Raw genomic sequence first — 288,358 nt, forward strand, 5'->3', positions numbered from 1 at the left:
CAGATCTTCCCAGGCTCAGTGGTTCTTTAATACCCAAGATGTAGTGGTCAGGGTAAATCCTATTGTTCTGAGACCCATGAACCCTAATGTAATCATCTCATGAGCTTCAAATAGGATGAACTGCCACAAAAGCCTGGCCCCCCTCACCAAATATACCAAGCGTCTGGAACAAAAAAAATCTGGATTTTAATGGATGGAACTTCTTCTATTTCAAATGATATATCCACACCAATTAACATGCTCATATGAACACATGGATGAAAGGATTCCTGACAGAATGAGACACAGGACAGAGGAATCTGGAACAGGGAAAGGAAGCCTGTGGTGGATTATTGGTCAAGCAAGGGCTTTGTAAGTTCCTAAGAACCTAGGGTTGGTAAAGGTCTTACCAAAGGAAGAATGTGAATTGCTAACAGCCTTTTTTTACCTTCTAGACTTGCCATGATAGCAAGAGGGATCCATGTCTTAATTATCTCTGTATCTTCAGAGCCTAGTATATGACATGCTGTCTAGTGGACCCTCCATACATTTTTGTTGAGTTCCCAATTTTTCATGAGGCCAAGAGGACTGGGTAAGGGGTTACTTTCTTCTGTTCTCCACTAGGAATGAAGCCACTGAAACTCAAGATCTAGAAGAAGAGTAGAAGGTCATACTTGCCTCCAAGGCATCCCTGAGGGACACTCACAATGCCCAAGGAGGACTTGGAGATTTGCCCCAGCGGATAGTAGGAAACTCAAGTCTTGCCTCTGGGCTCCATCGAGCCAAACACAGATAATCTTCTCACATCTATACTGTTGAGGTCCAGATCTGTGCTAACCACAGACTGAGCCCCTCTCCCCCTACCTGGATGTCTCCTCTTTCAGGACTGGGGACTACTGGGAGAAAAGAACTTACGGGCTTGGAGTTGAAGCGAAAAGTCCAGGAAAGTTTCCCAGGCCTCTCCCTGCCTTAGCAGTATCAATGGAGAAGAGTTCCTTTGGCTATCAGAGGGTAAGGTGGGGAAAGATGGATTTTACCCAGCATCTCCCAAGAAGAGTCCCAGCGTATGTGGGCAGGTCTAAGAACAGCCCTGATATCTTCACAGAAGGAAGAATCCACCCAGGAAAGAAAAGCACCTGGTGGAAATGCCACAGCACAACACGCCATGAGGAGATGCTCCCACCACTTCTCTGATGTTTCCTTGGCTCCACCAGGGACCAGAGGTACGATCATGAAAACAATAGTAAAAGAAATAACACTAACTCAGTGAGTCAGCATCATACATTTGTTTTTGTTTTTGTTTTGTTTGTTTGTTTTTCTTATGATAGTCACACAGAGAGAGAGAGAGGGGCAGAGACACAGGCAGAGGGAGAAGCAGGCTCCATGCACCAGGAGCCCGATGTGGGACTCGATCCCGGGTCTCCAGGATCGCGCCCTGGGCCAAAGGCAGGCGCCAAACCGCTGCGCCACCCAGGGATCCCAGCATCATACATTTTTGAGGTAGGTACTGTTATTTCTCAAATTTTAAATGTCAAGAAACCGAGGCTTAGAAAGTTTAAATAACCTGTCATAAGTCACATAACCAACCAAATACAGGAGCCAAGACCTGAACCCAGGTCTGTCTGCCTGCAAACCTAGACTGTATTCAGGAAACTGTGAGAGTCCGGCCGACCAGGGACTACCTCCCAGAGTCTACCTCTGCTGAGATGGGAGAGAGAGGAAGACATGATTTAAAAAAAATTGTAACCTCTGCTTATGGGCACACACATCCCGGTGCAACGCCTATATCACATACGTGGAATACTCCAGAGTGCTCTTGGACAAGCTACCTAATGTCTCACTTCATTCTCGATGGGGTAGGTATTACAGTGTGAATACTCCCATTGTTCAGGCGAGGTACGCAGGCCACAATGAAGCTAAATAATTCGTCCAAGATCACACATTCCCTTGCTTGCTTGAATCTATGTGGTCTGAGGCCGAATCCTTGGCTCTCTCAACTGCAGCACATACCACATATGCCATAATCACGAGACATGCTCAGAATCAACTAGTGTTTATTAAATACGCACCATGGCCCAACCACTGTGCCGGCCTCTTTCACAAACAGTAAGTAATTATTCATCGATTGGCCTTCCCGTCCACTAACTGGGCTGTTGCTGTAGCAGCTTCCAAGTCCCATAAAGGTCACAAAAAGCAGAAGAGTGATTCCTTTCCCTCTTTTCTCTAGGTACTCCTAGTAACTTAGTCTAAGCTAAATGTCTCACAAAGGGGTGTTCTCTCACCTAAAGGACCACGCAAGAACGAAAAACTAGATTAAGGCTGAAAACACAATTCTCAAAGCCCCTGAACCCACGATGGAGGGTCAACGGTGTCTTTGTTCCCTAGGTTGGATGCATTTTTAATGTCATCTGATTTCCACTCTAGTCCACCTCACATTCCTGAGGTGTCCTCTAGCTTTGCTCCTTCGAGGGTAAGGAGGCAGTTGACGACAGAAGGGAAAATTTCCTTTCCATTACGGTCCATCAGAATAACATAGGACTATCTCCCTCTTGACTCTTTGAGCCTTAAGCCTGACTTCTACATCGACGTCAGTTGAACCTACTGCCGAAGTCATTTTTGAGAACCTGCCGTTAAATGATTAGCACCGTTATTCATGAAGCAAGCTAAGTTTTATTTTATTCATTTGTAGACGGTGAAATCTAGGTACATATCAGGCAAAGGGTCTGCTTGATTGGAGCCAAGCTCAGAAGTGGTGGGGAGGGACCGGATGGCTACTTCATTTCCAGGCCGGGCTCTAACCCAAGGCTTCGGCAGACTCAGAAGGGATCAGCAGATGACTTCTGTCTTCCAAGCTGTGATACTGTCACCATGAACTGGTGGGCTTTTCACAGAGTGGGACTTGGTTAGAGGAGAAGACAATCCCAATGCATCAAAAATGGAGGCTGCTGAAGGATCCTGTTTTTTGTTTTTGTTTTTTTTCTCCTGCAGATGGGATTATTGCCTTGATGAGGGAGCATGAGCAACAATGTTCTCGGTCCAGTATCTGGGTTACTTCTCACCTCCTGGGCTGGCTTCTTGGGTGTGCAACTTGTGTGGTCATACACGGCCCTGTGCTCACAAGAGCTTCATGCTTGGTTTAGTATTCTAACGTCATTGTCTTGAAGTTGATAATTTTGCCTTTGAACTTGGGTTTTGTAAGTCAAGTCTGTGGGACAGTGGACAGTGTGCGGGTGGAGAAGATACGTGCCATGGACACGCTCCCCGTCCCTTGCTGCCCGATAGTGCTGGCGGTCCCTCGAGGGTAGAGAATTCCAGTGGGAGCTCAAGAGACTCAAAGCCAGGGAGACGCAAGTCTGGAAGTAAGTGGGGGCATTGACGGTACTGAGACGTAGGGCCGCTTGCTCCAGAACTCGCTTCAAACGCGGGAAGACAGCAGAGGGGTCCTTTGCAACACTAGGGGACAAGGGACCCTAACACATAGTTTCTTCTTCGCATCCCCCCCCCCATATTTGTCAACTATCTATGGCGGAAATGATGATGTAGGAGGAAAGGGAAGGACTGGACAGCTAATAGGTCGTTTTCCCCATCAGGGAGCCCAAGTCAGAGAGCATTGGTAGAATGTTTGCATTCAAAAAGAAATAAAACCAGTTGAGTACATTTTGTTCAATGTTTCCGTCACTCAGGTAAGAACAGGATACCTATGCATGTACGACCGATGAAATACGAATTGCATAATCCTGGTGAGTCTGCAAAGAAATGCTCTTGTGTAGCATGCAACAATATAAAGATGGATGGTAAACTTCATGCTGATAAGTTGCATTTTAATTTTTTATTTAGCACAGTAAACAGCCAATAAAAAACATGACAAATTGAGAGAAACACTCGAGGAAAAAAAGTTTTATGTTTTAGCACCTCTGTCAGCGCTTTTTTTCCTGCTTTTTGAGCAAGGAGCCCTACATTTTCATTTTATACTGGGCCCCACAAATTATGTAGCTGGCCTTGCTCCTGCCCTGATTTTTCTTTTGAGAAACAAAGGTGAAAAAGACCAAAAAACCCCCAAAGGTGAAGCCCCGGGGCTCATGCAAAGCGCTGAAGGGAAAAGCTGCACTTGGTTCTTCTCCTGATGGGCAGACGGGGGCTCGCGGCGGGGCCTGCAGCGCTGAGGGCACCGGTGCTCCTGAATGCGTAGGAGACCCAAGGCCGGCGCAGGGTCACCACGTGCACTCAGGGACGTCAGACCCGCCCTGAGCGGGGACAGCAGGTGGAGGCAAGCGCATGGGCAGAGAAGTCCGTGTGAGGCACACACTTGCGCCCCTGGGGGTTCCGGCCCCGCAGGCCCCGCAGGCCCCGCAGGCCCCGCAGGCCAGGGGGCACCTGGCACCTGGGGGACCGCGACGGGCGGCTGTGCCTGAGCCTCTGGGGTCCCTGGGAGGTGCCGTGGGTGGCCGGGGACACCGAGGAGTTTGGGGGCCCGGGAGGACCCGCAGGGCTGCTCTGGCCACCCGCTCCTCACCCTTCCCAAAAGGGGACATACATTTGATACATTTGCTGACTTAGGTAAAGAACAGAAGTGACTGCCTTCCGAGAGGAATGACGCCAGGGACCCTAGTGGTCTCCGCGGCCGTCGAAGGCTGTCCCTCGTCTTCCCTGGGCACAAGATGGGGGGCAGTGCCCGGGCCGGGGCTTCCATGGCCGTGGGCAGTGGGTGGGGCGCACTGGCCCGCTCTCCCTCCTCCCGAGGGGGTCCTCAGGGTCACAGTCGGCGCCCTCTGCTTGCTTAGCCCGAGGCCTCAGGCCAAGAGCTGCGTACCCCGCCCGCCTCACCGGCCTGTTTCGGGGTCGCACGGGGGGCGTTGGGGTTACCCCAGCTCTGAGGGCTCGCTGTCCGGGGTCTGACCTCCAGGCACCCTCCCCCAGCCTCTGCGCCACCCCTGGCTGAGGAGACTCCCTCTTCGGTGGCCCAGCCCAGCGCACCCTGTGCTCCAGGCCGCTACTCGCCGCTTGACAGGCAATCGGCACCCAGACTCCGGCAGCGGGCCCAGTGCAGAGAGCCACTGCCCATCGGCCCCCGTGCTCCCTGGTACACTGCCCGCCAGCCTCCGTGCTCCCCAGAGCACTGCCTGCCAGCCCCTGTGCTCCCCGGAGCACTGCCCACCTGCCCCCATGCTTCCTGGTGCACTGTCCACCAGCCCCTGTGCTCCCCGGTGCACTGCCTACTGGCCGCTGTGCTCCCCAGTGCACTGCCTGCCTGCCCCCATGCTCCCCAGAGCACTGCCCACTGCCCCCGTGCTCCCCGGTGCACTGCCCTCCGACCCCCGTGCTCCCTAGTGCACTGTGGCTCCACAGTCAAATGGTGCCCCCACGTCTGTACTTAAAGGCTGTGTGGGGGTGCATTCCCCCCCCCCCCCGGAGACTTGTGTTCCACCTCCCAGAAGTGGCTGCTCTTCAGAGTGGAGGTGATTCAGCTTTCCTAGAAGATCATTTGTAGGGAAAAAAAATACAGTACTACCGCTGAGAGTGCTGCCTGCTTCCCTAGATTAAAAAAAAAAAAAAAAACAAAACCACCAGCCACCCTGCTCTCGACACATGGAATTCCCATTGACGAGGCTCGGCCAGCACCAGGCACTGGATTTTTCCCATGAAACATAAAGCGCGGAATGAAAGGTGCGGGGGCGCCCAAGGCATGACCTCCTTTTCAGCCTTTTCTACTCTCCGGAGGATTTGAACCCTGGCCCCCAAGGTCAAATGGCTGATGTTCAAAAGTGACCCCCTGGCTCCGCGTCTCTCCCCCAAGCTGCTTCCTAACAAAGAAGGGCTCGGGCAGTACAATGAAGCCCTGCTGGATTTACCCCGTTAGAGAACGCCTGGAGTCTCGGCCCAAACTCGTCTCCCAGGAGAGCCACCTGTTGCCGGCCACCCTGCGGGGGGCGGGAGAGCGCAGCCGGGCCTCCCAGGCACCCCCACCCGCAGGCCCTGCGCCCCGGCAGCAGCGGGTCCCCTTCGCGCCCGTGGGGACCCTGCACCCGAGGCAAGGAGGCCGCCTGTGCGGCTGAGAGGCCCTGGCCGTCGCCCCCCCCCCCCCCCCCCCCCCCCGCCTGCGCACCCCACCCCCCACCCCCCGCGCGCCCGTCCAGCCTCTGCGGTCCTCAGGCTGCAAAGTTTGCCAGGCGCCTTTTCAGGCGGTTTTCCTCTCCCCTACCGGCCCAAGAAATCATGCATAAAGATTTCCCTCTACAGGTGGTTGTGAGCTGTAGCAGGTTTTGCTCTTGCAATGGAAATGTGTTTTGTTTCTGTTTTTTTAAATTTCATTTTACCCACTAGTGGGGCTTTAAAATTTTTTTTTCCGATCGCACCCATTAAAGAGTTAGCATTTTCCCCAAATCATGAGAAGAGAAATTAAATTCTCTATGCAAGAAATGTTACCACTAACCATCACCACTGGCGGGCCCTGCCTGCCTCTCCCCACGCTCCCCCACTTTGCTCTGACTTCATGAAGCCCTTTTTTGCAACTAAATTTTCATGGGCAAAATGATGACAAGAATGAAGACACTTGGTGAATGAGAATCAATCCAAAATCGGACAAAAGTGGGAGAAGCACCTGCCCACTACAGCATCCCCCTCCTCGACACCCCCCCCACAAAACATTAGGATGGGGGGGTGCGGGGGAGCATCCTCTCCTCAGTTTAACACCACAGGCTCCTCTTCCAACTGGTCTGCCTCCTGCAAAAATCACATACACACAACCACAGAAATCCTGCCTGAGAAGTCTAGGCAATTGGTACAAATATAATTGTTCAGTGAAAAAGGCAGTAATCATGGCCAGTCACACAGACCTACTCCTCCAAACATCCACCAACTGACATCATAAACTTTGCAGAAGCCAAACACAAGACAGTGCACGGTAGAACCTACCTTGGCGAGCTCCTTCACTTTTTGTGCAAATGTTCCCCTCCGCGCGCTCTACATAGATTTCTAGGGAAATTTGGAAGGACTGGTGAGGGGGTGGGTGGGGTGGGGGAATGAGGGTAATATAAATAAGGAAGCATTCTAAATGCACCACGCAAAAAGCTCGGGATTTCACGTTCTGTGTCTGCACTCTTCCCGGAGCAAAGCAAAACAGTTCGCGTTCAGTGCCAGACTTGGAGGGAGAGGGAGAAGGGAGAGGGAGGGGGAGGTAGGGAGGGGGAGAAAAGGAGAGGAGAGAGGGAGGGGGAGAGAAAGAAAGAAAGGGTGGGGAAGGCTGAAGGAGGGAGAAGAAAAGGAGGAGGAAATGAGAGGGATGGAGGGCGAGGAGAGGGGAGGTGAGCGAGGAGGGGGGGGAGAGAGGAAAAGAGGGGAAAGGAGGGGGAGCTGGAGGGAAGGAGAAGGAGGCAGCCCCCCGCCCACGTGCCCACCCCCACACCTCCAGGCACCTCCCGAGTAACTGATCAGAGCAAAGAACTCATCGCCCACGTTCAAAAACCGGGCTTGGGGACCGAGTCCCCATGCACACGCTCCCGGGATCTATTTATAGACAGACCCTAATAATATGCATTGCATTCTGAACGTAAATGTGTGTGTGCACGGATCACATACAGTCCCTTTGACAGGTATGATTTTTTTTTTTTTTTTTGGCACTGCAGTGCGTCTGATTGTATCTGTGTGGATTTTCTTCTTTCTTTTTTTTGCATCAGGAAAACATGCATCAATTCCGAAGGCGTTGGGTGGGGGCAGTGGTGGGGGTCTCCGTGCTACTCAAACCCTGGCTTCCCCCCCCACCCTCGCCCCCCCCACCCCTGCAAAACTGGGATATTTGCAGAGTTGGGGCTGTTTGAAAAGGCTCCAGCTCTGGCTCCGTGTAGCACGCCCAGTTCCAGCAGTGTGTGCTATTGACCTGCATTGACGTCAGTGCGTCATTAGGTCTCCCTTAGAAACACTGACTTTCAAAAATAGTATCAAATTAATTCAGTTGGAGCCTGGTGAAGAAAGGCTACTAGCTGGAATCAGCCATAAAACTCCAGAATTTTCAGCCCTAGATCTCTGCTTCTTTTTCTAGGAGCCAAATAGGAATCAGATTGTATGGAAAATGCCATTGATGGGATTTTTTTTTCCCTTAAGAAAAGGGACCAAATTAGATTGCAAAACCCAGAACTCCTTTTTTTTCCCCCTCCCCTCCTTTCCCCTCTTTTTTTTTTTTTTTTTCTGATCTAAAAATAACCCCTTGCTTGAGCTGACTGCGGTATCTTTTGTGTTGCAGCTCTCTAAAAACTGTTGTTTGGAGCAGTGTGGTCCCAGGGAGGGTGAAACTCAAGTGCAGATATCGATCTATTGTTATTTGCAAAGCCAGGAATTAATTTTAATAAAACAGGTGCACCTTGCGGTGGCAGTGGGTGAGAGGGAAGAGGGGGCACCGTGGCAGAGATTTATGCCATTCACACTTCCCTGCTTCGTTTTTTTTCCAATTCATCTTTTTAAGATATAATTCCCACCCCACGTGTCTCACGTGGCCTTTGACCAGCACATGCAACCCCCATTCATACAAACACAAAGCACCAGCACATCCACACTTGGCAAGGACAGCACGGTCATGGGCAAAGGCTCCTGGACGGTCCTTCCCGCGGCTGCTTGGCAGAGGGGACCCAGCCGCGGCCCACCACAGCCGGGATACACGGCGCCAGGGGGCTTCAAGGCGGTCAGTGACTGCATTATACGATTCTGCATTTACTAAAAAACCTCCCTTTTTATGGGGCACGACTGCGCCCTCCGCAGAGCCAACCATGCCGCTCCCGCGTCCGACCGCACGGTTTTGTACACACCTGTGAACGGTCACATACGTGACTGGAGAGGGGCCGCCCCGACAGAAGCGAGGTGAGGGAGGCTTAGCGACTCGCAGAGCTTTGGCGCGGCGCGGGGGGGCGTGGATATTAGATTTTTCTGTTCTCGGAGGAGGTAGTTTACGATAGTTTTGCAGAGTCTTCGTTCCCCACATTTCTTGCTCCCCAACCCTTTCTCTCTGACCCACTCTCCTCCAAGGAGCTGCACTTGGGCCTCTCTGTAATAAGAGGATTTGGTTTCTCTGACCCATTCAGTCTTGGGCCTCTGCTGAGACTGTTAATGAGGGGACTACTTAGGACCATTGTGCACAAGGGCCCTCTGAGGAGGCCACTTGGATGGCAAGGGACGAGGGGGGCCTTGGGTGGGGGACAAAGAGAGCCCAACACGTATTTAAATCATTTGACCTAAAGCTGAGCGGGCCTTAGATATTTTTGGGGTACACCCACCACGTGGGGTTTCCATTTCGTAATTACTCAGTCCTCTGTGCTTATCACGGTTTCCTACAAGACTGAGGACCTTTCCCTGCAGTGTGGTTGACGCAGAAGGGGGTAACACGTTGTCGACCTCAAGCGTGTCCAGACCACACTCCTACCACGCTGGGCTGGGGTCAGCGATGCGGGGGCCACCCGGGAACCACCCCCCGCCTGCGACTCATCGGCCCCTCGCTCAGCCCCAAGGAGGAGTGTTAAGGGCAGGTCAGGAGGCTGTGGGGCTAGAGTTTATCTGAGGACACTTTGTGGTGTCTGGAGGAACCTTCAACTAATAGCAGACTGACCACGTGCCCTTGTCTTCCCCGCCTTCCTTTCCTGGGGGTTCAGGGAAGACAAGGCAACAGCCCGTGGTTCATGCTGTCGCAGCAGCAGCAGCAGCAGCAGCAGCAGCAGCAGCAGCAGCAAAAGGGCGGTGCTCTGAGCAAATCCAGGGTTCCCCTTCTCCCCCAGCCCGGCACTTAGAGACTGTGGTGTAGACACTGATTGCTGGATGCTTCCAGGCCGCCAAGCACCTGCAAGCCACCACCCCAGCTCGCGAGGGCTCCCATACACACTTCATCTCAAATGCATTCATTCACAGAAACACACAGTCATTCATGCACCTGCACACGACCACACTCATTCATATTTTAGCCACAACTGCAGCCCCACATTCTCCTGCAAAGGCCGGGCGAGCGTACACAGCAAGGACACGCCTTCAAAAGGCTGCGCTCCACCCTCCCGGTTGCACACGCACACATGGCCTGCTGCCTCCTTCCTGGGGGGGGGGGGGGGGGGGCGCAGTTCTGAAGTGTGCAAAATCCTGGCAGGAGTAGGTTTTCGCCGACACGGTAGACTCCCCGGCCTGTATACACACCCGCTGCCCTCGTCCACGACTAGCTCACAAAAAGATGCCCAAGCGCTGGCACAGCTGCAGCCACCCAGGTGGAGGAGGGGCCGGCTCTGGCCCTGGCCCGGCCTCCCCCCCGCCCCCCCCCAGCCTGGAGAATAGGGGGCCGAGGCAGGGGCTCGCGGCGCCACCTGGTACTGCGCAGGCCCAGCTGGTGGCTCGGAGCCCGTCCTCTGGGCCCAGGAGCAAGCCCTGCGCAGAGCTGTCAAGCGGCGCCGCGCCAACACTTGGCCTTTCGAGGTCATGGAGGTCCTTGCTGGGCTGCGCACCAAGGACGAGAAGCTGGGGTGCCCCCTGGCCCCTCCAGAACCACTGTGACCCTCTGCCCCCAAGGTGACCTCTGTGGATTATCGTTAAGACTCTGATCTCTGGTTCGGCCATGGCGGGGGGGGGGGGGGGGGGTCCCTGGCGGGGAAACTGAGGACGGGAGGGAACACAGTAGGGTGTTCAGTCCCAGTCCCGTACCTCCCCCTCCTTCGGGCTACGGGTGGTCTGTGGCCACGGGCCGCCACTAAAAGCCCCAGCTCCTGTGGGGTGGCCCTCGCCGACAGCTACAGCTAGAGCCCTAGGCGGCAAGTGTGAGCGTGTGTGAGTATGTGTGTGTGTGTGGATGCCTCCCGACCTGCCAACACCCTAAATCCACATGCTGAACGGGCCCCGGGGGCGGCCCGCGCACACTACCGTGGGAAGGCCTGCGGATGCGGGTAAGTGGGGCTCGCCTCACGTGCCCAGCGCAAGGTGGGCTTTCCCTGTGGGCTGCGCGAAACTAAAGGCCAGCGGGCCGGGATGCTGCGGAGCGAGCGGTCCTCAGGGGCCCCGGGAAGGAGCCGCAGGTTAGAGGCGCACCAGCCTTGTCACCGCGGCCAAGTCGCCGGACTGCTCCAAGCCTCAGTGGTCCCCTATGTAAAGTGGGGATGAAGCAGCGCCGGCCCATGGGGTTGTTTCGCCCAACACAGCACCTGGCGTCAACCGCAGCAGGTGTCAGCCGGTCACCGAGAGTGAGCACACGTTCTATGAAGAGCCCACCACGGGGCACCCGGGACTTCCAAAGGCTTTGAACCAGGACCACCAATAAGACACTCACTTTGTGGCACAACCTGCAGACAGATGGACAGACACACACGGGTCTGCGCACAAACTGAAAGGCAGTTGGCCTTACAACTTGCAGCGCACTTTGCTATTTCGTTCGTTCTAGTTCATCCAAAAAAATGCGGGTCACTGCAACGTAGGGGGCAACAGGGATCCGGGGGCCTTCCAGGGAGCTCTGTAATGGACACTCACTTGAAGGTGACCACATAGAGATGGTCTCCTGCCATCTTCCAAACATGTGTGGTCACCTTAGCAGCGGGACACCAGTCGCAGACGCTCCGCAGACGGTGAGGCTCGCTCCAGGAGCACCCTGGGCAGGGGCCGGCCGGGGAGCCTAATGCGCAGAACCGGGTGCTTGCTGTGCGGCCCCCCTGGTTGGCCAGCACCGTTGGGGTCACCCCCGTCTCAGGCGGAGCACCCAGTGCGCAAGAGACAGGTCTGCCCTCCGTCAGTGAGCAGGACACATATTCCTGGCTTCAGGAACCTTCCCTTCTCATGATCTTGACAGTCACCAAATAAACGTGCTGAGCTTCAGACGATGATAACGCATCTTAAGAAGAAAGGAGGGAAGGGAAGAGGGGCTGGGAGGACCACCTGTCCGGGACCAGGCAGTCAGGGTGCCTGCAGGCTTCCGAGCAGAGGCCCGACGCGCGGTGACCCCGGTGACTCCTACGGGACCCGCGCCCCTTGAGAGGGCGGGCAGGTAAAGGCTCCGGGGCACAGGGAACGAGTTCCAGAAGCAGGAGGAGAGCCAGGGTGGCTCGGCCTAGCACGGGATAGGCCGACGGGGCCGGATGACAGGGCCCGAGGAGTCATGACAGATGTCACCATAGGTCTTCACCTGCTCCTGGATGTGATGGAAAACCCCTGGAGGGGTTTGTGCTGGAGGGAGACACGGTCTGATACAGGTTTTGAAAGAGTCGCTGTTGGGGCTCCATGGAGGACGGGAAGGGTCAAGGCGGGCAGCGAGGCTGGCCGGGTCCCGTAGGGGCGGGGAACGTGGGCAGCCCAGGCAGCGTACCCGGTGCGGTGGCAACTGGGCAGCAAACGACATCAGGCCGCGGGCCGAGCTGGCACAGAGCTGCGTCCTCAAGGACGGCGGGCGGTTAGGGCGAGGGAGGAGGGCGCGCTCCGGGGGCCAGGAGGCAGGGGTGCGGGGGCGGGGGGCGGGGGCAGGCCCGGCTCTGCAGGGAGCGTCAGGCCCCGAGGGCCGCAGTGGCCACAGTGCCTTGGGCCCTGCTCGCTCCTGGGCTCCGCCTCCGGTTCCCTCGACCCCTTGCACCGCGGCCCGTGGGCGACCCCGAGCAACCCCGGCCTGCACCGCCACCCCAGCGCCCGGGGGTGTTCCCTCCCCGCGCCCCCCCTTCCACCAAGCGCCCCCCCAGGTGGCCCCTGCGCCTCTCGAGGAGCCCGGGGGACGCCCCTATACCCGCTTGGGTGCCCCGGGCCGCCTCTCCGCCCCCAGGCCTGCGTGCACCCACAGCGGAGGCGCTGGGGGGGGGACCCCGGACGCGGGTGGGCGAGGGCGCTGGGGGGGGGGACCCCGGATGCGGGTGGGCTAGGGCGCTGGGGGGGGGACCCCGGATGCGGGTGGGCAAGGGCGCTGGGGGTGGGAACCCCGGGCGCGGGTGGGCGAGGGCGCTGGGGGGGCGCTGGGGGGGACTCCGGGCACCGGTGGGCGAGGGAGCTGGGGGGGGGACCCCGGGTGCGGGTGGGCGAGGGCGCTGGGGGGGGGACCCCGGATGCGGGTGGGCAAGGGCGCTGGGGGTGGGAACCCCGGGCGCGGGTGGGCGAGGGCGCTGGGGGGGCGCTGGGGGGGGACTCCGGGCACCGGTGGGCGAGGGAGCTGGGGGGGGACCCCGGGTGCGGGTGGGCGAGGGCGCTGGGGGGGCTCGGGTCGCGGGTGGGCGGGGGCGCTGCGCGGAGGAGGGAGGCCGCCTTGCACCACCCGCGCCTGCCGCACGAGGCCACCCCAGGCTCGGCGGCAGCCGGGCGGCGAGGGCGGGGGTCCCAGCGCCGGGGTGCAGGGGCGGGGGGGGTGCAGGTGCCTCCAGGCGCGGACCGTCCCGCCTCGGCCTCCCTCCCACGCGTGGAAACCGCGCGGCGGGGGCGGGGGCGGGGGCGGGGGCGGCGGTCACGCGGGCGGCACGGGGCGCTGCGCCGCGGGCACGTGAGGGGGCGGGGCCTGCGCCCAGGATCCCCTCTCGCGGCCGCTTGCGTAGGAGCCCGGCCCCGCCCCGCCGCGCGCGCCGCCTCCCCAGCGCGCCCCCGCGGGGTGGGGGTAGGGGGCCCCCCGCGACAGCGCCCCCGGCGCCCCCGCCCCCGTGCGTCCCGCTCTCCCCTCCCCGGGTGCTCGGAGCCGGGGTGTGTGTGTGTGTGTGGCGGGGGCCCGAGAGCCCCTCCCGCCGCCCACGCACCCCCCCCCGCCCGCCCCGCTGCTCTGGCTCCGCTCGTGACTGTGCTTCGTGCCGGCAGGTTCCGCAGCTTGCGCGGGAGGCGGGGGGGGGGGGGGCCGGGCCTGCGGGCTCCCCTCCTGCCCGCCCCCGCCCCCACCCGGGCCGTCCTCGCCGCAGGACGCTGTCTCCGTCCTGCACCCGGTTGCCCCCCGAGGGTGAAGCGGGCCCGTCCCTCCTCCTGGGCTGCCCCCCCGCCCCCCGCCCCCGCCCCGGTGCCCACGCTCCTGGCAGCGGAGGGGACTGGGCGACCCACGGCCGGCCCCGCAGCCCCTTGGGCGCGCACGCTCCGGGAACAGCAGTGGAAAAACAAACAGGAGCCTGCGGGAGACGAGCCAGCTCCGCAGCCTGGTGTCCCGCCCCCGCCCCCGCCCTCGCCCCCGCGGGTCCCCGGGCACGTGCGGCCGCCCCCCCCGCCCCCCCCCCCCCCCCCGCCCCAGGGCAGCTCTTGCGGTTTGGACGCACTCGCTGGCCCTGGTACCGGGGAGCAAGGCCGGCTCGGTGCGGCCGCTGGGGCGCGGGGCCCCTGATGCAGAGCTCCAGAAGGCAGCGTGGGACCCGCGAGGGGCAGGGGGAGTCCATCCTGCTCAGTGAGGCGGGGTCGGCGCCCTCTGCGCCCTCTGCCGCGCATGGACCCCCTGGAGAGAGCACCTCGCCCTCTGCCAGCCGGGCAGACGATGCAGCCCCACAGACGGACAGAAGACACCCGGTCTCCCAAGTGCCAGTGGCCTGGGCTGCAGTGTCCCTGGGACCGAGGCCACGCGGCCGCCTCGTGACCTGGGCCTAGGGAACCCCGGGTTCCAGGGACACCTCAACAGGCTGCGCACCAATGCCTCGCGGACAAGCCGGCTCGGCCCCCACGGGAAGTCTAAGCCGCCGGCTGGGCCTCCCCGGCCCCCCTGTGCCAGTGCCCGCTGGGTGTTGGAATCTGGGTGCTTTTAACATTTTTAACATTTAACGTTGGAAACGTGAGGACGTTCTTCAAGCCAGTGACGCTCCGGGCCGACTTACTCGGATTTCCCGTTTCCCTGGATAGCACAGCAACTTCTTTGAGTTTGATTTCATGACCTGGCACCTGCTGGAAGGGGGGCTTACGTGCAAAGGGCCCCAGGAGAGAGCTTCACTGCGTGGAGAGCAAAGGACGGGGTGAAGCTTTAGGATCCTTTGACCACGTGTTCGTTCATTCGTGATTTTGGGGGGGGGGGGGGTCACCGTTCCTAGGTGTAGGGAAGGAAAATTTTTCTCCTACTTTTTAAGGTTCCTCTGCCTGGTCTAAGAATCAAATTGACATGGGACAGATGAACCGGGGGAAATCACACTTAATTGTGTACACTTCGGGCGTCCACACAGACCCAAGGTTCCAAGACAGACAAAATGGGGCGTCTGTGTCACCTGGAAGTAAGGAGACCGGGGTAGGGGCCTGGGGCCTCAAGGGGAAGGAGTGCAATTCACAGGAAAACAAAACGGAGTACATGTTTGCTGAGCCAGTGTGTGCTAGAGCTTCCAGAAACGGTGGGACATTGACTTTGATGAAACAGACGTGGCTAGGTTCTTCCCGGCTGCCTTCCTAGGTCGTGTTAGGATATCCGATATCCCGGGTGATAGCTCTCTTCTGCCAGCAGGTCCTCCCGAAATTCCTCCAGGCGGTGGGGGAAGGTCGAAGTTTCTTCCTGAGTCTTTTTTTTTTTTTAATTTTTTATTTATTTATGATAGAGAGAGAGAGAGAGAGAGGCAGAGACACAGGCAGAGGGAGAAGCAGGCTCCATGCACCGGGAGCCCGACGTGGGATTCGATCTCGGGTCTCCAGGATCGCGCCCTGGGCCAAAGGCAGGCGCCAAACCACTGCGCCACCCAGGGATCCCCTCTTCCTGAGTTTTTAGGCCCTTTGTGTCTCCAGCTGGAAGTACTCTGCGTAGTAAAGTGGCACCTTGTGGGGCAGCCTGCCCTTCACCCCTACACCTGCCTCGTGCAAAGCACTGGGGAAACCTAGTTGAAGTGACATGAGCTCTTATGGGGGGTAGTGTGGGGGCCACTGGAACTACAGTGAATGATTATACCGCAGTGAGGCCACCGAGACGGCTAGGGTGCTCCTGAGATGCGGTAAGGGCAGAAGCTGCTGACCTCTGCCCTGGGGACCGTCCGCGCAGCTCGGTGACTGGGGCCTGCAGCATCACCCGCAGCTTCCAACAGGCGAGGTCCACCAAGGTCTCCTGCAGTTCTGCTTCATTCTGGAACTGCAGGTAAAGGCGCAGCCCTGTGGGACTGGCTGATCCCAGGGGTGGAAGGAGAACACAAATGGGAGAGGCAAGTAGTGGTTTCTGTTCCAGAGTGTCCCCCATCCTAGTCCCACTTCTCTGGCCAAGGCAAGTCGTGATTAGGCTGCCAGTAAGTGGAGCAAGACTACACTCTTCCGCTCCGGGAGGCCAGTGGGGAGGAGCGCTGAAGAGACGGGCCAAACACACAACCCGCCGCAGCCTCCCAGGTTGGCGATGCTTAGGCTGAGAGCAAAAGCACATTACAGCCGGGCGGTGGGCCGACAGGCAGGAGGGGATGGTCTGCGGTCACGTAGGCCACAGTCTTAGAGTGACAGCACTTCGAAGTGCATTCAGGGCAAGCCGGTCACCTGCCATGCGCACTTCCTCCTACATCTGTGTAGCGTAGGGCAGTATTCTTCACCTACCCTCCCTTCCTCTGTGTGAATCTCTTCTTAGGGGCTTGCCCCCCCCGCCCCCGCCCGGCCCTGTTTCAAGGATTGTCAGTGGAGAAAGGTGCTAATTGATATGGTGTGTCTTCCTGGAAAAAAAATGGGCCCAAATTACATTCTGGAACTATTAAACCGTGTATAGTAGTTAGACCTTGGCCCAGAACCGGCGTGCTGTTAGGTTCCCCTACGTTCCTTTGGCCAAAACAAGTCACTAGGCCAAGTCCAACACCAATGGGGCAAAGAAATATACTGAAAAAAAAAAATCCAGCTCTTCTCGGTGTTGCAAAAAAAGCAAGATCAGCAACGGAATTAGGGCCACTCCAAATTTCCAAAATTCCATCTGTATGGCCTTAGTTACAATCGTCCCATGCTCATGTGAACATGCATGAAAAGGTTCTGCTGGGAAAAAAATCACGTATCAAGTGCTTTCCTCTAACTTCCCATTTTCCTAGTCCTCGCCTTCAGATTTCCTCCAGATTTTTCTAAACTATCTGATTCCCTCCCCTCGTTTTTGAACCTGTGAGGGCTCATCCAAGAGCTGTGGCTGGTGTGTATCCACAACAGGTGCGTGCCCATCTGTAGGGAATATCGCAGAAGGCGTTCTTGCTGGGTATGGAAGACTGGGTACGGAGAGATTATCTCTCGAGCTCGTTCACATTCTAAAATATCCAGATTCCGGGTACCTTATGTTAATTTCTGACCTAGGTAGTTGATTTGTGGACCCAGGATTTGATCCGTGAATCTTTGATCTCCCTGTTTCCCACGCCCTCATTTTGGGATCCATCAGGCATGGGACCCTGGGCTCATACGCCAAGAAGACCACTGTTCTGTCCTCCCTGGGGGAAGCCATGCGGAATAGGAACTGCAAGCACTCAAGTTTCCTAGTCTCCACAGTTCTTTATAACACTTCTCTTTGCCTCTGCACAGCTTCAGGTGCGAGAACAATTCCAGAAACAGTCTTCTCCATCCTTTCTTTGGAAAACATACATTTATCTAAGAAAGAAAGCACAACTCTCTATTCTCTATTCCAGGGGCTCAAAGCCCTCAATGGCAGGAAGTTCTGCTCAGTATCTAACTCTAGCCTCCGTGGTTAAAGGCCATCCTTTCTCCTTTCTCATCTTTCACATCTTTGCATAGAGTGAAATCCATTTCTCATGTTGCTTTTATGGAAACCTATTTGTTTTGTGGTCCCAGAAAAAAGAGCTGGTATTGTTTTCTCTTATTTCATATTTACAAAGAATCACAGAATGAGTGTGATCGTCCCCATAGGCACGCGTGGTACCCTGAACATTGCCTTTGGAGCCAGGCTGTCTGGGTTCCAGTTCTGGTTGTTCTACTTACTGGGTGTGTGACCTTGGACACGTCCTCAGGCTCTCCTGTCCGCAGTCTCCTCGTATGCAAAGTGTGACTATAGTAGCACGTGTCTCACAGAGTTCTCTTGAGGGATGAGTTCATACGTGGGGGGCTTGGAATAGTGCCTGGCACATACATGCTCAGCAAGTGTTACCTATTATTATCCTTCCTGAGCGATGTAAGACTTGGCCATTGTCCTCAACCCAGACCCCAGGGAGGAACGTGGCACTGACCACGCTGGGGGCGGGGGGTAGCTCTTCTCTTGTCTAAGGTGGTGAGGGGATATGGGCACTTGTCGGAACACACGGAGAGATGGGTATAAGGGGGTGGATTAGTATTTAAGATCTTCCTAGCAACTAGAATTTATCAAAAAAACATTAGTTAAGTAATGGGCTCCTCTGCCATCAGAAGCAGGCAGGCAAATCCTGAATGCCCGGCCAAATGCGTGGCATAGGAAATTCTAGAATTTGAAGAACAGACGTTGTAAATGGTTAGTCCAGGGACTGGATCTCACTGCAAAGGTGTTTCATTTGGGTCGCAAAGTAGTTCTTAAATGAGTTGCCAACAGATTAGGAGATTTTTGCTGAACAATTTAGATTTTTTTTTGTTTTTGTTTTTGGTTTGGTTTGCAGAGTTGGAAGGCCTGGCAACTTGAGCCTCCAGTCCTGCGTGGGAGTCGTGGGGCTGAGCTGTGGCTACTCCCTTAAGGAGCCCGCTTTGCAGGTACGCAGGCCGCCGCCTCCGTCTGGGCCTTCCTCTCGCACTTATGGGACTCCCTGGGCTCCTGTGTATTTTTGAATTTACGGCACCTGTGGCCGAAGGTTCGCAGGGGAGGACAGATGGAAGGCTGTCACCTTTGGGAGGGGCCGACCCCGGTGACCCCGTCCTACTGCTGGACTGTGCGGCGCAGTTCCCACCGCAGCACACACCATCCCTTAAACAGGCCTGCCTGCGCCTTGCTGAGCCCGGGGATTAGCACTAGGAGCCCCGAAAGCGGACCTGGGCTCCGGGCTCCTCTGTGACGGGCTGAGGGAAGGCGTCGGTGTCCCCTCCTCACTGTCCACCGAGCAGCTCTCGCTCCCGGCCCCCGTGAGCCTCTGGCAGCCCGGCCCCGTGGGTGAAGGCCCCGTCGTCGCACGCCGGGCAAGTCCAGGTCCCCTGTGCTGCCGGCCCTCCAGCTCGAACAGCCCTGCCTGTCGGCTCACAGGCCGGAGGCGGTGTCCCCCCGCCCGGGACAGTGCCTTAAGGGCAAGCGTGCGACGGGAACCCCATACCTTGGGGGTATATCTTTTTGGAGGGGCGGCTTCATTTCACAGGCACAGTTGATTCAGTCATTGGCCCCAGGGATTAACCCAAACTTCAGCCCTGCAAAGTCCCCAGAAGTCAGGCCGGAGGGTCCGTTCCAAGCCTCTCCATGCACGTCGGTTCCCCTGGCCATCCAGCCTCGCCCCGAGCGGCCCTCCCCGAGTCACCTCAGTAGCAAGCTCACGGGGGCTTCTAGGGGGCCTCGTAGGGATACCAGTGCTCCTTTGACATTTATTCTTTTTATCACTGAGGAAATTCCAAGGGTTTTAGGAGCTCTGTGCCTAAAGTCCAAATATAGCTCTCTTATTGTCAATCACAGTACCACATCAACATTTGAGTTTTTTTGTGGTAAGATACACGTTTATCATTTAATGTACGATTCAGTGGTATTAAGAACATTTATGATGTTGTGCGACCATCGCCAGCATCCATTTTCAAAACCTTTTCATACCAAGCAAACTCCGTACCCATTAAACAGTAACTCTGCATTTCCGCTGTCTTCCAGCCCCTCCGGGCTACTGTCTGTTGCTTTGAGTTTTCTATTCTAGGAACTTCAGGTAAGAGGAGCCTTGCAGGGGACCCCCGAGTGGCTCCGCGGTTTAGCGCCGCCTTCGGCCCAGGCCGTGACCCGGGGTCCCGGGATTGAGTCCCACGTTGGGCTCCCTGCATGGAGCCTGCTTCTCCCTCTGCCTGTGTCTCTGCCTCTCTCTCTCTCTCTCTCTCTGTGTGTGTGTGTCTCTCATGAATAAATAAATAAAATCTTAAAAAAAAAAAAAGGAGCCATGCAATATTTGTCCTTTCATGTTGGACTTATATTTCATTTAGCATAATGTCTTCAGAGTTCATCCGTGTGGTGGCAGGTATCAGAATTTTATTCCTTTTTATAGCTAAATAATATTTCGTTTTACCTATGTACATTCGGTTTACCCGTGCACCTGTTGGTGGACGCTTGGGTTGCTTCCCCCCTTGGCCGTGGTGAATAACGCCGCTGTGAACATTGGTGCAGAGCCATCTGTTGGAGTCCCTGTTGTCAGTACTTTGGGGTGTTTATGGACCCAAATTTTTTTAAAATTAAAATTTTTATTTATTTATTCATGAGAGACACAGAGAGACAGAGACACAGGCTGCCCAGGGCAGTGGAGTGAGAGGGAAGAACCATCATGTAGAGAAATAGGGGGAGAATTCAAGTCTATTAGTGACAATTTGTGAGGGACAAGGGGAGCGGGGAATTTAGGATGACTCCCAGAGAGCAGGGTTCAGGGTGTGAGTGGACCTTAGTGACATTCGTAGGACAGGGACGTGGGGAGGAAGAGTGGATGTCGAAGATTAATTCTGTTTGGACACGTTGAGGTGGAGACGTCTGTAAGAGCCCGGCAGGAGTAGGGGGTGGAAAGGACCGTCCGTGCGCCCTGGAAGTCAGGGGCAAGGGCCGGGCTCCAGTTGGGTCCGGGACTGGCAGTGGTTGAAGCCTTGCGCTTGGATGGAGTGACCTCGTATGGACTTTGAGTGGGAAAGAACATAAGGCTCACAAAAAGCCTTGAGGAAAGGAGCTCGTCCATGTGCACGAAAGGAGGAGCCTCCTGAGGCGGCGGTGCAAGACCGAGTCGATGGTCCCGGAGAGGGGTGCGGCGAAGGTGTGGTCGCGGGGTCACGCGGGACAGAGTCACAATATCGTAGGGGACAGCGGTAACTTGCCGGCCCCTAGGAGACCAGGGTAGAAAAGGAACAGGAAGGACGCACTGGCTGAGGTGGTCCGGCGGCACTGGGGTCCCTCCCCGGGGTCCCCTTCACAGAGTGGGGGCAGCGAAGGCTCAGGAGCTTGGGCCGGGGAGCGATGGGCCGGGTGGGGCCGGGGTGGAGGACGTGCCCAGGACTCGGGAAGCTCGCTGGCCGGGAGACCTCAGCTGCAGGGCCCGAGGACGGGCCAGCCAGAGCTTCTCCACGGGAAAGGCCTTGCAGCGTCCAGGTGAGAGAACAGTGACGATTGGGAGAGGCCAGGGGTATGGCAGGGAGAGGGGTGGCAGGGGACCACAAGGCTGGGGCCAGCGCAGGGGGAGCGCCCCGCGGGGAGGCTTGCGGGGCGGTGGGGGCGGCTGGGGGACCCGGGAGCCACCTCGGGGCTGCTGTCCAGGGTGTCCTCCCCCGGGATGTAAAAGGTGCTCCAGCTCTGGGGGCCGCGAGGGGTGAGCCGGCCGGAACAGAAGGGGGCTAACTGGGAGCTTCCAGAACAGTCGGAGTGAGTGATGGCGGGCCAGACCCGGGGCCGAGGCACCAGGGATGGATCCAAGGCGTCTGTGAGGTCTTGGGTTTCCACGCCCCACTGTAGAGGAAGGCACATTCCCCTTCCACGCCGCAGCCTCAGCCTCATCCCTTCCCATCAACCCACTCACCCTCCCACCCCCTCCATCCGTCAGTTTATCTAGTTGGAATCAGATTTATGCCCAACCCAGAAGTGCCGATTCCGACAAAGCTAACAGGTAGTCACAGACTTTCATCCTTGAATGATGGGTAACTGGCAAGAATCTGCATTTTAGTCTTGAATCTGGAAATAGCCGAGACGCTACCTACACCGTCCACCTTCCGAGGAGGGCCCCGCGACCACAGCGCTCTTTCACGCGTGCGGCTTCGTGCGATTATCCCAGCACCTGGTGACCCGGGCGTACACGGGGCTACGCTGTCGTTCCATAGCTGATGTAGGTCTCAGTCGGTCCCGTACCACTGAGACTTCAGTTGTAGTTACAGGAATTTCCAAGTGCTTCGGTACCGAGTGTATTCGCAGCCCACCAGAGGGAAGGCGGTACATTCAGTAATAATACTCGTGACGGTTGTGGGCAGTCAGGCCCGGGGACAGCAGGCTACTCGGCTGGGAGGAGGCCAGAAGCGACTACCTTAGCCTTGGTAGTAATTCTTTCCTTCAGCTCTACCGGGGTATAGGTGGCATAAGAATTCTATATACGTAAGGTGTTCAGTTCGGTGTTTTGCCATATATAGATGTTATAAAGTGATCGTCACGATCAAGCTGATGAACATATCCATCCCCTCACAGAACTAGGATTCTCCTTTCTTTTTTGTGAGCACACTTCATGTCTGCTCTCTTAGCAAACCTCAGGTATGCGATACCATGTATCATGCCGGCCTTGGCCTCTCCGAAACTTATGTATCCTGTACGATTGAAACTTTGTACCCTTTGACCAACATCTTCTTATAATCCCGCTGCCCCCCAGCTCCTGGCACCCACCGCTCTACTCTCTGCCTCTACGATTTTGACAATTTTAGATTCCACATATAATTGTGACCATACAGTATTTGTCTTTCTGTGCCTGCAGTATTTCATTTAGCATGATGCCCTCCGGGTTCCTCCATGTTGTCACAGATGGTAGGATTTCCTTCCTTTTAGGATTTCCTTCTTTTATGGCTGAATAATATTCCATTGTGTGTCCCACCTTTTCTTTAACCATTCATCTCTAGTCAGACGTTTAGGTTGTTTCTGTATCTTAGCTATTGTGAATAACATGCTTTCATCCTGCATCCATCCATCCATCCGTCTGTCCATCCAACCATCCACCCATCCATCCAACCGTCCACCCATCCGTCCAACCATCCATCCATCCAACCATCTATCCATCCGTTCATCCATCCAGCTGTCCACCCATCCAACCATCCATCCATCCAACCGTCCATCCGTCTGTCCATCCATCCATCCATCCATCCATCCAACCGTCCATCTATCCATCCACCCATCCGTCCATCCAACCGGCCATCCGTCCGTCCCTCCGTCCATCCCTCCATCTATCCAAACATCTAACCATCCATCCATCCATCCATCCATCCATCCATCCATCCATCCATCCATTCCTCTAACCATGTTAGGCATCAGAAGTTGGCCAGATATGGTACAATGGAGACACCAGATCTAGAATAACACCTGCAATTGAAATCACAGTGTGATTTCCGTTACACAATCTGCCATTGTTCTCCAACCCTAAGATATACCTGCGGGAGCCCAACAGCTAAGTCACTGAGGATGAGATGGGGACCACCAGCAGCTTGCTAGTAAATGGGCTCTCAGAAAAGAAAAAAAGGCCTGATTTAAAGTGTTTGCTGGTTCCGTGGTTTCAGGATTCCCGACACGGCCAAGTTTAAGCTCCCAAAGTGACGTCCCCGAAGTTGAAGTTGGGAGGTGATGTTAACAATCATCACAGTTCTTAAGAATAAATGAGAATGATGCCAACTGGTTCCTGCGGGCTCCTGTGAGCTGACGCCAGCGCATCTGGCTCCGAACTCGTTTTCCAAGTGTTGTGTGGGGCACTCACTACCTTGCGGCTCTCCTAGCAACTGGCTCTGGTCTGGGCACTGTTGTGTGAGCGAGAGGCCCAGAGGCCCGGCGGGGGTCTCCCCTCGTCCTTCCCGCCGCCGGCCCTCAGGCTGCGGGTCAGGGGGCAGGGGACAGGTGCTGCCTGTCACCGAGTCCGGGCCTATTTTTCTGTCTGCGGTCAGGACGGAAGGAACCGCCACCAGGTGGACGGAGTCCGCGGACCCCCTGGGAAATACTTCGGCCTCAGACTCCATCTATTTCCTGACTTCCACGAACTATCCCCCCCACCGACCCCCAGTGTACTTACGGGGCACCTGCTGTGTGCAAGCCCCTGCTGACCTCTGCAGGCTTGGCTGCAGGACGAGCTGACTGGGCCAGGCTGGCGGTGAGCAGTACGGACTGTCGCCTGGGCTCGGAGGCGGTCACGGTGGAGCCAGGCCAAACCCACATCGGGTCCTGCCCCCGACGGTTCATGTTTTGGGCTGCATGCCTTTTTGGTAAGAGCCCCCTTCCACGTGCGGCCGGGCCCAGGCAGCCGGGGTGCTGATGGCCGACGGAAGTGGGGAGCCGGGGTGCTGACAGCCTCCCCGGGCTGGCGGCACAGCCTGGTCCTCGCCTGGAGCCGGTCCACCAGACGCTGAAGGGCGCGGGCGCGGGCATGGGCTGCAGCCTCCAGCTCTGCTTCACCAGCAAGGATGGAGCAGCCAGAGACGACAGAGTGCTAGTGGAATCCCCCCAGGCTGGGCCAGCAGCAGGGGCCCTGCGGCGGTGACCAGAGGCGGCCCAGCCAGGTCCCAGGCCACCCCTACCCCGGGGATGCGGGCGGAGCAGTCGGCAAGGTGACTCCGAGGCCTGTGTCCCCTCCTCTGCCTCTTGATGATAGAGGCCCCGGGAGGCCTCCTGGGGCTCTTGGCTGAGTCTGGGAAGAGGTGTCCCGGGGAGGGGGACCTGCTCTTGGGGCCATCTGTCCCCGGGGAGGGGACCAGGGCCTTGGCTGATGGACACTCTTCCCTGGTGCTCTCTCCTCCTCTGCAGCCTCCGCAGGCTGCCTTGGGGTGGGGTGGGGTGCTGCAGGCACAGGTGAGGGCCGTGGGGGGGGTTGCTGCCGGTACAGGTGAGGCCGTGGTGCTGCGGCTCCAGGCTGCCCGCCTGGGCCTGGGCGCTGTGACCCGCTCTCCGTGGGCGACGGCCCCCTCTGTCCACCCGGCGCCCACCTGCCCGTGCACCGGGGCACCCCGGTTCCTGGGAGCCCCATGTCCAGGGGATGATCCAGGTGCATGTGCACGCGAGGGACAAGGTCGCGAACGTTGCCGCTGGGAGGGGCCCCTGGGAGTAGTGGCGGCCCCAGGCCTGCAGACGGTGACACCAGCGGGCACCTGCCCAGGCCTGTGCCGCTGCGCACGGCTCCCCGGCCCAGGAAGGGCCCCCAGAAAGGGCACGGCAAGCGGAGCCCAGGGCCCAGCGGCCCATCCACTCGGGGCCCCCAGGGGGCACCTGTCTCGGTGCCATGACCTTGCGCTTGAGGCCCTTGGGATGCGCCAGGTAAGGGGGGGTAGAGGCTCGGCGGCCCTCCCCTCCCCTCCCCTGTAGCGGGGCACCCTGGATGGTGGCCAGTGACCGCCCCAATGCGCTCTGCTCACCTTGGTTGGTCCTCAGCCTGGTGTCCAGCTGCCACCTGCAGGACTTGGAGGGTAAGGGTGGAAGCTGGCCTGGTGCCTGACCCCTGGGGCCCGGGCCTCCCCGGCCGTTGCCGACGGAGGATCGGGGGGTGCCTCTGGCTTCCTGGACATGCCCGCAGAGGCCCCAGGCTCTCCCCCATTTCTACGATGGTGCGCGGGAAGGCGGTGCTGGGCCCTCCTCCCGAAGGGTCAGCGCCTCTTTCCAGTGGGAAGCGGTACCTCCCTGAAGGGGCTGGGCACCTTGGGACCCCGGCTCCCTGACAGGCCCGCATACGAGCGGGGAGGGCCTGCCTTCCCCGGAGGATGTGAACTCTGCACGAAATGGGAGCCCACTCCAAGCCAGTGCGCCTGGGGCTTCCCCCGCCCCCCCCCCCCCCAGCCCTCGGGAAGAACAGAACTCCCGTGTGTTGGTAGGTGTGCGGCTCCTGCCAGGGCCCCGTTCCCCGGGGAAGCCCCTGGATTTCCTCGGGGAGTGGTCACCTGCAGTACAGAGCTGCTGTCTCCCCCCTCCTCGCCCTGGGAGCCGTGGAGCACTCCCGGGGGCCCCCACCCTCCACCTGTCACACGGCAGCTCACAAAGCCTGAGGCCTTCAGGCCAAGACGCAGTGCTGTTCAGCTCCATAGAGGGCCGGGAGCGGGGGACGAGGCCCTGTCCCCCAGGTTAAGTATCAGGACCCTCAGCCGCCTACCTGTGGGACGGTAGGGCCCGAAATCATCCTCCACAGTGTGGAAACCCCTCAGAAAGCGACAGGAGGGTGTGTTGGACCTTGTAGAGGTCCCAGGAGAGACCGGCTCAAAAACTTCCTTTATAGGGTGGTGTCCTCAGCCCCAGATGCTTGTGGGATTACCTCAGATGTTAATTCCTGTTGAATAAAGACACAAGGGACACCTGGGTGGCTCAGCAGTTGAGCGCTGCCTTCAGCCCAGGGTGTGACCCCGGGGTCCTGGGATCGAGTATGGCATCAGCCTCCCGAGTATGGCATCAGCCTCCCGCAGGGAGCCTGCTTCTCCCTCTGCCTCTCTGTCATGAATAAATAAAATCTTTAAGAAAAAAATAAGGACACAAGATATGAAACATATGAGGAAGTCTAGCACCATTCATTAATCACCTCAACAGCTTTCTCTGCTCTACCGTGTATCAGGGGTTAGAGACACATCAGGGTACAAGACAGTTAAAAACTTACTACACTGTATGCTGACTCCCTTGGATTTAAATTAAAAAAGATAAAACCTTTGCAGTTGGAGCTTACTTTTAGGTTGGGAGAGATAGACAATAAATATGCACAGCAGACTTGGTAATGATTCAAGTTATGGAGAAGTAAAGCAGGAAAAGGGATTAGGACATAGTGGAGGCCGAGGTCACAATTTAAAATATCATGACCTGGGAAGGCCCACATTCATGCGGAGGTGAGTCAAAAGGGGTTTTTGGGGGAAGAGCATTTCAGATAAAGGGAAGAGCAAAGGCATATGCTCTGAGGCAGGAGCATGATGGAAGTTTCAAAATAGGAGGTCAGTGTGGCTGAAGAGTAAGAGGGAGAATAATAGATGAAGCCAGAGAAGTGAGCAAGATCGGTTTTTTGGGTAAGGCTTTATGTTATTGCAACTCATTTTTTTTAAAATATATTTTTTAAATTTTATTTATTTATGATAGGCACACAGTGAGAGAGAGAGAGAGAGGCAGAGACACAGGCAGAGGGAGAAGCGGGCTCCATGCACCGGGAGCCCGACGTGGGACTCGATCCCAGGTCTCCAGGATCGCGCCCTGGGCCAAAGGCAGGCGCCAAACCACTGCGCCACCCAGGGATCCTCTCATTTTTTTTTTAAGATTATTTATTCATGAGAGACCCAGAGAGAGGCAGGACAAAGGCAGAGGGAGAAGCAGGCTCTATGCAGGGAGCCCGATGTGGGACTCCATCCTGGGTCTCCAGGATTGCTCCCTGGGCTAAAGGCAGGCGCTAAACCACTGAGCCATCCGGGTATCCCCTACAACTCACTGGTTTTAAGAAGAGTAATGACAAAATCTGGCTTATGTTTTAACAGGAGTTATAATTACTCTAGGATTTTTTGGACCCGATTAATTAGAAGCAAGGAACTCAGATGCGAAGACCAAAGCTAGACAAGAATCTTTGGGAAGCATAAGGAATGGTTTGGGACCATGTGAAGATCTGGGGCAGGCAGTTGGATAATGAATTTCGGGCTAGCAGAGACGAGCTGTGCTTGAGGTAGGATCTTGGAGGTCGTAAGCATGGAGACAGGATCTGAAGCCGCGTAAGTGGATGAGATCACCCAGGACGTGAGAGGATACAAAAGAGCAGAGATTCACCAACTGAGAACCAGGGATCCTCAGCGTTCTGAGGTCGGCAGTCCACATGCCCAACAAGCAGAATTCATTCCTGATGAACAAGAAATAATAGTGATTTGAAAAGTAAGAATCTGAAAATGTGTAGGTTGTTAAAGACTCGCGGCCACAGAACCAGGCGAGGTCACAAAATACGAGCGGGTAGAGATGATGAAAAAGAGCCACACGGAAATCCTACGAGCGAAAGACACCATCACTGCCACGAGCATCCCAAGGGACGAGCAGGAGACTAGACACAGCTAAGAGCTGGTGAGCAGGATGACAGAAGGGAAGAAATCCACCAAGGTGACAAACAGGTAAGTCTCTTCGGGTGGCATCTCTGTTAAATGCTCTCAAGGGGCTAGCTCCTCACCTCCCAGGCCAGGACTCCCTGTTGGAAGCAAACGTGAATCAGGGTCTAGACTTGGAATAAGACTCTTAACATGAAGGAAAGAGGAATTTCTAGATCTGGGCAGATTTGCTGGCAGGACTGAAGACCTCTGCTGACAAGGGCCGACGTCCACCAGCAGGCTAGCATGCCGGCCTCCACAACGCCTACCTGGATCAGCTGCGCATCAGTGCCCACCCAAGGGGCGGGGCCCCGGCGCTCAGACTGCTCCCCATCCCGGAAGGTCGGGCATGCACCGACCCTGAGCACGTGCTGACCGTGCAGCCTTCCCAGGCAGACGCAGTATGCAGACAGGTCCACCAGCCACAAAAACCAGGGATGGGCCGTTTCTCTGCTCATCCTGCGGTGGTGACAGAGACCACCTGGGACTCGAGCGAGTCAGAGCCGGAGCATCGTTGGCTTCTGGGCTGTCCACCTTAGCCGGGTTTGAGATAAAAAAACACGCTGCAGACCTATTTTGCTCATAAACAACTTTTATTTTTGTTCTCAGTATGTGCCCTTGAAGATTCCAAAATGTTTGGAGTTTCTGATTCTCCTGGGACCAGAGGTAAAAGCCTTGTGCGGAAACACTCAACCTTGGCGCATCGCTCTCTCCTGAGGAGCTAAGCTGGAAGGCCTCAGGGAGAGGAAGCGGACAATCACACCGTATTCCAAGATGGGTAACACAGCGAACAAAGAATTAGTAAAACATAGACTCAGTCTGTAGAGGGCTTCAAATATACATATTCTATATATATAAACCTGTTATATAGGATTTCAACTTATTGTTTCCTTGTGACTTGTAATTAAAGTACAAATGATATAGATGTTGTACACCGCTGATTTCCCCTTCTCGGCCCCCCTCCCTCCCCAACATAAATAACATTACAAAGGTCACGTGATCCTAAGAGTTTTTGTTGTTGTCAATATTTTGTTTTAAAAATCATTTCCCCTTCCTCCCCTGCAAACTACCTCTGAGAGTTTGTAACACAGCAGCCGGGAACGGACACGACTGGGGACGGCATGGATCTAACGCACAGAGCGCACGACGCGGCTTCTCACTGGCACCAGGCGGGCTTTGGCAGGTCCCACGGACAACAGAGGCTAGGCGGGAAGTGGGGCAGGTGCGGCGCTTTCGTCCTCCGCCAAAGAGGAGGCGGCGGCGGGACCACCGAGAGAAGCCCTAAAGGCATCGAGGTTTTGCACAGCTCCAGAAACGTCCTGGCTCAGTATTTACACGGTTATCTTTCTGCTGCATTTTCCTTTTGAGAAATTTGTGTGTCGGAGTTTGGCTGGGGGAAAGAAGCAACTTAAAAACCCAAAACGAACCAATTCCCACTTATGTAAAAGTCCCGTTGTAAGTCTTACCCAGTTATTTTCACACACATCATTAGATACTGACAATGACTGGGTTCTTTTCTTACTCTTTTTTTGAAAAGCATGAGAAGAAAGAGGAGAGAGCTAGGGAACGAGGGAGGGAGGAGGGAAGGAGGGGTACCCTAAGGGGAGCGCCGTCCCTTCTTCAGCATTAGGTGACACTGGATGGTCTGGATTCGGTTCTTGGCCGGGACGAACTCAGGCTGCAGCTTCAGCGTCGATTCATACCACACCAGGGCCTTCTCAAACTCTTCCTGTGAGGAGCAAGGGACAGACATGAGACATGCTGCCACTGCCCGCCTCTGAACGCCACTGTTTCCTCCGCGCTGGTAGTGACCCTGCAGCGCCTCCTCAGCAGGTCCCTATCTCTGAGGAAGCCGAGGCCCGGCAGGAGCACCACCTCCAAGGTCCCCACCACACAGACAGTGAGGCTGGAGCCCGGGAGCCCGGGGAGGGGGGAGCCATGCACAGGCTGGACGCGGGGGGCAAGAGTGGACCAACACTACCGAGCTCTGGCCGCGGGCCAGGCCCTGTGCCTCCGTCTCATCTGCACAGAAACCCCGAGAACTATGCCTGCCAGGTGCTCCTCGTTCATCTGCCTGCGTTTCCTATTATAGCTAGGGAGCTGGAAGTCAAGTGTCTCAAAGTCACTTACTGTAGAGTTTGAAACCGTTTTCGGTTCTCCTGAGCATTTAAAAATATGAGCATCGTTTGGAAATGATCACTGTCATACTGAAGGTGTTCATGTTTGGCTGAGACCAAGACTTTTTTTTAAAAATTTACTTCTGCCATTTTGCTATTTCTTTTTCTTTTTTCTAAGATTTTATTTTTTTATCCATGAGAGACACACACAGAGAGAGAGGCAGAGACCCAGGCAGAGGAAGAAGCAGGCCCCATGCGGGGAGCCCGACGTGGGACTCGATCCCGGGTCTCCAGGATCAGGCCCCGGGCTGCAGGCGGTGCTAAACCACGAGCCACCCGGGCTGCCCCGAGTCCAAGACTCTCAAAGAAGAGCCCAAACCAAACGGTTAAATGACTCCTTCGGCAGAATTCCTCGTTCATAGTAGCAACTTTCACATTTACTGGAGACAAAAATAGATTCTTCAATTTTAAGCAGCAGAGGGAAATCTGCACGTTCAGCAGCACCTACCTGGCCAAATTATACTCGCTGCCTTTCAAGTCAAGGATGACATGTAAACTTACAGCATCAAGTCACTCATTCTATTAACCTTTATGGAGAGAACCTTGGGAAGAGCCCCGTGTGGGACGCAAGCTTCAGATGAAAGTGCGTGGCACGATTCTCATGTTAAATTCAGCTGTGACAGCTTCTGGGGGACCCCTGGGGTTTTAGATTCTGAAATCAGGAGCTGTTCCTGACCAGAATGAGGGTTCTAGACGAGGGCTTTGCCATTTTCTCTGTAGTATCGCCACGAAACTAGTGGCACGTCATCGCTCATTACATGTTCATACACACACCTCGCGTGTGCCGAGCCCTGTGAAGGGCTAGGAACAGAAAGATGGAAGGTGTCTTTTTCCTGAGGTGCTCAGTGTCCGGGGGGAGAGACAGATACTTAAAAAATTATAAAACAAGGTGAAAATATGGTGGAGACATGCACAGGGCCTTGAAAGTGCAGTGACAGGTATGAAGCCGAGCCTGAAAGCAGGAGGGCACGAGTGCTGACGTCCACGCGGAGTGTTAGGTAAGGTTTTCTGGAACAGGTAATGTTTCCAGAAAACTAGGTAAATCCGACTCTCCCGTTAGTGTTCAACTTACCGGGAGGAGCTACACAGTTGCAAATACTTAGATTTCACTAAGTGAAATAAGTAGTGAATTTCATCACTATTTTCTTTTTACTTCACAAACCCCTCAGCCATAAAGTGCCCTTTGGTGGCACTGACGATGGACAGACACAGGACACACAGGAACCTGGAGGCTGTGGACAAGGTCACGAGAGATCTGAAAGCAGAGGTGCGCCCAGGGGACAGCAAGGCCCAGGACCAGGGGGACAGCCAGACCCGCTATCAGGGGGACAGCCAGGCCCAGGACCGGGGGGACAGCCAGGCCCAGGACGGGGAGACAGCCAGGCCCAGGACCGAGGACAGCGAGGCCCAGGACCGGGGGAACAGCCAGGCCCAGGACCGGGGGAACAGCCAGGCCGAGGACCGGGGAGGGGACAGCCAGGCCGAGGACCGGGGGGACAGCCAGGCCCAGGACGGGGGGATAGCCAGGCCCAGGACCGAGGACAGCGAGGCCTAGGACCGGGGGGGGGGCCGCGAGGCCCAGGACCGGGGGGACTGGCAGACCCAGGACTGGGGGACAGCCAGGGCTGCCACACGGCCCTCCACGCTCACCATCGCCACGTAGACGTTGCCCAGCGTGAAGTGGTTGACGGCGAAGTGCGGCGCGATCTCCACGGCCATGGTGGCTACTATGACAGCGTCGTTCCAGAGCCTGGCGTTGTGCAGGATGTTGGCCAGGCTAATGAGGGGCACGTCCTGTGGTGGGAAGACAGGGGCGAGAAGGAAAGGACGTGGGTTTTGGGCTCTTGTGGCCGGGCGTCCTGGTCACAAAGAGCACGGCCAGCTTTCCCGGGCAGCCTCTGTGGTCCGCTTGCTCGGGGCCCACGCAGGGCTCACGTGGGAGTAAACCGGCGTGTCACTCCCTTCAATGGGCAAGTCCTGCCTCAAAATACAAGGCAGAAGAGTCAACCGAGTAAGGAAGCTGCTTAGTGAAGGCGCCGGTTTGCACCGGGGCAGGCCGTCCCCGGCCGACACCGTCCCGGGCCACACCGGGATGCCTGCTGTCGTACCGAGTGTCTGTGTTCACCTGTGAGACACAGAGGCAGACACCCCGGCGGAGGGAGCAGCAGCTGCCTGCGGGCCCAATGCGGGACTTGATCCCGGGACCCGGGGGCCCAGCCTGGGCCGAGGGTAGAGGCTGTGCCGCTGGGCCCCCGGTGCCCCTCAGAGCATCGAGCGCAGGGCCTGGGCATCCCGTGCATGAAGCGGCCTCCGGGCCCCAGCCAGCCTGCGGACCCGCAGCGACAACCGGCATTTGTGAAAAGGTCGAGGTGACCCGGAGCTGCAGGGCCTTTGTTTTTGTGGAGAAGGATGAGTCAAGGGCCAGGAGCGGCCGATCACCGGACGCCATGGAGGCTGCTTCGGGTCTGGACGCGAGCGGCGGTGGCAGCGAGGCCCCCAGGCCCCGGGACAGGCTGCGCGGCCGGCATGCCTACAGGGCCGGGCCGAGGTGGGCATCCTCAAGGCCCCCAGGCCCTTCCCACTCGGGCTGAGCACAGGAGCGCGGGAGCGGGGCTGCAGCTCACCTTCATCTGGTGTGGCGCGTAGTGCAGGGCCTGGCGGAGGCAGTCGATGGCCTTCTTTCCTTGGCCCTTCACTCTCCAGTAGAGGGCCGCCATGCTGGAGAGCACCCAGGAAGTCTGGTTCTGCGAAGGGACAAAGGGACGGGCGGCGAGGCCGGGGCTCAGCAAGGGGCTGGCGAGCCCCGAGGCTCCGAGCAGGAGCACCACCCGGGGCCACCGGCTGCGTCCCCCCCAGCGTGAGGACACTGCGGCTCCGGGGCTGAAGGTCTGGCCTGAATTCGCTCAACTGCACATGGCAGCTTCCTTCCCGTGTGTGTTCTTTTGGATTTAAATTAACTTATTAAAATAAAATCACTGAACTTTTTGAACAGGTAACTCGTTTGCATGTTTCAAAGACCAGAAATTACATGAAGCTGTAAGTGAAAACTCTCCCTCTCTTTCCTGTCTCTATTGGACACAAGGAAACACTATTTTACTTTTTGGTCCTATGGAACTTTCTAGGATTTCTTTACAGGTTATGTAAGCAAATATGAATATAGGCTTATAATCCCCGCTTTCTCTATGAGGCAACGTATTACTTTTATGTAAGAGGTAACAATCATTTGCACTGGTTTTTTTTTTTTTTTTTTTTTTTTTTTAAGATTTGAGGGAGAGAGAGAGAGGGAGAGAGAGCGTGAGCCCGAGCAGGAAGGGCAGAGGGAGAGAGAATCTCAAGCAGCCTCTGCTGAGTGCAGACCCAGATGCGGGCTCAGGGCTCGGCCTCCAGGTGCTGAGATCGTGACCTGAGTCGAAACCGAGAGGATTCAACTCCAGATGCAGACACGGGGATACACGTGTCATCAGCACACACCGCTCCCCATACGCTCGCAACAATTTAATCACCCACCAGAAGTACCTGGGTCCCTGTTTCCTTACAGCCTCACCACAGTCTGTTAAACCCTTCGACTCCATTAGGAGATAAAAAATGGGGTTTAAATATGCATTTCTCTTACGAGTGGAACTGACCACCTTTCATGTTTGACAGCTCTTTGTATTTCTTTTCTGTGAAGTATCTGTTCTTACATTTTGTTCGCTTTTCTGTAAGGTCTTTATTTCATCTATTTAAAAAAGTTCCTTATATACATATACGTACTAGGGAGATTAGTCCCTTGTCTGTGGTATGAATCACAGATACAGTCCCTCAGTTTCCTGGAGTCTGCCTTTGGACCTATGGTTTTTTTGTAGGTTCTGATTTCTACATAGTTCAGCTTATTGATTTTTTTAAAGAAGATTTTATTTATTTATTCATGAGAGGCAGAGACACAGGCAGAGAGAGAGAAGCAGGCTCCATCCAGGGAGCCCGATGTGGGACTCGATCCCCGGTCTCCACGATCAGGCCCTGGGCCAAAGGCGGGTGCCAAACTGCTGAGCCACCCAGGGATCCCCAGCTTATTAATTCAGATCGCTTCTGGATTTTCAGTTGTAGCTAACAAGATCTTGCTTACTTCACAGTTATCAAGAAATTTTACCATGTTTTTTCCCCTAGAAATTTTTATAGTTTCATTTTTTACATTTAAATCCTTGATCCCTTTGAAATTTAACTCGGTATAAAAGACAGAGATCCAATTTTAATTTTCCCAGGTTACTAGGTTGTCTCAATAAGACTTAACAAATAATTCATCTCTCTTCCCCCAGTGAGATGCTACTTTTACCATATACAAAATTTCAGTACTTAATTTAGGTCTGATTGTGGATTTTCCCGTCTATTTCATTTGGATGGGTGGTCTTTTACTCCCAGCCATTACAGATGAAGCAATCAGAAAACTTCCCCTGCTTTCTACCTTCTTTCTTTCTTCCAATCTAATTTCTTGGTGATTTAATCATTCTTCATTGTCAGGGCATACAGTATTTACATTCTGTTCTATCACCCTATTCCCCACGTTTGTTTTCCTATTGGTTGTGCACTTAAATACATTAATTGATCACTGACATTACTTTTGGGTGGCTTCCCCAATCATCTCGTGGTTGGTTGAGGTTCAGCCCAATACTGTTGGCAGGAACGGTACTCTGAGATTGTTGGCATGGGCTGCACTGCGCTCCACCAAGATTCACAGGTTGAAATCTCAGCCTCTCATACCTCAGGATGTAACTGTATTTGGAGATAAGGTCTTTAAGGAGGTAATTAAATTAAAATGAGGCCACCAGCGTGAGGCCTTAATCCAGTAAGACTGGGTTTATATGAAGGATTTCTAGAAAAGGAAGAGACGTCAGGGTCCTGGGCGCGGAGGACAGTGGGAGGCTAGCCACCTGCAGCCAAGGGGAGCCTCAGAGGAAAGCTACCCCAGGTCCCGGGCCCGCGGGCTCCACAATGGGTGAGAACACATTTCCACCATTTCAGGTACCCCGTCTGTGGTGCTTTGTTATGGTAGCTCTATGTGTTCAAAACTTTGTCTGCGGCCTTCGTACCTGCAGGACTGCTGGCTGAATGTAAAGCCACGGCTCATTCTTTCTTTCTTTGAATAACGTGTTGGCATCGTTCCCTCACCTGCCTCCCAGCACGGAGGGCTGCTGTGGAGCAACTTGAAGCTGCCCGATTTATTCCCCCTTCTTAGGGACTTCGTCCTTTAGACTGGCTTCTCAAAAGGATTCTTTTTCAAACTAAAGTTATCTTTTTTTTTTAATGCCAATATTTCATATATACGAAAGAGCATATTTATATAATTATCTATACACATAATGAACAATTACATAAACATACTTATGCTGTAAAACATAAAATGACTGTCCCAGAAGCTGCCACCCTAGTCAAGAATGAACGTTCTTACACTATTCCCACCTCTCGCCTTTTCTCCAGAGGCACACACTGTCCTAAAAGCTGTGTTCATTATTCTGTTGCTTTTTAAAACACTGTTCCATCGCTCACACACATGCACACATATTTGCTTCAACGGTGTCATACTCCGTGTACTCCCTTCCTGTGCATTACAGAAGTCATGTAATAGTGTTAAGGAGTCTTCTGGGACTTGAAGTTCTTACTCAACACTCTATTTCTAGAATTCATCCATGTTGTGTGTACCTTTAGCTCATTCAATTTGCTACACAATTAAATGTCCACTAAGTGAACATACTGTAATGTATTTATCCATTTTCCATAGATGGGGGCTCTGAGTTACTTCCTGTTTTTAGGTTTCCTGTTGCAAAGTAATGTGCAGAGTTTCTCTAGTCTAGAGTAGATACCTGGCGGTAGGTAGGAGTGCTGGCTTACAAGACATGCAAATGTCCGACTTAACGAGGGAATGCTAAGTTGTTCCCTAAAGGTACCGGAACAGTCTAGCATCCCGTCGGCAATGCTCCTTCTTGCTTTGTAGCCTTTCTACTTCTTGGTATCATCAGTTGGAGTTAAAATAGCATCTTACTGCAGCCTTGGTTTGCATTTCCTGATCATTAGTGGGACTGGAAATTGTTCCTTGTGTTTATTGGCCACACATATCTTTTTTCAAGGGAAACCTCTGTTAATATTTTTTTAGGTATCTTTTTATTTTATTATTTATCTTTCTTATCAATTGGTCTATATGTTCTGCATGTTAGTCCTTGTATGTGGAACGTGTTATACATACTTTAACTCTGGCTTAGCTCTTTCATTTAAAAAATGTCTTTAATTTTAAAAAGTTTAAATTTTAATGTAATTGAATTTATTCACATTTTCTTTTCTACTTAGTACTTTAATATCCTAAAAAATCATTTTATATTCCAGGGCCAGAATCTCCTACATTTTACTCTAATTTTTAAGGTTTTTGTTTTTGACACTTGAGTCCTTGGTTCACCTGGAATTCCTTTGTATGTGTAAGCTATGAGGTGAGGATGAATGAGCTCAGCAATCCCCTCTCCCTATTGGTCTCTCCATAGTCCTGTGAATGTCAGAGTATGCTTCAGGGCTTTCTATTTAGTACCCCCTTGTCACTATTTCTGTTTATCCTTGAGCACATGGCATAATGGTTTGTTTTATAAGTTTTCATAAAAGTAAGGCAATTCTCACCACCTCATTTTTTTTCAATAGTGTCATGTCTGTTTCTTACCCTTCCTTGTAAAGGGTTTTTAAGTACCCTAAAAAAAAATTTGTTGGTATTTTGATTATAGTAGCATGGACTCCATAAATCAAATTGGGGAAAACGGACATGCTTATGATGTGTGTCGTCTTATCCATGAACATTATAGATCTCTTTATTTAGGTATTTTGTAATACAACTTTCAATAAAGTTGTATCAATTTATGCAGACAAGGCTTACAAATTTTTGTAACATTTGTTACTGGGATCTTTATATTTTTATGATGATGGAAATTCATTTTGGAAATTATGTTTCCTAAAACTTTTTGCTGCTATATAGAAATTTAACTTACTTTTATTGACTTTATAGGCAGCCATCTTGATAAAAATGTTATTATTTCTAAAAATTTGGGCAGCCCGGATGGCTCAGCGGTTTAGTGCTCCCTTTGGCCCAAGGTGTGACCCTGGAGACCCGGGATCGAGTCCCACGTCGGGCTCCCTGCATGGAGCCTGCTTCTCCCTCTGCCTGTGTCTCTGCCTTTCTCTTTCTCTGTATCTCTCATGAGTGAATAAATAAATAAAATCTTTAAAAAATTTTTTGTAGTCTTTTGGGTTTGCTATGTATAACATAATTTCTGAATAAGATTTTGGTTTTTTTCTTCCTAATACTTATGCCATTAATTTATTTTTCTTGATTTACTGTACTTGCTAAGACTTTTGGTACAAATGTGAGGAAAAAGTGACGTAGGCATTCTCTTTCATGATTTCAAAGAATTATTTTAAATATTTCTCCATTAAGAATCATCTTTGCGGGACACCTGGGTAGCTCAGTGGTTGAGCTTTGGCTCAGGTCGTGATCCCTGAGTCATGAGATCGAGTCCCACATCGGGCTCCCCGCAGGGAGCCTGCTTCTCCCTCTGCCTGTGTCTCTGGCTCTGTGTCTCACATGAATACATAAATAAAATCTTAAAAAAAAGAATCATCTTTGCTGTAATATTTTATTGATTCTTCTCATCAGATTAAGGAAGTCCTTATCTATTCTTGAATTTGGATTAGCTTTAACATCATAAATGGTATTGTATTTTATCAAATGCAATCTACTGCATTAATTTCATAATTTTAATCCTTTAATTTGGTTGATGAAATAAAGATTTTCCTAAAGTTAGACCATTTTTGTATTTCTGGGATAAATCCAACTTGATCAAGGTGCATCTTGTAAAAGAAAAACAGACGCCATTGGATTTAGTCTGTTAAAATCTGGCTTATGGTTTTCACCTATGTTCATGAATGAGTTTAGAGCATGATTTTTCTCATAATGTCTTTGTCTAGTTTTGTTTTCAAGGTACACTAGTTTTGTCTCAAGCAATCAATTGGGAAGTTGTTCCCTTTTCTGCTGTCCAAGAGAATCTATTTATATTGAGATTGTATATTTTTTAAAAGTTTAGAATTCACATGTAAAATCAACAGATTTTAATATTCTTTGTAAGAATTTTTTTTAGCCTATTTCTTCAACTTATTTGAGTTATAATACCCAAATCAATTTGGGTAATTACATTTTTATAGAAATTTGTCTTCTTTACATTTGTTTTCAAATTTACTGGCATAAAATTGTTAACTGTATCATTTTCTAATTCTTTTTAGTTTTTTAGCTGTAGTTTTGCTTCCCTTTTCCCTCAATATTGGTTATTTGTGGTTTATTTTTTTCTTGATTAATTCTGCCCAACTAGTGCTTCAAAGAAACAATTTTTGGATTGTGGATCTCCATTCTATTTTTGGTTTCTGTTTCATTGATTTCTGCACCTAACAACACAACTCAAAAAAGAAAGAATCAAAAACTGGTAGAAAATAAAATATGCACAAATTCAGAATTGTAGTTGTAGATTTCAACATGCTTCTCAATAACTGATAGAAGAAATACACACAAGAAAAAAATCAGTAAAAATAAAGAAGAAACAAACAATATTATCAAACAACTTGACCTAAATGACATCTCTAGAATACTCTAACAGTAGTAGTACTCTTTTCTGAAGTACATGGTACATTTACCAAGGCAGATTATATTCTATAATATATAAATATATATTAATATATTATATAACTATTAATACTTAAGATATAATATCTATATATAACAAGTATGAGTAAGTTTTAAAAAATTTAAGTCACACAGACTATGTTCATTTACTGCAATGAAATTAGAAATCACTTAAAGAAAGAGATCTGGAAAATGTCCAATAGTTGGAAACCCAAATAAAACACTCCTAAACAACTTACAGATCAAAAAGGAAGCTAAAAGGAAAGTTATAAACTATTTTAAGCTGAATAAAGATGTAAATATGACAAAATTTGTTTTATATACTTAAAGTACAATTTAGAGGGAATTTTTAGCATTAAAGACCTACCTTAGAAAAAGCAAGGGATCAAATCAATAACCTAAGCTTCCACATCAAGAAACTAAAAAAACCTCAGTGAATTAAATCCTAAGCAAGCAGAAGACAGGAAATAATAAAGATATGAGCAGACATAAATGAAAGAGAAAATAAAAACAATGGAAAAATCAATGGATCTAAAAACCTTGAGTTCTTGGTTCTTTGAGAAGAACAATAAACTGAATAAATTTCTAGTCAGTCTGATCAGGAAAAAAAAAGAGAAAAGATAACAAACTATCAACACCAGAATTACGAGAGCATATGTTACTACAGATCCTACAGATCTTAACAGAATGAGGAAAAAACTATGACCAACTTTATGCTAATAAATTCAACAACTTAGATTAAGTGGACAAATTTTAGAGATACAACTAACAAAACTCACTCAAGAAGAGATAATTTGACTATGTCTATTAAAGAAATTGAATTTGTTGTTAGAAATCTCTCACAAAGAACAATCCTGGCCCAGATGGCTTCACTGCTGAATTCTATCAAATATTTAAGGAAGAAATAATATTACTTCTCTATAAACTGTTCCGGAAAAATACGGTGGAGGGAACACTTCTCAATATACAGAGTGATTATTAACCTAATAACAAAACTAGACAAAGTATTACCAAAAAAGAAAACCACAGGCTAACACACTTCATGAATATAGATTCAGACACTAATTGGCTTATCAACAGTGGGGAAAGGTATTTATTTATTTTTTTAACACTTTATTTATTCATCAGAGACACACACACACACACACACACACACACACAGAGGGGCAGAGACACAGGCGGAGGGAGAAGCAGGCTCCATTCAGGGAGCCAGATGTGGGACTCCATCCTGGGACCCCAGGATAATGCCCTGGGCTGAAGGCAGGCACCAAACCACTGAGCCACTCAGGATCCACGGGAAAGGTATTTATGTTGGTATCTGTTAATTTTTAAGATTTTATTTATTTATTTTTAAAGATACTTTATTTCTTTATGAGGACACAGAGAGAGGCAGAGACACAGGCCGAGGGAGAAGTGGGCTCCCTGTGGGGAACCCGATGTGGGACTCGATCCCAGGACCCTGGGGTTACGCCCTGGGCAGAAGGCAGTCGCCCAACTACTGAGCCCCCCAGGTATCCCGGTATTTGTTAATTTTTCAGTAGATCATTGATTTTTGCTTTATATATTTTGAAGTTATTTTATTGGGTATGTGTAAGTTTAGAATTGGTCTTTCTGGTGAATTAAATCTTTTATCATTACATAGTCCTTTTCTGCCCCTAAAATTTTTTTTTGTTTTGAAATAGATGTTTTTAGGTAATTAATATAACTATACCTACTTTCTTTTGATTAGTAAGTATTAGGTGCAGCTTTTTCCATTTTTTTCAACTTTTATATTATGTTTTTGGTATGAATTAAAACGTGGTTCCTTTTAAAAATTTCCAATTTGACATTTTGTGACTGTTACATTACAGAATTTTTAAAAAGATTTTATTTGAGAGAGACCGTGTGTGAGCACATGAGTGGGGAGAGGGGCGGGAGGAGCAGCAGACTCCCCACTGCGGGAGGGAGCTTGATGCTCTATCACGGACCTACCCCCCTGGGACCATGACCTGAGCTGAAGGCAGATGCTTAACCAACTGAGCCACCCAGGCGTTCCTTGTTACAGATTGTTTTTAAGATTGTTTACTTCTTGGCTTCTATTTCTTATCTTTTTTTGCTGCTGTTGTTCTGATCCTTAAATGTTGCTTTTTTCCTATCTCTTGATTTTTTTGGGTCCTCTTCTTCCTATCTTCATTATTTTATCCTCAAAGGTTTGGGATCCGTGCTTTCTTTTTAACAGTGAACCTTAATTCTTTACTCAATATTTAATGTAAAATCCAAGCAATATATTCATTCATTCCTCCTAAACACGAAGAGGCCTTTTGAACACTGTAACTCAGATCAACTCACCCTCAGATACATATTGTTTTGCATGGTATTTCCCCCCCCCCCCCCCGCATGGTATTTTAGTTCAGTCATTTCTCTTAAAAATCCCACAAATTATCATTTTCTACAGACAATGTTTGTTTGGGTTTGCATGCCTGTATCACTATTTGCTTGGCAAATCTTCTTCTGTCTCAGACAATCTTTCTTTGGCTTTCATACAGAAAAGTTCCTCTGGACAGGGCTCTTGCTAATAAACTTTTTCCAGTTACCTTTAAATGTCTTTATTCTTCTCTCATTGTAAGGTACGCAATTCTAGGGGACCCAGTATGCTTTCAAAACTATCATCTGGCTTAGACGGTTGCTATTGAGAGAGAGGCTATCTTTTTAACTATCCCTCCTCTGTAGGTAATCTGTCCTTTCTGTCTCCATATGGGCAGAGATCTTTGTTGAAATTTTTCTTCACTGATCTATCCTAAGCCCTTAAAAATATTTGGCACACAGCAGGCCTTTCTACATATCTGTTGAATGAATACATTCATGTACTCATGTTGTGGTGTTTATTAAGTGATCAGATGCAAATCCAAAATTCTATAACCTGCTTTGTGGTACTGTGGCTGGAACTCTGCAAACCGTATTTCTCCTTTGCTAGCAGGCTTCCTGTTAAGGTCTGCAAATGTGCACACAAGGAGACTGGAGGCAAGAGGAGAAGGGACTATGCTTTCTGCTGGCGTGGTGCTCCTGTCAGTGTCACTGCACTCCCAGGCTCAGCCTCACTGTATCCCATCCGCAGCCAGGCTACCTTCCCTCTTCAGAAGCAGAGGCTCCACTTGCCAGAACTCCTGTGAATGCCTAGATTTAGAAGACCCCACTGCCTGCTCATCCTAGGGGTGGGACACAGGCCCAGCAGTTGGCACCACTGGCTTACCCCAGTCAGGTGTTTCCTTTTCTCCTGTTCACCCTTCCACAACAATGTAATCAATTGTCTATTTACTCTTCTACATCATACATACCTGATGTCCTTTCTGTTTTCCTGACAGTACCTTGACTGAAATAGGTGCTTTTAAGATAGCTTTGTCTTTGCTGTTTTACTATGATGTAGCTAGGTACGAGTTTGTTTTTATTTATCCAGCTTAGAATACAGCATGCTTCCTGAATCTGCTGATTCACTTATCTTCTTGTCTCTATAATATTTTAGGTAATTTTTTTATACAAAGCTTGCAATTCACTATTCGAGTCTAATTCACCCCATGAATATTTGGCCTAAATAAATAAATATATTTTTAGTTTAAGATGTGTCAATTTGTTTTTTTAACTTCCTCATTTCTGATATGCTATTTTCTCAGCTGTGAAATAACATTTTAAAAATATTTCATAATGAGAAATTTCAAATATATACAAAAGAAGACGACATTGTTAGAACTTCTATGCACTCATCATCCAGCTTCAATGCTTATCCACTCATGGCCACTTCTGATTTTGTCTAAACTCTCATCCACATTAATTTGAAGCAAATCCCAGACTTCATATAATTTCACCAGTAAATTTTCCAATGTGTACCTCTAAAAGACAGAAACTCACATTTAAAATATAAGATTAATAAAGTTTGCTTACATTTTGAAAATTGTTTAGTATCACCAATATTCCTATTTTCCTTTGGTTGTCTTATACAAGTTCCTTTGCTCTTATAATGTTGCCACTGGTTAATGTATTCCTTAAGTCTCTTTTGATCTCTAGGGTTCATCCTCATCTGTCTTTAACATTTCTATAGAAAAATGGGATTATTTATCTTGTAGTTTTCCACTGACTGGACTCTGCTGATGGCATCCTCGGAGCTACTGAACAGGCTCCTCTGTCCCCTGCATCCTCGTTTGTTGGCAGTCAGAGGCTTGGCTGTCTCGGATTTGACTTACTGAGAAGGGGTGGTGGCCAAACACTTCACAGGTGGTAATGTGAACTTCCAAAGGTACCACACACTGTCTGAGCGTACTGGTGAGGTAGCAGCGAGTGATGATCACTGCCAGATTAGTTGGGAGCAGCAAAACTGTACTATGCTAATTTCATCATTTTCAGTTAACTAGTTGGAATATTACTATAAAGCGTAAAGAGATTTTTTTCCTCTCATCAACTCATCATTTACCCCAAAGTACAGTTCGTTTAGAAAGGAAGGAAACATGCTTGTTATTTTCTTTTTCCATTAAAAAACAAAAACAAATCTAAGTTGTTCCCATGCATCATCCAAGACCACATCCTTCATGGTGAATTTGAGGGTATAAATATCATTTAATATAGTTTTATAAATGTGATGTGTTTCACCCACTCAGTTGCTTTGAGTTTTGCTGCTCAAAGTGTTCCATTTTTGGCCAATAGGAGCATATTCCAGTTGGCTCAGAGTTCTTCTGACACAACCTTTGTTGACTTTGGGAGCTTCTCTGCTTTCCCAGACTTGGTAGAAGCCATTTCTCCATGGAATTCTGGTTCCTTTTAGTGCAAAATGGTATCTAAAGATCGACAACTGGGTGCCAAGTGTGCTTATAAATACTGGGTTACTCACTAATACTAGTTTTTTCAGCAAATTAAGGAAATGTGTAAATATATGAGAAAGTTTTACCAGTATTTCTAATTCACAACTATAAATGTTTTCTTAAACATCCTCATTCTCACACTTTTCTGTCCTTCACCCATACCTAACCTCTAGTTCTCAACATCACCAACAAAATTACTCGTTTATTTTGCATTGCATACACCTATAATCTCAGGACAATATCAATATTAACAATGCTATTACTGAAAACAAATAAGGTTTTCTTTTGTGCTTAGAGTAAATCCCATTGGGGGGATAGTTAAACAACTATCTTTTAAAGTCACTTGGAAAATTCCCCTTGATGTGGTTAGACCACCAACTGGATACAGAATGGGCTCATTTAATTTTACTTTTAATTACGAATTGCCTTATTAAAATACACAGAGTATTTGTTTCCAAAGTCAAATAGAAAAGATAATGTAGACTCAAGGAAATCTAGCTTCATGCCGAGTCTTTCTGATCCAATTTCCTTCTTCCCTCAATGGAAAAATCACTTAAAAGTATTTTTAAAAGTTACTATTCCATTTTAAAATGTTTCTCTACATATATCCCCCACCTTGCCATTGTTTAAAAAGCAAAATAGTAATCAGAGATAATGACGTTTTCCACTTTTCTTTTTTCCCCACTAGGTATATCCCGGAGATTATTTCATAGAAGTTTACAGAAATCGTCTTCATTCTTTTCGACAGCTGTAAAAGACTCCATACTGTGGACCTTCACACCCAATAAACATCCGCGGAGGACTTTTTATTTAATCAGTCTCCTGTTGCACAATTGGGTTGTTTCCAGTCTGCTATTACAAATGAGGCTATAACCAACAGCCTTATCCATAGGCTTTCTTACATTATTTTTTTTTACCATCTTAGAACTAAGATTCCTGAAAGTTGGCTACATGGGTAAATGAACGTATAATTTTGCTAGATATGGTCAATTTTCTCTCCATAAAGGTTATTCCATTTTGCATGTCCACTACCAATGTATGTATAGCAGTTCCAATTTCCCCACAGCCTTACTGAGTCTACCAAACTTGTGTATTTCTGCCAATGTCATTGACAAGAAGTATCTCAGTGTAGTTTTGATTTGTTCTTTTTCTAGATTTTGAGATAAAAGCATAGATCATTAACTTTTTTTTTTTTTTTTTAAACTAATATGCCTATTTAAGAGCTACAAACTTTCAGGGCGCCTGGGTGGCTCAGTGGTTGAGCATCCATCTTCAGCTCAGGTTGTGATCCCAGGATCCGGGATCGAGCCCCACATCAGGTTCCCTGCAGGAGCCTGCTTCTCCCTCTGCCTGTGTCTCTGCCTCTCTCTGTGTCTCTCATGAATAAATAAAATCTTAAAGAAAAAAAGGCTATAAACTTTCCTCAAGCACTGCTTTAGCTGCATCCCACAAGTTTTAACATGCTATACTCATTTCAAAATATTTTCTAATTTTGCTTGGGCTTCTTCATGGGTTATAGAGAAATGTACTGCTTAATGTCACCAAAATCGCTGAGGATTTTCCATCTATCCTTTTGCTTCTGATTTTTATTTTAATTCCACTGGGGTAAAAAAATATACTATAAATTATTTCAGTATTTTAAATTAAAAAAAAACATTTTATTTATTCATGAGAGACAGAGAGAGAGGCAGAGCCACAGGTAGAGGGAAAAGCAGGCTCCCTGTGGGGAGCCCGATGTGGGACTTGATCCTGGGGCCCCCCGATCATGACCTGAGCCACAGGCAGATGCTCAACTGCTGAGCCACCCAGGTGCCCCAGTATTTTAAATTTTAATTGAGGCTTAATTTATGACTCAGGTTATGATCAACCTGGTAAATTGTGTGCATTTTTTAAAAATGTATTTTTTTAAAGATTTTATTTATTCATGACAGACAAAGAGAGAGAGAGAGAGAGAGGCAGAGACACAGGCAGAGGGAGAAGCAGGCTCCATGCAGGGAGCCTGACATGGGACTTGACCTCGGGTCTTTAGGATTACACCCTGGGCCGAAGGCAGGTGCTAAACTGCTGAGCCACTGGGGCTGCCCTAAAAAATGTATTTTAAGTAGGCTCCATCCTAACTCGGGGTTTGAATTCATAATCTAAGATTAAGAGTTGCATGCTCTACCAACTGAGCCATATGCCTTTTCTAAAATGAGAATTGTATTAGTTTAATGCAGCTTTACATAAATGTTAGGTGAAATTTATTTTATTAGCAAGATGGTTGGGGTGCCTGGGTGGCTCAGTTGGTTAAGCGTCTGCCTTTGGCTCCGGTCTTGATCCTGGAGTCCTGGGATGGAGCCTCGCATTGGGCTCCCTGCTCAGCAGGGAGCCTGCTTCTCAGCTCCCACCCATGGCTTGTGCTCTCTGGCTCTCCTTAACTGTGAAATAAATAAATAAATAAATAAAATCTTAAAAAAAAAAAAGTAAGATGGTCCTCCATATATATATTTTTAAATATCTTAAGAATTTTATTTATTTATTCATGAGGCACACAGAGAGAGAAGCAGAGACACAGGGAGAGGGAGAAGCAGGCTCCCTGCGGGAAGCCTGATGTGGGACTTGATCCTGGGACCCCAGGGTCACGCCCTGAGCCAAAGGCAGACGCTCCATTGCTGAGCCTCCCAGGTATCCCAAGATGGTCTATATTTTTACTTTTTTTTGCCTGCTTAATTCTGCCATCTACTTAGAGAGGTTGGTATCTATTATGACTGTAGATTTATTTGTTTCTGGTTAGATCTGCCGATGTTTAATGCTTGTCTTATATAATTTGAAATTATCCTATTGGTTACAGAGTTTTACAATTTTCTATATTCCTGGTGGACTGACCACTGTATCATTATGAATTGTCTTTATCTGTAGTAATGGTTCTTGCCTTAAATTCCACATCGTGTGATGTTAGTACAGTTAAGCCAGCTTTCTTTTGATTAGTGTTTGTATATCTTTTCCCCATCTGTTTAATTTCAACCATTTAATATCTTATATTAAAGTGTGTTACTTGTGAACAGCACATAATTGGGTTCAGTATTTTAACCCAGCCTGATAATGTTGGTACTCTAATTGGAATACTTAGTTCTTTGTATTTACTGTCATTACTGATATATTATACTTATCTCTATCACTTTATAATTTATATTTTATTGTACCCATTTTTATATTTTACATATAACATATATTTCTATCATATTCCTTTTGTCTTCCTTTCTTGCTTCTTGGCTGAATTAATCAAATGTTTATTATTCCCTTTTTCCTTAACTATACATTCTTTAACTGTTCTTTTAATGGTTAGCCTAGAATTTCCAATATGGATCTTTAAATTATTCCAGACTAAAAATATAAATTATGACTTTAATTTTACTACTTTCCTGATAATGCTAAAGCCTAACACCCTGCTCATGTGTATTCACAGGAAAATTAATCTCACGTTAATCTTTTAGCTGTGTTCCCCTGGAAGTCCAATAAAGGCAGCATGTCAGCTATGTTACCAGGCAACACGGTTAGGGTACAGATGACCTGACCACTGCAGGTGGACTGGGAGGACTGTGACGCTGCTTGTCCGCTGATGGAACTCTTGGACTCTAGACCCATGAGACTGTTAAAAAAGGTACTGGTTCCGACATGGAACTTAGGAATTCTAAACCAGGGTTGTTCCCATACTCACTCATGGGGTCTTGATCCCTTATCCCTGAGGTGTCACTTGGGGCAAGGGGCAGATAACTGTCTCTGGGACTGCTGCCAGGCTGCTAGAGGGACTCTTGGAAAAACACATGAAAGGCTGTACTGCTGGCTTACTGGGTTTCTATTCCACCCTCCTGAGTGAAGGCAAGCCCACATGTGCCGTACTGAGTTATGCGAGTATAAAATATTTATCTACTGGCCCTAAATCCACTGGCAGTGGATACTGCAAAGTGGTAGCAGCAGCGGAAGGGACTTTCACATCCTTGGTTCAATGTGGCCCAGGCACTGTGACATAAAAGAATGCTCAGGGGGATGCAGATGAACTGAAGCCTCAGTGGGAGCCAACTTTCTCTGAGGCTGATCGCAGAAGTTTGACAGTGGTGTGATAGAGGACAAATCTTTCCCTTGTGGGACTGGATGAGAGCAGGGTCAAACTTAGGCAGAGAAAAACTGCCCACTCCCCCTGCACCGGTCCATGAAATGGAACTGACCAGAAGCGCAGCTGCAAGTGGGCTGGCTGGCAAAAATGGCATTGCCTTGGGGTAGTTGATGCATTTGGGTCAAACCAGGCACTGACGCCTGGCAGGGGGTGGGGAAGAGCTTGAGCTGGACTCCGTGTTTGTGACTGGGGCGGGACTAGACAAGAGCTTGGAGCGGCTGGGTTGGCCACAGATCTAATCAGCATGGAGTGGTGCCCACGAGCCCCTAGCTGGGGAAGTGGGGAGAGAAGGGGGAGAGTGACTCTGCACCAGCACAGAGGTCAAACAGGGCTATGTGGCAACCTGGCACACGAACCAACTGCACTGGCAGTGGCAGCTGCATGGTGCACATGTGGGGTGACAGAGGTTTCTGAGCATCACATGTGGCAGTGACCTCAGTTGCAACCTGGGGCAGCTTCCCGAGGGTTCTGATGGTGCGTATGGATTTAACCCTAACACAGGGACTGACCAACATCCTCTGCTGACACTTAGTGCAAACTAAAAACTCCCCAGGGAGACAATTATAGATGGGTTTTTGAAGAAATAACAAAGGATAAGGACTATTTTAAAATAAAAAAGCAAAAAATAAAGCAAAAAAAAAAAAGTTGGAAGCAAAGAGGATATGGATATGTCCTTGTTCTTCTGTGAGCAATAAATGAGAAAGGGGTGCTCTGCTTTGTCACCTCTGTCATTTTCTAAGGTCGTAGTTTGAAAATGTGATCTTTGTTCCAGCAGCATCACCCCAGCAACTTATTAGAAATGTCCATTTTCAGGCCTGACCCTAAGCCTTACCAACTCAGGAAGCTCAGCAATCTGTTGAGTCTAAGAAGCCCTGCAGTTGATTTTGGTGTACCCTAAAGTCTGAGAGGTATTGTATTAAAGTTAGAAACTCAAGGTCATAAAGGTTGGTCTGTGAGCCCCAGTAGAAATGGTTTCTAGATTAGCCTTCTAGTTCTATTTCCCTGAAGACCTAATAAAGGGGGAATGTTAGCCATTACCAAACAGGAGAGTTTATGTAAAAATGATCTCAGTTGATAAACTGTATCTGGATGAGAAGAACTGGAAGTAAACTGTAAACACCTCACGGAAAGGCAGTTTTGAGTTCTGAGCGTCACGGTTCTTATAAACAGCGATGCCCTTTCCAGGACCCAAGGGGTTTTCATAAAAGATACTCAATTTTGTATGGAGCTCAGGACATCTGAGCCAGGCTTGCTCCCACAACGTATCATTTGACTTGTTCCCTTGCACCTGAACTCTTCCCAGCCAGAGGACACGGGCACGCACTGCAGCTTTCTGGTCATTGGATCCCCCTTTCCTAGGCAGCTGCCTGGCCTTGCCCTCTCAGCAAACCCTCTCTGCCCTCAAGGACAAAAGCAGGGTCTCGGCGTGAAGGCCCAAGAGCGGGGATGCCCGCAGGTGCTCCAGGGGCCGGGCCTGGGCCAGAGCAGCTTTCCCAGACAGTTCAGTCCCAAAGGCCTCAGGGCAGGCTGCAGGCCAGGCCGCTCTGCCCCCCCCCCCCGCCCCCGTCCACGTGGGCTCCGACCAGGAAGATGTGCTAGCACATGGTAGCCTAGGCGGTGATAAATACCTCAGACGTCCTCTTGCAGCAAGTGTCTGTAAATGTTGTGGTTATTTTCTATCTTACATGGTCTCGAATGTTTGTATTTCAATAAACCTCTACCTCTTCACACACACACACACACACACACACACACACACACACACACACACAAAAGGCAGGGAAGGGTGGTGGGCAGAGAACGGTCCCTGGACTACGTAAGGCCTCACTCTGGAGGTACACACTGGATGCTGTTGCACTTTCTTATCGGAAGAAGCTACTGCTGTTGCCCTGTGTGGTCATACTCATTTGTATTTAATATTTACCCTTTCTGTTCTTCTTTGCTCTTTCCTGTTTCCATCTGGGATGGCTTTCTTTCCACCCGAAGAAATTCCATTAGTGATTTTTAGGACAAGTCTTGTTGGTAGCATTGCTCAGCTCCTGGTGGTCTAAAATCTTTATTTAACCTTCATTTTTAAAAACAAGCACAATTTCCATAGAGAGAAAAATGCTCAGATTTTAAGTAAAACACTCGCTTTTGACTACCAAAGACATGAATAACTTCCAACACTCCAGAAAGTCCTTCCAGGCTGCTTCCCAGGCAACCTCTGCCCCCACGAAGCAACCACTGATCTGACTTCTATCAACACAGGAGAGTTTTGGCTGTTCTAGGATTTCATGTCATTGGGAATCGTACACTATGCACGTTTTTTGTGTCCCACTTCTTTTATTTGCAAGTGAGCTTCATCAGTATGGACGTTGGATCCCTCCAGCTGAATTCATCGTGTAAATACGGCACGCTTCATCCATTCTACTGACTGGCGCCTCACCGTTTCTTGGCTATTATGAATAAATCTGCTGTGAATGCGTTTTAACAAATATTTTGTGGACATGTATTTTCATGTCTCTGTGATAAATATCTAGTGGTAAAATCCCTGGATAGTGTATGCTTAACTTTTTACTAGCCTACCACACTTTTCCAGAATGTCTGGACTATGCTACACGCCCACCGGCGACGCGAGAGCTCTGGTTGCTCTGTGGCATCTTCAGCCTTTGCCGTTACCACCAACCTTCCTCACTTTTGCCCTTCTAGCACTAGTAGTGCTTCCTGCTTCAAAGTCCCACTATGTTTTCTGATGAGTGTCACTGTATCACCTTTTTTTATTGTTTGCTGTGGTATATTATTTTCCATCTTTACACTTTCAATACTTTTGTACCTAATATTGAAACTGTTTCTCTTATGAGCAGCATACAGTTGGATCAAAAAAAAAATCCATTCCATACAAAATGCTTAAATTATAAAATCTTTTTTACTTAACTACTGATATGCTTGGGTCTATACTTCCTATTTTACCATTTGTGTTCTATTTTTATGTGCCTTCTCCTTTCCTGACTTTCTTGAGATTAATCAAACGTTTGTATTATTCCATTTTCCTTCTATTAAATTACACTGTAAAACCTTTGTTAGTAGTTAGCCTAGAGCTTAAAACTGTATTCTTACTTATCACAGTCCCATGCAAATTATTACCTATAGTACTCGCTGACACCAATTAAACCTTAGAACTTTTAAACTGCATTTATTTCCCTCCCATCGTCTGTTATTGTTACCATGAATTTTAAGTTCCACGTAAAAGTGAGGCGCCCCAGGGTACTGCAGGTATGATTTTGTACAGCTACTGTTCATTTACATTTTGGTTCTTGGAGTTCTTCATTCCCTCTTGCATGTCGACTTTCTATCTGGGATATTTTCCTGAGAACTTTTTAAAATTATTATTTCAGTGCAGGCCCACTGGTGCCAGATTCTCTGAATTTCGTTTCTTTGAACTCATCTTTATTTTACCTTAATACCTGAAGGACTCTTTGGCTGGCATAAAATTCTAAGCTTGCAGTTTTTCTTCTTCCAGCTTTAAAGATCTTGTTACACCGGCCTCTGGCTTCTATCATCTCTGTTGAGATGCTGTCTGTCTCATTCTTCCCCTGAAGGGACCCATGGTGCGTTAAAGATGGCCATGCATTCTTTGTCACTACCAGCAGATGGAGGACGTTTCCCCTGCCTTTGATTTTGAGCAGCCGCTAGCACTTGGTTGGACGGAAGTGGTGCTGTTGGTAGTTCTGGCTACGCACAGGCTCTACGAGGCCTGCGGGGTTTTGCTTTCACCCTTGTGGAGTCTGGAGCCCTCAGGTAGAAAGATCCAGCTACCCTGCCGGAGAGATAACCTAGAGAGACACTCCCAGCGGCGCCCAGCTATTCCAACCACTCCAGCTGAGGTATCAGACCTGTGAGTAAAACCTTTGGTGGCCAGCCCCTGATAAGTCTCCATGTGTCTGCACTTGCACGAATGACTCCAAGTCAGACCAGAAGAAATGCCCAGCTGAGCCAACTCAGACTGCACAATCTTGAGCAAGTAACAGTTCTGTCTGAAGCCAGTAAATCTTGGGGGTGGTTTGTGAGACAGAAATGGATAACTGAAATAGTGTTTGCTATCCAGAACGGACTGCTGCCATAATAGAAACTTAGCACCTGTGGTGTCAGTTCCAGGCCTGGGTTGAATACAACCACTGAGCAGCAGTGAGACTCTTAAGGGAGGCTGAACAAGCATGGAGGAAATCGCTGTTGGAGGCGGGAGAAGGGGCAGGCTTATCTATTGACAAAACAAATGGTGAGGCTTTATCTTGGAATACAGAAAAAATACCTAACAAAGTTGTAGATCTGGCCAGGAAGACTTCCAGGAAGAATGCTAAAGTGACAAAGAGTTTTTTGAAAAATCCTCTCAAGTAAGGTATTAAAAGAGAGAACTTAAACAAGAAACTGTGCAGTTCAGAAATCTAGAAAAAAAATATTTTCAAGCTGGGACTTGCAGGGTTCGAAAATGAAACTTTTCAACTGCCAGTTTCCCCAATCAGCACGAGGTTTTAAAGTTATAGAAAAAAAAAATCCAGAATGTTACTAGTAAAACTATGGTCTTGGGGTCAAGTTCCAACCAGAAGCACGGCAGTAAGACTCTTTGTTCCTCCTGCCTCAGAAGTATGTAAGTCCAGATGTAAGCATCTAAGACTCTCTCAGACAAAAAGTATCTATAAATCTTAAGGGTATTTACACCCTGGACTCCTATTCCCGGCAGAGAGGGGCCTTGTTGAAGAGACATGGGGTGTGGGTTCTGTCTGGAGTGACTTACGGTTTGAAGGTCCACAAAGTTTTTTAAAGGAGTTGTGCCAGTTTGGACTATAAGGGAGAGAGAGAGGTGGGACGCGAGATGAGTGAGCTCTTCAACTGCAAACACAGGCCTTTCTTACGGAAAAGAAAAGACTATTCTGAGAGAAGGGTCAAGTATTGAAAAACAGATTAGGGAATAGGGAACGTAGCCCGGGAAACCAAAATGGGCCATTATCAAGGAATATTCCTTGTAACTCAAGTCATCAGGGGAACTGCTGACCTATTGCCAGATGGGGTTCAGAATCGACAGGGAACAGTGGTCACTCTGTCTTTCCCATTTCTTCTCTTTTAGACTATCATGACTACCCTGTTCCTGCCATACTATTCATGTCGTGTTGGAAGCTGAATTGATTCTCTCAATCACTAGATTATATTACCGCTTTAACATTATATACTAATAACATGGTTAAGAGATACTTAACCATAAAGTAATTCACTTTAATTAAGAAAAAACCTAATTACATAAATATCACACAGAAACAGATGAATATTCTTAGAAACTGTGTTATATGTTCTCTAGGCTGTATGAAAATGCATTCGCAGGTATTTTATTTCATGATTTCAAGAGAAGACATTTAAAGTTGTGTTTTCCACCCACAATCTGAAATACCAAATATTCTTCACCACCAGAGGAACATGTGACTTATATCATCTACTGAGATGCCATGGCTCCCAGTACTGCCACCTCTAGGTACCCATGCTAGAGTAAAGAAGGCAAGCCTGATTAGGTAGGTTTCATCATGGAAGGTAAACAAAGCAGCCAAAGAGAGTACTAGCCAAGTGATGGAAAAAGTAATGGAAAAGTGATGGAAGCTTTCAGCGTGGGGTTATTCGACGTCATCACTTTAGCTACCAAGTGCTGTGTAACTAACAGAAGAGGTAAGAAGAGTCACTCAGTGGCAAATATTTGGGGAAAGTTAGAAGGTGGACAGTAGTTTCCAACTTTCCTACGGGGTGACTTACCTTTTCCAAAACTTTGGCAATTCGCGTGCCAATCTGTTCGAGTGACTGCTGTGGATATTGGTCTTTGCCAAGGTTTTGCAATACCTGGTGTAGGGAAAGATGGCAGGTGAGAGCAACGAAAGGAGCAGGATCTAGGTGACACTGCTGACGCTGAGCTGGATAATACAGCACAGAAGCAAATGGTTGCTCTGGGGGGTACGTGCTGTGGTCCTGCTGGAAGGACACTGTTGAAGACACGTGTCAGCCATTACAGCATCCTTTCGGTCCCCTCCCACTTAACAAAAGCTACAGACACGTAAAACACAGGCACTACAACAACATTAGAAAATAGAGTAAATAAAGAAAATTAAAACCATCTGTAATCCTGTCACCCAGATGCAACCACCATTAGTATCTTACACTCGTCTTCCAGATATTTTTCTGAAATACTATGTGCATACACATACTACTTCTCACAGAGTATGGGATCCCAGTGCATACTATCACCTATATTTTCACATAATCTGAAGAATTCTTCATGTCAATCCTACATTTTCCTTGGTAGCTCCGCTACATACTATGCTGTATCTGTACATTTATTTAATAAGTCCTCTATTCTTAGATATTTGTGGTATGTTTCTCCAATTTTCCTTCTTGGTATACTGCTTGCTAGGTATACGCTGGGTCTGCTCACCTTCCTTGCCTTCTTAAGAATGCCAACAGGATGAATAAGCCGACCTAAATGTTTCTTACAAGAGCACCAGTCTGATGGCAAGCAGAATGCTATCTACCTTGAGCTGCTAATCAGAATTAAAATTTGCTGGCCATTAAAAAAAGCATAACTCAATCCCATGACCTGAAAGAAATTAGGCCGGGCCTAAAGCCTCGATGGCAGTCGGCTGAAAAGGCAAAAAGAATATGGCCTGGGCACTGGGCTGCCCTGCACCATCACTGTGGGCCTAAGACTACAGACGGGCTGAATAAAGCTGAGCACTCACCTCTGTTAACTGACTCTCACCCGTGTAGTGCAGGCTGGCTCGGTTGGAAACCCCGTGTAAGTGGTCCAGCGTGTGCATGCTCGTGGGAAGATTGCCGTTGCAAAGAGGCTCCATCGCTGGCTGCTGTATTGGAGTGGCAAAGTCTATGTGTTCTGTGATGCTGAAAAACGGAGATTACCCCATTAGCCATGGAAAATTTGGGTGGGTGGGGGCAAGAGTTTTAATAATCAGCTGATCGTAACTTTAATATGTTACCAGGACGGTCTGGAACCACAGAATCACACAGTGAAGAGACTTCAGATGTCATTTAGTCTGATGTTATTTACTACAAGCGTCCAGTGCTTAGCAATAACTATTTGTTGAATGAATGAGCAGAGATCACAGCCCAGGTCAAAGGAGCGGTGTTGGAATCTGAGTCCTGAACTCAGTGATTTCCCAGTCCACTCAAGCTGCTTCCTTACTATGTACCATCTGTCTGGTTTGGTCACTGCCACTGGCCACGTTTTCTCATTGAGGAAGATTTAAACCAGGTGGGTTTTATTCTAGGACTTCTCCTTCCAGGGTACAGACAAGTGATAAATACCCACAAGTGGTTCCTATCTTTTACTTTCCCTTTATGCACAGAAGCACACCCCACAGAAAAAGTTACCTAAAATTTAAATAGTAAACTTGATTATTTTTTAAAGATTTTATTTATTTATTCATGAGAGACAGAGAGGCAGATATACAGGCAGAAGGAGAAGCGGGCTCCCTGCAGGGAGCTCGATGTGGGACTTGATCCCGGGATCCTGGGGTCACGCCCTGAGCCGAAGGCCGATGCTTTAACTGCTGAGCCACCCAGGCGTCCCTAAATAGTAAACTTTAAACAGATGTAGCTGTTCAATGCATCTCTGCTTTAAGATGTAAGTCCTTTTTGTCATCCCAAAGTGGTCATTTTCTTGCTCTATGTAGGCTAAATGTTACACGCTAGCATATATGCTGATATGGCAAAGTGGCATGGCCAAATTTTATTTCTAACTATTTAAAGGTTTCATATATTAGGCAAACATTCATTCGTTATTTACTCAGAGCCTACTATCTGCCACACACCAGAGCTATAATAATTTACAAGACATACCCAATCCCTGCTGTTACGGTGTTCATGGTCTAATGTGTGATTCAATTATTACAGATGATATAAAAGATGCAAACAAGGTGCAATGTCAGTACACTACGGGTGGGGGTTGCATATATTTCCCCTCTGCTGATGGAGGAAGGAGGTGGTTAGTGAAGGATTCCCTGAGGACATAAGATTTAAGTCATGACCAGAAGGAGGAGTGTGAATGAAGCAGGTGGGAAGAAGGTGGAGGGAACATCACCGCATGCAAAGGGACACCAGGTGTGACGGCCCCGACAGGAGAGAAGGTGGAGGTGAGGACAGAAAGACATGTAGTAGCAGATCACGAAGGGCTTTATGGACTATGGAAAAGAGCAATAAGAAGTTATTAGAGCATTTTAAGATTTGACTTGTATTTGAGGAAGGAGTCTGAGTACTGTGGGGAGAAGGGCCTGACTAGAGTCAAGTGTGAATGAAGCATGAGGCCCAGCCAGGAGGCTCCTGAGTGAATCAAAGCGCAGACGATGGTGATCTGGTTTAAGGGGGCAGCAATGGAGATGGAGAAAAGCCGAAGGCTTTGAAAAACACTCAGAGGGTGGAAGTGGTAAGAATGGGCAACAGACCGGGTCCAAGGGTTAAGGGACAGGGATCCGTAAAGATGACTCCCAGGTTTCCAGCCTAAGTGCTGCTAGAACTATCCACTAAGAATAAGAAACAGGAAACACACAGAACAATGATTTTTTTGGAAGAAGAGTGGACAAAAAAATTAGAAGTCTGGTTTTCCTGAGCTTGAGGTGTCTCACAGGTATTTAGGCAGAAGCCAGGAAGATAACTGGACAGATGCGTTGAGGAAGCTGAAGAAAAATCCAATCCGGAGATTCAAATTTGAGAGTTGTCAATATACTGGTGGTGATACAAGTTCTGGAAGCACGTCGGTCTGACTGGGAGTGATTCCAAGATAAGAAGGCTTACAGGTAAATCCTGGGGAGCTCTTAAAGGGTGGAAAAGGAGCCAGCAAAAGAGAATGAGCATCCATGGAGGAAAAAGCAGTCTTGCTCAGCACGTGTCTTGGTAAGTATGTGTAAATCTGGGTTTGCGCTGGCTCCCCTTTGAAGTACACAATGTCAGTGAGAAACCACAGGTTTTTCTGTATCAAACTAAATAAGTCACACATTTCTGGAGAGCTTACAATGTGTGGGTGAAGGCACCGAGGAAGGAGGGCACATTCAGCATTTCCGTACAGTGAGCCGCGTCCACCTGCAGCCGGTGGTCGGCCTCAGAACCACCGAGTCTAAACAGGACAACTCTTCTAACAGCTGCTGACCAGGAAGGGCAACCTGAAGTCAACTGAGGCCCAGTGGGTTCGCTGGTACACAAATGCCATGAAGGAGGGAATGGTTTAAGATACTCACTCAATGTTTTTTGAAGAAACTGCAAGCCAGGTACTCACGATGGCAGTCAGTTCTACCCAGCGGAGTTTGAGGCACTCGTCGGGGCTGGGCCATCCCAGACTCTGGTAGTCACGCTTTTTTCCTAGAAGGAAAGTATGTCATCAATTGACACAACTGCAAAGGAACAGAACCCACAGTGTCATACGCTGGAGATTACTTCACCCAGGCTGGTGTACTTGGAGGTGCCATTCTTCTAGTCTTTGGGATTTTCACCACCTAGAGAATTAAAATCCTGTCATTCATGGCAAAGGGAAGAAGATTATCTGAATCAAGTCTTGTGCTCAAAGACAGATGATGAAGTCAAAATAAACGAGTCCTTCGTTGGATTTAACACCGATCAATGTAGAAGCTAAGATATTCTTCAATGTTAACATCTTACCGAATTTCATTTTTACCCCTCTATATTTTGATTTTACAAAGACAAATCCAACTGAGAAGGGGCATGTGCCACTTTGATTTTATAAAGACAAGTCCAACTGAGAAGGGGCAAGTCCAACTGAGAAGGGGCATGTGTCACACTGCCAGGTTCTTCATCCTGGCAGTGTGGACACTGAGGCTGGTAACGCTTTGTTATGGGGACTGCCCTGTGCATTGGAAGATGTTTAGCAGCATCCCTGGCTTCTACCCTACAGGACCAGTAGTGCCCTCCACCCGAGATGACAACCAAGTTGTGCCCTGGGAAGACAACAGGACTCCTGGTAGAGAACTACTGCTGGAGAGAAAAGTGGCAGATGGGGAATAATGATGATACTGAAAGGTGATCATTTATTTCCAGAGCATTGCTACGTACTGTACATCCACAGCCTCATTTCTCAGGTGGGAAAATGAAGGCACAGAGAGATCACCTGGCTAGTAGATGGCAGAGCTAGGCTCCAGATCAAGGTCTGCTGGAGTCTAACATGTATGCTCCCAATCACCCACAGTTTAAAGATACACTGGGCTTTTAAAGCTCTGTTAGTTGATACCTTTCACAGGTACTACCTTTTGTGTGTAGGTCCTTTACTTAGATGGAGTCCTCAAGAAAAGAAGAGAACCAAGTCTTGTCCTGGAAGGGGTCTTCTGCAGGACTTACAATTGAATAAATGGACAGGAAGGAGAACTTTGGTTCTGTGTGACTTTTTTTATAATGTAGGAATTTACCAGTAAACAGAAAACTGAGGTATAGGCAGGGCTTTAGATTTAAATAAAATAGAAAAGAACAGTTTGGAAGAGTTTCAAATGAAGCCCGTTTAAATGAATTAACTGAAAGAATGAATCCATAAGTTTCACAATAAAGCTTATTTTTCGGGATCCCTGGGTGGCGCAACGGTTTGGCGCTTGTCTTTGGCCCAGGGCGCGATCCTGGTGACCCGGGATCGAATCCCACATCAGGCTCCCGGTGCATGGAGCCTGCTTCTCCCTCTGCCTATGTCTCTGCCTCTCTCTCTCTCTCTGTGACTATCATAAATAAATAAAAATTTAAAAAAAAAATAAAGCTTATTTTTCTATTATGTTTAAGAAATTCACTTGAAAAACATTTATTGGGCATCTACCATAAGGGACTGGGAACTGTGTCAAGACACTAGGGATGGTGGGGAATAACCCAGCCTGCCCTTGGGTTCACAGTCTAATGAGGAAGGTACACATAACCAAATCCTAAGATACAACAGGATGATGCTAGAGTGAAGGTACAGGACAACTGCAGAGGTGGAGAGCAACTAATTCAGCCTGACGCTACCAAGGAGGGGAAGGCATGCGGAGTCTGAGGTTTGGAAAGAGTGATATTTTAGCACTGCTGAGGTGGCAGGAGGGCATTCCAGCAGAGGGAACAGCATGTGCAAAAGCAAAGGGTAAAAATAACAGCATGAGGGCAGCCCGGGTGGCTCAGCGGTTTGGTGCCGCCTTTGGCTCAGGGCCTGATCCTGGAGACCCGGGATCGAGTCCCACGTTAGGCTCCCTGCATGGGGCCTGCTTCTCCCTCTGCCTGTGTCTCTGCCTCTCTTTCTCTCTGTGTGTCTCTCATGAAAAAATAAATAAAATCTTAAAAAAAAAGAAAAGAAAAAAATAACAGCAATGAAGGACAGAGACAGGCTGGGTGTAAAGGGTCTTATACACCACAAGAAGAAGTTCGGACTTCATTCTGTGGGCAACAGGGAGCCTCTGAGCCCACATCTCTCCTCCTCTTCTTGTCCTCAGGAATATTCTAAGAGACTCTGTTAAATCTTTGCTGAAATCTAGATAGGTTTTATTTATGGCACTTCTTGGTCTTTCAGTCTAGCAGCCCTCACCAAAAAAGGAAATGAAATTAGTTACGCATTATTAGTTTTGCTAGTTTTTAGTAAATCTACAATAGGCCTTATTGATCTCCAGTCTTCCTCATGGGCTCACAAACTATTTGTTTTATAATTTGCTTTAGAACTTTGCCAGGATTTATCATGAAGCTTAACTCTTGGTAGCAAAGAGAATCCAGATTTATTTGAAAACCAGGATACTGAACCTCTCTGGCCATCTGTCATCTCTTCCCAGCCTTAGAACTTTCCATGTTAGTGATAGTAAGTACTTCCACGATGTCATTTGCAAGTACATTCAATGTCCTACATGGGCCCATCCACTTGAATCCATTTAAAACCACATAAGTGCTTTCCTAGCTTCTGAACTATACCGAGCTTTATTTTTCACTTTTACAAGAAATTTTTAGTTTTTTTTTTGCTTGTAAAAGTAATGCAGGAATATAAAACATTTAGAAAATGGAAAAGCATATAGAAGGAAAAGAAATCACCCATATTGCTATCAGCATCCAGAGACGACCACTTACATTTTGGTATATTCTCTTCTATATTTGCATCTATGTACTTGTTTACTTTAGTTTCTTTCATCAAATCTAAGAGGTTATAAACTGTAACATGTACATTATTTTATATAGTTTAAGAAAGAAAAACACCACCAATTATTTAAAATCTCATCAGTTGTGGGATCCCTGGGTGGTGCAGCAGTTTGGCGCCTGCCTTTGGCCCAGGGCGCGATCTTGGAGACCCGGGATCGAATCCCACGTCGGGCTCCCGGTGCATGGAGCCTGCTTCTCCCTCTGCCTATGTCTCTGCCTCTCTCTCTGTGTGTGACTATCATAAAAAATAAAATTTAGATTATTTAAAAAAAAAAAAAAATAAAATCTCATCAGTTGTAAGATTTCAATTGCAAAGATATGGAAACATGAGCAAGTGTAGTCATAATGTGGTCTATTTACTATTTTACAAAAACTGAAGTATTCTCTCTTTCTGCTCTTTTATAAACTGCTTTTGTTCACTTACTAAATTACAAGCATCTTGGCTGCACAGTACATAGCATGGACATTATGTAATTTATTTAGGCAATTGCCAACATTTAGGTGGTTTACAATTTTTTATTATGATAAATGACCCCGTGATCAATTTTTGCACTTCTGTCTTTGGCACCTTTAAGAGGATTGACCCAGGGTAAATTATTGGAAGTAAAATCCTTGGTATATTTTTAAGTTTTCTGATATATATGGTTAAACGATCCCAAAATTCAACTCATTAACTCTGTGTATTGCACATTTAAATACAGTTTGATAAGCAAAAAGGGCATGTTGCTGTTTGTGTTTGCATACCTTTACTAGTGAGGCTGAACATTTTCTCACATTTTCAGTGGCCAACTATATGTATATGTATATTTGGCTGAATGCCTATGTACTTATACATATCTTCCTGAAATGCTGCATTTTTCTTTTTTGTTTTCTTTTTCTTTTAAAGATTTTATTTATTTCTTCATGAGAGACACAAAGAAAGAGAGAGGCAGAGACACAGGCAGAGGGAGAAGCAGGCCCCATGCAGGGAGCCCAATGTGGGACTCGATCCTGGGACTACAGGATCATGCCCTGGGCTGAAGGCAGGAGCTAAACCGTTAAGCCACTCAAGCATCCCCAAATGCTGTATTTTTCATACTGATTTGAAGATGTTCTTTATCTTATTTTTTAAAAAAGATTTTATTTATTTATTTGAGAGAGAAGAGCAAGCGAGCACACAAGCAGGGGCAGGGACAGTGGGAGAGGGACAAGCAGACTTTATGTTGACTGGGGAGCCCAATGTGGGGCTCGTTCCCAGAACCCTGAGATCATGACCTGAGCTGAAGTCAGGCACTCAACTGACTAAGCCACCCAGGTGCCTCTGTAGGTCCTTTTTAGATGATATTGATATTCTGTGCTTATCACATATTCTATAAAAATATACAAATAATCTACAAAAATATTTTGTTTCGTCATTTGCCTTTCTATTTTATGGTGTTTTCTGGTGCTGGAATTATTATTTTCTTTTTCTCTCTGCTTTAGGAAGTCCTTTTCCACCTGGAAAGTATATAAATATTCATCTAAATTTTCTACTTTTATGATTTCATTACATTTACTATTTAATGGAATTTTCATTTCTATAACGACGTATTACATTTTGAACAGCCTTTTCCTTGCTACAGAAGACAGATCTAGTAGAGGAAGCACTGCTTTCTTTCTGTAACCTGTTAACACATGCTGTCACCCTTAAATAGTAGAGCTACTGCATACTGTCAACTCCAGTCATGACAAAACGTCTTTTTTGGTGTCCTTTGTATTTCTCACAAGTAACAGATCACTCTGGGATTTAGCCAAGCTGAACCCGTTCTTTATATTTTATTATGTGCCCCCTGCTTCCAGCTTTGGTAAGTACACCAAATTAAATAAGAAATGTCTTCATGAAGTTATCTTGAGTTTTTGAAGTCTAAGATAATGAAAATATCCTTTAAAAAAAAAAGGTATTTTTTAAAAAGAAATTTGATCACTACTATTTCATTGCTAGAAAGGAAAGTCAACGGGGTCCATGGCAATGCGCCTGAACTTAGAGTCCCAAGGTGCATTTCAGGACAACTATGAATCCTAAAAGTACATGACAAATTTTGCTATATATATTTTTTTTCCTGGGAGTAGTTTTAAAGCATTTATCCAATACTTAAATGAAATATTAAATGTTATTGAGTCCTCTGTGGCCAGTTCATTTAAAGCATTTTACATGTATAATTCCTATAGTCCTCCCAACAACCCTGTAAGATGTGATCATTATCCCCATATTAAATTAGTCAAAAATCAAAAGGATATTTAAGCTCAAGATGATAAGCCCAAAAGGCAATGGCAAAAAAGTCAAGTAATGTCAAAACAAACTTTTTATACAAATGACTGTTTCTTTGTTCGCTTAGCCCCATTACCTTCTCATCTGATATCCTTCAAGTCACAAACACATCCTTAGTGAGAAAGGAGGCAGTCAACTCTGAAAAAAGAAACTGGCACATTAAATACTCAAATTTACCTTGTGGCCCAGGAGATGTCACCTTTGGGCCAGTGATCTCCAGGTTTGCTTGGTAATGATGCACATTTTCTGCTTGATTTGGTTCTACCTTTTTCCCAGGAGTTTTCTTATGATCCCCTTTGGGTTTTTTTACACGTTTCACCTGGAATGTTATCTGGAAAATGGAGACATGTTGGGGACAAGTTAGACCAATTATCAAATCTGTAAGGGCTGTGGATACTGGTGGCTTTATAAGTAATCAATCCTGGGGTGCCTGGGTGGCTCGGTTGGTTAAGCATCTGCCTTTGACTCAGGTTGTGATCCCAGTCCTGGGATCCGGCTCTACACTGGGCTCTCTGCTCCACGGGGAGTCTGCTTCTCCCTCTGCTGCTCTCTTTCTCTCTCCCTCACGAATAAACAAATAAAATCTAAGGGGAGGAAAAAGATTAACCAGTCCTAGGGGCATCTGGGTGGTTCAGTTGGTTAAGCGTCTGACTCTTGATTTCAGCTCAGGTCAGGATCTCAGGGGTGTGAGACTGAGCCTCGCATTGGTCTTCACACTGAGTGTGGAACCTGCTTAAGATTCTCTTCCTCTGCTCCTTCCCACCGCCTACCCTACCGTACCCGTCTCATTTGCGTTCTCTTTCTAAAAAAAAAGAAAAATGAAGAGTAACCAGTCCTGTGCTAGAGCTAATTCTCTCCTTCCATTTAACTCTTACAGTTCTAAATGAAAAATGTTTCATGAAATAAAATAATCTAGCCTTGGAAGGCGTATAGAGGAAACCGAAAATGAAGATGTCTCAACTGGGCAGTTCCAAGGGTGCAGGCTTTCCGCGCGGTTTGACAGCCTTCCACTTCTGCCTCCTGCAAGAGCCAGCAGTACACAGGGGAAAGGCTTCCTGCAGTACAATGCCCATGTGAAGGCTGGCCGGGGGCGGGGGGGGGGGGTAGGGATTAAAGCGATGTCACCCTCCTAAGAGAAACATCACACTTTGAAGCCCCCACCTCCACCAAGACCTGGACTACAGTTTGGTATGAACTGAGCTGGCCAACTCTCACCCATTCTGTGGCTTCATCATCTTCACTTCTGCAGTCTCCGTAGCAAGAGCTCCTGGCCACTCCATCCTGGGGCCCCTTCTTCAGCACCCGTATACCCTGCAAGTCCAGACGCCGCCCTTTCATCTCCAGTGCACCCCCAAAGCCTTCCAGGGGCCATGCCTGTTGAAATTCGTCCACCAAAGCCAGTATCTCTTCAGACATTTTTGTTTCATCTGAATTCTCCATCTCATCAGAACCATTGCTCTCCTCAACCACTGTACCTGAAATTCAAATGCCCGCATGTCATTAAAAATTACATAGTCCTCACTCGAGTGACTCCAATCTTGCTGTTTGAGTACCTCTGGCTCCGCTCAGAGGAAATTCTATAGCCCACCTTCATAAAAATGCCAATCATTACCCTCACAATGCATCATAAGACATTTTTGCTGTGTAGCTTTGTGAAAAGCTTGGATGAGAACAACAGGAGCAGCGAGGTGGCAGGCAGGCACTGATTATATCACTAGTGGGCACAAGGATGGCTATTTAATAGACATATTATTTTGGGGAAAAAAAAGACCCACTTGCTTTAGATGTAAGACAGATGGCAAAAATGAAGTTTATTATGATGTTTTTTATTGACTATGTGGGATTCTTGAAGTTTTATTCAAATAGCATATGACATATCATAGCTCCATGTGCAGCCCATACAGTCTATCTGCCTTAACTGAACGATGATTTGCTTAATGGGAAATTATCCGAATTCTACATTCAGGCTCCAGTTTTCATTAATAGCTGGTATAAGAAATAGTAATGGAGCCATATGATGTTTTTCCTAAAATGGTTATCAAGACATGATTTGTTATGTTGCTCAAGTTTCTAATGTAAAGACTTCCACAGATGTTTCCCAGTGCAATGGCCTAGAAAAATTATTTCTCCTGAGATGTCAGTGTTTCCGTTGTTATACATTAAACATCATACAACCCCACAGGTTTCCCTCTATGCCTAGATAACTAGAAAATTTAGGGCAAAAATCTGTCTGAATTTCTTAATAGAATGTTTTTCCTTTAAAAACAACAACTTTATTACTTAACTTTTGCTATTTTGAGTTAATAGCTGAATCTTATATTGTGTGTTCCATGAAAGTCATGTCCAATCCTTTCTGGAAGTAGACAGAGTAGAAAAACAAATAAAATGGAATGCCTCCTTTTGTGACGTGTATCTACTGGACCGCCTGATTGCTCACAAAATGCCAGTCTACATTATCCCTTTTGAGTTATCCCAATACCCTTCAGTTGGTAATTCTGGCTTGTTCAGTGATTTAGAACCTGGTAGGAATAAGGCCAAGGTCAGGAATAATCTCATATCCGATAACCATAGTGAGTAACCCACCTTACAAACGCATAGTGCTAGTCTCTGGGGCGGCATGGGGTCAGAAAGGTGGCTGGCCGGCAGGGCTGAGAGCAACAGAAAGCTTTGAGCCCTACTCATGGAAGGTCTGCTGTGTCACTCTTGGCTCTGGTGGCATCTCTATCTTCCAACCCACTTTCTATTCCAGAGTGTGAAGGTCAGGCTGGGAGTACCACTAGAAATCTGTTATTCTTTCTTAAAAAAGCTCTAAGGCTCCACCATTTGTTAACAAGTGACTTTGAAATGTACTGCTGTTCTTTCAAATAAGTTTCCTTTTAGGTTTTTTGAACGAACCTGCTGGTTTTTCCTGATTGTTATCATTATCATTACTATTAATGAAGTTCTGAAACAGCCTAAAGTAAAACAGGAATTTGCAAAAACATTTTCTTTAGTACGTTCAGATAAAAATGGTAACTGTCTAAATTATATGGCAAATAATGTAAATGTGGGGTTGACAAAGAGTTCTAATTTTCAGTTTCTGTTTTGTTTACTACTATATCCTGAATGTCCAACACTGTACTGGACACTGAAGAGGCACGACTGTACAATGAGTTAATGGAACTTGGGAATAATTTGGTTTGTGAGGTTCCTGAGGATCTGCTGCTCTTACCTTTGCCTTGTCCTTCTGGTGACTCAGGACTGCGTAAGCTCTAAGGTTTGCCTTGTCGTTTTTAACATGGTGTCTGATACACTATGTGATTTACAAACTCCTCAGTAGCTAACTCAGGAAAACAGCTGGACAAGGTTGCTATAGGGACCCCAAAAAGCAACTTAATTAGAAGAATTGCCTGCTGTCTGACTCATAGCAACAGAGTTCTAAGTTTTCCTGTTATTTTAGCTTCCTCTCCTTCCTTCTCCTGTGGCCATGATGGGATTCCTTTGCACCTGGTTCTGAGACAGGAAAGGCGTTTTGATAGATCTGGCTGCAGCCAAGAGTGTGGGCTTAAAGGAAAGTGGCTTTTGGCTAAAGGTAGACTGCAGGTAACTAATTCCCCGGTGTACAGTTAGAGCCACATACGGATGCTGTGTTTGGAAGCCTTATTTCCATTCAGTAACTACTGCTATTTACAAAGCATTCTAAATACATAAAAGTTGTTCAGTTGCAAAGAGTTCTGTAAGCCCAGTTCCAAAGGTTAATGCTCCCCTACACCCATACCATATGGAATATTTATACCATTACTAAAAAGTTCTTAGAAAAAGGGCCTTTGATTGATAAAAACTGGTATTCCAATCAAGAGAGACTATGGAACTTGCTGCAGGCTTTTGCTGCTGGCAGCCACTAGTCCTTTCAAAGGCTGTAGGGGTTAAGGGTAGTAGCAATTTCTAAAGAACACCACTAAATAAAGGTAAGGAATGAGGAGATCACAGATGTGCTATGAAACAATAAACCAAGCTTTATTAATTTAGAACCTAATTATGTGCCTATCTCCATGCTATGAGCTATTTGGTGGTGGTGGTGGTGGTGGGACAAACAGACTCTGAGGAATTAAATACAGTTCAACAACGAGGGGTTTAGGGACGCCAACCCCTGCACAATTGAAAATCCACATATAACTTTTGTTTTTCCCAAAATTTAACTACTAATAGCCACTGTTGACTGGAAGCCTTACCAATAACATAAACAGTCGATTTACATGTATTCTGTGTGTTATAGGTATTATATACCGTATTCTTATAATAAAGGAAGCTAAGAAATGTTATTAAGAATAAATAAGGAAGAGAAGATATACGTCAAGTACTGTATTGTATTTATAAAAAAATCTGCATAAGTGGATGCGTGCAGTTCAAACCTGTAACGTTCAAGGATAAGTGGTATAATCAAGTTGGAGACACAAAACTATATACATTAAACAATCAGAGAACAATTACATTTAAGTGTGTGTGTGTGTGTGTGTGTGTGTGTGTGTTTTTCCCAGAGGAAAGCACAATGGAGTGTGGTTGCAACATGCTTCCTACAGGAAGGCAGATGAGGCAGGAATTAGACAGGCAGAGGGCCTAGGAGGGCCCCCCCCCCCAAAGGGAGGAGCCTGAATACGTACACTCTCATACCTGTATGTACACACTGATGTGGGCATAAGGAAGGCAATATGTGAAGGCACGACTAATTTCACATGAACTAGAACAAAGAATGTCTATAGATGATGTCAGCAAACAAGATACTTAGGGAAGGTGGGTGACATTGAGAATGTCTGGGAAAATCAGGAGAGGATTCATCATAAAGGGAACCTCTTGTTTGCTGGGCAGAAGAATAACAAGATGAGAGCCATAAAGTGGTATATGAAGGCCAGAGTGGTAAATCAGTTGGCATAGTCAGGGGTGGAGAAGGAAGACGGAGGACAGAGACCAATGAGAAAGGTATTTTAACAATCTCTATATAAAATTAGATAAAGAGAAGTTGGCTTAGGGTGAGGATTATAAAAGGGGGATATTAAAAAGGGAGGAGAAAAAGGTACATGAAGAAATCTCAGTGGAGAAAAATAGAATTTGGTGGTTAAATGGATATAATGACAAAGAACAGGGTAAGCTCAAAGATGATTTCAAGATTTCAAAGCCTAATATGAAACAGGGACTTTTTTACTATATGAAGTTTTAGAATCTGTGAAACTGAAAACAATGCTATCTACAAAGACTATGGAATTAGGAGAGAGCAATAGGACATATCATGTTGGGGTTTCAGACCCTCATTTATTCATGGAAGCACTTGTGGCACGGGTCCAAAAAGGTGCTGAGGACTTGGAATAGAACAACCCATGGAGCTTATGGCCTAGGATAGAATGGATGAAGGAACGTATCTCCATACGTTGTCTAATTCTGGAAATATGAAATTCAGGTCTGGAGAGAGGTCTGGACTATAGTGGGATCTAGAAGGTTTTACATTATACTTGAAGCAAAAAGAAAAAGCAGAATTATTAGGATTGTTGCTTGTGGGACAGATGGTATAATATAAACTGAAATCAGAAACCGAGATCCATCTCTCTTATTATTTTATCTTCTTTAACATGTACCATTTTTACACTGGAAAAAGGAAAATAAATATTATGATGTGAAGAGACTGTGAGCACCTACAGTGAGGCTTAGATGAGTTCGTGCTTTTTTCACTTGGATGAATCCTATCTCAGGGTACTAGGAAAACTTATAGTTGAGTTTGAGTCCTGTCAGGTAATTTGTCAAGAATCACAGGGACAGGAGAAGTGCTGAGAGATGGTGAGAAGCATATGCAGTCCTCAAAAAGGAAATGAAAAAAAAAAAAAAAAAAGAAAGAAAAGATGAAGGAGGAGGAGGGGAAAGTGGGGGGAAACAGAAGGAAAAAAAAAAACCCAGCATAATCTTGCGATGTTCCAGACACACCTGGAGATTCATGGGTAAGTCTGGGTACCACAGTTTAAGAGATTTTCAAAGCAGAGCACACTGACAGAACCGTGATGTGGTCAAAGTGTCCAAAACCATATTAAATGAAGAACTGAAGAAACCAAGGTGATCCCATGGAAGGAATAGTAGCTGATATAGCACAGAAAAGAAATCAGGCTTGAAAATTTTTTGATAGAAAGATTTTTCTTTCTTTTTAAAACATTGTATTTTATTTTTTTTACAAAGAGAGAAAGACTATGTGTGAGTGTGGGGGGAGGGGGAGAGAGTCTCAAGCAGACTCCAGGCTGAATTCAGGGCCCGATGTGAGGCTCCATCTCTCCACCCTGAGATCAGGGCCCAGAGATCATGACCTGAGCTGAAATCAAGGGTCAGATGCTTAACTGACTGAGCCTGGAAAGATTTTTTTTAATTCTAGAGAGATTACTTTGAGATTGGAGAAGGTCCTAAAAGCCCTAACTGAAGCTGTTCAAGAAAATAAGGACATTTAGCTGAAGGAAGCAAAAACACATGGGGTAGGGTGGGTAGGAAAAGAATCATCTTCAAATGTGCTATTAACGAGAGAGACAAGACTGACTTTGTTACCTTCAGAGGGCAGGACCGGAGATGAGAAGTCACACTCTAGCTCCATATTAGGAAAGACTTGTGAACAGTCAGGAAAGAAAAGAAGAAAGACTGAGCTCCCTGTGCCTGGAGCAGAAGCCAAAACCCACACAATGATTTGTGAGAGTGCTACTGAGAGGGGATGGAGCACCGAAGATGGGTAAAATAAAGTGACTGTATTGGCTAAGAAACAGTATTAATAATCTCGGAAGAGAGGTTTGAATCTAGAAGAGTTTTAGGAAGCAGAGAACGAAATGAAAGGTGAGTCCTACATTCAAAACAAAACAGACTGACAGTAAACAGAGGTAAAGATCAGACGTTTGGAGAGATGACCAGAAAAAAAAGTCCTTCCTTCAAAATTTGACTCAAAACATCTCCAGAAAGTCTTATCTGATTAATGCCAACAGGCTTGGGGATCCCTGGGTGGCGCAGCGGTTTGGCGCCTGCCTTTGGCCCAGGGCACGATCCTGGAGACCCAGGATCGAATCCCACATCAGGCTCCCGGTGCATGGAGCCTGCTTCTCCCTCTGCCTATGTCTCTGCCTCTCTCTCTCTCTCTCTCTGTGACTATCATAAATAAATAAAAATTAAAAAAAAAAATGCCAACAGGCTTGAGTTCTAGAATGTGGCTGCTGAAGGCAAGCATTGCACATTCTACCTTTGAGAATGACACCACAGAGAAATACGTCCCTGTCTCACAAAGAAAAAGAAAATCTTTTGGGATTTGACAAATTTGGTTTCAAATAAAGACTCCACTACCATACTACTATGGGCAATTCTGTCTTGAGTTCTAGTATTTTCTTTAAAAGGCAGTGATGTGGTTTTGAAGTCCCAGCATAAAGCTGTAGACTTCCCTAAGATTTCATGCATAAACAATGGCACACTGTTTAAAGCCAGTAATCACAAAGCACAAAAGGCTTAAATGAAATCACTCAGACTAAGGTGCATAAGAAAATGATTCACTTTGGGGAAGAAAACAACAAGTCATCAGTTCTCATTTGCACTAGTGGTACTTTTAGCTGGGTTAGTACAGTAAGAGAAAACTGGGGATTTTGAGAAGATAACACAGAAACACAAACAGATCATCTTTTCTGTAACAGCTCTTGTGCAAATGTCAGGGTTCCCTTTAAGTGAACAGATGTTTATTGAGCAGAATTTGTGTATGTGTACTCGTGAGGACTGTAGCTCACAAGCTGCCTCTAAGTCGGGAAGCGGAGTCACGCCTACGTGTGCAGAAGTGAACATTTACTGAGCTCCAACTGTGGACTGGGCTCTAAAAAAATGTTTCCCTGTTATTTCACTTAAATACTAATCACTGGAGGCTTTTTTGTTTGTTTGCTTTTAAATTAATGAGGTAAGGGAAGCTCAGAAAGATTAAGTAACTTGCCCAAGACTTAACAACTAGTTGGTGGAGGTACAAGGACATGGTAGCAGCACCTCCGACTAGAGAACCTATGCTCTTCCTTCCACATCTAAGGTTAAGTGAGGAGGAGTTTTGTACTGTGTGATGAGGTAGTAAAGCAGTGGTTTTTCAAATGTTAATCAGTGACAAAGTACCAGTCTTTAGCAAAACGAGAAACAAAAAAATGTATAAAAAGTTATAATAAACACACACACACACACACACACACACGTCCAGATACGAATTTCTGAAGTAAGTTTGCTGACTGTCCATTTTTTAAAAAGACTTGACCTTTATTCTGAAATCACCTTTGCACTTTTTGACATTAAATTTTCTTTGCTTTATAAAATAATGTAACAGGAGTTGCTAGTTTTCTTTAAAAATGACCTTACCAATTAAAAAATAAAGTTCTAGTCCACCAACCTATTTCTGAGACCCACAAGGCAAAGCGCACAATGCACGGGGTTACAAGACCTGAGGATGAGTTTTAGTTATTTTATCTATTGACAGTCTTGGACAAGGGACTTAACTTCTCTGAGTTTCAATTTTCTCATCTGTAAGATGGGCTTGATAATAATATCTATTTCACATGCTTAACACATAGTTCATAAGTTTGTAAATTATATGTAAGTGCTGCTGAAGTGAGCATATGTTTGTAAGTTGTAATGTATCACAGAAAGGTAATGACTACCATAAGTTTATGGTTACTGGAAAGGGCTTAACTATTATTAGTATTCCTTTAAATTTTCCTCCAAAAGTAGAACTTTCAAAAATTCTTTAATATCTATACATGGCTCTTATTTGTAATACACGATTTGCATTGGGAGTTTTTCTCACTCTGATAACCACACTACAGAAAGCCCGCTGGTATGAACACACCCACATACGATGAATGTAGTGCCTGTGGACTTGTTAGTACCTAGGGGACAGAATTTAGACCTACGGCGGAGGAAAGTGAGTACTGGAGAGTGAAACTAGTAAGAGTCATCATCACCCTCTGGATTGCATTAGCCGTCTCTAGAGGAATCCATCCTGAGAGACAGTCCTCCTGATGCTGAAAGGACCTGGAAAAGACCCCGTCTCAGCCAGGGCAACCACACGGCCTTTCCGGTACAGGGATGGGATGGAGCTCCATGGGGAACATTGCTCCATCTCATCTGTGGCGATTCTGAGTTAATTAAGCAGCCTCATGATGTCCACTCAGTTGTGTGGTTACCTGATGTCTGACGGAGACATGAGGCTGCCAGGCACCAGGGAGGAGTAGCTCCCTCGTACATGTACAAACTGCTTATCTAGTGTAAGAATCCCTCTCTTCAGAATTGGTAAATGGAAATTAGTTTCCTTAAAGCCCAACGATTTCTGACAGAATTGATGAAACCACTCCCCCCTTTGAGGTCTAGCTTGCTTCTCTTAGACATCATTTTTTTTTTATATATACAATACCACTTAGAAGGAAACATAGACTTTTAATTGCTAAATATGCTAATCCAACATACACAGGAAGGCAAATGCCACATTTGATTACTTTAACAAAGATTTACTGTACCCAGAAATATAGTTATATAGGACATGATATGTAAGAAGTTCACAGGCTGATGGGAGACAAGACACACAAGCACTCACACTGCACCAAATATGCCTTGACAAACAGTGGGAACTGACAGTGTACTGGAGCAACTAAATGCCCACAGACCTTTGTGAATGCTCCACAGAGGAGATGACATGTAAGCTGAACCCAGGAGATGCATAGGAGTTGTCCACATAAAAGAGTAGGCAGGGGCCGTCCCCAACCTGTGCAGACACGGAGGCTCAAAGGGCATGGCGTGTGCGGGAAATGGTGAAAGGTTATATATCCTGCTCTGTAGAATACCAGTAGATGGTACACTTGGGGACAAAACGAAGGGCCAACCTGCCTCATATCCCACACTATGATACCTGGACTCTTCCTATAGGTAACAGAAAGCCATGGAAAATTTTAAACATAGGCCTTACCTGATCAGATTTGATTTTAGAAACAGCTTTTTGGACACACAATATATTGGTAACAGGGGTTGCTTCTGTTTTTAAAACTGTGTACCAATTACATGTACTATCTCTCTCTTACACATACACACACACACACACACACACACTCCCCTCCACACACAGACTGACATAAAGGACTAGATACGAGGACCTCAATTATGAAGCTACTGCAATTGCCCAAGCAGAAATGGAGAAAGTCTGAGTTCGGGCAGTGGCAGAAGGAATAGATGAAGAGATAAACAGATGCGACAGGTCTTGGATAGAGTGGTGACTGGGTGAGTTGTGATGCCATTAACAGATAGCAGAGACAGAGGAATTAGAAGCAGTTTAAGAAACTGGGTGAAAATGAAGACAAGTTTAATTATGGATATGTGAAATTTGACATGCCTATGGCCCACTGAGATGGAAACTGCTAAAAAAGTGGAAATAAGAGTTAGAGTTGTAGAGAATGTCCTAGCTAAAAATAAAGATTTGGAGTCATTGTTATACTCGAAAGTATCTGACACATCAAGAGAGAACACGCAGAGGGTTAAGAAGATGGATAAGAAAAAAAAAGGCCAAGGTTAAGATCCTGGGTAACCCAACAAATAAAGGGCAAAGTAAGGAATGAGTGAAAGAAATTGAAAAACATGTGCTGAGGATAGGAAGAGAGCCAAGAGCAAGTGACACCCTGGAAGCCAACAGAAGGAAGAGAGTTTCAAGGAGTGGGGAGTTGTGCAGAGATCCAAACAGAGCAAAGCGGTGAAGCAGGATGAGTACTACAAAGTCAGTCATTTTGGCAATTATGCATCGACTGAAAACGTCAAGAACTGTTTAGTACCGCACAGCTCTAAATGTGGTCATAGAATGGAATTTGAGGAGAGGGCCTGGTAGGTATGTCTGTTATTCCAAATCTATAAATATTACTGGCTTAGTGTAAATACAAGTTATTTTGCTTTTTTCACTGACTTACTCAGTAGACTCCTGATATTGAGAAGAAAGACTGGTATGTAAATGAATCAAATTTGTTCTAACAAAAGAAGACATGGAGGCGAAAGAAAAAAAAAAGTGTAAAGAGCTTTTACACGACAGCCTGTCTTCTACCTCACGCCTGTGGGTCACTCCTGTGACCCTACAAATATAATGTATGGCTGTTAAAAGAAGGAAACTACTGAGAGTAGAGAAAGGCCTAAATTCAAAGCTTGAGAGTTGATTTTACCCCAGAAACACAGCTCAGGTCAAATCAACTTACTTTCAAGTCTAAGGGCATCTGAATCCCTCCCTGAATTCTCAACAGAGAGTACGGGCTCCTCCTCTGTTCCTGTCTCTGGGGGTTCTTCTTCGGCAGCATCCAGTGACTGTGAGTTGTCAAAATATTTCTGTTTGTCATGGCTGTTGTCCAGGGTTTTCTCATGACAATCACCTCAATGACAAGAGACACAGAGACAGCATATTAGAAACATCTCTCTTAGGCAGTCCCAGGGCTCAAGGTCTCCAAATATCAGGAAAAGCAAAAAGATGACAGGGTCAGTTTTTCTCCAGCAGAACACACAAAAGTCAGTGAGCTGGAGCACCTCGAGCCAGATCATAATTGTGACTCAAGATTTCACAGTGAACTTCAAGTGCTACCCTGCTAGGCTATCGTAAGAACCAAGTGTTCGGGAATGGGGAGGAAGATTATGACAACAAAGATCAAGTCCCAAGATCTCATTTCCTTTATAACGAACGACTGTGAAATGTTTCTTTAAAAGTGTGAAATATCACAAAACAGTAGTTTTCCTTCTATTTGCCTTTCAAAGGTAGAAACCGCAGGTTAGTGCCCGAGTGAGCTGGAGACAGGTGGCCTATAGCAGAGAAATGGAGCATCCACTCTTGCACCGCAGCTTACAGTAGAGGTGTATCAGAAGGCAAAGGTCAGAAAATAAAAAGCAACGACTTGAAGTGGGACGGGGTGGCAGGGACCGCAGGCCCTACCGGGGCTGTGTGTTCGCGCGGACCGAGAGCCGCTAGCCCGCGCGCGGGGATGTGCTACGAGGCTGTCTGGGGTGGCGGCGGCCCGCCGGCTGCACAGGGCTCCCGCCGTCCTGTCCTACGTCCGCCTCCGCCGCGCGCCACCGACGGTGCGCCCCACTGGCAGCCACAGCTCTCCTCTCACAGGACAGTCTCCGGTGTCCGAGTCACTCCCTCCTTCACCACAACACTCACACGTGCTCGACCTGCTTATTTTTAATAGAAAATGGTCTCAAAGCAGTGTCCGCGCCCAGTTAAACTCGCCCGCAGTGATGGCCGTGCGCGGAGTCCTTGGTGGATTTGGAGACTCCCTTTCAGAGTTCTCCTCCAGGAAAGCACTTCCCGCGTCACCCCTGTTGCTGCGCCAAGAAACCACAAGGGCCTCCGCCTCTGTGCCGACGGACCGCGTCTGGAGGAAGGGGTCCCCTGCACTTCCCGGTCCCACGCGGCGGAGGCAGCAGGCGGCCGCGCTGAACAAGGTCACGTCGGTCACGTGGGAAACCGCAGTCTTGGTTTCCGAGGAGCGCCAGCTCCCAGCTCCCAGCTCCCAGCTCCCAGGCTGGCGAGCGACTTGGGAAGAGGCGAACACAAGACAACGGGAATGGGAGGCGGCGGACCGTGCCGCGACGCGCTTCGGAGATTAAGCTTTGAGCAGTGACACCTGAACTCTGAGGGACTTAAAAACAGGGAGGTACAAGGAAGGGAGCCGGTCTCTGTGGGGTGCTCCGGATTTTTCTCTTCTCCTTACCCTTCAAAGATGCCTTGGAAATGACGGAGCGTCATTCCACGGATAAGGAAACAGTCTCGGTGAAATGAAGTAACTTGCCAAGGTCAAACCGTCGGTAAGCGGTGGGCCTGGGAGGTCAGCCACCCCGTCGCCTCCACCGGTCAGTGCTACCTCTTCAGCACAAAAAAGGAGGTGGCACCGTCCGGGGGCGGGGGGGGGGGATGACGTGCTGAGCAAAGCGACGGGCACGGGAGTTCTTATTTGAGTTTGGGAGATGAAGAGCAGCGCAGTCTGCAAGATGGAAGGCATGTGTGTGTGTGTGTGTGGGGGGGCGCCCCTGGAAGCCTGACACGTAGGACGCCGTGAACAGGCACAGTCGCGAGTTTTCCAAACTCCTCTGTGAGAGAAGAGAGGTAGAGGATTGGTTTCCACTAAGCCTTCCCCACCCAGTATGCGCAGGCCAGCACGGGAAGCTAAGCACAAGAGCATTAAAAGAAGGCGGTGACACCAAACAACTGTACACACCCAAGTGACTAGAATTTACTATGTAATTGGGGTATAAATACGCATCACTACCAAAAACACAGAGGAAATGATGACAATGATTTTCAAAGCGATGTTATTCCCAGTGACTGTTCTCCACTCTCAGCTTTGGGGAGTTTGCCTCCAGAGCATCATGCACCTGACACAGGTTGAGAGAAGCAACGTTACAAAAGCAAAGGACAAACCTTTGACACCGGGACCCAGTGAAATTCTGTGTTTTCTGCAGCTGCCTTCCTCCTCCAACCTCTGCCTCTCCTATTTTTCTCTCTCACTCGCTTCCCATTATAAAAATTTAATTGGTTTCATCTTTTTAAATGTCTGCAATATTTAAAAATGCCTCATAGGTAATTTATAAGCTATGATGTGCATAAGATCCTGAAGCTAAAATTAGTCCTCCTGCATGACCTCAAACCCAGACGCCCTCTCAAAGCAAACCTTGTGCATTCTAAGAATGTCTTGTCCTCCAACTCAGGAAATTGGGGCCAACATCGCAGAGACAGAGGGCAAGAGAGGGGATGGGGGAGAACTGGGAATAAAAAGGAAGAATATGACGTTTACGTTATATTTGTTGCAAGTAGGCAGAATCAAAATGATTGAGTAAAAGCTACGCACCTTAAGGAGTCACTTTCATTTTCATTAACAAGTCCGAACTTAATATTCTTAGGCTGACACTTAAAGACATACTAGTTCAGTGTTCTGTTGTGATTTACGTAATCATCTAGGCCAATAATCGGAAAGTCAAATTGCCTATTTTTAAAATTGCTCCTTACGGTTGTCTGAAGAACGGAAGCACTTCACAAGGAAAGTTTCTATTCTGTGAGCTGCAGGAGAGGTCTACTCTAGCTCAAAGGGGAACTAAAAGAGTTGCCTACAGGGAAAAATGTCACTTGGCTTCCCAGCAGAGGTGGAGAGGATGTCCTCATTAAAGAAACACAAGAAAATGTTGGAGAAAGAAAAATGGAAAGATACCTAAAAAGTAACAAGTCATCTTCCATGCATATGACTCTTAGTTTTTGCTGATGCAGAAATGAGGAGATTCTGTGGCTTAGACTAACCTTGAAAGGTACAATCTTTTTTTTTTTTTTCCTAAAGAACTACATGATTTAAATGAAATGCTTTAGATAACAAGGTCCCAAGTGAAAATGGAAACACTTTTCTGTGCTTAATGCTCTATACTTGCTTGCAAAGCATTCAGCATTTAATTCAAATCCTGACAGTTTGGTTTTTCTTGGAAGTAGGCGACTAAACAGCAATACCAACAGAGCATAAAAACTCTGAGTAGGGTATTTCTGATTCTGGAATTGCTAGGAGATCTGGATTGCTAGGAGACATACCAACATCCTTTTCTGTGGCTAGAGTATCACCTGCATAAACTGAATTATTAATATTAACCTATCCTACAACGGTGTTCTGGAAAACAACTAAATATTTAATATATTTTGTCAAAGGCATTAAGCCTCCTAAGGCAAAGGCACAATTTATCCTGTGGCTAAACAGGTTTTCAGAGTAAACGAAGTTCTTAGGAACTCCTAGTATTATTACTAAGGCTATAGAAATCTCCTGTTTTCTGATCATTCTGTTTACAGAGGTCCCCAAATACTTATTTTCTAGAATTGGGCAGCCACTTACTCCTTAAAAAAAATCCTTACCTTCTGAATCTCGTAAGTTGGCAAGACATTCCTGGTTGGGTACTTTCAGACCCTTCAGGATTAGTTGTAACAAAGAAATGCCACAAATAAATTCAGAGGCATCAGAACTTTGGAAGAGCCAAGTAATGAGAGCTACTCAGCAGAACTAATGAAGGGTCATGTTCTTTTCGCCTTAGAGCACAGAGGAGCCAGATTAAGCAAGTTGTGATCCATGTTCCACTACTTTCTAGCAGTATACAGCAGGGCAAGGTACTTTTACCCTTTTTGTATACCAGTTTCTTCATCTGCAAACTGAGCTTCGTAGTAGTCTCCACTCCACATTGTTGCGGAGATTAAATGTGAGAAGCGAGACCATGAACTAGCACATTGTGAGCTATTACTGTTCTCTGGAAAGCTGCAAAGGAATAAATTATCCCACTGTCATCTCTTTCACCAAGGCCTTTTAGCTGCAGCCTAACTCAATGTCTGGTATGAGCAACTGGCTCTAGAAGTTATCAGGGGAGCTGCCTAATTTCAACTGTCAACATTCGTGTGTGTGTGTGTGTGTGTGTGTGTGTACACGTGCGTGTAAGAGATGATGAAGGCAGCAGGCAGCACAGGGTTCATTTCCACCCGGCTTTTAGAAGAAAACAGCAGTTAATTCAAATTAAACTGTCTGGCGTATCTGAATCCTAAAAATATTTAACACACTTAGAAATTTGTCTCAGTCTGCTTTGTGCTCTCTGAACTCACTGCCTTACAATGTGAAAATGGATCACAGATTTTATGTTCAGTTAAATCAGCGCTCACTCTCCACACTCCACAGTTCGGGTTATGTTGCGACATTTTAAGAAGACTTGCTCCAGTTTGCCCTCAAATTTTTCTTGGTCGAACATACTTTTTCCCCTTACAACAAATGAGTCTAAGACTCCTATGCTTCCTATTACATGATGATTTTTCTAAGACATAAATAAACTGATTTGTAATAGGAACTAGAACTTGAATTTGGTGTGGCCGAAGGCAAAGCAAGAGATGTTAGAAAAATGGCCTTTGTAAACAGTGGAAGATCCTAAAGATATTCCTACTATCCCTGTTCTAACAGGATTATATTATACTCCAAAGTCTCCATTCTTAGGCCTATAAGAAAAGTTACTTTATAGGAGGCATTCTGGTACATTCAGACAAATATAAGGTACCTTGGTGGAAAATACAGGTAATACTGTCCTCCTAATAGACTTGAGTGACTTTTTATAGTATTTTTCTTTCTCCTTACCTTTCTACTCAACTGCACTCAAATTATGCAGCTATAATAACCTTTTCCCCCTATATATAGGTAAAACTGTTAGTGTTTTATTATAATTTTAGATACCTCATAACTTCATGGTATTTATTTCCTAGTAAGATAATCTTTCAGAAAAGGTAGTAAAATACATCATGAAGTGAACAAAAGTGTACCTTTCAGTTGCTCACCATGCTATGCAAAATCACTTTCAAAATATTAGCAGGAAATGTTAACTGTGGGTGACAGGTGGGGTTTGGTACCACACAAAATAACAGGTCTATTTGATGAAGAAAGAAACCTTTCTGGGAACAAGTATCTTTATGATTTCTACCTCCAGAAGTTGTGACAGAGGTCCTGTAGACCTAGTTCCTTGAGGAACATCCCACGGTATGAATTCAAATCCGACCTTCGTTGCAGCTTTCCCGTACACACTTGAGCAATCAACTTACTGCTCTGTGTCTAGGTTCTTTATCTGAAATGAGAGGACTCCTGGGACACAGCCCTAGTGAAAGCACCTCGAAGAGGGGCACCCAGAGCTCCTTGGGTCTGGCTGAGACCTAGCTTGCTGATGACTGTGCCTGAGGCAGCAGTGAGGCTGCCTCACCTTCTCTGCCTTGTGCTGCCCTCTACTCAGCAAAGACAAGAGAAATCACTTCAACAGAAGTACTGGCTCCTTAGACTTGTTCTCATTCAGCAATTACTGCCAAATGAAATTCGTTGCAGGAGGTTTAAAGTAACGGTTATGTACTGGTTGACCTTAAAAGTGCAATGCCAGAAAGAAAACAGACCATATTAAAGATCTGAAATCAGCACCTTCAGAATTGCACAGGCTTTCCCTCCTGGTGAGGTGAAGGAGTCAGAAGCAAGTTTAAAAAACTAAGAAAAGTCTGTGACCTCAGATACAAGTCAGTGTGTGTGTCTGTTTTCCTTTTACTAAGTATTACAGAGCTGAACGCTATTGTGAGGACCACTCAGCCCACATATGGAAATCCACATTCAGAGCTGCACCGGCTTCTGCAGACCTATACACCAGCCTCCCTTTAGAGGAGAAAAGGAGAACAGGGTGTAAACTTGGCCTCACTGTCTTCCCACGTGGCCTTCTCTTTCTTAAGTGACTGTGGCAGAGAGGGCAAAGTCAGGGCCAGCTGAGGCACAGACACCATAACCTGTGGTCTGCGGAGGAAATGACTCCAGTGAATGAATCCAAACTCTTGGCAGATACCTTTTCCTCTAGAAATGTGAAAGATCAGACTGGATCTCTAAATAAGGGAACTGAACCTTTACCACAAGTTTACTATGAAAGATTTTCCCATGCAGAAGGTATACTGAAGAAGAAAGCAAGTTAACTGCCACAGCTGCTAGTAGTAGTAGCAGTAGTAGCAGTCGTCGTCGCTGTGGTAGTCACAATATTAAATTGAAATCTCTGGTTTAGTTAAGCCAAGGCAAATTTGTTTCAAGCAACTGTGCAGGGGGGAAATAAACCCAATAGGTTTTCTCTAACTTACTGATTTACCCATAAATGACAGTTTTTCCACGAGGGTCAACAAGGACATTTGTGACTTTCGTTAAATAGAGTGCTTAAAGAGAGTGAGGGAAGTCAGGCTATAAGACGTGTCAGCTTCTAGTGGACAAGAGACAATGTAATTCCTTTTGTCTTCTCCCTCCTATGGTATGGGAGCTGCAGACCTTTAAAGAGGATCTATATCTAAATATGTACATTGAGTGGGGGTTTGGTGTAAAGCATTCTGGGTAAACAGTGGGTAGACACAAATTGCTCTTTATTACTAGGTCTCCTTAGCAGTTCAAACTTGAAACAGCACCAGCTAACCTGCCATTTAAGTACATTCTACGTGCTGAACAATTGGGGGGGGGGGGGGGTTGCAGACTGCATGGTGGGCCCGAGTATGAAAATGAAAAAAGGGCTGGTCCCTGCTCTCACTGAGCTCGAGAGGCCTTGTAGGAGAGCTGCCTCTCATACACAGATGACTGTAATGGAAGACACAGGAACTGAAGGAGGGCAGGTAGAATGATTAGTTATGGATTACTTATAATCAAGGGATCCGGCAAGGCAAAAGTGGGCCTTGAAGGATGGGTAAGATTAGGGTTTTTGTGGAGGGGAAGGGCAAGATGGAGGGTGAGGAGAAGAAGCTGGAGAAAACATGAGGAAACTCATGGATTGAGGAAAGCGGGATGTGGGTAGTAAAGAAAACAGGCCATCCACACTATCATCCTTGCATATTATGGTTTGTTACGATTTCCACGGACTTTGCCAGAAGCAGAATGATATTAAAGTTTCATGTGGTCACTGAGCTTAAATTCAGCACATCTATTTGAGTCAACCACACGCACTTGAGTTGGTTTCACTCAGCTTTTAATACTTAGAATAAACCTACAAACAGGTGGTAGGGGGAGGGGCTTAGATTACCTAGGTCCCCACAACCTTTGGGGTTTATCATTTGCCTCCTCATTCTCTTGCTCCAAGTGAATGGTCACCTGCTGACGTCAAGGAAAGGAATCTAGCAGGAAAACTGATCGATCTTAACTCTGGTCCTCTTCCTCAAACTACAAATGGGGTCACAGAGACATGCATAGTGGGGAAGGGACCTACCGGCAGAAGCACTTACTTGTTGGGCATATCAGCTTGGCGTTTTTCCTATTGCAAGGGTACTGGGTTAGGTCGAGGCTTATAAAATCTCAAAGCTACTTGGTCTTTTTTTATTCCTCAGGGTAAGTGAATTATACTGATGTCTTTCAATGAGAACTCAAGACCCTAGTTATTCCAGAATCAATAAGGACTTGAACCTCATATGTGAAAACAAAGAACGTTAGCAACTGTCATTTTCATTGGTTTGGGTAGTGAGTAGGACATTTAAACCAAGGTTATTATTTTTTTTAAAAGGCCACTTCAGTTCCTCTACCATAGAGCATTTTAAGTAGGGCCTTGTGAACTCCAGAAACAAAGTTCCCTAGTTGCCTGACTACAGATACCACTTCGTGGGGATGTGATTAAGACAAGTCCCCTGAATAGAGCATGGCTAACTCTAAGTATAGACAGCCAGTGCACTAAATCAAGTAGAAAGCATAGAGAAATAAATGGTGGTTCACACTTTTTTCTTTTGCTTTATATTGCCAAATGAAAGTCACCTGGAGGCATTCACCTTGGCGGCCACTTTGCACGTAATAACATGGTTTCTAAGACTTTACTGTTTTCCAATTCTTAACATTTATGCTTTTTAGGCAGTGAGAGAAGTGGTGAATTAGTTTCATTTTTTTGTTCATGTTAGGTTTTTCCCTAGCTACATTTCACACGGACAAGGGAAACATAGCTAGGTTATTATAGGTGCAACAGGAATAGGAACGTTTGATCAACACCTGGTACACTATCAACTGCTAGTGACCTCCAGCTCTTTTTCCTGAAGTTTGATATGCTTGTTATTTTTTTATAATAATCACTTTGGATATATGATCTGACTGGGTTATTAATCAATGCCTGATAGCTAAAGAGATTTAGATTGCTTTGAGTCTGGCAAATTTTAAGTGGCAAATTTAGGCTTGTTGTTATAAAAAGTAACTGAATGAGAAGACAAATCCAAAGCTGTGATCTCTTCAATAGCCATGAAATTTTGATTTAAATTTCTCCTGCATTTTCAAGATCATAACTACATAAATCTTGGTGGTTAAGAAAAAGTAAGAGATTACTGAAATTCTCTTGGTGAAAGAGCCTAGTATGTTAGTATCAAGTACTTTTGACTCCTAGTAATAACAACACTGGAAGAAAAAAAGAGGAAAAAACCAAAGCATTCCACGTACACATACAGATGCCAGGTATCCTCAGTCACATGTATTTCAAAACAAACTAATGTTTTTTTCTAGTGATTATCAGGTTCAACTGCTTTATTTCCATTGGGCCATGAAACTGAGTAGACATCATTCAGTGATTACATTTGTAAAGGGGTTTAAAGATTTAGTGCTCATTGTGTGAAACAAAAATTTCAAAACTCGGAATTCATTTCAACTAGTTAGCTCATAGAACACATAAGAACTTACTGAGGCACAAATCACTTAAAAAAAAAAAGCGCCCATTCTACCAATGCAGAATGGACGGGAGTGTGTGTGGGGGGGGGGGGGGGGGAGGGAGAGAGGGAGAGAAAGAGAGAGAGAGAGAGAGAGAGAGAGATCTGCATTTAGAATAATCTTTTTGAATGGGGGAGGTCATGCAAACGTTTTGCTGTATGATTCGGCAAAATCTCTCTAAAAACAGGAGCAACGATGAATGGAAGTTGAAGATTTAAAAAGAAAGACAGCAACCAATGAAGTATGCCAAACTTAGGACTATGAAGTTCCTATCAGGAGACTGATGTACAGCTGCAGTGACAGAACATATTAAAAATGTCTTGTTTGGGGATCCCTGGGCGGCTCAGCGGTTTAGCTCCTGCCTTCGGCCCAGGACGTGACCCCGGGGTCCTGGGATCGAGTCCTGCATCGGGCTCCCTGCATGGAGCCTGCTTCTCCCTCTGTTTGTGTCTCTGCCTCTCTCTGTCTCTCATGAATAAATAAAATCTTAAAAAAAAAAAAGTCTTGTTCAACACTTAATAAGGGTTCGATAAAACAGACCCCATCTTGCTCATCCTTCGTATGTTCTTGTAGGTGTATAATCACTTCGTCCATAGTGGCATGGGCGCAGGAAATCACAGTAAGCTCCTGATGTAGAATGGAGCCTACATACAAAGAAAGATGTTTATTTTTTTTTTAAACAACTGTTTTTTTTTTTTTAAGATTTTATTTATTCATAGACACACACAGAGAGAGAGGCAGAGACACAGGCAGAGGGAGAAGCAGGCTCCATGCAAGGAGCCCAACGTGGGACTCGATCCCGGGTCTCCAGGATCACACCCCACGCTGCAGCTGGCGCCAAACCGCTGCACCATTGGGGCTGCCCCCTCCTTTTTTTAAAAGAAAGATGTTTAAATATAACTTCCAACCCCATCTGTAGATAAGTGATCATAAAATATGATTAATGACGTCATCAGTGGGTATCCTCACACTATGCACAGAGCAGAAAGGAAGCAGAACTGTGCTCTGAACTAAATTTAGTACCCGAAAAATATAACTGACTTCCTTTTGGAGACTCAAGATAGTCACCCTAATACTAGTTGAGACCATTTGCACACCTCAAGTGTTAAGCTCTGTAATTCAGAGATATTATACATTTATTTTTAGATCAATGAATAAAAAAGTATTCCATAACTGAGTAACAACCTCCAGCGCCATCCCATCCTCTCTGACATCAAGAAGTGTTACTTAAGTGTCTATAGTGACAGCTCCGTTGCTACCCTTGGTCTCGGTCCTCCTGGAACATCAGACAAGACTGCAGTGATTCAGTTCCCACAGGCCACTGAGAGTAAAATCACTTGCTTTGTGTGCACTCCATGCTGAGGCTTGGAATACCCTCCCGATGTGTGCCCTCTTGCTTCACTCACCTGGCAAAATTTTCTATTTTATTCCAAAAATAGTTATTTTCAATATTTCTAACAGGTGAATTTTTAAAAATCTTCCTTATTTGCATCCTATTATTAATGTGTTTCTAAAGAATGTTTGTTGGTATCATTATCTACTTGCTTTAAAGTTATTTTAGTCACTGACTGACAGGCTGAAACATGAGGTATAGTTTAGAAACTGTGCCAAAGCTCTAAAAGTAAGAGCTCATTTTAACACTTCTATTATCCTAAGCTTTATTCTTGTTTTAGTGTAGCTATCTCCCCATTTACAAAAAATACTTTTGATAAAATGAAGTCACCAATGACTTTCTAAACTGTTAAACCCAGAGCCTTCCACACTATTCATCTGCCAACTACTGCTGATTTTTATGTAGGTACCAGCACATTGTTTACATAATGTTTCTCTTTAGAAGGACTCTGTTTAATCTTATATTGTGTTAAAAGGCGAAAAGTAGCACTTTTCATAAACCAGAGGTTTGATGTGCTAGTTATGTATTTTTCCTAATGCCCATCAGAATAAACCATAAATATTGGGACGCCTGGGTGGCTCGGCGGTTGAGCATCTGCCTTCAGCTCAGGGCGTGATCCGCAAGTCCCAGGATCGAGTCCTACGTTGGGTTCCCTGCACGGAGCCTGCTTCTCTCTCTGCCTGTGTCTCTGCTCTCTCTGTGTCTCTAATAAAATCTTAAAAAACCCATAAATATTAAAATTATTTAAAAACGTTAACCTAAGTCCCACCTGAAAGCTGGTGCATTCTTGTGATATCTATATGACACTTGGGGAACCGACATGGGACAGACTATCAATTTCTTCTTCCTTCTCAAACTGTTTTTCTGACCTTCAGGACCTAGCTGCCCCCTGGCTTCTCAATACCCCTCTACTCCTTCACTAGCTCTGCTCCTTAAATGCTGTATTTTCTAGGATTCCATTCTTGGCCTTTTCCTCTCACCTTGCACATTCTGAGGGAGCAGAGCCATCTCTAAATGAACCTGTCTATCCAGCCTTATGTCAATGTATAAATGCTTTCTTTTCCGTATTTTCTCTTTTAATTAATGACACTGACATTTATGCAGTTACCAAAGCTAGAAACTTCTCTGGTCAACTCCCATTCGGGGCCCACTGCCAGCATTATCCACAATACCCTCTGCCTCTCTTCACTCTGATCTGACTACTGGCCTCTTGTTTCACTGAGAAGCAATCAAAAGTCCACACCTATACCTATATATTGCCCCTGCTCCTACCTAAAGACAATCCCTACCCTACATTTGTGCCTCGGATCCCACCTCCCAATCTACTCAAGAATTCTGCTTCTACAGTTGGCTTCTCTCTGTTTTTGAGTCTTTAATTTCTCCCCCTTTACTGGATCAGTCCAATGCAAACATTCTGCAAAATTTCTGTTTTTAGAACAAAATCAGAACCAAATTTATCTTTAATACCACATCCCTCTTTAACTTCCATCCCATTTTTCTGCTTCTCACTACAGCAAAACTTCTTGGAAGAGTTGCTGGCCCTCTCCACCTCCTCACCTCCTTCATAACCCATTTCATACAAACTTTTAGAAGACTGCCAACAACCTCCATGTTCCTAAATCCAATGGCTTATTCTCTGTCCTCATCCAACTCAACCTCTTAGGAAGCAACTGTGTGGTGCAACAATAGTGATATAATCGACTACTTCTCAAAACACCTTCTTCATTTCTGGGACAAGATACTTGCCTGATATTACCAAGGTCTAGCTTTCTCTTTTCAGCCTCTTAATGTTGACTGGAATGCCCTGGTAATTCAGTGTTGACCTACTTTCCTTTTTATACTAACCACTGAGGTAACTTCATCCAAGCTCATGATTTAAAACACCACCCATAGGCCCATGGCTCATAGATTTTCATCTGTAGCCTAGGGCTCTTCCCTGACCATCATGACACTCATATATCTAATTGCCTCCCTAATACTTGCACTTAGACATTTAATAAGCAATGGAAACTTAACACTTATAAAACCAAACTTGTTTTTCTCCCTAAACCTGCTCCTTCCTCAGATTTTACTATCTCTTTAAACAGCATCAATGGTGATTACAAATCTTATTAAATAGCAACAGTTGCTTAGGTCCCAAATTTAGAAGTCACCCATGACTTCTCTTTCCTTCATTTCCCACATTTCCTCTGGTAGTGTCTTGTTGGTTCTATTTTCAAAAATGCATCCCAAATACAATTATGGCTTCTCACCTCCACTTTCACTTGGCTGATCCAAGGCAATACTATCTTTCACCCATATTTTTGCAACAGCATCTTAACTGGTCTTCCTGCTTTTGCCCTTACCCCATCACTATCTATTTTCAATACAGCAGCTAGAGGAAACCTGCTAATATGTGTATCAGATCGTTTTTTCTTCTCTGCCCTAAACCTTTCAAATCATGTATCTTTATCTTAGAATAAAAGCCCAAATTATTAGAATGGTCTGCAAGGCAGAAAACATATGGTTCTCTCCTCCTCCCATTCATCTCTGCTTTCAGAACTCTTACAAGTCCGCTACAACCATACAGGCCTTCTTGCTGTTCCTTGCAAAAGCTTTTGCAACAACTACTCTCTGCCTGCAATGCTCTTATCCTGTATGTCTGCATGGCCTAAACCCTCACCTCTTTCAAGTCTTTGCTCAAATGTCACTTTCTCAGTGGGGCCTTTTTGAACAGTTCACTTTGAATCTCACTTGACCTCCTGCTCTGCTTTCCCCTTAGCACTATCTTCTAACATATTAAATAATTTCTTTATTATATTTATCATCTGCTCTCTGTTTATCTCCACTAGAATGAAGCTCCCTAAGACCTGGAGGGTTTTTTTTCTGTTTGCTTCTAGTTCCTAGAATAGTGCCTGGCACACAAGAAGTAATAGTTGAATGAATGAACAACTAAGCCACACTCAAGTTTCCTCTAGGCTAAAAGAAAACATTCTCTTGCTTTAGAAGGTTATATCTACCATCCAAATTCATTTTTTCTTAAATATTATTTGGCAGGGTTAACAATGTATAATAACTGGAGGATAATTGTGAAAAGATCTTAGGCAAGGGCCATAAGGCTCATTCCTTAAAAGAAAAAAAATTTTTTTTTGTATATAGGACAAAAATTTCACATCAAAAACCAGAATGTACTAAAATGAATAAATATATATATCCAATGTCTTTCAGAAACTGAAGTGTAAAGCCACTGTTTATCAGAATTTGACTTACTGTCCTAAGTTCTTATGAAAACCAAAGGTAACCATGTTCATGTTCATGTTCATGAAAGCTAAAATGCTGGGAATCCCAAAGATAAATATTACCTACTGAGATAATAATGCAAATACAGCCACCAGATCTGTGTACAATCCAAGGCTATATAGGGCAATCTAATGACACAAAATTCAGAAGATGACTTGCCAAACTGAAAGGGACTGTTTCAGGTGAGCTTTTAGGATTATGACTGCCCCCATAATCTAGTTCAGGTTCATGTTTTATACAGGGATGTATGTATCTGTTTTGAGTGATGATGTAAAAAGTACAGTGATTATACCACTTTTATAAAAATATCTTAAGAATCTACAAGTACAAATTATTTCAGTCATAGCAGTGGCATAGTTATGACTTGTTGGGAGTAACAGAATTATGCGCAAGAACCACACTGGCCTTGGAAGGCAAAGGATTCAGATTTTAGTCTCAGCTCTACCACTGAGTAACACTTGAGTAACTCAGAATCTTTGCTTCTAGATTCATAAAAAGGGACCTTTTCTTCTTCCTCCTTACCACATTGATACCTGTCAAAAGATTATCTGTGAACCAAATAATTAAAGCCCTTTTTAGTAAAGAAATATAAAAACCTAAACAAATTACATACGTTACATTTGGCTTTGTTCCAGAATATGCTTGCATTTTAGGATTTTGAAATCTGTAGTAAATTAAAGTTTTAATTCTTTTTTTTTTTTTTAACATTCTTTTTTTTTTTTTTTTTTTTTTTTTAATTTATTTATGATAGTCACAGAGAGAGAGAGAGAGAGAGAGGCAGAGACACAGGCTGAGGAAGAAGCAGGCTCCATGCACCGGGAGCCTGATGTGGGATTCGATCCCGGGTCTCCAGGATCACGCCCTGGGCCAAAGGCAGGCGCCAAACCGTTGCGCCACCCAGGGATCCCAAGTTTTAATTCTTTATACAGAAATAAATGGAGTGATGTCAACTAGGAGCATATTAAAAATGCTATAAAAACTGGATCTTTAAGATTATATCTTGTTTTTTAAAGCAGACACCTTCATTAATTTTTATGAAGAATGTCATAAAGCAAAAGTCCTTAATTGCAGGTAGCATATGCTGGATAGTCCACAGGAGGGCAGCAAAATGCAAGGTTTCTTTTTCTTCAATATCTAAACTCCAGATAAAATTGCTTTAAGCTACAAGTTATAAATCTATAGATATTTAGGTTCAAGAACAGACTAAAACCATAGATAATGAAACAAATTATAAAAGGAGATATGATCTAGGTAGATACTACCATACAGAAACACTGCAATGACCACACAGGACAATCCTTCTATACACTGCAACAGATATTAAAGCTCACATACATGATTTGGAAATTCTTTTATTTTTTTTTCTCTAGTGGTAAAAGTTTTCATATAAATAATTATAGAAAAACCTGCATAAAATTCTAAGTCTAAGCATACTGGATTAAAGTCTGAGTTCTACTGTATAACATTCATCCATCATTTCTACACATCTGGGTCAATATTTTTAAGTGGGTATGTGTCCTAGTGAATTATGAAAAGACCAGGGAAATTGTAGATTAGATGCTTAATTATATTCAGCAAATATCAATACCATTGCCAGTGGCATACCTGTAAGCATCTCATGTAAATGAAATCTAATAAATATGACCTACCGATGGTCTTATGTTTTCTAACAAAAAAACATAATACTGGATGAAAAATACCAAAAATAAAAGTAAAATCATACATACAGAGACATAATAATAATAAAATAACCTAGACTACCTAAATAGTAAAAAAAGTCTTTGTTAGATATAACTTTTTGATTTGCAAATTACTGAAGCTGAAGGAAAAGTATTTAGAAAATATTCTGGAGTGATAAATACTTGGAAAATCCATTACATGTATTTCTGGACTTCTCTACAGATTCAATATTTAATCATTTTGCTTATATTGTTATTAAAACTTATTTTCCATTTTTGGTCCTTAGAGAAGATCATCATCGTTACTTCATGAAGTTTCATTCTTTGTGACATCTTTATTTTTTTCCAATTAAAAAGAAAAGTTCCCTATTTTTAGTGTTGGGCACTGAAAAGAACTTACATATACTCAAAAGCACTGGAAGCTTATTTAACAGATTTCATATTACTTTAAAAAGAGCCAAGTATGTTGTTATTGAAGAATGAGTTTGTTAATAAAGTGGCACATTCAGTTCTATTTAAGTTAAATTGTAAAATAACAAACCAAGAAATGTGGTAAAACAGCATGTATTTCATAACTGCCAAGAGAAATGTTTAATCAAAACTGAAAGTGCTGGCTTCTCTTTTAATAGTCAACTCAGGAGGAGACAATTTAAAAATCAATCTATTAAGTTTTCCTCCCCAGCCTCTTTGAAATTGGGGTAGTGACATAAAACTACCTATAAAACAGAAGAATTTCTTAAATGCTATTCAAAGGAGAGAGAAAGAGATGATGTCAAGGACATGCTATATAAGAACATAACACAGCTCAACACATGGCAGTCAGTAAAATGATTTCCAGATTAATAAATTTTTGGAAAAACTGTCAGATTTTTAATTATGCATTGACAAGTTTTGCTAAAAGTCTTTATAAGTGGAAACATTTTATAAGATTATGTATTTTTAAGTTGAATGAATCAGTATTAAAAAGGTAATAGAATACATGACCCGTGCAGACATTCCAAGAAACTTAAACTGAAAATCTATGTGAAAAATTCCAGGATCACTTATGAAAAGCAATAAAATACTTGCTCGTGTTAAACCCACTGCCTACAATTTTATCATGAAGTTCATACTACTCAGGCAGCCCTGGTGATGCAGCAGTTTAGTGCCGCCTGCAGCCCAGGGCGTGATCCTGGAGACCCTGGATCGAGTCCCACGTCAGGCTCCCTGCATGGAGCCTGCTTCTCCCTCTGCCTGTATCTCTGCCTCTCTCTCTCTCTCTGCATCTCTATGAATAAATAAATAAAATCTTTAAAAAAAAAAGTTCATACTACTCAAGAGATTATACTATATTATAGCTGCTATAAAAATAATTACTAACATGGATCTTTAAAGAAAACAATTTGTTGAGGATTAACAATAGCTGTCAGAAAAATTATTTAAGAAAGGCTTTCTACGAGTAATTAGTTATTTTTGGTCTTGAAGAAAAGCTTATCTGAAAAGCTTTTAAACTGGTAGCTTTTCAAAGAAACTTTCACAAGAGAGTGACTTAGGTTGGAAGGGAGTAAGGGCAGCTGAAATTCGTCTTTAATACAAATCAGTATGAATTCCTTGATTACTATATGGAAAAAGAATCATAAGCCTTGTTAATATCTTGAAAACTTTATACTGTCATAATAAAAACTTCAGACAGATAATGTGTCACACAAGTAAGTTAACTTTATGAAGCTTATTTCAATATTGCAAAAATGAAAAAAACAAAAGGTAGACAATCATCTGAGGATATAGAAATGGTCATTATTCAGAGGTTTTCCTCTTTTTTTCATCAACCATTTAGTAAAGCTCAGAGATAGCTAGAGGACATGAAACTGTTTACATTTTCAAATATAAGTTGTTCGTGGTTTCTGTGGAGATACTTGTTGCTTTGAAGTTGCAGCTTTTCAAGGCTGGAACTTGGCAAAGCAACTGTGAATGCACAGGATTCTGGTGGAAACAAGTAATGCAAAAAACACTGTCAAAGAAAAAAATCAATATTGAAATGAACTCAGTATTATCAATGAAACCGTAAACTTAGAAAATGCTATCGCGTACATTTCCATCCATCAGGGGGTACCAGTGTTTACTGAGGTGTTAGCAGACGGTAGATTATCTTCTAAGGTAATTAATTGAAACATAAAAGGGCTAAATTAAAAAAAAATATTAATGAGCTTTTGCTGAAACAACTAAAAAAAAGTATTCCTTCTTCCCTAGTCAAATTATTTTCTTTTATTGTACTGGATCTAATAATAGTAATAACTGTGGGATACGTGGACAACCAAAACTACAATACTACAACTTCATAGATTTGTTTCAGGTTATTAGGTTCCTGAGCTAATTGAAATTATGCTCTGGGGAAAAAGCGCAAGACAACTGAATTTTCTCTCTTGACATGAGTGACATAAAATGAAATCCTAAGCAAAAGCATGTAAAATATTACTACAGAAAAGGCTTTTTAGAAAAGGATCACTATATCTATATCTATATCTACATATAGCATGTAAAATATTTTAAAAAGCATGTAAAATATTACTACAGAAAAGGCTTTTTATTTTTTTTATTTTTTTTTTTTTGTTTTTTTTTTTCAGAAAAGGCTTTTTAGAAAAGGATCACTATATATACACAATTTTTCTTTTCAGTAATAAGGAAATCAAGAGAGGCAAAGGAGATGACAGCATGTAAAAAATATAACGGACTCTACTAATAAAAGCAGCTCATCAAAAAAAGTGAAATTCTGCTTACAAGGCTGTTGTTACATCATCTAAGGAATTTAAAAGACCATAAAATATTTTCTGAAATTATGTGAGAAGATAAAAGATCCATAACTCGCTCCTTTAAGGCTGAAGTATTTTGTATCTATTATGAATTTCTAATGGCTTACTTTTACCCAACACCTATCATGTGATACGGATCTTACTAAATCCTACCAAGGTCTATGGGACAGATTTTCCCTTTCATTTTATAGATGACACAAGTCAGACTGGGTTTTGAAATACAGTAATGGCAGAGCTAGGGCTCAAACATGAACGTGTAGGACTCCTGCACTGCTAACACACTGTCTTAGGCTTTCAGCATTCATGCAAGAACTCTAGTTTAGATTATGTTCAGTACCCATCCACAACCGAGCTACAGAGTTATGTTGCTGCTAGACTTTTTTTGGTGTCTTCACTAAAGAAATCATGCTCTGATACTTAAAAATATAAGCACTGCTTGTCATTTCATTAAAATCCTAAGGCAGTCTTGTACAGTGAACCTGGAAAACCAGTTTGAGGGATTTTTTTTCCCCCTTAAATGAAAGAGATGGACTGATGGTGCTCTGCTTGAATATTACAATCTTACTGGAACATTAACAAAGCACCTGCTGTGTGTTCTATCAATGCAAGGTTCTGAGGATCCCCATTTATGTAAGCCTTACCTTTCATAATTCACATCAAACTTTTTTTATTCTTACAGAGTGAAAGTTAAGTAAATAACTAAATATAATGGCACCTTTAAGGAGTTCTAACTGATGAATTTACAATAGTTCAGATACTAACTCAAAAAATTTTTTTGACCCAGATGGACACACTTATGCACACACATATACCATGGTGGCTGTGGGACAAAGTGGAAGAATGCAAGAAGAGACCACTTAATGTCAGGGGCTACTTGAAAGGTGCAGTCAGGATCTGGATCACTTTCAGTGAAAGGCAAAGGGGTGTATTTCAGTGAAGGAGGAGAGAAAATCTGCTTCAAATCTTACTGTAGACTGTCTTTATGGATAGAAAATATATCCTTTATCATTAATATTGGTCATCAAGAAACACCACAGATTTTGGGGAGCAGAAAAAAAAAGTCACAGTCTATCAATCTCAGTTGAATCTACTTTAGTTAGCCTTTCTCAACTAGGCTTCTGGGAGAGAGTTAAGCACAATATCCTAAGGCATCTATATGGTAAGTAATGAATTAATTTCCTCCCATACATCTAGAATTATGCTAGTTATGTAAAATCCCTGGGGAAAATGGAGAAAATCATTTTCTGTGTTCTGTTGATCAGAGCATGACCCCTGGTTAAGCTCGTCATTTTGCCAACATTTACCAGTTGCTTACCACTGCAAACAGAAGAGGTGATGTTGTATAGGAAAGGATAAAACTGCATACAGCGTATCAACTTCAGGCTGTTTTCACATTCTGGGCATTTGGTGGTTAATTTCAAAGCCTGTCTAAAGGCCTCAAGTGCTCCACTGATATTCTTCAGAGCAAGGTAAGCATTTCCTAGGCTTAAAAAGGTCAGGGGCTGAAAAAAAAATCAGAAAAATGTTAGTGAATTAATGTTTTCTGAAAGTTATAAAGCTTTTAAAGTATATGTCTTTTGGTTTCTTTTAGGTTATCCCATAATAGTTAATGGCTGACTGTCCATTTTATTTATATCAGCCAATTCTACACTGTAACAGTTATTTTTACCTTTTTACTAAGATACCTATACATATAAATGGTGTATAATATACACTAGTCTTAAGTGTACAGTTCAAAGAATTTTTACATGTGTATATATCCCTGTAACCACCACTCATCTCAAGATATGAAACATTTAGAATGTTTCTAATACCCCAAAAGATTCCCTTGGGCAACCCAACCCCAATCCCAGATGTGACCACTGTATTGATGTTCTATCATCATACATTAGCTCCACCTGTTCTTAAAATTCATATAAATAGAATCAACAGCATGTTCCTTTCCATGGATATATAATCTGTACCCTCTTGCAGATTCTTTCACTCAATACAGTATCTAATGTTTAAGAAACTGAATGTTTTTTGTGTGTCAGTTTTTTTTTTTTTTAATGATGGGTTACTTCTATTACGTGAACACACAGTTTTGTTTATCCGTTCTCCTATTGATAAGCATTTGGACTGTTTCCAGTTTTGGACTATTTTGAACAAAGCTACTACGAACATTCTTGCAACTATCTTTTGACAGATGTATGTACTCTTATTTATCAGAGATATCAGTAAGAGAATAAAAGGCAACGATGCACAAAACATTCCAGATTACAGAGGCACAATCTAAGTAGCTCTAAGATTACATTTAAAATTTTACTTAGTGGCTTATTCCCAGATGCAAAATTAAAGCCCATACTTAGATTTCAAAGTGTCTTTATATTTTTACTAAAGGAAATAAAGTGTTTACTCCTATGGCTAGAATGATGGCTGTGCAAATACCTTGAGATAAAGCTAGTTAGTATTTTTGGGAAAAAAGTGAATTCTCATCAGTTCATCCAGAAAATAACTACTGAGTGTTTACCAATGTTATAGGGACTGGGGATACAGCAGAAAATAAGAGAGTCCCTGCCTTTGTGGATGTTTTAGTCAATCGTCACAAAACCATCGGGGTATCACACAAGTATGAGAAGAATGTGATGGAGAAGAGCATAGCAGGGAAGAGATGTTAAAAGACCAGAGTGGGGAACGCAGTACCATTTAAAATAGATTAGGAAGCAAAAGACTTACTGAAAAGTTAGAATTTTAAAGGATTTTTAAGGAGATGAAGCAAATTATGAAGAATCTTGGTGGAGTATAGTATTCTAAACAGAGAGAACAGAAAATGCCAAGGGGCTGAAGTGGGAGCATGCCTAGTATGTCCAAGGAACTGCAGAGGTAAGCAAGGCTAGAACAGAATAAGCAAAGGAGTGATTTCATGGGGATGAGGTCAGAAAAGTAAGATGGTCGAGCGGGACCTTCTACACTAATATAAATTCTTGTCTTTTACTATGAATTATGTGGAGAGCCATTGTGGAGATTTGAACAAATGACAACATGTGACTTTTTATGAGGATCTTACTGACTGCTGTATTACTAATAGACTACAGGGGGACAAAGCCAAAAGTAGAGAAGTTAGGCAGGGGGCTAATGAAATAACTCACAGAAAAGATAATGGTGTATTGGATCAGACAGCAGTGGAGATGATGATAAATAGTACAATTCTAGGTGTATTTTGAAAATATCAGCAAGGTTAGTTAATAGACTGAATTTACTCTGGGAGAAGGAGAAGGAGAAAGCTCAAGTTTTCATCCTGAGCTACTAGCTTTACTGTTTCCTGAAATGGGAAAGACTGAGAAGAAAAGACTGGAACAGTATAAGTTTAGTTTTGGCCTTTAGTTTTAAAGTGTGTTTTAGACATCCACATGGAGATGGTCAAGTAAGCTGCTGGATAAAGCAGTGTGCAGTTCAGAGCAAAGCTGACCGGTAATTCAAGAGGGAAATGCTAGGGCTTTCAAGATGTGCTGGAACAACTGGGTATCTATGTGATATGAACTTTGATCCCCACTTCACATTACAAAAGATATTAACTTGAAATGGGATCACAAACCTAAATGTAAAAGTTAAAACTACAAATCATCTAGAAGAAAACACAGGAAAATATTTTAGTCCATTTGAGTCAACTATCTAAAGACAAGTAGTACAGGGGTGCCTGGATGGCTCAGTCGGTTGAGCACCTGCCTTGAGCTCAGGTCACAATCTCAGGGTCCTGGGACTGAGCCCTGTGTCTGGCTCCCTGCTCAGTGGAGTCTGCTTCTCCTTTTCCCTCTACTCCTCTTCCCCCTTCCCCAACTTGTGCTCTCTCTCACTCACTCACTCTCTCAAATAAATGAATAAAAATCTTAAAAAAAAGACAAGTGGCAGACAGCAAAAACAAAATAGAATTAATTGTTCTCAAATTTCTTGTAAGGATACCTTAAACTTAACAATAAAAACCAAAAGAGAAATGATGGGCAAAATTAAGGGTATTTTTATTTTTAAAAGACAAAAAGAAAATATTTTTAATGTATGATAGAGTTAAAGACTCTGTATAAAGAGTTTGTATCAAATTTTAAAAGTTAAAAAAAAAAAAACCTAAATTCTAACAAAACAAACGAAATGCATACACAAACTTTTAATTTAAAAATACAATTAAAGGGATGCCTGGCTGGCTCATTTGTTGGAGCATACAACTCTTGATCCCAGGTGTTATAGGTTTAAATCTCATGCGGTAATCAAAAACTTATATTACAACACAGAAGTGAATTTTTTAAAAGTAAACTTGTTTTACAAGTGTTAAGTCAGAGCCAGTAGGACATGGCCAAAGAATGTAAGCTCTGTGGCCAATCTCCCGGAGTTCAAATAAATCCAAGCTCTGAGACTTTTGGTAAATCTCTCTATTGTTTCTTTATCTATCAAATGGGTAAATCCTATCTCACAGGGTTGTTGGGAGGGTTATGTGAGTTATCACACGTAAGGTGATCAATCAGTATGGTGCCTGGCTCTAATAAACAATGTTAATAAAAATTAGCAGTTAATTCAATTGCCCAATTCTGGAGAAGCTACACATGAAATGAATACTTTCCAACCTTGATGATGGCAACATATATGGTCCTAAATCTTTTGGTAGACATCTGGCATTTTGTGTCAAAGCCATCAAAATATTTATTTTCTTACTGACTTAATAATTCCACTGCTAGCAATCTTTCCTAAGAAAATCACCTGGAATTCAGAAAAAGCCTTATGCAAAAACCATTACTGATAATAGCTAAGCATTATCAGCAACCTAAACATCCAACAGCAGAGGAATAAGCTGTGATACATAAATTCATAAGCAGCCATTATTGATGGCTAATAAAAACTATGCGGTACACCTTTTTTATATGGTGAAGTTTTAAAGATCACCAGTGCAATAGTGTTGCAACACTATGAAAGATCTGAATAGAAGAAAAACTGACAGGAATTATTTCCAAATATTGAGAGTTGGAAGTGGGGTGCTGATTAAGGTGTATTTTTGTGGTATCTATTCTGATCCACTGATTTATCTTTTTATTATTACTGTAGCACCACAGTATTTAACAACTAAAATTTTAGTGTAATTTTCAAATACAGAAAGGCAACTCATCTCTAAAGGAGCTCTTTATTCTTCAGAAGAATACTGCCTTAGTGCCTTGGCTGGTGGCAGTGGAAAATGAAACAAGTATCGGGGGAACACAGCTGTGTTGAGCCTTCCCTTTGGGTGCCCAATCATCACATCCCATATATAGCATCTGTTACCACTGTACCTGCACCTGGCACACAGCAAACATTTGATAAATATCTCATATACTTCTTTGGCACCGAGCCTGCTGTACAGTATAGCAACTGTAAACTTTGGCTTAAAATCTACTAGTGAATTTGTGTATTTCAAGGGAAACTCTTCACAGGCAGTATTTTCTTCTCATACTTAAAAAATTAGTTTTGAGATATCACAAATAAACCTAAACCACTCATGCACACTTCTAAAGTTTCTTTGGACATACAACTTATAAACATGTAAACACCAGGTATAAGAGCAATTTAATTGTATATTTATTATAACTGTATTTCATCAAACCTAAGATGTCATCAGTTGTAACATGTATCCTTATTTCAGAGATTTTAAATTTTGAAAAAAGAAGTTGTACCTTAGAAACTGTGAACTAGAGTAATTAACTACACAGCAGTGATTAACTCCACCGGCTGCATGTGGGAGGTTTGGGGCACGAACATTAATTCAACTATCTATTCTTATCAATGCAACCTTTAAACTGTGTTCTGGCTTGATTGGTGTAAAGATATCTATAAATTAAAGTTGTAAAACAGTGTAATATTAAGCAGCAGGCATACTGTGATGAGTAGGATAAAGAAAGAACCAGATGTTTCAGACTGACACAAAAAAGTGAGAGTATATTTTAGCAGCTATGCCATTCCTATCTAAACATAAGTTCCTAAAAATAAATTAACCACATAATTATCAATTTCACTCATTTAAAATAAAGAAATGACACAAAAAAGAGAACTACAGGCTAATATTTCTGATGAACATACATGCAAAAATCCTCAAAAAAAACTGAATCCAACAACAAATGAAAAAAATCTTTTCCCACAATCAAGTGTGATTTATTCCTAAGATACAAAGGGGTTCAATATTCACAAGCCAATCAGTGTGATACATCACATCAGTGAAAGGATAAAAACTGTATGATCATTTCAATAGACACAGAGAAAGCATTTAATAAAGCAAGACATCCATTCATGATAAAAGTCCTCAACAAAGTAGGTCTAGAGGGAACACAACCTGAACATAATAAGGGCCACATATGAAAAAACTCACAGCAAACATCTTTCTCAATGGGGAGAAACTGAGTTTTCCCCTAATATCAGGAACAAGACAAGGGTGTCTACTCTCACCACTTTAATTCAACACGGTACTAAAAGTCTTAGTCTCAGCAATTAGACAACAACAAAAAGAAATAAAAGGAATCTAAATCAGTAAGGAAGAAGTAAAACTATTTACAGATGATTTGATATCATATATAGAAAAGCCTAAAGACTCCACCTAGAACATTACTAGAACTGTTAAATGAATTCAGTAAAGTCCTAGGATACAAAATCAATGTGCAGAAATCTGTTGCATTTGAACATACTAATAATGATGCAGCAGAAAGAGAAATTGAAAAGACAATCCCATTTACAACTGTACCAAAAATAGTAAGATACCCAGGAATAAGTCAAAGAGGTGAAAGACCTATGCTCTGAAAACTATAAAACACTGATGAAAGAAAGTGAAGAGAACACAAACAAATGGAAAGACATTCCATATTCATGAACTAGAAAAACAAATATTGTTACAATGTCTATATTATCCAAAACAATCTACACATTGAATACAATCTCTATCAAAATACCAATAGCATTTTCTGCAAAACTAGAACCAAAGAAATCCTAAGATTAACATGGAACTACAAAAGACCCTAAATGGCCAAAGCAATTTTGAAAAAAAAACAAAGCTGGAGGCGTCACAATTCCAGACATCAAGTTATGTTACAAAACTGTAGTAATCAAAATAGAATGGTACTGACACAAAAACAGATATATATATAAATAAAACATAATAGAAATCCAGAAATTAACCTGTAATTATATGGTCAGTTAATCTTCAACAAAGCAGGGCAGAATATCTAACGGAAAAAAAGACAGTCTTTCAACAAATGGTGTTACGACAACTAGTCAGCAAATAATAAAACCGGACCACTTTCTTACATCATACACAAAAATAAACTCAAAATGGATTATAGACCTAAATGTGAGAACTGAAAAAATAAAACTCCCAGAAGAGAACACAGGCAATAATTTCTCTGCCAACAGCCAGAGCAACATTTTTATAGATAAGTCTCCTGCAGCAATGGGAATAAAAGCAAAAATAAACTACTGTGACTATATCAAAATAAAAAGCTTCTGCACAGTGAAGGAAACAATCAACAACACTAAAAGTCAATCTATGGAATGGGAGAAGGTATTTGCAGATGACATATCCGAAAAGCATTAGTATCTAAAATATATAAAGAAGTGATAAAACTCAATACCCAAAAAACAACCCAATTACAGAATGGGCAGAAGACATGAACATATATTTTTCCAAATAAGACATCCAGATGGCCAACAGACACATAAAAAGATGGTCAACACCACTCATCACGAGGGAAACACAAACCAAAACCACAATGAGATGCCACCTCACACCCCTTAGAATAGCTAAAATCAATAACACAGGAAACACTAGATGTTTGGCGAATATGTGAAGTAAGGGGAACCTTCTTACACTGTTGGTGGGAAAGCAAACTGGTGCAGCCATTTTGGAGAACAGTATGGAAGTGCTCAAAAAGTTAAAAATAGAACTACCCTATGAACCAGCAACTGTACTACTAGGTATGTATCCAGAGGCTACAAATACATGGATTCAAAGGGACACATGCACTCTGATGTTTTCAGCAGCACTATTGACAACAGTTATGGAAAGAGCCCAAGTGCCCATCAATAGATGAATGGATAAAAAAGATGTATTTATATTCAGTGAAATATTATTCAGCCATCAAAAAGAATGAAATCTGGCCATTTGCAATGACATGGATGGTGTTAGAGAGCATAATGTTAAGTGAAATAAGTTAGAGAAAGACAAATACCATACGATTTTACTCATACGTGGAATTTAAGAAACAAAACAAGCAAAGGAAAAAAAGAGAGAGAAGCCACGAAACAGACTCTTAGCTATAGAGAACAAACTGATGGTTACCAGATGAGGAGGTGGTCGGAGGGATGGGTGAAAACAGCAGATGGGGATATTAAGGAGTGCACTTGTTGTGATGAGTACCTGGGTGATGTATGGAAGTGCTGAGACACTATACTATTCTATACAACTATAGTTGTACACCTGCAACTAATATAACACTCTATGTTAACTACAGTGGAATTAAAATTTTAAAGAAATAAATTAAATATGCCTAAGACATACCCAGGAGTAAAAAAGGGAAGATAGAAAAATATGATCAGCATGATTCTACATTTGCACAAAATAAATCAATATAAAAAAATAAACACATCAAAAATAAGACAAAACAAAATCTGTTTTATGCCATCTCAAATTATGTAAACTCTACTCTGATAAAAATGAGATTTTTTCATGAGTTTTTTTTATGCCTTCCCCAGAAAAATAAAATTGTACCCTGAATTAGAGTTACCCCCACATAGTACATGGAACTACAAAGAAACATAAAACCTCACCTCAGAGCTATTAATGGCCAAAGCTTGAAGTAGTAGCTTAGTGGCATCAAGATGGAGGCCATAGTGAATCAAAAGGTTGGCCAAGTTCACAAGAGGAATGTCTTGGTATTGAAGTGGAGCCAAATTCAAAGCCCTCTGAAGACAAGCAATAGCAAAAGTACTGTTTCCTACTGCTCTCCAGTAGAGTCCAGCTTCATTGAGTATCAGCCAGACGGGGGCATTTGGCTGAAAAACCCAAAATACCTCCAATTAATACAAGAATATGGTACTAGTTCTAACGAGGATTTTTAATGCATGCATTTTAACTTTTTATTACAATTACTAAGCATTTAAATTTCAGATGTCTAAAGTAGGTGTCTTACCTTATTAATAGCGTGAAATAAGAATGACCCAATTTCTTCTTCTGGGATAGTATAGTTATTAATACGGGAAAGTAAAATCTGAAAACATCAAAAGGAATACTGACTCAATTGAAAATAGTAGGGAAGACATTTGAAAGAATTCTATAGATAGCAGTCTTTACTTGAGCTCCCTGGGAACACCTAATTTGAATAGGTATTTATAGTCATCAATATATATAATATGTGAGGTCATCAACATACCAACAGGTGTTGACCTGCTTGCATGAATGCCCTAGTTTCCTTTAACTAAAACATGTTAAGGATGAGCACTGGGTGTTGTACTATACGTTGGCAAATTGAATTTAAATAAAAAAATTAAATAAAACATGTTAAAAGATATATACCACATATACTACTATTAAGGAAATATACCATATCCCATTAAAGTCAACCTAAGTATCCGAAATTAAATGAGAAATTATCCAGAAGACAACAGCATGTAATACCTGATGAACAGAAATCTTCTATCATTCCTAGCTGGAAAAGCACCAGATCCTTAATTACTCTATATTCTAACAACATGTGTATAACTGTGAGCAACTCTAAGGTAGGGATCATGGTCTATTTATCTTTCCTAGCATTCCAAACAGTGCCTGGCACTTAACATTTTTTGCCTCAGTAAATGTTTGTTAACTGTAATAGTAACTGTTGAGAGTTTTAAAATTAAGTTTTTAAAAAGATGGTTGTGATGGTTTGTTTTCCCTGCAAAAAAGTAATTTTTTCATTTGCATCTGTAGAATTGTATCCAACGTAGAATTTCTAGTCAGTAATAAATTTCCAAGGACCTTATACAAGGCCAAAGTGGGGTTGGTAAGGTCAGAAAGAGAATCTTCAAGGTTTGATTTATACAAAATCCTGGAGGCTTGGAGGATGCAAAGCTAAACTGAAGTGCTCAGAATGGCCTCCATTATGTGTTGCTCATCTCTGTAGCGCTCTTAGAGAGTGCTCAGGTGGTCTGCTTAAACAGCAGCCCTGAAGCACACGTTCCTGGCACTCCTTCGATAGCATGAATGTCTTAATGATTCCACCAATTCTTTAGCTCTATCCTTGGTTTTAGAAACTTCAAGTTCAACAATTGCCTTCTATCAATTTTTTGTTCCACCTAAGAGGCTTGTGAAGTCACCCAGAATGGACGGCAATAAACACCAGCCTAAGTGAGCCTTACTTTTCGTGCATGGTCATCTGGCATTTTGGCTTTCAGATCCATGCGGACCTCTAATTCTTTGACTAAGTAGGACAGAGTCTGGCTTTTTCTGAAGTCAGTTATGGAACAGTCAGGGGTTTGGGCCTCTTCTTCTGAAGAATAATCATCACTGTTGAGTTCGTGGATCCTGGCACAAGAAAAAGGAACAAGATTCATATTTTCAAAGTTTGGGTGATTTCAAGATAAAGACTTAACCTTTCAAGTCCAAGGCTGGTGCTCTCAAAGAACTGCCAGATGACAATCATGCAGAATCAAGTGCTTTGCCAAATCCATCAGCACTTGCCTGAGTCCTTTGTTTTCCGGAGGCAGAAAATACGTTGGCAGTTCCCCGCCAATAGGGACTCTAGGATAGCTTTCTGCACAATCTGTTCTTTTAGGCCAAAGAATATGCTGTTTGTCCTAATAAAGAGAGAAAGTGTCTCATAAATTTCTTTGGATTCAATATTTCAACATGCTAAATAAACTTTTAAATATAAATATACTAGCATAACTGAACAATGTAGTATTTTAAGATAACGTAGACACTGTGGTAGACTCTAGAATATTCCTTCTACTGAAGAGTATTAGTCGAAGTCAGTAATTCTACCTGCTTTACCATAGACTGGATCAAGGCCGGGAAGGCCTAAGTTGGCTAAATACAGTGAGATATAAGGAAAGGCTTGCTTGAGGCTTCTGGGAAAGAGTCAGTCTTAGTCTCTTATGCCACATAGCAACAAAGAACATGGTGCTCCAGCTGCTGCTGGCTGTCACCTCATGACCATGAGGAAGACAAGCTTTAGGATAAAACCAATACTATGGATGGCAAATTGAAGAAAAGGAAAGAAATGGGTCACTGATGACATCACTGATGCACCGAGTCAACCAAACCCAAAGTTTGCTCTGATCTCTGGACTTCCTAGTATGAAGCATATTTTCTTTTAAGCCAATTTGAGGGAGAGTTTCTGATTTATACCTGAAAGCATACATAAGCTTATAAAACTGGCACAGAAAATTACTTTTCCCTGAACTAAGAGCTTTTCTTTGCCAATGTCAAAGTTTATCAAATGTTTTGATTTGTAAAATGTTCATTTTCTAAAAAAAAGATTTTATTTATTCATGAGAGACATAGAAAGAGAGGCAGAGACACAGGCAGAGGGAGAAGCAGGCTCCTTGTGGGAAGCCTGATGTGGGACTCGATCCCAGGACCTTGGGACCCCGGCATCATGTCCTGAGCCAAAGGCAGATGCTCAACCACTAAGCCACTCAGGTGCCCCAAAATGTTCATTTTTTTAAACATAAGTAACACACATCAAAGGCTTACTAAACTTAAATCTTGAAGCTATCAAACTTTGGGAATTTATATTACATAGAATTAAATCTAAGTGGCTATATTAATTGTTAGAACAAAACTCAATTAAATTCTGAAAATTTAAAACTAAATAAAAAATACATGGTATCCCCATGGGCTGACATACAATTATTTCTTAGCTAGCTCAGAAACACATATTTATTGGGGCAGCTGGGTAGTAACTCAGTTAACCATCTGCCTTTGGTTCAGGTCATGATTCCAGCAGGGTCCTGGGATCAAGCCTAACATTCTCTCCCTCTGCCACACCCTGTTTGAGCTCGCTCTCTGATAAATAAAATCTTAAAAAAAAAAAGAAATACATATTTATTAACTTATTATCTGTATCATCTGATAGAATGTAAGCTCCAGCAAAAAGCTTGCGTACTATTTTCACAGCACCACCCTGACACACAGATGGGGGCTCAATAAAAGAATGGTGATTAAAAAGTGAAATATAGCTGACCCGTGAACAGTACAGCATTGAACTATGCAGGTCCACTCACACGTGGATTTCTTTGATAAATACAGTGTAGTATTATAAATGAGTTTTTTCTTCCTCATGATTTCTTTTTTTTAAAGATTTAATTTATTTTTCATGAGAGACACAGAGAGAGAGGCAGAGACACAGAGGAGAAGCAGGCTCCATGCAGGAAGCCTGATGTGGGACTCGATCCCGGGTCTTCAGGATCAGGCCCTGGGCCGAAGGCAGGTGCCAAACCGCTGAGCCACCCAGGGATCCCCTCCTATGACTTTCTTAATAACATTTTCTTTTGTCTAGCTTCCTTTATTCTGAGAACACAGTACATAATACCTATAACATAAAAAATATGTGTTCACCTATCGTTTATGTTCTCAGTTAAGGATTCAGTCAACAGTAGGCTATTAGTAGTTATGCTTTTGGGGAATCAAAAGTTATATGCAGATTTCTGACTACATGGGGGGTTGGCTCCTCTAGCCCTCATGTTGTTCAAGCATATACTTAGGTCAAGTTTAGAAACTTTCTAGGGTTGGTAATTATACTCAGAGCTCAAAGTTCTGGACTAAAATCAGTGTCTATATGCCCCACTTGATTGGGAAGAAGACCTCAAGGCAGATCCTGTGTCTTGCTAATCTACTATCTGGCAGAATGACTTCTGTTTAATAGAAGTTTAAGTGTCTGCTGAATTAAGCCAAAAGGTGAGCCATATTAATCAATGAAAGTGAGGGCCACTACCTTCAGAAATCTTGTCTGAGAAAACTCCCTCATCATCCTCTATTCACTTACCCTATATGCATCAGAATCCCTGCCCCAGATCCAGAGAATGGAATGGGCTACGGGAGAAGACTTGACCAAATCACTGATATCACTCTGATTTGCCTGGACATCAAAATTCACAGACATCATACTGGAGGTTGATGAATCCTCACCAAACTAGAAAATGAAAAGACAAGTTTAATCAAATTGGAAGCAGAAAAGAAGTTGTGACTAAGAGTTAACCCAACCCAAAACATCAGTGAATACTCAAACCCAGTAGGAAATCTGAAAGTCAGTAATAAAGCAATCAGATCTTTGCATTTTCAGAACTAGGCCCCAACCCTATTCTCTCAGAAAATACACAGTTAGCAACCGTCAGTCAAGTGTGCCACTGGAGTACGAGAAAAATGCTATGGATTTCCCCCTCTTCTTTACTTTTTTAATGCCCCTTACTTCCTTTCGGTGATTTAGTCTCTTTTAGGTTTAAAGATGAGGTGATTATCCAAGAGGTTTGACTCATTATTCCCTTCCCCTATCTAGACTAAAGTGATCGCTACTCTATAGAATTAATGTGCTGTGGTAGAAGCAGGGAAATTTGAGAAAGGGCTTTCAGGAGTTTAATATAGCTATGTTTCAGGTACTATAACTATTAGACAACCAACTCCAAATATAAATCTAGCCTTCCTCCAAACGAAGGTAAATCAATATTGGATACTGTTTCGGGGATACCACAATTCCTGTGTATTTCTAAAACTTTGTTAGATGGGAGGAAGTAGAAAAGAATGGATTCTTTGAATATATAGCAGAGATGCAATTTATGGAGGATATATAATATTAAAGTTACCCTGGTACAGGGGAGTCTTCCATGGTCTCTCTAGAGATCATCATGATATCCAGGCGTTACCTTGGTTTCAGTCTGTATCATTTAAAAATATTATTCCTTTTTTTTCCCCTTAAAATAATGCTTGGATAAAAGACAGGGAGCTATAATCTCAGAGCTAGAAGTCTGATCTCCTTTTACTGTGTTTGAAAACTAAACATGGGATATTCCTAGTTGACAAAAATCATGGGAAGCTTATGGTCCCTATTACTACTTTCCCCCTCAATGTCCTCCTAATTTTTGCTTCTTTTTCTCAATGAGGTCTGGTTTTTTTTTCAGAATAAAGAGTACTAATTCTTCATGGTTTGTCCTGCTACAAAACCTGTTCTGACCTAGTAATTATTTTAACTACTTAGCTCTGGAAATTCCAGTATCTATGATTAAAGACGTGATAGGTTTCAATAGAAGGCTATTTTCTATTGAAAATAGAAAATATTGTTAAAAATAAATAAAAAAAAATATTGTTACTTTACTTTATTTCCAACATCCTTTTGGATGATATTTGGAACTCTGGTTGTGCTTACTATTTATATCAGCACCACTTAGATACTATCTGGTATCATTATAAATACGTATTATTTCTTCCCAATTGTTTGGGCTAGGATTGTATGTGTGTGTTTATGACTGCATGCAAATATATGTATATGTACACGTTGTATATGTATGGGTATACACAGAGACAGAAAGAGAAAACACCCTTGGCTCAGAGCAGTAGTGCTTAATAAAAATTATCCATTGATCATGATCATTTTGTTAATGTTTTCAGTTGAAGCAACATAATTGGACTGATGACTTCAGGAAAGAACATGGCTACTCTTTCCTAAATTTTGAATTGCTAGTGTTACTCTAATAAGTTAAAAGGGAGAGGAAGGCTTTGAGTTAAATACTAGTAACAGCCCAAGCTAGCTCTTATGGTAAAGGAGAAAAGAAACAAAGACATATGCAGCTAGTTCTTGGGGGAACTAGAAATGTCATGCATGAAGTAACTGAGTGCTATACGAAATCTGACTTCACAAACATACTCAAAACCTTAAATTAGTTACAAATTTTGGGGATCAAATATACAAGGAATCAAGGAGGGAAAAGCAATATTACTCTTAGATGCAAAGTTATAAGAACTAGAAGAGACCAAGAAAAAGACCTGAACGTAATCCACATTTTCAAAAATATCTCCACGATGGTAGCGCACAGGTTGGTCCCATTGGCAATGTAAACTATGCTGCTGGTTGACCAGACGACATATCTGATGATTTCCTGGAATAAGGAAAATTAGAATTGTTGGGAAAGGACAGCACTGCCAACACGATTTCTTTGGTCTGAGTCATTTAGTTTCAGAGCCTGGCAGAGAGCCTTCATGAGGTAGGGGGAGAGGGGGAGAAGGGTGGCGGCAGGGACGACATTCATTAATGGTTAGCTAAATTAAATCATTTTAAAGAAGCCTCCATTTCTCCACCTATAAAAAACAAAGGGGGTTCACTAAATCACCAAAATATCTTCCTGTAAGTATATTCTGGTTGTAGGGTAGTACAGAGCAAGAAGTAAATAACCCCAGGAATTGAACATACGCTTTACACTCAAAACAGCCAAGAATGCCTGTTAGGTAGATTGTAAATGGACTTTAAATGTTCACAGCTAAGGCTCAAAGATTTAAGAGGCCTTCTAGATCAATATATTTATCAAAGGAGAAGTATATAATATAAAGGATTCTATTAATTTATTATTTGGTGTCAGCTGTTAGATCGGCTCCCTTAGGGTTTTATCAGAAATGAAACATTCTGGATATAACCAAGTCACTGATATCCTGCCAACTCAAGTGCCCTTGGACAATGGTTCTATTTCTAAGTCATGGACCCTAAAAGATTTTAATAAAAGCTAAATGCCCTCTTCCAGAAAAAAAATTGTGCACATACATATTACTTGCAGGTAACTTTGGAATCAGCCTGAAACTAATCTATTGACCTAGGTTAAGAATTCCTGCTTGAGACAAATTCTAGCCTAAAATCTTACTTCTAAAATAAAATATTTGTTTTTTAAGGGAGCAAGAAAAATAAGAGAGTCAGCCTTACTGCCAGTGTTGGCTTGACAGTGTGGTTGCTTTGTTTCTAGGGTGTGTCTGGCTTGTTTACTTGGTGTAAGGCCATGTTACTCACATTGTGTTTTCAGACCAGCAGCAACAGACATTAAACAGGAGCCTGTTAGAACTATATAATCTCAGGTCCTACTACCTCAGACCTACTGATCCGAATCTGCATTTTAACAAAATCTCCAGGAGAATGGCATATATACTAAATCAAAGCAGGCCGAACAACTGTAGTTAAGAACTCTAGGATCTGGTCAGCCCTGGTGGCTCAGCGGTTTAGCACCACCTTCAGCCCAGGGTGTGATCTTGGAGACCCAGGATCGAGTCCCACATCAGGCTCCCTGCATGGAGCCTGCTTCTCCCTGGGCCTGTATCTCTGTCTCTCTGCCTCCCTCCCTCTCTCGCTCATGAATCAATAAATAAAATATTAAAAAAAAAAAGATTAAAAAAAAAGAACTCTTAGGATCTAAAAGATTTAATTTTTACTTTAAAATGTGAATTAAGAAAAAAAAAAAAAAGTGAATTAAGAAAAAGCTAGAGATCAAACAAGCTCCCCAGGCCTGCTGGTTTACCTGCTATGATAACTCAATTTTAAGACCGAGGGAAATCAAAAACATAACTTTATACTGCTTTAGGGCTACACAAAAGTTATGAAAGCAGAGCATGCTAGAAGTGAACTTCCTAACCCGTCTTTAATTATTTGCAATCAATACTTACCTAATTGTGCCTCTTTTGCCATCTGTGTCTCATGGATGATATTTCTTAAGATTTGTTCCTCCTGAATCAGCTTATGTTTTTCTAGGATCTCCTGCTGTCTCAGGTAGTGGTCATGCTGTTTTTGGTATTCTTTCAACTCATTCAGTGTTCGCTGGAGGGATCTTAACATTTTTAACACCAGGAAAAAGTTATAGAGCTTTAAAACTGAATTTTTAAACCCAACTTACTGCATACATTTTCTGGTCCTTAGCAATAATTGTGATTTTTTCCTTTTAACATACAACACAAATTTAAAAATAATGGGGCAAAAGAAATCTATTGTTTTGTTAAAACTTAGAGGCAAAAAGATGGATGCAAAATTCTTCCCTTATATATATGACTATCTTGATATTAAATGCTGTGTTGGACTGGTCAGGTACCCAAAAGATACATAGCAACATACTATAAATCTTTACATATTCAACAACTACTTCCCTTCACAAAGTCTGTGTTAGTTCCACTAATATTCAAAGCCACCTTTTCATCATTTCTTTTGATTCTACGTAAAGACAAGGTTAAGAGAAAGGGCCAAAAGTACCTTGCTCCTTGGGTTTGTGGATTTGGGGAGAAACCACAGAAAGCTAGCTTAGAAAGAAATATTCTCTACCACCTGCTATCAGTAAATCAGCTGCCTGATTATATATAGTCACAAAATCCTTTCGTCCTATTACATTGTAACATATGGAAATTTAGGAGCTGTACAGATGATGTAAAAACCAATTTGCTCAGCCAGGCCAAGTTCTGATCAGGTGTAACAGAAGCCAGGCATAAACAAGTAAGCAGTCATTCCTTCCTTTTCACATTATGCTTTAACTTGATTGGAAAATAAGCAAATGCAATAGTTTAGTGAGTTTCAAATCTCCATTTAATTCTTTACTAATCAAAGTTGCCTCAAAACACTGAGGCTAATTCCATAAGAGAAGAATAATTCACTGTGAGTTATGTGAAGTTTCCTAACTACCCCTGCTATTTATGGAATCAAATACATTTTTTTTATTAAATATACTATAAGGATGAAGTTCAACAGAACTTCATCACTGTGCAATTTACAGAAATCTGATTAAAATATGGGCCAAATGTTTCTCAATGTTACTTAACTAATATAACATTAGTCCAACCCTAGCAGCTAAAGGGGAGAAAGATCAACTACAGCATGTAGAAGTGATTTTACCAACAATGTATTATATGGAAATTAAAACGTAACGGAATTACTGAGTACCAGGCAGTACACCCACCCCAACTTACTAAAGTAATCCATGGTCAAAGCGTAAAGACCTAAATGACAGAGTTTCCTGCAAACATGCTCTAGTTCTGGAATTCATACTATTAAAAGGTTACTCCACACAACCTCTGAATTGTGCTAACCCTCCTGGATCTGGAGAAAAGGGATAGGATTAGCATAGTAAAGAGGTATTCCTAATTCTAAGGAACCAACTGACACTTACTTACATCACCTACACAGGTCTAACCTAAGGTTCTACAGTGCTAGGGCTTCAGTGAAATTTTGTCTCCCAATTACCTATGTTGAGCTTCCAATTTCTGCTCGAGTTTCTGCTGACATAGGACAGCATGCTTCCTCTTTATAGCTTGCTCAAACCCAGGTTTGGCCTGCAAAGCATGGTCATAACAGAGCACTGAGTGGTTATACTCTCCCAGCATCTGAAGAGACAAAAACAAACACACACACATACACACACATAAGAGAAAAAAACGTTAGCCACGGCGTGGTTGGATCGTCCAAACCCCCTAATGGCTTACAAGACCATATTTATATCTCATTCTACAGTGAACATTATTTTTGATCAGTGCCCAATTCCACCACATAAGATATACTATAAGATCGCTTAACTAGAAAATATTGTTATCTTAAGAGGTGTACTCTGCACGAATTTAAGACTCCTATCAATTTAATTATTTTTCTTTTTTCTCAAGAGGCTAGGACAATTAGGCTATATTATTGTGTTAAGGTATTTTCCCCCTCATCATTTCATTTCCATTCCCTTTTCCTTGTTCAGACCAAAAGAGGAAGGGAAAAAAGGCATTTTTTAATTGAAAATAAAATTTTTTAAAAAGAAAGGAAAATAGCAACTGGTCTGGCTTATGAAAACAAAAAGTTGTATTTACTGCATATATATTTCCCAAAGTGTAATAGCTGGTGAAGAAGTCACTGTCGTCCAGAGCTGCGTGGACCACTACAGCAGCATCTGCAGAGAAGTGCGCTCTGTGCAGAACATTTGCCAAGTTGACCAGGGCAATGTCTTTATTGTGCCTAAAAGAGAAGGAGAGGCACCAATTAGATGTCAGGAGAAAAGCACGTGCTCCATGATTCTGTGTAACTATTTGACAAGGGAAAATTACATTTGAAGTTATTGAACTTAGAAAAATAAGTTTGAGTGTACTGACAGATGGAAAAAATAAGTTAAGAAAATCATACCGTTACATTTTTATAACTGATGCTGCTTATTCAATCTGATAACTACAAATTTTGCCACAAAAATAAGGTCTGGCAGGCATTTTATGACTTTAAAATGAGCCCTAAATGGGCTCATTATTTGCTTTGAGAAAAATTTAATTTATGCTAATTCCTCCAGGCAAGGTCCTTATATTTAAGTCTCAAGTGAATCAGAGGGCGTCTACATTATATATCCTTTCCTTAATGGAAATCAGAAGAATATTATGCTATTATCACTGTAAACTCTTTGACATCTGCCATTTTTTGGTGATGGGACTAAATTCTTTCAACAGGGATAGAGGAGAGTCTAAGTACAACACAATGCTTCTTCATATCACTTTCTTATGTGGAGAATCAGAAGTCCAGAAAGGGAGAAATCTTACCTGGAAGAAAAGTGAAGTGCTCTCATGGCACATTCCACTACTTGATATGGCTCATTCTTTATTCTCCAATAAAATGAAGCCATGTTATACAGTACCCATGAGGATGAATTCTAGAGATTAAACAAATAAAATGACAATGAAACACAACTCAACACACCTTCTTTGATTTAGAATGTGCAAAGTGAGCACCTTTACTATTCTGTCTCTTCTGAAATTTAAGATAAAGAACAAGACATTCCAGCAGTGAAGAAGCAGGGGACAAAGTGCCAATAAACTACACTTGTCACAAGAACATCCTGATCATCAGTTGCGCAAGTAAGCACCTTCAGGTGTCATCTCCACAGAGAGACCATTCCACTCCAAGCTCTTGTTCCAAGGGGGGAAATTAAGCTGAAAAGCCCACCGAGTGGCCCAAACTTGTTGGTTCCTATTTCAGGACTTTAGAAGTTATGACCTAACCTATTTAGAAATGCTGTTGTTCTAACATGAAATTCCTGAAATTGACTAAATTTCCTATTTATTTAAGTATCTGAATGAGGGTACATATATAAATAGCAAATGACAAGCTATCCGTTTAGTAAAAGATGAATTTTCTTTTGTCATCTGTATTCACAATACAAATCTTACCTGCTAAAAATTATGTCTTTAGTATAGAGTAATAAGTGTATTATTTAGTGAAGTTAAATAGGTTTGTTCCTTCTGCGCCTTGATTTTTCATCTCATAACATATACTATTTTTCAACCACATAGAGGTCAAAACAATGAACTGGACCACGACCACATAAATAGTTTAAGCCCATGCAGAGAAGTTTCAAATTCAGCATGGCAAAAAAAAGTCATATAAAGTTTTTTAAAAGTCATAAAGTTTAAGATATACTGAGAAAAATATTTATGACACCACTGTTTACTATTTTTAATACATAAAGAGCTTTAAAAAGAAAGACAAAAATACAAGAGAAAATATAAGAGAACATGGGCCAGAAACATGAACAGACAATTCAAAAACACAGAACAATGGTCAACTAGCACGTAAAAATGTAAAACTTAACAAAGAATATAAATCTAAAAAATACAAATTTTCCTTTTACAAATATGCAAAGATTATAAAGAATGCCAAACACCATATTAACTTCAGATATTAACTGTAGAAATGTTAGGTGAGCACAGCATTTCTGGGGGACAGTTTGACATTTATGTAAAAAGCCTTAAAAATAGATAACCCTTTGATGCTTACAATCCCATTATTAAAAATTTATCTTAGGGGTGCCTGGGTGGCTCAGTGAGTAGGTTAAACACCCAACTTTTGATTTTAACTCAGGTTATGATCTTAGGGACATGAGATTCAGCCCCATCACATCAGGTGCAGAGCATGGAGCCTACTTAAAGAATCTCTCTCTCCCCCTCTCACTGCCCACCACCTCCTTACCGTCCCCGTGTTGCTCGTTCGGTCTCTTAAAAAAAATTATAAGATTAACTAAGTCTTAACTATAGAGATGTGTAAAAATAAAAATACAAAAGACTACATTATAAAACAGTAATTATCTGAGTTTTTTACTTTCTCTTTTATAGATTTTTTATATAGTCTGATTATTTTTTCACAAGGACAAATTGTTTTCTTTAAAAATAGTTATTTTAAAGATTAAAACGAAGTGTAAATCTCATTAATCAGCCCTAAGTATTCTACTTTCAAGGGATGTATACAATTTGGAAGTGATGCAGATGAAGGTGTAACAGTATGTGCAGGTGGTTAAGGGATATATCACATCCTTTCAGAACTGACTTATGACTTGCTTTTCAGTCTGTTCTGATAACCTTTGAGAAAGTTTTTTTTTTTCAAATCAACAATGCTTTGATTTTTATCTCTTATGTTCAGACTTTCTATCATGAGTTGGGTCAAAAAAATTGAATAAAAATTCTATATGAACAGGTGATAACACCATCATAAGTAGAATATTCTGTATATTATAGTATATTGGAAGTAAAAGAAAAATATATCTTTAAGGAAGAATTTTTTCTATAAGATTTCTCATAAAATTTCCCCCACAAATCTATAGATGTTTGAATGTCACTGTTAATACCTTCACCTTCTTTTGAACACAGTTTTTTTCCTTGGCTCTTAGGACACCACATTCTTCTGGACACCCTTCTGGATCTCTTTGCTGGCCTCTTCCTCTTTGCTTGACAGCGAACCATGTCCTGACCAAGGACTCAGACTGGCCTCTTCTCACACTTCACTTTCCTCCAGATGATCTCATCCAGTCCCATGGCTGCGAACAGTCCCTACGTCATTGTCCTCTACTATATATCCAGCTCTGGCTCCTTCTGGAGTTCAAGTCTCTCTCACCTAGCTATTTCAAATTTAATGTGGCCCCAACAGACTTTATCTTCTCTTCCTGCTTCCCAACCCTGCTCCTCCTTCAAGTTGCTCATGCCAAAACTTCAGGAATTATCCTTGATTTCCCTTTTCCCTCATTCCCCACATCTAACTCATCAGCTTCTAAACGTTTCCTAAAATAGTTTAAGTCCCTCCCTTTCTAATGCTAACCACTTAGTCCAAACTATGTCATCTCTTTCCCCAACTACTGCCAGCCTTAGAACTGCTCTGTTTTCAGTTCTGGTCCCTTCAGTCATTTTTCTATACAAGTTTAAGGGTATGTTTTAAAAAATATGAATTGAATTATGTCATTCCTCTGCTCTAGCTTCCCAGCACTCAGGTCTCAGCCCACAGAGTCCTCACCCTAACTTTCAGAGCCTACACAGTCTGGCCCTGGTCACCAGGCTCTAACCTTATGGACCTGCATTAATTTTAAGTCACCTGTTACAGACTGAATCTTTTGTGTCTCTCCCTGCCCCCCTCCCACCATTTTTATGTGGAAGCCTTACCCCCAGTGTGACTGTATGTGAAGACAGGGCCTGTGAAGATGTGGTAAAGGTTAAATGAGGTCATAAAGGTAGGGCCCTAATCCAATAGGGCCAGTTTCCTCATAAGAGGAAGACACTCCAGATCTCTCTCCCACTACATACAGAGAAGGGGACATGGGAGGACACAGTGAGAAGGTGGTCATCTGCAAGGCAGGGAGAAAGTCCTCACCAGGAGCCAATCAGTCTGCACCTTATCCTGGACTTCCCAACCTCTAGAATTATGAGAAAGAAGTTTCTGTTGTTTAAACCACCTAGTCTGTGATATTTTACGATGACAGCCTGAGCAGACTACACTACTGATCTCATTAAGGCTTCAGAGCCTTTGCCTTAGCTTAAGAATGCTCTTCCTTAAAAAAAAAAAAAAAAAAAAAAAAAAAGAATGCTCTTCCTTGATCTCTAACTTTGGTCCCTGTCATTCAGATGTTAGCTTAAACTTTACCTTTCTAGAGATGACTCCAACTGTTCAATCTAAATCAGCCACCCAATTACCCTGTATTTTAATTTTCTATACAGAACTTACCACTATGATTTTTTTTTTTAAAGATTTATTTATTTATGATAGACAGAGAGAGAGAGAGAGAGAAGCAGAGACACAGGAAGAGGGAGAAGCAGGCTCCATGCCGGATGCCTGACGCGGGACTCTCAATTCCAAAACTCCAGGATCGTGCCCTGGGCCAAAGGCAGGCACCAAACTGCTGAGCCACCCAGGGATCCCCTATGATCTACTTTCAACTTAACCATCCTCTGAAAGATATTTTATTTTATTTATTTATTTTTTAAAAGATTTTATTTATTCATGATAGACATAGAAAGAGAGAGAGAGAGGGAGGCAGAGACACAGGCAGAGGGAGAAGCAGGCTCCATGCAGGGAGCCTGATGTGGGACTCGATCCCGGGACTCCAGGATCACGCCCTGGGCCAAAGGCAGGTGCTAAACCGCTGAGCCACCCAGGGATCCCCTGAAAGATATTTTAAATACTACATCAGTTTTACCCTCTTACTCATCAAGTTCTGGGGATGAAATGTGTTACATTATCTTCAGAAAAACAAGATGAAGACAGTAACTTAGCTACAAAAATCATCAAATACATGTGTATATATAATGTATTTGAATAAACTCTATGCAAATGTTAGCTTTCATTTTATGTAGTACCATTACAATACTGCTTTGGGGGCGCCTGGGTGGCTCAGTCAGTTAAGCATTTTGCTCCTGGTTTTGGCTTGGGTTGTGATCTCGGGGTTGTGGGATCGAGTCCTACATCTGGCTTTCACAAGGGGTATGATGTCTGCCTGAGATTCACTCTTTCTCCCTCTCCCCAGCTCTCATGAATTTGCTCACTTGCTCTCTTTCAGATAAACGAATGAGTGAATGAATAAGTGAATAAATAAATTAAAAAAATCTTAAAAAAAGAAACTAGCCTGCATTTCATGGTACTCTTCAGGTGCAGAGTTAAACAAAACAAAACAAAAACAAACCCTGTTTTCTAAATTTCTGTTATGCTGAATGATATACTTAATTTTTTGGGTCCTGTTATGTAATTTCCTATTACATGTTTTTATTTTTTTAATTTTTCTTAAATTTTTTTTTAAGATTGTATTCATTCATGAAAGACACAGAGACACAGGCAGAGGGAGAAGCAGGCTCCCTGTAAGAAGCCCAATGCGGCACTCAATCCCAGGACCCTGGGATCACGACCTGAGCCAAAGGCAGATGCTTAACCACTGAGCCACCCAGGCATCTCATGTTTTTAAAAGTATATAGTACTTTAAAAGAAGATTATAAGACTTTATTGTTGGTGGTGATTCTTTTCTTATCCAAAGAATAGCGATGATCTAGAAACTGTAGATAGGTATTTCTTTAATTCAGATTTTTATTATCATAAATTTATTTTTTATTGGTGTTCAATTTGCCAACATATAGCATAACACCCAGTGCTCATCCCGTCAAGTGCCCACCTCAGTGCCCGTCACCCAGTCACCCCCACCCCCCGCCCACCTCCCCTTCCACCACCCCTAGTTTGTTTCCCAGAGTTAGGAGTCTTTCATGTTCAGTCTCCCTTTTTGCTATTTCCCACTCATTTTTTCTCGTAGGTAGGTATTTCAAAGGCGCTAACGTTAAATTTTCTTTCACATTCAAAGTATACAACCTACCCTACAAGCTCTGTTGCTTATGTTGGCTTATAATTTGTTTTTTCACAAGTCAATTTAATAAAACTTTTGGCATCCCTTCCTAAAGGGGAAAGACGGCCAATATTTCTCCTTAGCTTTGAACCATACAGTTTATATTAATGTAATCATATTTAAAATCACTCTAGAAAAAACAATCTAGGCAGGTTATTTTCTGAGGAAAAAAAGACCTGTGCGCAAAGAGTCTCTGGCTGTTTCAATCACTGATGACGTACCTTCTGCAGGCCTTCGTGAATGAGGTGACCTATGTCATCTATACTTCTTCCTAGTCGTTTAGATAAATATGTGAAGATTGGATCTTCTTTAGGTAGTAGAGGTGCAGAAAGATTAACTCTTTCTTGTACACCCTGAAGAGAAGAAGAAAAAAATTGGAAAAAAACAAAGCACAGATACAGAAAATGGAGATCATAAGACAAAAGCTCACAATTAACTCAGTATCTTATAGGATTTCTTTTAAAGGAGTTTTAAAAAGTTGGATCTATTTATAAGATTATAAAGCTATTTGGAAGGGGAGAAAAAAGAAAAATATTAACAAGCAAGAGACTAAATTACAGAAAAAAATGTAAAAAAAAAAAAAATCCCAAATCTCTCTACTTACTCGCAGGTGTTGAAAAGCATGTATGCTATATGGCAGTTCTAGAATTTTGGTACAATCAGGTTGCTCAGGGTCTGGAGGGACAGGAGATTCTGTGTCTATATAATCTTCAGGGCTAAAATCAAGAAGCCGACAGCAATAAGTGAACAAAAGGTGAAAAAATGTCTAATTTTTCCCTAATTGAACTATGCCATCATAGCATCTCATCTTTACAACCATTAGTCGTCAACATTCAACCTTCTTCACACAGCTACTCCTGGAGTCAATATTTTAGGACTTTAACTTAAGCAAATAAATCAAGAGAGAAAATGGGAGACCAAAGAATGTTAGGATTATGAACTTTTTAAAAGCTTTTTAATATTCTTCTTAGAAGGGCAGCTCGGGTGGCTCAGCGGTTTAGCGCTGCCTTCAGCCCAGGGTGTGATCCTGGAGACCCGGGATCGAGTCCCCCATTGGGCTCCCTGCAGGGAGCCTGCTTCTCCCTCTGCCTCTGTCTCTCTCTCTCTCTGTGTCTCTCTCATGAATAAATAAAATCTTTAAAAAAAAATTCTTCCTAGAAATTTAAACCAATTTACATTTCTGTTGACAGCCTCTCCAAATTTTTACCAGTTATTGATTTTTAAATATTTTTTCCAATTTGATAGGTGAAAACTATCTAAATGGTTTACTTATTTGATCTTACTGAGTGGTTTTCCACATGTTTATTGGCCATTTCTATTTCTTTTACTATAAATTGTTCAACCATCTACTGTGGTATTATTTTAAGTTGATATTTAAGAATTCTATGTGCAGTGTATTTTGAACTTTCAAATTTCAATAAATTCATTTGTCATCGAAGCTTATTCTCATTAGATACACAAATTCCTGTTGATCTGAGAAAGGTCTATTCAGGAAAATGTTAATTGTATTTTTGGAAAGAGATTTTCTTTACCTGATGTCTTTGCTTTCCAAAGTTATGTATGTGCCATCATACAGATCCAGGTCCCCTAAGGGCACCTTAGCTTTGATGCAGTCTGGATCCTCTTTATTATGTCTCTGTTCCAGTCCTGTATCTCTGTCCTCATTCTCTTCTATATGAATTTTTTGAGCAACTAATTGCTTCTGTTGAGAAGACAATAAGAACACAATGGATTTTTCTAATATTTCATTCTAGATACCACATAAGAGAAACGAGAATTTAATGTGTTGAAGTCAGAGAATCCTCTCTGAAGGAAGACAAGGATTGCGAACACAGCAGTCTCCCCTTATCTGTAGGAGTATATTCCAAGACTCCCAGTGGATGCCCGAAACTGTGGATAGTAGCAAGCCCTATATATACTGTACTTTTCCCCTATACATTTATACCTGTAATGAAGTTTAATTTACAAATTAAGCACATAAGAGATTAACAACAGTAACTAATAATAAAATAGAACAATTATAACAATATACTGTAATAAAAATTAAGTGAATGTAGTCTCTCTCTCTCAAAATATCCTATTGTACTGTACCTGTCCTTCTTGTGATACTGTGAGATAATAAAATGCCCAGATAAGATGAAGCGAGGTGAGTGATACAGGCATCGTGACACAGTGTTAGACTATTATTGACTTTCTGACTATAGGTCAGAAGGAGGATCATCTGCTTCTGGACCGCAGTTGACCCGGGGTAGTGTAGTAACTGAAACCACAGAAAGTGAAACTGTGGATAGGGGGAATTAATTAGTTAATATAAATAAGCTTCTCTAACAGGTATCCATATACAGAAAGTTACAGAATATGACATTTACTACAGAATTCATAATATGATCTCTGACTACCTATAAGGCTGCATCTGTCTACTTAACTTCCCTGACACAGAATGGCTCAGCAATTAAAACTACGTTCAATTGTCCCCACATATTTAGTCATTCAAGACATCCAGCATGTTGATACTGCTGACTGGAAAAATTTCCCCTAATGCCTTGTACCCAGGTGAATTCCTGCTACTCACATTTTTTTTTCCCAAACATATAAAGGAATTACTTAAAAACCTATGTTTCCATTAACCACATCTATCATATGATAACATTTGCCACACTCATTTCAGATTTTTTATAAAGGAAAAATAAAGTAGTTGAAACCTTTCTTTACTGCCTTCAAAACCCCCCCTCCCTTCCCAAAGTTACCACTATGCTGAATTTGATGTATCATTTCTGTATATAACTTTACAAAATATTACTGTATTACCCTTATTCTCTTAAAATATATCTATATGTATCAATATATATATATACCTCCATACATGTGTCCCAAATCAACATCTAGCATTGCTTTGCAAGTTTAAAAATATTATGTAAACAGTATCACACTATGTCATTCTACTTCTTATTTTTTTAACTTTACATTGTGGTTTTGGGATTTATCTGCAGTGATCAGTATAGCTCTAAACTTTTCATTTTAGCAGATGTATAAAAACACATTTCTCCATTCTTCTGTAAACCTTTAGGTTGCTTCTTCTATATCTTTTTGCTATTAAAAATGCTGTGACGTTCTCTTATAAAAGTCTCTGAGCACACGTATAAAAGATCCAGCAGGGGTAAAAATGTGGGAAGCAGGGGTCATTATAGGATGTACATTTTCTGACTTGTGCATTATTAATCAATTACTAATCAATCTGCCTTTCAAAGTTGTTATAACTGCTAAAATTCTACCAGCAAATTGCAGTAACATCCATATCCCCACAAACTCAGCAACATCATACTTTTTAATTTATGTGAATTTGATGGGCATTAGCTGTTACAATTATTGGGGTAGACTGTATTTACTATTAATGAATTTGCTGCAACTCCTTCCAAAGGGTTGTACACTCACTGTTCTGCTGAACTCCGGTGTGGCCAGTATAACTTACTTTGACAAACGCTAACTTGAGAAGTGCCATTTAATCCTCTGTTGGGAAACATTTTTAGCACCAGTGTATGCTTTACTATGTTCTTTTTTTCCCTCAGGTACTGAGAATGGCAACATGCCAGGCAGTGGCTGTTGTGTCAGCCTGGGTTCTGGCACTTGGACCAGAGTGACATTTAATATGACCTTATTGTTTTAAGCCATTAAGATTACCGGGGTGTTATTAAATGATCTGTTTCCACCTGCTCATTCCCTCCGGACTCTTTTCTTGTAGGTAGGCTATACTACATACTGCCCTATGACTTGGCCATGTGACTTGATCTGGACAATGAAATTTGAGTAGAAAGGGTGTCACTTCTAAGTAGAAACTTTAAACAGGTTTGTGTGCTTGGTTACTCTTCCTTGAGCCTCCACTTTCCCCCATGACATAACACTGAGATTTTTGGGGCTGTTTGTTGCTAATGCAAAAGTTGTCATATATTGCAAAATGTAGCCTATCTTAACCAATCCAATTATTAATGTAACTGAACATATTTTCATGTTTGAGATATTTTATAACTCAACCTTCTAAGTCTGCCTATTTTTCCCGTTTTTTTTCAATGATTTCCATAAATTTATGAAGAGTCTGTAAACTCATTCTTTATCAGTTATGTGTACTGCAAATATCTTTTCCCAGCTTACAGCTTATTAATTTTGTTCATGGTGTCACTTGCTAAAGAGAACCTTTTAGTGTTAAGATGCTTAGAACTATGAGTTGTTTTCTTGTGATTTGTGTTTTTAAGGAATCCTTCCCTATTCTAATGTCATAAATAAAATACTGATGAAAAACTTAACAAAAAATAAAGAAAGGGCAAGCACTGGAGTAACAGAAACGTAATCTACAGTTCTAATTCTTGTAGTTTATTTGTTAAAGAAGTTGGGTTATTTGTTCTGCAGAGTTTGCCAATCTACAGGATTTTGCTGATTGCATTTCCTAGGTTCATTTAACACATCCCTTTCTTTGTCCTCTGTATTTCCTGAATATTGATAGCACAATCCAGGGGTTCTTAACTTTTTTGTGTTATAGACTTCTTGGCAGTCTGATGAAACCTGTAGACCCCCTTCTCAGTCATCTTTTAAATATGTAAAATAAAATACATAGGATGATGAAGAAAACTAATTATACTGAAATAAACAACACTGGAAAACATGATGGTAGATTCATATTTCTTTTGGCAAAAGTACTTGAAAGGTAGCAATACTCTTAAATTTCTAGTATGTTTGCCCATATATTTTCCAACAGGATTTTAATTTATTCAGTTACTTTTACCTTCTCCTAAACATGACAGAAGAGTCTAAGCTTTTAACTAATCACTGAACGTGCCTCAACTCAACTATATATTATTTTTATTTGGCTTTACCTTTCAAAGTGCAAACAATAAGTAAGTGTAGCAACTTCTTTATCAGTACTTTTACTCATTATACAGCCTATGCACATCTACTGGGTTTACTTTTTCTCTTGTAGAAGTACATCTTTGATTTTTTTTTTTTTTTAAAGTGAGAGTCTGTGGTAAGTAAACTCCGTCTTTGTCAGAAAACATTTCTGCTTTGCCCTCACTCTTGAATGATGGCTTAAAAGAACATAAAATCCTAGTTTGGTTGTTTTTCCCTTAGGACTATTGAAGCCATTCCTCCACTGTCTTCTGGCACCTTAAGAAGTCCATCTAGTTGTCACTACTTTGTAGATAAATAATATTCGTTTCATGGCTGTAAGTCTGTATTTCACTGACTAACAAATTTATATCTCCAGCCTGTACCTTTATCCCAGAGTCTCTACTACCTTAATCAAAAACTGATGGGGTCAACATTTTTCATTTTTGTTTTCATCAACATGGTGAATGGCATTTTCCCCCTTCTCATACTCCCATTGAAGTCTTTTTATATTATATCATACTGTCTCTTAAAATAGAATGGCAATAAATATATACAATGTGTATATGCACCTGAAAATAAAAACTATTTTCTGCACCACTGCATTTTTTGAACACTGTGTTTACATAACAGATAAAGCTTCCAAACATGAAGCTGTATAAATATACTTATTGTCTTATTCCTAGTTTTTCAAAAAACTAATACTGTTTGTTATTAAGTGAAATCTATGATAGAAAAAAATAGGTCAGACTTTATTAGTACTAAGAGATTTCAAGTTTTCAAGGCGCAAAGTGATTAATGCTTTTGCTTCATCATAAAAACACAAAATAAGATGACCCTACTTGGGAATTAATAAAAAATACATCTTTAGAGAGTACTGAAACCATTTTCTTTTTGTATTTACCCAAACTCTCCAAGCATATGCACAGAGATTATTCCTTTTCATAATTGATGAAAAGCTTATACATGGAATCTCTGGTTCAAGGATATAGTCAGTCAACAATCAGGCAAAATCCAGGTTAGTCTGTTTCTCTTACTTCTGCTCAAATGTCACTCTAATTAGATGTTTTTAAAAATGTGATTTGAAAGTAATATATTCCTATGAAACTGAGAAGAACTGGGCTTAAGAAACAATGTGCTTTCATTTTTCTTTGAATAAATAGCTCCTGTGAAATGCAACAAGTTTCAGCTGTATGTCACATTCCCATTGCCTCACCTCCAATTCTTTGAGGTAGTTAACTGTTGTTTCTTGTCTCATTAATATGACTAAGTCATGGGGATGCTTCAAGTTCATTGGTGAATCCACCTGCAAGCAAGCAATAAATAAAGCTCATATTTCATCAACATTTGCTTGGATTCATAAAGTTTCCTTTAATATGCTTTAAATTACTGTTCAACCACCATTATAATCAGTGTTAGGTGCTCAGTAAAACTCAAGGAGTACTTCAAAAGTGACCGTGCATAAATTAGAGCAAAGAGAATGATACGTATAATAGCTGCCCCTTGAATTCCAACATTAAAGAGTAAGCTTTTGAAGCAAATATTCTAACTTGGTCAGTTATATAAAAAAAAATATTCAGGAAGAAAAGTATTTGGCAATGAATGATAAGGTAAATTCCTCAAAAAGATAATCCACACCTAGAATAATAAAAAAGGAATTGTCTTGACAGAATATTCCATTTCTGAACAGGCTTGGAGTGATAAAAGGAAAATACTAAAAGCACCTATTTTTGAAGGCTATCTGTAGAAGCCATAAATCAAAGTTAATATAAAATAATCTTGAGATTTATTATTTACAACTCATGTTCTCTGGAACATAAACAAGTGACTATGTTGTGGAAGATGTAGGGAAAATGAACCTCGTGCTAGTAGCAGGCTTATAAATTTGTTCTTGTTGTCTATCAATAAAGGAAAAGAGAAGGGTGCCTGGGTGGCTCAGCTGGTTAAGCGTCCGACTCTTAATCTCAGCTTAGGTCTTGATCTCAGGGTTGTGAATTTGAGCCCTGCGTTGGGCTCCACTCTGGCCGTGTAACCTACTTAAAAACATAACAATAAGGGAAGAGAGAAATCCACTGTCTAAATGGGATACAAAGGGCATCTGGGCGGGCTCGGTTGGTTTAGTGGCTGCCTTCAGCTCAGGTCATGATCCCAGGGTCTTGGGTTTGAGCCCTGTATTGAGCTCCCTGCTCAGCAAGGAGTCTGCTTTTCCCTCTCCCTCTGCCTGCTGATCCTCCCTGCTTGTGCTCTCTTTCTGTCTGTGTTAAAATAAATAAAATAAAATAATAAAATAAAATAATAAAATAAAATAAAATAAAATACAGAAAGACTAGATCTATGGTCATGGAAGGATGTTCACAATGTATAATTAACTAAAAAGAAAGAATAATAAGTATACTATGATATTTTAAAGAAATTGCATGTATATATTTTTATAGAAATAGGTATACACATGCCTCTATACACACAAAACTAACTTTACAGTGGTTTCTTTTGGGAACTGGGATAAAGAAGAGAGGCCCACTCATGTTTTATATACTTGTATATTTTTAAACTGTTTATAATGCATACATAATACATTTAAAATAAAGAGAAAACAACACACGTGTGCACACATATACATGGTTTTTGAATTTCAGAAAAATCTGACAGTGGCCTTGGCATCTAAGGGATGAGATAAAGTTCCTGCTATTCCATGGTGCTAGACTGGAGGGAGCTGTCAAATTACATACCAGCCCTTCAGGAAGTTCCACTTTGAGAAAAAACTATCTTTTGGTAACCTAAGAAACTGGTATCAGCTTAACTAATCAAATTGAGAAATAGTTTTTAAAAATTTATTTATTTGAGAGAGCAAGCATACAAGAGAGCCAGTGGAGCAGCAGAGGAGAGAGAGAAAATCCCCAGCAGACTCAACGCTGAGCACAGAGCCCAACACCGGGCATCATCTCATGACCCTGAGATCAGGACCTGGTTTAACAGACTGAACCACCCAGGTCCCACTACAGCTAGTTTTTTAAGCAGGGAAGGTAGGCTTGCATAGATCTTGGTGATACAAGAGCCTATTAAAACAAAATTTTTTAAATTTTTTAAATTTCAAATTTTTTAAAAAGATTTTATTTATCTATTTATTTATTTAAGAGCCCCTCTTCCCCCAAAAAAATTTTTTTTAAAGAGGTAATAAGAACATGAAATAAAGTTGGACAGTTGTTTTAATAATATGCATTAAATTGTACAATGTTAGGCGACTACAGATAAAACTCATCTGCCTTTGCTCATTCAACCATCTCACAAATGCCAGGGGAAAAAGAGATGCTAGTCCAGAGTAACTTCCATACTTTCATTGCAATTATCTGAACTACATAATTATTATTATTTAGTTATGAATACTTATTATAGCCCATGGTCTTGCTTTTAAGATGAGATCCCTTCACCCTTCCCCTTGGCCTTCCCATTATATATTGGAATCTATGTCAGAACTAGACTGAATATAAAAGGCACTAAAAATAAAATAGCAAGGCCTATAGTATTTGACCACCTGAAATGCAAATCTCCTTTATCAAACAAAGCTAGCAAAAGCCAACAAGCAAAATGCTACGTTTATCTCAATAAGAAAATTTTGCTTTTCTTTTCATAGTATTTGAACATATGCCCAACAGTCAAATGCAAGTGGGATAGGGAAAGCTACTATATATAATGGGTTGAATATGGACCGATTTAATTCCAAAGCCTGTTGATCTTTTTTACAACACGGAATATATTACACCACACTGTAATTTTTACAGAGAAGATGTAAAAGCTACAGCCAGTGGCCAGAGTGCAAAAGAACTTTTCATAAGGAGGCCAAAGAAAGTCTGCTTACTTTGCTACTTTGTCCAGAACTTGAAGAGGTAGCTATTTATACATGATCTATAAGTATTTCTCAACAAGATTTTAGGGAAAACAACAACAAAACCAAAACAAAAAAAACAAAACAAAAAAACAAAAAACAAAAAAAAAAAACGGGGTAAGGGAAGGAATGCTGGAGTATGATATCCCAATTCCAAAATACCTAAACAATCTGTTCACCTGATATTTGGAGAAACTCAAGAAGAATAAAAGAATGAGATAAATGAAGATTTACACTGAAGAAATACTGAACGCACAATCTTAGTTTTAGATTAAAAGGATACTAATCAGGGCTTTATCATATTTGCATAGCATGGGATTGGCCACCATTCAATTGTGAGGAAGTTCTTTTCATTTCCTAGAAGCTTTAAGTTGAACAAAGATACCAGAGCTAAAGGAGGTATAAAGATAAGATTATTAGCAGAAGGAAGGAAGGGAGCCCAGACAGCTGTGCTTCTCTTTTTGACATGGCAGCAAATGGCATGGATCTTTGCCAGATAGTGTTGGTTGCAGATTTATAGCCTGACATGTATTTTTACTGAGGTAACCTCAAGTTCTTAAAATTTAAGACTTTAAAATTATCTTTGGCAAATGCCAATCAGCTTGAATTTCTCCCGTCTTGAATAGTTCCCCTGCTTATGTTACAAAGAGAGTTTATTTGTGAAGATTACAATGTCCATTCAACCAATAAAGGTTTATTAAGCCTCTATAAACCAGGCCCACTATGTCAATATTTGAAGCCTATGTATTCCAATTTTATACGCAATGTGGATGCCTTCAAAATCTTCAGCATTTAGAAGAGGCTGTTACCAGCCCAGGAGCAAAAAGTGACAGGAGTTAGAGAGGTAGGTTAAAAAGGACATGACACATACATTAGATCTCAAAGCACCTTATTAGGGTTTTTTTTACAAGGGACAAGCAACCCTGCAAACTTCTGTTACTTCATAGTATAATAAATGATGGTTGTAATGACCTGAATCATAAAGAAAAAAGGAATTATTTTCAATTTGTTCTACTTAAGATGGTGAAAAGTATGAAATATATTTTAGAGCAAAGTTTATACTGCAGAGAAAAACTGACCAAGTATTTGAAAATTGGCTAAATGGACTTGTATTACACAGAATGATTCATTCTCTAAGAGTTCTCAACTCAATTTCATTTTCCTCTGGATACCTTATATAAGTACATGTGTCCAATTATATATAATGGCAGTAAATATCTTACTAAGTTCATTTGCATAGATTTCAAAATTTGCTGCTGTCTCTATCACTAATACCTACGTGTCTAATCTGAAGCCCTAACTCTTGTGAATTTAGGAAATTCACATGGTAACAGAGGGAAATGTTACAATATAACAATGATTACTTCACTGCCAAATCAAATAAAGGGTGAATACTTTAAACTTAAAATAACCAGGCTAAGGATATAAACATTTTTGAGTTCTATAAGAGCAAGAGTGAGTCCCTCACCACTGGTCCTTTATGACAGGAAATTAAGTGTTTCCATTATATATTAATTCCAGCTCTCATATGCAACTTATTCTTCACATATGCTGGACATTTTTACCTGTTATTTTTTTTAAATACTTTATTTATTTATTTAATTTATTTATTTATTCATGAGAGACACAGAGAGAGGCAGAGACACAGGCAGAGGGAGAAGCAGGCTCCTTGCGGGGAGCCGGATGTAGGGCTCGGTCCCAGGACCCCAGGGTCCCGACCTGAGCCCAAGGCAGATGCCCAACCACTGAGCCACTCAGGTGTCCCTTGCCTGTTACTTTTTAATGGTATTCAAATAAGTACATGAGTGTAGCATGACTGAAATCTTATAATACACCATACCCATTTTTTAATCATTCCCCGTAATTAGAAAGTAGAGATGGATTATTTTAAATCTTTTATTCAGAATTTTTGATTTATTGAGACTGTATGATGGAAAACATAAATAAAAATCTTCAAAGCAATGAAGATTTTACTTCTACCTTAAGTGATCCCACTAAGTGGGCATTTATTGTTTTTGCATTCTAGTATCTGCAATCCCCTTCTTGTGGCAAAAGCCTTGCTTGGGTGGAAGCATCCTTCCCCACATGGGAAGCCCTAATCAGTGGATTCCTTTCCCTTGGTCATAGTGATTATTTCCGAGAAGGGGCATCAACCCAGTGGTCAGCTGGTTCTAAAGAAACTGTAGTCCAAAACTTTTGTTTGACTTATGGGAACTAGCCATCTTGTAGTCACAGGGTGTCTGGGAATGGGGTTAAAGAAAGAGAGAAATGAAGACAGAATAAACCTATCATGGCTATAGGCTGTTTCGGCCCTGGATCAGATTATCGGCAGCACTTAGAATCTGTTCAAACATTCCAATAAAAATTTTCAATACCAAAGTCTTGATGGTATTTCCAAACTTTGGTGAATTTTCTTAGGTCCTCTACCTAGGGTATCTTCTTACCCTTGTGGCTCTTTTCAGACTTCCTATCCCTTTGCACGTGCTAATTCTCCTACTTGGAACACACATCAATCCTTATGTTTTTGGTGAAGGCCAAATGACTGGGCTCAAAGGACATTTCTTTTGTGAAGCCACATCCTTTTCTTGAGTTTCCACAGTACTCTTTACACACTTCTTTAAAAGTATTTATTACATTGTTTAATTACTGTATGCCTGTCTCTCCAGAAATTTTTTTAAAAAAATTTCTTTCTACTTCCAGTACTTAATATGCTTTCGGGTACATGTTAGACATGAACACTGTTGACTGCTTGTTGAAGTTGTCTGATGTCACATTTGTTATAGAATCCATCTCCATTGGGATTATCATTCAGTGATGACTATCTGCAAAGGAGGCAAAGTGGCTAGGCCTCCAGGAATCATGAAAAAATAAGTCCTTGACAGGTCTATGACCAGCTGTGTGACCTTAAGCGAATCACCTTCCCTATGCAGGCTTCCATTTCCTCATCTATAAACTGAGGGAGGATCTAACCTGATGACTCTAAAGTTCCTTATACCTTTTACATCCGTCCTCCATAAAAGATTTAACACTACCATAAAAGCGTCACCTTTTGCCAGTCTCACATCACTGAAGCAATCTAATGTTCAAATGAATGAAATGATCATTCTTCCAATTTGCCCATATAAATTTGCACTCACTGTAGGTGGGGACTCTTTCCAAAGCTGTAGCTAAAACCTTCCTTCCAACTGTCAATTTGTCAAATTAAACCAAGGTTCCAATTAGCAGTGGCTATTTATTTGAGCAGTTAGGTTGTTCATTGTATCATAAGCAAAATTAGCTCTCCCTCTCCTTATGCCACTTAAGCCTAACAAAGTTCAATTGAAAGAAAAATCTCTTTTCTGATCATAAGCTAAATATATATGTTTTTACAGTAAAAACACATTATGGGTAATTTAAGGAAGGAAATTAAAATTACGCAAAATGTCACCTTCTGAGATATCTGCTGTCATATAATTATGTCAGGATAACTTCTCTGCCTGTTCACACACACACGCACACACACACATAGTAATTTCCTGGCTAACCAGGAAATTACTTTGCTATTTTATGCTAGAAATCACTGCCGTAAAACACCACTGAATAAAGTTCAACTTGATTACACACACACACACACACAGAGCTATGTAGATAAATATTTTTACAAAAATGGAATATTTACTATATCCTTCCCTTTTCCACTCTTTCCTAAATTTTATCAGATTTCTTTCTCAGGAATATAGATCAACATCACCCTATTTAATGGTTAATATCTTAAAGTTATTTATCCAGTTTCCTACTAATTAAAAGTTGGGCTTTTAGTTATTCTGCGTTTTTAACAATATTGAGATGAGTATCCTTATAAATTTTTTTGATTGCTGCCTAATTATTTCCTTCCTAGAAAAGGAAATGCTAGGTTCACTTTTAAGTTTATATTTTTTGCTAGCTTTTCTCCAAAACAGCTGAATCAACTTAAATTTCTAACAAGTCACGGAGTTTCTAAACACTCAAGAACATAGGGAAAAGGGTGAATACATTTTAATATCTTTGCTGGCCATAGATTTTTCTTCTTTTGTGTGCTTATAAAAAAATCTTCCTCATTGGCTCACTTTAAATCCATCTCATAGTTTACATCACAATTTTATGAATGATGGTTTCTAGAAGGGCAGACTCTAGGTGATTACCTTCTTGTGTTTTCTGACTCCTTCAGCAAACACGTATTTCTTTTTTTTTTTAAGTGCTATTTACAGATCTTGTTAAGATCAAACTTTTGAGTGCTATACATGTATTTATAAACAGAAAATAACTGTAATGACAAATAAGCTTAGGTCTGAGGAACAGTCTTGTAGCTTTTCCTTATATATTCATAAAGAAAAAAACTCTTCTCCCATACGTGGGGAGGGGGGGCAGGTAAAACACTTCAAACAGGTAATTTCTTTTGTATTTTCTTGTTCCTTACCTTACTCTCCTCAGATTTTTATCTTTTTCTCAAATCGAATTCACTACCCTTTTCAAATGACTGCCCAAAGAACCCTCACCTTTGTGACCCCTGTCAGGCGAATGCAGGGGCAGGTAAGATGAGTTCAGAGGGATGGAATGAGGGAGACAGAAGTCTGGTGCCTGACTCTGCGTGTAATTCTTTCTTCGGGATTCAAGTCTAACCACCAAGAACCAGCATCTCCCTCCTGGTCAGGAGAAGTTCAAGTTCACAAACAAAATACTAGACCAGCCTTGGCTCTGGAGAGGGACTTACATGGGCTCCTGGCTATAATAATTTTCAAAACTTTAATATATGAGCAGATCTTTTACTAGAAATACTTAATATCAGACCAATAAAACATTATCATTATGAACTGTCAGGATTTGGAAATATTTTTGTTAAAGATGACATTTTTGCCATTAGGGTACTTGTATAATATGGTGTTTTTTTTTTTTTTTTTAAGATTTTATTTATTTATTCATGAGAGAGACAGAGAGAGAGAGGCAGAGACACAGGCAGAGGGAGAAGCAGGCACCATGCAGGGAGCCTGATGTGGGATTCGATCCCAGGACTCTGGGATCATGACTTGAGCAGAAGGCAGATGCTCAACAGCTGAGCCATCCAGGCGTCCCTATAATATGGTGTTTTAATGAGAAATTAAAAACAGCCTCAATTTTTTAATCAGATACCAGGTTATGAAAACTAATATAAACTTTAAACAAATGAAAATACTGAATCTTGACCATCGCATGATTTTTATGGCCTTATAACTATATTTTCTGAAGTTCTACCCTCAGGTTTTAACTTCTCATTTCCATAGCTCTTGGAAGATAAAGCTGTAAATGCTTAAGTGCACTTAAAACAATCTAGGTATTTGATGTATATCATACCTAGATTGGATCATGTACAGTGTTGCAGCCAATTTTTTTTACACACTATTTACTTATTTATGAGGGGGGGGGAGGGAGAGAGAGAGAGAGAACAAGCAGCAGAGACAGAGGGAGAGAGAATCTCAAGCAGACTTCATGCTGAGCACAGAGCCTGATGCAGGGCTCGATCTCATGACCCTGAAATAATGACCTGGGCGGAAATCAAGAGCCAGACACTTAACCGACTGAGCCACCCAGCCCCACTTTGCAGCCAATTTTATGAGAACATTCATATCACACAATCACCAGGTCCTAAACTGAAAGCGAGTTAATAACCATTTTCAACATGAACAACTTCTTATAAAAGTGCTACCAGTCTACATGTTCTGATTTGTGTCACCAGGAAACATACAAATGACAAAATGAATAAAGTAGACAATTTAGAACTTTACAAGGAAAGAAAATGAAATGCTGGATCAAGACTCAAGAGTCATGGATATTTCTCATTGGTGTATTTATGATATTCTTGTAAACTTAAACAGAAAAAAGTTGCTGTGCAGTTAGAGCTATTTTATATTTAACTCAGAATTGACTCTCATTCCAGTAGCTGATATTTATCAAGTGCAGAATAATGGCCTGACAAAGATGTCCATGTCCTAATCCCAGAACCTGGGACTACTCAGGATACATGGCAAAAATTAATTAAAGTAGCTATTACTTTAATTAAGACAGAGACTATAACCTGGTTATGCAGGTGGGCCCAGTGTAATAATCACAAGGGCCCTTAAAAGTGGAATAGTTAGGTCAGAGAGAGAGAGAGAGAGAGAGAGAGAGAGAGATGTGCCTAAGGAAGAAAGGTTAGAGAAGGGGACCAAGAGCCAAGGAATATGGGTGGCTTCTAGAATCTAGGAAAGGTAAGGAAATGGACTCTCCCCTAGAACTTCCAGAAAGATATGCAGCATACTGTCCCCTTGATTTTAGCCCAGTGAAACATGGTTAGACTTCTAACCTACAGAAGTGTAAGATGATAAATTTGTTGTTTTAAGCCACTAACTTTGTCATAATTTTTAACAGCAGCCAATAGAAAACTAACACAAGTACCCACAAGTTTCAGACATAGTGCGAGGCTTAATGGTCATAAATAAAACATGTGAGAGCCTGAAAATTCTTAGATGGATACTGTGGACTGAATTGTGTTTCCCCAAAATTATATGTTGACGCTGTAACCTTCAATGTGATGGTAATTGGAGATCGGGCTGTTGGAAGGTAATTAGGTTTACATGAAGTCATGAGGTTGGGCCTTATGACAGGATTGGTGGCCTTATAAGAGGAGACATCAAAAGCTTGCCTTCTCTTTCTGCCACGTGAGGACACAGCAAGAATGCTTCTGGTCTGCAAATCAGAAAGAGAACTCTCACCAAAACCTGATTACTCTGGCACTCTGACCTTGGACTTCCAGACTCCAAAACTGAGAAAATAAACTTCTGTTGCTTAAGTCACTCAGTTTATGGGATTTTGTTATGACAGTCAAACTAAGATTTGTTAATTAAATATTGGAAAAGGGACACTAAAATGAGTGCCAGAAATTGAACCTTAATTTTATCATTACTCAGGTGATGGCAAACTCAACAGCCAGGAATTTACTTTGCTTTTTCATGCTAGAAATCACTGCTGTTAAGTCACCACTGAATAATGTTCAACTTGATTATTCATTACACAGTAGTAGTATTAACACGCGGGGAGGGTGGGATGGGTCAGTCTGACTAATCTCTTTTACTGCAATCCCAACAAGTGTGAAGTAAGCATTAATGACAAATGTTTAATTTTTCTATGAAGATAACCAAACTAAAAGTTCCTTTTTGTTCATACTTCCACTGATGGCTACAATACTGTTTCACTAAAAGCGATGGATGAGGTAAAGGGTCTTTCACTAGAATGGGATTATATAAACAAAATTTGATGTATCCCAAACACTGTTGGGTATGTTCAAACACTCCTGATGCAGTCCTTTAAAAGGAGGATTTAACAATATCTAAGAAAATTAAATATATATTCTCCAAACCAGGAAATTCCATTTTAAAGAATTCATCTTACAGATACACTCAATACACTCACAGAAGTTCACTCACTGCAGTATTGTTTGATAGTAAAAGTCTGGAAATAATCTAAATGCCTATCATTAGGGAACTGGTTAAATAAACAGCCATACAACCAAATACTATGCATTTTTAAGGATAAAGAGAGTAGCTTTTCATTTCTGACAGATGTCTACCTCTTATCAAGTGAATAAAAGCTAGTCATGAGACAAAATATTTCCAGTTGTGATTTTTTAAAAAATCTATATGAGGGTTTGCACATGCATGGGAACTTTCTGGAAGAATACACAAATAATTCTGTGATTACTTCCAGGAGGAAGAACTGTGAGTAGTTATGAAACTTTCACTTTCTATTTTATGTCATACTAAGTAGCTTGAATAAAATATTTTGAACTACGATCATGTATTTTATAGTTTTAAATTCAATTATAAAATAAAAAAATTGGTATTTTATAGGTAAAACTAAAGGAATATTTTTCTTTATATTGGTAGTAATGCTTAGCAGTAGAGATGCGATCTGAGCTGGAGTTTACACACTGCCACTTCCTATCTGCATGGCCTTGAGCAAGGAGTTTAACCATACTTAGCCTAAATTGCTTTACTTTAATAGAGAGGTCAATACCAATACGTCTTACTGGGTCTCTATGACAATAAAATGAGATGTGATTATGAAAACACTTGGTCAAGTGCTCAGTGAAATAGACAAGAAATTTTATTACTATTAAAGTTAACTGTTCTCTTCCTGTAAGTGGCCTGAGGTGATCTATGAAAATGGTTCGCTATTCGCTTGACCCAGAAAACCCTTCAAAATCATGCAAATTAAGAGGTTCAAATCTTCATGGTCACTTTAAGAACACAGGTGAAGCTGCCCAGGCCATTAAGGGTGTGCATATCTAAAAAGCCACCGAGTATGTGAAAGACATAACTAACAGAAGCAGTGGGTGTCATTCCATCACTACAATGCTGGAGCTCGTAGGTGTGCCCAGGCCAAACAGTGGGGCTGCACACAGGGTAAATGGTCCAAGAAGAGTGAATTTTTACTGCACATGCTTAAAAATGCAGAGAGTAATGCAGAACTTAAGGGTTTAAAGGTAGATTCTCTGGTCATTGAGCACATGGGGATGTTAAAGCCCCCAAGACGTGGTGTAGAACCTAGGGGCTCAGAGTCAGATTAACCCATACATGAGCTCTCCTGGCTGCATCGAGAAGATCCTTACTGAAAAAGAGCAGATTGTTCCTAAACCAGAAGAGGAGGCTGTACAGAAAAAGATATCGTAGAAGAAACAAAAATTTATGACCCATGAGTAATTCTGCATAGAACAAATGCAAATAAAAATAAAAACAGGAAAAGAAAGTTACCTGTTGACTTTATTCTAATTAGAGTCTCTTCCATGTGACTCCAATGCAAACTCTGTGAAGGCAGGGACTGTATCTCCCTCACAGCTGTATCCCACATACCTAACACAGAAAGCATTCCCATATGCGTTTAATGAGCTAGCTAAGCCTGCCAAATGTAATGACACACAAAAAGCTCTCGGCAAATTCTTGCTCAAATAAAAATGTTCCTGACTCCATTTGACCACTTTGGCATGTACCACTCTCTTTGAATTTTACTAAAGATTAACAACCCTCTCAATTCCCTACCAAGCAATTAGACTCAAGGTAGAAAGGCTGATGGGGGAGGGGTCTTGCCAGTCACCTGATTTCAATTTAAATAACTAAGTGCCTCACTGGGTAAGTGAAGACTGAAATAAAATGTTAGTAAAAAATACATAAATGAGTTCTTTTCAAAAGTTAGACTCATGAACTAGTTAAATAAATATGGGAAGCGCAATTTGATCTGTCCAGTGAGAATTCCTGGTAGCAGGTCTTGAAAACAAGTATGTACTTTATAGCTTATATAAAGCTGTCATGACGGTATAGACTTTTAATAAATGCTTCTTTTGTACATGCTTAAAGAAATGTCTTTTTAAAAAAAGATTTTTATTTATTCATGAGAGACACAGAGAGAGAGAGAGAGAGAGAGAGAGAGAGGCAGAGACACAGGCAGAGGGAGAAGCAGGCTCCACGCAGGAAGCCTGACGTGGGACTCAATCCCGAGTCTCCCGGGTCACGCCCTGCCTGGGCTGAAGGCGGCGCTAAACCGCTGAGCCACCGGGATGCGCTAAAGAAATGTCTTAATGTTAAATGACTTACCTAAATTTATACAATATTCAATAATTTAAATAATGCCACAATCTCAAAGTTCTTTGAGCATATCATCAAAGGTATGTATGTTGAAGAGATAATATATCCAAATAGCCAATTGGAATTTAGGTTATCTGAGGCACCATTTTACAACTCTGGTTTAGAAATGTTACATTTTCAGAGAAGTCTTAGTTTGTCTAGACCTTTCACTTTTAACAAGGAGAATGAAAGAACTGCCCTGCCCCCTTTAAAGTAAATGCACTGTGGAGCGCCTGGGAGGCTCAGCCCATTAAGCAGTCAACTCTTGATTTGGCTCAGGTCATGATCTCATGGGTCATGGGATCAAGCCCCAGGTCCATGCTCAGTGCGTAGTGTGCTTGGGATTCTTGTTCTCTGTTCCCCAGCCTCTGCTCACACACACGTGCATGGGCGTGTGTTCTCTCTCTCTCAAATAAGTAAATAAATCTCTAAAAATGATTTAGAGTAAATGCACTGTGCTTTCTCCAGACTACTAAAAATGATGGTGGCTCATCATTGTGCTGATATGCAAGAGCTACTACTAGGGTGAATAACTGCTTGCACACATACATACCCGTACTCTCCCCTTCTTTCACGTATTCAATATTTCCTGAGTGTTTATGGTGCTGTAGGCATACGGTTTCCTCACTGAACATAACAAAATTCTATGAAAGAGTTAATATTCTCATAGAAGGACCGGCAATAAAATATATATTATGATAGAGTCATTGGTGCTATGAACAAAAAGAAAGCAGTGTAAGATGATGTGCTGGAAGGAGATGGTGTTTTAGATAATGTCAGAAGATAGGTGATATGTGAACAGAGACTTGAAAGAGAGGCGATGAGCCATGAGGATGTCCACAGAGATTTTTCAAGCAACGGAAAAGAGCAACTGGGTGCTCTATAGAGGCCAGTATAGCTAAAGTGCAGCACACAAGAAGGAAAGTGGTATTTGGGGCAGAAAGATGGCCAGGGACAGAAAGATGGCCAGGGGCCAAGTCCCAGATCTTGCAAGGGCCTTACAGGCCGTGGTAAAAACTCGTAAGTTTTATTCTTAAAAGTATAATGGGAAAGCACTGAAGGTTTTCTGATGCTCTTTGCTTCTCTTCCTCTACAACCCTTGAAGGAATGACAGGACCAAACTTACAATCTGGGGAGAAGAGACTCTATGGGGCAAAAGTGGAAGCAAGAAGACTGGTTAGCAGGCTACTATGCTTAGGTTTAAGAGGAGGATGAAGACAGTTGAGACTAGGGTTGCAGAAGTAAGGGTGGAAAGACATGGCTTGCCATAGGAGACATTCTGCAAGTCAAGTTGGCAGGTTACTGGTAGAGTAGGTATGAGACAGAAAAATCAAGGAAGATTCTGGACCTGAGTAATTGGGTAACAAGTATGGTGGGGTGGGCAATATAGTTCAGCTTAGGATGTGATGTATCTGTGATGTCTAGTAGACAGCCAAGTGGAGATGTTGAGTGGGCAACTGCATAGGAGTCTGGCGTTCAGGGAGAGATGCAGGTATGATCTGGGAGAACCCTCAGAACACACAGATCCCCTTTTATGCCATGAGACTGCATAAGATCACCTGGTGAGCACATCAGTACCTAAGACTCATGAAGAGAAGAGGAATTCAGAAGAGAATGAAAAGTCATGGCCAAGGATATAGAAGGAAAGCCAGGGGGGTATGTCCCGGAAGCCACAGAAGAAAATAGGTCGTTAAGGTCTGAGGACAAGTACTGGCCAGGGTGGGAAGTGGTTGAGAGAGAGAACGGAGACCTGAGCACTGAATCTAGCAATAAGGCAGGCCCTGGGATACTGTGACAAGAGGCGTGTGGATGAAGACTGCCTGCAGTGGCTTTCAAAGAGATCTATACAGAGAGAGCCCATGAGCACAAACAACCGCCTGGAGGTGCTTGACTGTAAAAAGCCACCCAACAGGGGCATTCCCCTTGCTTTGGCCTCCATGGAGTCTAAGAAGCAGGTAGGGCTCACACCCTGCTCCCTATGCTCAAGAGTGCAGAGCTGTTCTAATTTTTGACCTGACATGCTGGCAAGCCCTCTTATTTCTCACTGTCAGAGCGCCTTCTGTTCATTTCCACCAATGCTGCTTCTAAACTGCAACAACTGCTGAACCCCGCAGCTGATCCTAATCCTCCCTCAACAATGCAGCTGCCATTTCTCATCCATCTCGCCTCTGCCCTTTTTGATGATTATTTTCTTGTCTCTTGTCACCTCTCCTCATTTTTCAATGCCTGAGCTATAAAGCTGACCTTTTAGATAGATCATCAGTGATAAAGGATGATTTCCTTTGCATACACAATCTTTTTTTTTTTTAAGAATAATTTTTTTTTTAAAATTTATTTATGATAGTCACAGAGAGAGAGAGAGAGAGAGAGGCAGAGACACAGGCAGAGGGAGAAGCAGGCTCCATGCACCGGGAGCCCGACGTGGGATTCGATCCCGGGTCTCCAGGATCGCGCCCTGGGCCAAAGGCAGGCGCCAAACCGCTGCGCCACCCAGGGATCCCCTGCATACACAATCTTACCACAGAAGACAGGCCAAGAGTGATCTCTCGAAGTATGGCTCCTCTCATGTCCATACAGCATCTTTTCTGAAGGCCTAATGGCTGACTCACTGAGGAGTTGCTTGGAGCTTTAAAGATCTTCCAGGAGGCTGAGGCCTCCACAGAGAAGACGGATATGGCCTCTCCAATGGAGCATGTAGTAGCCCAGCAGGGCATTTACATAAGTAAAGAGACATATGGCATGGCAAATGCCTTTCTTAAGGAAATAGAGGATATTATGAAAGCACATAGAAAGAACAGCTTATTCAAACTTGGGCATTAGAAGCTTTCCTGAAAGTGATGTTTAAGTTGCGAAGAGTAGTGAGATTTCAGGGGAAGAATGTGTGCAAAGGCCCAGAGGCAACTGAGAACAAAGCATAGCTGGGGACAGTGACAAATGTTAAATATGGCTAAGGTGTATGTGTGTGTATTCTCTGGTGAAGGTGGGGCACTCAAGAATGAGCAAAGATAAGGCTAGAGAGGAGGGGCCAGATCACAAGACACATTACAGAAGGACCATATCCTGGGATACCACCAAACTAACTGCTCAAGGTAGCTTCCCTTGGGGAGTGAGAATGGGGAGAGGTACTTTGTTACTTCAAATACTCCCATAACAATAGGCATTTATTTTTACAATGCCACACATGACTTCTGTAATTCAAATCTGTAACTAAAACAAAGAAGGCTTTAAAAGGTTAGTCTAATTGCACTGAGGAGAATGGATGGGAAGCAGGACAAGACTAGGGCAGGGAGGGCAATTAGGAACCTGTGGCAAGAATCAGGTGGCCTGAATTAGAGCCACAGTGGTACCTTATTGGGAGGAAAATGTAATTAGAATAAAATGGAAAGATATTAGTAAGGAATAAAGGAGACAACCAGATTTCTGACTTGGGTGAATGGGTGGATGGTGAACAGTGGGATCTTTCATTCAATTTGGAAAAAGAGGGTACGACACAGGTGTAGGTAGGGTAAAAATGAGTTTAGGTTTGGTCATATTAAGCTTGAAGTACCGAGAAGACATTCATACGGAATTAAAATTATAGAGGTACTGATCTATAACCCTGGAGAAAAAAATGTGAGTTACAGAAAGAAATGTGACTATTCTCTGCCTATATATGGTAATTTAAGTCCTGAGAAAAGACGAGATTGCCCAGGTATATGTAAAGAGTAAACGGCAGCTCCGGTGGTGCAGCGGTTTAGCGCCGCCTGCAGCCCGGGGTGTGATCCTGGGGACCCTGGATCGAGTCCCACGTTGGGCTTTCTACAGGGAGCCTGCTTCTCCCCCCTGCCTGTGTCTCTGCCTCTCTCTCTCTCTGAATAAATAAATAAATCTTTAATAATAGTAATAAAGAGTAAAAACAGAAGCTGGATATAAAGAAATATATAAAACTGAATTTCTCAGAATGATCTGTGACCCATCTGTATTAAATAATCTCCGGAAGGGTTTGATAAAAATGTAGAATTCTTGGCCCTACCACCATTTTGTGGCCTGGGAATCTGTATTTTAAGTAAGCACCCCAGACTACTTTTGTGCAAAGTAAAGTTTGAGAACTGCTGATCTAGAAAATGAGTGGAGGAAGAAGAGCCCGGGAAAAGGTGGGGAAAAAGGTTAAGAAGGAACTGTGTTCTGCTCACCCCAATAAGAAGTGAGAATTTCATGTCACAGCCAATGGAAAAGTATGTATCTATCAAAGCGCAGTGGGCTGCTGAAAAATAAGCAGTCAATAAATATTTGTTCAATAAATAGTTGTTCAATAAATATTTGTTCAGGGACACTTGGGTGGCTCAGCAGTTAGTTGAGCATCTGCCTTTGGCTCAGGTCGTGATCCTGGAATCCCAGGATCAAGTCCCACATCGGGCTCCCTGCATGGAGCCGCTTCTCCCTCTGCCTGTGTCTGTGCCTCTCTCTCTGTGTCTCCCATGAATAAATAAATAAAATCTTAAAAAAATAAAAAATAAATATTTGTTCGATAATAAATAACTGGGATAAGTACAGTTATAATTTATCTCTGTATATTTATAAGCACCTATTAACTACTAGAAGTTTAAACAAAGTTAACACCTGGGTAATTTATAAGAAAAAAATAACAGTGGGAAGTCTTAAAAAAATGAATGAGAATCACTTTGATGCCAACATGTGGGACAAATTGCAAAGGCTTAGCAGGTGCCTAGGAAGTTAGTGAATAAACCACCATTACCTCTCAGGTCCAAGTAAATCTCTGAAATGTATAAACATGGAAACAACAGTCTGTGACAAAAAGATGGGCTCAGTTTTGAAAAGTACCAGAATAGGGCAGCCTGGGTGGCTCAGCGGTTAGGTGCTGCCTTCAGCCCTGGGCGTGACCCCAGGTCCTGGGATCGAGTCCCATGTTGGGCTCCCTGCATGGAGCCTGCTTCTCCCTCTGTCTGTGTCTCTGCCTCTCTCTGGGTCTCTCATAAATAAATTAATAAAATCTTGGGAAAAAAAAAAAAAGAGAAGCACCAGAATAAACTTGTCAGCTTCATAGTGTCATCTGGATGCCCTCTCCCAGATTAAGTAATTACTTAATGTCAGATCCAAATTAAACCACTCCTTTACTTATAAGCTATTGAGGACCAAGAGATAAAGATTTAGCCTGTTTGTCCAACTACATCTGATAGCTCTTGCTCAAGTCACATTTGCTGAAATAATTGCCTATCAAACCTTCTTCTGCCAAGGTTGCTAGGGTTTAGGGCATCAGTTTTGTTAGAAATTTCATTTGTTCTAAGCAGTTAAAAGGATCTGTACTCTAAACACATCTGCTTGACAGAAGGCAAAATGATTAAATAACCCCAAATTAATTCACACCTATTTTTGACCCTCCCTCTCCCAACCCACTCTCAATTTAAAGTCACTAAACATTCTGCCGAGGTAAAGCAAACTAGACAAGACTTTTACTTCATCATTCATGTTTTTCCTTTTCTTTTCTTTTTATTCCTTCATTTCTAGGTATTATGAAAGAGGGGGGGCACTTCGAACTTACTGAGTACAAAGTGCTCACCTGCAAGCTCCTGAAGATTTTTACTTACTGCGATGCTATTTATTAGTTGTGTGACTTTGAGTAACTTTCTCTCCTGAGTTATACTATATATCCCTTAAGAATTTTTTCCCAATCTAAAGTTCTATGGTTTTAAGATTAGAGAAGAGGGAAACAGTAGCCAAGAAAAGAAATATTAGGATGTTTTAAGAGTTGATAATGATTATACTCTTTATTTAAAGTTTTAGACCTCCACTTATGAAGAGAGACTATCCAAAGGCACAATTTTTTTACTCAATTCAAGTACTACTTCTTGAATTCAATAAATCTAAGACAAACTGGTAACATTTCAGGAATTCATCTGTTAGCTGGTAATTTAGCACATGAAACACTTTTTCCCACAGAAATGATGTAATACATAATGGTTAGGCTCTTAGGTTAATTCACAAAAGTTCATTTAACCTTCTATTCAAGTGACTTTCCAGACAGTTTTGATAAAAATAGAAAATAAATGTTGCCATACTAGTAATGAAGAAAAAAATAGAAAAAAGGAAACGAAAAAAAAAAAAAACCCACAAAATTTATCTTAAAGCCTATTCTTCACAATGAAATCAATCAAATGATCCATTGACCTGGTTACGTATAGATCCTCCTAATATCCATATTATAATAGCTCATTACTTCAGTCCACGGACCCCAGGGATCCTTGTTTCAAGAAAGCAAAGTATTCAGGTACAGGGGACAGTAGGGAATCAGAGGTATGCCAAAGCCCAAAGTTGGGAGAGAAGCATAAAGTTGAAGAGAAGAGGAGCACCTTTTTTTAGCTGTTCCCTGTCTGCAATGGGAAAGGAACTTTGAGACCAGAGCATTCTCTCACATTCCAGCTCTAGGACTCCTTGCACGATGCTCTGGGGAGATCAGTGGCAGTAAACACAGAACCTAAAAACATGTAAGAGATGCTTCCCAGCTCAGGCAGGGGTTGTGGAAAGGAGCAAATTCCCTGAGCTGCCATGCTAAGTGCTCCTGCCAGAAGCAACCAGGGCTGTGACAGTGAGGAGGCCGCTGCAGGAATAGCTGCTTCCTTGCTCTGATGAGGCCCCATTTCAACCTCCTCACAGATCTAGGTCTTCCAATACATTTGCATGTTCGCAAGTCTGTAGTCCGTAACTTGTGGGTGCCTATCTTTATCATTTGCTAAGGCTTGAAATAGAAATACCAAACAAATGTTCTCCTCTCCTGGGAAGAACTGCTCAATGTACTTAAAACTTTAACTATAGTGATGTTAAATATCCCTATGTAAGTCTATACTTGGGGCAATTCAGATTTTTGACTCATAAGTACTTGTGCAAGTTCACTACGGAAAACAATTATCTATGATATGTAATTTGGACAGGTTCAGATATCAGTCAATGGGTTTCAAAAGGTATTTGCCACTTTAATATTCTATGATTGCTCTATCAGTGTGCCCTTAGCCCTCTCCCTGATATTAGACCACTTTAAAACAAAAATCACACTTCTGCTCTCAGATACTACAACCAAAAACCAGAAATGAGGAATTTAGTATGTCAGGTATATACGTATGTATATAATACTGTGTGTGTGTTTATATATATATAACACACACATATATAACATATTTAGTGTTTTGTTTCTGAACCTATGAATAGATCTGCAGTATATCCAAGTCCATATGCTAAAGGGATCTTTCAATTCTTTAATAAATATTTACGAATATGAGCATTAATCACAAACTAAACTGAGGTTTGGGTTCTGCCTACGTTCAAGTTATTGCCAAGACAATGTATGTGCAGCCACCTGTGTGGCACTCAGAAGCTGATCACCTATTCAACTCTCTTAATTTATAAGTGTTGTTTTTCCCTCAGATTAAATCTAACTTTCCTTCTCTAGCCTCTTGTTGTTGAGGTTTAATTTTATTTTTATTTACTTATTTGAGAAACAGGGAGCACTCGAGCGTGCATGAGCTGGGGGGTGGGCAGAGGGACAAACAGACTCTGCTGAGCTCGGAGATCATGACCTACGCTGAAACCAAGAGTCAGTTGCTCAACCAACTGAGCCACCTTGGCAGCCCCCAGCCTCTTCCTGTTACGCTGCAGACATCAACTTTATTTCTTCTGATATAAAATTTTGCGGTTATCAACTGAATATTGTAAATGCTATACAGTAAAGTATTGGGAAATTCACTGAAAAAGAGAATTGTTGAAAGCTTGTAGTAAAGGAGCCTTACTTTCCTAACTTTAAGGCTACTTACTGCAGGGGTGACTGGGCAGGCAGATTTCCAAAAGGGTCTCCAGATTTCTCCCTTTCTCAGGCAAATCCCCAGTATCCCCTACCTTTCCCTACTAAAACATAAGTATCCAACGTGCAAAGAGAAACAATTCTTTTTTTTTTTTTTTTTTTTAAAGAAACCAAACCAGGCTCTACTTTTCCCGTTGCAATACTCAGCAAATAATACATTTCTACCCGCTTTCACTTTTCAGATGGGCTACTTCCCCGGCTGAGCGGCAGGGCACCAAAATGGGAAGGAGAAGTCAATGTCATAGCGTATAAATAGCTGTGGCCAAAAACAATATTGCAGAAGAGCCAATAGGAGAAGGGCTCCCCAAATTGCAGCAAGGGTGACTTAATTCCACGCATCCCTTCACGAGGGCCTCAGGGACGACTATCATCAGGAAACAAAAGACAAGAGGGTCGGGGAGCCAGGACTCCCTAACAATTTCCAATGTGCTGTTAAAGAAGTGAACCTGCAGTGTTTTCTAGGTTTTTCTGAAGACGCACACCTATCTTAAATCTCAGATGGTAAGGCCACGAAAGAGGCATGTCTTCCAACGCAAGTTAGGCACAGAGAAAAAGCCACCCCGTGGGGAGTCAGTCCCCCACTCACCAACACTCGACACCGACTTTTAAACGGTTTTTTGGCTCATTCACTATACTTGGGGTGGAACCTGCCATCAGGAGGCAGAGCTACACGCGAACCTCAGTCCGTGCAAAAGCCGACCTTGCCCTGGGCTCCGGCGCTCGCCAGCTACACGCCCTAAGGAGCACGCCCTCCGAGCCGGGGGAGGCCCCCGCCCCCTCCCCCGAGGGGGGACACACGAGTCACTCGCTCCACTGCCTGAAGGTCCGCTGGACTTTCCAGGCTTTGCTCTCAGGCGCTGCGCGTCCTTCGGGTCCCGGGATTCCGTGGCGGAGCGCACACGCGCGCTGTGCAGGCAGCAGCAGCGCTCCAAAACAAACAAACAAAGAAATGAAATAAATAAAAACAAACAAAATGTGGGCAGTCATTAAGTTAATGTAAGGAAAGCCTGCTGTCCTCGGGGCGGTCCGTCCGTCCGGGCACACGCGCCTCCAGGGAAGCGCACGTCCCCCCGGGGCCAGGTGCAGAGACCGCGCCGAGTGCGCGGGGCGCTCCCCGCAGAGCCCGGGCGGCCGGGGTCACGGCGGTGCCCGGACGGGCTGCGGCACGTGGGGGAGGCGGCGGGGACCCCGGGGGCCCAGGCGGTCACGGAGCCGGGCCCGCCACCTGCTGCCCCTGTCCGGGGAGGGCCGTGGAGGGCCGGGGCCGCGACCCACAGCGGCCGGGATAACCCACGAGCGCTTCCCAAAGCCCGGACACAGGCTGTCCCCGCGCCGCCCCGCCGCCGGAGGGCTGGGGACCGCGGCTGGCCTGGGCGGGGCCGCGCGGAGCCCGACCTGGGCATCCCCCCTCCCCGGGGCGCGGGCGGGCGGGCGGAGGGGGCACGCCCTGGCCGCTACCTGCTGCTGGATCTTCCCGTCCTCCGTGACGACCCAGTGCGTCGTGGCCAAGGCGCCCCGCGCCGCCACGCTCAGCAGGGCGGAAAGGCTGAGGAGCCAGCCTGGGCCGGAGCCCGGCGGCAGCGCGCACCGGCCGCGGGGCCCTCCTGCCGCCGCCATCTTGCGCCCCCGGCCCCGCGGCTGACCCCGGAAGCGGAAGCGGGCCCCTGCCGCCCGCCATGTTGGGGAGGTCGGCGCTGGAGGAGGAGGAGGAGGAGCCGGGGCGGCCGCTGGCTTCAGGTCGGAGACCGCTCTTCTGTGGCTGTTTCCTGCGCGCGGTGCGGCCCCACGGCGTGGGAGCCCGAGGGGGCTGGGGCTGGGGGGGGAGAGCCCCCGCCGGAAAGAGCGCTTCTGTGTGCGGGGCCAGGCGGGCCTGTATGCGCGCTTAATAAAACCGAGGCTCCCCTTTTATCTCACTGCTATTTCCGGCGCTGTCCTGCAGCCGAGAAGGAAGCGCTCGGGGAAGGGCTGGGCGCCGACCCGGGCGGTGGAGTGGGCGTCCCTCCGGGGGGGCGGGGGGCGGGGCGGTCCGGGGGTCGCGGGGGGCGGGGCCTCGGGGGCCGATCGCGGCGGGCGGGGTCCCTGGGGCGCAGTGGGCGGGGTCCGGGAGGTGCGGTAGGCGGGGCCAGGGCGCGAGGTGGGCGGGGCCTCGGGGGCGATCGCGGCGGGCGGGGTCCGGGAGGTGCGGGGGGCGGGGCCAGGGCGCGCGGGGGGCGGGGTCCCGGGGGCGCTGGAGGCCGCCGCCGCCGGGGGTGTGTGTGTGGGGGGATGGATGGGGAACCACAGCGAGGTGAGGCGTACGCGGTGACCTGTCGCGTGCAGGGCAGCCGTCGTGCAGCCCGAGAGCCGCACACGTTCCTGGGCTGCCCTCCTCCCCGCTGTCGGTGTCCCGCGCAGGCCCGGGGGTCGCGGGGCCGGGCGAGGTCGGCGGGGCCGCGGCCTTGGCACCGCCGGGCGGACTTAGGAATGCACATTCTGGGGCATGTGCATGTGCAGAGGCGACCCCGGGGTCCTGGGATGCGCCCCCGCCGCGGGCCCCGCGGGGAGCCTGCTTCCCCTCCGCCTGAGCCTCTGTGTCTTAGAAGTCAATAAAATCGTTAAAAGAAAAGACCGACAGAAGCGCGCACCTGGGCCCCCCTCCCGCTCCCGGCGGAGTGCCTTCCGGGGCAGCACTTCCTCGGGCTCCCCGCCTCCGGGTGTGCGGGCCCCGCCGCTGTCCGCGCCCCGAGGCGCCCGCCGGTGCCCCAGCCTCGCCGCCTCCCGCGGAAGCAGGGGCCGCAGCGCTGCTCTTCGCGTTTGGTCTTTTATTTGAAAGTAGCTTCTCTTAGAGGATGGAAGCCACGGACATTCTTGTCTTACCCGCTCTTGGCGTCTAGAGCCCTGCTAGGCGGCGGGTGGGGAAGTGCAGCCTCCGGGCAGCGTGCAGTCCGGGGGCGGGGGGGCCTGGGGCGCCCTGGGTGGGACCTGAGGGGGCACTGGGGGGACACTGGGTGGGCCCTGGAGGCAGTGGGGGGACACTGAGTGGGCCCTGGGGGGACACTGGGTGGGACCTGGGGGGACACTGGGTGGGACCCCGGGGGGCTCTGGGGGGACACTGGAGGGGCCCTGGGGGCACACTGGGGGGGACCTGGGGAGGACCTGGGGGCAGTGGGGGGACACTGGGTGGGACCTGGGGGCACCCTGGGGGGACACTGGGTGGGACCTGGGGAGACCCTGGGGGGGTCTGGGGGGACACTGGGGGGACACTGGGTGGGACCTGGGAGGACACTGGGTGGGACCTGGGGGCAGTGGGGGGACACTGGGTGGGACCTGGGGGGCGCAGGGGGACACTGGGTGGGGGCTCTGGGGGGAACCTGGGGGGACCTGGGGAGACCCTGGGGGGACACTGGGTGGGACCTGGGGGACCTTGGGGGGACACTGGGTGGGACCTGGGGGGACACTGGGTGGGACCTGGAGAGACCCTGGGGGGGTCTGGGGGGACACTGGGGGGACACTGGGTGGGACCTGGGAGGACACTGGGTGGGACCTGGGGGCAGTGGGGGGACACTGGGTGGGACCTGGGGGGCGCAGGGGGACACTGGGTGGGGGCTCTGGGGGGAACCTGGGGGGACCTGGGGAGACACTGGGGGGCCCTGGGGTGACCTGGAGAACCTGGGGGGACACTGGGGGGAACTGGGGCGATCTGGGGGGCCTAGGGGGACACTGGGCGGCCGAAATACCGGTGATGGGTGCGGAAGGGTGCAGGCGCAGCAGAGAGCAGTTGCCTGGGGAGGGCTTGGAGTGGGGGGCTGGGGCCCAGGGGTGGGGGACCCTGCGGGCGACAGACAGGGAGCCATACAGGTGAAAGGGGGACTAGCGCCAAGGGTTCCTTGTATGGGGTACCTGAGCGTCTAGGCACGGGCAGTAGGAAGCGACCCCGAATTCTGGAACACAGACGTGGGGAGTCAATGTCCCCGCTCTCAGCGCCTTACCTGAAGGCCTAGACGTCAGTGTCAGTCCCCTTACCTGTGTCTGACGCTGCAGAGTCGAGGCACTGTCGTTCACTACGTGTGTTCAGTGATTTCACCCGCAGCAGCGCCGCCAACCAGGAAACTGGGCTGAGACCCTGTAGCTAATGCGGGGCTGACCTCCGGCCCAGCTGACCCCGGAGCCTGAGCATGGCTGGAGCGGGTGAGGAATCCGAGAAGCCCCGACATCACAAACGTGCCCCCTCGGCAGTTTCTCGGACACGCAGGGGCGTAAGGCTGGGACGCGGCGGGATCACGGCCGCCGCCGTAGATTTCACGGCCACGCGCGCCTGCTTTCCCTGCCTGGGGCCCCGCCGCGGGGATGCTGCACTAGTGTCCTGCTGTGGACCAGACCAGCAGTCTCCTGCGGACTCCGTGTCCCCCAGGGATCATGTAAGGCTGGGCGCCTCCTTCAGGCTCTCAAAGTCAGCCCTTTGCCCGTGTGCCCGGTGTGCCCGGTGTGCCCAGTTCCCTTGCTGGCTGCTGACTCCAGGGCTGCCCACCATTCCTTGCTACAGTGGCCTTCTCATCGTGGCAGTTAGTCCCTCAAGGGAAGCGCGAAAATCCCCACTGCGACTCTTTGTCTTCCTCCATTTTTGATCTCTGGGCTCTGACTGATTGATTGATTTATAGATTTTATTTATTTAAAGATTTTATTTATTCAGAGAGACACAGAGAGAGGCAGAGACACAGGCAGAGGGAGAAGCAGGCTCCATGCAGGGAGCCGGATGCGGGACTGGATCCTGGTCTCCAGGATCACGCCCTGGGCCACAGGCAGATGCTCCACCACTGAGCCACCCATGCATCCCTCTAGGCTCAGATTTAAAGGGCTCATGTGATTAGATAAGATCTATCTGAATAATCTCACTTTTGATTAACCCAAAATCAGCTAATTTGTTAACCTTCATGATGTCTGCAAAAATCCCTTCTTGCTGTGTATCATGATGTATCACAGGCATGATGTCATGTTCACATGTTCTGGCCACATTCAAGGGAGGAGATTTTATGAGGACAAGGATCACTGGTGGTCACCATAGAATTCCGACTGCCTCGGGTCCTGGCTGCCAAATTCTGCCCCATTAGTCTTACTGAACTGTTCTAGGCATTGCACACTACCACATAGCAGTGCTTCTGCTCATCCTGTTCCCGGCCTGAAATCCTTTCCTTGCTTTCCCTTTCCAGATCTATTATAAGGTACAGCTAGTCTTCTGGCAGGTATAAGGTGATCTTTCATCATGGTTCTGATTTACATTTTCCTGATGATTAGTGATGGTGAGCATCTTTTTGTGTGTCTGTTGGTCAACTGCATGTCTTTTTTTTTTTTTTTTTTAATGTTATTCGGGTCCTCTCTCTGCCCACTTAAAAAAATATATTTATTTTTGTGCACATGTGATGGAGGGGAGGGGCAGAGGGAGAGGGAGAGGGGAAGCTGACCCCCTACTGTGTGGAGCCCAGTGTGCATCTCCATCCCACAACTCCGAGATTCTGACCTAAGCTGAAACCGAGAGTGCTCAACTGACTGAGCCACCCAGGCGTCCCCCTCTACCCATTTTTAAATCAGATTATTTGTTTCTTGTGATTTTTTTTGGTGTTGAGTTGTGTGAGTTATTTATATATTTTGGGTATTAATGCCTCAGATACATCATTTGCAAATATCTTATCTCATTCAGTAGGCAGCCTTATCATTTTGTTGGTGGTCTCCTTTGCTGTGCAAAAGTGTTGTTTTTTTTTTTTAATTTCGGTATAGTCCCAATACTATATTTTTGTTTCTCTTGCCTTAGGAGACATACCTAGAAAGTGGTCTTGTTTCAGTCTTTTGCATGTAGCTATTTCCCCCAACATCATTCATTGAAGAGACTGTCTTTTCCCCATTGTATATTCTTGCCTCCTCTATTGTAGAAGAGATAAGAATACTGATAAAATGGGTTTATTTCTGGGCTTTCTATTCTGTTCCACTGACCTATGTGTCTGTTTTTGTGCCAGTACCATACTGTTTTTAATTATTACAGCTTTGTAGTATGTCTTGAAATTTGGGTTGGTGATACCTCCAACTTTGTTCTTTCTTAAGATTGCTTTGGCTATTTGGGGTCTTTTATGGTTTTGTGCAAATTTTAGTATTACTTTAGCTCTGTGAAAAAGATTGTTGGTGTTTTGATAGGGATTGCATTGAATCTGTAGATTGCTTTGGATTGTATAGACATTTTAACAGTTCTTCCAGTCCATGAGCGTGGAATATCTTTCTATTTGTTTATGTTATCTTAAATTTCTTTCATAAGTGTTTTATAGTTTTCAGAGGACAGGTCTTCTACCTCCTTGGTTAGGTTTATTCCTAGGTATTTTATTCTTTCTGGAGTAATTGTAAGTGGAATTGTTTTCTTAATTTCTTTTCCTGCTACTTCAGAATTAGCATATAGAAACACAATTGACTTCTATGTATCCTCACTTTACTGAAATCATTTTTTACTTATAATAGTTTTTTGGTGGAGTCTTTAAAGTTTTCTATGGATAGCATCATGTTATCTGCAAATAGTGACAGTTTAACTTGTTCCTTACCAATTTGGATGCCATTTATTTCTTTTTCTTGTCTGATTGCTGTGACTAGGACTTCCAGTACTATGTTGAATAAACGTGGTAAGAGTGGACGAGCTTGTCTTGTTCCTGATCTTAACAGGATATGCTCTTAGTTTTTCACCGAGTATGATGTTAGCTGTGGGTTTTTCATAATATGGCCTTTATTGTGTTGAGGTATGTTCCCTGTAAACCCAGTTTGGTGAGAGATTTTATCATGAACAGAAGTTAAATTTTGCCAAATGCTTTTTTCTGTATTTTTTGAGATGATCATTGATTTTTATCCTTTGTTTTGTCAGTGTGGTGTATCATATTGATTGATTTGCAAATATTGAACCATCCTTGCATCCCTGGAATAAATCCTACTTGATTGTGGTGACTGATCCTTTTAATATATTGTTGAATGCAGCTTGCTAATATTATGTTGAGGATTTTTATGTCTATGTTCATCAGAGATCTTGGCCTGTATATTTGTTTGTTTTGGTAGTACTTTGTAAACTCCTAATTCTTTTTTCAGTTATATATTGTTAGCATCTGATGTCAGGAAGCATTTCCTATATAAATATACTTGTATCTTCCAGAAAGCTTGGTTAGTTTGACTTTAACTTACTATCTCTATAAAGTATAGAATTTTTGAAGCTAAGAATTTGACAATGGTAAAATGAACTTTCTGGATTATTCCTCCTTTGGGCCATTTTATCTGAAAGTTGCAGAAAATCTCCATAAGATTTTATTCCTTAGAGAAAATACAAGATATAAATATACCTGAGAGAGTTAACATTCTGTTTTAAAATCTGTTTACTGAGGGACACCTGGGTGGCTCAGCGGTTGAGTGTCTGCCTTTGGCTCAGGGCATGGTCCCAGGGTTCTGGGATTGAGTCCTGCATCGGACTTCCTGCCTGGAGCCTGCTTCTCCCTCTGCCTGTGTCTCTGCCTCTCCCTCTGTGTCTCTCATGAATAAATAAATAAAATCTTAAAAAAAAATCTGTTTACTGAATATCTTTTGCTTCTTGGTAAACCAACTTAAATTTTAGTGGCTTAAATGTTTAATTTTAAAACACAATTTAGTTATGGCTGCAAGGGCTATAGAGATGTAACTCCCCAATAGCTATATGCAAAGTGAACAGGATTTTCAAAAGGGGAGGCTGTGGATACCTAAATATAGTAATTTCATTTAGAAATAGTTTGCCAAATAGATCAAGCAGTCTGCAGCATGAGGACTAGATGGATGAGGCCAAATGTCCAGTCAGCCCAGGGTTCTAGTTCACAGTGACACCAGGGCTGCTCTGATGGTCAGCTTCAAATGAATTTTCCTGATACAGATTTATCATACATTAATTTATTAAAAGCCTTGCAGCTGTTAATATATTTGGGGAGGACAGTTTCTATGGGGTAATTGTATTGTGACATCCATTCTGTAAGTAGCTGATGGTCATCCCTGCCCCCACCCCTGGATTTTATTTCCACATACTCTCAAGTTTCAATATCCTCATTTGATGACAAATCCAAGTTCATTCTATTCAAACCTTTTGTAAGTTTGTGCTTTTTTGACCTCATCACTTTATTAGCAAGCTAAATTTTAGTTTTTCCTCATAGCAATACCATCCCCTCCCCTTTTTAATTTGGTCTTCTCTGTTCCTTTTCTACTTATTTCTTGAGAAATACCAAGTGGAGTTGTATGTAATATTCTATCGAGGCCTTGTCTCAGATCTTGTTTGTAATATCAAGTCTTTATGACTAGAATTTTACTGGATTTTCTTATTTGTGATTGTATTAATTAGTTTTAGAGAGTAAATGTACAACTTCTAGGTATCTACGATTTCTTAGATTTTTGATAAATTAGATTTCATTAGTCTAAGTTTTAGTTTCTATCACAGTTGTTAGAATTCAATCTCATTTGCTGTTTTCCACTCACACAGAACTGCTTTGAGTTTTTCCTAAGGGTCCTAACATGGGGAGATCATGTTGCCTGGGGAGCACACAAGTGGATGGTCCCGTACCCAACTTGGAGGAAAGGCTAGCTTCCTGGGGACAGTGAAATCTAGTCTGATCTGAAAGATGAATCTGTTAGCTTGATGAATGGGGGTGGAGACTGGGGGGGGGGGTAACTGATTTTCCAGACAGAGGGAACATGCTTCAGGATCAGAGAGCACAGTGCCCTCTGAGTTATTGAAAGTAGTTCCTTATCATAGATGAGGAATTTAGGAGCCCAGCGATTGAAACTAGGAATCTAAAAGCTTTAGGATAGCCCCTGGCCCTCATTTTTATTGTTTTATTTTAGTGCAGCCTGGTGCTCTTAAAGCCAAGTGTTCTGCAGGTTTTGTTGCTTCCATCTCAAATGCTTTTCCCCTGACATCTTCACTAGGCTGGCTCCAGATCATCATCCAGGTCTCAGCTCAAAATGTTTCCGGTTTTTTTCTATGCTAAGTCACATTAGAATGCTTGTTTTCAAACTATTCCTTTCTGAAATCGGCTTATCAGGCCCTGCACAATATGATGTGAGCTCCCATGAGTTTGCCTCTGTTGTTCACCACTAAATTCCCAGTCTAAAACACTGCCTTTAAGTTTTTATTGAAAGCTTACTATGTAGCAGGCGCTGTTTTAGGTAGCTCTGATTATCAGTGAGTAAATACAGAAATCCTTACCTCTGTGGCCTTTGAGCCCCATTACATTCTATCAGGGAGAGACTGAATGAACATTACAAGCAAACTGTACAGTGTTAGAGGTTCGCAAAGGCTCTAGAGGCCATGTGGTAGGGTTAAGTGGGATTTGGAGTTTTGGCAGGACAGAAAGGGGTATTGCAGTATTTAAGATTCCTTGAGAAGCTGATCTTTGAGCATCTGAAGGAGAGAGACAAGTCAAAATCCCTGAGGCAGGAGTGTCTTTGCCTAGCCTCTAGGAAGTTAACTGACTGGGGCAGTAGGATGGGGAGGAAGGATGGCAGCTGAGGGCAGGGATGAAAGGCCATGGCAGTGTTTTTGATTTATATTCGGAAATGAGCCACTGAACAGCTTTAATAGGAGTGGATCTCTGCTGTCATGTTTAGAACAGGCTGTAAAAGAGTCAAGTGTAACAGCAGGGAGATCAATTAGAAGGCCGTTATGAAACTCCAGGCAGGAAATGACGGACACAGAGATTTGGCCATCTCGGCATACATGTGCCAGTAAAGCTGTTGGCCTGGATGTAATCACCAGGGGAATTATCTTTTCTGATCCATTTAAATTTTGGCATTAGGACACTCCTACCCATTCTTGGTGCCTTCAGGAAGACTTTTAGTAAAGACTGGTAGTTAAATTAAGAAGTTCCGACTTGCTTTATGTATTAACTTGAAGATGGAAGTTACTTATTTCATAATGATTTGGCAAATATGTATCTGATGTTTTGCTTCAATAAAAATAGCCAAATCCTTTTTTTTTTTTCAGAAGAGTGTATCGGCTTTTAAAAATACATCTCCAAAAAAAAAAAAAAAAAAAAAAAAATACATCTCCAAAAAGAATTAAAGATAATTTGCAAGACCGAGCTCCTTGAAGGCAGAGCCATAACTTGTCCATCTTTTATTTTCATGGTCTGATACACTGCTTGGCACAGGAGAAGCGATCGATGTTTAATGGAGATCCAGGAATCTTATCATAATCATAACACATCAAGACACAAAACAAAATTACAAAAGGAAATTTATTTCAAAAGCATAAGGGAACATTTACATTTGAACAAGGTGATAACAGGTGTCTTGCAAAAGAAAAAAATTCATGGCATGAAGTTTTTCTTTCAAATTTTTGAAGCAAAAATAACCTTAAGTTGTTGTGCACTATTGCCTTAGGAAAGGTAAAGGGAACAATGAGGTGGTAAAGAAAGGAACACAGTCAACTCAGTATCAAACTTGAGAAAGTAAAGTCACTTCTGCTCACCTGTGAGTTTACAAATATGCTTTAAAAAAGAAATAGAGGAAAAGTTACATTTAATGTTCAAATTTATATAACTGTAGTCCCAATACAGTTTCTGTACTTGAAATGGCTTTAGGCCACGGCTGATGCCTCTGAGGTCCAGACTATCTGGTCACAGTTTTCAAATGGCAATTCCATGTTCCTATGTCTGCTCAGATTCCAAGGGAGCTTAGGTTCAGCTCATACTCTTTTGGAATGTTTTAGAGATTATTGCCACCACTCCATAGTCAAGCTGACCAACTTCTTTTGCTCACTTGTATCATTCTAGTCTTTAAAAATATTTTCCCCATAAACATGTGCAGTAATTCTAACAAAGGGGTGTTACTTTTTCCCCCAATGTAGAGGTAACAGTAATGAAGACACCTGCATTAGAATCACAAACTATTCCTCAAAAAATATGTCAAACTACTAGAAAATGTCATTCAGGCATTGAATTTGAATAGCAAACTTGGGGAGGGAAGATTAACTGTGGAACAAAAATATATGAAACATTCGAATGCAGAGCAAAGGGCCTAGGCTACTAAAAAATGCCCATGACATTAAACACTCCACAAACCCCCGTCTGTTGTTTTAACCTAAAGGTTCTATTAGCTAACTTATACAATAATTTTGATTAATAACCTGAGAAGTTAAAATCTTGAAAGTGGCAAAAGCAAACCGAGAGAGCATCCCTTGCTTATTGGTACACCATGTTTTCAAGTCACTTTTCCTGGGTTGCCCTGGTTATTAAATCCCCAAATTCTAAATTATTCTATCTCATCCTGTAGAAACCTATATGTACATCAGATTCAATATTTTGGCTGTATTTCTCCAGCAGGGATCTCCAAATTTATCTTTGAAAATGCAGCCTTTGTTTATTTTTAGTTTTAAATAACAATAATCATGTAAGTGCAACTGACTCAAAATCCCTCACTACTGGGAGGAAAACCTAGGCAACAAGTTAATAATGAATTCAGTCTCAAAAGGATCATCACCGTGTCAAAGACTACCCGTTCCAGGAATTTTAAAAAAATGATTTATGTTGTGTAGTCAAGTTTCACAGCACGCATGTATATATACACACACATATGCACGTAGGCTTATGTACGTATGTATATTATACATACACATTTCTATTCAAATAGATCCCATAGTAAAAAGTTTGTATCACAACATATGGAGAAGAGTTAAGTAAGCAGTGCAAAGCAACCTACTTCCTCCTCAAAATGCAATGTCATTTCTACATTTTAAGAAAGCTGGTATTTTGCTTTTATAACACTAGGTAGAAAATGCCTAGCAGCTTTATTATAATTAACAATGAAAATAAAATGTTAATGATTGACCATGACTCTTCTCCATATATTGGGGGGGGAGGGTAGAGGAAATCAGTAACCTTTCAACTGATCATCTTTACCAGTTATCAGAAATAGACTGAATTTCATTACATTTTAGTCTTGAATAGCTTTCAGTAACAAATTACCAAGATGTTTGAAAGTAAAAGATTCACAATATGAAGTCTGAGTAATGATGATATTGCAAAAACAAGTCAAGATCGTGGACAAAGCATCCAAAAATATCACTGTGGTTTTTACCTTGGACACAACCATGGTCTGTTACAAAAGTAGATCATACATACAAAGGTATAAAGAACATTAAGTTTTTAGCTGAAGGCAGCAGTCCTTTTAAAGGGACATCCCCGGCAATCCAATGAGTAGTAGAATTTAAGTATATTAAGCTCATGACAATACAATGCTGAAGAATGCGATGTCTTATTCAGTAGAGTCTTCCCCGACTACGATTTCCTCGTGCTCCCCAGCCTCGGCCACCTCTACTTCCCCTGAAGGCTCCTCTCTGCTCTACGAAAAAGCGAACAAGGGTTTAGGTCCTGCTCAGGACTTCATGGCACAGCAGAAACAAGAAACGGAGCTCGTAGCTTTGAGTGTAGCAGTCGGCTCTATAAAAGCGGCGCTGGTATTATGCTAGTCTACAAATTCAACCTGTACCTAAAACCAGGGCAACGTATATACTAAAGCACACATGGCAAGTTGTCAAAGATGTTCAGAGTTGGTACCCAATTAAATGTATCCCACTACCAAGATATCTCAAGATGAAAATGTTATGACTACATTTCTTTGTTCTTTATTTTGATGCCTATCACTACTAAAGATAGTTAAATGATAACAAATTCTTATATTTAATATGGAATTAGCAAAAAGGCCATTGGCCTTCAAAAGATCGTGCTGCAAATGCAAAATGTTTTAAATTATCAATGATCAGTTTTGAAAAATTAAGCTAGACTGAAGAACGTACTTTTCAAATGCAGTGAATAGGCAATTTGTTATGGTCATAATATTTCAAGCACCTGGACTCACAAAAATGCAGATATAAATGCCAACAGCTTTTCTCACTGCTTTAATCAGCTGCTCAGAGTACAGCCAGAAAGGTGATTATGTATACAGTGTTTAGATCACAGATGTAAATTAAGTGTATCTTTTGCAGAAAAATTAAGTCACTTGTGTCACAGAGTAGAATGAGTCTTTGATTCATTCATTGGTTACTCTCTTACAGCTCCAGAGAAATATTCCTTAAAGGAGTCTTTCTTTTCTGGAAAAAAAAAAAACTGATTAAAATTATCAGCCAGGTTGGACTTTTTATCATACGTAACAAAGAGTCTCAAATTTCTAATTCCAGAGATCAAATCTCTTCATTGAACTTTCAAACTTCCTCACAGTAGCAATCCTGTTAGGAGCAATAAAAACCACCTGGGATTGCCAGTTTGGATCCATAATGTTGGATGCTTATAAAATTCCTATTAAGCCCATGTTGCAATCTTTCTTTTTGCCATTATGGCTAGAAATATAGTTACCTTATTTGGGTAATGTTTTAATCTTTTTCTTCTTTCTCCAGCAACCCTGAGTTAGAAAACTAACTAGACCTTTCCCCAACTTAGCCAATATTTATGTTTAACAGAATGGGATCTGACTCAAAGTCATCTTTCATGTCGTGGCACATTCTCCTAAACTGAACACTTTGAAAGCCGTGTAAATGAAACCACCATATTTATTACTCCCTGAACATATTCAGAAAATCATAGGTGGTCTGAGGGTAAGATGCTCCCAGTAACTGATGCAGGAACTACATCAGGGAGTATGTAGGCAGTGAGACTGTTTAAGACCTGGCCTCATCCATGCATATGTTGGCACATTTCCTCCCAACTGTACTCATTATAAAAACCTTCATTTCAGTTAATTTAACAAACCACTTAACAAATTAACATCTTTATAGATATCATTATTACCTAGAAGCTGACTACTAAAATTGTTTTTCAATCAATACACAGAACTGAGCTACCCTCAATTGTTCAGCTATATCTAGTGAGTACGTTACCCACACTGTAAAAACATGTTGTTTGATATGGTTATTTTTTCTGTGCTATTTCTTTTTTTTTTTTTTTTTAATTTTTATTTATTTATGATAGTCACAGAGAGAGAGAGGCAGAGACACAGGCGGAGGGAGAAGCAGGCTCCATGCACCGGGAGCCCGATGTGGGATTCGATCCTGGGTCTCCAGGATCGCGCCCTGGGCCAAAGGCAGGCGCCAAACCGCTGCGCCACCCAGGGATCCCCTGTGCTATTTCTTTTGGATCTGCAAGAGATGCGGCCATTTCTACAGTTTAGGGAGTCACCAAATACTCTTTTTGAAGGGCTCCATCCTGAGGCACCATTCACTCTGCACTTTCAGGATCTTTGCAGTGGTTTCAAGCTTACATTACTAACTTGAAAAACCACTGCTTTCAGTTAAAATTATACTTTATTTTTACATTCTAAAAAGGTAAAAGATGAAGCACACAAGTCACAAAACATAGCATGTTTAGTACTTCTGGCTTACTGGACAGCTCTGTATGCAGGAGGGAAAACTAACCATGAGTAGGTGTTTGTAAATACTTTGATTGAAAATGCACCAGAAAGTTAACTGAGAGACCTTGATTAGTAAAGCAGTAAATCTGGATAAGGAAAAAAAAGTCTATATATGCCTGCCTATACTCAAAGATCAAACACAAAATCTGGTTCCTCTTCCATGATGATTAAGTTCAGGCCTGTGACACTGGCACCATCTATTTCTTTCACTGTAATAGGACAGTATAGTAATACTACCTGGTTTTCTAATAACCAAAAAGAATCAAGTTCCTAACCCCTCAGCATACATGTCTTAAACAAACAAACAAAAAACACAACAAAAAACCATAAAGCCATCCAAGCAGTCTTTAGAAAAAACAAAATGTGAGCTTGGCTGACACAGAAAAGTGGAATTACAATGATCGTGCCAAATGTGGTTAAGAAAATCCAAGCATTAAATGACAGAACACAAAACATGTTCTCCCCTCCAATTCTGAGGCATTTTTCTCATCTCTTTTTCACATGCACTATGTCACTGGATTCTCAGACCAGGCAGGCAATGAGCTTCATAGCGCAGAATCCTCATGGAACCTCCAGAGTAACTCACCTGCCTAAGTGACAACACAATTCTCTTTGTATTGCCATAGCTCCTAATTACTTTCGTTTAACTCAAATGAGGCTAGTATTGAGAAAATAGTTGATTTTAAGAATAATTCTGATAGACACCACTTAAATCATACAAGTGAAAACAATCTTTGTTGCAATGAAGTAGTAGAATCCTTTCCATTTACAAAATGTTTTCACAGATATTCTCTCCCCCCTTTTTACTTGAAGTTTTTAAGAGTTCTGTGTTTCCCTATTTTTCAAGTAAGAAAAGAGGCTAAGAAAAAAATGCATATTTACATAACAAGTAAAAAGAACTCAGTGATCTTTGAGTGGAGTGGAAGGGTCATTTCACAATCTAAAAACTGCCTTTCTATAATCTGCTCAGGTATTAAAGGAATTTAGCTTTTGCACGAAGACTTTAATGTCATGATTATTTTACCTTGGAAATGATTATAAAGAGTATGTGTTTCAGAATGTGCTTTAAGAATAATTACTGCAGAATTAATTCTGACTGGTAAGACCAGTCATAAGCATATGTGGTTGTATTATTAACCTCAGTCGTCTTAAAGCAGGATCAAGGAGCGGATTGGTGATATTTTCATCCATTCTTCTTTGAAAGAATCTATGAGGGTGTAAGTCAAATGAGCCAAACCTTGCTTCTTCCACAGCAGCGGGAGAGAAAGGACTAGTGGGAAGCTTTCCTGGCACCAATGGCTAACGCGGAGAGGGAGTCTGCACTCTGGGCAAGAGGGAGAGACTGCAACAGGACACATCTTCCTTGCCAGATGACACTCTTAAACATTTGATTCCACTTCCATGCCTTCTCCTTTTGAAATACGTAAGAAGATGGAAGGACAAGCAGGAGGCAGATAAGGTCCAAGAGGCATCATTAAGATCACCACATCTGTCAGCACCTGTATCTACTCCCGAGGGATAATGCACTCAATGTCTTGTCTTGAAGTTACAAGGAAAACCAAGAATGGATGCTTCATGCCAACTTCCATTGTTTTGTTCCTTCCTCTGAATACAAGAGGCATATTTTTCAAGTTCTTTTTTAAGTATTGCATGCTCAAGTCAGTGAGCCCACCAGGGAGGGTTAGATAGGAACAGGGGAACTTGTTACCCCAATAGCTCTAGTTCCCCTAGCTAACTCAGAAAAGTCCGTGGAAAGAGGTATATGTTAGTATAGATCATTATTAAAATCAACTATGACACAATTTCTGCCTAATTTCTCATATTGCTTGTACCCAAACGGAAACGCTCACCATAATTAAAGTTGCCCAAATTGCTGCTATATTTCCCACTAGGAGGATTATATATCTGCCTGGCATCCCTTTTTGGTCCTGCTGGAGATTTCTTGGGTGGTGAACCGGAAGTTGTATCTTCATTGGCTCTCTTTTGCCTACAATGGTAAGAACGGCAATAAAAAAATTCTATTACCGGACGCTATTAATACACTTGTAATTTAGTGTATCAGTCACAAAAGACATCCTAAAGATGATACTCACATCAGAAAAAAGGAAATAACTTTTGAGTTATCAAATTAACTGTGCCTTAGTTATACAGACAATACCAGAGGGCATTTACAAGGCTTTAAAATAATCTGGAATATGTAGCTACAAAGACTGTAAGGTCAAGTGACTGAGTTTGTAAAACTTGTCAGAAGTCTAGTTATGTCATAGGAACACAGACAAGCCTGAAAATTCCAGGGTTGTATTCCACTAGTTTTTTCCATACATACTGCAATTAGACCTTATATCTTAAGTCATGCTTCTAATACTCATACTTTAACATCTTATTAAGATTATTTAACTGATAAGGTACCATTTTGTGTAGTAAATGTAACAACTGAATTCAGGTTTTCATACTTATAAATCGTGAATATTAGAATACTTAAATCTCTTTTAAATATATCTTACCCAATTTCAACCTTCTGTACAGGTTTCCAGGATAATGTTACTGTGCTTTTATAAGAAGGAGGAATGTGGAAGAGATCCTGAAAAGACAAAATAAGACAAGATTTTTAATATATTTGGTGGTATTGGAGGGGGGGAGGGAGTGGTGGTGCGGGCAGGAAACATGGAGACATCTTAAAGACAAACTTTAGGAGAGAGTAAGCTCTGATCTATCTTTCCTGTTCACCTAAAAAAAAATTGCAAGAGAAAAAACAAACACAATTATGTTTACAAATTGCACCTATTACACTTCATTAATGTCATTTTGTGTACATCACCTTCAACTGTAGCTAATTTTTTCTTTTTTTTAGATTTTTGCACAGATGCAGTCACCAAGGTGCTTTAAGGGAAAAAGAATGGTATAATCTGCATTTGCTTTTGCAGACTTTTAAGTGGTTAAAAATTTGAACACAATTAGAAAACTAAAGACCTGGCTAATCATATTCCTAAAGATCTATAAATTACCAGTAAGGAAAAAACTCACAAGATTTAAATATGTTAGTATGTGGTAATGCAAATGTTTGCTGAATTTAAATGATAAAGTAATCCAGAAATGAAATAACCTAATATGCTATCCTCAAAACTTGGATTGTCTAAACATATTTATTCTTAGTATTTTGCCTAACATTTACCAGTTTTTGATTTCTTTTTGAAAGATTTTATTTATTCATGAGAGACACAGAGAAAGGCAGAGACACAGGCAGAGGGAGAATCCGGCTCCCTGTGGGAAGCTCGATGTGAGACTCGATCCCGGGACCCCGGGGATCATGCCCTGAGCTGAAGGCAGACGCTCAACTGCTGAGCCACCCAGGCGTCCCTTGTTTTTGTTTTTTGTTTTTTTTTGAAGATTTTATTTATTTGAGAGAGAGGAAGAGACAGTAAGCAGGAGCAGACTCTGCACTGGGGGCAGAGCCCCATGTGGGGCTCAGTCCCATGACCCAGAGATCATGGCCTGAACCAAAACCAAGAGTTGGACACCCAACTGACTAAGCCACTCAGGTGCCCCATTCTGATTTTTATATACAGGTAAAATTTGATTGAACTGTGTTCTTGGGCAGCCCAGGTGGCTCAGTGGTTTAGCGCCGCCTGCAGCCCAGGGCATGATCCTGGAGACCCAGGATCGAGTCCCACGTCAGGCTCCCTGCACAGAGCCTGCTTCTGCCTCTGCCTGTGTCTCTGCCTCTCTCTCTCTCTCTCTGTGTCTCTATGAATAAATAAAATCTTAAAAAAAAAAACAAAAAAAACTGTGCTCTTTCCACAGTTAAATATACTAATAAAAAGCACCTTCTACTACATGAAACTGAAGTCTATTATGCCAGATAAAGGTACGGAATTAGTCAGTAGTAAAGTCCTTTGGATCAAAAACACTTGAAGCTTCTAACTGTACTGATTTAGCATATGATACTGTTATTAAGGAAGGGATTTTACTGTATCTAAATGAGAAAATTGGGATGCCTGGATGACTCAGCGGTTGTCTGCCTTCGGCCCAGGGCATGATCCTGGAGACCTAGGATCAAATCCCACATTGGGCTCCCCTGCAGGGAGCCTGCTTCTCCCTCTGCTTGTGTCTCTGCCTCTCTGTGTCTCTCATGAATAAATAAAATCTTTATAATAAATAAATAAATAAATAAATAAATAAATAGTCCTATTTGTGGTAATCATTTCACTGTATATGTATGCTAATCATGTTGTATACAGTGACGTGTGTAAATTATTCCTCAAAAAATCTCACATTTTAATATATGAATTCATGGTTTGAAATTACTATTTTTAAGTTTGAAATAAGTGGTGGCTATGATTATGGGAAGAGCTCAAATGTCCACTGACTGATGATGAATGAATAAAGATGGTGTGTGTATGTAGCTACACACACACACACACACACACACACACATATATATACACACACTGGAATATTACTCAGCCATCAAAAAGAATGAAATCTTGCCATCTGCAACAATGTGGGTGGAACTGGAATGTAGTATGCTAAGTGAAATAAATCAGAAAAAGAAATATGATTTCATTCGTATGTCAAAATTTTTTTAAAAAAAGACTTTATTTATTTATGATAGAGAGAGGCAGAGACACAGGAGGAGGGAGACATATGTGGAATTTAGGAAACAAAATAGAGACAGGGAAAGGGAAGGAAAAATAAAGTAAGATAAAAAATAGGGAGGCAAACCATAAGAGACTCTATAGTTAAGATGGATGAGCTATGGGGATCCCTGGGTGGCTCAGTGGTTGAGCGTCTGCCTTCAGCTCAGGGTGTGACCCCAGGGTCCTGGGATCGAGTCCTCCATCGGGCTGGGCTCCCTGCATGGAGCCTGCTTCTCCCTCTGCCTGTGTCTCTGCCCCTCTCTCTGTCTCTCTCATGGATAAATAAAAAAAATCTTAAAAAAGAAAAAAAGAGGGACGACCTAAAAGAGTGATGGACATAAAAAAAGACACTAGGGGGCACCTGGATGACTCAGTTAAGCATCTTCCCTCTGCTCAGGTCATGGTCCCCAGGGCCTGAGATTGAGCCCTTCCTTAGCAAAGAGCCCAATTCTCTCTGTCCGCCTTTCCCTCATGCTCTCTCTTGCTATCTATCTCTCACTCAAATAAATAAATAAAACCTAAAAAAACAAAGGCACTTGTTGGGATGAACACAGGGTGTTTTATGTAAGTAATAAGTCACTAAATTCTACTCATGAAACCAGTACTACAATTATGTTAACTAACTGAATTTAAATTGAAAAAAAAAAAAAAAACAGAGAGTAAATGGTTTCTATTATAAACATTTTCTCAGGAGATAAGAGTATTCATACCTCTTCTTTTTCCATGACACTCACCCCTTACTGTTTCACTGTTGCATTCTCCGAAAAGTTTCTTTCTCTTCTGATTAAAAGTAATTATTGCATGGGGTTTTTAATTTTTACCAGATTAGTGTTAGGGTTTACCATTAGTCCTAATTTTGTTACTGTCAAGCTTTGTGCTCTAGGTGTTAGAAATATTATCTTTTTTCTACCTGGCTATAATACTGTTAACTTCTAGGAACAGATGATGGTTACTTTGTTGTGATCTCCCCCTCCATTGTCTTTTGTTGGGTTAATGGATACCTGGGGAGGGTAAATAGAGCTGAAGGATATTATGCTTTAATAGTAAAGTAAGACCTTAGCCTACAGTACAGAAAGCTCTCAATTTATTACATAGACAGTTAACAGAAAAGACCACAGGGAAACATTTCATGGGTCACACAGGCTCGTGCATCCTTAATGTAAGCAAAGCAGGGTTTTACTGGCCATTTGAAAGGAACTAACCACTAGAATTTCAATCAGTGAAATTTCTGAGTCTAAATGTCTTTGCTACAATGCTTTGGGCCACAGAAAATCTGCAGGCCTCCTTTTGTTTGCAGTGTTTTTGCAATAAGTTTTAAATAAAACAAAATATATGACTTTATGATAGCTACAGCAATGGCACTTGGTATTGTAAAAAGCATAAAGCCTTAAAAGGCCAAACATCTGGAATACAATGGTATTTCCCCTTTAAAGGTACCATTAAAGACCTAAAGACACATGGATAGCCTGTTGCACTTTCTAGGTAGCTGGAAGGACTGGGTAAGAAAGGAATGCTAAAAAAAAAAAAAAAAAAAAGGCAAAAAAACCCAAAACCAAACAACCCCCTCCCCCCAAAAAAACCCCAACCCACTTACCTTGATTAAAACATTAATATTATTTGTTATTTTCAGTGCAACAACTTTAATCTTGTTCTGCAAAAGGAAAACAAAATTAAAGTGCCAGTAACTTTTATGAAGCATATCCCATTCCCATATAGAACTAGAATAATTACACTTCTTTTTCAGGATCATTTCTGCTTATTCCCACTTCTAGACTCTAAATGAGTGTAGAGATGGCAAAGAAAGCAAATAATCTTTATGTTCCCTTGACAGGTTAGAACATTAAAGTGTTATCACCATTTATCTGAAAGAAATGAGTGAAGGACAGCTCAAATTCACATAGGGGTTGTTTTAAAAGTCATCAGCTTAAGTTACAGGAAGACATAATGAAAATTTACTATCTCATTAGAACTGGGATGAAGATTGATCAGAACAGGTGAGGTCGGAGAAATGCAAAAATCCCAACACAAACACACATATAGTCTAGTACAGAATTGGCAATTTAATCTTTTTTTCAATGTAAATTGGTATTTGGTTTTCAAAAAGGTAAAAATTAAAATATCACAAACGTCAATTAAATATTTGAACAAAATGTACTAATGAGAGCCTAGTGAAAGACTGGTATGTATCTAAGTTTGGTAACACTTCACAAACTTGGAAATATTTGAAATATTTCAACAAGGATAAAAATATAGCTTAGCAAATAAATAGGCAAACACTCTTCTAACATCATCCTGTTGTCTTCAACAAAGACTTGTATTACCAGTTCAAATACAGTCAAATGTTACATTTCAACATAAGAATCGAGCCTGGATATGTACTATGTGCTGGCTATTATAAAAAATTTCCTTATAAGATGTGACCCAGTATTCTTACCTCTTCTGTTTTTAAGGCCTCGCCTGTTTTACCCTGCAGAGCCAAGCGAAGTTGTCGGATATAAACCTGCAGACCCCGTGCAAAGTACTGCAGCCTAAATAAACAAGCATTGGCTAATTAGCAAATCACTTTGTCAACTCTGCTTTTAAACAGAGAATCTTCTACTACAGCTAAATGTTCTTAACTAGTAAAGATAATTTTTAAAGGAATTTTAAAAATTATCAATATATGATCACAAGAGATATGTAAATAAGTGAAATAAAAGCAGTTTACCTTTACCAAAAATGCGAGTAAATCCATACTCAACCTGGCAGGGAAAGATTTGTAACACTGTTCTTGTTATGTCAAAATGCAAAGCATGGTCAGAGTGAACCAACTTCAGGAGCCAAGGATAAGAATCAGGTGGCCTGGGTTCTACTCTTTCAGTGGCCAACTGAAGGTCAAGTGACCTTAGACAAGTCACTTTAACCTCTATGTATTTATCTGCTAACAAGGGATGTGTTTGACCCAGAAGGTCTAGTTAAAAATAAAACCAAACCGCAGACTGGAGAATTTATTATAAACACACATAAATCTCAAAGACTTCAAAGTAATACCTTTTTCAAGTGAAGGCAGTATATAGCCTTCCAGGAACTGTGCTTAATAACCTGGCATCATTTTTTAATTTTTGGAGTTATTTCTTAACTTGCTGCTTCTGATCAAATGTTTTACCAAGTATTAAACCATTGTCTTACCAAAGAGTAGAGGATGGTAACAGACGATGCAAGTGGCCAAGCATTTCAAAGTTTAAGATGTGAAGTTGTTAATAAAATGATTCAATATGAAATGTGTTCATGAAAATAACGTATGATTTCTCTAGTGTTGCTCCTGTAGAACACTCTAAGACATTAACCACGAGTTTACAGAGTATCCACGATGTGCCAGGCACCGCGCTCAATGAGGCAGGTGCTGTTATCATTTAAGTAACTGCTGAGGAAGATCTGGAAGTTAGAGAGGTTGGGAACCTGCTCAAGATTATAAAGCAAGTGAGGAGAGTGAGTCTGTTTTTGAAAAAGTTCCTTCCCTGACCTGGATTTGTTATGCTACAGGTTTATATACATTCCTGTTTTGAGGGTGTTCCATTTTGTCCCATGGGGTAAGGCAGGGTTGGGAGACAGCTCTTGTAAAAGGAAAAGAAAACCAAGGGAATATCAAGATAGCCATCATCTTTGCCAACGATCGGACCACTTCAATTATACATCACCTAATTTTAAAATCTTTCAGTTTTTCTGCATTTAGCTTGGCTGTTAAAAAATCTGGAAGTTTTCTGCCCAGCTGGTGGAAGCTGTACAACAAACATTCCACATAGCTGAACTGCAGCTTGGGTTCTTCATTACCAGCATTCTCCCCATTTTCTGCTTCTTCTGGAGGGAGAGGCATGTACTCCTAAGAGGTGAAAATATAGAGATATTTGCAATCTGCTATAAATGCTCTAATTATAAACATACACTGAAGTAACTGCAGGGCATGCTTTTAAGGCATGAAGCATTAAAAACTACCAAAATCAGAAATTTAGGTAAGCTATCCCTCCTACTTTTTGGATCAATGATCTAGCCTCCTCCACATTAGATAGCTGCTGCTACCACCACCACCACCACTATTACTACTATTATTACTGAGAGTGAAGTAGATAACCTTTATTAAACACTTATACAAATGAAGGAAGTTCTGAGTGTAGGTAATTTTTTTTTAAACATTTTATTTATTTCTTCATGAGAGACACAGACAGAGAGAGGCAGAGACACAGGCAGAGGGAGAAGAAGGCTCCTTGTAGGGAGCCCGACATGGGACTCGATCCTGGGACCCCGGGGTCATGCCCTGAGCCAAAGGCAAGCGCTCAACCACTGAACCACCCAGGTGCCCCTGTAATTTTTCTATGGTGAAACAGTAAGCTGAAGAATCAGGATTCAATCTAGATTTGCCACCAAAAGCTGATGCTTTTAACCATTTTATTAAGCTAATTCCAAAAATGTTTTATGAACATTTTCCTACATTGTTTGACTCTCGTTACATTACAAGTACTGCCAAATGCATTCGATACCAGTGCTGTGAGCCCCTGGTAGGGGTTACATGTCTGGAAGAGCTCCAGATGCTGGATGACTCCATTCATCACATTACAGGTCTAATGCTTATCACTCATTGTGTCAGGTATACAAGTGCTTACATCCAACAAGGAAATCACTTGGTGATGCTGAAAATGATTTTAGCAGATGGCCTATTTTCTCCAAAATTATGACCTGAATGACTTTATTTCCTAGCAGCTATAGCTACTTGGCCTTGTGCAGCAACCTGGAGCAAATGTGAAAAATATTTTGATAAAGGAATACCAAAAAGATCTAGTATAAAAACCCTGTGTTATTTTTTATGCAAAGCATCAACAATAAAAGAAATGCCAAAGATTTTCTTTTAAAAGTAGAGAACATGTGGCCCGAACAACTAAAAACACCTGCTAGAATCATTCTAATTACTCTACCCAATCTGAATTTCAAAAGTTGGTTCTCTAGAAATTACACCACACTATTAGACTCTGGGATTACACACTGACTATGCCATAAGAAAAGAAAAAAAGTCCTTACCAATAACTTGTCAAATAGTTTCCTTAAATTTGTTTCTAGCTTTTCCATGTCACCACAAAATGAACTCATTTCTGCCAAGAGTTTCAATACCTAAAATACAGAATTCACTGTTAATAGCATTTTTTTTTTGAATGAGCAAGGGCTGTAAAATAATGATTCTAGGTAACTTTTTAAGACTTTCTGCTATAGCTTAATATTGTACTATGAAAAGACACTTAGGAAAACTCTTAACAGCAAAGAATTATTTACATTTAGAATGGGCTTCATTTGCTATTAAAGTTAGTCTCTGGACACAAACTCAAAGTATTGGTAATTGCAAGTATTCTTTAGGTCCATCTCTCCATCTCTCCTTTACTCAATCCCAGTCTAATAAGCCAAACCCAGGACATCTGAAGCAAATGACAGTGTCCATACACAGTGGGACTCTTGTGTATTCCAAAAACCTATGAGAAAATGGCACATACATTTCCACATTTCAGCTCAATTCAACAATCATTATTAAGGGCCTTTCAGAATCAGACTCTGCACTAGACTCTGGGGCTATGGAGATGAATCAGTTAAATGTGAGATAAATGTGAAGTGTTACATGTGCTGTGGAAAAAAAGTATATGTACATTATAGTTCAGATACAAGGGAGAGAGAGTTATCAACTATACTGGAGTAGGGATAAAGGATATTTTGTGTTAAGCCAGTTTAAATCTGATTCTATCAATTATGGATAGAGACAGGAACAGTCATGAATTAAGCACCTTATTTAAAAGTATTAAAGCTACAAAGAGAAAGAGAATCATGAACACTACAGGCAGTGCTTTCCCAATGCAACAAACTTTCATTAAATTCATAAAGCATTCCTGTGTGATTAACCCTGAGACAGATTACTAGCTAGCTCTCACACCTTTACTCTCTTAGAATCAGGTCTCTACTTTAGTGGCTTATATTTATGTTAAAATATGGGAATGCCTTTTTAGTACTAAAGAAGACATTTTTCTCTTACCTCCAACTGTATATCAAGACCCTCCACTGGGGTAGTCAAGGAACTGAGGTTGGGGAGAACCTGCTCACAGAAGTAAGTCACAAACCTTGTGGAATGCACATTTTTCTGTAAAAATCCAAAGAACAATGAGTTGTCAAAAAAGGGGGCATAGTCTTTCACATAGAATAGTATATTATTTAATAAATGCTGAGCATGACAACATCAAGTACTGTGCTATAAATACAATACAGTGCATACCCCAGAAGCAACCTTTGTAGGCAATATACACTGTTGCAAAGTAACCTGGAGCACTGGGACATCTATCTGTTTTCCTCAGTAATGTCAAATTTCTGGGGATATTTTAGCATTGAATTTTGTAGATTGTTCAAAAAGGAGGAGAAAGGAGGAGTGTTTTTCAAATGATTCTATGCACATCCTGGAAGACTCATGCCCAGGGGAATCACAAAGCCAGAGATAAAGAGCATATTTACCTAGGACAACAATCTGTTAAAAATTTTTTTGAAAAAGCTAAATTACTAAACCAAATGCTTTAAGAACTCAGCCAAACCATAAAGTATGATGCAAAATCCTCTAGACTTTAAAAATGTCTCTAAGCAAGACCTTAAAGAAATTTCTTGTGGTTTTGGGATCCCCCCCACCCCACTAAGGCCTCCATAAAGTAATATTCCCTCCACTGTGTTACTACTTTATGCAAAAGTTTGTGGAGAACGCTCAAGGGAGTATCTACAGAAATACCAGCTTCAATAGAGTAATCAAAATACCAAGTGTGTAAAACAAAGAGCTCACAGAGAAGAGGGGCACCGCCTGCCGAGTGCACTGTAAGAGCCTGTCCACACAGTCGGGGTCCGAGGGGTTGAAGGTTTGTTCTAGGTCAGCCTGTTCAGCCACCAACTCTACGAGCTGCTGTCTTCCACTCACTGTCTGTAAGCTTTTTAACCCAGACAGTATCTTCATGAACAGGACAAATTCTTCACCAGTCACATCTTCTAGGACCTAGAAAGAAGTAATTTGGAATTATAGTACTATTATCACTTCAATAGGAAAGAAAGAAAAAAAATAGGAAAGATCAATATTGAAACAGTCTAAGGAATTTACTTCAGTTACTGAAGTCAGATTACTATTAATATTTCTGAAATACTGATGAGAGGACAACTTTTAGCTTCAGTCAATTTACCTTTAGAGTACACTATGTATGTGTTCTCGGTGGGGTGCTGCATGGTCTCCAAAAGGGCAAAAGTTGGTTCCTGGAAAATTGTACTTTTTTTCTTATTTTAATGGATAAAGTACAGATACACAAACTATGCATAAATAGATATATCTGTGGCATTAGAATTTCATAGGAGAACGGCTAAGAAAAATCAGTCTAAAAAGGCTCTTTTGGGGGTGGTAAGCAAAAAAAAGTAGAATTCTGTATTCGACTGTCAAATCAGATTCAATTTCTGGTATTTAAAAGCAGCTCGGTGGGCAGCCCAGGTGGCTCAGCGGTCTAGCACCTGCCTTTGGCCTGGGGTGTGATCCTGGAGACCCAGGATCGAATCCCACGTCGGGCTCCCTGCAGGGAGCCTGCTTCTCCCTTGCCTGTGTCTCTGCCTCTCCCTCTCTGTGTCTCTCATGAATAAATAAATAAAATCTTAAAAAATAAAATAAAAGCAGCTCGGGGAACCTGGTTGGCTCAGTAGGTAGAGCATGCATACATCTTGGGGTTGTAAATTCAAGCCCCACATGAGGTATAGAGATTAAATAAAATCTTTAAAAATAAACAAAAGCAGCAATAAATCAATTAATTCACATTAATATGGCAACTGTATACAAATTAGGAGACCATGCAAGTCTTAAGCGCTTTGCAGGAGTAGGTCTTTTTTTTTTTTTTTTAAAGATTTTTTTTTTTTTTTTTTTTTTTAAAGATTTTATTTATTCATTCATGAGAGACACAGAGAGAGGCAGAGACACAGGCAGAGGGAGAAGCAGGCACCCTGCAGGGAGCCCGATGGGGGACTTGATTCCCAGATCCTGGGATCACACCCTGAGCCAAAGGCAGACAGACTCCCAACAGCTGAGCCGCCCAGACATCCCCTGCATGAGTAGGTCTAAGCCTTTCTGTTCACAGACCAAAGAAACGAGCAATCATAATGTACCCCACTGTTTTACTAGCTGGGGCATGGGTGAAATGTTGATATTCCCAGCTGGATAGCTGCTCCATTTGCTCTTATTGAAGAAATCTTATTAGTAAGCAAGTCAGTGGTACTGTTAGAGACAGTTGAATTTTCCTGAACATATATATAAAAGCAATGATTTTCAAACTTTGGCACTTTATGAGTGAAAAGTTAGCTGTGACACATCTTGCAAATCTTAGCATCTCTAACTACACTAGATGCTGGGAGCACAAATAAGCATGGTATCCTGGGCTACAGTCATAAGGGGTAAGACAAAAAAGCAGACATTTCAATATATTTCCTTGTCATTTTGAAATGACCCAGAATACTACAGAAGAATATCCTAAAATTGGGGAGAGGAATGGAAATTAGGTAAAATTTCCTGAAGGAAATGATTTGTACAGAATCCTTAAGAATACATATATTTGGAGGGTAACACCATGAGAAAGATTTAAATGTGATCACATCCCTTTAAATCAACATGCTGATTCATCATTAGTGGTGACTAAAGTGCAAAATATAAGAAAAAGCTTGACATTCTGTGGTGGTCCTAATGGAATATATCATTTTATACATAAGCTACATACAGCATTAATGAATACTGCTAATTTCAAATACACTCTTTTGTTTTAGAGAAGTCTTGCCAAATGATGACTAAAGCTTACCTTTTTGGATTCAGTTAGTATAAGTTCCTCTACTTCCTTTGTTAAGACTTCATCTGGTAAAGTCTTAAGTTTTGTAGAAAGGAATTTGATTGCCCGTTCTCTAACAATGTCCTCTCCTTGAAGTATTTGGCTAAATAAGCCACCTAAAGTCCCTGCAAGACAAAACACTCGTGTGTAGCAAGTCAGTTCTATATCTTAACAGAGTTTTCCTGTTTAACTCATTTAACAGTATTTCTTTTCTGGTGAGTTAATAAGCATCCTGAATATCACGGCTTCTGGCTAAATTAGTTAGAAATTTCTACAGCCCCAACCATAACAGTAATCACATGCAATTGTTCATGGATTCAGAATCAGCTTGAGAATGACTTTCTTTTTAATTATTATTAATAAAAATAAACTAAGGTATTTTATTTTATTTTATTTTTTAATTTTTATTTATGATAGTCACAGAGACAGAGAGAGAGAGAGAGAGAGAGAGAGAGGCAGAGACATAGGCAGAGGGAGAAGCAGGCTCCATGCACTGGGAGCCCGACGTGGGATTCGATCCCGCGTCTCCAGGATCACGCCCTGGGCCAAAGGCAGGCGCCAAACCGCTGCGCCACCCAGGGATCCCTAAACTAAGGTATTTTAGAGAATCTCTTTAATGTGGGAAAGGGAGTCTTCCAACCGATTTCTAATGGAAAGTTGTATCTGTTTTTGCAATTACTTCTGCTGGTTTTTTGAGTCACAAATATCTTTACCAAGCAGCTTTTTTAAAGAACACTTACAGCTTTTATGAAATAGATCTGTGGGTGAATCTGACTTTAATCTTTAATGAATAATGTCAATTATTGTTATTTTTTAACACATCAAGAACAAGTGGGCCCTTACCTTTTGCATCCATCTTAAATATACTTAACAGGGCGTTGTTCACTAAGTTAAATTCTGCAGAGTCATCTGGATAAAGAACAAGTAGTACAACGTATGAATGCAATGAATGAAAAAATACTTGCTTTATTTTCAGATCTAAGGTTCAGCATAGTTTCTCACAGATTATATGGAAAGCAGACATATAACTAAGCATTCTTCTCAAGTACCAAGAAAACATACCTTGTATCAGGGAAAGCTTTATGTTAAGATAGTACAATTAAGAAAACTACAGGAAATTGGGGAGAAAAATCATGATACATCAAAATTCCCAAAAGAATCACTATGTCTTATAAGCAGAATTAAAAACAAATAAAAACATTAGGAATTTGGTAATCCAATAAGCTTCCTATTACTGAATGAAAAAAAAGAATTTTAATTTCGATTAGAGGTAATACTCTTCAGTCACAAAGAAAAAAAAAGCTAAAAAGAGTCATTTTTTCCAAAGACAAGTTATATTTAGATAAAAGAGTAATAATAAGAGAATTCCTTACCTGTCTGCAGAAGTTGGGTTAGTATATCTGCCACTCGGGGAAGATTTTCTCCAGTGGCAAACTGAGGCAGCTCTTTAATTGCTTGCCGTCGAATCTGAATATAATTTCAAACAAAAAATTAACCAAATATTATCATCAACAGAGACTTCTAGCAGTTTTAGAAATAATTTACTCCAAATTAATATTCAAGCTTCACAGTATAATTAAAAGTGTGGTAGGAAGTGATGTGAAATACAATTACCTGATTGGAACAAATCAAAACCACAATGAGATCCCACCTCACCCCAGTGAGAATGGGGAAAATTAACAAGGGAGGAAACCACAAATGTTGGAGAGGATGTGAAGAAAGGGGAACCCTCTTGCACTGTTGGTGGGAATGTGAACTGGTGCAGCCACTCTGGAAAACTGTGTGGAGGTTCCTCAAGGAGGTAAAAATAGATCTGCCCTACGACCCAGCAATTGCACTGCTGGGGATTTACCCCAAAGATACAGATGCACTGAAATGCCGGGACACCTGCACCCCGATGTTTCTAGCAGCAATGTCCACAATAGCCAAACTGTGGAAGGAGCCTCGGTGTCCATCGAAAGATGAATGGATAAAGAAGATGTGGTTTATGTATACAATGGAATATTCCTCAGCCATTAGAAACGACAAATACCATTTGCTTCGACGTGGGTGGAACTGGAGGGTATTATGCTGAGGAAAATAAGTCAATTGGAGAAGGACAAACATTATATGGTCTCATTCATTTGGGGGAATATAAATAATAGTGAAAGGGGATAGAAGGGAAGGGAGAAGAAATGGGTAGGAAATCTCAGAAAGGGAGACAGCACATGAGAGACTCCTAACTCTGGGAAACGAACTAGGGGTGGTGGAAGGGGAGGAGGGCGGGGGGTGGGGGTGAATGGGTGACGGGCACTGAGGGGGGCACTTGATGGGATGAGCACTGGGTGTTATTCTGTATGTTGGCAAATTGAACACCAATAAAAAAATAAATTTATTATTAAAAAAAAAAGGGCTGTTGAGTTTAAATATGATCATTCATGCCAAGGCCAAGCAGGTTGTCAGGCACATAGAAGAAACTCAATAACTATGTGTTGAATAGATAATTATTCTAAAGAGTGTGCAAAGTAAAAAAAAAAAAAAAAAAAAAAAAAAGAAAAATTACCTGATTGGAGTAGACAGGTTTTGAGATCATAAACAACAGTTTATATATACTGATTACAGTATAGCTGTTGGGCCTTTACTATCTTTAGGTATCTACTACAGATGGCTAGAGTGGCAATGACCTATCCAGTAACTGTATTTACTTTAGAATTCCCAGTATAGAAACGAACTGGGGGTGGTGGAAGGGGAGGAGGGCGGGGGGTGGCGGTGACTGGGTGGCGGGCACTGAGGGGGGCACTTGACGGGATGAGCACTGGGTGTTATTCTGTATGTTGGCAAATTGAACACCAATAAAAAATAAATTTATTATTAAAAAAAATTAAAAAGAATTTCCAGTATAACTACTTAATACAACATAGATTGTATTAGATTAGATTGTGAATAGATTCTGTACTTAATTCCAAATTTGTGGTCTTGATTTAGTTTGAAATGAAAATGGACAGAAGTTGTATCTAGCGAATTGTGCATAAAATGTTGGCAATTCACTAATTTCATTTGAAAAGTCAGGAGGTGATAATTGAAAATTCTTAGGAACCTGTATCAGCAGCCAGAAATGCTGATAGTTAATTATGTTTCAAGGAAAAACTATTTATTCTTATTCTAGTAGTCACATGTAATGATTACACAGACCAATTATTATTATTTTTTCCATGCATAGGAGTTAGGGGTGTTGAAACTAACCCCTATGTTATATGTTGTAACACTTAATATTTTAAATATCTAAGCAAGTACAAATTGAAAACTAACAGTCTAATTTCATGTGCACAATGTATAATAATCCATGAAAAAAAGTGATAACAGATAAGCAAAACATTTTGTGATTCTATGCCTTTTTCACAGTTGAGAGGTGGTGAGAGAATACATTTTCTTTCCTTTTTTTGAGAATACATTTTCTTTTTTTTTTTTTAATTTTTTTTTTTTTAAGATTTTATTTATTTATTCATGATAGTCACAGAGAGAGAGAGAGAGAGAGAGAGAGGCAGAGACAGGCAGAGGGAGAAACAGGCTCCATGCACCGGGAGCCCGACGTGGGATTCGATCCCGGGTCTCCAGGATCGCGCCCCGGGCCAAAGGCAGGCGCCAAACCGCTGCGCCACCCAGGGATCCCTGAGAATACATTTTCTTAAACATAGATTTAAGTCTCAGTATGGCATCATGCCGAACCACACTGCAGTATTTCATTGTGCACTGATATGACTGGTGCTTCAATTACATTAGCTGCACAGAGAAAAAGTCTGAAAATGGCAAGTGAGACATCTGAAAGCTTGCTGAAAGCATCAATCATAAACTTACTGATACATCTTCATCCTCACAGAGGTCTAACTGTGCATTGATAGCAGAATCAGCCAATTCTGGAAAATGTTTAAAGAATTTCGGAATAAACTGGGCTGCTAATCTTTTTTCCTTTGTACCACCTTTCACACCATCTAGTATCACTTGATAGGCATCTTTATGCTGAAAGAAAGAATAAAGCAGAAAAACAATTTTTAAGAATGGGAAGCTAAACAAATTTGTTTGAGTCTGCTGTAAATTAGAAAAGTTTTACATAGGCTAAAAAGTAGGGCTTATTTTTGGAGTTTTACTGCTTAAATTGCCTTTTTTTTTTTTTTTCTAGTGGGTCACTAATCTTTATTAAAGAAGTGTGTATGTGATAAAGATTGTCTGGTATGACAGTACATTAACTATATGTGTGATTTACCCTTGAACGTATTTAGAGAATAAATAAAGGGACAGGGGCACCTGCAGGATCAGCCAGATTGTCTTAGCAGTTACTTTCTGCTGGAAAGCAGAGACCTCAGTTCTCTCTCACCTAACACCCAGACCTGACATCTCTTCACTCTGTCACTGACAGGGTCACATCCCCCATGATGTCTTCTGGGACTCCTCAGCAGCCAAATATGTACTGGCATTCCTTGAGGACTTCTTGCTTTCCCTGTAAGTCACACACACAGTCTGTGATTTACATGCAAGTCAGGGGAAGGAGAAACACAGAAGCCTTATAGATGCTTTCCTTCTGAACAGGGAGAATGAGGCTTGCTCTCAGTCCCCGTGGTGGAGTCTGTGGTGCTGGTGGAGGTTTGAGCTCTGGCGAAAACTTTTCCCACATTGGCTGCACTGGTATGGCTTCTCTCCGGTGTGGATCCTCTGGTGCAGCTTTAGAGTAGACTGGCGCCCAAAGCAGTTCCCACACTCTCCGCATGTGTAGGGCCTCTCCCCTGTGTGTACGCGCTTGTGTCTTTTCAGCTCCGAATTCCATGTGAAGCTTTTCCCACAGTCATCACATTTGTACGGCTTCTTTGCTGAATGGGTTGGCTGGTGACCAAGACGTTGCAAACGACTGCTCAGGCTCCTTTTGCTTCCTTTGCCCAGGAAAGGGCAAAGGGCACCTATCTTCCTACCATCTTCCTTTGCTTCCTTTTGCTTCCTTTGCCCAGGAAAGGGCAAAGGGCACCTATCTTCCTACCATCTTCTCCCCTGCCCCCTAAACATTATTTGTCAAATGGGGAAGAGAGAAGGATGACTTGAATTTTAAATGGAGAAAGCAAGTAAGTTTGTTGACACACCAACGCTTCCTTCGTACTAGTGATTTCTGACCCTGACCTTGCGACCGTATCATGGTTTAAATATAATGAATGTTACAGAATTCTCAAAGAATTGTGTTACATTTACTTAATCATATTCATCTGATTGCAGTTAGAAATGATGAAGGTGGAGAGAATACCATCTTAAAATTAAGCAGTAACAGGAAGGTTAGGAAACTTTTTTAGTTTCATTTATTTTATAATACAAAACGACAATTCATTCTAGATAGTCAACCTTGGATTAAGATAGAGTCTAATGTCACATATTTAACTTTATATTAGAATAATACATTCAAAACGCATTGGTTTCCTTTTACTTATTTATGAGAGAGAAAGAGAGAAAGTGTGCATACGCACGTAAGTGCACACATGCATGCACACTGGAGGTGGGCAAGAGGGAGAGGGAGTCTCCAGCAGACTCCATGCTCAGTGCAGAGCCCAGCAAGGGGCTTGACCTCACAATCCTGAAATCACGACCTGAGCTGAAATCAAGAGTTGGATGCTTAATCGAATGAGCCACCTGGATACCACTCATTTGTTTCCTTTCAAAAAGAAACTTCAAAAGTGCTTCTCTCAGATCCTCATGATGTGAAGAGTCAACGAGTTCCCAATCCCTCTTACACTCTTACCACCAAACTAGTCCTTTTCTTTTTTTAAAAAAATATTTTATTTATTTGTTCATGAGACACAGAAAGAGAGGCAGAGACACAGGCAGAGGGAGAAGCAGGCTCCTCACAGGCAGCCCGATGCAGGACTTGATCCCAGGACCCCGGGGTCACGGCCTGAGCTGCAGGCTGACGCTCCACCAATGAGCCACCCAGGCGCCCAAAACTAGTCGTTTTCTTAAATGACAATGAGCAGGCTGGCAAAGAGGAGTAATAAATCCTGAGATTATAGATATATTTTCTGTTCGGACATAAGGATAAAACTTCTAATTACTGAAATGCATTAAACATTATAATAATACCAAATGTGCACTTAGTGTTTCTACTCTGTTCAACACAATGTTCTAACTGCTTTGGACGTGCTTTAGATACTTCATGCCACCAAAAGGAAAATAACCAATAAAAATCCAATGGATTATGGAATTGCCCAAACTTTAGTTTTATAGTAACTTTTCTCATGGACAATACTATGTTAAGTGGAAAAAAGTAAAGCAAAATGCGAAGTTATTTAGGTACAGTAGGATCCTAATTAAGAACTTTACTATCAAAAATAGTGTTCTAGTATCAAAAGGCTATGGTCACAATGAGACCTTTTAAAGGCATAGGTTTTAATATGTTCTGCAAAAATATTAGATTAAAAGTTCAAATACTATCAACCTATCTAAAAAACATAAATTCTAAAAAGTAGTTCTAAAAAACTAAAATTCAACTGATTGATGACTCCTTTTAATATCTTAAACATAACACCAACTCCTAAATAAGAAAAATTTCTCTGAATTAATTTGCTTCTTCATGAAATGCAGAAACATAATCAGTCTTCAGGAGTTACTACTTCAAAAGTATATTATGTGCTTTTTAATGCAAAGGTTTGAAAAATTATGGCTAACTTCTCTACCACTGTACATTCTGTGGTTTCCTCAATCTCCCAGAGAGACTTCATAAAATCGCAGTTTTAAACAGTTTTGATGTCCTTACTTTTTGCAGGGTATCAAATCCAATTTCCTTTAAATCAAATAAAGCTTTATAAAGCCTTTTGAAGAAATTCCTTACGTTGTCTAAAATTAAATGAAGAATCCTTACTTCGAACAATTCTCTTGCTAAGAAAAAAAAAATCTGAATAGAATAAAAAGAAATCATTAGCAACATGTATTCAAAGCCTACTGGGACCGAGTAATGCCTTGTATACATGCCTCACAGAAATCCTGTGATTTAGGTGTTACTACTCTCCCTAGATTTTGCATGAGAAAACCAAAGCTCAGAAAGTGAAATAATTTGTCCAGAGCTAGCTACATTGCTAGTCAAGTAGCAGATCCAGACCTGAACATAGTTCTGATGGGCTCCAATCAAGACTTTTTCCCAGTACCAAGCTTCTTTAAGTTCTGAGATCTCTGTTAACAACAGGAGAGAGGAAGAAAGAGGAAGATCCTTGCCAGATCAAGGACCATAAAAGGTAAAATCTGGGTCCTAAATACAGCCTCCATACAGGCATGTATACTGACATACAGCATCCCAAACACAGCAAGTGCTTTGAAAAGTTAAGCATTTTAATATATTCAAACCAGAAATCAAAGTTTCTACCGCTGGTAGGCATCAGTTTTATCAAATAATTTCTATAAATGTTACGAACAGACTTCAAACTGATTACCCTTTATAGAATGCAAAATAAAATGCTCTTCTTTGCCAGTTCTTTGTCTTCAACTGTAGTGTAGTGACAAGACTTTTTACAAAATCTCCCTAAACTTACTACTTCCAGTTTTCAAAGCAGGAAACAAAATATAAGGGAGATCTTCAGTGATCACAGTGATTTAGTGACAGGCAGACTGTAACCATAATAAAGTGCCCCAAATACCACATGGTACTGCTTATTTTTTTTCTCCTACAACACAACAGTATATTTCAGCTAGATAGATTCGTGATCCTAATAAGTTTTAGTTGTAAATATTTTCATGCATCCTGAAACTACATATTTGTGTGTGTTTTTAACAGCAAATTTACAAAGCAAACTCTAAAGAAATCACTAAAATATTTTCAAGTAAAAAGCTACAGTAAGATCCACGTTCAGCAGATTTCTACAATAAAAAAATTTGTGACAGTGATTGTCAAAACACAACCAATATATTTAAGTGATCAGTGACATGCCAGGTAAAGCCATGTTTGAGACCAGGATGCAGCTTCTAAGAAATAAACAACTGTTTTCTTTATTAAGATTTATTTATTTGAGGGGGGAGGGGGCACGCTCATGAGCTGGAGTGGGAGGAGGAGGAGGAGAGGGAGACTCTCAAGCAGACTCTGCCCAGCACAGAGCGCTACAAGGGCCTCGATCTCACAACCTGGAGACCATGACCTGAGCCGAAACCAAGAGCTGGCTGCTTAACCAACTGTACCACCCAGGCGCCCCTAAACAATTATTTCAGAGAAGGAACAATGTAGTTTCAACATATTTCTCAAGTATCACATAAAAAGAAAACAGATAACGCAAGCTTTATTTATTATTTTCTTAACTCAATAAACCTAGTTTGTATGTAATGTGGCTGACATACAGATGTACAACATAATGATCGGACAGTCCTACGTATTAGTGCTCACTACAATTAAGTGTAGTTGCCATCTGTCACCATCCAACATTATTACATTATTGACAACAACACTTTTGCTTATTTTTCAGAGATTACCAACTTGGCTGGTCTGTGATTTTAGCTAACCATGTAAAAAAAGGCACCAAGAGTGCTATTTCATGAACTTACAGAAGTCCATCCAGCCTACAATCTTCTGTGAAGAGCCAGTATACTCCCAGGTAAGAGAACAAAGGAGAATTTGGGAGTTCTGGCATTACTGAGCTTAGCTCAGCCTAACTGCCCCGGTCCCTTCACAGGGGTTTGGCTTTTTTCTTTTTTTTAACTTAAAAAAAAAAATTTAACTACATAATACAAAACTAAATATATCTACATTTAAAAATTAAATAAATTCGCAAAAATTAGAAACAAATGTAAATAGTGGACCACAGCTTGCTCTATTATGGCCATTCGGGTGCTCTAGGCAGAGTACAGTGGGAAGGGAGTTGGGGAGTAAATGAACACACAGCCGAGGAAGGAAAACTGAGGAAGCAGTAGCAGAAGCCGAGTAGGGGGAAGGGGAGCTGAACGGCAGGTGGAAAACAGGAGCTACAGGAGGGAAGACGACAGGGAGACTGGAAGGTTTTGAGGCACTGTATTATGCTTCAGTTAGAATTTATCACTTGCTATCCTTGCTTATTAGAAAACACACTCATGCTTTAAATATATGATGTGAGCGTATAAAGTTCTCATCTTCATTTACATTATGTACGCACAGTAATTACATTGATGTATGATTTATTATATAGCACATTACATTAATTGTGTAATTATTAACTTTATTATTAATATAATTATACTTGCTCTTTCTCTGAATGTACTTCTACTTTAAAGAAAAAAATGTCTACTGAAGAACAAGGCACAGTGCGAGGAGAGAGACAAAAAAATGAGTCTTAACCTCAAGACTTTATAGTTTAGTAAGGGGATAAGAAAAGTCCTCAGGGAAATAAAATACAAGTCTCAAGTACTATAAATGAATTCACAGTGCCAAGGAGGTTCATCCAGAGAAAAGATCTGATCTGTTTGAGGAAAATTTGCCGATAAACCTCGGAGAACTTGTGTTTTTCCTAATATATTCAGAAAGCATTACTCTCAAAGGAGTATTGGCAGTAGCAAAGAGGGCACTCCCTTCATGGCAGCAGCACGAGCAACTTGGTACTCAGCTCTTTGACAAAGGATAAAAATAAACATTAGAAGTTCTAGACTAAAAATTCAAATATGGTCTCCGAAATGTCCAGATAGGTACCTGCTAGGAAATGACCCTTGACTGTAAACCTTGTAAGTTAAATGAAAATCAGGGTTTGGTACACTAAGAATGTAAACTCTCATTAAAAAATCATCAGGGGCGTTCCTTCCATTAAGTTGGCTCTTGCTTTTAGTTAAAATTCACATGCAATATCCTGAAACCCACTATCTTTTTCAGTGTGCAGTTTTAGGATTTTTCTCTAAAAAAGGAAAAGTTATTCCACAATAGAGCAGAATTAGTAGCCACTACGATTTGGCCAGCTTCAGTCCTCGCAGAATTCAATGAGGCTGTCAAGTCCCTGCACTTCATTATGCACAGGTCTTTTCGTCTCAAACAGTTGCCTGACAGCTGTCACTGCAGTGTCGTGAAGGTGCCGATCTCACATCCTGCTAAGGAATCATGCTAAAATTTTAGCAACTAGCACAGTGTTTAGCACGTGGTAGGCGCTCAAAGAATGTACTGAATAAATGAAACTGTGGGCCTTCACTGAAGCCTGAATGAAAAAGCCCCTCTTCGTTTTTTTTTTTTTTTTTTTAAAACTTGTCTCTTAAACCCTCTTTCCAAATTGAAAGCAGATTTATGCCTTGAAAAAGACGTTTCCTTGAACGTCTTGAGGGAGAACTCTCACTCTTACCTGATATTTAAGATTAAAGATGACACTAAAAGGAAAACGTCAGCCACTCTCAAGTATTCAGGATGGATCTGTGAAATTCCAGTTTGGATTCTGTTTGCCCTAAGACTCTAAGTAGGTGGCTGTCAACTTTTTTTTTTACTATACAGCAAAAAGTGAGGGCGCAGGTATGGGACATGACCATGTCTACTGCTTCTAGTTTCCCTAAAAAATTCCTGACGTACGTCTTTGGGAGGCATATCCACAAACTGAGAATCACTGTTCTAGCTTCTACCTATCTCCTCAGCTGATCCGTGGTAAAGTCAATTTCAGGAATAGTTTGCCACGATCTTCCTCAACTCTATCACGATGAAGGAGAATACCTTCACTACTAAATCTTGCTAGGGACAACGACGACGAAATCAAAATATGATTGATGATAGGTTTTCCAATTTTGTCTTACTGGGCCGAGAATTCCTCCCTGGGGGCTGACCTACACTCACCTGTCCTACATCCTACAACATGCCCTTGGTACATTTCTCACTGACACCCTCAAACTTCCCTAACAGATGGAAATACACAGGGGAGGAAAGTAACCTGGTACTTTACGCTGGTGAATCTGCAACTCTGGGGGAAGCTTAAGGAAGGCCCCAACATCCCAACTCCGGTGGTGGTGTTTGGCTCAGAAAGAAGTTACCTGAATTACGTGTGTCCAGAAAAAGGGGGCCAGGAGGGCCGGGTCAACGACAGGACCTGCCACTTCCCACTCGGTCGACAGAGGAGCAGGGGAATCACACCGGGTTCTAAGCACCCAGAAGACGCGGCCTAAGATCTCTAACAACACTGATCAGCCGCACTTCTGGGAGAGCCGCTTCTTCTCCACCAAAACACACCGCCCTCCCAACCCCGTAAGTTCAGTGGACTCGGGTCCCTGAAAACTCGCAAAGGAGCCCAAGTTTGAGCCCATGCTCAAACTGTGTCTTGGGGACACACTGCGGGGGGCTCCTGTGGCGGCTGTTTACAGCTGCCTGTCCCCCCCCCACCCGCCCCCGCCGGTCTGTCTCCTGCACAACACTTTGGGGGGGGGCACCCATCCTTCTTGTTTATCACTTTCCGGGGGGAAGGGGGGCACCCATCCTTCTTATTCACCACTTCCGGGGGGGAAGGGGGGCACCCATCCTTCCTATTCACCACCTTCCGGGGGGCACCCATCCTCGTTCACCACTTCCTGGGGGGCACCCATCCTTCTTATTTATCACTTTCCAGGGGGAAAGGGGGCACCCATCCTTCCTATTCACCACTTCCCGGGGGGCACCCATCCTTATTTATCACTTTCCATGGGGAAGGAGAGCACCCATTCTTCTTATTCACCACCTTCCGGGGGAGCACCCATCCTTCCTATCACTTTCCAGGGGGAAGGGGGGCACCCATCTTTCTTATCACTCTCCGGGGGGCACCCATCCTTCCTATTCACCACCTTCCGGGGGACACCCATCCTCGTTCACCACTTCCCGGGGGGGCACCCATCCCCCATCCCCCCCCAGGGGCGCCCGGGGAACTCTCCAGGCCGCAGCCCGCGCCCCGCTCCCGCTTCCCCCGACCCGCGCAGGGCCGCTGCTGCTTCGCCGTGCCGCGGCCCGAGAGCTCCCGGTTGGCTGGCCGAGGGCGGGGCTGCGCGGGGAGCAGCGGGGGGCGGGAGCGGGGGCCGGGCCTGGGGGCGCCGCCGGAGGCCGCGGGCGCCGGGCCCTGCAGGCCGCGGGGACCCACCTGGCCCACTTGCTCCGTGGCGTCGGCCAGAATGCCGTAGTTGCGGTAAAGCTCCTCCACGCTCGGCATGCTGAGCGCCAAGCCCGGGCCCGTCGCGCTGTCGTCGCGCTGGCCGCCGCCGCCGTCCGAGCCCGCGACCCGCACCCTCACGCCTCCCGCCGCCGCCAGGGCCGCCGCCGGTCACCGCGCTCAGCCCGGCCCCGCCCCCCACGTCTGCGGAGCGCCCGGCGCGCAGGGAGCGGCCTCCACGGGCGGACGGCGCGCCGCAGGGGCCGCGAGCGCCCCCTGCCGCCCGGCGGTGCAAAGGGCGGCGGCGGCTCCAGCCGCGCGGGCTCCTGGGAGCGGGGGGCAGACTCCCGGCGGCGCGGAGGGCGACCCCGGGATGCTAGTCGGCTCGTGGTCCACACAGGCGGCTGGGACGGTTCCAGCGGGGAGCCGCAGAGGGCGAGTCAGCTCACTGTGTGCAGAGCACGCTCCCGCAGTGGTCAGCAAACACTTGGGCTCACACGAGGATCGTCACCGCGGGGGCGCCCCGGGGGGGCTCAGCGGCGGAGCATCCGCCCAACGCTCAGGGCGTGACCCCGGGTCCTGGGATCGAGTCCCGCCTCGGGTGCTCCCTCCTCTGCTTGGGTCTCTGCCTCTGTGTCTCACGAATAAATAAATAAAATCTGCTAAAAAAAGAATATTAAAATAAGTAAATAATAAATAATAAATAATAACAAATATGAAATATAAAGAAATAAACAAACTAATAATAAATGGATATAAAATAAATAAATAAATAATAAATAAATAAACAAATTAAATAAATAAATATAAAAAGGGCGCACAAGGAGGAATTGCTGAGGTTTGGCTCGGTTTTGTTTCTGACAGATGTGCTTAGAGACCTGGGCTGCCGAGGGCCTGGCTCTCTCCGTCCCTCGAGCCTGGGTCCCTTTGGAGGACCCAGTGGACTCCCTTTGGAGGACTCCGGTGCCGGTGGCCGGAGAGGCCAAGCCTGCTGCTGGAGGCGTGCTGAGCAAGTCTGGCTCTCCTGGGGCCGCAGGGAGGAGGTGGGGACCTGGGGACCCACCTGCAGGGAGGAGGTGGGGACCTGGGGACCCACCTGTATCCCGAGCTGCTGTGGGAGCCAGGGGGCGGGCCCTGCGGCTGGGAGGTGAAGGGCCATCCAGAGGCCCGCCCCAGGGACCTTCTGCCTGAGAGTGACAAAGCCCCGTGACAAGGGTCAAGGGCAGCAGGGACAAGGCGGTGATGGAGGACAGTGAATCAGCCCCTCCTGGAGGCCCACAGGGTGGCCCAGGCCTGAGACCTAGTTTCTACCCATGTCTGGAGTGGCGCCCGGTTCAAGACCTTTCTTCTTTCTTTTTTAAAAAAGATTTTATTTATTTATTCATGAGAGAGAGAGAGAGAGAGAGAGAGAGAGAGAGAGACTGAGGCAGAGAGAGAAGCAGGCTCCATTCAGGGAGCCCGATGTGGGACTCGATCCGGGGCCTCCAGGGTCACACCCTGGGCTGAAGGCAGCCCTAAACCGCTGAGCCACCCGGGCTGCCCATTTCCTTCTTCTTCTTCTTTTTTTTTTTTAAAAATAAAGATTGTATTGGGATCCCTGGGTGGCGCAGTGGTTTGGCGCCTGCCTTTGGCCCGGGGCGCGATCCTGGAGACCCGGGATCGAATCCCACGTCGGGCTCCCGGTGCGTGGAGCCTGCTTCTCCCTCTGCCTGTGTCTCTGCCTCTCTCTCTCTCTCTGTGACTATCATAAATAAATAAAAATTAAAAAAAAAAAAATAAAGATTGTATTGATTTGATAGAGCGCACGCGCGCGTGCGTGCGCTCGTGCAGGCGGGGTAGGAGCACAGGGAGCCTGACTCAGTCTCCCTCCAGGACCTCAGGATCCCCACCTGAACAGAGGGCAGCCGCTGAATCCCGGAGCCATCCAGGCGCCCCCAAGCCCTTCTTAGGTACCAATGTCCCCTCTCCTGGCTCCCCTAGTGCCTGGGAGGGCTCAGAGACGCCTTCCAAAGCTAGGGATGCGGGGCAGAGGGGCAGGACAGGAAGGAGGCCCCAGCTGGAGGGGAGACCTGATTGCAAATCAAATTTGGCCTTGGGGTTCACTCGTTGGCATGGACAGTTTCATTTCTGAGCTGAGGACTGTCTTTTTTTTAAAGATTCTATTTATTTATTGATGATAGACATAGAGAGACAAGCAGAGGGAGAGCAGGATCCCCCGGCGGGGAGCTGGATGAGGGACTCGATCAGGGACCAGGGGTCACCCTTGAGCCCAAGGTGGACGCTCCATCGCTGAGCCCTGGAGCCGCTCCTTCAAACCTAATCTTCCCTGACTTTGCAGGCAGCTTTATTGAGCAGCACGCCCTGTGTCCTCGGTGGCCCCGCGTCCTCGGTGCCGTCTGTCTGTGGGTGAGCAAGCCATGGCCATCGGGCTGCTGAAGTCGTTCTCACTCCTCGCGGACTCGCTCCTGGAGACGCCTTACACCATTTACAGCTCGCTCCATCTCCGGCTACTCACGGGAGCCAAGGCCTGGGCCGGGCGGGGGTGGAGGTGGGGGGGGGGGGGTGGGGGGGGGGAGGTGGGGGGGGGGTACTAATGACTCGTCTCATAATAACCAAGCTGTGCTTAGCCAGGACCAGCTCCGACAGGCTACCGAGCGGATTCATAGAGCTCCGTGGGCAGGAACCACCGTGCCACCTCCAGTCCAGACGGACCGTGACCCGGAGGGATGCACGCAGGTGCCCCCCGCCCCATCCCCAGCCGGCCGCGGCGCTGCGCTCTCCATTAGGGAAGCACAGGGTCTCCCGGCCCTCCCCAGTGTGCACCGCCGCCTCTCACCCCTGCCCCGGCCCCGACCTGCCGCCTCTCACCCCTGCCCCGGCCCCGTCCATCCCACTACATCCAATCAAGCACAAGTCCCAAGTCTGCTCCCGAATCTGTCACACATTTGTCTCTTCGTCACCCTTCCTTCTACCCCAGGTCAGGCCCCATCGCCTCAGGGTTGCGTGGTGGTCACAGCTTCTTTAAAGGTTTCCTTGTGGGGCGCCTGGGGGGCTCGGGGTGAAGTGTTGCCCTCGGTTTGGGTCATGATCCCGGGGTCCTGGGATCTCCCAGGAGCTGCATCTCCATCCCCCCCAACCCCCACACCTGGCTCATGCTTGCTCTTGCTATCTCTCTCTCTCTCTCAAATGAACGGTCTAAATAAAAAAAACCTTCCCTGTCTCCAGTCTCAGCTGACTTTACTTTTCATAATTTTGAGTTTTTCCTTTAATTAAAGTAGTATAAGAATAGGGTAGGGGATCCCTGGGTGGCGCAGCGGTTTGGCGCCTGCCTTTGGCCCAGGGTGCGATCCTGGAGACACGGGATCGAATCCCACATCGGGCTCCCGGTGCATGGAGCCTGCTTCTCCCTCTGCCTGTGTCTCTGCCTCTCTCTCTGTGACTATCATAAATAAATAAAAAAAAAAAAGAAAAAAAAAGGGTACTGTCCTAATACATTCAAATAATACAAAATATTTCCCATTAAAACGAAAAGTTCATCTTCATATCTCTCTTCTCTAGAGAGAACTATGGCCACCAGTAGGGTTTATATTTTTATAGGCCTTTATATGCAATATGTAGTTTTAAATAAATATAAGTAAACAGTAGCACATTGCACATTTTGTTCTGTGCCTGGTTTTGGTTACTTAGCATGTGTTTTGTAGATCTTCCCATGACAGTAGTGCCTACTATTGAGGTATCACAGTTTATTTATCTGTTTCTTTAGGGGCATCTGGGTTGCTTCCCATTTTTCATTACAACAAACTCTGAGAAATGGGTGACTTTTAGGGGCAGCCCAGGTGGCTCCATGGTTTAGCGCCGCCTTCAGCCCAGGGCGTGACCCCGGAGTCCTGGAATCGAGGCCGACGATGGGCTCCCTGCGTGGAGCCTGCTTCTCCCTCTGCCTGTGTCTCCGCCCCTCTCTGTGTGTCTCTCATGAATAAATAAGTAAAATCTTTTAAAAAGAATGGGTGACTTTTATTTCCTTCCTTGTGCTTTTCTATCTTGCCCGGTTTTTCCAAAATGAGTTCCATAATTTTACGTATGTCCTCTTTCTTTGTCGCTGGACCTGTGAGTAGGTTCAGAGGTCATTTTATAGAATTCCCTCTCTCTCGTTACAAAGGCAAAATCAAGTCCCAGAAAAGAGACTCAGCTTGGGTCACATGCGGGCTTGGGTCCAATGAGTTAAGGTCGAGAAGGCAATGGCTTACAGCGGAAACAAAGCCTCCAGGGTCCATGGGTGCAGACAGGGGAGGCCGGGACTGTTCCCAGGGAAGGGCGGGTGAGGAGGGTGCTGCTCTCTTTTGGGGGGAACTGCGAGGGCATCTTCTGCCAATGGGAGCATTTAAAGGGCATCTGGATTCCATTCCACCAAGCTGAGTGCTTGAGTAGAGGCTGGGTGTTGTGCCCTGGCACCCACAACTGTTTACTGAGGACCTCCTGCGAGTCGGGTACTGCTTCGGAGTGCAACCGGGCCGAGCTGGCATGACGCTTCCCTTCTGGTAGAGGGCGGGCGGTGATAGACTAAATACTCAGACAAAATGTATTTGCTTTACCGCAAAGCAATAACGTCTCAACATTTAGTACCACCAGCCAAGGGAAAGTTTTCATGGGCTGGCACTGTGTCATGTCACCCATGACATAGTCTGCAATGAGCCCTACGGGGCACAAAGAGGCCTGGACAGTTGTCTGATTTACCAGGTTCCCCAGAAATTTGCGGTGAACATCTTTTCCCGTTTATTGTGCTTCTACAACACTCAATTCTTTCCAGCCTGCATTGCAGCTGTTTGTATACACCGCCACTAGATAATAAAAGTTGGGACTATTTATTATCGAGCAATAAATGTTAAATAAATGAAGGAATGAACTAAGGAATAAAATAAATTCAAGCTTTTCCGACCAGTTTATTACAGTATGGCAAGTGCTCCTACAGATCCCTGGGCAGTAAGAAGTTTGTACATTGTTTTAATTTTTATTATTTTATTTTATTTTTAGGCAAACCATTCCCTCTTTCTCCTTCCCTCCCCTTCCCTCACCTACCTACCAACCAGTGGCATTTGCCCTTGTCAATTGTGACATGTCCAGGGCCCTGACTACCTTTGAATCTATTTATTTTGTAATTTTGAGATTGGGTTTAATCCTCTCTTAAATATATGTTGAGAGGCTTAAGGGACCGCCCCCCTCCCTGCCATTACTTTATATGCCCTGTACTTTGGATCAGTCTGAGAACTTACATTCTGAGAGCTTTTACTTTAATAAATTAATTATTATTATTTTTTTATTTTTATAAATTTATTTTTTATTGGTGTTCAATTTGCCAACATATAAAATAATCCAATTCCTGTCTTCTAAAGAGGCCTTTTTCATTCTAGCAAAAGAAAAGATCATGGCTCCTTAGAGATACCGGAGAAAGGTTAAGGGCTGGCTCGGCCTTAACCGAACTAATGATGATAACAATAGCAAATCGCCATTGAGTGTTACTGTGTGCCTAATACACACGCGCTGCAGCAAGAGCCAGGCCTGCGTCTGCCCGGTTTCATCCTAAACACCGTGCGGCACCTTAACCTACGACGACCCTGCCCAAGGCCGCTTCTAGCACCGTCCCCATTTAAGAGACGGAGAAATCAAGGCGCCTGGTGGCTCAGTTGGTTAGGCATCTGCCCTCGGCTCAGGTCATGATCTCAGGGTCCTGGGATCGGGCCCCTTCTCCCTCTCCCTCCGTCCTCCCGCCAATTTGTGTGCACGCTCTTTCTCAAATAAATAAAGTCTTTTTTTTTTTTTTTTTTTTTGAAACAGAGAGCTATGGAGAAACCAAGGCACAGAGAGGTTAAATACCTGCCCAGGATCACTCAGCTGGCAAGTCACAGTTGTGGGGTTCACACCCAGGCTTTCTGGCTCTGATGGCTGTGCCCCTGACCACTACACCCTCTGCCTCTTGGTTAAATGTGTCTATTTCTTAGACATGTTAAGCCGTGCCTAGAGTCTTGTGGTTCTCTGTCAAGGCACATCCTCCTCATCCAACTCGGGTCCAGTCAGGGGAGGCTGACGTGCTGCTGATCGTAAGCAGGTCAGACCGTGGAGGAGATTAAGTGGAGCAGTGGATGGCCATGCCAGGCCCACGGTACGGGCCCAGGCTACGTGAGCTCCCTTCCCTTGTGCCGTTTTAAGATCCTCTTCATTTGTGTTTCGAGAGCCAATGGTCTTTGGTTACTACTCCACGTTGGTCTCCGGAGGTACCCGCACAGGTTCTGGGGGCTCCAAAGCCGACACACGTCATTTCGGGGACCACCATTCAATCCACTGCACAGGGTTGAGAACAGGTGCTTGGGAGCCAGCCCTGATTCTGGCCATGCTGCGTCCTCTGTGGGAAGAGACCCTTCAAGGGAGGGTGGATGAAAGGGTCATCGTCCTGCAAATCAAAGGCGAGGGATTCCTCTCGTCTCCCTCCCAGTGTCGAGAAGATGACAACCAAAGCCGACTTCCTTTCCCTGAAACTGTAGTAAGCTTGCATGCATCAGAGTTCTCCAGAGAAACGGGAGCAACAGAATGTACACACGTACACGTGTGTTATAAGGAAGTGGCTCGCACGCTTCCGGAGCCTGGCCCGGCCAGCTCAGAAGTCTTTCCCGCACGTGGACGCTCAGGGCAGCGCAGTCCAGCCCGCGGCAGTCTGCAGGGGAATTTTTTTCTTACTTGAGGTCGGATTTTTTTTTTCTGGTTCTGTTCAGGCCTTTAACTGATTATACGAGGCCCACCTACATGGCAGAGGGCCATCTGCCTTATTCTGCTGATTAAAATGTTAATCCCATTGGAAAACACCCTTGTAGATACACCGAAAAGGAAGTTTGAGAAAATATGGGGGCATCCCGTGGCCCTGTAAGGTTGACTTGTGAAATTAACCGTCGCAGGGCTTGATTTACCACTTGGTCCTGCAAACATCGGTTGGGGACCCATTGGGTCACAAAGCCCAGGAAAGGTCTCTGTTTGCGGTTTATACAGGGCAGCGTGTTTCATAAATATAGTCTCAGACCAGTTTCTTAATCACTAACCAAGAGTGAGAGGACAGCCAAAGGCAAAGTTGAATTGTTTAGCTCCCGACGCGCAACCTACGGAGGGTCAGCTCACTTGCCCCCCACTGCCTGCCACCTGTAGGAGCGCAGCAGGCCCACAGGTTACCCAAGGGGGTCCCTGCTCCCGAAAAGCAGTAGAGGGAGACTCCGTAAGAGGTCACCAGCACTGGATTGGAACCCTAACCCAGGAGGCCGATCACACTTTGACCCCTGTGAGTTTCAGTAAGTCACTAAACTGTTCTAAACCTCAGGGTTCCCACCTTGAAATGGGAATAAGAATTATTCCACAGCTGAGGGTTGCTGTAAGGTGAAAATGAGAGCACGTTCCCTAGAGCTTGGCACATAGTGATGGCCCAATAATAATAATAATAATAATAATAATAATAATGATGATAACGACAACTGGTACCACGCTTTGACATGCCCCCAAGCATCCCCACTTACAGATAATACGACTGAGGCTGGAGTAAGACCAGGACAGGCCAATGCCAGGAGTGTCTATTCTTAAAGATTCTTTGCCAAGCAGCCAGTTCATCTTACTCCCTTGGCCTCTTTTCTCTATCTTCAGGTAAGAGTAATTCCTACACGAATGTGTTGTGAGGATTGAAAGGATGTCAAGTACTTTGGGGATGAGCAACTTGTTTTATTTTAAGGAATTTCGGCCTGTGCTTCAGTTATCAACAGCTGGCATTACTTACTTTGTTCTTTTGAAAAAGCCTTGCAGTTGAACACCGTGTTTTGCAAAGTGCTAAAAGCTCTGGAAATTTGCTCTCGATTTCTTAAATAAGGAGTTTGTAAAACTCAGAGAATTGAGAATCCCTCCCTAAGCTAAAGAAAGTTTGCTTTGTCTCAAGTGGGGTGCCTTCTGCAGAAGGTCTTTGTTTGCAGTTTATACAGGCAACGTGTTTCATAAATATAGTCTCTCTTTTTTTTTTGTATTTAAGATTTTTTAAGATTTTTTTCATTTGAGCGTAGTTGACACATGAGGTTACGTTTGTTAGCCTCAGGTGTACAACACAGTAATTCAACGTCTCTCTACGTCATGCAGTTGCACATGCGCAGTCCCCACCTGTCACCCTACAATGCTCTCACCGTATCATGGACTATATTCCCAAGCCGTACCCTTTACTCCCATGACTTATTCATGCCATAGCTGGAAGCCTGTATGTCCCCCTCCCTTTCACCCATTTTGCTCATCCCCCACCCTTCCTCTTTGGCAATCATCACTTTGCTCTCTGGACTTATGGGTCTGATTCTGCCTTTTGTTTATTCGTTTGTTTTGTTTTTTTAGGTTTCACATATTAGCTAAATCACATAGTATTTGCCTTTCCCTGTCTGACTTATTTCACAAAGTACAATATGCTCCGGCGCCATCCACGGTGTCACAAGTGGCAAGATCTCATCCTTTTTCACAGCCGAGTAATATTCCATTGCATATAGACGGCCACTTAGGCTGCTTCCATACCTTGGCCACTGTAAATAATGCTGCAGTAAACATGACGGTGCATATATCTTTTAGAGGTAGTGTTTGCATTTCCTCTTAGAGTTAGTGTCTTCGGGCAGTTCAGGTGGCTCAGCGGTTTAGTGTCGCCTTCACCCCAGGGCCTGATCCTGGAGTCCCGGGGTCGAGTCCCACATCGGGCTCCCTGCACAGAGCCTGCTTCTCCCTCTGCCTGTGTCTCTGCCTCTTTCTCTCTCTGTGTATCTCTCATGAATAAATAAATAAAAATCTTAAAAAAAAAAGAAACAGAGTTAGTGTCTTCATTTCAACTGCAAACACGGTTAGTATTTACTGTAAATACCCAGTAGCAGGATTATTGGATCATATGGCATTTTACTCTTGATCATCAGGACATTTTTGTGAATGAACAGTGAACAAGGCACCGTGGAGCCTGGGGCTGCTCCCACCTTCCTGGCTTGGATTGCTTGTTTGCTGGGGGGCGGGGGGGAGCAGTTCTCAGAGGGTGGAGAGCATGTGAGAGGGGGAGGGACAGTCGCTGAGATGACGCAGCATCCGCTGCCCATGATCATGGTAATGACAATTCCAAAAGTGACACTTGGCACCTCAAGCATTTTTTCTATACCTTGTGCTAAGTGTTTTGTTTTGTTTTTTTTTAAGATTTTATTTATTTATTGAGAGAGACACAAAGAGAGAGAGAGAGGCAGAGACACAGGCAGAGGGAGAAGCAGGCTCCATGCAGGGAGCCCGACGTGGGACTGGATCCCGGGTCTCCAGGATCACACCCTGGGCTGAAGGTGGCGCTGAGCCACCCGGGCTGCCCCTGTGCTAAGTGTTTTCAATGCAGGATCTCCCCTTTCCCCCTCCTGGTTTGTAAAGTACAGGCTTAATTCTGTGCCGTATCAAAGGAGGCAAGAGGTGACATGAATTTCCAGGCTTATTCACCTTGATTGCAGACAGAGGTGGGATTTGAACTCAGTCAGATCCACCTGACTGCAGAGCCTGAGCTCTTAGATTCTGCAGTTTTGTGTCTTTTCCATTTTTTTTTTTTTTTTTTTTTTTTGCCGTGGCAGGAACTGAAGCCAATGGAAAAAAAAAACTCTTCCCCCCATTTGCTTCCCCCCCCATGGAGGATGAGCAGATGCTGTGCTTCTCTACTCCCTGCATGCTCTCCATTCATTAAGCAGAACGGGCCTACTGTGTGCAAAGAGATGAAGGGAGCTAAACAACATGAAAACTAAAAAGACAAAACAATTGCCATAGACTGTGGTGGGTGCTGTGATACAGAAGGACATGGGTGCATACGGTGCAGGGGGTAGGGAGTCCCAGACCTCTGGATGAGGGGCGCCTGGGGGGCTCAGCGGTGGAGCCTCAGCCTTCAGCCCAGGGCGTGATCCTGGGATCCCGGGATCGAGTCCCGCATCGGGCTCCCCGCATGGAGCCTGCTTCTCCCTCTGCCTGTGTCTCTGCCTCTCTCTGTGTGTCTCTCATGAATAAATAAATAAAATCTTAAAAACAAAATGAAACAAAAAGGCCTACAGGAGGAGAAGGAGCCAGTCCTTTGGAGAGCGGTCCAGAAGGGGGGGCTACTCGCACGTGCTAGCTCACTTACCTTTCAGTGTCTCCCGCTCTTCAGCATAACTGGGGATAACTAGTAAAAGCAGGATCGTGAGGGTTTCATGAGCTCGGGTGAAAGGCGTGCATCGTGGTCGGCAGCTGCTGAGCGCCTGGTGTCCACCATCCTGGCAGCATCAGCGGTGCGAGCTGCTGAGTTCCCAGGGGCTCGTCTTCACCTGACGGCCCTCCCTCTGGGCTTCTGGTCCCCGGGGGGCGGTGGCACGAGCCGTTTCCATCCCTCCAGGTGTCAAGCCCTGTCCTGAGACTCAGCCCTTGGACGCTTTCACCAAAACAACCAACCAACCAACCAACCCGCACCTGCGAACAGGGAAGCACTAAACAAAGGCCTGTGAAGAAATGGCAAAAACAACTGTGTTCTGGTGGAGGATGCTAAGTGTTTAAAGGCCCCTTTGCGGGGCGCCGGGGGGCTCAGCTGGGTAACCCCTTTGGCTCGGGTCATGATGTCAGGGTCCTGGGACGTGGGCTCCCTGCAGGGTGGGAGTCTGCTGCTCTCGGGGCTCCGCGCCCCTCCACGCCCCTGCTCCTGCTCCGTCTCTCCCTTCCTCTCCCAAATAGGTTTTTAAAAATCTTTAAAAAAAAAAAAAGAGAAAAATTAAAGCCCACTTTACTGAAGACCTGGAGATCGTGTGACGTTAGCATGGTTTCCTGAGTTTCCCCTTTCCTTCTGCGGCCTCTCTCTCTCTCTCTCTCTCTCTCTCTCTCTCGAGCAGACTAGTTTCTCACCCACCCCGTGCGTAGAGGCTTAGCTCATCTTTGTTGCTTGAGCATGTCACAGACGTGCCTTCTCTGCACCCACAGCACCTTGGGGTGTTTTCCCCAAACTTAGGCGGTGCTGTTACTAGGAAACCTGGTTTCCTTAGGCTCAAGCTTGTGAGGCTGTAGGAACAGGTACCTCTGAGAGCTCAGTGGCCCCAAACAAGAAAATATGGGTTTGTTGTCTTTCGGGGGTTTGTGAGACTTTTTTCGGGGGGGGGTAGCTGACACATGATGTTATATCAGCATCAGGCATACAGTGCAGTGAGTCCACATCTCCGGGGTCCGCTGCGCTTGCCACAAGGGTAGCCACCACCTGTCCCCATGCAACAGGACATCATTGACTCGATCCCCGCAGATGTAGGTTTGGGTGACCTTTTAGGGCAGCCACCCTGCGTACGGAGGCTCTGAGTCGCACTCTCGGTCTGCGTGCCAGCCCGGAGGAGAGGGCGCGGGAGGGCGCCCTGCCCACTTAATGCTCCCACTCAGGACACCGGTGGCCGCATCTCAGGGGCCGCAGCCAGTGAGATGTTCTACTGAACCAGGAGGAGCAGAGAGCTACAAGCCTGGCTTGTGCCCCAGAGGAGAGGGCAACGGGACATCGGCCAACCGCGGTCACGTCTGCTGAGAAGTCGATCTTGACTTGATGCAGAAAGGGGCTCGTAGGGCAGGCTGGGAATCTAGCACCCGGCCTGCAATCTGGGCCCCTCGCCTCTGGAGGAGGCGCCGCCGCTGGGGAGCCAAACGCCTGTCCAGAGCGTGTGTCCTGAGATAGCCACCACCTGCCACCACCGACGCTCCATGGGAGTCGGCCGAGGAGCTCCCACTTCATTCGCACCAAGTGTGGTTTTGCTTCACAAACGGAACACAGTGGAGGTGCAATCCTTCGAGTTCCTTTTTGGGGGGAACATTTCATCTACATCGAACTGAGTATTCGGAGGGGGGCACATCAAAGCGCTTCCGTAGCATGTAAAACACAGAAGCTCAATGCATCTTCACTGCGGGGAGTCAACACAAGTTTAGCTTTTGTGAAAAATCTGTCCGCGGCTGACTTTGAGATGAAGGGCCGGGCAAATGCAATCCCTGGGGGCCGGCCTGGCCAGCGGCGGGGCCATCAGGCCTCTGTCACCAGTGCACAGACAAGCCACCCCCCAGCCAAGCCCATTGCACCTGCTGAGTATCACGCAACAAACGGCGCTGAGCACCAGTGTAACCCATGCTGCTGTCTGCCCATGGACCCCCCAGCCTTCTTCCTGGGCGCTGACCTTGCTCGTTGCACCCTGGCTCACGCGTGTGACCGGCTCTGTCTGAGCCGGCAGGGGCCCGCTGGACACTCGGCACGGGGCTGGTGCCGCCAGCGTGTGGGGTCGTGTGGTCCCACCTTGTGGAGGGTGGAGCACGGGGAGAGGGGGGCTCTGATGGCGGCCTCCCTGCTGAGCCCCCCGTGGCCCCAAGCCGCCCCCCTGGGGGCCGGAGCCCAGGAGATCAGCAGCAGCAGGACACGAGAAGGGCCGTGGCACCCTGCGGGCCTGTCCCGGGGGGGCCATCGGGGCTGCCCACCACTCCGTCGCAATGGCTCGGCTGTGCCAAGGCTGGGCGAAAGCAGCCACTGACCACATGCAAGGGATACACGTGGCCGTCTTCCAAGAAGACCGCATTCTCAAAACCACACGCGGCCCGCTGAGTGTGGCCGGTGGCCGTGCTTTCCGGGTCTGTGCTGGCAGGAAAGCACCTGCCGGCCTTCCTACCCAGGCGTCCTCACTCCTGGGCACGTCCCTCTGCGGTGACCTCACCCTGGCAGCTCCCGGGGGTGGGGGTGGGGGGTTGCCCTCATCCTCGGCCTGGCCCTGGAGGATTAGCAAGTTGGCTGCGTGCGTTTTTAGCCTCCCTGAGCTGAGAGGCCGCAACGGAAACGGTGGGGCAGGGGCCAGCTCCCCGGTTTGCAGTGAGTGGGGGAGACTCTGCTCCTGCCCCGGGACCCCAGGCTCCGCCAAGTCTGGGCAAAATGACTTCAGGCTGCATGAGAGGCAGTTGGAGGTGATGTAATGAGGCGTCCTCGCCGGGGAGTCTCGCCGTGTCATTAGGAAGACTCAGCTGTCCCCTCAAAGTGGTGGCTTCTGACCCCCAATCCTCAGATTGCTCAGAAGCCCTCAGCTTTCCTGGAACTTCTACTGGAATTCCTAGAACTCTAAGTAATGGTCTTCAAAAATCAGAATTATTGCGTACAGAAGGGTTAATCATCAAGGAGCTAGAGAAGCTGCCCTGTTACTGCGCTGGCAGCGCGGCCCAGGCTGGACTCAAGTGCCCGGAAGCAGATCCTGCCCCCCTGACCTTGGGCAAATCGCTGGATACTCTCAAGCCCAAGTTAACTCAGTTATAAAACGGGGATAATAATACCCTTCACCTTTATGATTTTTGTGATGATTGGATGATGCCATCCATGTAAAATAGCTGTCACAGTGCCTGGTATATGTTAAATATTCAGTAAATTGCAGCTTTTATAATTTTGACCCATTGCCAGTCAATCCCAGAGAGTTTCTGAATTCTGTAGACTCTAATAGAACGCTCATTCTAGGGGCACCCGGGCGGCTCAGTCAGTGAGGCATCTGCCTTCAACTCGAATCATGATCTCAGGGTCCCGGGATCGAACCTCGCATGGGTCTCCCTTCCTGGTGGGGAGTCTGCTTCTTGCTCTGCCCAGCTGCCCCTCCCCACAGCTCGAGCTTTCTCTCTTTCTCAAATAAATAAATTTTAAAAAAAGAAAAAAAGGCTTTATTTTATCTCCTGAACTGTTCTAACCACCCTAACCTGTTTATTTGCCTTAAAAAAAGGGGGGGGGGATTAGGTAGCTCGGTAATAATCTCAATATAAGGGGGAGGTAAGTGAGTTTGAGGTGTTAGGTTTTCTTGTACGGTCCCAATTATCTTTATTCTTGCCCAACAAAGTGGTAGGAGACACATGCCCCCGTCTCAGCCTACAGGTCCGGAAGACAGGGGCAGGGGCACAACCAGTACAAGACGTTGCTAACATTTAAGTGTCGCAGACAATTTTGCAAGAAGCATCCTGAGATGTACATGAAACAAGCTCACTGGAAAGTGCTCTCTGGGGGGACAGCTGTGGGGAAGAGGAGGAGCAGGAAGGGACAGGGGAGCAGTCAGGGTGGGATTGAACCCCCACAGAGGTGTCGTTGTCCCACCAAGTGGCCAGGCTCCAGGTGGGGGCCCCCAGGACGGCCAGGACATTGGGCAAGGCCGCCGTTGTCATGCCCTGAGAACGGGTGTCGGAGTGAACCCAGCTGTGAGCCTTCGGGGGTCGCCACTGCGTGCTGGAGGCTTGGGGGTGATGTGGGTCCACAACACATCAGTGTTCATGGTACCAGCTTCCACGGAGTGCCAGGCGGGGTGCTCTGGGCTGCCCCCCACATCCTTCCTCCAACCCGCAGAGCAGCTCATGAACGCAGCTGCGATGTGTCCAGTGCCGCCTTTTTTTTTCTTTTTTAAGATTTTACTTATTTATTCATGAGACACAGAGAGAGGCAGAGACCCAGGCAGAGGGAGCAGCAGCTTCCCACGGGGAGCCCAACGTGGGATGGGCAGGACCCGGGTCACACCCTGGGCCGCAGGAGCTGCTGAGCCCCCAGGGGTCCCTGTTCAGTGTCCTCCAGGTGTCGCTGGTTCACAAGCTCCAGGTCACGTAACTTTCCCCGATGGCTCATCAAGGTTGGAATCCTTGGTTGCATCTGGTGGAAGAAGAGAAAGTCAGACGAGGAAACTGGAAGTTTTCCAGTTCCAGAAAAGGCGGCCCGGAGCTCGGCACAGGAAGGCCCGGCTGCCCCCAGGTAGCCCATGGCCCAGGCCAGGCCCGGGGTTGGTGAGGGTGGCCGCCCCGAGGGTCCCAGCCAGGGGGGCTGGCGGGAGGGAGGCCGTCCTGGGGACAAGGGGGCCCTGGGGGCAGCTGAGGTGCAGCTGGAGGTCCCTGGGCTCTGGGGCCTTCAGGTGCTCCTGGGGCGCCGCTGAGCTGGGTGGCTGGGGGTGTCCAGGGGCCCCTGGAGCCCTCCCCTGGTGCTTGGTCCCCTGGCTTGCTGCAGGAAGGGCTTCTCTCCCCCCTCCGCCGGAGCTGGCCCAGGCTGGGGGAGGCAGCAGGCTCCGGCCCAGGGGAGGCCCGGGAAGTGCGCCCTAGAAGTGCACCGGCTGCGCCGAGCATGGCGGGCGGGCTGCGGGCCGCAAGGTGGCGCCCGGCCTCCACTCCCGAGGCCACGGAGGCTTGGTCCTCCCCGAAGCCGGGAGCCGGGAGCCAGGAGCCGGTGCTCTGCGCCCAGCGAGCCCCAGTCCTCAGGTCCCTGGGGGAGCATCCGTCTACACTTGCAGGGCCCTGCCGAGCGAGCGGGGATCGGGCTCACTAACGATGGTAACGAGGGGAGGGGACTGTTTCACTAGCTCACTACTGAGGGTGAGCAGCTGCCCAGGTGAGCAGCTGGAGGGACCTCAGGCCTCTGAGGACAGCTCTGGCCTCCATCAGCCCCAGCGTTGGGTAGTGGTGACCCCGAGTGTGCGCTGTGTGCCAGGCAGCGGCAAGTCGTGTGTAAGGTTTGCTTCAGGTAAAACTCAGACTCCCCCTCTCCCCCCAAATACCAAATGTCAGGTGATGGATGTGTTAACTTTCATAATATAGACGGGTACAAGTGACCACATGGTACTCTAAATATCCTGTCAATTAGAACAGTTTATTTTATTTTTTAAAAAGTTTTTTTTTTTATTTTTTTATTTTTTTTTTATTTTTATTTTTTTTTTTATTTTTTTTTTTAAAAAAGTTTTTATTTATTTATTTATTCATGAGAGACAGAGAGAGAGGCAGAGACCCAGGCAGAGGGAGAAGCAGGCTCCATGCAGGGAGCCCGACGTGGGACTCGATCCCAGGACTCCGGGGTCATGACCTGAGCCAAAGGCAGACGCTCCACCTCGAGGCCCCCAAGTGTCCTGATAACTCAGTTTATTTATTTATTTATTTATTTATTTATTTATTTATTTATTTATTTTTTTTGATAACTCAGTTTAAAAGAACTCCTAAGACCCGGTGAGATAAGCACCACCACTCTCCCTCATTTAAAAAACAGGCAGGGAGAGACAAATAGCATATGATCTCACTCGTGTGAAATCTAGAAAATAAGGCTCTGGATACAGATAACAGATCGGTGATGGTCAGAGGCGGGGGTTCGAGGGTAGGCGAAACAAGTGAAGGGGGGCAGAAGGTTCAAACTCCCAGCTGTAAAATACATAAGCCCTGGGGATTTTCTGTACAACCTGGTGACTACGGTTACTAATACCGTATTGCGTATTTGAAAGTTGCTAAGAGAGTGGATCTAAATGTTCTTGTCTTAAAAAACAATTTGGGGGCAGCCCAGGTGGCTCAGCGGTTTAGCGCCACCTTCAGCCCGGGGTGTGACCCTGGGTCCTGGGATCCAGTCCCACATCGGGTTCCCTGCATGGAGCCTGCTTCTCCCTCTGCCTGTGTCTCTGCTTCTTTCTCTCTCTCTCTGTGTGTCTCTCATGAATAAATAAGTAAAATCTTAAAAATAAAAATAAAATAAAAGCAAGAAGATTGAGGGATAGAAAGGCTAAATAATTGCCAGGTTACGGTTAATAAGAGGTGGGACAACTCTTCCTCAGTGGACGGTCAGAGGCCTTTAAGATTGATGCCACCTTTTCTGGAGATGCTGAGAGAAGCAATTCTTTAATCCGTTTATTTGTACTTTTGCTCAGTGTTTCTCTCCTTTTCTAGTCCAGCATCTGCCAATAGAACTTCTTGCCACGATGCAAATGTTCGGTCCAATATGGCAGCCAAGGGCCACTTGTGGCTTTTGAGTCCTTGAAATGTGGCTCATGAAACTGAGGCACTAAATTTAATTTAATTTTATTTATTTATTTATTTATTTATTTATTTATTTATTTATTTATAATCTAAATATTTTATTTTATTTATTTTTATTTTATTTTATTTATTTTATTTATTTTTAAATTTATTTTTTATTGGTGTTCAATTTGCCAACATATAGAATAACACCCAGTGCTCATCCCATCAAGGAGGCATTAAATTTTAAATTTTATTTGTTCTTAATTACTGTAACTTGAGGTAGCTACATGTCGTTATTGGCTACCTTGTTAGAGGGTAGAGCTCTGGATGGTTGAGTGTTCACTGAGGCCTGTGCCCTTGGAAAAGGGCTGGATAAATATGTTTCAAGTGAATGAACGCACGAGTCAGCCTCTGCTTGTGGGAAGCCTTGGGGTCTGAGCTAGTTGGAGGTGTGGGTTCCATTTTCAGGAAAGAAAGGAGAAGAGGAGACAATTAGGTTTGCAGGCATCATCCAAGAGGGGAAGTCAGCCTGAAACAAAAGACCAGGGACCACGTCTGGAGTAAAACAGCAAGCTAAGGAACACCGGTCATCACCCCAGGTGGCTGTATTTTATTTTTCGTTCAATGGTTAGGAATCAAGTCTCAAAGTGCAAAGGAAACTGGGCTTCATGGCGAGGACCCCGAGGAAGGGAGGGGCTGGGGAGACTGTATCCCTCATTACACAGGGGAGAACCTAGGAGGTAGATGGGGCGGCAGGACGATTGCCCGGCTCCTGGGTTTGTATCGGAGGGAAGGGAACAAAGATATCATCCTAGGGGGTTAATAGTCTGGAGATTCAATTAGGCCACCAGGTGTAAACTCAGTTCCATTCATAATCCTTAGTTTGGAGTTAAAATCCAAGAACTGGTCCTTCCATTTTCCTATGGAGTCTTTCTTCCCTAAGGCTCCGGCTCTCTCTCTTTCTCTTTCCTATGGACCTAGTGTAAATTCTTTATCGTCATAATCATCATCATCATCATCATTATCTTAAGCCATTGAGCGTATCCTGAAACCTAGGGTCTAAGTGAATTACATCGTCAAATCCTTCAACAGAGGGAGATGCTCTTAGGTCACATTTACTGAGCACTTATTATGTACCAAGTCCTCTAACTCCTTAAATGTTCACAACCTCTCCGCTCTCCACAGGCAGGTGCAATTATCACCATCACCATCATCATCAACATCACTCGATTTCCAAATGAGGACGCTGTGAATGGAGGGGTTGAGTAACTTGCCCAAAACTATACGGCCAGGAAGCAGCAAAGCCGGGGTTTAAATCCTGGGCACCTGGGCTCTGAGAATTACCCTATAGGTATTGACTCTTCATCTTCATAGTAACCCTATGAGGGTCAGGTTCTGAGAATTACCCTATAGGTATTGACTCTTCATCTTCATAGTAACCCTATGAGCTGGAGAGTTTAATGATCAGGCCCATTTTACAGGCGAGGAAGCTGAGGTTTAACGAGGTTCGGTAGCTTGTCTCCAATCATACAGGGAGTTAGGGCTGGCGCCAGGATTTGAACCCAGGCAGGTGGACTTTAGTAGTCACGCTCAAAAACCAGATGGGTGGAGATACTGGGCTGAAGAGTGTCCTCGCACCCCCCACACATGTCCTTCCCAGAACCCCAGCACGTGATCTTATTCGGACCTAGAGTCGTTGCAGATGTAACTGGTCAAGATGAGGCTATAGGGGGGGACGTGGGCCCTCGATCTGGTGGGACTGGGGTCCTTTTGAGTAAGAGGAGGAGAGGCACCCAGAGGCACGGGGTGGGGGGACACGTGAAGGTGGAGGCTGATACTGCAGTGACAGGTCTGCAAGCAAGGATGGCAGCGGTGGCCAGAAGGAATCTCCCCGGTGGGTTTGGGGGGCCGCGTGGCCCTGGGACGGCCAGGGGCAGAGCAGGCCATTGAGGGCCCTTGGTTCCACCTGCCCTAGGAAGCCAGCGCAGTGGGGGTGTGTCCTGGGCCGGGGGACCGTCATGCAGCTTGCTGATCCGCCCTGAGAGGCTGAGGCCCCAGGTGTCCCCGAGAATGAAGGCGGACCACGCGTTTAGTGCGCAGCGGGCGAACAGGCCCGAGTGCAGAGGAGGTGCCCGAGTGGCTGCCTCAGTGTCCCCTGCCTTCTCACCCCGTCGGAGGGCGGACGGCTGCTTGGCTCTGCGCCTGCCCACACTGGTTAGGGCCCCAGCTTTACGGCCAGGCTCCCCCAGCCCCTGGTGGCCTTGGACAAATTCCTCACCGGCTCCCCACCTCGGTTTTCCCGTCTGCAGGAGTGAGGGTGGTGAGCCTTCAACCCGAGTGCCGAGTGCCGATGTGAGGCTTGAATGAGACGCGACAAGGAACGCCCCGGCCCTTGGGTTGCGCTGTCCTGGTGGCAGATGGCAGAGCCATGGCGGGACGGCAGGGCCTCCAGCCCGGTGGCTTCTGTCCCGGGGCTGGGCTCGGGGCTGGGCTCGGTGATCAGAGGGCTAAACCTACAGTGACCGAGGTTTCTGCGGGCCCATCATCCACCCCCTTTTTTTGGCCCTTTGCAGATTTAAGAGCTGGAAGCAAGTAAGTACTTGCTATGCTCTTTGCTTTCCTGATCCAGTAGGTGGCAATCAGCCTCCGTCATCGTCCCTGCGTCCCGCACAGGGGGTGTCCTCAGGGGGCCACTGGGAGTGCTTGAGGCCCTCCAACTCTTAGGAAGCACTAAGCGCCCCTCGGGGCACAAACAGGCCTTCATGTCCATCCCAGAGGGGCCTTCCTGAGCTTTTCGGGTGATTTCCAGGCCCAACACAGCAAGCACAGATACAGAAGTCATAGTCGCACGAGACCCCTTCTATCTCATTACCAGAAAGCGGGGGATTATCCTGTGGTGGATTCCTGGTCCTAATGGTTAAGGAGCAGACCTCGTGGGGTTTTGCACAGCGGCATCTCCCCAGCTCAGTGAGGCTTTGATCCCCAGCGTGGCACACCGCCCCCCCCCCCCCCCCCGCCCCAGGGAGCTCCTTAGCCCCCGCCAGGAGTCAGGCCCCCTCCCACACCTGTCCCACCTGCATGTCGGCAAGCCGCCAGGTGATGCCGAGACTCATTCAAGTTTGAGAGGTTCTGGTTCACAGCATCTCCGGAGAAAAGGGTCCCCCCCGCCCCCCAGCCCAGAATGAGCTCTCGCTGACTCAGCCGAGAATAATTAGCCAGCGTGGGCATCAGGTGTCCTGTCCCCATGGCGTCCTCACTCCCCGAGGGCCTTAGAGACCTCGTCCTATGCATCAACCCCTGTCACTGGGGGCACAGGTGTCCTGGCGGGCACGGGACGAGGCGTGAGTTCAGGGCTCCTGAGGCCACCGACACTGGGCTCAGCGCAGCGGCTGGTCCCCCCCCTCCCACCGCCCCGCACCTGCAGTGTCAGCCCCCATCAGGGCCCGGCCCGCGTGGCCCTCTGCTTGCCCACCCTAGCAGGTGGCGCCCGGCGACTGCCCAGCGACCCTCTGCCCTCCCTCGCTTCACCCCATTGCGTGGCCTTGGGGGTCCCCCGTCATCACAGGGGCGGGTGCAGCATGGCGGTGGGGTGCTCGCACAGGCGCCACAGCCCCGGGCCTTTGGTACGTGCAGTTGGCCCCGAGCAGCATGAGTCAGCTGGCACAGGCCTGCGTGCAGGCAGATTTGTGTGTGTGTGTGTGTGTGTGTGTGTTTATAAGAACAGTGCTGCTAATGTATTTTCTCTTCCTTATGATTTCCTTCTCTAGCTTACTTGTAAGAACACGGTGTATCACACGATGACATACAACATACGTGCTAAACGACTGTCTAGGTTGTCAGTAAGGCTTCCGGTCAAGAGGAGGCTGTTAGCAGTTAAGTTGTTTTTTTTTGGGGGGGGGCGGGTTGTTAAAAGTTATATGTGGATTTCCTTTTTTTTTTTTTTTTATATATGTGGATTTTCTTTTTTTTTTTTTTTTTTTTTTATATATGTGGATTTTCAACTGCACAGGGGTTTGGTGCCCTTCATCCCCCGCTTTGTTCAAGGGCCAACTGTATATTGTTGTAATTGTCCTATTTTTTTTATTAGTCATTGTTCATTCATCTCTCACCGTGCCTTATTTATAAATTAAAAGTCATCCTAGCTATGTAGGTGCGCCACAGGTGTATCATAGGAAAACACACAGTATGCACAGGGTTTGGGATAGTACCTGTGGTTTCAGGCATCCGCTGGGGGCCTTGGAATGTCCCTCCCGTGGATGAGGGGAGTGTGCTCTCTCTCCTAGAAATAGGAGCTGACATTCCGTCCTTGCTACGTCCCAGGTCGTCGGCTACGTTGAATGTGCTGGTTCCTATAATGCTCCTTGCAATTCTAAGGAGCTGGTACTATTATGGTCACCATTTCACGAACGAATGAACTCAAGAGTGGAAAGGTGGACACACTGGTCCGAGGCCACGCTGCTGCTAAATGTGTGACTGATCTGGAACTATACCCCAAGCCAGCAGGACTGCAAGCCTGAGAGCGTGACCACGACAGCTTAGGTTCCCCCTGGGGGTTGCATGAATTCCTGTTATATGTGCTATTTTAAAAAATTTGCCTGCAAATTATTATTTATTTATTTTTTAAAAGATTTTTAAAAACATTTTTTTAAACTTTTTTTTTAAAGATTTTATTTATTTATTCATGAGAGAGAGAGAGGCAGAGACACAGGCAGAGGGAGAAGCAGGCTCCTTGCAGGGAGCCTGATGTGGGACTCGATCCCGGGTCTCCAGGATCAGGCCCTGGGCTGAAGGCAGGGCTAAACCGCTGAGCCACCCGGGCTGCCCTTGCCTGCAAATTATAAACTACTTTTCAGTAAATCCTTTTTTGAGCTTAATATTATTAATTATTAATAAATCAGGACAGTGTCTTCCCCGATGGTTAGTCTCTTAGTGCTCACAGGGGTTTCCTATAGTGGCCATAGGTGCCCTGAAGTGGATGGCTGCAAACTACAGAAATGTGTTCTTTTCCAGTCCCGGAGGCTCGAAGTCTAACATCAAGGCATCAGCAGGGCTCTGCTCCCTCTGAAACCCATAGGGGAGAACCTTCTTCATTTTTTCCTTGCTTCTGGTGGTTTGCTGGTAACCCTTGGCGTTCCTTGCTTTGCAGCTGCCTTGGCCTTCACTAAGCATTCTTCCCACTCGTGTCTGCGTTTTCTCTTCTTACAAAGACCCCAGCCATAAATAAAGGATATTTCTTGGCTAACGGGCCCACTTGACTCTAATATGCAGTCATCTTAACTCATTACATCGGCAATGATCCTCTATCCAGATAAGGGCACGTTCTAAGGCACTAGGATTAGGACTTCAACATCGTTTTTGGGGGCGGGGGGGATACAACTCACCGTATAACAGCATCTCCTAAGGTAGAATAGTGGCCAGGCTTGTGGGTTCCAGGACCAAAGTGCCAGGGTTCCAATCCCGGTTCTGTCACATAAGAAGCAAGTTGGACTAACTGAGCCTCACCTTTCGCCTCTGTAAGTCAGGGGAATCTCATAGGGATCTGTCAGGAGCTAACACACCTAAAGACCTACCTAGAACGGCGTTGTAGTAGAAACTGCAGGCGTCCGTCCCAGATCCCTCTACAGCCCGTGTGCCCGTGCCCACCAGTCATCAACAGCTCACACCAGCAGCCTTCAATGGAGAATCGTCCTCGGCTGCAGGACCCACCATGCTGAGGATTCCCTGGTTCACTGACAAGGCTAGACTTTTTCTGAGACTTTATCTCCTCTCTTTCCTAATGTTTACTCCCTTGCAGATCCTTCCTGAGAGCACGGCCTCGAGATGTCCCGTGCGTCCGAAGCCCCGCCTCGGCTTCTGCTTCTCAGGGACCCTGTCTGACGTGAGTGCCCGGGATGAAAGCATCGGGTTGATGTTGTTATCATTTTTAAGGAGCCAGGAATTAACCTCCCAGTCTTCCTGCCTTTTCCGTGATTTGGTACCGCAACTATGTCTACTGTTCCTGCCACTAATCTTGTAATGACAAGAATGGTCAAGGGGCACCTGGGCGGCTCAATGGTTGAGCGTCTGCCTTCGGCTCAGGGCGTGGCCCCGGGTCCCGGGATCGAGTCCTGCTTCGGGCTCCCGCAGGGAGGGTCTCTCTTGGGAAAAAAAAAAAAAAAAGAATGGCCAAGTTCTCCCCATTCACACTGATGGCTCCGGGGCTGAGAGGGTCTAGGGGAAGCTGCTCCGTCATTGCCTCTGGCCATCTGGCAGAGCGGGTGCTGACCCCAGTGCTTCACCCCACTGGCACCCTGGCCTGCTAGGGCTCTTCCTGGCTTCGGGGGTCAGCCCGTCTCTTAGCACTTGCTACTCAGTCATTTGCAAAGAGAGCAAAGTCTGCTGTGTAACAGGATGGGGGTGGGTAGTCACTGTTTGCACATCAGGATGTCCCCTCCCCCTCCCTCCCTCCCCTCTTCTTCCTCCCCATCTCCTCTCCCCAGGGCTCCCTGCCCCCCCAGCCGGGTCCCTGCCTAGGCCAGACGCAGACAGCAGCAGCGGTGGCGGGAAGTGGCCACTGCCTGGCCCCTGTGAGGCAGCCTGCCTGTCCTCCTGGCCCTGGACCCCGCCGGGCCACAGGTGAGCTTGTCCCCTCTAGAGACGCATTCGCCCCCTGATGATGGCTTCAAATAATACATTCAGAGCAAAGACTTTTTTTTTCAGCTCTCCCACATCCTTCATCCTAGTATGAGGCTGTCCGCTGGGCAAAAACTCAGTGTACCTTGAACGGTTGGGCTCTTTTTTTTAAAAAAAGATTTTACTTCTTTATCCATGAGACCCAGAGAGGCAGAGACCCAGCAGAGGGAGGGGCAGGCTCCCTGTGGGACTCGATCCCAGGACCCCGGGTCACACCCTGTGCCCCCAGGCCTGCGGCCCTTCCCGCCGCCTGCTGTGCTCCGCGCCCCGGGGGGTGGGGGCAGCTGGGAAGGCTCTGGGTGCAGGTGCCCAAGCTCACCCACACACGGTTTCTAGAGGTGACCCTATGCTTCTTCCCAGGACCCTGGGGGCCCATCTGCCCGGACTAATGGCTACAAGACACGGGAGCGCAGCTGGTGGGGAAGGAGAGCTCAGCAGCCGGGGAATCCAAGGGGCAGCGGCGACAGGTCCTAGAAACCTGGGACCTGACAAGGGCCAGACGAGGACCAGGACACCACCAGCCCTCCACTCCTTGTCTTGCTGTCTCCTGCTTTCTTTCTGGACACGGCGGCTTTGCCCTCCTGTTTTTTCCTTCCCATCAAGGGAAGCCGTGGTGACCAGTAGCTCTGCCGTGTGTGACCCTCTGACCTGGGAGAAGGCTTGATCACACTCTGACCTCAGGCCTCCGAAGGTGTCTGCTCGGTTGGGGGGTGATGGGAGGCTCAGCTGGGCCCCCCGAGCCAATCAGTCGTAGCCAAGTGGGTGAGGCACGAGGATGGGCCCTGCTTGAGCCAGGGCCCCATCCAGGACCCAGTATTAGTGCTCATGGGGTCGGGCTCTCTATGAATGTGGCCACTCCGTTATCAACGTCTCAGTTAGAGCTTTCATGTAGGGAGGGTGGGCAGGGAACGACATTTCCATCAGGAAGCAGGTGCCACACAGACCAAAAGACAGTAATCTTCCTGTCCGGGCTAACCCTGTCTCCTCTCATTGCATCTCACATGCATCTTCCCCTCAGTGTTGATCCTGAAATGAGATATAAGGCAAATCTATGGGTTTTTCCCCCCAGTTTTTCCCACCACCTTTCCAAATACAAGACAATAGAAGTTGACAAAAATATGTGGGGAAAAAAAATCCAGTTGAAAGCATCTCATTGGACTGGTCAAATTTGACAAGGAGAAGCATAAATATGTACCCTGCTATATCCCCTAATTAATTCACTCCTTGAATTAAAAAATAATATATTCTTTACTGTTGAGTTTGTTCATCATTTGTGCCCATCCCAACGGGTTATGGTTCCGAGCTCTTTCACCTGGTCTACCCTACAGTCCTCAGAGGTCTCTGCCTGATACTAACATCTTTACATCACCGGTGGGATGTTAGAAATCTCCTTTTTTCTTCTCTTCATAACAACTCCTGGAGCACCTGTGTTTCATAAAGTAAATATGAGTTATTTTTACTATGAAACCCTGCACCTTCCGTTCCTCCTCCAGGTTTACGTTTGTGGCTTTCCTGATGCAAAGGGATGTTCTTCTGGTTCCAGTGATGGTTTTATCCCATTCGTCAAAGGATGCACACTAGATCAGCAGTCAACAGAATAATAACCATAATAGCATCAATACTTGCAGAGGGCTTGCCAAGGTGCCAGCTACTGTTGGTTTTACATCTTTCAACATACATGATCCTCATAACAACCCCGGGAGTTTGGTACAATTAATGTTCCTCCTTTGTAGGTGGAGATGGAATTGAAGCATCCTGTTATTCCGTCTCTTAAGTGGCCAGACACTGTTAAGAGATTTAAGATCTTTTGGAAAAACTTGTTCTACTTCCTCAAATACTTGACCTATCTGTTGAATAAGGACTGATTGGTTTAATTCACAGTGTCTGTTTTAACATAAAGAGTAGAAATGAGGGGGTCCCTGGGTGGCTCAGCGGTTTGGCGCCTGCCTTTGGCCCAGGGCGCGATCCTGGAGTCCTGGGATCGAGTCCCACGTCGGGGTCCTGGCATGGAGCCTGCTTCTCCCTCCTCCTGTGTCTCTGCCTCTCTCTCTCTCTCTCTCTGTCTATCATAAATAAATAAATAATTTTTTTTTTTTAAAAAAAAGGAGTGGAAATGATCCTGGAATGATGTCCTATTAATTTTGATTAGTTACCCTCAGATTCAACTAGTATTTCTTAAGTGTCTGCTATGTGCTCTAGACGTTTGCTTGATCCAGGAGTCCCGTGAAGGGGGGGGGGTACAGTCTCTGTTTCATAGGTGAGGAAACTAAGCCTTAGCTGGGTCACAAGATTGCCAAAGTCACGTGCTCATGGATGGGCAAGCCAGTGTTCGGACCACGATGGACGAGCTCAGGGCTCGCCGTAACGCTGCTTAGTGAAATGAATTTGTGAGCTGTTTGCCAGTTGGCCAAGCAGACTTTAATAGAGAGGGGAGGTGGGGGGTGAAGGGCATCGTGTCCTTACCGGAGGAGAGGTGGGATCCCGTGGGGGGTGTGAGGGGATGGGCGTAGGAAGAAACCAGGGGGCAGATGGCATAGGCTGCCCTAGAGTGCCAACCAGTTCTCTGCCTTCGCTGCCCAGAGAGGAGGGGAACGTTCCCGTAGCTGACGTTTCTGGAAAGGTTTTGGCGATCAGGGTGTTAATCCTCTGTGTAGTCACAATTACGCTGTAACTACCAATTATGGGAAAACTCATCATTTTACTGTAATGTAATTACATTAAATAGCACCAGTCATGTCAGTGCAAAGACTGGGGCAGCCTCTAATTATCCACTGCACCCAGACACCTCAGCCTGGATCGGGAATAATTGGTGTAATGCAGTTTTGCCTTTTGGGGTTGGCCTCAGTTTTCCTCGGAATAAAACTTTTCTTGTCTTCTGATCCTCGTGTGTGTGTGTGTGTGTGTGTGTGTGTGTGTGAGGTTTAGCTGTGCTCATGGTCTGGAAGCAGATGATCTGTTGTTAACGTGCCCAATCTAGGTGTGACTTACTATTTCCCTCAACAAGAAGAAGGGAGGGGAGCTCCTCTTACAGGTGGCGAGCCCCCCGAGGAACGGGATGACCTTTATTCTTCTCTCACGATTGCATGTGGGACAGAGAATGAGAAGAATTGCCACATCCTGAATGCCTCCCTCATGCCTGGACGTGCCAAGCACTTTACATATGTTTTATTTTTAATTCTCAAAACAGCTCTATAAAGGAGATACTCAAATCTCCGTTTAATAGAAGAGGGAGCTGAGGATGAGATACGAAGCAAGTTGCCCAAAGCCAAAGAACTAACACTAACAAGCAGTAGAGCCCAGCTTCATGCTGTGGCCAATGCCCGTGCCCTCTCCACTCCTTCCAGAAGGAGGCTGGCGCAGATGGAGCCAGGCTACACACATTTGCATGTGACGCTGGTCCTTGACTTTCTGCTCTATTTCGTCAACTTCTTCAGAACTGGAGCTCCAGCTTGCTTGGTTTCTAAAAACACCTCTTTCCTTCCTACGTGATAATCCAAATCTTTTCAGGGTTTGGTGATTGTGTGTGTGTGTGATGTGTACATTTTTAAAAGGTCGATCGGTCGACCTGAGGATATGAATGAAGATCCTCAGGGAAGACCAAGGTCTTTAAAGGAAAAACCGAACTACTGTGAGTTGAAGAGACCCAAAGGTATGATAAGGCTAAACACGGCCTTATTGTAAAAGTTTCTTTGGTGTTTCGATGTGGGAGTGATCTGATTTAGAAATTAGGGGAGTGCAGCAGATGTTGGGATTTGCATTCACTTGTAATAAAGTGAATGGGGTGGAGGCCCTGGTGGGTTTTCAAGTTATAACAGCTGGGACCAGTCTGTTGTATTTGCAGACACATGGTGCTTTGCTCGGTCCTCGATTGATTTCTTCTCACCTTAGAGGCAGCAGAAGCAAGAAGAGGCACCCCCGATTCAGAGATGGAGACCCTGGGATGGGGGGCGACGAGAAACCAGATTTACCTTGGGAGGGCATCAGCACAGGTCACTGTCGTGAACTGAGGTCCTGAGAGCCCCGCCTGATGGGTTTGTTTGTTTGTTTGTTTATTCATTCATTCATTCATTCATTCATCCGCCTGATGGATTTTAATTAACCTTTAACAGAAACAGATATCCTTGCAGTGGAGGTGAGCAGCTCCAGGTACCAGATGTGGGATTTGGAGCTTCCCCCAAAGGATGAGCCTCACCTTTGCAGATGAATTTTCTGTGCTTCTATGAAGCATCCTCATAGAGGCTTTTTATTGGTCCCTGTGGAATCAGGGAAGTTCGGCTTTTCTGTCTGGACGTTACGCTAGTCAGTGAAACTGCAACAGGGCTTCTTCATTAATATCTGGAAGAGAGAGCTGTTACTTTGGAAAAACCCTCAAGTGGCTTCACGGAGAGGGTCGACTGGGATGTACCCCCCACCGGAAGACGCGGAGGAGGATAAAGCTGGAGCCCAGAGGACAGAGTCCTTCAGGAAAAATCCAAAGCATAAAAGCGACACCAGTGGGAGCACTCCCAGCACCACCGTGAGTAGTTATTATAGTAGTTACTGGAATAACCAACTATCCAGAGAATGACATGGAGTTTTCAGGGTTAATAGAATTCCCTCTACATTTTGATCTGAATTCAGTTTTTGGCCTTCTTTTCTATCCTAAAAGGAATCAATGCTTCTGATAAACCTCAAACAGCTGGAAGGGATATAAAATAGGAGACGCCCTCCCTCCCCCTAAACCCTCCATATCACACCCTTTAGGACTAACAACTGTAGGCGATTTCTTGTGTTACCCAACCAACATCATTTTAAGTAAAAGCAAGCATATATTTCTGTGTGCATGATTCATACTTGTCCTATATTTCCACAGTTATATTTTGGTCATTGTTCTGTATCATTAACCATAGACTTTACTTTGTTTATGAAAAAGTTATTACAAATTGTTGCTGTGCACGGAGGCACTATTATTTATTTTCATTTCTTATCAGTGAACATTTGAGTGGTGGTCATTTTTTTTCTTTATCATTTTTAAAAAAAAATTATTGTCATTGCAAATAATGCCACCCTGCATGCTTTTTGTATGAGTCCATTTGAGAAACCCAAAGACCAGAGCCAGAAATACATTTAGAGATCGACAAATTCAAGTTCCTTTATTTGCAGGTGAGAAAATGGAGATCAGACAAAGAAGAGAAGTGACGTTCTCAGGCTTATACATTCTATTATGGTTTGGCCATGTATAGAACCCTGGTTTCTTGACTCCACAATCTCCTGCGTTCTGGAATTCAGATAAAAAGTGACTATTGTGCGCTCACTTGGTTAAGCATCTGACTCTGGATTTTGGCTCAGGTCATGATCTGGGGGGGATGTGAAATCAAGCCCCATGTTGGGCTCCATGCTAAGCATGGAACCTGCTTGGGATTCTCTCTTTCCCTCTCACTTTATCCCCTGTCCCCCCTTCTCTCTCTAAAAAAAAAAATGACTGTTGAATATGTCTTGAAATAAATACCTGTAGGCTGGGTTTGCCATTCTTCCATTATATAGTTTTCTGTTGGGGCTGCTGCATATGGATGTGCATGTTGTGCACCTCACTAAAACACCCAGACTAAGAGGCAAGTGAGGCCTGAAATCCACAGTGAGCTCTACTTGCTAAGCCCTGCAGTGGGCCTTGGTGCTGCATCAAAATGATTTTCCCAGACTGGACACTTTTCTCAGAATTACCCCAGAGCACCTCATGGGCTAGCAGAGAGCCTCATTTCTGAGATAGATACTTGACTCTAGATCAATAAAGCAGCTTATTTTATCTTATGCAAGGATGCAATACCATTTATTGTAGTAGAAATAGATTTCCAGTATTGTTCACACTCTCTCATCCAGTCTTCCGCGTGGCTGACAGTTTGCATTCGATAGATAATTGTGGAGGATGAGGGCTACCACATACTATCGTGGGTGGGTTAAATGTAAGAGCCGAGTGTGGCGGACAGAGAGGACTCTCATGGGCAGAAGGTCTTTATTTCTTTGCGGTTTGGTATCAGCTTTCTGGAGCTAATGGCGTTCCTGTCTTGTGAAGCGATTTGTCCCAGTTGGGATGAGCCTATTTTTCAGGTAAGTTGTAGCTTGAGCTGCACACTCCTCCCTGCCTATTCCCGCTCATAGTCCCCGCTCTGCCTCTGAGCCGCTAGCCTTCAGGTTCATGTCACAAGACAGCTGTTCAGCTAGAGACTATTTACCCCAACAGCTCTTGCAAAGTTAACTTACTTTTTGGCACTGATTCTTATTTTGGGTATAACGACTCTTATTTTTTTTAAAACTCAAAACGCACTAACAAATGCTATAAGGGGTGATACTCCAGCATTACAGTTACAGGCAAAGAGACACCAATTCACTGTTTCAACGGATTTATTATTCTGTGTTAATTGTTTGGATATCGTTGGTCAGAATGAAGTATACTCAATTTTTCCCCCATTAAAATGAATAAAAATATTGTTTTATTTAATGACTCTCTGCATAGCACGGGATTTTCAGGAGTGAATTAGAGTCATTAAACAAGAATAGGTGTAATGGATCACGGCCCGTTGAGATCAGGGGCCATGGCTTTTCATTTTTATGTCGATGGTGCTGCAAACAAGCATGTAATAGGTCTTCAGTAGAAGTTTGTAGGATGAATGAATAAATCCTTTTTACAAAAGTGCAGGGGAGATATTTTCGAATAGACACTATTGGGATTGTGCAGCATAACCTCTCCTTTTCAAAATGGAAATGTCCTTTTTGGCATTTCCTTATTTGAATTGGCTGGGAGCGATGGAGCAATCCTACTGCAAATGGAGGTTGGACGTGCACATATTTGTTTTGCACTGGAGTGATTTAGTGTTGTTGTGTTTTGCTCAGGCTTCTTGAGAAAGGCTAGGCATTGGGTGCCCTGGTGGGAAAGAAGGGGACATCGAGGTGGTTGTGCAGGGTGCAGGAGTGGAGGAAGCATGCGGCGCTGGGCAATCACCATCAGGAGGGGTGGATCAAGGTTGTAGGGGGAAATCATTATGAAAAACTAGAGAAGTGTGGAGTGGGGATGGTGGGGGCCCAAGGAAGAGGGGAGCTGGTTCTGGGGGATTTCTAGGGAGAAGGGGGAGGAGGGTCCAGCAAGCATTAACCTGTGGAGATGTGGGAGCTGGGGTGAGGGGAGGCAGCTCAGTGGGAACAGGCAACAAGGTCAGGGCTTTGATTTCTACTGCTTAAGAGAAGTGAAAGAGAGGAACATAGAAACACACAGAGAGGGATGGAGAGAGGAAGAGAGATGAGAGATTCACAGACCAAGACAGAGAAAAAGACCGAAAGAGCAGGGAGAGGGAGAAAGAGAGGGAGGGAGAATGAGCCTAAGAAAGACATTTAAGCGCGCCTGGGGGGCTCAGTCGGTTAAGCGGCTGCCTTTAGCTCAGGTCATGATCCTTGGGTCCAGGGGCTGAGTCTTGCATCAGGCTCTCCATTCAGCGGGGAGTCTGCTTCTCCCTCTCTCTCTGCCCCTCCCCCCTACTCATGCATGCTCTCTTTATAAATAAAATCTTAATAAAAATCTTAATAAAATCTCTCTTTTAATAAATAAAATCTTTAAAAAAAAGACATTTAAAACAGAAAATAACCAAGACTGAGACAGACAGAGTCAGAGAGCACGTAGGTTGCTCTGCTGAGAGAAGGCTGTGATGGGACCTGGAAGTGCAGCATATTAAGCACCTGTTAAAGAGTGGGAGCCCTGGAAATTGTTCCTCCTTCCTAAAGAGGAATGCGCTCTTGTCACCGAGCTACCTGTGGCCCTCGGGTCTCTGCACACTGTGGTTACACACTCTCATTCTCCAACCCACTGGCTCATCCCCTGCGGGCTAAAGAGTCACAAGCCAAATAGAGGCACTCGTAAGAGGTAATAAGATGAGAAGCCAGGGAACGAGGGCCTTGGTTAGAGAAACACACACACCAGCAAACATTTGTTCCTTGGATGGGGGTGACAGGAACCTCAGAAAATACCCCTCAGAGTCCTCAAAAAATACCCCTCAGAGTCCTATGTGATGTTGCCTTGGGTCTTTTTTACTTTTTTAAATCAAAACCCATTATGGAGGCAGAGAAATTCCTTCTCTCTAGGTGTAGGTCGAGATGAGGATATTCCTGTTAAATTTTGGGAGTTCAGGTTTTTTCTGCTTCAGCTACTAACCTACTGCTTTCTTGGCTACTCAGTAAAACAGCAGATCAGAAATAATGTAAAGAGGGAGAATCTAGCGCTTTCCTTCATTAAAGTGTGGTGGAACCACATGGGACGCTGGAGACCCTTCTGGCTCCAGGTTTGGTGAGTGGGTAAGATATCCCACGTTAGCTCTCCTGCTGGGGCCCCCTAAGCCTCGCATGCAGGGTCTTCCATCCTAGCTGGAGATGGAGCAGCCCTGAGGCTGGGGACGGGGCACCCACCTGGTGTATCCAACATGGTCTCACTTCTTGTATCAGAGGAAGAATGGTGGATGTTTGTGGGAATAAGCCATTTGTGGTTTTGTGAAAACGAGTACCTCAGATTTGAAAGCCAGTGTCATTTGTGTGTCTTCCTACATGTGGGTACAAACTGTTAGGTCTAATCTGGCGTGGCCAGTAGACCCGAGAAGACCACCAAACATGGAAAATAAATATTTATAGTTTTGGCCTGAGAGTGGGAAAGGCTATTTTGTTTTTCACGGGCCAGAAATCAGCTAAAGAAAGGGGCCTTGCAGCCATTCACAGTTTTAGATCTTCAATTTCCATTATCAATTAAAAGACAGTAAACTCTTATCCTGAATAGAAGTGCAATTAGATCTAATAATGAAATCATCAAGTACTATTGAGGTGGAACTTGGCAGTAATTAGTTTTTTGATACATAAATACAATTTCCAAATGCAATTTGTCCCTAAGCCCAGGCTGCTGATTCAATTCACTGTGTTTGCTATTACCAGGGAATGCGCGGTGAGGTATATTCCAATTCATCAGGGCTGTGTCTCTCCAAAGAGAATGAATTGACTTGCCTGACATCTGAAATTACTAGTTGGACATGGAGAGGAGGTGTTATGTGACTCCTCTGGGAACTGGGAGTGGAAGGGGGTGCCCCCCCTACCCCAAATCTCATTGACATGCGAATCACTCACACAAGCTGATCCTCTCTGCTTGTCCTGCCCTGTCCTTTGCCCATGTCTGTCTGTCTCTCTTCTCTTGCCTTCTTGACACTGCCTTTTCATTCATTTACTTTTGTCTTCATCCATTCAATGACAACTGTGGGTCTACTATACTGTGTAGGGTGCTGGGAGGTAGCAGTAAAGAAAGGAGATGCAGTTCCTGACCTCTGGGGACTGTTAATCTAGTAGTCAGCATTGACTAGTTATAATTGTGGTAGTGTTACGAAGGGTCCCATGAGAGTGTAACATGAGGTCTCTATCCTGGTCTCAGGGCTCAAGGAGAATTTCCCTGAGGAATGGACATTGCAGCTTTGATCCGAAGTGTGAACAGGATTTAGGCAGAGAATTTAGAGAAGGCCATCCGGGCACAGAAAAGTCTAGAAGGAAATTTAGTACAATAGAGATACAGGGAGAATGCCGGGGAGGCAGGAACAAAGGCAGGAAGCTAGCAAGGGGGCAGGTGGGTGCGATGAGGCTGTGTGATCACAAACAGCCAGATCACTCGGGACCTGGTAGCCCTTGTTGAAGACTTTACATTAGGAGCTGTTTGAAGATTTTAAAAATAAAGGAACAATATGATCCTACTCTTTAGTTGCCAGGCTCCCCTCAAGCTCCATAATGATGTACCTCTTAATTTGGAAGCTCTATTTGATCGCTCTTCAAGTCAGCTTCCGAGATTCCAGCTGGGAAGAAGGTATACTGAACGGCAGACCCTGGACCGGTGACTTATGATGTCAGAATTTCAATGCTTTAGTGCTATGAAGCCCTGGCAATCATAATCAAAAATACTTCAGGCAAAGGTTAAAGATCCAAGTTATGGATTCATCAGATGAGAAAAATACCAGCTTCTATATGAATGGATGTATTTATAAAGTTTTGGCAGAGGTATTTCCCCCTTGCTGCTGCCATCCTAACCCAAATCCACCTAAGGGAATACTCAGGTCATTTTTATCCTCTCCTTAAGCCCTGGGCTATGGAGGGCCGTAGGGCTGACTTTGGGTTCTCTCCTCGAAATACCAGAGCAAAGCGTCTGCTGACCCAGTTTTCTAAATGAATGGAGACTGTACTTTTGGTTGTCCCAGCGTGTTGGTTAGGAGAGGGTAGGCTGCTGTAACAAAGAGCTCCAACAGGAGAGCAGTTAGAACAAAAAAAGTCTATTTCTCCTTCATACAGTGATCCTGATGTGAACAATTTAGGTCAGGGAGAAAGTTCTGCTCATCTCCGTAATTTCAGGTCCCAAGCTCCTTGCACGTCATTACTCCTTTACCCTTTGAGACATTGTTATGAGCTGCGTAAACGATGCGAGGTTGTTGCTACACTGAGATGCTGGCTGGGGAGAAGATGGAGTAGAGCTGGAGCCCCTCCACAGTCATTCCCGGATATCTTAGGCGGCACGTGTCGCTTCGGCTCACATTGCGTTGGTGAAAACTCAGCCCATGAGAAGAACTTAGTCACCCGTGGTGCATCTAGCTGCAAAGGAGACCGTGAAATAGAATCTGCATGGCTGGCTGCAGTTCTATTACTATGGAAGAATGGAGAGTGGATTTTGATGGATGGCTAAGATTCTCCGCCAGACCCAGTGTGGGAGATCGAGGGCACGGTGGCTCCAATTCTTCACATCTCCCTGTGTCCATACTCTGCGATGAGATGTTGAAGCTTCTCTCATCAAGGGGTGGAGTCTGTTTTCCCATCCCTTGGTTTTGGGCTGGGCTTGTGCTTTGCTTTAGTCAATAAAGTGTGATAGAAGTGACAGCACGTCAGCCAAAGCCTGGGCCTCGAGAGAGCTTGTGTGTTCTCCTGGACCCCCATCTCCACAATCAAAGCTACCCTTGACCAATTCTGATAGCTGGTTGACTCCCAAATGTGTGAGAAAGATAAGCCAAGATCCACAGAGCTGTGTACCCAGCCCATAGCTATCCATGGATGCATTAGTGTGTTCACTTGGGGCCAGAAGAACTATTCCATGACCCATAGACCCATGAGCAATAATAAATGCTTACTCTTTTTAGCCCCTGGGTTTGGGGTGGTTTGTTATCTCAGCAAGAAGTAACAGATGCATCCCCAGGGATTTTCTTACTATCACCGTGTAGCCTCTGAGAGTGATTAGAGAGGAAAGATAAAAGGCATGATACCAACACAAAGGGATGTTAAACTGGGAGTTTTGATAGAAGTAATGAGATAAATGAGATAAGATGGCCTTCTGCCACCAAAATAGGTTGTGTTATGGACCAAACAATAAGAAGTCCAAGGCCGAGGTCCTAATAGATTATCTAGATATCACCAGATTGAGGGCATAAAAGGATATTGAATAAAGATGGGGAAATAGTTTCCAAGGACTGTTTTCTAAGAGCACGTTCCCCAAAGTAGAGGCTACAGTGGAGTGGAGTGCCTGCTTCTTCCCTCAGGTCTAGTGCAAGAGACTTCAACTGGACCATTTGGAGAGCTTGCTATGTGTTCTCTGCGGTTGGGGGACAGAGAGGACTAGTTGGCCTCAGTCTTACCGGGAAATCGAGAGAACAAGAGGTTAAGTGGTGAGTGCTTTCATAATGTAGTCTGGCAACGTGCTGTATTTTGTCACTGGCGTACAATCCGAAAGCTTTAAAAGTAGAGCCACGTGGGAGTGTCTAACCCATAGACCGAACGTGGGCTTTGTACACCAGAGAGCATGTAGAAGAGTCAACTTCGATCTGGCGGAAGCAGCCCCCCTTGAGGGTGACTGTACCCTGGTGGAAAGGAAGCTGGACGCGGTTCCTGGATTGGTGGGGTGACACGGGGAGTAGTTCAGGTTGCTGGAATAGAATATATTTGCCCAGGTCGGTGGTTCTCAAGCAGGGGCAGTTTGGCCCCCGAGCAGATGTTTAGCGCTGTCTGGAGACATCCTTATTTGCACTGGCATCTAGAGGGCAGAGGACAAGGGAGCTGCTAAACACCCTTTGATGCATGGAAAAGCTTTCTGCAACAAAGGATTATCCAGACCCAAATGTCAGTGCTGATTGAGAACTCTGGCTTAGCTCAACGTGATATTGGGGGGGTCTCTGGGAATGAGCAAAAAGCACCTGCGAGAACAAGCCAGGTTTAAACATGTACCAGGCTCTGAGCGCACAGAACCATCTCAGGTACATGCCAGTCACATGAAAACATTCCCAATCCCCCAACATCCCCAGCTTCCCTGCTTCCACCCTCCACCTCCCCAAACCCCTAGCACCACTGCGGGGATGTCAGAAACCTCAATGATCAAGAAGAGGAAATACAAGGGAACTGCAGGTGGAGAAGGTAGGAAGACCGCGACCCCTTTTTCACTGCAAGTGGGTCGTTCGCAGTCAGCTCTCGCTGAAGTAGGGAGATTTATCATTAAATTTGGCTTAGAGTTTGGAATATTCCACTTTAGAATTATTGAGTTGAGACTGTGTTTACAGTTTAATGTAACCCTAAGACTCCCTGGAGCGAGAAGTGTCTTGGGATCTACTTGAAATTTTATCCAGAGCTTTCGAAAGGGATATTGGGATGAAAAATAAAATAAAGTTGCTGATTACATTCCCTGGGTCCTGCCTATTTTATATACCCATTACCTCAGCAGTTACCGGGCAGCCACCGTGAAAGCTGGGAGCTGTCATATATATTCTCTTATTTAACCATCAGAATTAAGGGGAGCACGTATGTTCCCCTAGTGTTGGAAGTGGCAAGATTCTTCTTACGTTACAGGGTGGAAACTGCGGCTTGGAGAGTGGAAGGGCCTTGACCAGATCGCATGCCGAGGAGGGTGGCGTGGTGGGACTGATGGCAGGGGAGTACGGGACCCGGGTTCAGGGACACATATTCACTTTCAGAATCCTGGAATCCCACGAAGGTAGACTCCAGCTCGAGCAGCCTGTTGCACCTCCACGTTAGTGTGGCCGCCCAAGAGCGAAGAGGAGAGGTTTAAATGCGCTGCCTTCCAGTTTCCCCAAGCAGTCATTCAGCTGATCTTCCCGGGATGGGTGTGGGGAGAGAAGAGCCCAGATCCAAGTAAGCCTCTCTGTAGCTGGTTCAATTAGACAGATGTGTGTCCTTTCCTCCTGCAGGCTGCCCGACAGCCTTCTTCGTGGCACTTTCTAGAAACCTGCATCACAGCCCATGTCACGTTGTTTTATTTTTATTATTTATTTATTTATTTATTTTTAAAAAAGATTTTATTTATTCATAGAGACAGAGAGAGAGGGGCAGAGACACAGGCAGAGGGAGAAGCGGACTCCATACAGGAAGCCTGACCTGACGTGGGACTTGATCCAGGCTATCCAGGATCACACCCCAGGCTGCAGGTGGTGCTAAACCGCTGCGCCACTGGGGCTGCCCCTCACATTGTTTTATAATGATCACTTTTCATGATTTTTTTTTTTTGTCATTTAGGTAATCTTCAATCTGAGGCTCTTTGCTTTACTTATTATTATTATTATTATTTTATATCAGTAGTAGCCCTACATGCAGTAGACACATAATAAGTGTGGAATAATCCATTTACTGACCCCTGCCTTCAAGGAGTTTCCAACATATGGCGGGGAAACACGAAAAAAAAAAGAAAGTTGTAATATAGTATAAATGTTATTATTTCTGTTTACAAGTACATATGTGTCAGTACGTGGACCAAAAATAATACCAGAAGAATTCTGCACCAAGTGGTCAACAGTGGTTACCTTGGTGAGGTCAAATTACGGGGGACTTTTTTTTCCTGTGTAATGTATTTCTAGAAGATCTTATACTAAGCAGAAGTATCGTAGCCATTTGGCATTTTAGTATTCAGTCAAGGAATATAATAAGACATAAATAAGAGAAAAGAAATAATATATAATGCAGTGTTGTATGTGATTAGTTTTAAAATGAGTCAGCATGCGGCAAGCCTAACAGAAGTTCAGGAGGAACTTCAGACTGGCCTGGGGGCCATCAGGGAAGCCTCTAAGAGAAGGACTTTGAATCTTACTCATTATTCAGGCCTTTGAAATGTATTTCCAAAAAGCATCCCAGTCCTGATCTTCCTGTTTGGTCTTAGGATCTTGGTGTTGCTTTCCGAAAAGCCATTGCCATCTGTTTTTGGAAGCTGGCACCCACACCCGGCTGCTAATTTGGACTTCTAAACCACTTTAAAAATTAATGGCTTTATAAAAGGTCTGCAACTCCCTCTTAAGAGTTTAATATCATATTTATAAACTCAGACTGTGTTGAGCTCCAGCATATTGCAAATAATTTACAGTGTTGTCCTGCTCAGAGCATAACTAATGTGGATCCACAGCTGTGCAGATAACTTTTCCTATCAGCGGATGATAAACTATAAGTGGCCCCATTTGGATGCGGGGAAATAGTCCAGATTTTAAAAGCTTCGTCGGTGTAACTGGGAGGGAAGTTGTACAGCCATGGCTTCTCTTACCTGGAGATATCTCAGTAGTAATAAATATGGCCAGCCTCACTGCTACTAATTCTTATATGTAGGAAGAGTGGGCTGATCATGACCTTTATGGCCCGTTGGTCTGCTTGCATGAACGCTTTCCCGAGCAGTTCCTAAAATCATTTAGAAAGTGGGTCACCCAGCCCAAGGGCCCTGAAGTAAAAAGGCAATTCCTGGAATGCTGCTGGAATGGTTGGACTAAGATTTTGGATCTGGGGTGAGTTGTTTCCTAAGGAGGAAATGCATAGTGGGTATGTGTGTGCCTTTTACTTGTAACTCAAGATCGCTTTAGCAAATTCTCAGTGTGTTTCAGGATCCTGGAATCCAGCTCTGCGCTTCCCCAGCAAACAAGGTGTGAGGTACCTGCCTTCTGGGTCATGGTTCCTGCCTAAGATTGAATCCACCTGCATCTTGAGAGTCCTGCTCACACTGACTCCGTGGACAGCCTGTGGGGTGAAGTACCAAGGCTACGTGGAGCTAAATTTAAGTTGAAACCCAGCTGAAAATTTTACACACTGTTCTGTTCAGCTAAGTTGAGTCTGTGTCTTCCCTATGATCTTTACTCATTTTTTGTCAAACATTAACTAACGACCACCTCCCAGGGGCTAAGGGTGGTAACTGGGACTAGGGACGAATGGTCACACACACACACCAGAAACAACCACCTTTTGTTCATTCTCTGGTCTCAGTCAAGAATTCCCTTTCCACTTGTGAACCTGGTACTTTGGTATCATTTCCTGGGTAAACTGAAGCGATTGCTTTTTTTTTTTTTTTTTTTTTTTTAAGATTTATTATTTAGAGAGAGAATGAGTGAGAGTGAGTGAAAGACAGAGAGAGTGCACAAGCTGGGGGCGAGGCAGAGGGAGAAGCAGCCTCCCCACCGAGCAGGGAGCCCAACATGGGCTTCATCCCGGGACCTGAGCCGAAGGCAGACCAGACACTTGACAGACTGAGCCATCCAGGCACCCGTGAAGACTTGCTATTATTTTAAAATTGTATCCGGGTGAGTCCTGATTCCTAATGAATTGCCCCAGAAACCACCATGGAAGGCAGGAGAGAGAAACGAGGTTTTGAGAGAAGATCTGGGCTGGCCTGTTCCGACTGTCAACTGGGGCACTGCACTTGTTCCTATTTGATATGTGGAGTCTCTGATGGCTTTAGGTGATTTTGGTGGGGGTGTGGGTAAGTATCCCTTCCCTCCCTCTCTCTGCCTCCATGGGAGAAAAAGACCTACCCACACACTGATGTGGAGCTCGGCTCTATGATTTGCTTTGACTGGGTGTGAGAACGAGTAACAAGGTGCCATTTCTGAGCTGCGGTGAGGCATTGCTCTTTCTACTTACCCCTCTGGTGGCTTTCAAAGTCAGCCTCAGGAAGAACATGCCCTCAGCAGCTGCTGCTCCTCCAGCCTGGTCCCCAGAGTGAGACACACGAGGCCCAGCCATATACACATTAATAATAAATGCTTAATTTTATGGCACCAATGTGTTTGTGGTCGCTTACAATGCGGTAGTAAGTGATACGACTGTCTAGCTAAGATCTCACTTAGAGGAAATGTTTGCCCATTTGTTCATTCATTCATTCAGAAAATATTGAGTGCCCTGTATACGCCAGACAGAAGACTACTGGGGCGGGTGGTTTTTAAAACCTGTTGGCTTTGCTCATCACCTTGACTTTTGCTCTTTAAATGTGATGCAAAGTGGTTTATATAAGAAATAAAATCAAGACACACCCTCAAAGGAAAAATAGCCCTGAAATATCAGTTTAAGAAGTGACAACAAATTAATGTCAATCATGTGCAAAAAATAAACAAGCCATATGCAAATATATACATAACTGAGAACAGTCTTTTGCAAAAGAGATGCCCGGTGAGGAGAGGGCCGGCTACCAGGATTTCCCGTTCCCGTTCTTGCTCTGGGAAGTGTATGCCGAAGAAACCCAACCAGGGTCTCTAACAATCTCAGAGGCAGAGGGAGGCTCATATGACAAAACTAGGTTTCCTCTGCCCTGAGTGACTACAGCCTATCTTTCAGGCCTGCGGAAGGTGCCAGAGCTGATCTGAATGTATTTAGAATGAATCTTCTTAATGATCTGTCAAGTTCAGTGGAATTGCCAGGCCTGGGCTCTAATAACTTCCTGGTTTTTAGTACCTGAGCCTATAAAGATGATATACAGGCCACAGAGGATATGAGAGTGGCCAGGGTGCAGCAAAAAGGCGGGTGCAGGGGAGTTGGAGCTGCCACTAGGATAGGTGGCACGTGTAACCACGTCCGTCTGGGTCTCGGCTGTGTGACTGTTTTTGCAGCTAGAGACCGAGGACACACAGGGGAGAGGTGAAGCAGCTGGGGCACACTCAGAACAGACAGAGCTTGACTGTGGAGGCCTGCTGGCCTCCTCCCTTTTCACAACGCCTTCCCGAATCCTGCCTTCTCTTGTCCCACACTCACTTCGTCCCCATCCTCTTCTCAGTCTCTCGTATTTTCTTCTTTCAAAGTCATCGCTCTTCAGTTGTCCTCTAAAGCAGTGTCTTGGGACTCAGTAGTGTTTAGGGTTAAAAGGAGCAGCAGTCCGGATTCTTCATTTTATAGACAGGGAATCTGAGACCCCAAGATGGGTGGACTCCAAGTATATCACCCAGCTGGTCAGTTGACCAGGTCTCTTGACCTCAGACACTGCCTCATCCAGTACTGCAGTGGGAATTAATCTCTGCTAAAGGCCTGAGACATTATCATCACCCTGAGACTCTTGAAGAAAAAAAAAATATGAGAGACACGAAAAGATGAAGGTATAATCAAGAAAATTCAGGTTCGAAATATAGCAAGTGGGAGGATATTTCTGGATTAAAGAGACTTCCAGTATCTCTCAAATTAAGCTCTGTCTGCTATCTCTTAGTCTGCCGGGTGGGGGAAGGATCTTTTAAAGCGAGAGACCCTTCAATTTGCCTGGTGTGAAAGAGGGGGCTGTCTCTTCAGAAGTTCAGTTTGCACGGACAACTTGAGGGCTCTAAGCCACGGTAAAAGTCCCATACTGGCAAGTTCTACCAAAGCAAATGCGACTTGGCACTATTTTGAAATATTAAGGGAGATTTCCCCTTTCATCCCTCATTTTTTATATCCCTAGGTGCCCCCCCCTACACACCCCCCAGACATCAGATAAGGTGTTTTATGCTTTACCGCCTTGGTGAAGGACTGACCCAACAGAAGGCAGTTAGGACAAAGAATCTAGGTCTTAAGGGGACCAAATAATGAGGGAGGGAAAAACTTCTAGCCACAACCTGGACAAGACCTCTGGAAGTGGAGAGGAGGAGGGTTGGAGAGAGAAAGAAAATTTAGAAAATGGCATTTTGGGGAACTGTGCACCTGTCCACCCTTTGCTGAGTCCTGGTGCAAAACAAAATCTTGTAGGTGAGTTTGGGGCTCCGTCAGGAGAGAGGAAATCTGGTATTATATTTATTAACTAATGTGACAAGGTACTTCAAATAATGAGGATTTACCTAATTCATGCATCTGTGAGTTGGCTGGGAAACAACTGAAATGAATTTGCCTCAATTTGGTGGTTCTGCTGAGCTCAGTTGTTTACTCAGATGATTGGGTGTCGGCTGGGATCAGATGATCCGACTTGTGCTTGTGTAAGTGGAGAGGCTTGGCTCTGCTCCACGTGTCTCTCATCCTCCTCAGGCTTGTGGTCCAGCCTGGGTATATTCTTAGGGCTATAGTAGAGGCACAAGGGAGTGAGTGGAAACATGCAAAGCCTCTGAAAGCCTGCCCTTGGCATTGGCACAATGTTTTTTTTATCTAAATTAGTCAAGAAGAGTCATGTGACTGAATCACAATCAAGAGGCAGAGAAACATAGTCTACTGGAAGAACTGCAAAGTGTAGGACTACAGGGAGAACCAAACCAGATGCACAGTTGACCATACTTCTCTTCTCTGAATAGAACCCAAAGAGAGGGCAAGACCTTGGTATTCCATGGAAGCAAACAGTCATATTATTTGTCTAGAAAATAGTTGGGCTTTAACTAGTCATACAATTTACCTGCACCCCATAGAAATATTTCCTATGGGCCATGGTGTAGAGGTTACGCAAAGAGATGGACCTGAAGGGGCATCAAATGGTTATAACCCGGCAATGACACACTGGTTTAAGGGCTGTGGACCAGGTGGAATGAAGGATAGTTATGGTGCGTGCCTATATGATTTATGATAACCAAAGACTGATTGCCCTCTTACTCCCAAACCTTGGTGCTATGAAAACTTTCTGGAATCTAGATATAATCTCTAAAAAAGAAGGGAAGAAAAAAAAAAGGGAAGAACTGTGTGTGTCAGGTGGGGAATGGGGAGGAGTGGATCCCACATTAGCTGAGGTTAAGGTTCTTTTTTTTTTTTTTAAAGCTTTGATGTATACTGAAACATCACATATTTTAAACTCACTAAATAATTCATTTGAGTGTGCCAATGGTAAAGCACTCCAAATAATATAGACTGGCACTATCCATAGAAATATAATCTAAGCCACATGTGTAATTTTGAGTTTTCAACAGTCATATTAAATGTAAAAAGAAACAGGTGAAATGAATTTTAATATGTTTATTCAACTCAATATATAAAATATATGAGCTTAATTTTTCACCACTAACTGGAATGGTGCATTGAAATAGAAATTAGTTTCTAAAATCACATTTCTAGCACACCTGACTTGCTGGTTTGCAACTGATACCAGCTTTCCCTTCTTGTAAATCTGTTCACAGGTTCTATTTTCTGACTCATTCCGTGCTTTCATAGGCCTCTATATTTCCAACATCAACACTAGTAGTCGGCTTTCCTGTCACCAAACAATATTTCTTCTTTCTTTCTTTTTTTTTTTTTTAAAGATTTTATTTATTTATGCATGAGACAGAGAGAGAGGCAGAGACACAGGCAGCGGGAGAAGCAGGCGCCATGCAGGCAGCCTGAGGTGGGACTCCATCCTGGGCCTCCAGGATCGCACCCTGGGCCGAAGGCGGCGCTAAACTGCTGAGCCACCTGGGCTGCCCAATATTTTTTCTTTTATAACTCCATCAGAGTTACTGAATACAAAAAAGAAATGGTGGCCTTGAGATGCAGAGGCTAGCTGAGCAAGTAAACTCACCCACTAAGGCAGCCCGGGTGGCTCAGAGGTTTAGTGCCACCTTTGGCCCAGGGCGTTAACCATGGAGACCCGGTATCGAGTCCCACGTCAGGCACCCTGCATGGAGCCTGCTTCTCCCTCTGCCTGTGTCTCTACCTCTCTCTCTCTCTCTCTCTCTCTCTCTGTGTCTCTCATGCATAAATAAATAAATCTTAAAAAAAAAATAAACTCACCCACTACATGACTTGGTCTAGATCACCAGCCTTGTGACTCACAGTTCAAATTCCTACTCAATGGCCATAAGAGTTATTTCACATTCAGGACTTTCTATATGGTCCTCAAATATTAAATCCAGGAATGTTCAAAGTCTGTTGTGCATTTTTTTTTCACATCTGAGCCACCCCCCAAACTCCTACACTTCTCCTACCTCTTCGTGATGAAGAAAGTCAAGAGTAGATTGGGAAGATTTCAATGAATATTTAAACATACCTCCGTTTTTTCCTCCTTAAGGATGCTTTCCATCCTAACACCGACACAGTTTCAGGTGGTGCTAATACATTCTAATGAATTGAAAAATGAAAAACATTTCTTGGACAAACTTTACTTTCAGCTTTGAAAACAAGCTATGCTGGAGTTTCATTCCTGAGATTACGAGGGCTATTTTTTTCCTCCAACTAAAAAGAAAAAAGGTATTGGCTGTGGAGGGTAGATCTGTTGAATTTAAGAGTTTCCTTGGCAGTGGAAAAGCTCCAGGTAAATAAGGGGGCAGATAAAAAGGAAGACGAACCATTAAACAGATCTTGTACACTTTGTTGAAATAGATTATTTAAATTTTAAAAAGGCCCTGTGAGGCATTTGGCGTGATCACGTTGCATAATGTTCACTAACCATCCCGTAACGTAGGTGAGTTTCCTTCTCAATTCGCTTGGCTCTGCTGGAACTTTGTGGGGAGCCATCCACCTGCAGAGGATACGTGGACATCTACAAAATCAATTCTGGTGGAAATGGTCAGTCATTATTCCTGTTAGGTGGTTACCAGGCAAGGGGCTGCTATAGGATGGAACAAAACTCTTCCTTCTTGGAGGCTGGCTCTGACGGTGGACTCCTGTGCATATAATGAGAAGTTCTCTGTTGAGTAAAAGTGAGGCAGTTGCTTGGCAAATACTCAGTTCAACATGGCCCCTGAGTTCTCAGACCAGAACCCTTGTTTGTGTATTGGGCTGGGTAGTGGGAATGGTGAAGGGGATTAAGAGCACTTATCATGATGAGCACTGGGTGACGTAGAAGTGTTGAATTGAAGCTTTTTGGAAACTCCCCAGTATCAGATCCAGCGTGTTCTCTCTCTTACCTCCCTCCGAGTCCTCGCCATCCCCCAACAGGAAAAACACACATATCCTCGTCCAGTCTCGTGCACATCTGTGAGCATCCCAAATCATTAACCCCTGGGTGGAAATCATGAACCTAGAACCTTTCTCATTTCCCCTAGAGGAAAAATATTATTTCTTTCTGGAGAGAATGGGGAAGTGTTAAGGATGGAGTGGATTGTCCTTTTTCTCTATCTTTTTAACTTTTAATTTTTTTCAAAATTTTAATTCCAGGATAGTTGGCATAGTGTTATATTAGTTTCAGGTGCACAATATAGCAACTCAACACTTTTCCGTCACCCAGTGCTCATCAGGATAAGTGCTCTTAATGCCCTTCACCTAGTTCACCCATCCCCCCACCTACCTCCCTTTTGGTAACCGTTTGTTGTCTATAGTTAAGAGCCTGTTTTTTGGTTTGTCTCTCTTTTTTTCTTTGTTCCTTAAATTCCACAGATGAGGAAATCATAGGGTATTTGTCTTTCTTTGACTGACTTATTTCACTTAGCATTTTACTCTCTAGATCCATGTTGTTGCAAATGGAAAGATTTCCTTCTTTTTGACAGTCCAGTACTATTTCATCGTGTGTGTATAACCACTGTTCTTCTTTATCTGTTCGTCTATCAGTTGGCCCTTGGTCTGCTTCCATAATATGGCTTTGTAGATAATGCTGCAGTGAATACAGGGGTGCATATATCCTTTTGAATTAGTGTGTTTGTATTTTTTGAGTAAATATTCAGTAGTGTGATTACTAGGATGATCATAGGATGGTTCTACTTTTGATTTTTTGAGGAACCTCCATACTGTCTTCCATAGTGGTTGCATCAATTTGCATTCCCACCAACAGTGCAAGTCCTTTTACTCCACGTATTTGTCAACACTTGTTGTTTCTTGTGCTGTTGATTTTAGCCAGTCTGACAAGTGTGAGGTGGTATCTCATTTTGATTTGCATTTCCCTGATGATGGGTGATGTTAATCTTCTTGTCATGTGTCAGTTGGCCATGGTTATCCTTTTGTCTTGTTTGGGTTGTGCCAATCAAGTGGCTGTGCCGCTATTAATAAAAATAAAGGAGAAAAAATCCCCAAAGCTAAGTTTTCACATTGTAATGGATTGGGTGCTCATATCCTGCTGTGCTCCTTTTACGGAAGTAAAAATCAAAGCTCACCCAGGTTCGTTGTTTAGCCAAGATCTCACAAGGAGTGAGTGGCAAAAATGTGGATTAAAAATTTGTTTTGTTTTGCTTTGTTTTCTGATTCCAGCAGTCATGCTATTTCCACAGTATTAGAGCAGTGGCTTTTAGATCTGGCCCTAACTGATAAACACACATTGTGAGCAAAAGGGGAAAGGGAACTATTTAAATTTGATGCCGGCACTGACGGGGTACATGACGTGGAATGTGCTGTGCAGGGAGAAAGGAGTCTGCATCCCCTCCTCCCATGTGAGTGCTCAGCCTGTAGCTGAGGCACTGGTTGGATTGAGAGAGTTCAGTAACGGGTATTAACTCAAATGACCAAAGCAGCAATGGATTCCAGTTCCATTAGAGCTCAGCCTAAAAGCACTTTCCTTCCTTTGAGGGAAGATCAAGTGAAAGGCAGTTGCCAGACTCTTCACTGTTTCCTGGAATCTCATGATGGGCCATGAGCATAGGCGTGTTCTTGCGATCCTAGATGCAGCCAGAGAAGGCACCCTTACACTCCCTCCGAGTGTAAGAGGGAGTGTAAGAGGGAGCAGTCTTACACTGCTGCCTGGGACTACGCGCGTCTCTTTCTTTAAAAATACAGTTTGCCAAAGAAACAAAACAAAAACCCAAAACAGTTTGTCCATGTGACCACCTGAGGAATTTCAGAAGCCAGGTCCATCCTTCATCCTTCTTTTTGAGCTTGATCTAGATGCAGGCATGGGACTGATTGATTGATTCATTTAATGAACAATGGTTAATTAGCTCAGGAAGGAATTCCAGAAGCCAAGGTGAGACCCTCCATCTCCCAGCTGGGTTCTTATTAGAGTCAAGCTCAGGGGTGATGGACTAATCTATTTCTTCATTTATTCACCTGTTTTCCAGTTGGCAAATCTGTGTGCTTGGCAATGTACTAGGTTAATGTTTCCAAATATGTGTTTTTTGTAACACACTCTCTCTCTGTTTTTAACACCGCACAAAGCTAAATGCTGTTTATTAACGAAGTGTTAACTGTGTGCGAAAAATGTGTAGCTGTCCTATCAGACTCATCATTTCATGATTATCATTTCTTAGTATGTAGCTAAAACAGAACATTAGAAGAGGATAAATTGAGAGACAAAAGTAAGCAACAGTAGATGTGAGACTGGGTGTCTGCTCATCAATGGGAGCTCTAGGTATTTCTGTGTAGTGCCTGGCTACAGAGTAGGTGCTCAGTACACGTGTCTTGAATGGCCGGAGTTCCTGGGCCTGGCACACCCACCGCTGGGCTGGAGGGCCTTTTTGGTAGACGTGACTTTTCCCTCTGGCTTACCACGGCTCTCAGAGTTGGAGCTGGGAACAGTTTCTGTAAGAAGCATCAGAAATTTAAGGATGATTTTTTTTTTATGTTTATTTATTTATGATAGTCACAGAGAGAGAGAGAGAGGCAGAGACATAGGCAGAGGGAGAAGCAGGCTCCATGCACCGGGAGCCTGACGTGGGATTCGATCCCGGGTCTCCAGGATCGCGCCCTGGGCCAAAGGCAAGCGCCAAACCACTGCGCCACCCAGGGATCCCAGAAATTTAAGGATGATTAATAATAATGGTATCAATAATAATAATAACAGCTATGTATTGAGTGTTTCCTATTGTCTAGGCCTAATTTTAGGTGAGAACACACACATCACCTTTAATTTCTAATCTTCACTATGACGCTGGGCATGATTTTCAATATTCCCTCTTTACAGATGAGAAAATAGAGGCTCAGCAAGATTACGATCACTTAGCTACACGTACTGGAGCAAGAAGAGGAGTCCTTGGGTACCCGACACCAAAGGCATTTGACACTCTTTCTGTGCGATACTGTCCACTGAAAAAAATTTTTTTTCTCAAATGTGGCTAATAAAGCCATCCAAATTCTAATTTGTGTATCACTTATCTGATTACAGTTCAGGACTGACTACATCAGAATGGCAGTTTAAAATGGCTGAGTTATCTCCCGGCCACAGTTGGGAAGACAAGAAATGATACCCATGCCGCCATCAAGCCTTCCAATTATATTTTCCATTCCATTACACACACACACACACACACACACACACACACACACACACACATGCACACACCGGCCAGCTTTGAGCTCTTTTGAAAAACCTTTGAACTGTGAATTTCAGATTAAGGCTAGATCTTCCAGCTTTAGGGTGAGGTAATGGGAAAAGGAGGAATGAGGGAAGTCAGCAGAGATGTGGTAAGATGGGATCAGGGGACCATTTATATGACCTCAAGACAGGAAACAAATGTAATCTAGAACTCTGTGCTCTGGATTGTAATGCCTACACTTGCCTTTCTTTGTCATCCCAAAGGAGGGACACTCTTCAGTGGAGCTCCACGGGGCATCTGCAGCGTGCTAACCACTTCACATCAGCTCCAGCCTTTTCCTCTGGACTCTGTACGGCAACTAGCTCCGTGCGGGCTTCAATCAGGTTAGGTCCCGGCAAGTCCAGCACTATCCTGCCCCACTTCTTGCCGTGGACATCTTTGACGTCATGATCGTGACCATCAACCAGAGTGGATGCAACCAATGGATGTGACGTAGTCCATGCCCCGTGGCACTTCCCGTGAGCAATGGGAGACAGAAACTGATGAATGAAATGCTCCCCTTTATTTTCTTGGGAATGGTTCTGAGATGCACTTTGGTAGGTGTCCAGGAAGGTTCTGGTGGATCCAGTAACCAGTGGCCCGTAGTGGTGGCCAAGTCAGTAACACAACCTTATGTCGCTCTTCCTTTTTATTTTACTTCACTTCCCCTACCCATTATCTCTTCCTGTCCAAGTAAACTGTTCCCACACAATAAGCCTTTGCTTTATGCTTTTTAGAGGGGCAACTCAGGTAAAGAAGGATTCTAAGAGAAATAATAATGAATAACTCAAGCTTGCATAGCATTTTGCAACGTACTAAGCTTTTTCACACAATACTCTTTTTATCTGCACAGCTAAGTTACACATACATGTACATAGATATGCAGTATGCAGTACTGGTATTATTATTATCCTCATGTCCTAGATGAGATGGCTGAGATTCCAAGAGTAAAGGGAATGCAGAAGGTGATGGTAGAGCTAGAACAAGAATATTGGTTTTCGAGCTCTTCGTCCAGTATTCTTTCTACTTTCACCACATTGATGGAAGACTTGCCTAGAATTTTGAAAAGTGGAGCAGTATCCTAGAATTTTGCCTTTTCTAGGCTTCGATAGGCAGTGTATTAAAGTACAAGGTGTATACCAATGAGATTATTCAAATGACCAAATGTGTCCACTTAAATGCAGTTTCTATATCCTGAAACTTTTCTTAAGCGAGTTCTTCAGTTCTTTTGCTTTTGTGTAGTTTGATTTGAGGCCAGCCTGCTTTATGAGCACCTCACGTCCTCAGAAAAATACTAAGAAGGTATGGATATTATTAAGAGGTGGCCGCTGCCCTAAGTGCTTTTCATGGTTATCCTGATTAATCCTTCAAGATCCTGTGAGGCAGGTACCATTAATATCCTCATTCTGAGATACTGAAGCACAGGGTCATTAAGTAATGTTCCTAGGGCCACACAGCTAGTAATTGATGTAGTCAGCATTTGAACTCAGGCTGTCTCACTCCAGAGCTCACACTCTTAAACATTATGCTGTACTGCCTGGGTGAAAAAGTATATTTAATATTGCTCATTTTGTCATTTTATATTAAATGATCACTCTGCTGCCCAGTTCCCCCTGAGTCTGGGAGAGGGTGGTGAAAGACTCTTTCTTCTGCCAAAATCTACTTTTATTGACTGCTCCCCCCGCCCCGCCCCATCCCCACCCATCCCCATGGCCTTTCCCTCCCTTCTCCCCCAGGGAGGGGTGATGGGGGGAGCCTTGCTGCAGGATGAGGGCAGGGCGGGGAGCCTTGCTGCAGGTCCTTCCTCCTGGTTCCCATCCAGTGCTGGTGGCCGAGTTCTCAGTGGAGCCACAAAAATTGGATTCTTCTTCTTCTTTTTTTTTTTTTTTAATAAATATTTTATTTATTTATTCCTGAGAAACCCAGAGAGAGGCAGAGACACAGGCAAAGGGAGAAGCAGGCTCCATGCAGGGAGCCGGATGTGCAACGTGGGATTTGATCCCAGGACCCGGAGTCACACCCTGGGCCAAAGGAAGGCAGGTGCTCAACCGCTGAGCCACCCAGGGATCCCCTCCTGGTTCTTTTTTAATTGTACCTTATAAGGCAGATAAGCTGCCATGTGGAGTGGTTGGCGGGGGCGGGGGGGGGGGGAAGGGGGTGCAGCCACTGCCAAGCTGAGGTTCATTGTCCTGAGGGAATCTACAGCTGAAGATTTAGGTCCAGGTGAGGGCAATTGGGTCATTTCAGATCAATTTCCAAAGGTAACCCTGGGCCTTCTCGTAGTTCCTGGCAGTTGTTGGCCTTAAATCTAAGCAGTGAGGAGCTTAGTCCCCATGGACACTGACCTGAGATAGACTCAGACGCCTTCAGGCAGGGTTTTGGTCTTGCTTGTTTTTAAAAAATTTTATTACATTTTCATTTTAATTCCAGTAGAGTTAACATACAATGTTATGTTAATTTTAGATTAAACCGTTCTATGTATCACTCGGTGCTCATCATGGTGACCATACCCTGCATCCCCTTCACCCACTTCACCCATCACCCACCCACCTCCCCTCTGTGACCATCAGTTTCTTCTCTGTACTTAAGAGTCTGTTTCTTGGTTTGTCCCTCTTGGTTCCCCCCCCTTTGTTCATTTGTTTCATTTCTTAAATTCCACAAAAAGCAAGATCATATGATACTTATCCTTCTCTGACTTATTTTGCTTAGCATAATACACTCTAGCTCCATCCAGGTTGTTGCAAATGGCAAGATTTCATTCTTTTTATGGCTGGATGATATTCCATTATATATATATAATATTATATTAAATAAAATTATAAAATATTATATAAAATAATATTGGAATATTGGAATATTGGAATATATATATTCTTTTTTATCCATTCATCTGTCTATGGACACTAAGGCTGTTTCCATATTTTGGATATTGTAAATATGCTGCAATGAACATAAGGGTGCAGTTGTAAATGGAATTGCTTTCTTAATTTGTCTTTCTGTTGCTTCATTATTAGTATGTAGAAATGCAACAAATTTCTGCACGTTGATTTTTGTATCCTGTGACCCTACTAAATTCATTTATGAGTTCTACTTGTTTTTTTGGTGGAGTTTTTCTATTATGGCATCACATCATCTGCAAATAGTAAAACTTTTACTTCTTCTTTACCAATTTGGATGCCTTTTATTTCCTCTTTTTTTTTTTAAGATTTTATTTATTTATTCATGAGAGACAGAGAGAGAGGGGGAGAGAGAGAAGCAAGGAGAGAAACAGGCTCCTCACCAGGAGCCTGATGCAGGACTTGATCCTCGAACCCCAGGATCGCACTCTGAGCCAAAGGCAGACGCTTAACTGCTGAGCGCCCCCGGGCGTCCCTTCTTTTATTTCCTTTTGTGTGATAGGGCTAGGATTTCCAGTACTATGTTGAATAAAAGTGGTGAGAGTAGACATGCTTGTCTTGTTCCTGATCTTAGGGAGAAAGCTCTTAATTTCTCACCTTTGAGTATGATGTTGGCTGCAGGTCCCTCGGGTCTGTCTTTGGCAATTTCAACGAGCCTGTGGAGTGTTTTGAACTGGGAGAAGCCACTTCGCTGGAGGTGACAGATTTTGGACTTTATCTCTCAGTAAAAGCACGATAGTTGTGCACTGTAGCCATTTAGTGAACTTAGGAAAGTTGTAAAAATCTGCCCCCGGTGATGATGATTATGTTAGGAGTCGAAGTGCTACATGGAGAGTCATAAAGTGATGCCAGGCCTTGGCGTTGCTCACTCCATCTTCAGAACTCCCTTGCTTTAAGAGCAAATAAGGTCAGTCCTTACCCAGAAGTCCTCCTCCAGACCCAAGGTCATCCAGGTCACATATTGAAGCCTGTTTTCCAAACATCTATTCCTGGGGTGCTGTATCAGCTAGCTTTTGCTGTGTAACAAATCACCCCAAAACATCGTGGCTTAAAACAACAGCCATTTGTTTGCCTCATCCTTCTGTTGGTTGGAAATGTGGGCTGGGTCCAGCCAAGTTGCTTTTCTGTTCTCTGCTGGGTTCACTCATTTACCTTAATCAACTTCCAGACTGTTCTGTGGCTGGTTGATTAGCTTGACCTCAGTGGGGGTTACTTATCTCTACTCCCCTGGACTGTCATCCTACAGCCAGCTAGCCCAGGCTTGTTCACGTGGCCAGGAGGCAAGATTTTGAGGCAGTGTGGAAGCTGCAAGGCTTCTTATAGTTTAGGCTCTGGAACTTGTATATGATCTCTTCCACCACATTCTTTTGCTCAAAGCAAGTCATGAGGGCAGTCCTGATTGGAGCGACGAGGAAACAGATTCCGTCTTTTGATGAGAGGCTCTACAAAGTCACGTTGCAAGAACTGTAAATATGGGGAAGGGAATAATTGAGGCCATATTTTAAAAGCAATATTCTATAGCCTGAGGAAGGCTTGTGTTTTCCTCGGGATAGATTCTTTTTTGGACAATGGAACCTTAGTTTTTAAGCCTGAGAAAAACACTAGACTGCATTTTTAAAGATTTAAAATCAACGAATTAATATAATGACATATTAGTTTCAGAGGTAGAATTTAGTGATTCATCAGTTGCATGTAACACCCAGTGCTCATTAAAGCACGTGCCCTCCTTCATGCCGTCACCCAGTTATCCCACCCACCTCCCCTCCAGCAACTCTCAGTTTAGACTGCATTTTTTTAGGAATTTCAAAATAAAGGCCTAGAAGTTAGGGATCTCCGTGGGACTGACTAAAATGCCTTGTTTATCTCCGGGTATCAATGCAAGTACTTTATGGAGCTGTGCTCCCATGGATGTTCTCTTTGGCTCTTAGACCGTACTCATAGCATTTCTGTTGCTAGGCCTTCTGTCATCGTCAAACTAATACTATGAATTATCACCAAAGGACAACATACTAAATCTTCACTACTTATGAATTAATTACTTATGTTTTGATTTATCCGAGGTAATCCGATCAGATGTTCTGTTGATATTTCCATATTCACTTCATTTATACCTTTTGTGCATGCAGATTTTACTCAAGGCATGAAGCTATCTCTGTTGTTGGGAGAGTTTGAATGTTTGAAGCTGGGCTTATGCGGCTCTTTCTGAATCAGCCTCATCGACAGTCTGCTTAGTCTTTGTGGGAAGTGGTGTAGGAAAGGGCCATAGGCTGATTGTCCAGAGTCCAATTTTTATATGGAAGATACATTAAACAAATCTCTTTCCCTGGTTATCGTACAAATGGACTTCAATGCAAATGTCAACAAATCTGAGTTTTTTAGATTACTCACTCTTTTGGATTGATCCCATCTGTTTCCTTTTTTACACGAAAAACTGGGAACTGACTGCACAATACAAGCATGGTGGCTTATTTATGGTTTTTGATAAAATCTCTTGCATGCTTCATTGTGCTTTATGAAACTCTAATCTATTCAGATTATAAATCTTCTCTTCTGTTTTTAGGAGGCAGCTTCCTGCAGGATCCAAAATGTACTAAATTTTAAGGTGGTGGGGATCCCTGGGTGGCGCAGCGGTTTGGTGCCTGCCTTTGGCCCAGGGCACGATCCTGGAGACCCGGGATCGAATCCCACACCGGGCTCCCAGTGCATGGAGCCTGCTTCTCCCTCTGCCTGTGTCTCTGCCTCTCTCTCTCTCTCTCTCTCTCTCTTTCTCTCTGTGACTATCATAAATAAATAAAGAATTAAAAAAATATTAAGGTGGTAAAGCCTTAGAAGTATACTGTGGGATTTCAAAGTTAATCTTCTACTAATAAGAACCTATTATAAGACGGGCACTGCGTAGGCACTTTAAATACACGAACACATAAGTAAATAATTCTCACTGTACTCCCTCCATGTAGGTTTTGTCATCCTTATTTCACATATGAGGAAACTAAGGCTCATAGCAATTAAGTAACTTACTTGAAAGAGCACAGAATCAGTTTGTCACTAAGCTGGTATGGGACCAAGGTCAGCCTGATTCCAGAACCAGTTATTTCTGTATTATGTCGGAATTCTTAATATGATAAGGGCCTTTGACTGCTGAGGCATTGCTATCATCATTTTGAGCGAACGTCCTTACTCTTTTCCTGGTGGAAGTAGGGGAATTGATTCTCTTACCTCCCATCTTTGTGATTTCATGGCATAGCTACAAGATAGAAGTAATTTTTAAAAAAACTCACATGAGATCAGAATAGTAGACATTGCACAAGCCTAGGGACAAGGCATATCTTCAACCTGAATTTCAAATGGAACAATGCATATTACTATAAGATTTCTCACCTACTAGCGTCTTCTAAAAAACTCTAAGCATAGAGTGGCGGCAAGACTGCTAGCTTCTCTCTTGGCCCAGAATTAGATCTTGATGATCTTCCAAATCCTCGATGATGTTCACAAATGAAGGCACCAACTTCCTCTTCCTAACACATCTCCTTATTATTATTATTATTATAAATAGAAGTTGGGTTGCATCAAAGCTATTCCTATAAATCACATTATCAGCCCCATGGAGGTACTTCAGCCTCCTTCTGCTTCATGGGTTACTTTCACTCCAAGGCTGTGTATTTGGCTTCTGCTTTTTGGTTCTCGTTGAAAACCAGAGGTTTTGCTTCAAAGCTGTTTGGTTCCAGCACAGCATCTTCTGAGGGTGTTGTATAGAACAGCATTTCTCAACTGTGCTCCCAAGTCTGGGAGACCCTCAGACCTTAACAACACACTGCAGTTCATGAAAGCTTCAGAAAAAAGGCTGCACTTAACATGTCTGCTTAACTGTTTAATGCCAGGCAGGAATCAAGAGCTCCGTTTTCCACCTGTGACATTTAAGTTGCCTGTTATATATCTGAGCAAAGATGTCCAGGGACAAGCAGATATGAGCCAGACTCTCGGGGTGGGGTGGGGGGGGAGATCAGATTGAGAGATAAATGTTAGGGAATTCATCAGCATAGGGATAATCTTCTTTTACAAAATTTTTATGGTGATGAGAGCACTTAACAGGGGACCTATCCTCTTAACAAACATTAAGTGTGCAATACATTGTTGACTGTAGATGCATCATTGCACAGATTTCTAAACCTCACTCATCTTGCCCAACTGAAATTTTGTGCCTGTTGATTAATAACTCCCTCTTTTTCCTTCCCCCATAGTCCCTGAGAGTCACCATTCCAGTCTTAGATCCTAGCATATGGATGTTTTCTAATGCTATGGGACTCTCTCAAGTGTAAATAAAGAGAAGAGGGCTGAGCCTGGACCTGGAACACTCATGGGAAACACACGACTCTAAGGGGTAATAAATCACATTACATCACATAGAAGGTTTTAGAACATGCACATGAGGGGAATATATTAATTATTATTTTATTTTTTTTAAAGATTTTATTTATTTATTCATGAGAGACAGAGAGAGAGAGGGGCAGAGACATAGGTAGAGGGAGAAGCAGGCTCCATGCAGGGAGCCTGACGTGGGACTCGATCCCAGGATTCCAGGATCACACCCTGGGCCAAAGGCAGGTGCTAAACCACTGAGCCACCCAGGGATCCACTAATTATTATTTTAGAAGTTGAAAATTGACCTAAGTAATATTAACTTACATTAAAAAAAAAAAACCATACTAAGTATTCAGTGCATTTAAATTTAATTTGGGACCTAAACATTTCAAAACAGTGACTGCTTTGCTAAAAATAATGGATTAAAAAGTTCTTATGCTCCGAACCAGACCCTCTTCTCAAAAGTCTGTGAATAGAATACACAGACTTGTTTTATTTACGGGCTCTTCTCTTTGTGCTTTCTGTAGAAACTCCTTGATTTTAGGTCTGGATATTTGGATTTGGCTGGAGAGGTTGAAGGGAAGATAGAGGAAAGTAGAGGAAAGAAATAAAAATGCGAACTCAAATGAGCAAGGGGACATATTCATAGTCACACATACACATATAGAGGAAGTAGGGGGGAGGTAAAATGATTAATACACGTGTCACTGAAGGAAACAACATTAAAACACATTCATTGGGGCCCACACTTGATGGGAGACAATTCAGTTATAATGGTCATGCCTTTTGAAGATAGTCCTATGGTTTCCCTGACTTATAGAAACTGTGATTTTTTTTTTGGGTGGTCTTATAAAATGTTGAGGGGGGGAACCTCATGGAAGATGAGAGTAGGGCTTTTTAGTTCTCTGTTATATTTTTCAAGTTCTTTCTCAGATCTCCCAGGTTTGCAGACTCCTATCCTGCCTGGTTTTCTCTATTAAAAAAAAACCAAAGCACCAAATACTTCATTCACTTATTTATTCACTGATAGATGATTGAGGTGTTCATTCAGCAAAAACTCATTAAACATTTACTGTGTCATAGGAACTGTCCTAGTGTTGGAGACACAGGCATAAACGAGAAATACAAAAAATTCTTCTTCCATAGAATTTATGTTCGGGTGGGGAGGGGGAGAAGGGTTAGAAAATAAATGAATATAAAAATTAAATACCTGTGTTGGATGGTGGCACATGCTACAGAAGAAAATAAAGCAAGAAAGAGGCGGAGTGGTGTTGGAGTTGAATTTTAAATAGAGTCGTCAGGGAAGGGGTCACTGACATTTGAACAATGGGCTGGAGATAAGGAGGGGAACTGGGTGCGTATCTGGGGGAATGTATCCTATTTGCTAGAGAACTGGGGAGAGGGGGGTGCCAACTGCATAGAAGTATAAAATTACTCACATTTTTGGTGACAGGGAGAGGGGTGTGGGGCAAAGACCTTCTTGGAGTCCTGCCTGCACGCCCATGGGAAAAGCCAACCTGGGCCAGGGGTTTTGAGTAATTCCATACAGAGCTGAAGGCTTGGGGCGCCTGAGTGACTCTGGCAGTTGAGCATCTGACTCTTGGTTTTGGCTCAGGTCATGATCTCGGGGTTGTGAGATCGAGCCCCATGTCGGGCTCCATGCTAGGTGTGGAGCCTGCTTAAGAGTCTCTCTCTCTCTCCCCCCCTCCCTCTGCTCCTCACCCTTCCTCCCTAAGAAAACAAAAAACAAACAAACAAAAAAACCCAAACGTGAAGGCTCTGCTGCTATCTGGCTGGTGGCAGCCAATGAATTGATCTATTGTAAAAAAGTTGAAGGCTCCCAGGACATGCTATGATGCCAGAGGCATATGAATATCATTAACACCATAAGGATTCTTTTTTTCTTTTTTTGTGCAAGATCTTTCTTCTAAGTCTTACCTTGGCCTCCACCAGCAATGCCTCCCTACACCGTCCATTCTGTATTGGGTCTGGGCATTGGCTGGTTCTCTGGCAGGTCTGATAATGCTCCCAGGTCCCTATGAATTAACCTTCATGATAAATGTTAGGAGCACAACCAAGGAGGTCTGTCTAGGTTGGTGGAGGAAGTCAGAGAGGACCAGGAGCTTCCAGTACTCCTCCTGGGATACCCCGACTCCTGAATCTCTAGTCTTTTCTTCATGAGCTCTAGGTAATCATGTCTCTGGCACCAAGGTAAGGTGCTCAAGGCTGGCAAAATTCTTTGTCCTTTGTCCCGCTTATATCTCTTATGGTCTGTTTGTCGGCCCTCATCTGTCTGAATGGCCCCATTGGTTCCCTAGGGAGTTGGGTCATTTGCTTAGTGAGTTAACTCTTTCTTGCCCTGGTCTCCAGGATTAGACGTCCCCAGTTGGGAACATCACATGTGCTGTATAGACTGTGTCGAGTGCAAGGGCAGGGCATCTAGCCAAGGGTGCAAATAGGAGCTCAACTCCACTGGTTTGCTGGCTAAGCCGCATGCCCTGCCGTGGAGCAGAGTCCACCTGGAGAGAGAGGTCCCCTTCCTAAGTCCCCCAGAGGCATTAGTCAAGCCATATCCCCTTGTGGCTGCAATCACCCCAAGGTGGTGCCTTTTTAAATTTGCACAGTGGAAATCCTGGGGGGGGGCGGGCCAGCAGCGACCCAGTTCCACTTTTCAACGGTGTATCTTCACAACCGTCTCCCCCTCTATCTTTTTACGTGCACAAGCAGAAGCACCCAGCGGACCTTGTGTGTTTGTGTGGTTACACGTGCACACATCTCCCGCATTCTGTGGTTACGAAACACTTCTTGAGCTTCTCACATTCGGTGTCATCGGAGCTGTGGGCTATAATTATGCCGGGAACAAACCAAGGTCATTTTCCACCTAATCACTTCAGAGCGAGTCACTGTCACTGAAGCAAAACCAGGCCTGGGTTATGTGCCCATTTTAATGTTTGACTAAAGCTTAGGATTATAGTGATAAAGAGGGCTTTGCCAGGCCATCCTACCTCTAGGAGGTGGGTTACCTTGATCATTTCAGACAGACTTGGTCACTTTGTAGGATGTGACCAAGTGACTTTGGTCACAGAAAAGTGACTTTGTAGGTCACTTTTCTGGATCAGAAAAAAAAAAAAAAAGAGAAATTGTGGTTGAGGCTGAAGGGCAAGTTCTGAGCGGTAGGCGGGGGACAGGTTTGTGATAGAAACATTCGGACCTGCTTCCAAAACGGTGAAGTGGCTGCTCCTCCACTTTTGTGTGAGCCAGGAACTGTATTTACTGCATTGTATGGGGCATCAGAGCAAGAGCTTTGGAGCCAGATTTCTAAGATTGGAATTTAAGTTCTATCCCGTACCTGCTGTGTGAACTAGACTATTCCCTTAACTGCTCTGTGATCCCGTTTGCTCATCCCCACCTCCATGACCATCGTCACCGTCGTCCCCTAACTCAGTGGCTTTCCCCTACAGCTGGGTACTACGCTCCTTTTGTCCGTAGTTCTTTTCCTCCCTGTATACTATTGCCTGCCAAGTTATTCTTTTCCTCCCTCTAGACGTTGCCTGCCAAATTATTCCCAAGCACCAGATTGGGCTTTCCTCGGTGTCTGGGTTCCTCCTGAGTAGATATCCTGGATACAGGCTGTTTCAATTCAGTTGGATCCAAAATTAACAGACTGTGTTCCCTACAGGAGGAGAGAGTTAGGGGTTTAATGTGTCCAGAAAAATAAACTCATAAATTGGATAAAAAGAAAATACTACTTTTAACGATCTTTGTGAACTTATTTGGATTAGGGTTTAAAGAAAATAGGCATTATGTGCATCATAAAAATGATAGCTATCTTTTTTTTTTGATAGCTATCATTTTTTGAGCATATACTATGCACTAGGAACAAGGCTGGGTTTTTGAATCTTAGTGATGCAGCTAGACGGGTACGCTGACGCGGAAATGCAAGGACGCCGCACAAAGGATATGCGCACAAAGGATAGCTCGGGAAGGGGAGCGGAATTCATGCTCTTTCTGTGACAATTTTCTCCTATATATTGGTTTGATCATTTTGCCTGACTTTTGGATGCCCTAGGTATAGGTATAAAGCATAATTTAGCCTCAGATGGTAAAGGCACCTTCTTCCCCCCCAGTTAGCACATTATTTTGTCACTGGGAAAGTAACACATAATCAATATGCAAAAGTTTGAAACAATAGAAAAGCAAATTGTCTAAGTTCATGCTGATCTGATAAGTGCAGAGTCAAGGCTCAGTCGTCTTTGGGAGTCTCAACCGGTTTTGTATGACACTGTCACCCTATGTCGGTGACTCACACACAGGGTCAACTTCATTATTGTTTGACACACTGACGTCTCTCAGCTCAGTTCCATCTGTGTTTAACAGGTTAACAGTATGAGACTTTTCTTGGCCAAATAGATAGTCAATTTTGGGGACAGTAACAACCTCACGATAGTAAATGTAACTGGAAAGACCAGTGATGCAAAAGGAACTGATGTCTGTATGTGATAAATTGGCTGCTTTTAGGGAATATCTTGCAATCTTTAAAGTCATGTTTAGCTTTATGGAAATGCTGTCAAATTATACTCATATTGGTAAAATTTTTGTATACTGTTTGGCAAGGGAAGAAATACTTGTAGTTCCCCAAACTCTACTCCTGTTGAGGATCTAGCTTTCTCTTTCTTCCTTTCTTCTTTCTTTTTCTTTTCTTTCTTTCTTTCTTTCTTTCTTTCTTTCTTTCTTTCTTTCTTTCTTTCTTCTTTCTTTTCTTCTTTCTTTCTTTCTTTCTTTCTTCTTTCTTTCTTTCTTTCTCTTTCTGTCCCTTTGTCTCTCTGTCTCTCTCTCTTTCTTTCGAGAACTATGCTTTCAGATGATGCTAGTTAAATACATCATCACGTTTAGTTTCCTTGGTTGGAAATATTGGTTTACTTCTCTTTTTAGTCATAATTAAATTCAATGTAAGCTCCGTGAAGGCTTCCTTTGATTCTTGGTTATACTTGTCTTTCTAATGTGTGAGCTTAGTCATGTTATTTAATTTCTTTGAGCCTGCACTTTCTCACCTATAAAATGGAAATAATAAACTATTCCTTAGAAGTTCATTGTAAATACTAAATTTTAATGCATTGGTGATGCCCAGTGTTCAACAAATCTAGGTCCACAGTCTCATATTCAAAATTTTGAGATCCAAAAGTTGTGAAAATTGTTTTCTCGAAACCCTCTTGGTAGCAAAACCTCAACTGTCTGTTCTGATTTTCCTTAGCAGAGAAGCTTTACTTTATTTAATATGAAGTTATTTATGGTCTTTATCCTACTCCATGTGAATATTTATAGGTTTTTGCATAAATATAAGTGTTTGATTACTTGTGCTGTTTCAGATCCTTGTAGGAGTGTTATGTAATATCAAATTTACTAACTTTCTGAGATATAAAAATTCCTGAATTCTGAAATATGACACAGCCCCTAGGATTTCTGACAAGGGATTTTAAGCCTATATTTGTTTCCTGGTTTCAGAATGAATGAATATGAATTTTTTTTGTTATTGGCTTATTCTAGTTAATATTACATGTGGTCATTTTGATAAAACAATCTTTAGGATTTTTTTCTATTTTTTTGAAGGGATATTTTCACATTGTCTGAACTAAGGTTTATGATTATGACTTGGTAACTCCCCTAGAGTTTAGTCTTGACTAAGACAGACTTGACTAAACCCTAGAACCCAGTGAGACTTATGGTAAGATAAAAGAAAAATTCCAAATTCTGCGTTAGTTTGAGTGATTGAAAAGAGGTCCCTTCTCATTAGCTTTAGTAGTTACTTAATAGATACTCACTGAGAAGAGTTGAAATACCAAGAAATATGCATGAATGTTAATGATTGTACGGCAGTAGATGGAAGAATGAAATTTAATAGATTCTCAGCCTCTCTGAAGATTCTTCTATTGGACATCTTTTCAAGAAAGTACAATCTCTGCAGGGCTTTTGGTCTCTCTCTACAAAAGTTGCATTTATAAAAAGGCAAGTCAACTACTCTCTTGATTCTTGTTAAACTTAAACATTATTATTCTTACATTTAGCATTGAATTTCTGTATTTATTGCTAGGAATTGTGGAGGCCTGCGGAAATTGTAAATACAGATATACGGCCAAAGGTGGTAGCCAGGCTCTATCCATGATCCCAAAGCAGTCTTGTTCTGCTGCCAAGAGCAGAAGCCACTTGCTGAACTGTAACAAAACCGAATGATCAATTGCCTGAAGTGCCTGTAGCTCATTTAAAACAAATTCCAGGTTTAATTGAGCCTGTATCAAATAGATCATCCTGTATTGAGAGGATGTTTTTGTAGTTTAAGACTTGCAAGAGAGACTATCAGTAGTATTCCATATATGTGCTGAACAGACCAGTATAATTCACAAGCTACTAAAGAGAAATTATTTTGTAGGCTGTGTAGTCACCGGGTAAAAACTAAAGTAATTTATTTAATTATCCTTTGGAGGGCTCTCTACATTATTTTTATGAATGCAATAGAAACATTGAAAAGCCAAAGGAAATAGGAAATTAACTTACATGAAATTTGGCTTATTAATTTTCCTTTCATGTAGAGATGTATTTTATTGTGTTTAGAACAATGTAATTTCAGAAGCAGTGAAAGTGTCTTAACTCACAAAAGGAAGCAAATGGAAATGGGATCGGAGAAAACATATTCTGAGCCTTTGAAGAGATGAGGGATTTTGACATGTCAAGGTGCTTGACTTTGGTTCTGAGACCAGTCGGTGTAATTCTGTTCTAAGACAGAGACATGTAAAAAGGTTAAAAGCGTCGGCATGGGTCTAAGTAAAAAAAATGAGAAGTAGTAGAAGTGTGTTTTAATTCCTCCCCTTTATTCACCTTTTCTTCCCCTCCCCACCCATGGAGCACTGTCACCTTCCCCAATTCCCTTACTTCTCCTTTATCAAACCAGCCCTCCCAGGAATGTTTGAATTTGAAAGTTTTCCTTAAATTATAGAATGAAAGTCCCTTTTATGTTTAATATGATTACAGGAGCTACAGGCTTAGGAGATTTACTGTGCAAGAGGATTATCTTGGTGCTCATGAGATCATCCAGTGGGCATGCTAAGAGAATGTCCGGTTATGGCATAGAACTTTCTGAGCTCACCTTCTTCTTCTTTTTTTTTTTTAAATTATTTATTTATTTATGATGGTCACAGAGAGAGAGAGAGAGAGAGAGAGAGAGAGAGGCAGAGACATAGGCAGAGGGAAAAGCAGGCTCCATGCACTGGGAGCCCAACGTGGAATTCAATCCTGGGTCTCCAGGATCGCGCCCTGGGCCAAAGGCAGGCGCTAAACCGCTGCACCACCCAGGGATCCCTGAGCTCACCTTCTGTAGGAACATCTAGTAATGACTGGAATCTTGCATCCTCTCTTGCCTTCCACCAATCCATTTTTCACCATGAGTTAGATGGACTTTCTAAAACTAAAAATCCTATCTAATTCTCCCACCTATGTAAAACTGTTCAATGGATTTCCTTTTTATTCTCAGGAAAGAGGCGGAGGGTTGCAACATGAACTTGGAGGCTCTGTAATAATATGGCTTCTGTGTACTTCCCTCTAATCTCTGCAGTCCAGACACCCTGGCCTTGTTTTAATTCTTTGAAAACTCCAGGGTGGTATAGAGTAGGTTTTATTTACTGTGTTCTTTTTAGTGTTTAGCCCAGTGCCATAATTAACAAATATTTCTTAAATGAGTAAATGAAAGAGGGAATGAAATGTTAGTGTCAGTGTAGTCAGTTTTGGTAAAACTATCCCCATTCATGGTATTGTTCCTCATTCCACAAATATATATTGACTCCTTACCATGTGCCAGGCACTGTGCGAGGTTCTGCTAAACAGTAATTACAATGTGTAATAACTGTTGAGAATTCGGGTGGCCTCTCAGGGTGGTCATAATTACAGGTAGAGTTAGAGATGCAGGTGTGCAGAAAGCTCTACCTTTTTGCTGCTTTCAGAATAGACAAAAGGTTTAATCTCCAGGGAGGCAGAAATGCTTTTAAAACAGAAGCAAATTCTTTCAGAAGTGTTCTGTAGTTTTTAGGGTATAGACCCTTTACCTCTCTGGTTAGGTTTATTCCTAGGCATTTTATGCTTTTGGGTGCAATTGTAAATGGGATTGACTCCTTAATTTCTTTCTTCAGTCTCACTGTTAGTGTATAGAAATGCCACTGATTTCTGGGCATTGATTTTGTATCCTGCCACACTGCCAAATGGCTGTATGAATTCTAGCAATCTTGGGGTGGAGGCTTTTGGGTTTTCTAGGTACAGTATCATGTCAAAGAGGAAAAGTTTAACTTCTTCTTTGCCAACTTGAATGCCTTTTATTTCTTTTTGTTGCCTGATTGATGAGGCTAGGACTTGTAGTACTATATTGAATAGCAGTGGTGAGAGTGGACATCCCTGTCTTGTTCCTGATCTTAGGGGAAAGGCTCCCAGTGTTTCCCCATTGAGAATGATATTTGCTGTGGGCTTAAAGACAACCTACAGATGGGAGAAGATATATGCAAATTTAGATAAAGGGCTAGTATCCAAGATCTATAAAGAACTTTTTAAACTCAACAGCAAAGAAACAAACAATCCAATCAGGAAATGGGCAAAAGACATGAACAGGAATCTCACAGAGGAAGACATAGACATGGCCAACATGCACATGAGAACATGCTCTGCATCACTGGCCATCAGGGAAATACAAATCAGAACCACCATGAGATCCCACCTCACACCAGTGAGAATGGGGAAAATTAACAAGGCAGGAAACCACAAATGTTGAAGAGGATGTGGAGAAAGGGGAACCCTCTTACACTGTTGGTGGGAATGTGAACTGGTGCAGCCACTCTGGAAAACTGTGTGGAGGTTCCTCAAAGAGTTAAAACTAGATCTGCCCTACGACCCAGCAATTGCACTGCTGGGGATTTACCCCAAAGATACAGATGCACTGAAACGCCGGGACCCCTGCACCCTGATGTTTATAGCAGCAATGTCCGCAACAGCCACACTGTGGAAAGAGCCTCAGTGTCCATCGAAAGATGATGGATAAAGAAGCTGTGGTCTATGTATACAGTGGAATATTCCTCAGCCATCAGAAAGGACAGATACCTACCATTTGCTTCAACGTGGATGGATGGACCTGGAGGGTATGATGCTGAGTGACATAAGTCAATTGGAGAAGGACAATCATCATATTGTCTCATTCATTTGGGGAATATAAAAAATAGTGCAAGGGAATAAAGGGGAAAGGAGAGAAAATGAGTGGGAAATATCAGGGAGGGAGACAGGACATGAAGACTCCTAACTCTGGGAAATGAACAAGGGGCAGTGGAAGGGGAGGTGGGCGGGGGGTGAGGGTGACTGGGTGACGGGCACTGAGGGGGGCACTGGACGGGATGAGCACTGGGTGTTATGCTGGATGTTGGCAAATCAAACTCCAATAAAAAATATACAAAAAAATAAAACAGAAGCCAAACACTAATGTTTCTTTCCAAGATGAAGAAATTAATGTTAGCCAATAGTTATGTTTAAAGAGTGACATGTGAAGAAATACCTATGTCACTCCTACATTGGAGGTCATCGGTGAAGAGACCTGGGGCTGCATTGACTCATTTCCTTCTGCCCGTTTCATCCCGGGCCTAACAGGAAGGAGATCACGGGCTGCTCTGAAAACCTGTTCCAAGTCTGAAGCATTAGGTGCGTTATTGTGTCATTTTATAAATGATGTGCTCAAGTGTTCACAACTGCTTTGGCACAAAGTAGCAGAATTACTATCTTTTCTAGAGGGAGTTGGGTGTAGTGGAGATGGGGTGTGTTAGGCAGAAGCTAAATTGGAACAGATCTATTTCTACAGAGGGATTCTCATGGAAGGAAATGTAATGTTTCTTTTGGATTCATAGTAGATTTATGGCTGTTGCATGACTTGATCCACATTGGCTTTTGGGGAAAGGTTTTATCCCTCTCTTGTACTAATAGCATGTCTGTGCAACAGATAGATACTGGAGGGGTGGTATGGATATATATATGTGTGTGTGTGGCAGGATTTGCTTCTTTTTTTCTAAAAGTCAACTAATTTGACTTTGACTATCTTGAATACTTGGCTATTTTCTGCTAATGGTACTAAATTGGCACAGGGTTGGTCATGCACATGTGTCAAGCCAGACTTATGACTTTATAACCCCAGTGTAGAAGTAGAATTTTGAAATTTTAGAAAAGAAAAGTAGGACTCAGCGTGTTTTTTTTTTTTGCCAAAAAGAATAATTTGTATAAAAGTAACTTTATGGTAAATCATCTCTTTTGTCTAATTTGTGAGCTACATGCTACATGTATCTCCCAAAAGGGGTCTTCAGTCTAGTGAGTTTTACAAAAGAAACTCATGTTCCTCATTTGTAGTAAGTGTTGTAATTGTCTGCATCTGTTAACCAATCTCCTATAATTTCACATTATAGCCACAGTCTTCTGTTTAAACATTATAATACTCCACTTGACACAACAATCACCATTGTCAGAGTCATAGAAAACCCAGGTATAGAAGGCCTCTTAGCTCCCTTGTCTTGGTTTGTTTTCTCAGTGAAGGTACCTTTTATCATCTGGTTATTACATGTATGGTTAAACGCAAGCTTCAAGACAATAATATTCTCTCTGCATCATGTATGGTCATTTCCAGTGTCGGATATAGCCTAGAAAGTGGCTCTATTTTAAAAGAGTTTCCAATCAGAGACCTTTTATTTTTATAGTTCTGCACCCATCTGTGAAATATATACTACCCATCTGGGAAACCTACAATGTGGATGAACAGGTTAGAGTCCTGAGAAGTGCTTTGGTAAAAAATTGTTTTTTATTTCTTTTAACTCAGCATTTCCCAAACTTAGTTGACTTTTGAACCCCTTTCAGTAATAACAGCTAGTATCCCACTATGGAAAAGTTGCTCTTTTGGTTCAAACTGTTGAATATAGGTTCTTCTAACACTTATAAGTCAATTTGGGATTTAATTCTGGGAGTGAGGGTATATGTCAGCTCAAGACGTCTCTCACCCTGTGGGGAACTACCAGGGTGGTCAGTTGGGTTGGGTTGGTTGATCTGATAGCATTGGTAGAGAGCCTGTTCTGTCTACTGTGCTTCCCGTGCAACTTTCTACTCTACTGAGGAGGACAACTTTCTCAGAAGACAAAGTGTCTTTGGAAAAGAGTATAAAAGCAGTTATCTTTTCCTCCTAAAACCCAAACATGAAATTAGGCTCATTTGGGGGGAAACTTTGATTCTGACATTTGTTCATAAGCTTGTTAGGGATGTGAAAGTCGTGGTACCCTTACACAGCAAAGATCAAGGAATAGTATAATATTATATATATTATAATTGTGTGTGTGTGTGTGTAGTATAACTATAGTATAATCATAGCATAATTATCAGAAACAGTATAAACACGGGGCAGGAGGGTCCACTCAAGGTCACAGAGTAGGGCTGGTCATGGTAGAGTCAGAGTGTTTACATCCATTAGCATGTAAACACTAGAGAAACTCTTTAAGACTGGTGTGAGTATATTCATATAAATTTGCAGCAGCTTGGCTTAACAGTAGGTTGAATGTGTTTGATGAATTCATATAATGCACTATTCTATTCCAGAAATTTCATCTTTGTCTTTAATGTGTATTCCTAGGCAACCTCTATCACCGCCTATGTTGACAACATACTCCTATTTCATTCTATTTTGTTCCCAACATCCCTTCCTGCAACCGGATGACCACTCCAGGGAAGTTTCTGTAGTCTAGGGAAGAATATAGAGTCGCAATCAGCTTCTTACCAGAGTCTCCTCCTCCTTAGGTTTAAAGTGTTCCCTGTGGTATTAGTAAAATGGAAATAATTCTTGCTTGCACAACTAATACAGAGGAGTCTGGTGCCGCATCCTTCCTGGTCCTAGGTGTTGCTTGAGCTCTACCAGAAGAGGAAGTGGTCAGCCCCCACCTCATGCTCCTCGAAATACTTCCTGGAAGGATGGTTGATACCTGTGTCAGTGAAGCCACTATAGAACCAGTTAAACAAACTGGTTTGGGCCCCTTGGAGGAAGTAATTTGCACTGTCAGGTGTGAGGGAGAATGGCTTTTCTGCAGGAAGGAGCTTGGATGGCATAAGGGAGATAAATGGCCCTGAATGAAAAAGTGAATAAAACCCTCGACAGTTTGAAATTCCTTTGGAGGAACCTGGGAGTTAAGCATTTTCTTTCTTCTCCCTTTATCTCGTGTCTGTCTCATATTTCAGTTTTATTGTCCCTCTTTTGCTGCCTATGGTGCTGAATTATGATGAGCCCCAGACTTAGTTTAACCTTAGCTGTTTCTTGACCCACACTTTCTTTTAAGGTGAATATGATGCAGATTACTTCTTTCATCGCAGTCGTGACTATTATTAAACCTTTTACAATCGTCATATCTAATTTCTTATTATGCTTCCCCCTCCCCAATGCACGGGGCCATGAGTCTGGCAGGAAGAGCTCAGGCACCATGTCTGGCTGAACTAGAACATCAGAGTCTAGAGCAGGGACTCAGTAAGTGTACTTCTTTAATCGGAGAAGGATGCTGCAGTGGTTCGGAGTACTCAGGGGTGGCCTTCTTCTCTGAAGAGATCAGCCTCAGCTGGACATGGGGTCCGATTCTCACTCTAAACTGAATATTTGTATTGCCTGCAGGCAGCTATTTAATATTACTTTCATTTCCTCATCTAGCACTATTAGGCCTAGCAATATCTATCTTATAGGATTATTGTGAGTATAATATGAGATAATATGAAAAATTTAACACAGAGCGTGGCACAGATGCTCAGCTAATGCTCCTTTCCTTATCTGAACAGCAGTGAATGCTGCCTTAATGCTTCAGAGGGACATGGCTAATTTTTGATGATAAATTTATGAGCCTAGGTCCTTTTTGTCTATTATTTCTTCCTGATATTTTTTTTCAAGCGACAGCAGTTCTAAGATTTGATAGTTGGGCTTTCTAAAGAAAGCACATAGTACAGCAAAAGAAACAGTCAACAAAACTAAAAGACAACCTACAGAATGGGAGAAGAGATTTGCAAATGACATATCAGATAAAGGGCTAATATCCAAGATCTATACAGAACTTATGAAACTCAATAGCAAAGAAACAGACAATCCAATCATGAAATGGGCAAAAGACATGAACTGGAATCTCACAGAGAGAGACATAGACATGGCCAACAAGCACATGAGAAAATGCTCTGCATCACTGGCCATCAGGGAAATACAAATCAGAACCACCATGAGATCCCACCTCACACCAGTGAGAATGGGGAAAATTAACAAGGCAGGAAACCACAAATGTTGGAGAGGATGCGGAGAAAGGGAACCCTCTTACACTGTTGGTGGGAATGTGAACTGGTGCAGCCACTCTGGAAAACTGTGTGGAGGTTCCTCAAAGAGGTAAAACTAGATCTGCCCTATGACCCAGGAATTGCACTGCTGGGGATTTACCCCAAAGATACAGATGCACTGAAACGCCGGGACCCCTGCACCCTGATGTTTATAGCAACAATGTCCACAATAGCCAAACTGTGGAAGGAGCCTCGGTGTCCATTGACAGATGATGGATAGAGAAGCTGTGGTCTGTGTATACAGTGGGACATTCCTCAGCCATTAGAAACGACAAATACCCACCATTTGCTTCAACGTGGATGGAACTGGAGGGTATTGTGCTGAGTGAAGTAAGTCAATCGGAGAAGGACAAACATATGGTCTCATTCATTTGGGGAATATAAATAATAGTGAAAGGGAATAAAGAGGAAAGGAGAAAAAAATGAGTGGGAAATATCAGAAAGGGAGACAGAACACGAGAGACTCCTAACTCTGGGAAACAAACTAGGGGTGGTGGAAGGGGAGGAGGGCGGGGGGTGGGGATGACTGGGTGACGGGCACTGAGGGGGGCACTTGATGGGATGAGCACTGGGTGTTATTCTGTATGTTAAATTGAACACCAATAAAAAATAAATTTATATATAGAAAAAAGAAAGCGTGTAGTAGCGGAACTAAATATTTTATTTGGGAAAAAGCTCTGGACTATCCAAGTTGAGAGACAGTGTGGGAACAAGCAGGTCATTCAAACAATGGTGGCAGATACAGGCTGAACGACACCGGCATGCATATGCTAAAGAATGTACGTCTGAGATGGTGAGGATCAGTCCTTGGTGGTGGTGTTGGTGGTGGTGTTGGTGGAGCCATTCTTGTGCCTGAGAGGGTCGAGTCCAGGCATGTGCTTTAACCTGGGCCTGGTTCTGAAGAGCTACATCAGTTTCTGGCTCTACAAAATAGGCTGATTTCTGGATGAGCTCAATTAGTTGGGAATAGGAGGCTTGGTGGGGAGGAAGAAGACAAATCAAAGGCTGAGTTTCACAGACTTGGGCAGAAGTGTGTGTATGTGTGTGGTTAATTGGGAGAGATGTGAGGAAATGCTATGCCTGTGCCTCGGACGCACAGGAGATCTAGTGTCATGGTTAAGGCTTCCACATTGGACATGGATTTTAGGGTAAGACTGTTTATTTTCTAACGTATCAAGACATATGGAAGCAAGAAGGGCTTGCAGGCTGACTCTTCGCTCCATTTCCTGCAATTCTCTTGGTTTTGCCTTTCCCAGGCAGTTGGCTTAATTTCAAGTGGGTGGAAAGATAGCAGCAGGAGTTCTGGGTGCTGTAGCTAGGCCTGAGCGGCTCCAGAGCCGTAAGGGAGACTAGTTTATTTCTGTGTCTCTTCTGCAGGAGTGAAAACCCTTTCTGGAAAGCTCCACAGCACACTTCTCATTTTTTCACTGGACAGAATAGGTTTGCAGAATAGGTTTTTCCATTGGACAGAATAGGTTTGCATACTTACGTGCCCATTTTTAGACCAATCATTATGGGGGAACAAGATGATTGATAATGATTCACTCAAACTAAAAAAGATTTCTCTGGGACCTTGAGATATGGAACCCCCAGAATACTTTGAGGGAAGAGTGGACGGATACCTGAGCAAACTGGAGCTCTGCTAGAAAAGAGCCAACAGCATTGGCTGCACCTTGCTAGCTCCTTTGAGCCTCAAATTTCCGATCTGTATCATGTGCATTTGTCACTTGCCTAGAGAATGTTAAATGAAATAATGTGTGGTAAGCACTCAGCACAATACCTGTTACAGAATAAATATCTAGTAAAGTGGCAGCTGCACTTGGCCATTGAGATACCGCATTTATTGGCTGCAGACCTGGTTCAAAGCCCTTAACTGTTTTGTGTGACTCTATGTTCCTGAGAAACGTTCTGAACTTGTCCTGACTGGCTAAGGAACCAGAAGAATATGGAGATTCTAATAAAGTCTTTTCATGACTCCTCTCTGGAGGGTTGAATCCAGAAGGCAGTGTCACTGAAGACGGCCTTTGGTCCACTTCTGGCCCACACGCGACCGTGCACACGCATGTTGTGCAGAGTGTGTTTAGCTTTTATTTTGCTCTCGCAGTACTTGGCTGAGCACTTCAATTATTTTTAAAGTACCAGTAAAGTATGAGGAATACGGTGAGAGAGCAAGACTGAGCCACGGGAATGTCGGCAGGGTTGCAACACTAGCTCCAGGCAGTGCCATCACTGTGCCCCAGTGTACGCGGTGTCCCCCGGGGCTGTGTGGCTCTGTGGTGGCCCTGCCTGCCCATGGCCTTCAGAACAGGATACGAACTTTGCACAGGTAGCGTGCGAGAGCAGGGCACGTGGTTTATATGCCTTTGATTAGTTCTCTTATACTTACTCCTTCCTGAAATGTGTGAATGTGGATTCTTCGCGGCTTAATAAAAGGCAAGACAGGGCAGCCTGGGTGGCTCAACGGTTTGGTGTCTGCCTTCGGCCCAGGGCCTGATCCTGGAGTCCCGGGATCGAGTCCTGCATCGGGTTCCCTGCATGGAGCCTGCTTCTCCCTCTGCCTGTCTCTCTTTCTCTCTGTCTCTCATAAATCAATAAATAAAATCTTAAAAAAAAAAAAGGCAGGACAATTCGCACTTTACCATTTTATCCAAGGCAACACTATCAGCACGTAATGGGGACTACAACGCTCTGATAGCAACTGTGTCTGCAAGGAGTGGGCTGTTGTTAGAGTTAGAAGTGAATTCTTGTTGGCTCTTTAGAAAAGGAGAGGACAAGTAGTTTTCTTAGGAACAGCTCTGCAGTGTGGAAGTGCAACGTGGAGGCCGCGTCCGCTAATTCTGGCATGAGGCTGCTTGGGTTCAAATACCAGCTACTGCTGTCTGTGCAGTTTTGCTGCCCAGGTATCCCCGTCCTCTGCTGTAAAACGGGCACAATCATAGACCCGGTCTCACGGGGTTGTTTGGAGAAGAGCTGAAGTGATACACGTAGAGACCTTAGATGGGGGCCTGCGAAGGTGAGCCGAGACCAAGACGCGGGAGGCCTAGGCGCTGGGGGTCTGGTGCGCTGCGGGCGGGAAGGCGAAGCGGTGTGGCCACGGTGGACAATGGTGTGGAGCTTCCTCGCAAGGCCACCTGACCCGCCAGCCGGCTTCTCTGGGCATCCAGAGGATGGAGCTCGGACGTGCAGGTACAGGCCGCTTGGGCCATTGCAGCGCTGCTTGGGGGAGCCGTCGTGGGGGCCGGTTGCGCTCTCCAGCGGACCCGTGGGCCGGGGGCTGGGTGACACCAGGCATGGCCCTTCAGCCTAGAGGAGGAAGTGAATTCTGCAATATTTCACAACGTGCGTGGCCTTGGAGGACGTGGTAAGTGAAATAAGCCAGGCACAGGAAGACCAGCAGTAGGTGATTCCACCTGTGGGAGGTCTCTAACATTGTAGGCCTGTAAGGTTAAGGACTAGAATGGCAGCTACCTGGGGCTGAGCATGATAGGGAGGCATGAGAGTTCAGTTAGGGAAGGCAGATGTGCTCCAAGGGTTGTTGTCCACTGTTGTACCTGTGGCCAACAATAACGTGTAATAATGTATTATGTATTTAACTGTTAAGAGGATAGGTCCCATGTTAAGTGTCCTTTTTTTTTTTTTTAAGATTTATTTGAGAGAGAGGGAGCGTGCATGCATGAGCCAGGAGAGGGTCAAGGGGAAAGGGAGGGGCAGAGAATCTCCAGCAGCCTCCCTAGTGAGCGTAGATGCCGACACAGGGCTCTATCCCATGATCCTGAGATCACGGCCTGAGCTGAATTCAGGAGTTGGACGCTTAACCGTCCACGCCCCCCAGGATCCCCCCAGGTGCCCCCCATGTCAAGTGTCCTTAACACACACACCGAGTAAACCTTACCCCAAACCCTACATGTCAGATATAGTGACGATGAAGCATTCAGAGGAAGGGACAGATATCCATGAAATGTACTTATTTTTAAGAAAGGACTCTATTGGAAAAAGCAATGTTAGTATCCTCCATCACAGAGGGAAAATAATTTCTCTGAAGCATTTTCAAAAATTCTTATCATTTAACTTCAACTCATTATTATTTTTGTTGTGACAAATGTGTACAGATATTCTTTTTTTTTAAACATTTTATTTTATTTGTTCATGAGAGACACACAGAGAGAGGCAGAGACACAGGCAGAGGGAGAAGCAGGCTCCATGCAGGGAGCCCGACGTGGGACTCGATCCCGGGTCTCCAGGATCACGCCTTGGGCTGAAGGCGCTAAACTGCTGAGCCACCTGGGCTGCCCTGTACAGATATTCTTTAAATAAAAAAAGTGAGGGGCGCCTGGAGGGCTCAGTTGGTTAAGCACCTGCCTTCAGCTCAGGTCGTGATCTCAGGGTCCTGGATGGAACCTGCTTCTTCCCCTCTCTCTGCTGCTCCCCTTGCTTGCATTTTCTCTCTCTCTCTTTCTGTCAAATTAATTTAAAAAATAAAAAAAATTAAAAAGTCAGCTGTGATCATCATTATTATTATACCTCTCTCATAGGATTTTGACATTTATAGATATTTGATGCAATTTGTATTTTAATTCCAATTGATCTTTTCACATTGAACTGCATACTTTTTTCCCCATGGCATTTTCATGCCTATTCTCTGTCCTTGCAGCAACCTGTCAGCTAGCTAATCAGAAATAATTATCTGTACCTACATTAGAGCAATTCTTTAACTCCACAGCACTTTTCTAATGATTCGTGTGCCTCCTCTACCAGAAGAGTACTCGCACGAAGGCGGCGTGTGGAGCGGGGATGCAAGCGGCGGCAGGTACGAGATACACAGGTGACAGCAGCTTATATCATAATGACGTATATTATTTATTTAACAAAAGTTGTGAAGGAATATTCAGCGGCTCATTCATAGTATTAAAGACCCAAGGTTTCCCCATCACCCTAAAGGAATTGATGCATTTTCCTTGTGTTTACATCCTCATGGTCAGGAGATGATTGCGGCAGTTCCAGGCGCTGTACCCCCAGCATCCCGGGCAGGCGGGGAGAATGTGGGAAAGGGGTCTCCTCTTATTGGTGAAGTTATTCCGGAAGTTCACTCCACATCCCCTGTGCCAAACTTACCAGAACCGGGCGGCACAGTCAGACCTGGATGCAAAGGAGGTTGGAAAGGAGGATATTTGGTGGGGTGCCTGGGTGGCTCAATGGGTTAATTGTCTTGACTTCCCCTCGGGTCAGGGTCTGGGGGTCCTGGGATTGAGCCCCGAGCTGAGCCCTTCATTGGGTTCTGTGCTCAGTGGGGAGTCTGCTTCTCTTTCTCTCTCTGCCTCTCACCCCTGCTTGCTTGTGCACATGCACACGTACATTCTCTCTCAAATACATATTTTTTTTTTTTAAAAAGAACATTTAGCAAAGGGAATAATTGTCATGATTCATTCAGAAAAATCATGATTTGTCTCATGGAGGTGGGCACAATGAAGCTTGAACAAAATAGGGTTTTCTCTCCAACCCAGAGAAGGGGTTCCCTCTCTTCCCTCCCTTCCCCTCCTTTCCTTTCCTCTTCTCTCTCTCCTTGTCTCTCTCTTTCTCTTTTTTTATTTCTTTTCTTTTCTTTTCTTTGCTTTTCTTTGCTTTGCTTTGCTTTCCTTCCCGGGAAGATTGTGGGGGCAGAAGAGCCAATGGTTATAGGAAAGGAAGCTAATAGTGTCAGACACAGGCAAGGATCATCCCTGATTTATTTATTTATTTTTAAATGCCTGAGCCTGACACACAAAAATCCCATAGATATTAGAATAAGTGAAATTCTCTTTGACAGATAAATGGAAGCCCTGAGAATAGGAAGTATATGTTTTTCCCAAGACCACACAGTTAATTAGAAGAATAAGTGGAACTGTAACTCACTTGTGCTCATTTTGGCCTGGAGTTCTTTCTTTCTTTCTTTCTTTTTTTTTTTTCCTGGAGTTCTTTCTATTAGCAAAGCCACATACTGGCTTTTGTCTTGTTACTTATGGAAAAGATAACGCAACATGTTTTTTAATTATTTATTTATTTGTTTATTTATTTATTTATTTTTTATTTATGATGTTTGATAGAATGGCTTAACTTCTATAACGCATGTGTTTCTCCTGGAACTTAAGCAAGCGACAGCACATTAATCCTTTTTCCCTGTAAGTGTCTATCAATCACGCCCCTCTTTCAATGACCTACAATTTTATGAAGGTAGATTACTGGCATCTAACAAACTGTAGTTGAAAGCCACACTGGCCTGTATTCTTTTGTCTACTCATTAGGATCTTAAAATACGAAGTAAAAAGACTTCAGAACCGAAAGAGCTAATATCGAAAAGTATTACGTGCCAGACACAGGGCTGGCCACCTTGAATATAATTTAGATATTATTATATTCATCTTGCAGGTGACAAAACTGAAGCTCTAGGAGTTGTGGCTGCTTAAGGGTCATAAAGCTGTAGTGGCAGAGCTGGAATTCAAACCCGGCAAAGTTAAGATTCAAGACTTGAGCTTTTCCCGCCGCCTTGCACTCTGATCCTATGCGCGGACACCACAATAATCATGGTTTAATGAGCACCTGCTATGGACTAAGAAGCCCTTGGTAGCTAGACAGGTACACACAGTATACGTCTTAATATATATATATATTTTGCTTCTAAGTTCTAAGTTTGAGAGTTTGCATGTTTTTACATGCAAAATATTTTACTGTTTTGCATGTAAAAATGCTTTATGTCTTTTATAGACTGAAAAGTTTTATATGACTACACATTATCATTTTTCTTATGTCAAAATTCAGGTTGACCTTCTTGGAATTTCAATGGAGGCCTTTAAGAAACTTTGCATGGTATTTTGAATATTTTTGTATTAACATAAAGAAGTAAAACATACATTATGAGTTGTTTAAAGATTCCAGTAGCTATTATGCATCATAATGTGTACTGAAGTTAATTCTAAAGCATATCTATAGCTCATTTTATTTTATGCCATGGCACCTTGTTTATGGTACAGCATATTTATGGGCTAGAACACCTTTAAATATTCTGGTCTTATGTTTGTTTTTTTCTTTCCTGATAAAATTTTAAAGTGACATTTAATGTTTTAAGAAACATTGTATTTGAGGTACAAAGCTGTTTTATTATTTTGTTATAGGATAGCTTTATTCATAACCATTAGTATCATACTGACCTGGCTTGTGTTAAAGGTTTATTCTTCTGATTTTATGGTTTTCAGCTTACAGAGGTTTGTAGTTAGAATAAGCAAACTACTGTATTATATTTTAAAACTTTAAGTCTAGGTCTTTAACACATATAATAATTAGTCTTATGATATAGCGATTGCAGTGGAGCACCTCTTCACATATTGCAGGTGTCCTGTTAAGAGACAATTCTCTATAGGTCACTTGCATTTCTGAAAATTTTATGAGCAGAGTCAGTGGCTGGTCATCCTGGTCTTTGTTTTCAAGGATGCTTGTACAGCGATCAGTCTTGGAAGATAGTCTCCAGCTGGAGCAAACGGCAGGTTTACCCATAGCCATGGAGGAGAGAGCGTGGGCCAAGCAGTCTTACTGCCCATTAAAAAAATTAGAATTCTATAAGCTCAGTGTCACTTTCCTAAATATAACCCTTTTGGTATTGGGAAATGGGATTTGGAGAACTTGCACAAATGCTGGTGCTCTGCCTGCAGCTATTACCATGAGTAATAAAATCTTTTGTTTCTGACCTAGGAGTCTCCTATCTTCTGTTAGAGTAGATGAAACTGCAGCACGTTGCATCGCTGGCTTATAAGGAAGATCAACATCTCAGACCTCTGGAGCTTTTGACAGTTTCCAAACCAAACCATTTTGGGCTCCCCACCTGAAGGAGCAATTTTAAGACAAACTGACTCTTATTTATGTATTTATTTTTTTAGTTTTGAAGAGGATTTAAACTTTAGAATATCTCAGACTAATATAAAAAGTCATCAATAAATGTTAAATGTCATCTTCTTTACATCAGGTTTAAAAGATAAAATAATTCAAACACTACAAATTAAGTTGAATTCTACTTTGTCCTTTTCTTAGAATATTGCTTTCCCTTCCTTCTTGGAGGTTTTCACTTTCTTGATTTTGGTGTGTGTGTCCTTACAGACCACAATTTAATACTTTCACGATACATCTACAAGAGAGGATGTAGTTTTAAGTTGTGTTTTTAAAAAACTGCATAATTTGTTTTATAGCATATGGTTTTTTCAACTTTCTTTTCTCACTCCACATTGCTTTTGGATCTATTCTTGTCAATGAATAATGATCCGGTTTATTAATTCTCTTATGCTCCTTCATATGACTACAACATATTTTTATTACTCTAAATACTACCAACCAGACGTCTGGGTTGTTTCCAGTATTTTTGGGTTACAAACAACGCTGGGATGAACATCTTTATGTCTTGGCACAGCAACGGCAAGTTACTGTAGGATAATGAACAGAGTGTGGCAGCGCGGACGCTGTGCGGTCTGGGCTGAAGGCAGCAAGGGAAGCTCCACAGTGCTGCTTTGGAGGAAGCCAGCCCTGCGTGAGCCCCAGCTCCTCCGAGACTGCCATGCTGGGAGGAAGTCCAAGCTAGCCACGTGGGGGAGCCTGAGGAGAGAGTGCGACAGAGACGTCCCTCCAGTCCCCACGCTGTGCTTGCTACCCTAGCTGAAGTGCCAGACATTGGAGTGAAAAAGTCACCTTGCACATTCCAGCCGTAGCAAATGTCACATGAAGCATAAGCAAGCTGTCCCCACTGGGGCCCTGCCAAAACTGCAAAATCAAAAGCGAAGAAATGGTTATTGTTGGCTTGAGCCATTATGTTTAGATAATCAAGACATCTACTTTTTTTCTCATAGGTATTTCTTCTTTTTTGTATTAATTAAGAATTTTTAAAATATATTATTATTGATATACTGGTGCTTTAGTGAGGACTCTCAACAGACCCAAATGCTTTTTCTGTTAACTGCAACCATTTATACTACGGTGAAGCCTCCTTTCCTACCAAGACAATATCTCAGCATCTTCATTACTTTTCAGCCACAGTCTGTTTTTAGAACAGGCGTGTAGCATTGTCTAAGATTTACCCCTGTATTTTAAAACCTAAATCTCTTATTTGATTTAAAACAAGCCTCTAGCTCTCCCTTCTGAATAGGTGAGTCGTGCGGCAGTAGGAGTTTAGTGTGTGGGAAGGTATGAGACATCTCTGCCTCGCACACTGTGGGATACCGGGCAGGCAGAGGTGATGGGCAAGGTGGATGCTGCTCTGCTTCTGAGGTATTGAGGTTTAGTTCTTTTCTAAGTGATGCTTGGGCTTGATGCCCTGTGGGCTCCACACGACAAGATCATGGCTCCAACAGATCAAGCAGATGATGGTCTCCTCAAGCTGCTTTGGAAAGCACTGGGGGGTTCCTTACACCACGGGTTGCATCTTCCACTGATCTTTAATTGGTAGCTTTGCAGAGTGGGTCTTTGAGTTGAGCGCCTCTTCGCCTCTTGAAAGAACTACCACCAGCAAGACTGTAGCCCCAAATCTGAGTCTTTTCATTTTGTTTATTGTGGCTTTGGTCTTGTAAAAGTTTTATCTTTGAGGTCACTTGCATGTGTTAGCTAAGAATTCCTTTCCCACTCTAAAGTCATAAGGACATTCCCATATATATTTTCTCTAACAATCATACAATTTTGGTTTTTACGTTTAGGTCTCTCATCCATGTGGAACTCACAAAAATTTGTATATGATTTGATAAAGGGTTATAATTTATTTCATATGGAAGGCCAATGGTTCCAACATAATTTGTTGATTGCCCTATCTCTTCCCCAGGAATCAAAAATACCAGTTTTGTTTTTAATCACGTTTCCGTATGTGCACAGCTCTTTTTATGGCATCCTTATTCTGTTTCCTTAATATATTGGTCCTCTTTGAAGCAAAAGGATACTATTTTCAGTATTATGGCTTTTTATATCTTAACATCTAGTAAAGTAAGTCTCCCTTCTTTCTCCCGGAATAATTTTGATTATTTTGGCCATTTACTCCTGCATATGAATTTTAGGATTGACATATCAGTTCTGTAAAAAAATTAACATGTTGATTTTGATTAACAATGCATTGGATTTATAGATTAAGTTGGGTTAGAACTAACTCTTTAACATAAAAAAAAATTAGGTAATTGCCTAGCAGTCTAAATGCAGAAAAGTTGCCATTTAGTATAAACTATTTAATCTTTCTTATTTTGTGATAGTCGTAGGTAAAACTTTATGTGTTGTCACAGTCAGTGCCTAACACAAAACTTCTCTCAATAAATATTTGTAGAATTAATGAATGGACCATCTGTAGACATTTGCACTTGACATTTTGTAACTTAGGATGTGTTTTGGGAACTCTGTCATTAGGTACAAATTTTCCGAATTACAAATATGTTCTTCACGATTTAGTGTAAGATTCTAGTCACTCAACAAGAATGCTTAATTTGTAATTATTAAAGCTGCACCGAGTCAACGTTTTACACTTTTTTTTTTAAGATTTTATTTATTTATTCATGAGAGAGCGAGAGAGAGGCAGAGACAGGAGAAGCAGGCTCCATGCAGAAGGAGCCTGATGTGGGACTCGATCCGGAGACTCCGGGATCACGCCCTGTGCCAAAGGTAGACACTCAACCACTGAGCCACCCACACGTCCCCATTTTACACTTTATATGGATCAATATTAGTGGTCATAGAATCACTTCTGCATATTTGTTGGGGATGATGGAGTGAGTTGTATCTTCAGATTTTATGTTTTTAGGCTGCTTTATTGAAGTGTGATTGACATGCAAAATCTGATGCTTGAGAATAAGTTCACTGTGAGCTTTGGATATGAGATTGTAGCACACATGTGTCCCTCCTTTATAGTTGCCCATTACCTGAATCCTTTCTTCCTGTGTTTGGGGAATCTCCTCTGTCCCCGTCTTGTTAGGAGCTGAGCTGCATCCTGCTGCAGAGGCTGAAAGTGCCCAGACCTTACTTTCCCGTCCTTCTCTGCAGCTCAGGACTCCTGAGCAACTCTGCTTGCAGTGCTGCAGCAAGGCTGGCAGCCAGTGCTTGCTGGGAGCTGTGCTGATGATGTGAGGCTGTGCTTGGGGCCTGCGAGGTGGGGCCCACGCTGTCCTCCCCGGACCGACGGGGACATATGTAGGACATTGCTCACGGCTGCAGGGCTTCAGCGGGGTTTGCATGCTGCGGTGCACAACATACACGGCTGGCCTTGAACCTGGTGCTTCAGTCATCAGGGTGCAGTCCTTAACACGTCCAGGAATGTTCAGCACCTAACCGATCCACCTATAATGAAGTATTAGCTGGAGGGACCAAACTAAATTGCTCGGAGCTGTGTGCATCGCGGAGACTAGTTCTGTGCCAGTTTGGACTTAGACTCGTGGTGCCATTTTCTAAGTCCCATTTATTCATTCAACAGATATTTCTTGACCGCCTGTGTATTAGTTTCCCACGGCTGCTGTAACAAATGCCACAACTTGGTGGCTGAAAGGAACACAGACGTCTTCTCCTGTGTTTCTGAAAGCTGGAAGTTCCAGATCAGTTACCGGGGCTAATGTCGAGGCGTTGGCAGGGCTGGTCAGTTCTGGGGTCTCTAGGGGAGAATGTGTTTCCTCGTCTTGTAGCTTCTAGAAGTTGCATCATTCTAACCCTTCGCTTGTGATGTCGCATTGCTTTCTCCTCTTCTGTGGTCAGATCGCCCCCTGCCTTCACTCTTACGTGGACGTCGCGATTATGAGTAGGGCCACCCAGACCATCCGGGATGATCTTCCCATCTCAAGATCCTGAACTCAATCACATGCTCAAAGTGGCTTTTGCTGATAACATCCACAGGCTCCAGAGAGTGGGACCTAGATGTCTCTGGGGGGCTAGGAACTGTGCTTTGGGAATGCAGGGTGAGCAAGGTGAAGATGTGACCTGCGCTTATGGTGTAGACGCAGCACACACATTTAGGTAAAAATTACAGAAATAATTCTGCAAGTTCACTTACGATAAGTGCTCAGGAAAGAACGACAAGAAGGGAAGGGAGAATGTAATGGACTGGCTCCCAAAGTCTATGGAGGCCATGGGAAATTTTGCTAAAAAATAATATTAGGTAACCCTGCGTGCAGGCCCTGTGTTCAGTGGGCTGCGTATGTCCATTAATCTAATCGCTGACCTATGAGGCCAGTATTTTACTATCGCTACACGAATAGATTGAAACACAGAGACTGTGAGTAACCTGCCCAACGGCCTGTGGCTACCAACTGGCAGGGCAAGTGACATTTAAAGCAGTTCTTAGGGACACCTGCATGGCTCAACGGTTGAGCATCTGCCTTTGGCTCAGGGCCTGATCCTGATTCCCGGGATCGAGTCCCACATCGAACTCCTTGCATGGAGCCTGCCTCTCTGTGTGAATGAATGAATGAATAATGAATAAATAAATATTAAAAAAAAATAAAAAAATAAAGCAGTTCTTAAATGGAGTGGATTTGGGTGGCTTTGCCTGCCTAGCATTCTTGTGTTAGTTGTGTCCTAATTTTGTCTGGAGCAATTTCTGTTCCCTCCTTTTTTTTTTTTTTTTCCTCCGTATTCCCTCCTCATACTCCGCCCTCCCCTCGTTAGGGTTGGGCACCTGCTGCAGATAAAAAAAGACAAAATAAATAGCTGAGGATGATCCACCTTCCAGAACACTCTGCCTATCAGTTCCTGCCATCTTAATCTCATAGGCTTCATGGGCTTCTGTTCTTTTCCAGTCGTTTTTTTTTTTGTTGTTTGTTTTGTTTTGTTTTGTTTTTTGTAGTCCTTGATTATGTGAACCACTTCCTATCTTCCCATTAAATTAATTTCCTGCTTAGGTTTCTGCTGGTTTCTGATGATAGAGAACACGCTCAGCAACCCTGAGCTGGCGGGAGGTGAGTGGGGAATGGCTAGATGGGTGACGGGGATTAAGGAGGGCACTTGTGATGAGCATTGGGTGTTTGATGAATCACTAAATCCTACTCCTGAGATCAATATTACATTACATATGAACTAGCTGGAGTTAAATAAAATTTTGAAAAAAAAAGTTTCTGCTAGTTTCTGTTGCTTATAACCAAAGCAATCCTAGGACAGAAGGCATTAGCCAGGTGAGAATGAGAGAAGGCAAGCAACTGCAAGGCAGAGGAAGACTGTATACCTGAGATGACAAGTTGCTTATAAAATTGCTCAGGAGCTCTGAGAAAGCTGTGTGGCTGGAGGTATGAGTGAGTGGCATGAAATGCAATTCAAAATCTTGGTGGGAGCCAGATGTCTAAACACATGCCACGTGAGGGTGTGAGGCTTTATCTTTTATTTTTTAAACTTTTATTTGTTTGTTTATGGGAAAAAGAAAGAGAGCATGCATGTCGTAGGTGGAGGGTGGACAGAGGGAGAGAGAATCTCAAGCAGACTCTTGGCTGAGCATGGAGCCTAGCCTGGGGCTTGATCTCACAACCCGGACATCAAGACCTGAGCCAAAACCAAGAGTGGAATGCTTAACTGGCTGAGCCACCCAGGCGCCCCTGGGGCTTTATCTCTAGAGCAATACTTTATTTTATTATTTTCTTTCTTTTCTTTTCTTTTTTTTTTTTTTCTTTTAAATGAAGACACTGGTAACTAATGTCTTTAGCCAGCTGGACTCAGTGGGGTACAAATGGAAAGCAGCTACTGTCTTTCTTACCACTTTCTGTTAAACTTGCTCCACTGAGTCCTCTTCCTCTAGACTCTGGATGGGCTACTGGAGACTGAGCATTCCTTTTCTGGTCCATCTGAGATATGAATACATTGTCGCTTTTCTTTTAGGTCACAAAATGTCTCATTCAGTCTAATGCCAAAGTCCACATTTTCATCCCATGATAAAGTTTTCTCTTTCTCTTAGCCAAGGCCTAAGGCAGGCTTTGAGGCTGCTTTTGGGAAAGTGTGGTCATCTGCTTGCCCGTATTGCTTTTCCTCCCTTCTTACCTACTGATTGGGCCGCTTTGGCTTCTCCAGGGTTGGAAGTAGGAGAGGGACGAGGCCCTCCTTTTCCGGAGAGATTTCCTTAATGCTCCTGCACTTTGCTCATTGTCGACAGCGCTTCTCCCGCCAGGCTCTAATGATCTCCCTCACCCCTACTTGCAAACCCTAACTTTGCAGGTTCACATGTAGCCTCTTTCTGCTGGGCTCACCTTCCACCCCAAGTGGTCATTTTGGATAAAACCCTGTGCAGGGCAACTCGGGGCTGCGCAGCCTGCAGGAGGCAGGCTCACGGTCTCGCTAAGCAAGAGTATAGCTGTTTGCCAACAGCCTCACCTACTCTCCATCCTGCCTTTAGGCTGCCGGAGTCTTGTTTTCAGAGTGTTTCAGGCACGCTTTCAGTTAACTGCCTTTGTGTCCCTCAGATTCCTGGGGCCAGTGCCAAGCTCTTTAGATGTTTCTCCTGAAGCTACCTCACACATAGGAATACCCCGGGATCCATCAAGCCTTCCTTATTAATCCTTGATTGGCTGATTGAGCCTGTTGGGCTGAGACTTGGAAGCCTCACTCTGGACAATCTTCATAAACCGAGGCCTTGCTCTATAATATGGGTGTGATTGGCATCTATTGTTCTGAAACCTGGGGCTTCAGTCCAACCTGAGACAATAGAAAAATGCCATATTAATATTCTCTCAAAAAGTGATATCAGATGGCCTGGTATTTGCATAATTTTAATGAATACAGTCTCTAGTCACATTACTTCTCCAGCGCCCATATAAAACAAACAAAACACCAATTGTTCTCATATTAAAAAATCAGAATATTTTGTAAATCTGACCAGATCTGGGTTCCTTTGCCCTAGACAGTATTAAATCAGTCAAACAATTCTATGCTTAATATTCTACAGAAGTGTGGACCCCTTTCTTTTGGTAAAAAACAAAAACAAAAAACAACAACAATAAAAAAAAAACAACACACAACTCAACCAGCTGTCAAACAGTTGAATGTGGACCAAACATTTAAATATTTAGTAGAAATATGGATGTATTGTCTAAAGTGCTCAGCAAAGTGGAAAGCCCTCTGACCACTTTCAAAATAATCCAAGCAAACAGCAATTAGGGATATATTCTACTTTCTTTCCCATTTGTTCATAGCTCACCAGGACATAACGTGAGCTCCCGTGCATATTGGGAGGGAAATGGACAGCCCTTTGATTGTTCCTTACTTTGATATGTGACTGTCAGGGCTGCAAATAATGTGCCTGCAAAAGAAAATTGCCTCCTGGTGCACCTGAAGATGGAATTTTAAAAAATGTTTCTTCCTCCTTCCTTTTCTCTTTCCATTTACTCAGCATTACGTGACTCTGTTGTTAAGCACCTGAGGAGAAAAAGGAATTGTTTATGGTGGCTCCAATGGGATAAGTTTGACCAAGAGAAAGTAGGCAATGTAACAAAGAAGTATTTCCAACATTTATTTCGTATGTATTTGTTAAACACCTATTGGGCACAAAGAATGTAAAACATGGTGACTGCCTGCTAGGAGATTTTAGTCTGGTTGTGAGAATAGGATGTACATGCACCATTAAGGTAAATTCAAGGTCTGTAATGTTGAAGACACAGTCATCCCATCCTGTGAACCTGCCAAAGGCAAAGCTGCAGCCAAGAAAGCGGTAGAAGTTAGAGACGGAGAGGTCTGGGGGAACTGCATGTCTCTAACAGGGCTGACCAAGGATGAGTTGGGCTTCCTGATGTGAAGGTGAGTTTCTTGTCATCCAAGGTATTTTAGCCAAACTGGATGAGCACCTGGCGGAAGTGTCTGTAGAGGACATTATGGCATCTGACGAATGGTCATTCTAGGTGACCTTAAATACTCGTACGCCTCTATGATGCCTTGATTCTGTGAGTCCTGAGGACAGCTAGCATGCATGGGCTCATCAACGCTCAGGAAAGAGCTTCTTGAGGTTGAGGCACGAAGAAGGAACAGATGTGGGACAGAAGAAGGGAGGGGAGGTCAGAGGAAATACCATGAGATTAATGAAAGGTCTGGGGCTTTTTCTTGCCCATATTTTGTGAGCGGAAACTACATTGTCCCTAACCACATGTAAGGGACGTTTACACGGGAGTTTAAGAAACACGATCTTAACCACTGTCTCTTTGCTTTGGGAAATTTGGAATAACCGACTCATAAAGTCAAGTTTTAGAGTGTGTTGTAGGCATCGGGCTCTGGAAGTGCTGAGATGAAGAGAGACCCGGTTTCTTCTCTTGAATTGCTTACTGTTCAACAGAAGCTTTCAAGAAGCTCATCTTAAATGTCTCCCAATGAAGACCTGCGTTTAATTTCTCCAAAGTTACTTATGATCCCTTTAATAATCGCTGTTTATTGAGCACCTTCCGAGTGCTAGATGGGGTGTCAGTCTTTTTCTAGTTCTCATGACAACACTTCAATGCAGATATTAGGTCTGTTTTCCAAAGAGAAAATTGAAGCTCAGACAGGCTAAGAATCTTGCCCGGCCATTAACAAGTGATTAACGGAAAATTCAAACAGTCACTAAACATGATTGTGTGTCATGTTCTAGGAGCTGCACCACATGCTAGACATACAGTATCTTATGGAGTCCTCACACCATGGGACAGAGAGGCACTGCTGTCACCCCAATTTTATGGTCAAGGAAGCAAAGGCCAATACAATTAAATCGCCCCGAGTCACATACTCAGTGATGGATCGAATATTGGTATCCCTCTCAGATTTACATGTTGAGATCCTACCTCCTAATGTGATGGTATTAATGATGGGGGGGGGTGGTCTTGGGGGGCGATTAAAACCATGAGGGTGGAGGCTTCATGAGTGGGATTAGTGACCTTAAAAAAGCTACCCCCAGGAGCTCCTTGCCTTTCCTGTCACGTGAAGACAGACGCCTAATGAACCGGGACCTACCAGACAGGGCTCCGCTGGTGCCTCCGTCCTAGACTTCCCAGGCTCCAGGACTGGGAGACCTAGATTTCAGCTGCTGATTAGCCCCCACGCCCCCAAGTCCATGGTGCTGCCGTAGTGGGCGCAAAGGACTGAGCTAGTCCATGAGTACAGCGCGGAGCCCACGCGTGGCCCGGCCTGCTTGGTTCCAGAGCCGTGTCTTTAACCACCCTGCTGCTACCAGCCTTCCCCTCCTCTCCGGGCTACAGAGGCGACAGCTTCCCTCTGGCTCTGCTTTCCTCCTCCCTTTACCAAAAAGCAGAGTGAATGACAAAACCATTTTGAGCATTTTCTTGAGAGGCCAGGAGTGAACTTGACTGGAGGGGAAATTCCCATTAGAATTCTGAGGCTTGGTGTGCAGTGGTGGCACCAGGGAGGTAAAGATGCCATGCTAATTAGGCAATTACTGCAACTCATGATTAAAACATGAGGTTGCCTTTCTAGGAGTATCCCTGGGATAAGTGGTATTCGTCTTGCCTTGGAGCCTGTTCCATCACCGTCTAAGGAATTCACCTTCTTCTGCTGAAGAAATGATGGGGGAAGCAGGGGCTGTTTGACCCATTATCTCCTGGGATCCTTGCAAAACCCCTCGGAGACCTATGGAGGAGAGTTTACCTTGGGATTTTAGTGGCGGGCTAATCAGATCCCCCGTTCTTTTGAATCCTGTGTGGCGTGCACGCTGCGTAGGCTAGTTGGGGGATTGCAGTTTCAGGTGGACTGCGTGGTTTGGACCTCAGTTCCTCAATCTGTGATCACTGCCCTTCCTTCTGCCCCCCTCCCCACTCCTGCTGCTGAGGGACTTGGGGTCTGCAGGTAGGAAGGGTTGGGCTTAAAGCCAGCGGAGCGGAGAAATGGAGTTGCTTCACTCCAGATGAATGCAGGGGACTTGGGAGACACACAGGAAGGGGGTGTTTGGCTGACAAGCTTGCCGGGAGGAGGAGCATCACGGGTTCACCCCAGGACCCAGTCTCGTTCTTTGGATCCGTTGCCTTCTCCTGATGTGACAGGTGGAGAGTCTGAGGCTTGGAGAAGGTGAAGTTTTGAAAGTCATACTTTAATGAGAAACCTGGGGCGAGACTCTCGACATCCTGTCCCACGCGTGCCCGCAGCAGGGAGCTTCGAACTCGGGGTCGGGCGCTTCACAGGGAGGCACCGTGACTCGTCCAAGGTCATGCTGCCGGCACTAGAAACGTGGGTCTTCTGACTCCTTCGGGTGCCCTTTCTGGTGCCACACAGACCCCTCCTCGCCCACGCTGTGACCTTTGTGCTCGTGGCCTGTGACATGGTCTTCTGGATTCCAGTCTTGCTCCTGAGCCTCCTTCCTCCACTAGCAGAGAGGAAGGTTGTAGGGATGATGTCTGCCCCTCAGTGGTTTTGTGAAAACCGAATGAAGGTGGTTCTGTGCACTTTGTGATTGCAACACACTCTTCAGAGAGCAGTTATGATTTTTGAGATCGTCACTCTGACTTCTGGACCATCAGGTGGGCCCCTTTCGAGCCAGGTGGGACGCAGTTGGCCCAGGAGGTAGTCGCGCTCCTAGAGGAACAATACCCTAGGGCGGTGGCTCTCAAAGCACCTGGGGAGTTAAAAAAAAAATACTGCTGCCTGGGCATCATCCCCAGACCCATTAAATCACAATCTCTGGAGGAGAAGGTACGCACTGATATGTCCTTAAAGCTCCTCAGCTGTCCCGATACGTAGAAAGGTTGAGGGAGGGCCAAAGCCTTAGTGACCTCGTGCTTTCGTTGTAGAGCAGCGACCCTCTGCTGGAATGCAGACGCATGATTGCATTTCCCGGTGGATCATCTGTCTTTTAATGTTAGAGACCTAAATCCAAGCCTCACTGGAGCCTTGTGTGAGCCTCTTCGCGTTACTTATGACGCTTCTTTACCCGTGCATAGGGGTTGCCCTCTCTCGATGCCGTTTAATTTGTGCAACAGCCCTGTGAGGTCAGTGGCTGTTGGCCTCATTCCACGAAATGGAAAAGCTGCGTTGCGAACCAACCCTGCATGGAAGCAGCTGTCTTAGCAGCTCTTTAGAAGAGAGGCTCACACCAAGGGGGTCAGAAGCTAATCTTTCTCCCCACCCCACCCTCTGACAATGGCACCTTCCCACTTGGGACTTCATGGAGAGCATGCGTTTTGATCGAGTAAGCTTGTTGTTCATACCCAACCAGACCTGTGGTCGAGAGTTGTGCAAGTTGTGCACTGTCCAACCCTAGGAAGTGCCAGTTGCATCCCATTGGTGTGAATGGTCCTCCCAGCTCAAGGGCAATACCCGGTCTGGAGGGCTGCCTGTGCTGAACCTGCATGACTAAGAGGCACTATCTTGAGCTGAAGGCTCTCTCTGAAAAGATCTAAAAGATGCTGGAACAACCCCCGAATCCTGCTTTCCCGTTCCGGGTCAAATGCTAAAACAACATAAAATCAGCGTGCGATCTATTTCTTGAACTTAACATTATCTTCTTTAGCCTTTTTCATTTAAAATGCACATACCCTTAGGAACAAGAGACTATTTTAGGCTCTTAAAAGGATCCTATCTTATATGTTTAAGAATTGGTAATTCATTTAGAATCGTTAAGTGTAGTTTATTTTTTTAAATTTATTTATTTTTTATTTTTTATTTTTTGTAAGTGTAGTTTAGAATTACACGTTTCAAACAGTCTTCGCATTGCCTTCTAGGATGGAGGCATTCTTGTTCTCAATTTGCATAGGAGCCAACCAAGGTTCAAAGCGGTCACTGTCTGTGTCCAAACTGGACTCATTTTTGTTTGTTTGTTTAGATTTAAGACTTTCCCCACTGTCCCCTACGGATGAGAACAGGGTTGTATTTTATTGTCCTTGACTACATGCTTCTCAGAAGTGTGTGCATCAAAACAAACATGTGTTTGAGATGGTCTTGATGCTACAGTCCTGTCAGCATCCTCAGGGGGGCCCCAGGGGCTAACTCTTCCTGTGTGGATGTGACTTCACTTGAAATCATTCATGCTCTGTTTTCTTCTTTTTTTTTTTTTTTTAACTTATTTAAGATTTTATTTATTTATTCATGAGAGACACAGAGAGAGGCAGAGACCCAGGCAGAGGGAGAAGCAGGCTCCACGCAGGGAGCCCGATGTGGGTCTCGATCCCGGGACCCCAGGATCACGCCCTGGGTCGAAGCCGGTGCTAAACCGCTGAGCCACCCGGGCTGCCCATGCTCTGTTTTCTAAATAAGAAACTTTACATGGTGGACAAATTTCTTTTTTAAATTAGTATGGAGGCTGGGGTGATGGTATATATTAAAATATCTTAGGTTTCATGGGAAAACTCATAGATAGGAACACAGCTAGACTATTTATTCAATTATATCCTCTTTGAAAATATAATCTCTGCTCAGAGAAAACCAATATAAACCAATAAAAAAACCGATATTTTTACTCATGGAATATAGGCAGTAAAGAGTATGAATGTTGGAGTCAGGCCTGAATTCACACAGGCTTCTCCTTACTGATGCCTTTGTAATTTGAAGCAAGTTGTGGGGCATCCTTTAGCCTTAGTTTTGTCATCTGTAAAATGGGTTGATTAGACTTATGTCACAGGATAATAAATTTAAAGCATAGAACACCTAGAAATTCCTCACAGTTGTTAGTTTACATCGTTCTAGCATTAAGAATCTATTAGTCTCAGGGGATCCCTGGGTGGCTTAGCGGTTTGGTGCCTGCCTTTGGTCCAGGGCACAGTTCTGGAGTCCTGGGATCGAGTCCCGTGTCAGGCTCCCTACATGGAGCCTACTTCTCCCTCTGCCTGCGTCTGCCTCTCTCTCTCTCTCTGCGTGTCTATCATGAATAAATAAATAAATAAATAAATAAATAAATCTTAAAAAAATTTAAAAAAAAGAATCTATTAGTCTCATTATTATGCAGTTAGTTTCACTATTATAATTTTAAAAAAGATTTTATTTATTTATTCATGAGAGACACAGAGAGAGGCAGAGACACGGATAGAGGAAAAAGCAGGCTCCATGCAGGGAGCCCGATGGGGGACTCGATCCCAGCACCCTGGGGTCACGCCCTGAGCCAAAGGCAGATGCTCCACCGCTGAGCCGCCCAGGTGGCTGTTTCACTCTTACAATTAGATTGCAGGAAAGAAAAGCCTGGGTAGATGGACTTTGCAATGTTCATAATTCAGTCGCAGAGAGCGATCTTTCTAAAACACAGACCGTATTTCTGGCTCTTCTACGTAAAGCTCATCAAAGGCTCCCCGTGACCTACCAAATAAAGCCAAGATCCCTTAGGCTGGTTTTCCAGACCTTGCAACTCTCTGGTCTTCTCTCCTCCTCCCTCCTCCCCACCTGTGCTCCCCTGAATGACATGCTTCCATGGAATTGGTGCACTATTTCATGCTTCTGTGCTCCCTTTGTCTGTAAGCTCCTCTCACGGCTTCTCACTTGACAGACGGTGTAGCCCTTCTGTCCTCAAGGCTCTGCTCTTCCGAGAAGCTTCTTCTGATCTTTCCCAAGCACATCACTGCCTCCTTTGTCCTGTCCCTGAACTTAGCACATCTGTTGGCTCTGGCCGGTTCTGCAACCTCTTCTAGACCGTCAGCTCCTGGAGGGGAGGCCCAGCCCAGTACCTGGCACAGGGCAGCTGTGGAGCGACTCTAACCGGCTGTAACAAAGCAATGTGCTCAGCGTTTTACTAGAGGTGCCCACGAAAGGCTCTGGTAGTTCAGGGGAGAAAAGCTTACCGTTCCTTGCAGCTCCTGAGCGTAACCAGCTATGTGATCTGGGGAAGTTCTTTGACTTCTAGGAGCCTCAGTTCCTTGTCTATATAGATGACAAAATGATAAATAGTACTTACTTAATAGGGCTGTTGTGCAGATTCAATGTAAATCTTTAATGCATGTGAAGCACTTAGAATAGTGTCTTGACATGAAGTGTCAAGAAAACTGTTGGCTGGTATTATTAAATAAATAAATAAATAAATAAATAAATAAAAATTATCATACAAATTTAAGGTAACTTAATTGTTTTACCGTACTGCGGCAAAAGCATTTGCATACGCGCTGGCCTCGTTTGCGCTACACAATTCTATGTTATTAATGTTCTTCCTATTTTCCAAATGAGGCCATGGAGCTTAAGAGAAGTGAGCTGATTTTTTTAAAGGTTTCACTTATTTGTTAATTTTTAAAAAGATTTTATTTACTTATTTGAGAGAGTGAGAGAGTGAGAGAATGAGCATGAGTGGGCGAGGTGAAAAAAGCGGGAAAAGCGGGAAAAAAGGGAAAAGCGGGCTCCCCGAGGTCCCAGTGTGGGGGCTCCACCCCGGGACCCCGGGATCCTGACCTGAGCTGTAGGCTCAACCACCTGGGCCTCCCAGGTGGCCCACCTTGTTTATTGATTTGAGAGAAAGAGAGAGCCCTGGCAAGGGAGTCTCAGGCTGACGACTCAGGCTGTTAGCCCATCTTACAGGGGAGGGGACCCGGGGTGAGAGGCCCGCTGCCGGGTGGCCGGGTCAAGGTCCACAGGCAGGGCCTGGCCGGACACGGACTGGCCTCAGGCTTTCCCTTCCCAGGCAGGGCGTCTGCTCTGGCTGGTCCCGCAGCTGTTTCCTGCCAGCTGTCGGGCTGCCGCTCTCCTGGCCGGGCCCTGGAAGCCCGGGGGGACGGACACTGCAGGGGCTGCAGGGACATGCACCCCTCCCCCCTGGCGGACCCCTCTTCACGCCACTGTGCCTCCCCCAAGGGGCTCAGTCAAAGCGGGGAAGGCCTCGCCGGCTTTCACAGACTCCCTGAAGCTTAATTTGTGGCCAGTGAGTGGAGCCAAAGCTTCAGGAGACGCCGCCGTGGGGGCTTCCTGCGGGGCTCCCCGCCTGCCTCCGTCCCTCTGAGGGGCTTGCTGGCCTGGTGCTGGCCCAGCCTGGCGGATGCCCCCTCCTCCTCCACCCGTCCTGCCTGTCGTGGCCCTTGGTACCCTTGGGGCTAAGTCCGGGCGGTGCCAGCGGGGGTTTGTTAGACTCCTCAGACTGGAGAGAAATGGAGAAGAAGAGGTCCCTTCTCCCATTCTGGGGGCAGAGTGACGCCCGCGGGCATCTCCAGTTCTGCAAACCAGGCAGGGTGTTTAACCCCAGGGCCGCAGGCTCACAGGGTGTCTAACCCCAGGGCTGCAGGCTCACAGGGTGTCTAACCCCAGGGCCGCAGGCTCACATGGTGTTTAACCCCAGGGCCATACCTCACAGGGTGTTTAACCCCAGGGCCGCACCTACAGGGTGTTTAGCCCCAGGGCTGCACCTCACGAGCTGCCGGGCCAGGCGGGGAGCCCTGCTCAGCGAGGCCCATCGGGTGCCGATGACCGCAGGGGGCGGCAGGACCTTCCCGGAGGCGGCCCGTGGCCCTCCAGTGCCAGCCATCGCAGCCCACTGCGGATGCAGGTAGTTCAGGAGCAAGTATAGAGCTGGATTTTGTGTGAACTTTCCTGATTTTTTAAGACATTTTCTGCAGGCTTGGCTAGTGTGTGGGTTGCGTTTTAGGGAGGCTGGTCTTCTCGGTGCTGTGAAGCCTTGGCTCCGGCCCGCCTGTCACCTCCTCCTGCCTTTGTCCCTATGGGATTTCCGTGAGGGTGGCTGTTAGGATGCTGTTGTGGGTCAGGAGGACGCCCTTTGGGAAACCTGAACACAGCATTTGCCTGGGGGGCCTGGCGTGGAGCTGGGCGGGGAAGCAGGCCGACCGGCGGGACAGGGGTTCTCAGCCCTGCCTCAGCCCCTACAGCTAAACCTAGGACCTGCGAGGTGGGTCAGAATTTCTGGGTCCAGGTCCCAGCCTCGGGATTAAAAGCTCTCTGGGTGGTTGGGCACCCCTGAACAGGATGGTGGATGGACCACTGGATGGTGGGGGGACCATTTCAGCCAGCGGGCTGGACTTGCTGGGTAACCCCTGTGCCTTGGGGCTGGGAGACCGGGGTCCCCATGCTGTCCCAGGCTCCATGCCACGGACGTGCACCCGAGACCCTGGGGAGCATTTGCTGCTGCATCAGACAAGGAACCAACCATTGGGAAATCGATGATCTTGCGTAAGAAGGAGTCTGGGATTTGAAGTTCAATGACCCTGGTTTTTATTTTATATTTTATTTTATTTTATTTTATTTTATTTTATTTTATTTTATTTTATTTTATTTTATTTTATTTTATTTTATTTTATTATTTGTATTTTATTTTATTTATTTTTATATTATATTTTATTTAATTTTTAATTTTTATTTTTATCTATCTATCTATCTATTTATTTATTTATTTATTTATTATTTATTTATTTATTTTGACCCTGGTTTAAATCCCACCTGGGTTGCTCATTGGCTGGGGGCTCATTGTCGGGGGGTCATTTCAGCTCCCCCCACAGGCATTTCCTCATCTTTTAAATGGAAGTAATAGCAGCTGTCTTTGGAAACTGGGGGGCGGGGGGGATTGGTATTTGGAAAGCGCCTAGCGGCGGCTCGGTAAACCATCAGCAGGTGCTCCTACGGCCCTGATGATTATAGTTACTAGGGCCCAACACCTGGTCAGCTGCGGTTTCTGGACTGTTCTGCGAAGAAGCCTCAGTAATACAATGGTCAGCCTCAAGGGGAGGGGCGGTTGTCAGGAAGGGGTCTGATGGGAGTTTTATTAGGAGCAGAGAGGAAATGGAAGAAGCAGATTAGACTGAAGATCCCTTCCCTAACGGATCCCCTGCGCTTCATGTTTCAAAGAGTGTGCTATCAGCTATTATTCTACCCCGCCTCCTCATGCAGAACTGTTTCTATTTTTCAAAGTATGATCTTTATTTTGAAACAGTTTGAGAGCCACCGAAGGTACAAAAATGGTACAGAGGTTTGCTGTGTGACTGTCACCAAGCTTCACCCAGTGATGAGAACATCTTACGTAACCATAGTTCTGTTATTTTATTTTATTTTATTTTATTTTATTTTATTTTATTTATTCATGAGAGACAGAGTGATAGAGAATTAGAGACACAGGTGGAGAGGGAGAAGCAGGCTCCCTGAGGGGAGCCCGATGCGGAACTCGATCTCAGGACCTGGGATTACGCCCTGGGCTGAAGGAGACGCCTGACCGCTGAGCCACCCAGGGGCCCCTGTTATTTTTATTTTTCACAGCGCTGTTCTCACTCCGCTCCGGCCCCCTCCCCTCACCAGCCTGGTGGCCTGTGTGCTTTCCTCTAGCTCTATGCGCGGTACCACCACCAGTCGCACAGGTGGTTCCAGGGGTTTGCTCCCGCGGTCCTATGGGTGAGCATCTTTGGGTAGAGAGCCGCGTGGCCACGTTCAGGATTTCATTGGGGGAGCTCGGTGAAGGCGGGATGGCCGGGTTGGAGACTCGGAGCGGGTGAAAGATTTTTGACACCTGTTTATGGCATTTGCTGAAAGAGCTGCCTGACCCGAGCTGCAGAGGGAGGTGCCCCGGAGTCCAGAGTGGGGCTCCATGGACGACCGGGATGGAGAGGCCCTCAGAGCCCGGGGTGTGGGAGGCTGAGCAGGTGCCAGGGCCAGGGCCCTGCCGAGGCTCGACCCGCGCACCTTCTGCTCCGGGCTGAGCAGCTCCCGCCCCGGGGTACGTCCCCCGGTCGGTGCCACCGCTGAGACTCGCCTCTGATCTACTGGGCCCAAGCTCTGGGCTCTTTTCTCCTTCCCTGTTTCAGGCCATTTCACTGAAATCTGAGTCAATGATTGATCACTTTGAAACAAGGAACAAATGGACTTGCTGGGCAATCAGGCCTCCTTCCAACCAGCGCGCCTTTGTGCACAGGGGTGTGTGCGCTGTCAGCAGCACATGCCGGCTGGCACCTTCTGTGCTGCGACAGGCAGAGCGGCCCGGTTCGTCGGCTGCAGGGACAGGCCGGGCGGGAGCGCTCTGGGGTGGACGGGCGGCCGGCCTCTCACCGAGGGCCGAGAGCTCCCATGCCGGGGATGGGCCGGGGGCCAGGACTGGGGGGTAGGAGCGGGCAAGCTGGCTTGGTGGCCGCTTCCTCCGCAGGAACTAGAGCCCAGCACTTACCCGTTTTCCATCTTGAAAATAGTGACAATCTTTTACTGGGGAATAGACATCAAGGGCAAATTGTTCCCAGCGTCTCCTCTGCGCCCAGCGTTGTGATGGGGGTTCTACACACATCAGCTCGGTGATGCTACTCTGCTGCCCATCTCTGTTTTGGGGATGAGAACCTGAGGGCCAGGAGGGTTACAGCCAGCAGAGGCCGGGGCCTGGATTCAGACCTTCTTCTTCTTGCCCTTGGCGTCCCCCGTTTGCTACGGCCCGCGATAGGCTGATGATTGTGTGCGTGCTCTCCAAGACATCCATCCAGTTGTTTTCCATTAACATCTGCTTCCTACCAACAGCCTGTGCTCCCCCCTTCTCCTCGAGAACATTGCTCCATGACATTTCCCAGCCCTCCTTACAAATAGGCGTGGTCATGTGATTGAGTTCTGTTTAGTGGGTGGGCATCGCTTGCAGGGACCCTCCTCCTCCAGAATGGAGATTCTCCTTGGGGCCACAGAACCCACATGTATGCGGGTTCTGCTAGAGGGGTTCCCCGGTGACCGTGTTGAGCAGGGCCTTAGTCCCCCTCCTGACTCATAACCCATTCGCTTGCCCAGTCGTTTACGTAAGTAGCATGTGAACCTTTTGTGGTTAGCCACCAGCCATTTCTTGGGTCTATTTTGACAGATAGTAGGATACCCAAATAACATAAAACACCAAGTTCTAAAAAATTCTAGGGGATCCCTGTGGCTCAGCGGTTGAGCATCTGCCTTCAGGCCAGGTCGTGACCCTGGGTCCCAGGATTGAGTCCCGCATCGGGCTCCCTGCATGGAGCCTGCTTCTCCCTCTGCCTGTGTCTCTGCCTCTCTCTCTCTCTCTCTGTGTCTCTCATGAATAAATAAATAAAATCTTAAAAAAAATCCTAGAGGACCCAGCAGGGCTCTTCAAAGTAAGGGTTGGGGGTAGTTCCAAGGGATTTACAGATGGAGCAAGGACCACATATGTGGCAAGGGGTGGATATTCTTCGGGTTTGCTTAATGAAGGTTCTGGGGCACTGCAGGCCCCAGAACTCAAAGTTACAGAGAGAGCAGTTGAAAGTTCTCTTTGTTCAGACATCAGCCTATTTTTTTTTCTTATATAAGAAAGTATTCCTAGGAACAGTAGCAGATTTCTATTCCCATTTAGTGAATCACCAACTTTTTGTGTTGGTAGTTGGCACTAAGATTATGTCAAATTATGATAATCACAGGATTCTTCTTAATTTCAGTGTAGAGGATCCCAGAACTTTCTTTGACCTCATGTCTCTTGAGGAACTATCTGGGGTATTGAAATGGACTCAGGAGGCCATTTGGTATCTCTGCGAATTCTGTTGTTGGTCTTGATTTTGGTAGATTAAGAGTCTACACAGAGATGGGGAGGGTGTTAATGAGCCAATGGGTTGGAGCCATCGGGTTGGGCGTGATGAAGTCTTCCCTGTGAGGCAACTCAGGCTCCCTCCAGGAGCCCGGCTGGAGTTCTTTCTGTGTACCTTAGCAGAACGGCTCAGCTAGGGGGCTCCACCCAGCCTACAGTAGGTAGGAGGAAATGGAAGAAAGATGATTTTTTCTTCCCTTTGTTTCTGCTTGTCCTTCGGTGTTCAAGATGGTGAAGGTGGGCGTAGCGATGGATGGTGCAATAAACAGAGGACCCATGCAATGCTAATTATCTGGGAAAATATTTGACGTAGCTTGTTGAAGGCATAACAATAATTAAATAATTTCAGTTTTTATTGTCCATTACTATAACATATCTAGTTTTTCCAGGAGTTTGCTCAAATGTCATTATCACTACCAATATTTCCTGATAGCGTCCCTCTTCCGCATCCCCCTGAGGAAGTTGGTTGTGTCCTTGTGTACGTAAGTGAATAGATCTATTATATTGCATAGCAAATTAATTGATTACTCAATTAATTTATTGAATCACCAGAAGTTTATTGAACACCTAGTCTGTGTCAGGGACCACAGAGGAGATTGGGGATACAACAATGATCTTGATGCGGTAACTCACAGGTTGGTAGGCGAGGGTAGAAGTAATCGGGACTTGCGGGGCAGTGTGGTGACTTCTGTATGCAGGTGGATTGAGGGTTAGCAGGACAGAAGTCCACATCACACTGCAGGTGGTGCCCAGGAATCCTCCTGGCAGTGAAGACACCAGCATCATCAGTTGAAAGAAGCCCATAAGGAGAATTGGGAGATGGCTGAGCAGGGGGCTCAGGGCTGATCCAGGCAGCAGAGAGAGCTAAGACGTGGAGGTGAGAAAGAGCACGATGCATTTAAAAAATTTTCAAGTAACTTTGTTGGAGATGAATGGGGGGGGGGGATGTAAGCAGCTCTTTCCAATTATTCACTTTCTGTGTCTGTCTTTTCCTGCTGGCTTTTGAGTTCAGGGACGATGCTCTGTATGTCCTCATAACCCCGTATGTGCACCTCCAAGGGTGTCAGCAAGTTCTCGCTGGATGAATGAGAGCTGGCTAATGTTCAGTCACTGACATCTGCTGGTCTCAACTCTCAGAACTGCTGGTCTGCTGTTTAGCCCTATTGGCTCTCAAAACAGGATGGGCATGGATCCCTCTAGCTATGAAACAGCTGGAAGCTTCTTTGCAAATGACAAAAAAGGAGTACTAAATATTTCATGCTTAAAAGTTAAATATTATTATAAAAGTAATTTAATATAAATGGCTTTCAGCAAATCCTTATCCATATTTCATGACTACAATGGGCGTCTGGGTTCTAATGTTTGTGAGCAATTAATTTTAATGGTTATGTACTCTCAACTTCCCACTATTTTTCTCCTTAGCAGACCTCCAGGTCCATCAGGAAAGTGAAGCACTACACACATTGGATGTCACTGTGGACAGAAAGAGACTCAGAGCTACGAGTCGAGGTCTCCAAATGACAAGTTAATAGGCATTTGGGAGTTGCTAAGTGATACCAAAGCTGTGATGCTGTAAAACCCCAAAGTATGACGCTACCTTGTGACACAATGCCTTTATTTTCCTACTGAAGAGTTCCACAGTTAGACGTGTCCTCCTCTGTGATTCCATGGTAACTTCATCATATTCCCTGAGAGCAATAAGAATTGTGATGATGACTCTCATTTACCGAGTACCTACTATGTGCCAGAAGCCACACTCAGGCTATTTACATCCTGTTATGCTAACCATGGAAAATTGGCATTTTATTCTTGTTTCTCCTATAGAAAAAACAACTGGGGCTAAAAGAATGAAGTTGCTCAGGTTTATGCACTATATTGCTTTTTGTCTCTCTGGATTGTGAGTTCTGCATCAATAGGGGTCTCATGATATTTTCCCCTGTAGCCAAGGGGGTAAGAGTCCTCAATTAATGTTTGTTGAATGAATAAATGGATGATGAGAAAAAAACAATATTATAAAATCATCATTATATTGGACACTTGCCATCTCACAAAGATTTTAACGAAGGATCTCTTCTGAGGCGGAAGAAATGGTTGATTTTTCTCTAATGCAAAGGTTCCCAAACTGCAAATATTCTCTTGGTACTTTGCAGGAGTTTGGAGTGCAAAAGGGAGCCCTGCCTCTTCCTTTCCTGCAGCCTTAATTATGGAAGCTTCAGTTTTGACCGCAAGGTGGAGGAGGGCTGTGGAATCGCATGATTTCCTAACACTTGCATTACATGTTGTGGGAACATAACTCTTCTTTGGTGTTCTACATCTGTAGCTCCTTTGCCTTGGATAAATATATCATGGACTGATGCATAGCATATGCAAAGTTATGCAAATGTAGTCAATCCTTCTAAATTAGCCACTGGGGTCACACAGACAACATGCCCTTTGCAGTTGTCCACTGAGTGCCCCCGGTCTCTTGATAGGAGAGATCAGTGGGGGTCGACGTGGCTCTTGTTGGGGGGGAAGGGATTGGCTGAAAGCCAGAACACAACTCAAATTTCCAAATTATGTGTCATATCCCAGTGGGAGGCCATACTGTTCAATTCAATGGACATCGACTGCTTATTTTGGGCCAAGCTCTGGGCTCTAGGTACTGGGGATTCTTGGCCAAGATTTGAAATGAAATGGCTGTGGCAGATAGAGACCAAGGCGGGTAGCAGGGAGATGCAGTACTTTTGCAAACTAATAACTCTTAGCAGAGACAGAACAGGGGGAGGAGAGGAGAGGGCTGGGGTGGGCACAAAACTCTTTATAGAGTGGGACCGGGTGTTCAGAGAGGTTAAATCACTGCCCCTAAGTCACACAGATAGTAACGGGCAGGGCTGGGATTGAAATCTTGGGTTTTGCAAAGGACAGTGTCACGCTCGCTTAGTGATGAAGAGCATAGGCTATGGAATCATAAGACCCGAGTGCGGACCCTGGTCTCCTTCTTATGAGCAGTGTGGCCTTGGGCACATCACATAACTTTTCTTTGAGCCAAAGTTCTCTCACCTTCTCTTGGTGTTGCTACTTTGGAAGATGGTAATGAGGTTGAAATAAAGAAACATTGGCAACACTCTGATCACCTCACTGGGTGTCCCATGAACCACATCAATGGTGGCCGTTGGAGTCTGTGGGGACGTGTTCCTTTATCAAAGCCCAATATAGGAGCAAAGATTGAGAGGGAGGAGCTCCAACAGGGTCCTAAACAAGGTAGTCCGTGGAGATCAAACAGTTCTGGCCCATGTCACGATTCCCAACTCATTAGCATTTACTTGGGGAAGTTTGGAAGCATCATGATCTTTGAACCCAGAGGTTCTTATCTCTGTACTATTATTTTTTCTAAAGCTACTGTGAATCTAACGGTGCAATTAAGTTGAGAATCACCAGATTGGGCAATCCTGGGAGGCAGATGGTTTTGATGATGAGACACTGTCCTCCTCCACCTGTCCCAGTGTGATGGGTTCCCAGCCGGGGGGGTGTGAGTGGGTTCTTTAGGTAATATTGATCACTTGAGAGAGCTGATAGTGGAGTCAGCATTCTAACTAAGGAGCGTGAACTCTGCCCTAAAGAGACATGATCAGAGTGGCATTGCTGAGGTCAGGCCCTCGGGGATGTGGGGCAGTGAGAGATGACAAATCCAGGAACGGGCCAGAGGGAAGCCAGAGGAATCATACCCACAGGACCTGACGTGCGTGCACACAAACCCAGCTGCTCAGAGCTCTCCTCAGCCTGCCCGTCAGGCTAACTTTCCCCAGGACTGCAGGCCCCGTCATTGCACCATGGCCTGCTAGCGTGGCCTACTCAGTAGGATTTGTATTTTGTTACCATGATGAGGAACACAGATTTGCAAATGATTTATTAACACTTTTTAATAAAAATAAACGTCAGGATGAGATGAGGCCACCTCCACTTCTCTCCTTCACCTGTGTCCCCAGGGCTCCCCTTGCTGCTCCTTCTCTTCTACTGGGGCTCTCCTTTCTTTCCCCTTTGTCGACCCTCAAGACCCTCCATTGAATGAGTACACCTGTCCACAGACGTCTCTTTCCCTCCCCCCGGACCTCCACTCTTGAGCTCCAGAAAGTACTGAGCTCTTTCCCATCTCAGAGACGTGGTGTTTTCTGTTCCCACTGCCTAGAGTTCCTTTATCCTGGCTCGTCACATGGAGGGGTGCCTAGGTGAGAGGCCTTGCCCTCCACCTCAGCTGGCATGGCCTCCTGCACTTACTGTCCCTACTCGTTGCCTCCAGAGCAACCATCGCCATTGTTAATGATTAAATTTTACTTTTTCTTTGTCTATGGACGTGGGGCAGCCATTCTCACTAACCCAATGGAACTGCCCCGGGCTGGGGCCTTGTCTGACTTAGCACGTCACTGCTGTGGTACCTGACATGTCGTAAACATCCAGGAAATACTCGATGAAGGAAAGAATGAAGAGTTCGATGCCTCCTACACATTCTGGAATACTTGTAGAGAGGGAAGGAAAGGGTGGGATGGTAACTGGCTTGAGGTAAGTGCACAGCGAGCGCCTTGGCCTGTGGGAAGGTGCAGTTACATGCGGCCAGCCAACATGCGTGCTGAGTATTTACTCTGTCCGGACACTGTTCTAGGCACCAACTTCTCGGCTCCTACGAAGCTTATAGCAAATATTAGCAAGACAAAAAAACCCAAGAACCAAAAAACCCCCAAACCCAAGACTATTCCAGCAAGTAATGAGTTCTATGGAGAATTTATTCCTAACAGGATGATGCGGCCCAGGATGATGGGGGTGGCCGGAGAAGGCTTCCTTGAGTAGGGGGCGCGGATGGAGGACCCCAGGGAAATGCTTTGTAAGCTGATGCCACGTACCTTATGTGTACGAAAGAAAAAACTTTCAAAGTCACTGCTCTAGGAGATACTACTCAAGTTTTAATTAGAATCCACTTAAGTCCGACGCTACCCTGTTCCCTAATAGTGATTAGGACTGTCTTGGGTAATTAACAGCTCTTAGATTCGGAGGGGAAAATAACTTCATTATCCGCCTGACCTTGGGTTTGGGACTGCTGAGTCACAGGGAGCCAAAGGGTCCAGGAGCTGGCGCGTGGTGGGGACGGATGGAGACCGAGCCCGGCGGGCTATTGGGATCCACTGGGCAGATTGTCTGAAGGGAGGGGGCTGCGGGGGCTGGCATTGGTGGCTGCTGGCTCCAGAGCTGGTCCCTGCTATTGCTGGTAGGGCTGCGATTAATGGGTCTGCCCCCCACCCACCGATTTCGCAGCACCTCGACCTCGTCCACACCCACTCTTCCAGAGACTAAAACAGGAGGCTCACCCTAGCTGACCCCCCACCCTTGCATTTCTAGGGGAGACCCGGGTCACAATCTGAAGCTGAGAAATCCCCTCCGGAAAGGACAAACTTTTCACACCCCCTCGTTTCCTCTTGCTTATCCTACCAGTGTCTCCCAGTGGCAGGTGGTCAGACTCTGGAAAGCTGTGGATAAAAGAGACTGGCCTTTCTTTCTTTTTTTTTCCCAAGTGATGTGTGTTCTTTCATTTTATTTCCCAGTTCCACATCGTCCTTGCCTCCCCGCACCACCCTCCCCCCCACCACTTCCCTTTCTCTTCCATTCAAGTCAGCTTCGGATTAGAGTTTCAGATCAACTTTCAATTCTCTTTTAGCAGATTTTTAATTATCCCAAAGCCGCACCACGAGGAGGCTGGTTCAGAGGCTCCAGGCGGCTCTGGTCACATCTGCAGATCACGTAGGTATAATCTCTATGGCAACTGACCCATGTTGGGTAGAAGCAAATAAAGCTCAGAACCAAAGGTTAATTGCTATTTCATTTCTGCTCCCCCCCCCCCTTGCAATTCCAGCATTGTGGATGGAGGTTCTAATTAGAATCAAATTATCAGCAGATTGAACATCTTCTTTATGACTTTGGTGGCTGAAAAATTATTCCGGCTGGCTAGAAAAGGGAAAGTGATAGATGGTTTCTGTTGGCCTCAAGGTCTGCTTTCCCACCTCTGGGGAGGACAGACAGCTTAGGTGGCCTGGCCAAATGGTCTAGATTTTTTTTTTTTTTTTTTTTTTAAGAGAGAGAGAGGGAGAGAGGGAGAGAGAGACAGAGCAAATGGTCTAGATCTTTGCAGCACCAAGGAGCATGTCCTTCTTCATTCTTGCTCTATATTGACGTCGATAATCTTACAGACAGTGCTGAGCACTTGCTGGACTTTGCTTGTGCCGGGCACTCTGCTAAGCAGGCGTGCACAGGATCTCATTTAAACTGTAAAGTGACGTGTCACGTAGAGATCCTTAACCCCATTTTACGGATGAAGAAACCAACCTCGGGGATAGTGAATACTATGCCCACAGTCCACTAGAAAGTTGCAGAGCTGCATTTCCAACTCAACTTGCCTGATTCTAACGTTCTTAACCATTAGATCCGAAAATACGCTCTGTGAGGCTCCAACATGGTTAGAGAGACTAGGAGACTGACAGCGGAGGCTGGCTGTCCCCAAATCAAACGTAGCTCCGGGACTTGGCTAAACTCATTCTCTTCCCCTTAGTGTTCCTGAAGTAGTAATTATAGAAGAGGGGTATCTATCCCGGGACACATTCACTCTTATACACGGTTATTTGGGTTCCCTGGCTTGGAAAACATCAATAGGAGGTCTTTACGCACCCTCCTCCAATACAGTGTTGTTGTGCTCATTTCTCTCCTTTGCTCAAGTTTTCCTTTTTCCCGCAATTCCTTCTCCTTTTCTAACAGTCTAGTATTTATGCTTTTCATCCTTGCAAGCCCGTCGGACAACACAATGCCCGTTACGACTGTATTTTCTTCGATGATTGTGGTTCACATTTTTTTTTTTTCCTTTTGTCGTGAATTCCTATAACCATTCATATTCTCAATTGTTGCTGTAGTGGTTGATGATTTGGATCTCAACCCAGATTTCTTGGATTTAACCACAGATCCATTCTTCAACACCCCAGTGTTCCTGAGCCGGTTACTTAGAATCTCTACCTTGGGCGTGGGGGCGGGTAGGTGAGGCTTAAATGAGTCTCTACACATAAAATACTCAGAAGAATGCAGGCTTTATAGGAAGTACTACATATGTGGCTTGCTGTTATGTCCTGCCTTGCTGTTTAATTGTTGTTTTTTGTGTTATCCAGGACAGGAATTCAACTCAAACACATCTAAGCATAACAAGGGAATTTATTGGCCCGTTAACTGGATAGTCCAATGAGATATACCTAACATGGGTATCGCTCGACCCAGGGACTCAGTGGTGACGCGCGGCAAGGCTTTTTCTCTGTACTGGCTTGATTCCCAGGCAGGTGGCCCCTCCAGCATTAGATTGACCACCTCCCACGCCAGCAGTCAGGCAACACCTCTTTCCTACGAGCTCCAGAAAATACCGTGGGGTAGCTTTACTTGGCTCAACTCAGACCACGTGCCCACTAGCGAACCAAAGTAGGTATCCAGGGGATTCTCATTGTCCAGACCCTCGAAGCGGAGGGTGGAGTTAGCCCTGGTCCCATCATGTGGCCAGTGGTTTCCCCTAAGAGAAATTAAGGCATATGTCTACCTCACTGTCTGCTATCTCATTTTTTATAGTAGGCTTTTTTTGGAGGATAACACTGGACCCCTCTTTCATGCTTAACACGAGAGCAGAGGCTCAAAAAAAAAAAAAAAAAACCAGCTTCCTGGTTGGTGGGCTTACATATGGTACCTGCCCTTAAGACTAGGAAGTGAACTTTGGGGTGATAGCCTGGAATCCTGGATGCATTCAAAGCTGCCTTGGAAAACTGGCGTTTGGGGAGGGAAAATGGGGGAAGGCAGGGAAGAAGAATAGGGTGGATGGGATGGGAGGAGCCCTTCCCTGCATGTGTGTGATATCTGTAGTGTTTTATTTCTTAACAAAAGGATATGAAGCAAACGTGTGGAAAGATGTTCATACTGGTTCCATCTGGGAGATGGAAACGAGGGTGTTCTGATGGTCTTTGCCTTTTCTGCATGTGTGATGTATTTTATTTAAAAACAACAAAACAGAGCAGAAAGTAGAGGCTACTTAGCCAGGCAGCATTTTCCCCTCCAAGTCCCCTGGATGCCGAAGAGAGCTGAGCAATCACAGCATCCCTGCTGGTTTTCTGACTAATGTCATTTATGAAAGTCAACCCTTCCTCCTCTCTCAGCTGATATAAAACATAAAATTCAGAGTCATCTTAAAGGAAAATTCAACAGTATCTGGATGTGGCTGAGAGAAAGAGCTTTACCTGAAACCTATTATGAGAAATAACAAAGTCAAAATTTTTAATAATCATGGTAATAACGCCCACCCCTTTGAGAGCTATTTCTTAGACACTGTGCCAAGCACTTAATACATATGATCTCATTTGATCTACCAACACCCCTCTGAGGTGGGTAGTTCTCCGTCTTGCGCCTACGTTATAGATAGGACGCAGAGGCTCAGATCAGCTGAGTCGCCCGTCCAAGGTGCAATAAGTGCAATTTGTAGAACGAGTCTCGAGTCCAGATCTTTCTGATTCCAAGGCCCATCTTGCCCCCACTGCCTCTACTTACCAGGAGTACGTATGGGCACCCAGAGACCCTGGCTGCTGGTATTTCCTGCCCCAAAGAGGATCATTAAGGACATGGACCTAAAGTCTGAATGCCTGGCTGGACTGTATTCCTCACTAGTGACATGACCTTGTGACGATCCCTCCAATTCTTGGAGCCTCAGCTGTGCCTGAGTGAAATGGAGAGAAAAATAGCACATATGTCCTAGATTGTCCCGAGGATTACGTGAGAATATGCATGTACAGCGAGTGCTCAATAAATGTTAATAGTGGCTTTCTCCCCAACTAAAAACAGTGAGGCTTCACAAGTCTGAGTCACTTTAACCTCTTTCATCACACTAGTATCTCAGCCCTCTTAAAACTTTAATTTTTATCAAATATTCAACACATTTAGATGGTTCTACAAGAGTTTTAATGAGAATGAGCAACCCCTCTCCCCATCCTTCTCCCCCTTCGATATAGCTACTTCTAAGAGACAAGCACTTTTGAGTCTATCAGCTAGTTTTCCGGGGCTTCACCTCCTTATTTTTTTTTTTAAGTTAAACTTCTAATTTTGAGATAACTATAGGTTCACAGGCAGTTGCAGTCAGTATCACAGAGAGATCCCATGTGCCCCTCGCCAGCTGACCTCCACAGCTGCAGGAGCTTCTCTTCGAGCTATTGCAGGTCCACCCACAGGACAATGACGTTGGTACAGCTGAGAGGCAGAGACCCTGCCTGCCGCCCTTTCGTGGCCACACCTACTTCTATCCTGTCCCCACCCTCCCCTTGACATCTGGCACCCACTAATCTGTTGTCCATTCCTATAATTTTGTAATTTCAAGCAGTTTATATAAATGGGATTATACTATTATATTATATATTATTATATATAATATATAGAATAATTATAATTATATATTATATTATATATATTATTATATATTATTATGTAGCCTATTGTGGCTGGCTCTTTTGAAATCAGCATCATTACCTGAAGATGGTTGCACGGATCCTTTTATTGTTTTGTTTTTAGCAGTTCTTCATGGCTAGGTGTACCACTCATTCTCAGCATTCTTATCTTACCACTCGCTTATCTATCTACCTGTGGTACCTGTGGCCCCCACATTTATTTTTGGGGATTAATCCCATTTTCTTTTATTCTCTTCCTTTTCTCTGTCAATGCCTGTTACTCATCTTCAGGATGATGTAGTATTCCATGTTTGCCTCCTGTGTTTTTTTTTTTTTTTTTTGAATCCCTTTATTGGTCATGGCCCCAACAATTCAAATTATACTCTAAAAAACAGAGAAAAAATGTATACCTTTTCCTTCTATGCAATTTCCCTCTGGTGGTGTTTTCATTGTTGGGTTCTGATGTTCTTTTGTATATTTGCACAGACATTTGAAGAATCCTAAAATGACCTGAGTTAGTAAAAACAGAAAAATAAAGATTTGGTGAGGTGAAAGCTCTGACCCAGCCATTGGAAGCTACTTCTGGGCAGCCAGGGATTGCAGGGCTGCAGTACAGGGAGGATCTTCCAGTAATTAGTTTGTCTCTCTCCTTTTCCATTTGGGTTCTTATTGCCTGTTTCTTTGGAAACCCCTCCTACTTGGCCCTACACAGTTTCTTAAGGCCAATGGTAGCAGTATGAATCAATAAAAGAGCATGGTATTCCCTATGGAAGACTCCAAATGCTTTACGGGAAAGGACTACTCTTTCCTATTTTTTAAAAATCCAGGTATAGGTGACAC

The 288,358-nt window shown here is 44.1% G+C and overlaps 2 protein-coding genes across 5 annotated transcripts; both read right to left on the reverse strand.

The window, feature by feature from the left end:
• Positions 1 to 28,273: 28,273 nt before the first annotated feature.
• On the reverse strand, positions 28,274 to 144,218 carry TTC17 (tetratricopeptide repeat domain 17). Of its 2 annotated transcripts, XM_041722569.1 has the most exons (25): positions 143,701 to 144,217; positions 122,080 to 122,169; positions 117,521 to 117,690; positions 116,593 to 116,704; positions 116,210 to 116,341; positions 110,887 to 110,996; positions 110,176 to 110,320; positions 109,571 to 109,710; positions 108,013 to 108,173; positions 106,357 to 106,469; positions 104,366 to 104,512; positions 102,058 to 102,173; positions 101,736 to 101,901; positions 100,532 to 100,609; positions 100,170 to 100,394; positions 92,680 to 92,866; positions 73,213 to 73,383; positions 63,200 to 63,459; positions 62,162 to 62,315; positions 56,796 to 56,916; positions 54,288 to 54,447; positions 53,311 to 53,394; positions 32,501 to 32,620; positions 31,527 to 31,670; positions 28,274 to 29,428 (listed from the first exon to the last, which is right to left on the reverse strand). In XM_041722569.1, the coding sequence occupies exons 1-25, from the start codon at positions 143,857 to 143,859 to the stop codon at positions 29,297 to 29,299; spliced, it is 3,597 nt and encodes a 1,198-aa protein (XP_041578503.1). In that variant the 5' UTR covers positions 143,860 to 144,217; the 3' UTR covers positions 28,274 to 29,296. The 2 variants fall into 2 exon arrangements, with proteins under 2 accessions (XP_041578503.1, XP_041578504.1); XM_041722570.1 differs by lacking the exon at positions 73,213 to 73,383 and having other exon boundaries at positions 143,701 to 144,218.
• Positions 144,219 to 152,471: 8,253 nt separating this feature from the next.
• On the reverse strand, positions 152,472 to 182,396 carry API5 (apoptosis inhibitor 5). Of its 3 annotated transcripts, none has more exons than XM_041722574.1 (14): positions 182,203 to 182,396; positions 174,014 to 174,175; positions 171,553 to 171,646; positions 171,023 to 171,088; positions 170,153 to 170,304; positions 168,121 to 168,327; positions 167,335 to 167,439; positions 166,341 to 166,430; positions 164,969 to 165,150; positions 163,726 to 163,819; positions 162,886 to 162,942; positions 159,159 to 159,235; positions 158,505 to 158,641; positions 152,472 to 154,588 (listed from the first exon to the last, which is right to left on the reverse strand). In XM_041722574.1, exons 1-14 carry the CDS (start codon positions 182,269 to 182,271, stop codon positions 154,566 to 154,568), a joined length of 1,515 nt encoding a protein of 504 aa, XP_041578508.1. In that variant the 5' UTR covers positions 182,272 to 182,396; the 3' UTR covers positions 152,472 to 154,565. The 3 variants fall into 3 exon arrangements, with proteins under 3 accessions (XP_041578508.1, XP_041578506.1, XP_041578507.1); XM_041722572.1 differs by having other exon boundaries at positions 152,472 to 154,593; XM_041722573.1 differs by lacking the exon at positions 152,472 to 154,588 and adding an exon at positions 154,602 to 155,341.
• Between the last annotated feature and the right edge of the window lie 105,962 nt (positions 182,397 to 288,358).

Source organism: Vulpes lagopus, chromosome 11 (genome assembly GCF_018345385.1).
Source record: "Vulpes lagopus strain Blue_001 chromosome 11, ASM1834538v1, whole genome shotgun sequence".
In the NCBI taxonomy this organism is placed as follows: domain Eukaryota; kingdom Metazoa; phylum Chordata; class Mammalia; order Carnivora; family Canidae; genus Vulpes; species Vulpes lagopus.

Coding starts and splice junctions, on each gene's coding strand:
- API5 (XM_041722572.1), bottom strand. CDS start 182,271: ATGCCGAGCGTGGAGGAGCTTTACCGCAACTACGGCATTCTGGCCGAC. Junction 171,089..171,552: donor AACCCAACTTCTGCAGACAG/GTAAGGAATTCT, acceptor TTCTTTATCCAG/ATGACTCTGCAGAATTTAAC. Junction 165,151..166,340: donor AACTATTTGACAAGTTATTG/GTAAGGACTTTT, acceptor TTCACCTCTTAG/GAGTACATGCCTCTCCCTCC.
- TTC17 (XM_041722569.1), bottom strand. CDS start 143,859: ATGGCGGCGGCAGGAGGGCCCCGCGGCCGGTGCGCGCTGCCGCCGGGC. Junction 53,395..54,287: donor GTGAGAGTCAGTTAACAGAG/GTGAGTGCTCAG, acceptor TCCCTACACCAG/GTATTGCAAAACCTTGGCAA. Junction 29,429..31,526: donor GCAACGTCTACGTGGCGATG/GTGAGCGTGGAG, acceptor TGCTCCTCACAG/GAAGAGTTTGAGAAGGCCCT.